The 225869-nt window shown below is 40.2% G+C and overlaps 2 protein-coding genes across 2 annotated transcripts in view; both read right to left on the bottom strand.

Annotated features, from left to right (window-relative positions):
- Nucleotides 1-45269: 45269 nt before the first annotated feature.
- BMPER (BMP binding endothelial regulator) lies at nucleotides 45270-191816 on the bottom strand. The gene is made up of 15 exons (XM_054273621.1): nucleotides 191715-191816; nucleotides 190820-190905; nucleotides 167871-167970; nucleotides 156351-156433; nucleotides 154753-154843; nucleotides 153490-153572; nucleotides 118684-118783; nucleotides 115257-115366; nucleotides 114437-114577; nucleotides 112088-112192; nucleotides 106878-106923; nucleotides 98366-98695; nucleotides 90971-91307; nucleotides 53187-53317; nucleotides 45270-47195 (listed from the first exon to the last, which is right to left on the bottom strand). The coding sequence occupies exons 1-15, from the start codon at nucleotides 191797-191799 to the stop codon at nucleotides 47014-47016; spliced, it is 2010 nt and encodes a 669-aa protein (XP_054129596.1). The 5' UTR covers nucleotides 191800-191816; the 3' UTR covers nucleotides 45270-47013.
- A 15077-nt stretch (nucleotides 191817-206893) lies between these two features.
- The window catches only part of BBS9 (Bardet-Biedl syndrome 9), a 283769-nt gene continuing 264793 nt past the window's right edge, over nucleotides 206894-225869 (bottom strand). The window contains exon 22 of the mRNA XM_054273742.1: nucleotides 206894-209935. Within this exon, the coding sequence (XP_054129717.1) occupies nucleotides 209889-209935 (47 nt within the window). The 3' untranslated portion in view covers nucleotides 206894-209888. The remainder of the gene's footprint in view (nucleotides 209936-225869) is intronic.

Below are 225869 nucleotides of genomic sequence, written 5' to 3'. Positions count from 1 at the left end.
GTGTCGTGACTGTCTCCAACAGTCACGAGTTTTTCTTTGGTATCTCTTTAGTATAGTTTTAATATATAGTATTAGTGTAACACAACATAGCTTAATAAAGCAATTGTTCAGCCTTCAGAAATCATGGAATCAGAGCACGTTATTCCCTGGCTGAGGGTGCTCTTCTACGATAAACAGGATCACACCAGTGCCCTCTTCCTTTGCTTCCCTTTGGCAGTGAGAGAGCAGCGATGCTGTCCTGCTCCAAGAGGTTCCTAAAGCAAGTTCCAGTCAGCTCTGCTGTTCCTATGGGGCCCATCCTGGGGGCTCTGAGTATCCATAAATTGTATATCCATAAACCAATACTCAGGGAGGAATCTGCCATCCAAGGAGAGTCCTTTTCCTCTGGCATTCAGTGCATTGACATTCACACCAAATTTTACAAGTAATTACAGATACAAATAATTAATTTATAGAAGATGAAATCATTCACCCAAGGCAAAATGCCAACCAATCGCATACCTAAGCTTTGGGTCAGGAAGTGGAAAGAAATAGTTTTTCAGAGATTAACAATCAGATTTTACATGTTTGATTCATTAATTTTTAAACTGATTTTGAGGAGAGATCTTCAAAATATGTCTCAGTCTTTGTCACAAGCCCCTGCAATGAACATGACAAGAGAGTGAGAGTATGTGCTCTTCCTTTTCAAAGTGTTATTAACAATGAAATAAAATCTACAAAGACTTAGTGCGCCAAACACAACATACTCCAAGAAGAACAGAATTGTATAAAAGTCTAAAATTTAAACATGATGTTACCTTGGGCAATAATCATAGCTAAGATATTTTATAGAGAGCCATTCTTGTGTTCTCTGCAAAGTAATCATGAATAAATTACTTTAGCAGAAGTTATATGAACAAGGATATACATGGAAATATACAACTTACTTGCTCATATCCTGCATAATCACTCATTCCCATCTCATAACCCAGTCCAAAAACTTAATAAACTAAAAGAAAGAAGGACTGATAGTACAATTTTGCAGACAGCCAACAAAGTACTGAACTTAGGGTTCATTTTCATTGGTAGTGGCGGTCATTCCACAATCAAACCATATTAAGAGAAGAATAAAAAGTTTTTGCTTCAGGCTTGTCTTCACTGCTGTATCAACACCAGGAACAATCCTGTCATTGCTGCCACAGGAATACCAACTCCTGCCCACACACAGAGATCTCAAATCTCCTTTTAAACCATACCACAAATCCTTCAGACAGGCAGGGGAAAAGAAAACTGATAAACTTCCAGGATAGAGCCACAGGCCACAACTTGTCTTAGATTAATTAATCAGCTGTTAACAAGTATTCTGTCTTGCAAACATTCCTTCAGCCATTCTGAAGACCTTCTTTCTCAAGTCAGAGTACATTAATGCAGAACCAGGTCCTGAGCACTGCAGTCAGGCAAGCCCGGTTCTGCATATCACCAAATGAAGGGACTACAAGAACAGCTCATCTTGAATGAGATGGAAAACCATCCTAAAGTACCTGTTCCTACTCCATGCTCCGGTAAATGCACCTGACTAAAACACAGATAACCAGTTTGTTATTCTTTCTGCTAAAAGAACATTTTAAAGTTAATAAGGAAGACTTAAAGACAAGTCTTTATGCTTCCAGCACCAAAGGAAGAAAAGTCAATATATGCAAATGCAGGGTTTAAATCTGTCATATTAACTCAAGCTTTTAAATATTAATCTACCTCAGTGTTTTAGTAGTACAGTTGTCTTCTTTATCCTCAAATTGCTATTTATGAGTCAGTATGTTACCAAGGGATACCATCCAAAGGAGTGTTTCAAGGAGGTGAATGTGTTGCTGGATCCTAATCTTGATTACCAGTGATGTGTTTTTGTGAGACTGCATTCATGTATGGCTGGTTTGCACTCCTCTGACAGTTTCATCTGCTTGCCTGAAGGAAGGATAATCCTTATAGCAAATTAAAAGTGAAAAATATTGATGCAAAGATATTATAAGGGCAAAGAAAACTTCATGTAGGTATGATCTACCTTTAGCACCCATCAGAGACCCAGGGCACAGGGGCAGAAGGCTGACCATACATCTGCAATAGCAAGGAATGTGACCCAGGGGGTGGGCCTGTAGAGCAAAACATTTGAAGCTGAGGACCTGATTTCCCAACTGTGCTGTGCTTGGTTTTACTTTCAGACTATTTCTAGTCTGGCCTTTTGGCCAGGATGCCCATTTTGGCTGAAGTACTGCACTTCAGCACATATTCAACCTTCATTTCCTCTTGAAACAACACAGCTCTCATGAGTTCTAAGGCCATCCCATGGTACAAAATTAGGTGCAGGAAGTGTGGGAAATCAGGAAGTTCATTTAAAACTTCACTCTGATCCAAAAAACAAATCATTAATCTAAGTGGACCCTTAGTGCCTAATTGATGCTAGCAAGATGCATCAAGTCCGTGATACACAGTGTGCAAGGGAGAAGGGTACTGGAGAGAGAGGCTGGAATAGAGGAATCCACTCAGAAGTCTGGCCAACTTGGAAATCTTTCTGCCATGAACCAAAGAACTAATCAAACAGGTCATAATGGCATCATATATCTTTTCTTCTGCTGAGCTGCCCAACCTTTTTTTCTTGTCATTTACTGCATTGACTACTGGTTGTGCTTTTTATAGAAAAATCACTCTCGATATCGAGCATTTGAAGACTGTTGGGACACCACTGGGAGGGAATAAGATTACTCTCAATAATCACCCTAGAGGAAAGGGACATCTAATTCTCCACCAGAAAGAAGAGCTTTTAAATTAAAAGATGTCATTGGAATGAGAGGAAAAGGACACAAAATGGCAATGAGTAAACAGTCTGGAAAAAAAGAGAGATTTATAATTATAGGAGCACTGGAGGTGTAGAACTAGTTTCCAGCAGAATCCAGGATACATTTCCCAGGTGAAATTCAATAATTTGCTAGAGGAAACTGCCAGACATCATTGTCTGCAATGCTGGACTACCATCATAAAGTCCCTTCTAGTTCCACAAGAACTGCATCAAAGCCCAAAAGCAGGAAAGGACATGAGGGACAACTCACCCCCACACAAAATAAAGTGATCTTTCTGCTCTCAAACTGGGAGAGTGGTGGGTTTGCATCTTGTCTGGATGAGTGCTATGGGCAGTCAAAGCACAGCATTAGACAGAACTCTTCACATCTCAGAAGTCATTGCCTGCCCCCCTCTTTGGCATACAGCTAGATGTTCATGGGCTTAGCTCCAATTTTGGATATAGATCTCTTGCTACAGAGTTTATTGCTCCAGCTTGCCAAGAAGCAGATTACTGTCTTTGGAAATAACACTACTATCTTGGGAACATGCAAATGCCTCTCCTTCTAAACTGTAAACTGCCACATATCTGTTAAGATTTAGACCAGACTCCCAGCAATGTCAGTACCTACCAGATCAACAACCTGCTCTATCTCACAGGCCTTTCAAGCAACACTGCCTGAAGATTATCTCAGCTCCAATGTCCCACTTGCTTTCAAATGCCCACAATTTCAGACTTACCTGTACAGAAAGCTACCAGCTACTGCTTATGGATATACAAAAATCCTCAGCCCTTCACTAATGATATGTTACAGTGTTCCTATGGAAATGGAAAGAGATCTGTCCTTGTGCTTGGAATGAATGCGATGCACCGGACTGTTGTTATGGAAATGTTTTGCATTTTTTGTAAATGCGAATTATATGAAAACAAAAACCAGGCTGAAAAAGCATAAAGATATTTTCTGCACTGAAATATTTCAAAGGGATATATTGACAGTCCCTCTGAGATAATAGACAAAAGAAAAAAAAAGCAAATCAGAAATAGCTAATTGCTAGGTTTGGTCTGAAGTAAATGTCAAAAAGGAATCAAAACACAAAAGGCATCAGCTATGACCATCATAAGCTTGTGCTCTTGCTATCTTCCTTTTCAAAACATTGGTCTTTATTAACTTGGTTTAATTCAGTTGTTACATACATACACAACTCTGGCACACAGAGCCATGATTTCTGTGCTTTCGTCAAGATAGAAAATTGTAAACAATATGTTAATAATACTCATAGTTTGTTTCATACAAAATCAAATAATTTCACTAATGACAGGAGGATCTTGCACTGTTTTTCAGGGGCACAGTAGTGCAGGCTGTGAAGAATGCAATTTTGACACATCGTATTGCAATGTTTTTTTTTAAAAAGAGCTGTAGTTCTTCTGCTTTCATTTTTATCTTTGCTTATAGATAAAACTATTCACTGACTTCTGCACAAATTCTTTCAACTAGTCTGAAAACACACATCTTTTAAAACTAAAAGGCTATTTGATCCAAATCTTCACCAAACTCCATACAGGCACACGGAGTGCTAATATACCAATACCACAGCCCTTGCCACCCCTTTGCAGGCACATCTTGCACCCATGGCAACCTCATGACTAAGTAATTAAATGTAGTAATACAATATTACAGTCACTATTTTAGGGAAAAAGATTTTTTTTAGATCAAAGTGTGGCAGGCAGCTTCAGAGTCACATCAAAATTAAGTCAGTAATGAAAGAAACCGTCACCATCACGATTTTGATCTCATTAATTACCATGGCCAACCTGATCTTTGTAACAATTTCTGTTATTATTCAACTGCATATTGATGTTTGTCTCAGTTTGGAATTTCAGTACTTTGTTTTTCAGTATCCTCTTCTTCCAAAAGAATTAGGATCAAATCAAAGCACACATTCCCTGTGTAGGTTCATGTTCTAATATTCTACCTGCACAGTTTGCTTTTAACCACCTTTCCTCCCCACTTCCATCATTGCTTTTCATTTATCATTCAAAAAACCCATGCTTTTTAGAAGCCATAGCATTTAATGGCATCATTATCAGCATAGCTTTCTTCTAGCATTAAAATTCATATTTACACTGGTAAATATGCAAGGGAGCATGAAGGGGTGAAGAAAGGATGTGTGCATATCTCTGTGTGTGTGTGTGAGTGTAAAATGAGCCGTGGGGATGGGTGAGCACAGGCCAGCTTCTCACAGTCTCTGCTTGTGGGGACACCCAGACCTTCCTGGCCTCTTTGGCTGATGATGTGCCTGTTCCACCGACTATTTTTGCCACGTGAAGGTGACTCTTGCAATTAGCTTCATGCACCAGGAGATCTCAAAACAGCTCCCAAGGGAGGTGATGTTGGACCAGCAACGAGTATCAGTGATCAGGCAGAACCCTGGTTCCCCGTGGGCCAAGTCTATGTCCCATGTGCCGCTCCACGTTACCAAGAGTTACCTTCAGGCCACTGAAAGGAGATTCTTCCAACCGGAGATCCGCTTCCCCTCAGACAGCCCCACAAAGGTACCGTGGCTCCCTGTAGCACCCACAGAACAAACTCTCATGTGTCATGATACACATGCCCCTTCCTCCTCCCCCACATTTTGCAGTTCCATGCCTTCAGGCCATAACTGTTTATTCTACTGAGGAGCTGGAAAACACTATCATTTTCCAGTTTGGCTACTCAGCGTTGGATGCCGCCAGCCCACCAAAAAGTTAAAGACATCAGTACAGTCTGCAGATTGTTTTAATGGCAAATCAGTCTTGTAATGCTTAAATAATGAAGTCTCATTTTCAATAGTGACATTGTAGCAGATTTGTAAAGGCCCTCCAGTGCTTTAGCCCTCACACATGTTCCTATCAGACATCTTTGAAATAAGGAGACACAATAGTCTCATTAAAAATAATTGGAGCTGAGCATACAGCTACTTTAGAAAATTCTTTGAAGTACCTACCTGTATCTTTAAGCATCTAAATACTTTTAAAATCTGGGCTGAAGGGAATACAAGTCATTAGCATTTCCTGCCAAGCACCAGTTTTATTTTTTAATTAAAGTGATGCTATTTCTGTTGATCCCGTTAGTCCTTTCAGTGACCAAATGCCAGAAACAGCAAATTCTAAATTAGTGCTGTGAAGGTGCAATGGAGCAGCACCAAAAACTTGCTTAATGAAACCTTGCCCCTTCCCAATGCCCTTGGGGCATGCAGCAGTCAGCAAAGAAGGCAGCAAGGTCATACTTTTCCTCCTATCTAATTATCCTGCCTGCCGTAGCTCTGCAATATTCTGGGGTGTCATTTAAACCCTAAGACACGGTTCAGAGCTTTATAATCTGCTGGTGGTCTACTTGGGATGTCTGTAGTGGGGCAGATTGCCTGGACTCCACTGCTGTATGGTACCCATGCATCTAATTATCAGCATTGAAACGTGCCTTCAGGTTTTGGATCAAATCAAAGATGACTTGAGAAAGGTGGTTTACTTCTAATTCACCTCAGTTCAATTACACCAACATACACAGCCTTGACAAAGGAAAAAGAAAGTATTTGTCAGTGGGCATAATGGTAAACACCATTTCTGATGAACAGCAAAGACCATGATGCCAAAAAGTTTCAGTGGGGTTGCTTGTAACGCCTCAGTGTTGGTAACACACCTTGTCCCCAGGACTGCACCAATTTCTGGAGGCCCATTTTTCTAGGCTGACCCAGAAGGAGGCAAAAAGTGCACAATGCTTGTAGTGCCTTATTTTAAAAGACTCTGAGTACAAATTCATCAAGAGAAAGAAATGCTAATAGGCTGCTTGATGCTAATAGGTGACTCACACTGCTTAGAAAGGGAAGTTTTAATCTTTGTTTAAGAAGGAGCCAAGGACTCAGTTGGCAGTGCTTCTGCCCATGGTAGCTGCTGCCCAGGGAGTGCAATGTGCAGCCTCTCACAGTACTTCCTGCTATGCCATAATGACCTATAGGCACTGTAAATTTTTAGGGAGCTGGTCTTGGAAGAACATCAGCTTAGCTTCTCTCACTATTGCCAAAGAGACATCCTTCTCCTCCCTGCCCTTGACATCAAAGAACACTACCACTTTTCATAATCAAAGAGTTCAGCACCAAACACTTCCCTGTGGCTCAAAAGCTCAGCAAATGCAAGTACAGATGACAGAAATGGCCACACTATTTTTTCTTCAGAACAGTAACCATCAACACACTGCTGTGATGGTTTAGTGCATATATCCAAATTAAAGCTTTGTCCCTGCAAAATTGTTGATCATCTAGTTGGCAAGGAATCAGTCCACTGAGTCCTGCCTATAAGCATTAAGTGCCTCCAATATTTGCACAGCTCTACAACGTCAAACAAAAAGCTTTAAGACTGAACTCTTAAAATTCACCTGAGCCTTTTGAAATGGATTTGCTAATAAGTAGGCTCAGATATGTTCTCTGAACTTTCCAATCAACTTAATCTTGCAGTGAGACATATTTAAAACTAACCTGGATAGCTGTCCTTTCATTCCAGTTTTCTTACCTTTGCTGTAAATATCCTTCCTCTGCTAGGTAATGAATTTTGCAGGCTCAGCTTGCTGTAATCAGTAAAGCATATGCCACAGTGTAAGCTGCAATACAAAACAAAGCGCAAATTCAATATATTCAGGGAAAAAAACAAATACATAAAATGAACATATGCTTCCTTTCAAAGACTTAGCAGCTTACTTGACTACTTCTGCATTTACTCTGGCTTTTAAAAACAATCCACCCAAGACATTCCAGTGCACAGAGTTCAGGGCCTTCAGAGAGTCCAAATTCACACCTTGGGGAGGGATGTATAAACTAAACTATCTCCCATTAACAAGTGGGACACCAACATATAGACAGATTAATTATTCTTGTGTTGCACACTTGGGAACTGAGAGCATTATGCAACTACTCTTTACTCACCTGCACTGCTGCAAATCTCTAGATTTCCTGCTGACCTATACATAAAAACTCCCAAGTGTCTTTTTTTATCCCACTGTTTTTTCGACTTTACCCCTTCCATGACTGACACTCCTGCTTTATCAGTGCCAGGCATGTCCACAGGGTTCCTGTCAAAAGCAAATTATTCCCAAAGCAACTTTTTCTCCAATAGTTTAGGTTGAAATTTGTGGCCTCATGGAGTGGAGATCTGCTGATTTGACTCAAGTACTTCTTGTGTCTTCACAGTCAAGGCATCTGTGTATTGAGATGAAATTACCTCAAGAGACCTGTAAAACAGCCTATCAGATTTACTATTTCTGTCTTTTCTGCTTCATTGTTTAGTATTTTCTCAGCCTCAAACAATCGATCCCCTTTCTTGCAGGCATCCCAGTAAGGAAATCCAATCCTTACCCTGTATTAAAGTAGCACTTTAACATATCAGTTTTGCCTGGAATTGCTTTTATTGCACAATAACAAATCTTCTGGAAAAACTAAAATCTTGCCCAGCAGATTTATCATCTCTAGTGTCTGTGTTTGAAACTACAAGCAATGTTGAAGTGTATGAGTGTAAAAATACAGTGATAAAAATTAAATACTGTTATCTCCACTTAGATAAGAAGAAGGCAAGGCTAAAGAGCTCTGACATGCAAGGATTTTTGTGATGCTGTTGCTGATGTGTTCATACAAATTGTTATATTGATTGCACTGATGAATGTAGGGTGCAAGTTCAGGGGAAACCTGAACTGAAAATCTTAAACATTCTTTTGTTCTATCACTCTGGTGTAGAGTTTATATTTCCACTAATGTGGTAAACACAATAGCTTCCCTTGTTCCTCTTTTGCTCTCAGCTATGACAGATCTATTTATTTGGGGACTGAAGGAACTGCACATCTCCATTTTCAGGAGATGTTAGCTGCAGAGTAGAACAAACATCCATCCTGCTAATGTTACCCTGATAGGAAATGCAACCTCCAGACTAAAAAAAAACCACCAAGTTTTCAGGAAAGAGAAAGATTTATAGAAAATTTTCCCCCCTCTTCTTGGATGTGTTGGATCACCTTGGAAATTGCCTTTCTCTGCCTATCCACAGGAGAGAGTCTAGATGAAAACTCAGTCTGGATACCCAGCTTTCAAATGCTAAACTGAAGAATATTAGTCTGTTCCTTGGACTCACAGCAACTTGCTCCTGCCAGGAGGCTAAAGAAAGGAATAGCCACCTGCTACTCTCAGCTGCAGTGCTGGAAAAACCAGTCATGGAACTATGTACTAAAAGGAAGGCACTTGACAGCTTGGTTGTTCCCTGTTTATTCTGTGGCAATACAGAGAGGGGAAAAGAGAACAAAAATATGGTGATCTTCTAAGCTGGAGAAGGAGCAGGTATTTTACTGTTGTTAAAAGGAGAACATGAAGTAAAGAGACCGCTGAAATGACAGGAGCATCATGACTTCATGCAAGCAAGGTTCATAAAAACACCCATTTGAAGCCTTAAAAACTAAATTTAAACATTAAATATGTGCACCTTTCTGTTAATCTTTTCTGTCACCTGAAAGAAGGCAGCTGTTTCACTGGAGCAAATCATCTGCCAAAGGAAACACTGTGGAAACCCTCTGCCAAATGCCAAGTTTAAAAAGAAAAAGACAAGGAGAGCTGATGTGTAGCTAAAGTCTCTGATTACAGGTATGCTTCCTACTTTGAAGCAGCCATGGAAATCCAAGTGCTAAGCCCAGACACAAAGGCTGTCAGGATCCCTGAACTGCTCTGACCCCTATTCCCCCATGCACACAGCAAGAACAATCGCCACCAGAGAAGAGCTCTGTTGGAAAAATTACTGACTTGACTGCCTCACTCACCTCCTCCTGTGATTTTAATCTCACATTTTCATAAATTAAGAAGAATCCTCTTGATTTCAGCAGGGACCAGATGAAGCCCATCCATGAGAGCAGTAACTGAGTGTTAAACATCTGCCTTTCCCAAGTCGGCCTGATAAAATATCAAAGAGCATACGGACCATTTATTCAAGTAAAGAGTGTTTCTCTGGTTATAGATGTTGCAGCTGCCAAGAGACTACCTAGAAATTAAGTGTTCAGAATTTGGATGACTTTAATTAGCCCTCCAGAAAGGAAATGTGTAATCTCCCACCATGACCATGAATGGGAGAATTCAAGAAATAGCAATTTACACAGGGCTGCAGCTGCAGACATAAAAGAATGAGTGTATGTACAACACATGCGTATTCCTACAACAAACAAACACTTGGGCTTCACATTTTAAGCCTTTAAACTTAGTGAAGACACAGAAGAAGCTGAAAGTGATGTCAAAACACCTTAGCTCAAATTGCTGCAGCTACTTAAATTGATTTCAAGTGTCTGTTCTGAAATTACCTAATAATATATTGCATACATAAAAATCCCAGCTGAAAATGGGACATCTCTTTCTCCTGATGAACATGGAACCACTCCAGGGCACTGAGCTATGTTTGAAAGCTCCTGTGAACTTTCAGAAGAGCTTTGAAGCAGAAATAGACAGGGAAGAGCAGGACAAGAGCTCCCAGGGACCATGGAACAGAGGGGCCATGGACAAGTTTGTTCCACAGCTTTGTTTCCTTTTGAAGGTTCAGTGTTTCTGAGCTTTTTGGCAGGTGGACATTTTAGTGAAATTATCTTTGTGCCACAACAAAAAAAGGCAGGGGTGGGTTAACATAACCCTACATATGTTCAGGAGCAAGAACTCTGCCAACTGTGATTTGGATGAGATAAAATTGGTAGTACTGCTAAACTCTCGTTTTTTAAATTCTCTTGATTTTTTTTCCCCCATAAAATTTGACAGAGCTCTGGAAAGTGTGAACATTAGAAAATGGTAAAATCTTGGAGAGGAGTGCAGTTGTAGTCTCTGGTTCAGGTAATGATTTTAGGTCTCATTTTCAGACTTCAAGTTTTTTCCTAATTTTTAAAATAGGCATTTTGCTTCTTCTGTGACTGAGATTTTCACATAATAACATGAATTAAGCGGCTAGAACTTGAAAAATAGCACCATGAAATATTGCACCAAATACCACAGGAATAGAGATTTTTAAAAAGAGACAACCACAGATTGCACTGCTTGGATTCCTGACACAGCACTGCTACTGCAACAGGAGGACTCCTCTGCCCTTCAGTCCCCAGTCCCAGCTGAGTGGAGAATCTTCTTGGCAAGAATGCACCAGATGAAATTTCCTCTTCAAAAGAAATGTTTCTGCTGGATATTAGCAACCTTTTCATCACTGATCCACTGGGAAAAACTGTTTAATTAAGTTACTGTGCCTGCCTCTGAATAGTTATCTAGTCCTAGAAGGATACTAAGATTGCATTATAATTAGATCGCACAAAATTCTTTTTCCTGAAACCAAAACCTTCTGGCAGTTCTAGATCTTAAAATTAGTTTTACAAAAGAGTTTTAGAACACCCATATTTGAGTTAGACTGTTCAACACACAAAACTGACTCATCAAATAAATTTAATGTAAAAATTAATGAAATGTGGTACCTTTATCTTGTTCACATAGAAGTCAATCCAAGAAAGTTATTTAAAACTAGCCTGAATATAAGGCAGTTTAGGACTGATCTTTCCAGGAATAATAATTATGTTATTACTGCACCTATGCAAACTGTTGGACTTCAACAGAGGTAAATTATTCTATGACTTGATCGTGTAAATTCCTTTCCAGAATCTCCTAATACAGAATTCAGCCTTCATATTGCCTTGGTCATTCCTAATCAGGGATTGCAACCTGAATTCTTTTCCTGCTCGGATTCTAGGTCCAGAGCAATAACACTGAGCACAGGCAGGTATGCAGAACACGTAAAATCCACCTGGGAGCTGAGCATTTGACTCCTGTTAGTTCTTGTGCTTCCTCAGACATTCAGGGCTGCATTTCCTTCTTTTCAGAGTTCAAGGCAGAAGTCAATTTAGTAAGAAATCGTGGCATTACATTGCCTACCTACTGCAAGCTGGGGTAGTCCCAGGCTGCTCTGCCTTGCCCTGGGGTGAGCACCAGTGGCCACCCTGAGCAGCAGGGAGATGGCTGAAGGTGTAGAGAAACATTTCTGCATTGCTGCTCATCACAGGCAACTTGTGCATGCTGCTGTGTCTCCATCACACTCCCTGGGTGATCCTACAGTGATTATTGCTCAGCCAGGTGCCAAAGTTTCTCATATAATGTTTTCAGTTAAAGGTGATCCAAGAGGAGGGAGCCTTGTTCCTGCCATGTATTGTCCTGTGAGGCAGAAAAGGCTGTTTTCATTTTCATGTCATCTGGAAAAGGATTCAGAGCACAAAAGGAGGCAGAGCACAACCTTGCACATTAACGATGGTTCATAAGAATCCTGAACTGTGAAGTGTAAAAATCAAACACACATGCACCCAAAACCATGCCTGCACTTCAGGCTTCCAAAGGATGGACAGCACTCAGCCATTAATAGAGGAAGCTTCCTCAGATTAAACTGCATTTTTTTTTTTAAGAATTACCAAAAGAAGGAAATGACAGATAATAAACAGTTAAATGTTTTCAACTGTCTGATTGGTCTCCAGCATCCTCTCTTTGCACAACATTGTACAAGCCAGTATTTGCAAACACTTCCAAAAACCTGGAGACACAGCCTTTCCTGCATCAAACCAGGAAAAAGTAACCAACTCTGTTGAGTTCTCATTTTCCCCCTCGTTCATTCTGCTCATTGCTCATTTTTCTGATTACCAAAGCCTCATTTGGCATTGATGCATTTTGCATGCACACAAAGTCCCGCTGGAGATGGAGGCATGTTCACTTAATTGAATCTGCCTGACAGATGTGATGCAGCCAGATAATGAATATGCAGTTGACAGATGCCTATGCTATGTACATACACATATTAGGAAGCAGGGACACAGATTTCCTGTGATGGAAAACAGAGAGAGCTGCTCATTGGAGGTGAGCTAAGAGTTGCTGCAGATCTGTTTCATTTAAGAGAATGACATAGTTGGAGCCTAGGGAGAATTTAGGGTAAGCTCAAGACCACCAACTGAATGAATTGAGACTGTTTGACACTTGCTGCTGCTGGAAAGGGCCTTTCCTTCCCACTCAGGCTGCACAGCCCTCCTGTCTGCCTTGCAGAGATTCAGGTGCTCACTGCATGCCCCCAGGCCAGGCCTCAGCAGGCAGCAGAGCCAGGACAGGGGCTCCCTGCTGCCAAAAGAGAGTGATGCTGCATCCACATTTTTGGCACATCATTTCCTGTTCCTGCCCATATGGTCCTGCTTCCTCCCCAGCTTCAGCTCTGCCACTCTTCAGGTCCTTCCCGGGACAAATCTATCTCTTCAAAATGGCACAGCTTTGCAATGTTATGGCACAGGAAACATGCCAGTCTGGCTGCAAGGATGGTGATCGCTTTATTGTTTGTTCTGTGCCAGTGAGCACTGGTGGGATGTTCTGCAATTCACATCACAGACAACAGAGCAGCAAGGAGAGGCTGACAGGGAGCATAATTACAGGTGATGGCAGAAACGGGATTTTGACTGGCAAGTGTCAAAACCAGCATTGCAGTCCCATATGTTGTTGTGCAAAATCAAATGCTGCAGAAAACAGGCTCAGGCAAGGACTACAGATGAAGGTATATTTTAAACATCACCAGCAATGTGGTAGGGTCACTGCTAGATTCATACTGATTTAAAAGTTTACATGAAAACTACCAAAGGGAGTGTGATTTATTGCAGTATCTGGTAATGACTTCCCCACATGATTTTCAAAGAGTGGTGTTTTGATACTTGCTGTGCAATAATTAGGTCCGCAGACTGGCAGTCCCTACATCCTTTGGCTGTGTGTCAGTCTGGAATTTCCTCTGGGACTCTTCACAGCATTCAGAGCCTATGCCAATTGATTTTGCCAATGCCAAAGGCATGAGAAACTTGGACCTTCTCCTGAAGTGCTGATTTTCAATGAAAATTGGAAAGTAGTATGAAACTCAAAGTGAAAAAATAAATCAGATCTGTAGCAATGAAAGCTGAAGGTTATGTGAGCAGAGCTGTGATGGGCTGGTCTCTTCCTCATGCACTTAACCAAGATCCAGCAATGTCTCGGGGCTCTCAAGTGCTCAGAGCTTCATGAGGATGAGAAGGTGGTCAGCTCCTTGCAGGACTGCACAGCTCCTGTTCGAGAAGACAGGGAGCAAACGGGTGGCAGGTTTCCCTTCGTCCCAGATGGGATGCTTGTCACGTGCCTTGCCATGCAGAAAGCCATGCAGAAAGCACACAAAATTCTGGGCCATTTGCCATGTAGCTGGAAGTCCCCCAGCAGTGAAGGCAGTGAGGTGTATGTGGTGCAGTCATGGAACAGCAAAACTGGGACTTCAGGCGTTTCTCCTGAATCAGATAACTAACTCTACCACATGCAGCAGGCAGCTGTTTGCTTCTCAGATAACTAAAATCAGTCACATACTTCCTTAAGGATATATATAGTTCCCCCTAAATTGAGTAAATAACAAAGAGCAATAGGAAATCTTGTTCTTTTTTTTCAAATAGGAGAACTGTAGCAGAAAGGTATTAGACCTGGACCAAGCCTTTCTGTCTTCAAAACTACAGTGGTACCTCAGCCTCCTACACAAAACAAATCTTCCTCACACCTGTCTGCTTTGGAAGCCATGAATCCCAAGAAAAGCAACACTGACCAAAGGAGAGAGCAGTTGGTGGGTGAGCAAGAGGTATAGTAGGAGTGCCTAGATACAGCTGCTTTCCCCATCTGGAGTGCAAATTTTAGGTCTCATTTTCAGACTTCAAGTTTCTTCATAATTTTTTAAAATAGGCATTTCACTTCTTCTGTGACTAAGACTTTCACTTAATAACATGAATTAAGCTGCTAGAAATTTAAAAATAGCACCATGAAATATTACACCAAATACCACAGGAATAAAGATTTTTAGAAAGACACATATTACCTGAGAGGCAGTTGAGAAAAGCAGCCTGTCCTTGATAACCTTCCTTCCACCTGGCATCTATGTCTTTTTGTCCTAGTGGGATTGTGACTGTAGAAGATCCCTCTCTGTGAGAGACTCTTGTGGGACACCACATTTTCTGAAGCGCCTGCCACACTGAGCAGGCATGGAGAAGAATATACTTGGTTCACAGTATCATGGCAGGACACAAGAGTAAGGTCTAGGAAAAGGCACTGGGATACTGGCATCTGTATCCACACTTACATACAGGTTTATACATTCACAAATAGACATATTTCTGTAACAAATTTGTCTTGGAAGTTTATCCTGAGTCTCCATCATAATCTCAATCATGGATCATCAATTATTTGGTCATTAACACGCTCAGCTGCCACCTCTTTTTCTATGGTTTTCTAGTGGAAGCTGCTACAAAAAGTTACACAAAAGATTGATCAAGGTTTACTCATGTTTGACCAAGAATGGTTCTGTGTCAAGTTCAAGTTTTGTCAAACTTACTGCAAGACACAGATCCAATGCAAGTTTCCACCCAGGATGTTTTCCTGGACCATTAAAGCAATTAAAATCATATAATTACATAGCATGGAACAGAAGGTCAAGCAAACTGATACATTCAGTTAGATCAAAGGAAAGAAATGCTGATTTACCCAAGTCCAGATTTATCTATCAAATGTCTGCATAGCTTCACTTTGTGTTGTTTAATGACACTATCACAGAACAGTTTCATGAAGATCAAGGAGTTTCTTCATTTACTCCACAAAATCTCAGTTGAGCTTTTTGGACACTTTAACATTTTAAATGTGAGTAAGACAATAACAACAGTAAAATGCACAGTAAACTGTAGCAGTTCATCAACATTTGCGTACATAACTGTCATCTAAAATGCTTTTGGATGTGTTCTAAGATCAGTACAATGGAAACATAAACTTGCACTTTGTGTAATTGTTTTCAAAGCTTGGTAGCATCAGAAATCAACATTCTGCAAAACTGCTTGTTAGGAAAAGGTTCTCAAATCAAAATTTTGTGATAAAACAATATTATTTATTAAAATATAGATACCATAATAAAACACACAGGGGCTTTCCCTGCTGCATTTCCAGGAGGGACTTCAATCATGTTGTCATATTTGCACAGGGTAATAGCTTTTCCTTTAATTTGACAAGGATCATTAGAATTCTTTCTGTGGCCAAGGGATTTGCACTAAAACACTTCTAATTAAACGTTTGGTGAATGTGTGCACTGTTAGAGTAGTTACTGAGTATCAAAAGCCTTATAATTAGTATTTTGCAGGTGCTAAGCAGACATGCCTTAGGGCTTTCTGGAAAAGTCAAATGATAGCAAAGCATAGACAGATGACATTTTCTCTCTCTCAGAACAGTCCCATTCTGACAAGAACTTGAGTCTTAAAAAGGCTTAGCTTAACTCAACTCCCATTTGACAGGAAATAGGCAATCAAGACACCACCACAGAGCAGAAAAATGTTGGCAGTAGTCAGACTTACAAACAGCAAGATGCCACCCAGAAGTTGGCTCCACTGGCTAGCAGAAAATAATAAGTGGGCTCAAAGACACACGTTTCCAAAAGCACGTCCCCATCTGGTTTTGCACATGCAGCACAGTAACAGCGGGTACCTTCCAGCTGTATTTCTTGGTAACCATTCAACTTGTCAACTGGAGGCTGTGCACCTGGTGCTAGAAGATCAATTTAAAATGCCAGAATACTGTCAACTGCCAAATTTCTGTTGTCAATTTTGGGGGGAAAATCCACCCAAATTGGTTTTCTTCCATTTAAAATTACATTAAACAAACCCAAAGACTACAGTAGCAGTGAATGGAAGTGAAGGAAATGTAGCTCAACAATTACAGCATCTTTCCTCCCCTCTCAATGCCTACGTCTCCAAAAGACCCAGACTTTCTCCAGTTTAGTGTTTCTTATATTTCAGATTAAATATCCACTTACGGAAATTATAGCTCTATGAAAGCAATAATTACAGTTACAGTTTCTCTCTTCAGACTATATGTTTATGTGTGCTGATCACCCACTTCATGGATAATAACATAAAGCACTCAAGTAGATGATTGAAGGATACTACTTCTGTGTAAAGCCAGATGCTGCTGGGCCTGCTGCTCCCACAGCCCAGGAGATGCTCTGAGGCACCTGCTCATTCCACCTGCTCTGAATGGCCTCAGCTATTTGTGGACACACAGGAAAACAACCGTGCCCATCACCTTTGGCATGGAACCCTTCCAGTACCAGGAGTTACACCCCTGGCATGTTGCACTAAAGGTACGACAGGGATCCCATTTCTAACCAACAGAGGAAGGAATACATGCACTTTTTTGGGATGGCAAGAGAGTTTACCTGAGGTTATGGATGTGAGGGAAAGTCAGGAATAGGTAATTCATAAGAAGCTCTCACAACAAGGAGAGCTGTAGGTAAAAATGCTCTTGCTGTTAAAGTTTGATATGCAGTATTTTCCCACCTAAAAAGATGCATTCAGCACATATATTCTTTTTGCCTGGATATTGTAATTATTTCTTTCTGTCTCTGACATAACTTTCAGGTTGCACAAAAGTTAAAATACATGGAAACTAGGTAAAAATATCACATCATACATTGTTCCAGGGTTCATCAATCAGGCATACTGGTCTAGACAGATGGATTAGAATTCATAACCTCCTTAACTGCCAGGTAATAATAATCTGCAGGATTCCTTCATCATGAAGGGATTCTACAATCCATTTAATATTCACAAATATGAAAAATATGAAACAAACAAACAAAAATTGCTTCAACAGTAAAGAAATGGCTGAAAGAATGAATAATTCACTGAGAAGTCAAAAGGAAATCCAATCAGAATTTCCTATTTGTGACTTCTATTAAATTGATTTCTGGATATGAAAAGCTGGTACATTACAGAGAGTTTGGCTAATGAAAGTTTAACAAAACACACAATCATTCAACATCTACAGAACCAAGAGATTCTTAGCTGATCAGAGTTTCAGAACATTTAGATTTCCTCTTTCAATCAATCTTTTACTTGCTGAATAAAAAAGCAGGGAAAAAAAATAAGAGAAGTATATACCAATATACCACAATTATTCAGAAGTAAAAAGAAAGGAAGAAAGAACACATTATTGACATCATTTGTCTGCAGAAGCACTGAATGCAGCCTTGACCAAAATCATGAAAAAAAACACTGAGAAAGATCAAGGGCAAAACTAGTCAAAGTTTGTACTTCATGATCTTTATGTTTCAAATCACCTTCACAATCTCTGTTAACAAATAAAAAATTCAATACTGGTTCCTGCAGAGAAATTGCTTAACCCGGTGAAACCAGATGTCAGGGAAAGGGACAACAAGCAACCCACCGATAGCACAACTATTTCCTGATAAGATATATATATATATATTTTTTTACCCAAATATTGCAATGTTTTGTGCCACAAGGCAGAATTTCAATAAGCTGCTTGAGGGGAGGAAGAAATTCCCTCAAGAGTGCATTGCAGGTGTAATGTCAGAACAAAGAAATGAGCAAATTAATATAATCTGATTCATGGTTACAAATGGCATTTCTTAAAGCATTTCTTACATGTAAGAGGAAAAATTGATGCATTATAATGTAATGGAAATTTACATTATGGTTTATTCTTATTGTTTTATAATAATTATAATGATAATAATAATAGTAGTAGCAGCAGTAGTAGGTATTTAGTGTTAGTATTAGTACTAGTAATATCCAAGATAGAAGCAAATATACATTTGGCAGAAAGATTTAAAAAACTATTTGGTCTAACAGTATTTTAAAACCAGCTTGTCTAATGTGCAAAGGAGCACCTGAATTTATACTCTGGATCTCTCCCACCCTCCAAAGCAAGACGGTCCCATCTAAACTGCCTACTGAGAGTGCCCCTGGCCCCAGCTGGCCTCTGGTCCCTGCTCAGGAATTGTCTGGGAGAGCTTTACTTGCTACTTACAGCTGTCAAAGGCCTTTCTACAAATTTAACAGTACCACAGTCCATCCACCCTGCCCAGGACTAATCCCTGGCACTATGCACTGGCAACCATCCTCCTTCCTGTCTAATCAGCGTCCGATTATGAAATAAATCTTCATCTTTCAGGTTATAAGAGATGACCGGCAGTTCTAGAAGTATTAGCTTAGACTCTGACACTGCTTATACTACAGGTGTCTATCAATTAACCTATGCCTCCAAAACTCTCAATCATGATACCTTTGAATAGAGGATAAAAGGTCTTCTGTGAGCATTTAGTCAATACTTTATAAAATATTGACTAAATATTGACTTACTTATTTTTTCCAGTAAGACTTGATAAGAGAGATCAAGCTTCAGCCCCTCTCCTTAGAGCAGGTTTCCAAATTTGTTTTGTTAATAAGGAATCAGCTAAGGAAATTGACACTGTGCTCTGGAGAGAGGCTCTCCTATTGTTTGACAGCTACACTGAGCAAACTATTCAAGTGGTGAAGGAGGCCATCCAACCTGTAAATGCTTTTAGAAGTCCCATCACAATATTACAATCATTCCTAATAGAAATCTCAGGAGCTATAAAGACCTTGGATAGAATGTGGCCCTCACACTGAAAATTTTCCTTCCATATCCAGCAGATCTCTGTGATTCTCATCCAGTTTTCTACATAGGGAGCAAACAGCTGTGTTCCCATACAGCAGACCACAGCAGCTCTTCCACATGATATTTAACAGACATCTTATGGAAACTCCAATTTCACAAGGGAGAGGAGATTCAGTCTGGAGCATGTCTTCACTTTCTATGAAAGGAGGTATGTCACTCCTTTAATTGCCAAAGGTCCATATTAAAATAAATAATCTCCTGATCTACCTAACTGTTAACATCTTTCCCACCTCAAAGATGTCTAACAAAACCCAGATCATGTAGTACTGTAATCTTTTTTTCCCCTCCTTTAATAGTGATTTCATTTATTCAAGACACTATTATGGGAAGTTGGCAATAATGGATGACTTTAGTGAACACAGACAAGATTTTTATGTTTCCAATCAGTGCATGGCAATATCCCAGTTTAACTGTAGGTAGTCTATTAAGTATCTGGAAAGCCACTTAGTCTTCTGGACAGACTCCACAATTCCTCTGCACCTAACATTCAAAACTACACAAATCAAAAGCCTTTGTTTTCCATCCCCTCTTAGTCTGAGCTCATTAACAACCTTGTAGGATTCATCTCTCCCTACTCCTGTGACAAGCAATCTTCAAAGGAAGCTCCAAGAATGATAAAATACACACCCTCCACATCCAGCATAAACTAATGTAGCCCTGTGTCCCACCTGCAAACTCCTCCTATGTGCCTGAATTTGGTGTTGCAGCCAAGTTATCCATCATAAACTGAATGTTTGAATGAGCTGGGAGCAGTGTTGCACAATCCAACTGTGCTTCCAATGCCATTAAGGTATTTGTACCTTAAGTCCTCCCAAGGGGTGATTGTGAGTCACCCATCCTGGTGCCTTGGACAAACCCGTTTCCAAGGGCAGTGCAGAAAGCCAGACAATCTGCTTCCTATTCTATTTGCACACAAGTTTGTACCACTAGATCATAGAAAACCTTGAGCAAGAACTCTGGTATAAAGTATCCTCTAATTAGCACTCACACCTACCAAGGGTAACTACCAAAACCCCTTAAGTCAAACATGACAAATCCTGCATTCAATAAAAGGTAGGTATCCTTGTTTAGCTTTTGAGGGTGTACAGAGACATCACCTTTGTGAATAACATGACCTGCAACATCCTGTGTTAAAATTCTATTGTGCACTTTAAAAAGTCAGGGACTTTTTTCCTTTCAGTATGGTTGTTTATACTGCCTTTCAAGGGCCTTGCCAACCTATTACTCTCACCAAAAGAAATAAAAAAATCAAAAAACATCTAGACCTGACCAGACATAAGTCCTGTTTATAAGGCACTGCCTTTATTCTGGTCAGTGTTCTATGAAGAAGGAAGGACTGAGCACAGGGACTATATGTACAGAGAAAAACTGTCTGGCTTTTGTTATGTATTATTACTTGCTGCAAGGGGATCAGGCAGAAAAGAAAGACTGTAGGACACCTCATTCTCATCTCTTTGATAGTACATATACATAAGTAAAGAAAAAAATTTCACAATTGCAAACAGCATCCCAATTACTTAACCTTTTGAGGCTGGGAGTTTGAGAATATAATTTTGTGACCATTAAAGCCTTTCTGATAGAAAATCTATTCTTCTGCATAAACATTTTCCTTGTACTAGGGCTGAGAGATGAGACAAGACTTTTTCTCCCAATGCCCTTTGCAATAGCCTTCTCAGTGTTGCTCAGGTCATGTCACTCATCTGTGGAAGCTGCAGAACTGTACAAGGCTTAAAACCCCAGCAGAGACAACCCTGCCATCACCCTCTTCCTCCACCAGAAACAAGGAAAGCTGCTTGAAAAGTAGCACTGAGAGATGTACTCTTTCAGCATACCTGTTCCTTCAGAGTTATCTTCTTAGAGATTTCTTCTTTCAGTATGAAAGGTAATGGCAATATGACAGATCTGTAGATATTTTTAGTACTTCTCTGGGAAAAATCTCTTTTTTTGACACCTTGTTACAATTATTTAAAGTTCTGTTGAAGACAGAGATAAAGATCCAGCATGTAGATAAGATACATTTACCATCCATCTCATCAACATACTCATCACAGTTTATGCCAATGGGGTATTTTATTAAGCCCTAAGTTAGGAATAGGCCTTAAAATGGCCTATTCTTAAATTAAAATAGCTGATACATGTCATCTAGCACTAGAAGAATTTTACTGTTGTGTTTTATAAATCAAAACTCCAGTTTCATCACATAACAGATCAGTGCCCTTAAAGGTTTATTTTAAACCTGTTATCTCATATGAGGTGAGAAGCAGGCCCATGATGTTCCTCTAAAAACCAAATGCAGTGTAGTGGAGAGCACATTTCTGTGAAAAAGACAAACATGTTAATGTTAACACATTTCCAGGCAGAGATGCCACAGTGCATCTGTGCCACACAGGTCCTCTGGCTGGGCAGGAGGCTGCTCTGGCAGGAGGAGCACTTTGGGAAGTCTTGACAATCATCCAGCCAATGGAGAGAAGCATCCTGAAGAGCTGCAGAGAAATATGGGGCAGAAAAAAAAACCAGTAACTTGTATGTCTATGAGGGTGAATGGAAAAAATATTACAAGCTGCTGGATTGTTTGAGCAATCACTAGTAACACTCAATAATTCAGACTGCGTTTTTCCTTTATCAAAATTACTACATTTAGCAAGAGTTTTTAATCTCATACCAGCTTCAAATTTACTTTTATCCAAAGGCATTCAAAACTTCAAGGAGACCATGACTAACAAATTATTGTTAGAACAGCAAGTCTCTCAAAGCAACCAAAAACCTTTATAACATTTGTCCACAAGGAGAAGTAGAAAACAGCAATGAAATCAGCTGGGGAAGAAGAAAGCAACAACAGCAGGAATTTTTAGTTTCAGCACAAAGCATCAGTGTTAAACATTTGATAAGTCTCATGGTTTTGTTCTGAAAATAGATGAGAGGGAGTGTTTTCGTGCATGACTAGTCACAGAGCAAATAAATTCATGCTTAAAAAATATAGCTTATGCACAGATGGCTGCAGAACAATTACTATGTATTAGTGTTTCTCATTCCATATTAAACTTGTGATGTACTAGAAACTCCCTCTTCTCCCACTCTGAAGATTTCTCTGAGAGATTTTTATGCATCATTACTTCAATAATTATGACATGGACATATTGCATTTAACCTTGTTTTATTCCTCCAAATGCATAATAATTCTCTTTCTTCTTATCCAGTTCCTCTCATTTAACAAAGTTACAGTCTTCTTGTAGTGATAAGAAAGTAGGCAGTCAGATGCCATCTGGCAATACAACAGCCTGCTTGCTGTCCACACACATCATCCAGAGTTAAAAAAAAAAAAAAAAGGAAGAGAATAGCCAGGCTATCTGCAATTTAAGCAGTAAATATCTGAAGGCGCCATGCATTCACTGGAGCCTGTGGTTTTGGTACACGTGCCATTCATCCATCTGGACACTCAGCCTGTAACGAGGACACACCAGACACACAGCAAGGATTCCAAAACCAGATACAGCAATTCTGATAAAATGCAGACCTGACACTCAGATTACAGCTCTTTCAGATCAGATTGAATTTACAATAAGGAAACAATTAGTGACAAAAGCAGACTTGAATATGTAGACTCATTTTCTCCTGTTCTATTCTAGAAGAATGTGAAAAGTAACACCCCTAATGCTATTATTCCTATTATGCTATTTACTCTAGAATGCTTCACTTTTGTGAAAAGATTTAGATTGAGTTGCAAAAATATATACTTGGTTATGGGGTCCTTTTTATAAAATTCAGTTTTCACTTATTTGGTCTATTCTGGGCACACAATCTATTCATATTGGTGACTCTTTTTTGGTCTTCAAAATATAACTTGCCCAAGTGCTGTTTTGCCCATCTATCATGTTCTCTCTTTTCATGATTAGAAGACTTTGACAGCAGATTGATGTTATGTACATTTCCAAAGGCAGCTGAAAAATTGCATACATTTTTAGTTTTTTTGAAAGCTACACTAATATAGTTTATTCTCCAAGACAGCACTGTCAAACAGTACTTTGGTTTTGCAAAATTGAGTCACTTTATGTCAGATTTGAAAATAAAAACCCATTTGGCTATTTAGGCTTTTATCAAAATGCTCTCTTCCTTCCCCCATTTCTCAGGGAAGTTGAGCATTGAGCTCACGCTGGAGAACCACATAATAGAGCTCTGACCCAACTCAGACAGCTGAGCCTTTACCTGTGAGCATCCCAGAGCCCCTCCTGACAGGCTACCCCTTCATTTACCAGATTATGATGCACAAAGAGCACAAATGACACCACACTGGGAGAGGAGGCAGATCTGCTGGAAGAAGGAGCCTCCTCATGGACACACCTTGGCAGTGTGAAAGGCAAGCAAGCCAACAAGGCCTGCGTGAAGTTTAACAAAGATAAATGCTGAATGCTGCACCTGGGATGCAGCAATCCCAGCCAGCACTTGAAGGCACAGCTTGGGTGGTCCTGATGGGTGACAACGTGGATGTGTTTCAGCAGGGTGCTCCAGCAGCAGGGAAGGCAAACCTTGTCACAGGTTGCATTAACAAGAGGACAATCAGCCAATGGAAAGCTGCGATTACTCCAGTCCATTTGGCACTTGTTAGGGCACATTTGTAGCACCAGGTCAAGGCTTGGACTCCTCACTTCAAGAAAGACACAAAAAACTTGGAAAGGGAAGAGCCATCAATATGATGAGAGGGTAGTAGGGCTTGACAGATGAAACAAAATGGAAGGAACAGGGTATGTTCAAGCCTAGAGAAGTCTTGAGAGAATCTAATCACATTTTTCCAATACCTGAAATGTAATTTACAGAGGAAAGACAAAAATTACTTCCACAACGTTGCATAGGGACAAATACAAGTAATGGATGCAAATAATTTTGGAAGAAAAACCATATGATAAGAAAAAGCACAACATGAGAAAAAATAAACATTAGAATAAGTTGTCCCATTTCTCTTGCTGGAAATTACAAGATTTGAGAGGAACCTGCATAATACAATTAAAGGCCCAGCTTTCAGCAAAAGGTTGGACTGTGCAATCTCCAGAGGTCCCTGCCAGCCTCAGCTTTTGCTTGGCTCTGCTGTGCTATGCAGGTCTGTTGGCTGGTCCATGTTCAAAGGTGACAGACAGAAATTTGAGAGAGTAAATCTCTGCAAAGAAACAAGAGTCAAAAGCAAGAAGATGCTACTCCCACCTCTGACCAGGAAGGTGAAGCTCCTTGGCATGAAGAAATACTTATTGCTGTTTTCTACAGAATTACACACCAGTAACTTTTGATACAGGGTCAAAAACAGACCAGTAACTATGTAAAAGTTGTTCCATATCTCAGAATAAAATATTTTATAAATTTGAATACAAAATAATTCAGGACCAGCACTTTATTATTTTCCATCTTGTGCTGCCTGTGAAAATCTGTCTCATTTTTACTTCTACTTTCCTGACTCCTCTCTTCAAATTTCAGGGGATTGGGATTGTTCTGAACCCAGTGTATGGTGAGGTGCTTTGGGCCCCCTCTCCAACAGAATGCCCACCTTGTCTGCCAGGCTGAGAACAGCTCAGGAAGCACCACATCCCCTTCTCCCTGCCTGCACACTGCCAGAGACAGAAATCCTAAGAGGGGGAAAGAGCCTGGGAAGGGAGAAAGAGAAATCAAACAGGTTAAAGAGCTAGTTCCATGGCAGTAAATCACTGATTACACTGTTCCCCCTGTCTGCTAGCTGTAGGAAAATGTCCAAAAATGCAGAAGTCTGTCTGGTGAAATCTATTGCTATCACACTTTTTGCTCAGCATTACACTAATAAAATTTTATTTCATAGGGTTGTGATTATAAAAGAAGAGAAAAAGAACAGAAGATACTCAAATGGGCATTACAGCTGTGGGTACATAAGTCACATTTCACACAGCTACCAAAGGATGGAGGGATGGGAAAGCGAGGGAGTGAAATAAAAATTGATTCACATTAAGTAACACTTCCCAAAGATGTAAAAGGTTTTCGACCAAGTGCAAAAAGGAATTACTGTGACAGCTACTCATGTGCATTCCCACCAGCACTGCAGAGGTGACAACCTGTGCTAACTGGTTCCTACTCACTGCCCAAATTTTTGCAGCTCCTGTTCGAATGCATCACTTCTTCCCCTGCCTGTATGCAGAGTGCAGCTATCCCACGTTGGATTCTCAGCTTTCCCACTGGGGGCTGGATGCACACATAACAAGCATAAATACTCAGGCTTTGCAGTCCCCAAGTCCCCTCAGTGTCTAGGCACTCTTCAGAAGCTGCCTTGCTTTTTCACTCACAGCATATTAATATTAAGCTATTTGCTTAAAAAAATCAATTTAAAAGAAAACAAAGATTTATTTTCTCTCTTCCAACTAGTAATTATTTCAACCCCAGAGAGAAAAAAAACCCCAAACATCTAACTACCAACATAATTTTAAATTCTAAATTTAGCTTTAAAAATTGCTTCTGGAGATCAGAAGGTCTAAACTCTGACATACAAATATTACCCATGAAGAAAAAAGCCTTTACATTTCACCCCACAGTCATTCCTGATGGCAAATAAAGCTCATTTTATTACTGAAAATGCTCTTCAGTGCAGTCTTTCAACAATGCAGTTATGTGAGTTCAAAAGGAAACATCAGCCTTGCTTCAAAACCATTTTATCCAGAGTGTTTCCAGAGCACTGAGAAACCCTCTAATTCCTGATTTAGTATGTAACAGGGCTTTCAGGAGAGGCAGGAATCCAAATCTTTACTTAGTGCCCCAGATTTACACAAATGCTACTAATGCAATTTACATGTCTTCAACGTTAAAGCATTATCAGTACTCCCTCTAGTGGGTGTCCTAAACGAAGCAAACATTCCCTGCTGACTTACGAGGGAAATATTTTATTGTCTATAAAGTTTATCTGAAATTGAAGGGCAGAATTGCAGCTCTCAGCCAACAGGGTTGTTACCGAGTATCCCAGGACATTTTCTTTCCTTAGGAAATGCAGGGGGCAGGCAGCAGCCAGCACTTCACTTTTTGTGGAACTGGCAGGAGCAAGCCAGATAGAGGAAAAACCTGGTTCTAAAGAAGCAGAACTCGAAGACATCGGTTTCCTTTGGATGTGTATCCTGCATCCCTGCACAGCCCTTCACAAATCCATCAGGACCCCACATCCTCTCCCACACCCTCTCGTTCCTGCCTTGGTCCCTCCCAGACAGCAGCACCTGGGCCAGAGGGAGCACGTGCTTTGCCTTGCCTTTTTGGTTCATTTTCTATTCCACTGTCTGAACAGAGAAAACAGAGAGAAGGATGGAAAATATTAGAAGAACCCCCCCCCCCCCCAAAATCTCAAGATCTCAAGGGGGAAGATTTTAGGGAAAAAAAGGTCCCCATCTCCCAGCGCCCCCCCCGCAGAGGAATAGCAGGCACTATCATTTCACCAGATTTACTGTCCCAGCATGAAATTCTGACTGGTTTGAATGAACAAAGCAAATAACAAAGCTCTTGTTGAAATCCAAATCCTTGCTTTGTCGTTAAGAGAAAATGATGAGAAAAGTGATGCAAAATTAGAAACACTAATTGAAAGCATTGCATTGATTTGTGTGATCATTTTATATACTTTCTGAGTCAAAATTTAGCTTCTTTTTCCTCCTCTAATAGAAGAAGAATTGGAAACGCACACCATGAACAGAGAGGAACCTTCTGCATGTAAATCACTACCAGATTAAGCAATGGCAGCAAGTTATTTATGAATACATTGCATTGTTCCTGTGTTTTAAACCACAAGTTCTGTTGAAAACAACTTTCCAGCTGATTGAATAATTTAAAATGTCATCTTAAAAGATGTTCAGTTTTGAAGGGTTTAATACATGCTTTTAGAATAGGAAAAAATTATGCGCTACTTTATAAAAATAGCTGTATCAAGAGCATATTCATGTTCTACATTTCAGAGCTAGCACACTATTATCTCATCATAGAGAAGCTACTTAAGACTAAATCAGCTTGTTTAAGAAGCTCAGAGGTTTGTGTGATCTTCTTCAAAATTTTTTTGGGAAAAAAATCTCTAAATATACTGATGAGGAAACAGTCTTGTTTTCTCTGGGCTGCTACTAGTCCCTTATTTTTTTGTGCCTTGCACCCATCTCCTCACCTTCAAGGACTCTGTATTCTACATTATTGTTTGCACAGCCATAAACCCACCATGGATCAGCCCCTATGAAGGCATTGGTTCTGGAACCTCCCTCACACTCCTTTTTTCTGAATATGAGATGGCAATAATACTCCAGTCATTGATATTATCCCTATTCCAGGTGAGTTGCTAATGTAGCTTTCTCAGCCACAATTCCAAATACAAATGCAATCTTTCTCTTCCAGTTATCTGTGAGGGAAGAAACAGCACAGTTTACCTGATCATGTAAAATAAGAGGACACCAAAATTAAAATGTTAAACCAAAAAACTTTGCTTTAGAAAGCAAATAGCCATACAAAAGGAAGAGAAGATCAAGCTTTAACTATGGCAGAAAACTGCTGTATTTCTTTAATATCTATATAGTCTGTGGGCAAAGTGGCACAACTGGAGTTTAAAACCTTTACAAGAGAAACAAAATAAACAGAAGGGGAAAATCACAGTAATGAGTGATTTTGAGTGAGAATGATTTCTAAAATCCAACCCAGATTGGATCTTCAATTATCCTAATTAAGCATTTATCCTTCATTAGTCATCAGACATCAGAACAGGACCATAATACCTAGATCTTTTTTTCAAGAATAACAATTTCATGCTGAAAGACACAAATTGTTACATTTCTGTACTTGCACTTCTCAAATTCTGTTATGAAAGTATCTGCACAAGAAAACTAAAGGTTTTGAAAACTGGCTTTTTAATTTTTGTTATGGTTCTCTCTATCCAGATGCTACTGGACTTTAGGCACTCCTCACGTGCAAGAGGAAGGCACTGCTCTGCCCATGTCCAAAACTGGAGAAAATTGGTCTCATTTCCAGAGACTGCAAGACCAGAAGAAAAATAAACTTAAACTTACAGTTAAAGTGACTAAAAAAGTCCCACTAATCTGATAACAATGAAAATGTGGTTGACCACAGAGAAGATTATTCTAAGTTGCATTTGTCCAATCTATGAAAATGTATTCGCCATTTTGCCTGCACAGCTGAGATGCTGTGTTAGCTGTAAAACAAGAAATGTTGTAAAACAAAAGTCAGCATGTTAACAAATCTGAATGTCAAGAATCAAGTAAAAATAGAACTGTTTCATGTCCAAAGTGGTGACATTTATAGCATTTCCCATTAATTACAGGCCGTGGGGCTCTTTCAGCTAAGTGTGGGAAATGTTAACATGACTATGAATTCTTCAGTCACAGAAACCAAACTTAACAATCAAAAAGATGTAAAGCAAAGTGATACAGCCATAAATAGAGCATTTCACCTTTCCAAATAGCCATTCTTCTGACCTTTTGATGACATCTATGCAGTTAAGACAGATTCAAATCTGAAGAAAATACTTAAATAGACAAAAGAAAAGCAGGGCACAGTCCCCACAAGGTATTTGAAATTTTTTTGAAATTGCTCTTCACGATCCAGTAATCTACAGCAGGGTACAAGCTGACCATATACCAAAATCTGAAAAAAAACATGGGAGTGTTTCCATACTAACAGGAAAAAATACTTCTGGATATCAGGAAATGTGAAATAATTATGGAATTGCAGAACAGTTAAGTTTGGAAAATACCTCCAAGATCATTGAGTCCAACTGTTAATGTAGCACTGCCATGTTACCATCAAACCATGTCCCCAGGTGCCACAGTCACTCATGGGATTTTGAACAATTTCAGGGATGGTTATTCCATCACTTCCCTGTGCAGCCTGCTTCAATGCCTGAACATCCTTTGAGTGAATAAATGTTTCCTGTTATCCAATCTAGACCTCCTCTGGTGCAACTTGAGGCCATTTCCTCTTGTCCTATCATTGGTTACTTGGGAGAAGAGACCAGCTCCCACCTGGCTACAGCCTCCTTTCAGGGAGTTGTAGAGAGCAGTGAGGTATCTCCTGGGCTCCATTTCTCAGGGTTAAACACCCCCATCTCCATCGGTGACTCTTCATCCAAACTGCTCCATACCCTTCAGCAGCTCCCTTCTCTGAACACGCTCCAGCACCTTAATGTCCTCCTTGCAGTGAGGGACCCAGAACTGGGCACAGGATCTGAGGTGCAGCCTCACCAGTGCTGAGTACATGAGGATATCTGGTCTCTGAAGGCCACAAGAAAAAAGTCACAGCCACTCAGAATTTGAGGGCACCATTAACATCCCATTCAGATGTAACTGAGCAAAACTCTCAGTGAAATCAGCAGGAAATTGTCCTAAATAGGCTGCGTAGCAAACTCAGGATTGAAAAATCAGATTTACTAAAGGAAAGAATAGCATGATGCACTATTTGCACAGAATAAGTAGAAAATAGTTATATATGCATATGCATACACACATAGATACTCTCAGTAACACTCCAGTGTAACCAGCATATGTGCATACATTGTGAAGGAATTAATTACAGGCAACATGAAAACTTCTAAAATTGGTATTTCTAGACATTTTGTGTATTTTGCTGTAAAGTCTAGATTACTGTGGGTTAAAAAAAAAGTTTAGGGATTTTTATTAAAACAAAAGATAATTCCCTTTCTCAAAATGGAGCATTGAGTTTTGAAGAGAATTGCTTTTGGGTAGAATACGCTGTTACAATGCTTTGCATATAGTAATGCAAATCACAGATGCTAAAGAGAATTAAAAAACTATTCCCAGAGAGATTAATCCAAAATTAAAATTTATTCTGCACCAAGTTAAATAGGCCATACTGAGTCCTTCTTTTCCTATCGCAAATAAAGTGTAATTTCAGACTCTGAATTTCTTGTATTCTTGTAATCATGATGAGTTAATAAATGGTTTAATACATAGGTGCTGTAGTATTTTTATGGAATCCTTGTTTCATGCTATGTGCTACGTATGTACACACTAACTGTACATATTCCAACAAATTTATATCAAATGGGGACGGTTTATAAGAAATGTTCTGTTTTCATTCTGGAAACCATTTTTTCCCTTTACTTCAGACATTTTGCTATTCCTAGCAGCTCATCCTGCTGGAAGCTTTTGACTAATAAAATGAGTCACATTGAAATGCTGTAATACCCCTTCACCTCCACAGAAGCACTTACACAAAACTTGCCCCTCTGTATCTGAAAATCCTTCCTTTTCCCCCTGTACATATTCCCAGTGACCCTGAGCTGAAAGAAAATCAACATGTGCTGTAGCTGGCAGTTTTGCAACTGTTGGTCAAAACACTCCAAACTAAAACTGCAATAATATTCTCTAGAAAGAGACTCAGTCTTCTTCCCTCTGAGGCATCCACTCAAACTCCAAATTTCAACCATTATCAGCAGCAGAAACACACAAAGGCAGATGGAAAAGTTGACCAAGAAGCCTCTAAATACACAGGGAAACAGAAGAGAAAAAACCTTCAGAGTAAAGACTGAGTTTTATTCAGCATGATCAGAATTTTAAAAATATTCCCTCCAGCTGAAAACTTCAGTAAAGGAGGCTTCATTAATTTCTTGCCAGGGCCTTCAAATAGAAGCAGTTGAACTCCACAGGACAGAGGATTCCTCAGCATGCTGGGAGAAACCACTTGTCTTTTCAGACCAGCAGAAAATGAGCCTGGTAATTATTTTGCACACCCTGATGGAGATTGCAACAAAACAGATGGCAATAATCAAGAGAGGAGATGAATTTTAACTCTGAGGGCAGGTGGGGAGAAAAAAGGCAAGTCTTGGCACAGCAGGGAGAAGCAGTTCTGCGTGAAGAGACAGTGGAAACACAAGCTGCCTTTTATGAAGCCACCAGCAGCAGGTGCCCTGTTGTTGCTCCAGGTGGATGTTTCTGGACATGCGGCCGGGCATCGCCGCCATTCCATCTGACAAAGGGAAATGTGTACACCTCTTGTGACTCACACAGCCACCAGGCAGCTCTGCTGACAGCTCCTTCCTTCAGAGCCCTCCTGATTTGCTGTGCTGCCTGCAGCATCCCTTTGTCTGCTGAAAGAATCCCTGAAGTGAAACGCTTCCCAGGCTGGGAGCTGCTGCTCCTGGGGACGTGGCCATCCAGGCCCAACATTCCTCAAAGAAAAACACTTACACACTTGATGTACAGCTGAAGATAGAGACCTCAAAATAGATTGCCTCAGCTTACTGTCTTTATCTATTCATCTTTTGTGAATTAAAACAATTCTCAAAAAAACCTGCAAGGGTTAAACTTTAATCTGTTAGGAGTTATAGCGATTTTTTTCCCCTTGACAATTACCACTTGTTAAGAACTAATTGGTTTATGAACAACTTAAACGGCCTTTTATTATTTAGAGGAAAACTTTTGATACTTCACATCTAATAAAGGCAGTTTGTATCGATAAAATCTTCATCTAAATTATTCATCTAAAATTTCATTTCTGTTGTTCATTCTATACAGTGAGTAAAGGAAACCTTAAAATCAAATTCATGAAGGGACTGTATTTTAGAAATTCATTTTAACTCCATTCTAATCAAATTATATGTATAATCAAATGCATGGCTATGAAATTCTTGTTTACAGACAATGAAAACAATCTGCAAAGAGTAATTTACAAAGCTACTTGTCTTCAAAATAAAAAAAAAACCTTCTTTTTTTTTGTTTTAAATGCTATAAACAATGTATATAGCTTTTTAGTAACCCACTATCAGTGGCTTATGGTTCAACTGAAAATTATTCTGGTTTATTTCCTCCTGGTATAGGTAATTTATCAATAGCGCATTGTTATAAATTCCTACAAAAAAACATAGCTGCTGTGTAGAACTTCAGTAAGCTTGCCCATACAATTACAGGAGGAAATGTATTTACAAAGTGCTTGTAGTCAATATTTCATACCACTCTAATAGTTTTTTTCATTCCTCTCTGGAGATGAACACTTGGCATTGTCCTAGGTTTTAGACATTGCTTTTAATAAATTTTCAGGAATCTCTTCTCATGGAATTTCCCTCAATTGTGAAAAGCTTTCATCCCCTTTTCACTAAGCTGCCTAGAATTAGACTTTCTGGACTGTCTAGAAGAGCCTCAGTGTTGCTATCATGTTGTTATTATCGTATTTCTAGAGTCCCATACCTTCTGGGTGGTTTCTCACAAGCAGCTCTTCACAGAAGCATTGTTCCTGCTTCTTCATCAGGGCTTCTCCAAGGCTCTCCCTGAGCAGCCAGCCCATCCCCTCTTATCCCAGTTATCTCCATTAGCCACAGCTGACACCCAGTTAAGGACGTCACAGCTGCAGCCCATTTAGAACAACTAGGATTGGGGCAAGGCCACTTATACAATACATATATTTTACCAAGACTCATTGGCCACTTATACAATACATAGATTTCACTATGGCTCAAAGGCCACCTATACAATACATACTAAGATTCAATGGCCACCTATACCTCAGGAGCTAAAGTAGATGAGTGTGGGAAGTACCACAATACAAGAATGAGTGAATTTGATGTAGAATAGTATATATACATAAAATAGTTATTAGGTTAACATTTTTAGTCAAGAGCTCAGGTTTGAGAATAACCTGAGGTTTGCACACTTTGCATGTGTGTGGTATAGCTGCAGGGACATGTAAAGAGAGCAGCTTTGGAGCAGGACCTAAATTTCCTGATTCTGATTCAGAGCTGCCTATAGAGCCTCTGTAGAGTCAGTCCCACAGCAGTATAAGATGGATTTTTCAATTAAGTTTTCATCAGACAAGTGTCCAGATACTGCCTTGTTGTTTGGGCTGCTTTAAAGATGGATTTGTATCTGTTTTCCTTCCAAATTGAATCCAGTTCCTTAAGTCAGGAAATGTCAGGAGGAGTCAATATTACTGATTTATGCAAATAGATTATTTGACAAGTAACTCTGACTTTTCTCAAAACTGTAGGCCTTTTTTTTTTTGGAAAGTTATCTTAAAGACATCTGTTCCTATCCCATTCATTGTCCTGCTTATAGATAACCGCAAATGAAGGGTCCAGACAAGTTTCTTTAGGGTCTTTGCAGAGAGCACTGGCACAAAGCAGTCACCTCTGACTCACAGTGGACACTTCATAGCATTCATCTGAGTGAGCTGCTCTTCCATCTTCCTCCTGTGAAACTGAATCACCGCCAGTAAACACAGCCACAGCAGTCAATGAGCGATGGGAATTGATGAGAGACCATTCCAAAAAAGAAAGGACAAGTTTTCCTTCCCTTGTGAAAGGAAGCCCTGTGCTTGGGAGAGTTGTAGGAGACATGTGAAACATCAGATCCCTGGATCTATTGTTCTTCTAATGATTCCTGATCATAATGTACACCTTCCAGGAAGAAGATCACTGTTTTGACAGGGCAGGTGTATCTATGAGATGTAGACAGGACCCTACCAATGAGAGGAGCCAAAGGAATGTGTCAGCTGATACAGGCTGGTAGAGTATCTTGTGTCATTAGAGCTGTGCAAGAAACATATTATGTGAATTTATGCTACTAAACATCAAATCTAAACACCTGCTTTTGTAATCCACTAATCCATAAGCAGTTAGCCACAATGGGAATCTTCTTGGAAATTGCTTGTGTAGGACATGTTTTTCTGACTAGAGTAAGGAGTTGCTGTTTTCGATTCTGTAGTCTTGTTTACAAACACACACAGCAGAAAGCAGTTATTTTAAACACAATTCAGTCTCTTCAGTCTTGCTCCCACATTGCCTCTGCTGTTCACTCACTTTCAGATTCCAGTCACACACAACCACAATGAAGCCAGTGCCCCAGTGCCTTTCCTTGCTGCCGGTTTGAAAGGACCTACCACAGAGTTTCTGCTCAGACCTTAACCATTCCACTCTGTGCCTTGGGACAGGGATTTCTGTTGATCAAAGAGAAATTAAACAAAGATGTGTAATTGACTTTCTCTTTGCTTTGTATAAAAAGTATGTGGCATTAACTGAATGTCCCCTTTACTTTTTCCTCTGTATAAAAAGTACAGGGCATTAACTAAACGTCCCAATTAACTAAAAGTCCCTTTTAGTGCCACTGAGAGCTGAACTTGGATGTAGGTTGAATTGCAACTACCTACAGCCTTACAGGACACCCCGAGAGCCAGTTCAGTGTTAAAAGTAGATGTAAGAATTTATTCCTATCATACATCTCCAAGTCTTTTGGAGTTCCCACTTACTTACCTTCCCTGATGTAAGTCACTTTCTTTGTGTTTGCTTGGTGCAGTTCATAGTGGTAGAGTGAAACCCAAGGGCAAGAAACAGCAGCTCTTAAAACTTTAAATTATATGGCACAATACCTTCTGCTCTTGAGAACACCCTTATTACACTCAACTCCACATTACCATTTCCACTTTTGAGAGAATAGGGTAAACTTGTGAACTCTAGCTACATTTAGGCAAGCATTATAGAGACCAATCTTGTAAATAACAGGACACCTTTTATACCTTTCTAAATTGCACCTGCAGCCAAGCTCTTCCCCTCTCACTGTATCTGGGCATACTCTTTCCTTGCCAAGGGGACAAATTTTAGACTGAAAATGATGCTGCAAACTACCTTGGTTCCACTTTAATTTTTTTTTCCCCCACTGGAAACTGTGGTGCTGAATACACCTCCCTTTAGATGAATGGCAGCTTTGAAATTTCCTAAATATGAAATATTAGAATACAATTTCTGATCAGGTACTAGTAGATTCAGCAGTAAAATTTGTTCCTTTTAGCTCCTTCAGGGATTTGCTTAGTGGTTTTCCTAATGTTATTTTAGTATTAACCATCCTGTGAAGGAGGTTTGTGGAGAGCCAAATCTACATTTCTGTTCAGCTCTCAGGAAGACATTACTGACTGTGGTAGGGACAGAAATAGCCAGGAGGATTTTGGCTTAAGTACTCACAGTAAGGAAACACTGCAATTCTCCATACCAAAAAGGAATATTCTGATCTGAGGAAGAGAAACAGCCTTCACCATGAAAATGGACAATGCATCCTACATCATATGATACAGTCACAGCAATCCTGCTTCTCTGCCTTCCCCCATCCCAACTGAAGGTACACATGCAACACACATGTGCACACACACTTGGGCTGACCTGACTCCATGCCTGAGAGCGCACCCTTTTCAGGACTGGGTAAATCAGAGTTCCTTTCTGAAGCCTATAAAATATTTCTTTTACAGTCTGCTTTGGCATTTACCCAGTACTCTACAAAATGGGACTGATGAAAGGGAAGTAGATGCTGTAAATTTGTGACAGATTAATATATCAATTAATCTTTTTCCTACAGCTTTGTAATTGCAATGAAGTAGCAACTTAAACAATGGAGTCTGTTGCCCAAGTTTGTTTTTAGAAACTTCAATATTAGACTTGGCTTTCTCAGTGGCAAGAGAGTTAAAATGAGAGCAGTATTGATTATTGCCTCAGCAGCACTGTGATCTGCTTACAACAGCCTGTGGAGAATAGAAATCTAAACAAAAGGGGAAGGTGGGCCAACAGCTGCAGATGGTGCTTAAACAGACACTGAGCCGCACACAGGCTCCCAGCAATCTTGGCTGCAATCACTTACTCCTCTAAGAACTGTTTTTAGGATCAGGAAACAGAGGCTCCTTTAATTGTCTGGTATTATAAAGGTTTCAGAGAGAATTTGGCCATTTCTGTTTGGCAGCACCTCAGATAAATTCACATCATTTCCCATTGCCCATAAACAATTGTGCCGTCGTATGCCAGAGAGATGAATTCTCATTCCCTGCTCTGCCCCGGAGCAAGGAACAAGGGCCCCTTCACAGGGCTTGCACATGTACAGTCCCGGTAGATCTTCAGCCTCTTTGCTGAATTGATGGCAGCTTTTCCACTCAGGTCTCAGGAGATCTGAGTCACTAATGGACCACTCACCTTTGCGCTAAAACCTGGATTCTGGCTTGTTTTAAACAGCAAAGCTGATGCTTTTTCTTCCCCATATGGACTAGTAGGTATGATTCATAACATCTCACGGCACCATGTATTTTTCAAAGTTAATCTGATCAGGTCTGTATTTGAAATCACTGTGGGTTTGAATCCTAGTAAATCTACTGCAGATGTGGGACTTCTACACTCAAGTCCAACTGGCAGGTCATCATGTGCATCCCTATGCAGATGTGTTGGAAAAGCACCCAACTCATGTGCTTAAGTTCTTAAAGGAGTCTTAACACCGGCACTTGGCCTGCAGCTGCATTAACTTGACTTAAAGGCTGGCTTGCCTTTAAAACTTCTGTAGGCAAGGAAATGGACTGCATCCCCCACAGCTGCACATAAGATCTATTGTTTTCCTTTGGACAGCCTCAGTTCTAGTAGGGAATCAAGCTTTGACTCTATAAAGAAATTGGGGCAGCACTGTGGCATAACTGCCTATTTAGCAGGCAAGCAGGGCATCTGAAAATTAGAGTAACTCCAGAGATTTTAGGTTGATTATGTGAGCATGAAATGTCTTCCCAATGGGTTTTGCATGGCTGGCTGGCTGTCACTACAGCCCAGAGTCTGCAGCCAAGTACCCTTCAGGCTTCAGAACTCACCCAACAAGGTTGGAGTTGATACACCACTGCTCTAGACTGGTTTAAATGTTTGTATTCCTGCTGTTCATACCTTATAAGTGTTTGTGCAAGAGGAATTTCCCTCTCTGAGACATTAATTGTGAGCCCTTTAATCAGTAATTTTAAAAATGCACATTTAAAAAAAAATTATTATTCTTTTGGAGGAAAAAAACAGGCCTAAAAATAATAACGATTAGTTAAAACTTTACTAAGCATGTCATTAAATTTTCTTTAGCTTTCTGACTCATTGCCCCCCTTCATATTTTTCCCTTGGCTCATGATAGCTTGTGTTTCTTTATCATGACAGCTGCCTTATTAGAGATAAATCCTGAGGTTTTGACATTGCAGAATGTAAACAGCACCTCAGAGATGCAGCAACTTCGTTATCTTGCTAACAAGACACCAAGAGTGGTAACAGTGATGCAAATTCTTGCATAGTCCTGAGACAGGTCCCACCCACGCTAAGAAAGGCTTACCCAGAACCACAGCACAAGATCATCTGTTGGGAACAGAAGAAAAAGTATCTTCTCTCATTGACAGGTGTGTGAATGAGAGTTTGGGGACATCAGACTAGGTCTCATCACACCATTCTCTTCACCTCTTTTTGTCCATGTGGAAAGGAGTACCTGGGGGCTTGGATCCTTGCCATTAGTTAAGTGAACTACCATGAGCCTGGAGGAAACGGGAAATGATCAAGATCAATAATCCTGCTAATGCCAAATTCCTTTCCAAATATATAGTTCCTTATAGCATACAAGAGATGTTTTTTGAAGAGCTGTTGTTATATCCCTTTCATTCAAACATTGTACATTGATGTACGTCAATCCTGTTGGGGGCCTTCCATTCAAACTTCACTATTGGAAAAGACTGGGAAGTATCATTAAAATTCAAGTTGCTAGGCTTAGCTGTTTTCAGACATTGGTTGTAAAGCATATTTGTTAAGCACCATCTGCTGTTTATTCAGAAAATAGCAACCAAAATTGCTAGTCTCTTTCCATCTTTTAAAAAAAGACATAAATTATTTAAATTTTGTCAACTGTCCAATAAATTATTTCACCTCTAGAATGTTGAAACAGTATTTATCTAGTCCTAGAAATGCATTATCTATCCATGTAAAGTTATATACAGACCACAGACTGGGATAGACACCTGGGGGAGAAACTGCATTCCAAAACACTGTGTCGTATAAGTGAACACTGGAAGGAGATGGGGAAATAACAGTGATGTTGAGCCTGATTTCCAGATGTACTAAATAAAACAGGATGAATACAACTGAAGACAAAGCATTGTCTTTCTAGGGCAAATTTAACATGTGCTAACCGCAGTACACAACCATAAACACAGAAATTATGTGCCAGTTAAAAATCCTAAATGAGGATTATTAGTGCGTCAGTACGGTTTAATTACAAAAACAATTATTATCAATAGTCTCAAACATTAAAGATTAATTGATGATGAACTGTAAATGAAGAAGAAAAGTACTTCAATTATTAGTCTGAATTAAGCAAATAGCCTGAAATAAATTAATTTAGAGATTGTTTAAATGGAAAACAGCCACACTTTTTTCTAGTTCTCCATGTAAGCTCTTCCATACTTTTCTTAAATAAGATTTTTCTCTTTGAGCATTTTTATGAAAAAAAAGAGTGTCACAAGCTGCTCAGCTCAGAAAAGGTCACACAGGAGGGAGGAAAGGATTACTCCTGTGATGTGCAAGGCACAGGCTGCCCAAATGAACAAGACAGTAGAAGTGGAGGAGCCCACAAAGTGCTCTGCTAGAGGTGCCCATGACACCCATACTTTGCCTTCACAAATAGTGCAAGTGTTCTGCAAAAGGTCAGTCTGTAAAGCTCTACACTAGGCAGAGACAAAATGTTGATTGTTTATAGGCTTGATCTCACCAGGAGCCAAGTGAAGCCTGGAAAGAGAGAAGTGGGGATAAAATCCATAAATGCACGTTGTTTTGAATGAGAATTAATACTGCAGCATTTTTGGTGAAAAGGCTGCATCCCAAATGGGTAGGGAAAATAATATGTAATCCCTGTGACCACTGAGTGGTTATTCAGGGGTAGAAGTTGTGTGTGACCAAGTGAGTCATCACCAAGCACAAGGAGCATGCAGGGCCTGATCACAGAGCCTTTGAAGTGCTGCCCTTGCCATGTCTGCATTGCCCTCACACCTCAGTAATGGAACAGAGTCTGAAGGGACCAGCCTGCACATCCCAAAATGAACATTCAGTGTCTTGTGATATTGAAGCAGCCTGTCACTGGGGGCTTCACATGAATTTAGTTAGTACAGACTGAGCAAGGACTCCCAGAGCTACAGAGGATGCAGCACAGAACTCCTATGAATTTCCAGGAAAGTTACAAATCTCTTACTTTCTGTGCTCTTCTCATCCTCTCATCTTCTCCTTCCAGGAAGAAGAAACACATCAAAGAAACTCTTCTTGCTCAGGGTAGAGCAAGGTTTGCTCTCAGTCCTGGCTGTTTGGGGTCATGACCTATTTACACTTTCAGAAGCAGAACAGGCTGCTCTCGGCAAAGAAAAAAGCATAAAAACGGTTGACAATTGTAAGGACTGATCTGGAGCGCAATGGGCATTAACAGCAGCCTTGCTCAAACACAGATCAGTGGATTTCTTTCCGAAAGTTCCTGTGATTTTTGTAAAGCATCATCATTTCTGTTTCACCAGTGAGAAAACAAAGACAAATAGCAGTGAAGTAACTTGGACAAGCAGTACCACATGAATGGCTCACCAGCTGAACCAAGGGTGCCAAAATTCCATCTCCCTAATCACAGGTGAAAGTAAAGAAAAGAGTTTGCATGGCTCCTTCCTCCCAACCCAAGAAATAAAAGTATTTAAATTCTTAGGAGAACACAGTATCAACCATTGTATAGGACATGCTGCTTTTCTGAGTCAGACCTTTCAAATCATAACAAGCTTTGCTGACAGCTATGAAATAACAAGGCATCAATATTTATCTGCATAAAGATAATAAATATTCTGTTTATAGGGGTGCCTTAATAGTGTCTTTACAAACATACTCATCACAATTCTACTTTTACAAAATTGTATTAGTACAATATTCTTACAAATACTGTATGGATACTCAAAGACAAGCCATGGGAAGGTTACTGCATCGTTTGCGATTTTGTGAGACATTAAACTACATAAAAAATTCAAATTCAACAAAGACATAAACTAAGACATCCTGATGAAGACAAAAATTCAGGAAAATTTTAAATAGGTATCATTTTACCTTAATGCACCTCAGATGAAATCTATCAAAAATTTAGCACAAGTAAGCAAAGCAATTCTAAACACTAAGTTGTAAACATTCTGCAGTAATGCTCATGACACTACAGAGCATTCTCCATAAATTGCATATAAAATATGTCATGTAACCCACCCATACATTATTGGCTTCTAATAAATGTGATACACTCTGCAATTCTCCCTGCAGCTTCTCTTCCCCTTCATAACTTGCAGGGTACCATTTAATTGAAATGAACAAATAAAAAAACCCCAAACATGTAATTTGATATAGATACTATTCTATGAGTTCCACTAAAGTTATTCCTGATGCATACCAATATGAAGAAAGTCAGGGCTGTATTTTCAACATGGTGGAGTTCAAACACCTGCATAGTTACACCCCAAACTAGAAAACATTCAGATGCCTAAGATGGGATAATATATTTTCCTCCAAACTCTACTCATTTATTTCAGTCCCTTCAAGACACAGTGAAATTTTAACTGCAGAACGGCATCAGTACATATCTACTTCTGAGTTTTGATTCATATTCTGTAGAGCCCAATCAAGTTTTTTCTGTGGGTTTTGAAAGCCATTCAGGGCTACTTGTTAAAGAAGCTGAATACTTGCACTAAATATTAAAAAAAAAAAATTTCCTCATTATCTTTTCTTCATCACTTTCTATAGTCTTAATTTGCTTTTCCTTATTAATACAGCTTATAAAAGCTATTGTGAAAATAAGAAAAGAAATTAATTTTTTCCTTGTCATTTACAAACTCTTGTAGCAAATTATTTATATTGATTTGGGCTACAGGTGTTTTTATTCTAATACAGTGTTATCACAGTTTTATAATGAGCTACAGCAATTGAGGGTTTAATAACTGAGAACAGCCACACCAGGATTGTGGATTACCTCCACAGCTATAAAGTCAGGACAGTGTAAATGTGAACTCAACCTAGTTTAAAACTACTATAGCTAGAAACTGTTAGTTCACTGAAATTATTTCCTACTTTTACCAGTGCAAAAGAAAAAAATCGAGACCACTACATTCCTTTGTTTTAACAATAACAGCAAATAAAATAGAGTAGGAAATTGCAAAGTGATGAAAGAAATTACTACATTGACATAGGAAATCAATAGAAAGAAATTCTTCTAAAGCCTCAAAACAAAAGCCTTCAAAAAGCCTTAACTGGTATGATTTTCTAGCAGTAGATAGCAGCACGATCATAAAATAGATCTATGTGTAGAAATAATGAAGAAATACAAAATATCACAAGGTTTAATATTTGATCCTGCCAGATGCTGAACTTTTTGGCCCTGGCTCAGGAAACCATTTAAGCCTGTGGTTAGAAGTCAGCATGCATGTTGCCCCATTGAAGCAAAGGAGGTTATTCAAAGTTTGAGCACAGATAAGTGCTTTGAATGATTGGGTCATTAAAGTACCAACCACTTACTGCCAGAATATAAAGCTAAATTGGCACTATGAGCAGGTTGTTGCAGAGCTGTCCATTATGAGGCTTACAAACGCTCTTTGAAGTGTGCTTTGAAGCATTTCTTCACTGCTGGGTAAGGAAAAAAAAGGTGGGTCTGTCTGGACAGGAATTTCCTACATTCCCATCAATTCACTTTCATGTGCAAAACCAAACTATATTGATGCCCAGGTATAAGCATCACTGAGGGAAATAGAAAGTGCTATCAGTGATAATGATAATTATATCAGGCCATCACTCTCCCACCGCACATATGCACCCCATTAGAGCCAGCTTCCTCCTGTATGCAGGGCTGACATTAACTCAACTCACCATGAAAAGGGTAAAGTCATGCAAATAGCAAATGCTACATGTCATATTTAACATCACTTGCAGTTTCTAAAATGGTCCTTGATGGTGAGTAATGTTGCTGCAAAAAAAAAGACTGATGCTCTCTCAGCAGTGAGGAGAACTTGCAATTTTATCTCAAGGCCAGGAACAAGTCTAGTTATAAAAGCACATTTGTAGGTTTTGTTCTGACAGTTGTGGCAATGTGTGTTCACTAAAGTATAAATCCTGGAGGAAATCAAGGCAGGTTTGCTGTGCTAGGAAATATGTGCTAAGAAGTTTCCAACCCTGGAAATAAAATCCCTTTTCTTCCCTTTGGTGACTTCTTCAAAGGAGATGTAACAGTTGTGAGAAAAGTAGGAATAGATTCATAATCTTATTTTAATTATGGATTCTACACCTAACAATGTATCTATTCCAATCAGATCTCAACACATGACTACACTGCCATTGGATTAGGATTTTGAGTGGTTGGTGGGGTGGTTTTTTTGCCATGGGCATGTGAGGGATTAAGAGTTACCTTATGTTGACAGGAGGAGAACCTTATTTTGTTTTTAGAAATTCTGATGCTGATGTGCCACACTTATTTTGCATAGAAATATCAATCTGTGCAACAACTTTTTAATATGGAGAAAAGGAATATACTACTATGGCAGCACAGTAAGGCCTTTGTCCTGAAACATTTGCGGAGGTGGACTAGAAATGGTTCTGTAAGGGAGCAGAAACATCTCTCTTGCCACAGGGCTTTCTAAAAATGATAAAATCTAGGACAGAAGGACAAGCATTTGATCAGTGTTATGTAACATAAAGTTCCTCTTTGTCAGATACTGAGATCATGGCATAATAATATCCTTTAGTTGGGACTGTTCCTGAAATAGTAGAACACCTTACCACTTCAGTGCTAAATGCTGTTGACTGACTCTCTTTCCAGTCTGTCCAGCTGAAAATGTTGTTATTATTATCATATCTGTTACCTCTGATATCACCTTATCCACTTTTGATGAAGGCAAAAAAAAGCAAACTGCCGTACCCCTACACAGTTGTTGAAGATCAGTCCAGCCATTGCAACTGTCAGGTTCTGTCAGTGAGAAGCCAGGCAGTGTCAAACTGTATTTGAACCCTGTGTTCAAGAAAAGCAGAAAATATGAGAACTTACTTCTTTTAGGTTATCTGCTGAAAACTACTTATTTGATACAGGGATGGGTGGATGGGTTCATATTTGGGTCAGACAATAAGAATATTTTCTTTTTTTATTTCTTGTTGTTGTTGTTGTTTGTTTAGTGGTTTTGTTTATTTGTTTGTTTGTTTTGTCTAAGTGCAACCAACCTTACTCTATAGAAGAAAAGTGTTCTTGGAAGATGCAGGACTCTTGGGCTACCACTCAAATTGTTCTGTTTGGCTATGGTTTGTCTCCATGATTTATAAAACTCAACACAGAAAAGTAGACACAACCTAAAGACACAAATACATGAGAAGGAAGTAAATACATTTGACCTCCACATATGCCAACTAAAAGCTGATTTCCAAGTGATAATGATTTGGAAGAGATGGGACAACTTGATGCAAAGCAGACCTGAGTAGATTGGTAAAATATCAGCTGACATTACCCTGGTATGTCATTTTAGAACATTTTCCATCCATAAACTTTAAAAAGAGGCACAAATCCAGAGCCTTGTTTCCCCAATGAAGTTAGAATATTAAATGACTTGCCAGAGAACACACAGCAGATTAATTGTGAAACTGTTGATCCAGGTCTCTACTTGACTCTCTCCATTGGACTACAGAAGTGGTTTTCAGACTTCCCTTTTGGATCATTCTTTGATTGGAATCTCTGCTTCTTCAAATATATTTCACCTTACAAACTGGCACAAAGTTATATACACAGATTGACATAAGCATTATCAAGATCAAAATTTACATTACCATCAGTTTTGCTTAGTGAATATACTATATGCCATATGAATTACCAATTTTATGTTATTATTTTTAAAATTATTCCACATTAAACACACTTAGCATACTAATAGTGGGTTAGCAGTTAATTTAATAAAAAATAAATACACAGTGATATAAAGGAAATTTCCAGCTCTAGCATGCTAAGGGCAATATTCCATGAGGAAAGACAGAAGGAGAAAGATGGGCTTCAACGCAAACTTTGTGAGGCCATTGATAATAATGTATTGATGGTATTGGGCTAGACTTTCAACATTTGTATGGCCTTGAAAGAGAGAGAAAAAGAGAAGAGTGGAGTGCAACAGGCCCAGCTGGGCCTGATAGGGTCTCAATAGTTCAGTTAGGCACAGGGAAACCACAGATACAGATGTAAAATTTCTGCCAAGTGGAAATCTGGGGGAAATGTCCAGAAGAGTGGAACAACCTTTTCTTAGATGGTACATGTGAACTGAGATTATAGCACTTAATCTTGCCTTGAAAATGGTGGATTTTGGAGGAAAAAGCTCTACAACACCATAAGAACACAACTACTTGGCTTAGAGGTAAAACCATTTTCTATTCCTCAGTCTACATCACTAAACTTAAAAGCATGGGTCTAGTCCTAATTAGGCAGACATGAAAAACTTAAACCAAGGAATGAGTCTTCATTTTGAGATGACCTGGTCAGGTTTCAAACTGAATCATTTTAAGACCTAAAAAAAAATAGAGTTCATCCTACAGAAAGACTGAGTCACCTCTTTACCTAGAATCAATTAAGCACTGCTTGAATGTGATCAGTGGACTGGAGAGCTGGAGAGCTCTCCCTTCACCTTTTACTCACCTTTATAAGTCTGAAGAAGAGAGAAGGAGAGATGTATACACCCTTCATGTATGCAATTCACGTTGCCTGTATTTTTATTTTAAGTAATCACAATATGCCCTAAACTAAAGGTAGGCAAATATTCTTTTAAATGGTTTAGACCCCATATCTTGGCACTGAAAGCTCACAGGCTGAAAAGCTCTTTGGTCTGACTGACACTTTAAATTATTTTAATGACTGCTATTTTATATTTTAACTCCTTCAGCCGACTGCAATTGTTCTAAATTTCAACTTTGCCATTCAATTAGCACATGAGCCACATAAAACTCTTCTAGTTTCCTGCTCTGATGGGATCTGCACATTTTCAATTCTGCTTCCCAATCCACTTGTGTATGAGTCTTCATAACCCTCTCTTGCCAGTTAAACTGAATTATTTGATTGTTCCAAGAAAACAAACACAAAAGGGACATAAAAAGATCAGGCTGAGTTTATTTAAGATTTGGATGAACATCCATGGAACACTCTTGGCATTATATGCCCAGCTCTTTTTAACACTGTGGTGGTACAGCATTTTGGATAGTGTGGTGCTTAAGTTAACCAGGTTCACTCAGCATCTTCCTCCAGGGTGGGATCACAGAAAAGTTGTATAACCCAAGTGTGTTTACCCACTCACTTACTGTAAACTCAGACCCTGCTTAACTTCCTCAAAAGAAAAGAATTAAAGGAGAAAGTTGTTCAAAGCATTACAATGTGCAATTTCAATGCAAGGCATGATGGAAGTAGCTGTGTGGGAAGATATTACTTCATTATAAACCTAAATCAGATGCACAAAGATTTCTATCATCTCCAGAGACCATTCCATCAAGCTCTACAAGAGCCTTTTCCAGTGAAGAAAAATAGCCCCCTGTCCCTTCAGGCTTGAGAAAGTTGCTTGGCTTTTTTATCCGTTTCTTATGAAATCCCATATTATTGCTTCTCCCCTGGGAGACTTCAAAAGTCATGCAAACTTCATAGAGCCCACATGTTCGTAAACCTCAACCAAAAGACCACTAAGGAAATAAAATGCAGTTCTCCAATTAGCATTTGACATTCTCTACTGATTTTCGGTGGGGTGAATTTGTCTTTCCTCTAAACCATGCTGATAAATTAAATTAATTACTAAGCCTGGCATTATTTGATGTTTTAAGGCCCACTGAAACAAAACGTTTCAGCGTGGGATTTGCTTTTGCATAATATTTGGGGGAGACATGAAACAAACCTAGGCATTTCAAACATATTTAAGGGGCTAATATGCACATGAATATTTTCTTCAAGCTCCTCATTGTGTATTCACAGCTACTGCCAAACACAACAGAGATGGGGCATTAGGGTATGAAATGGGAAGTGGTCAGATTTTCAAAGGGAGCTGTTGGGTGCCTAACACTTATGAAAATCTGGCCCCGACTCTTTGGTGCCGTTCCAGAAAGAAATATCTCTATCCTGGCCATTGTCCAACCAGCTTTGGAAATCATTTTGCACAGTTATTTCAGTAAAGCATAAAAGCCAATCCCCAGCTTTCTCTGCCTGATTAAGCACTGTCACCAATCACTATGCAGCTCTAGGGTACGCATGAAATATTCCTAGATAAATCCTCCATCTCCAGAGAAATGTGTTTCCTGTACAACTGTAAATCCAGGTTCTGTGTTGAAAGTAATCCAGCCTGGCAGTGCTGTGGCCCTAGAAAAGTTTCCTTGGTAACGACAAACTTATGCAACGGCAAAGTCATCCAATCTTTTCATGCCACAATATTATATTAAAAACGCCTGGTTTATTTATACAATGACTTACAGATCAGGGTCCTAGAAATAATAATACATAAACTTCATAGCAAAAAATATACATATTATAATTCATCCTTCTATGCTATATAGAAATTATGTATATTTGCATGTGGACATATATATAAATATATGGGTTGTACTTACGTTTAGGGCACTTGTGTATGGACACACGTGTCCAAATACACACAGTATACATTTATATATCTTTCTAGGTGCCACGTGTGTGTACTTAGAGACACACAAATGCACACAGAGGAGCATATTTACACTCTGTGAGCAGACATGTACTTTGCAGAATCTGCACACAAACAACTGGAGTCCTTCACTGGCTGTGAGCATCAGGGGGCCAGTGACTACCTGCACTAATGTCCATGGAAAAAGAATGAATGTCACCGCTGCGGGCACAGGACTGGCTTGATGCATCTTCCTCTGTGAAGAACTAAATTTGCAGGGCAGTGACACCCTGCAACGCAGGGCTTGTTGCATGGTCCAATTTCATTCCAGTTGTCACATGTTTTGACACATCCCGGACCGCAGGTATCATAAACTGCACCGTGTTTACACTGGGTTGCTGAAAAGAGTTAAAGGGAACAAATTATGCATATTACACACAGCCCCACAAGGAAATTTACTTATCTGTTTGCTTAGTTTCTACTGCAAATATCAAAAAGCACATTTTAGCATGATGATTACCTAGAGGAAAAAATTACTTGTAAAAAGATTCCACTATATTACATAATAAATATAAAAGTAGCAAAATTCCTTATCAAAACTATCAAATCCACAGCAGTATTGAAGTTTTTGAGAATTTTAACACAACCAATGGTATATAAGGCTTTGGCAAGGTTTCTATCTATATGCAGATGTACGCTTTACGTTAAAGGATTAAAACAGTTTATTCATTACAATGCCTTTTATCGAAGATTTCTGAAACATTTACAGGGACAGACAGTTTTATTATCAGTTCCATTTCTACAGAAAGAGGAAGAGAAAGAAGAGTCATTCACCCCATTAGAATTTCTGACTCTAAAGATTATATTTTCTATATTTCATATTGCAGCAAACTAAATCAATGTTTTTATCCAGAAGCACCATTTCTAAAACAAACAAATAAACAAACAAAAATTAAAAATCAATTGTATCCACCCTCTTTTATCAAGGGATCACTGACAGTGTGGGCTCTTGTACTTAATGATTCCAGTGTCTATTCACTAATTTATGGAGCTGACAGTTCAATGCATTTTCAACATAAAAGATCACTGAAGGCGCAGCTAAAAGCACTAAAACCCCTTCAGATCAATATTGAAACTCTCAACATTTTATATCCTGCCTTTTTAGTATGGAATAATACACAGTTCAATGGCAAATAAAAGTCTGTTATTCTTTTTAACAGATGTGCTGATGGCAAAAACAGGGACTGATAAAATAGTTCATAGATGGTAAGGGACTCTCAAGCATCCAGAATCATCTCATGCTATTTTCAGAAAGGGGATTGTATTGGGAAGATTTCTTCAACTTTGAGAGAGACTGAAGGTCAATATTTTTTAAGTGAAAATTTTCTTATGGACAGAAAACACTGTTTTGTTTTGAGAATTGGCCTACAGAGTCATTACAGTACTGCTGTTATTCATAAAGAGAAAACAGAAATAAATTGATTAAATATATATAAGTGTATCAAAGAGAATGGAAGTCTTATTGCTAAGGTATAATAAATTTAAGGGGTTCCTTTTCACCTTTAAGGGATCTTCAAAACAGCATCAGTTTCTTTCAAGAATTTATGCATACACAATTCTCAGGACACAGATATTAATAAAAACCCCAAAATTGTAAAAAAAAAAAAAAGATAGTACAGAGGCAAATTATCCTGGTGTTACAGAGAATCAAATGCTGAATATTAGTTGGATATTAGATATCAGGGGAGGAAAAACCCCAATCTTCTATCTTAAGCATAAGAAATCACCAAGAGCAACCTACCCAGAAACTCTCTGAGACATCTTTAATTAAACATTGTTTTAGAATAGGCTGGAAACAAATATCTGTCAACTATGTTCAAGATAGGCTTATTCAGTTTTCGAGCATAGATCTTTTCAGAATAATTTTCCAACTTTACACTTCTGTCTTGCTCTGCATGATAACTTACATGCATACTTAAGAAGGAACAAACAAAAGGAAAAACTAAAAAAAAAAAAATTAAATTAAACATGAAATTTATAAGGTGGGAAAAATATGCAAGCAATATTAAGCATAGAATAAAATGTTAGATTCCCAGGAATCTCTACACTTACATAGTGTGTTAAGAATAGAGTTTGAATCTTTGTAAGAGGGGAAATGAAACTGTGCAGATCTCCCCAGTGCTTTGCAAACAATGTATTATGACATTAGAAAAGTAGACCAAGACATTCAAGGATAGTTAGTGATTGTCCATACACAATGTGAATTATCTTACAGGAGATGTTTATTAGAAGCTTTTATCCTTCTTCTCTGAAAATGAGCTCCCCTTTGTAGGATCACTAATTGACCAACCAAAAACAAACATTAGACTTCAGCTCATGTAGTTTCCATACAGAAGGCAATACAAGCTTCAGTTTTAAGGCTGCACAGGTTTCATTCCACAAAGCTTAAGTGCAGTAATAGCTGGCCCATTCCTTTCACCTGAGCTCCGTTTGGTTCCTCAGCTGGTGGTTTTAAGGAAAGTTGGCTAAGGGCTCCTTTCCAGAGCAAATGAGAACGTATTACAGCCTGCCCTCGGCAGCCATGGCATCTGTATGTACTCCCCCTTCTGCTTTACCACACACACATGTGGGATGTCAGAACACCTCCTTATCCTTTAGACGATGCCATGTAGAAGATATGATGACTATTTTCTGCTGTAGGCAGCCCATAATGGTGTTATTAACACGCTGTCAAGGGAAAAATCAGAAAAGTACAATGGCTGCTGTTTAAGTTCCCTGGATGGCTTTTATTGTTGAGTGATTCAGCTGTTAACATGTGGTGTGATTGATCCAACATTCCACTTCATCAACAGCTTAAAATATAAAAATAAAGACATTCTGCAGAAGGCTTCCCAGGAACTGCTGAAGTGATTCGCTACCATGTAAACATGGAAAACAGAAGTGTTGTCTTTGCACCCTTCTTCTAAGACAAATTCCTCTCTTAAAGAACTGAGCTCTGTTACTAGTAACTTCCTTAGTACACTAGCAAAAAAAAAAAAAAAATCCAAAACCCAAGTCCAACGTACAAAAGTTACTAATAATACTGTATTTTGAAACATTACCAGTCCCAACAGGATTTTTCCACTCTTCTTCTAGAACATGTGTTTGGCATGACAGATGTGAGCTTCCTCAGACCACTTTCTGAGCTGGCGGGATAATAGCCAGCTCCAGCCCAGAAGCCATATAGTCACATAAATACAGCATGGTGCCTGAGCTAATAAACCCAGCCTAATAAGGCTACAGTTTGCAGACTAGACCTGGTTTAGTCCAGCCACTTTGGCAGTTTCACAGAGGAGGCTTCTATGCCTGTCTTTGTAGACATGGCCATAATTACTCAGGAGGAAATCTTATTCCCCAACAAAAAAGCCAAAATATGTAGCATAACTGCTGAAGGATTCCCTTGATATCTGATAAATCTGATTTCACTGAAAATTCTGAACTAATATTTGAGCATCAATGAATGTTCTGGCTTGTTCTGTCAGTGTTACTCAGTTTGGAAGTCTTCTGTAAGACTTCCAAATGGTATTTGACTAATAGTGCTTGCAATTCACAACACCTCTTTCTAACAGAACTAAAGGTTGGGCACTTGAACTAAAATGCAAGATCTGAGCACTGACCTTCCCATGATACACTCTGGTTAATATTTTCAGTTTTCAGTTTTCAGTAAGTATCCACTGAAAAGCCAGAATAGCCCTCCTGATACATTTACACAGGCAATAAAGCAGTCAAAGGAAAGCAACATATAGCAGGGGAAAAGAGTGACACATGCCATAAAATTCTCCAGCAGAAAAGGGACCCAAAGGAGAAGAGTCAAAATCAGATATATGCTCATATTCCTCCACTTCAACTGATCACAGAGGAAAAGAGAAAATTGTTCAGATTTTATGAAACTGTTGTAGCATGTCAGCACATCAGTGCATTTTGCACTATATTATGGCCCTTTTCTCATTTTCTTGCATGTGTAGTCATGCCCATGGCAGGGAGTTATTGCCTTCTACCATTCTTGAGTCTTCTTTCTCTTGGTATCGTGAAAAATGCAGCATTAAATTACTATATCCCAAGGCCTTTTAGCACTTCCGTTTACTTAATTGTACTTTATAAACATCTTGTCTAGCCTTTCTTGGGTAAAAAAAAAAAAATTTCTTTCTCCTTTCCTTTTCAAACAACTTCCTTCCACTTCTATCCTTTATGTTTCTTCTTGCATGTATCAGGTTTTTTTTTTTTGTTTCTTCTTTCCCTCATACTGGCTGTCCTGGTTTTTTAATTTCTCCTTCAAGAACCATATTTTTTCCTATGCCCATCCTAACAGGTCTAAGTCCCCACTACTTTCCATGGCAACCAAGCCAACCCACATCCTTTTCCTAACCCTCTCAGTTCCCATATTCACCAACCTTTTCCTCCTCTAACCATTTTCCTTACTCATTATCTTCCACTTTTCACTCCTTCAATAAATGACAGCTGACATTCCCTTTAATGAGCCAACCTCATAGGACAGCAAACCTTGAGCAGCAGTGTTCTGCAGAATAATGTAGAGGAGAATAAGCTATTGCACTGGGGGAGAGAGAAGAGCACGCAGGGAACAGGGCATGCAATTCCTGAGCCTCCTGAGCATCCTATTTGGCTGGCCCTCCAGAAAACAACAGTTTCCTGAAGATTATAAAGATGAGCTAAGCTTACAGCAGTTAGGGCAGAGCAACTGGCAACCACACAAGATCTAGTTTTAAAACACACAAAAGTATAATTAAAACCTGACTTTCTAATAAGTATACTCCATTTTCATCAGAACACAACTCTTGCAAGTATCCTGCCAGCTATGAAATGTCAAGCAGGAAATGAAAGTCATAGAATGCTAAAGTTTTATTACAGAAATTTTGTTTCCCACCTATGAACTTTTATCTGTAATTGAGACACAATAATTGCAACTACTTGTTTTGGAGAGAAAAAAAGTCTGTTCAAGATTAAAATCTTGGTGCTGGCCACTGGTACCATATGGAAAGCAGTGGATCCACTTTAATTTAATGGTTACTGTATTATTTACTTAGAAGATGGTGCTACTCATCTAACATTGGATACTTAAATAAGTGTTTTGAGGGTACTTAGCGTTATACAGCTTATTTACATTTTCTGCTTAACAAGATTTCCCCTTTCTCTCTAGAAAGGATTAAAAAATTCATGTTGATTTTAAAATGTCTTTCATTAGCTTTAATGGAGGCTGTGTGTTTAAATTCCTTCATAACGTTCTCTCAAGGACTGGTTTTGCCTCAGAAAATTTTCTTCTCTTTGGTAAGCTGCCAGAAAAAAAATTGTGAAATGAAGCCTCAATTAGTTAAGTCGTGATATGTCAACACTTGTATAAACTCCTTAAGGCAGGAGCTACTTGCAAGAAGTTTTTATTCTTTTTACAGCATCTGCCACAGTGAGGTCTCAGTCTGAAGTGCTTTGGAAAAAAAATCACAATGCTTGCTTCATGTTCTGCATGGATCAGCTATCATGATAGATAGATTAAAATTATATATATTACTAGTGCTATCCAAAACCACATCCTTAAATAGGGTTTTCACTTAATGACACCCTGTTTGGATTGTCCTGTTGCTTTGTAAAGAAAAAAACGAACCTTTTGGGAACAGTCAATCAAACGTAATTTGCTCTGTCACTCACCCATCCCTGCTCAAATGCCTTCAACAGAAAAGGAAATTGAAGTTCAGAGAGTAGATCCTGAACCACACGCAATCACCAAAATGGACCACAGAGTAATAGCTCTTAGAACAGCACTGAGTATCCTCCTCTCACTCTTTGCTGTTTTTTTTCAACTACTCTTAATTGCTTTACATAAATCTGAATAAGTTTCCAGGCAAACCAATGCCATTACAGAGTGTCCTAAATTAATGAGACCATCATCAGGGGAAATAACCATCTGCAATATTGCATTTTAGTTCAAGTGCCCATAGCCACAGGCCACTGCTGCTCATGGAGGCAATTACTCACAGTTACTTGCAATTAATGCAGTCCAAATCACACAGTGAGTATGGACCAAATACAATTATTAATGCAGGTTTACATTTTAATATTTGCACTAAATAGATTTGCTCCTCTTTCCTTGTTGAACCTACTGCAATTATATGTGCATGTTGTCCCCAGAAATATAACTATGGTTTGACAGGAGGTCAAAGGAGTTTAAACTTTTCCTGTAATCAACAGTTTACACATCCTGAAGGAAAAACTTGAAAGAACTTCCAAGCTGCTACAATTCCTGTATCATTTTTGATCCTGCTCCACCAGTAAAGGGTAGTATGCTCACAGCCTATTAGCCTATGCAACAGCTTACAAAGAAGCAGTCCCAAAATGCTTACCTGCACAGTTCTGCTCGGGCACCCACTGGACTTTCAGCCCTTCCCTCTGGCAGGCACGGGCGTATGCCAGGAATGACTCACAGTAGCAGTTTTTATGGATCGGACACTCACACATGTCTGTCACACAGGACCTGCAGAACAAAACCACAAAACAAATAAGAAAAGAATGCTTTGGCAGATATCTGCCCAAGGGCTGGAGCTGTTTACTTTCCAGTCACATGGCATTCAGTGCCACAGCAACTTGTGCTAAATGGCATGAAAGTTAAAGGCATCCCTGAGATTCCATCCCAAGGGCTCATCTCCTTCTTGGTGTGCTACTTTAATGCTGAGAAGCCTCCAGAGCACCAGGGAACCACACAGAAATAGGGAGTTGAGAATATCCAAGAAATGTCAGGCAGACAGGATTGAGACCATAATGGGGGAAGGTAAACTCCATTTTTGCGATCATTTTGTGTCAACATAAGACAAAAACTTTTTATTCCTAGAAAGTAATAATTTAATAATTTTACCAACAGTCATCACAGTAGTGGTAAGTGTATGAATTCAGTAGGCAATGAGCACATGTCCCTCCAGGAAGGCGATGATGCCTTCTCTTCAGGTTACCTCCAGACTCTTCCTCCTTTGAAGGCGTGAAAACAGCTATATGCCGGTTTTTCTCAGCAGCATCACTACTAAGTGCCAGACTTTAAGACACTGCAAAGCAACAGGGCTGATGCAGCATAACTGAGCAGTTTCATGCTAGGAAATCCCTCAAACACGGTTCATACCACCCAGTCCCTTCTTATGAGGAAGTACCACAATGACAAGGAGCAAAGCTGCTAACATGACCCTATGTGAAACTGCTACTGTGCATGTCACCACTATTTTTCAAGTTAGCTTGTTCAGAACATGTGTCTATTTGGCACAGACCTAAAATAAAACTGGCAAGAGCCAAGAGATTTGCAGTTAGTGGTTTCTCCATATGCAAAATGTTTAGATGGTTTAGAATGTTAGATGTGTAACAATGTGAAGTCAGAAATGCTGAGTATCTACTACTCTCAGCAGAATCATTAAAAGGCAGGGACAAGGAAAAGGGAAGGCATACTTTGAAAATCCCACCCTCAGTTCATCTGCTTGCCAATGAAGGTGCTCTGTGCATGAACCTTGGGTGTCCATGGGGTCAAAGCCCCCATGGTTCCATGCGTGTTTGGGGGCTTTCCTGTTTCTGAGAGGACAAAGGCACAAGTCCTCTTGTAAAGATGAAGGGCTGAAATGAAAAATGTGCTCTTCATGTTAGTTGCTCTTTCTGTGGACCATAATATGAATTGTCTATAGGAAAAGGATAGATATAGACTTAGCTTCCCAGAAACTTTTCCACAGCAGAAGAGGTAATAGCTTGGAAATGGTGCAAAAACCTCAGACAAAGTAATCAGGAGCCCTAATGCCCATACTCTAGAGTAATTGAGAAGCCTTTACTCAAAACTAGGAGAAAGGATCAGTGATCCCTTGAACACAGACAAGTCTGTTTCTGTAAGCCCAACAGTGCCTCTGAAAGAAGAATATTTCCCCATGCCAAAGTCACCGTCTGCTTCAGTGACCAGACACTTCTGCTTGACATTTTCATGAGTTTTAATAGATTTACTCTCAGTGGACCCTCAAGATGAAGTTACCTACAAAATAATTGTGACAAATAAGTAACACAAGTGCTAATGTCTAACGTTACCTGTCCTTGACTTACTGAGATATATATGCGCTGTGAATAAACAGAATTGCTTTGGATCAAATATATAACATGCTCGTACTTACAGACCAGTTGTTTTCACTTGCAATAACTTTACTTTCTAAGGACAATGTCATTTTATTTCACTTTAGTCCTGTGGTAGGTCCCCTTACATCTTTTCCAGTAATAGATGTTGCTGTATGCATATCACAGCTGAATGGCAAGGAATAGATTAGCACAACATCCTTGGGGTGGTTTGATGTTGTCAGCTGATAAAAGACCTTGTTTAAGCACAAAGGGTCACCTTTTTACATGGCACACTAAATAACTTCACACTGTTTTCCTTTGGCCACAACATCTCTTAGTGATCTCTTCCTATTATCTCAGCAGCAGGCACTGCTCCATATACCCCATGTAATTTAAGAGGTGCCTGTCTCATTTTTACAGTTAAGTAGATGCTTGCTTGCTACTGAAACAAATCATTATCACAAAGAAAGTCTGTATATAATCTCCATAAATAGTTGATTGTCAAGGTACCATTTTGTCATGTTTTTGTTTCTGTGCCAGCCCCCTTTATGAAACACATTTGACCACTCTCCACTCAGATTTAGTTGTTATTGATGTCCATGGTGTTTAGGGATGCTTGCCAGTATCAGCTTGGCTATATGTTCAGCAACTTCTTTGACTAAGAACTTATAAAACCCTAAATCTGAGGTACCTCCTCTGCTTTTTAGAGCATACCTTTCGGTTTTGTTTTTTTGGGGTTTTTTTACCATTACTCAGAGAGAGATGTCACGTCTTGAACTGAGTCAATAAACCTACAACTACCTCAGATGCTTGCATCAGAAAAAGATGCAAGAACAGGAAAGCTCCAGGCTCACCATCTATCATCCAAGCTTTTTAAAAGCTAACATGCTCATGGTAAGGCTAGCACAGACCCTGGCAAAGCCTAGGCATAGTCTGAGGGATCAGGGAAGGGAGGACAGCATTCCCAGTCTGCAGGAGGTCAGCCATGCTCCTTGGGAGCCCATAGCTTAGCTCCTCTATTTATGTGAGCAACACCAACCATTATCCCTTGGCATTGAAATGGCCATGGACATCCAGGCATGCTCCAGAGTGAAACATCTGAGCTTTGGCTGGGATCAGCACTATTTGCTGCAGTGTTCAGCATGGGTGTCCACCGAGGAAGTAGCATGCCATGTGCAACACAAAGAATCTGCTGATTAATTACATACCAAATTGCTGGTGTAATTTTTATTTTCACTGCGTGTTTAATCCTGGTGACAGCTGCTCGGTTCAAGCCCTAGGCTTAGCTGAGGAGCCATTGTCAGATTGCAGCAGTTTTATAAATTAATTACAATTTCAAATTATTTGTACAGTTCAATAAATTAATTAATAAAGGTTAAATCAAAAAGGAGTTTAAAGAAAACTATATCTACAGCTGCCAAGCCTAGTGAATAAAAATAAAACCTCCTTTTATTTCCTAATGAAAGGGCAGTTCTGAGCAAGGACACAGAAGTAAAAGATGTCCATTCTCTGGGGCCTGGTTCAGAGGGTGACCTGCTGATGGCCCATGGCCAAGCTTCAACTTAGGGTCTGTTCTTCAGCAAAACTTGTTTACTTCTTGCACTTAATTACATTTCTCATATTCATTATTGCTACAGTTGTGTTAAAGGGCTATTATGGGATGATTTACCAAGTAAATTGAAAAACGGATTATTGTGTGCTATCCTAATCCTTTTCCCTTGCAAGAAACTTTGGCATGCCCATAGCTTTTATTTTTTTATCCTTTCCAGTGATACATTTCAAAAAAGATTCTCTGCTTCCCCAGATTCTGCCTTCTTATCATTCTTCCCTTGAATTGGAAAGAGATTTGGTGACACTAACTGCATGTACTCACATCTTATCTGTACTCTAATCTGACTGGACTGTTCAAACAACAAAAAATACATTTTAATAAAACTTTGGAATTATGCCAATAATGAAGTTCTATTGACAATTTACTGTACTGCACAGTAATGGAGACTTTGGGTCTTGTGGGGTATTGTGACTCTTTACCAAGAAAAAAGCATTTGTGTAAATGAAGTAAAAACATATTAGAAACTTAAACATCAAAACATTACAGTCAGACAGAAATAATTCCACAAGAAAGCTGCAGCGCAAGTTACTTATAAAATGAAGCTATTTCACTAGCCATGGAAATACAAACAAGATACTTCAGGCAACCTCAGTTGTGCCCTCAGTGAAATCATAGGGATGCAATGATGTTGTGGTCTAAAAGAAAATTACATTTATTTTAAGGACATATTTACATTTAGAAAAAGAAAAACACTTGGATGTGACCGTACACTTTATCTGGCCTCCCTGCTCCAAATAAGCACCAGAGAACAGCCAGCCTCTGAGTCCTGGTACCAAGTCCCTCACTGTGATCCCTTTTGATGCTGTCTGTGCTGCCTGCAGGGTATGTGTCAGAGATGGTGTTAATTGGGTGTGTATAATCACAAACTGTTGCAAGGGGAAATCCATGAAAGTGAAGGCATCCGGCAGCTGTGGGACACACCCTTGAAGGAGACAAACACACACTCTGCTGCCACATCTTCAAAGCAAACTGGATGACTACACTCCTTTAGCAACAGCCCTTTTTCATATTAAACTATGGAAAGTCTCCAAGTCCCACAAAGGGCAAAGAACAGACTCCTGTGCTACATGCAGTATTTAAAAAAAGAAAAAGAAAAGATCACAGCAATGAAGCCTACAGCCTTAGTCTGTGCCACACGGGATTGAAATTGCAGATGTTCACTTGGGGAACATCAGCAGTTCATTTTCCTCTGCGATACACATGAATCCAAACCCAGAACCAACCATTTTAAAAGGAGCTTAATTTTTCCCCCACATATCACAGCAGGAGTATGATGCAGTGCATTTTTCAAACATTTTGGTACCTCTGAGCTGTTCCACACAGATAGAAAACAATAACATCTTCTTCCTTCCATCAGTACATCTCAAGAGGTTTTACAAAAACAGTTAGAGATAGTGCATCACTACATACATTTTGTGTATATAAAGAAGCATCAGAGGGTGACAGGGTTTGTCCTCTCTACACTTCGAATAAGCTGTACACTTGCAAATTTCAAAGCCTGAAGAGTCATCTGCCTATAGAGGAATATTAATTTCCAGCCCCACCATCCTGTGAGACATGACTTCTTGGGATAAATTTTTATTGGGTAAGCCAAATCAGAGTTTTAGCATAAGCTTGGCCTAATTTTTTAGGAAAAATTAAAGCCTCTTTAAAGTTAGTAAATTAAAGTCAGTAGTTAAGTTGAGAGAAAGTTTCTTTGGGCTGTTTTTTCAACAAAATTCAATGAGTTGCCATTATTTATGGCCCCAGATAGAAAAGGTATTTCACAAAGTAAGAAAATGAGAAGATGAACCATTTTCCAATGTATAACGGAAAGTCTCATGCTGTTGCTATCTCAAACTCTCTCTTGTCTGCATGTGCATGTTTAACCTTACTGAAGTATTGAAATATAGTATGTAGAGTTGGAGACTTATTATGGCTTTGAAGCTTGAGATCAAAGGCCTGAGATCATTCTTTCTTTCTCCAGAGTTTACTAATATTAATGCACAACCAGCAAGTAGCTCAAAGAAAGCAATTTTGGAGGCTGCTGAAAACACAGAAATTCTTAAGTTTATTGAGTATTCACTCAAAGCACTTGCCTGGGGAATTGACTGTTTCATGCAGAAAAGTCAGTCATTTTCAAGGACCATTTTTTCCAAGACCAGGTAACCATGTCTGTACTCCCTCTATGCTTTTCCCACACATCCTAACATTGGTGACATTGCCTTAAATTGGGGATCAGATAAAGGCATCCATAACAAAGTTAAATCATCACTGCCCCAACCCTTTTTTTCTGGTAAGTGTGAAAATAAGGGCCCACAAAAACTGGCAAGCAGCTTATGTGCACTTTGTACTGGAGAATGTGCACTTTGTACTGGAGAAAGCCCCATGCTGAAGAACTCCCTGCTCAACAGGCTCCAAAACATTGCTACGAGTGTGGGAGCAGAAAGGGAACTCGCAGCTCATCTTCAGTGGGCTGCACATGGCAAATGTACTGCAGGCACATCCTCTCCATGGGGAAATCTCATTACTATAAAGAAAGCATTGGCTATAATGCTTGAGAATATGACTGTTGTTTTTTGGCAGAATGCAGAGGAGAAGTTTGCAGCAGTAGGCATTTGAATCAGGCATTCAAAGCTCATTCTGATTCCTGATTTTTGTGCAACTTGGATTCAACCGTGGACTATATTTTCACACTAAGCTAAGCAGAGAGAATTATAAAATACATAATTCCATCAAAGAGAAAGAGATGCATGCGATTTAAGATTTTTGGGGCATAGCAGTCTTGTTACACACACACTGAAGAGTCCTAATTTAATTCTGAGTATCATCATTCCTGGTCCAGATATAGATGTGGCACTCAGATAATGAAACAGAATCACACAAGATACCCATATCCCATCTCTCCCTTGCCAAGGAACGCTCCCAAAGCAGTTATTTAGAGTCAACATTGGAAAAGGATGCTTTCAATGCAAGTGGTAATTACTGCTGGTAATTTCCAACATAGTAAAGACAGACAGCAATTCAATTTTGATTTCTTTGCATATACATCTTCTTAAAAAACATCAAAACCCATATTTCCCTCACAAAGGATAAGCAAAAACGGTATTTTCCCAATGCTGAATAAAAGAATGTCCATGTGGACCTCTGAAAGAAACCATATTGTGCTGCACAATATCACCTCAAGCCTACACCATGTGCTGCTAAAAATATTATCCAAAAGCCTTTGGATAAAGCCAAAAAGAGTGTTCTGCATGTATTTTTAACCTTTTTATATAAAGAGTATTCTGTGCTAGAATTGTTTCATTGTTTTAATCAACATTACCCACAAGAATATGGCAAAATTAACAATGAAACATTGTGGAAAATTTTCTAAAACCTCATGAAATAGAAGTTGTCAAGACAGCACTACTCTGACACCTATTTATAATGTCTCTCAATATGTAGTACCAGTGGTACATGCACTTAAAAGAGAGGAAGGAAGAAGAACCAAAGAATGAAATGGCACAGTAGCCTTACCTACTTTCTTCTTCATGATAATTGTGTCATGATAATGTGTCAAGTAGGTTTTTACATCTCGTGCTTGGATCCTTAAAGGCATCTGTGACTTTAATTGTACTTTCTGGTCCTGAGAATGGAAAGGTTGGCTAAAATCCCTCCACAGGGAAATAGCTGAACAATGACTAAGAAGGACAATGTAGTCCCATGCTGGACTCCAGAAGCACCTGGTATGACTCAGAATATTTCCTAGAGCTGAAAGTTACAGTACAGCTGAGCAGCTGACTTGCCACCTTTAGAAAGAGTGGATTTTTGCTCAAAAAACTCTCAACAGAATATTGAAATGCCACGCACAGCTGTGGAAGAGCTGACCCCTTGCACTCCCACACATTTTTCAGAAAGTGGAAAAGAGTTTTCACATCCTCTTCTTCTGTTTCTATTTCTCTGCACCATGCAGAGTTTCACCTTCATTGTGCAGCCATGGCATTTGAAATAACAGTCCTGGCATTTGAAAAAAAAATCTGTATGCTGGAGAATTCAAGTGGTTTGAGTTCATATGTAGCATATATCTTGGAGTGAAACAATTAAAAACACTCCTCTGTGTTTACATGCGACTCCGTAACTGGAATTATTGGAATAAAGAGGAAATGCAGCATAAGATTCTTAACCCATTTCAAACAACTGCCCAAGAGAACACTGAAAATAGCCATCAAAAATATTCTCATTTTACTTGTGTACTGGAGGGGTATAAATAAAATTTATTCCACCCTCTTTGAAGAGATTACTGCAAAAAGGATTTGACTGCCTGTATGTTGTATGATCTGTGGATTGTATATCTAGCTGGAAAATGCCAGGACCATAATAACACTGCACTTAGAGCAGAGTATCCAAACCCCTCATCAAGAAGTAATTTGCAATAAAATATTTGGATCAACAATAATATAAGAGAACCAAATTTAGGAGTATGACCTGGAATCTCAAACTGAAGGTTCAAAAGCTAGAGCCTGCTTTCTGAAGATATGCTATCTTCAGTTAACTAATGTCCATAGTCATCCACTTGCAAACATCCATCACATAACTGGCAAAGGCAACAGTATCTGTATATGTAAACCTATATGATAAGGCTTATCATGCATTTATGCAAAGGTTTAATGTCCAGGAAGAAAGTTAACTCCTAAAGGATTTTCTACTAAAAATCCCATCTTTCATAGGCCCAGGAGCCTTAGGCGTGCAGTCTATATGCTCATCACTGATTTCCTATGGCCAAATTGACCTTCTTTGTGTTTCTGGTATGCCATCATTTATCATAGAATGTCTTGGGTTGGAAGGGACTTTAAAGACCATCTAGGCAGGAATGTCCTTCACCAGACCAAATTGGTCAAAACTCCATACAACCCGGCCTTGAACACTGCCAGGCATGGGGCATCCACAGCTTCTCTGGGCAACATGTTCCAGTGCCTTATCACCCTCACAGTACAGATTTTTGTCCTACTACCTAAGCTAAACCTACTTTCATTTAGTTTCATCCATTCCCCCTTCTCCTATCATTCCAAGTCCTTGTAAAACGTCCCTCTCCATCCTTCTTATAGGTTCCCTTTAGATACTGGAAGGCCACAACTAGGTCACCCTGAAGCCTTCTTTTTCCAGACATGAACAATCCAAATTCTGTCAGCCTTTCCTCGTACAAGAGGTGCTCCATTTCTCTAATCATCTTGCTGACCCTACTCTGATATTGCTCCAAAAATTTGATGTTCTTCATATACTGGGGACCCAAAACTGCATGCACTCCATCTCACAAGAGTGGAGGGGCAGAATCACCTCCCTCCCAAGCCACACCCTAGAAAAATTCCTAAATTTCATAATGTTTAGGATTTTTTAAGCCAGTAAGACTCCTTATTACAGATTCTGTTCTGATATAATACAGCACTATTCAAGTTATTTGACTGACCACATCATATGCACATATCAAGTCTTTCCTAAGAGAGGAAAAGAAACAGAGAATGTTTCAGTGGACCTTTTCAATATCCATATTAGTATTCTGCATTTCCATTCACTGTGTACAATACTTAGCTTAGCACTTACACTGCTAAAGTGAATTTGCCTTATGACAGAGACACTCCATCATAATGGAATTTTCAGTGTCCTCTGGCACAGCTACCAAGGAAAATCCATCATCATTTTGAACTTTTACATTATGTAACTGACATAAAATTTTATCTTTTTTTTCCATGTCTAGACTTGATTTTTAAAGAATACTTCCCCCAGCTCTCTAGTCAAGTGGAGACTGAATTGCCATATCTTATCTAGAAAAGGAAAAAACTTAGTAATTTTAATTCAATTTCAAAAAGACAGACACATTTTAATGTCTAACTTTATACATTAAAGTACTTTCAATCAACAGTTAAACTTTGTTATTCTGTTTCATACAGTGTAAATGAACATTGCATGGACTAAATGGTTCTAATATGACTGCATCAACTTTCACTCTGGAAGACAGAGAGCCCATTAGTGTATTCTGTGTGACAGCTCTCATCTGAGAAAAGCCAGAGGTTTTGCATGAGGTTATAAACATCCTAGATAGAACCTCAAAAATTATTGGGAGCTTTTGAAGTTATGGCCCTACAGAAATATAAACCATGTAGATATACCAAAAACATATTGTCATAGTCATTAGATAAACATATAAAATGATACAGGTTTCAAATCTTCAAAATAAAAATTCAGACCAGATCATCTCCTCCTGTCTGCTGACAAAATGTACTGTGGCCCTGCTATACTATCTGTCATAAAAATATGTCCTATCCAATAACAAGCACAATGAGAACATGAAGCAGGAAATATTTCTGAACTATAAACATAAACTGAAGTTATCTTCAGCTTTTGATGATGATTCACTGTATATATTTCCAAGGAGGTCTTGTGATATAATAATAAACAGGCTGGCTAGTTTAGAAACTCACATTCTTAAACTCTGCAGAGCCCACTCCTTGGCTTAATCCATATAAAATTAATTTCAATCAAGCAGTATTTTTCCTCTAGGTGGCTGCAGAGCATTAAAAAGTTGCTGGCTCCAGATGGAATAAGAAAGAAAGACAGCAATGGAAAGACCTGATAGGACTGCTATTTAGAAAACAGCTTTCTCCCTCATCTTGCTCTCTTTAGAAAACAAGAGCCAAACTCTCATCTCAGCAAAGACAGACTCATTGAGAATGCCACCTTTCAGCCAGTCACATCCTCACAGTGCATTTCACCTCTGAGGTCTCCCTCTTTGCTCTTCATCAAAGTAGTTGTTAAAAATAGGACTTGAATGAAGTGGCAAAACAGACAGCTTACCTGAATTTAAAAATACAGAAAAACACTCTGTTTCTGGGTTTTATGGCTTCCTGTGTGGTCCTGGCCCAGACCCATACAAAGACGTAGGCTCATAAAGCATGACTGAGACAGGATTCAAACACATGAATGCAAAACTGCAGTCCTGGAGGGGTTACCCTGACTCCAGCAAGGCTGAACTTTTTCATGATGGATATTTAGCTCCTGACTTACATTTCCTCAGGCACCTCTGCTTTTGTTCTACATCTTCTCATAACCATGTAGGCATTGGCAGGCATAAAGCCTGACTGACACCCCAACAGTGAGGCCCATCAAGGATGGCTGTCTTAAAACAGCAGCAGTGCTGCCATGTCCCATTCAGGATTTTATACCAGAGGCAGAGGGTGAGCAGAGTGATAGGGATTCAGCCAGGAGGCAGAGACCTAGTTTGTGCTCTCTAGTCAGTTTGACATAGCCTGCTACTTCACAGAGAGCTTTGGATAAGATGTGCTTTGCATAGTGCCACAGTTCTTCAGCCTTCCTGACAGCAAGGTTTCAAGTACAAAACACCATACAGAGCGTAAAAACACAGTGGATGAAAAGCTGGCTTCAGTGAAATGGATGGGGGTTTTCCTGCTGACAACACAGGAGCCAAGACTCAGAACTGTCATCAGCATTTTTTCTTTTTTCAGTTCTGTACTTCAAGGCTTTGAAGGATCCAGACTCATTCAGAACATCACTGAACATTAAATTCAAGCATTCTGAATTTAAATGCTATGAATTAAAATTTCCTGTACTAGACATAGTGACTCCAAGACATATCAGCCTGGCCCAGGAACCACAGAAACCCACATAGATGTTATAAAGCCAGAATGACCTAATTCTGGGTGAAGTGGGATGAGACGATATGAGCAGACAGAGCCAAGGTTTGTTCTTGAAACTTACCGTCCAGTGACTTGGTTTGGGCATGGTCATTCACTTGGCTAGATACAAAGGCAGTTGTGATGTAAATCAGCAGACTTTAATGAGAAATTGCAGCCACATGAGCAAACTCTCCCTATCACAAGATAATCACAGTTTTTTTTCCTGTTCATCTGTGGGTCATGTCCAATGGCAAAGATGTTAAGATAAATTCCGGGCTTAGTCTTGTACACAAAGTACTAAACACGGTTTTGCCTCTTTTTGTTGGCCGGGCAGCGACTGTGGAACAGATCAGTGCTGGCCACCTTGAACAAGTTGCCTGGTGAGCCACAAAGCAATTCATTCTCTCTCCATCACTTCTCACCCCATAAAATCTTCCCTGGCCTTCCTACAGAAGCAGTGGAAAGATCTCGGAGCTGTACCAGTTTGTTAGGAAGCTTGCTGTCAAACTTGGCAGGGGCTGCAAGCTACTATATTCCTTCTCACCAGCAAAGTTTGAGGGTGAAAATTGTCAGCCCCAAGTGTGCCTTATAGACTTTGGGAAAGGGGAGGCAGCACAACTGCAGCAAAGCAGCCCATACAGCACCTCTCCTGAAGAAGCCATCTGATAGATGGAGAGAGAAATCACAGAAGGCAATAAAGAAGGAAAAGCTATCGCTGGGAATTGGGCAGATTGTGCAGGAGATTCATGTTCTCCATGGGTCATGTTCTCCAAGGGTCCTTGGGAACAACAATGTTTACAGTCCATACCTCTGTGAGGCCACTGATTGCTTCCCTTTGAGGTGAGCATGTGGAACTAACTCAGTAGTTTTTCTGCTCCCATGGATCTTTCCACAGGTGGGGAGCCTGAGGGCCCATATGACAGCATGAGCAGATTATCTTTGTCAAAACAAAGATCCTGTTTTTGTGCCAGTAAGGAAAAAAAGGAGGGAGTGGGGAAAGCATAAAATAGAGTTTATGATATATAGGAGGAAAATTGTTTTTTAATAGACTCTTTTCAACGTTTTCCATTAAACTTTGGTTGCTGGTTGCTTGCAGTGCAAGTTTTGGAATGCAACTCCCTCATCCCCTTAGGATGGTCTGCGTTTTATTACGTTAGTAAGGAAGCCCAGATTACTCCTAGCAGAGCTACTGTGTGAAACGTTTCAAACTCAAGCCAAAGTGGCAGGAGTAAAAGCCCCTCCTCATTGATTTTCAGCCTCCATTCTGAGGCCAGCAATTTAATGTAATTTTTATAACGTGTAAAAGAATCTTTTGTTATCAAGCAATAGCAAATCACAAATAATTACATCATAATGAACAAAATTACGTGAATCCAAATGTTACCCATATGATGACTTGATTTCAGCTGGAATTCCTAACCAGAATGAGCAAAGGAATATATCAGAAGAGAGGAGGAGGTATTGGTCATGAAACAGGGGAGATGAATTGAGTAATGAGAGAACATTAGAATGACTTCCTTCCTTCCCTTCCTCTTTTCCCCATCCCTCTCTGCTCCCTCTACCCCACCAGTGATACTGGGCACACCAGTATTAGAAATAGGCGTACCAAAAGAAGAGGTATAACTTCAGTACTAGCAGTCAAGGATGGAAAAATATGGGAATCGGGACAAGTAGAAATACTAGAAGTCTATCATCTTGGAGCACCAATAGTGGAGAAGTTAGGTGGAATTAATCCCCTTACATATTTGTGCAGCAATTTTTATAGTTCGGAGATATGAGGGAGGCAGAATGAAAGTTATGCCTACCAAGATGAACCCAGAGAACGGATGAGACACTTCAGTAGGGTCAGAGGGTATATATCTGCATAAACCCTATCAGTTCTGTGTATTAAAGGTAGCCATAGTCTCCATGGATATAATTTAGAAGATTCCATGAGCACTGACAAATTGTTACACATTTAAAGATCAGGGTAAAGGAGAAAGTCTTTAAGGTGCAATTTACCTCACAATGTAGCCAGGGTCTAGGCTTCTCAAAGTGCCTTTCTTTCAGATCTAATTTTTACAGGTAAAGACTGAGCCTTTTGCTATGATTTATGCTGAGTTCTGCATAAAATGCTACAGAAAGTAGTAAGATTTCTCTTTCTGAAGTTATTTATCTAGATGCAGTCAGCTTTAAGCATCTGCCTTCTCACAAAGGCCAAGATTCATTCCTCTAAGCTGCAAGATTGTGGCTCTTTAATACACTGCCCAGAAAGCTTGTATTTTTAATACCTATCACAACAAATGCTCCAGTATATTGTACCAAATTCTCTCTGTCTTCCATGTGAATCTTGTGAATAAAGTCTATGTTAACCAGAACCAGTACAATTCTGCTGTACTTTCCTCTTTCTCTCTGTGTGCAATGGGTGTGTGTACAGATTTGGTTCTTTTCTACTCTTAGGTCAGTAATATATTGCACTTCAAGTTAGACAAAAATCTTGTTAACTGGTTGCCCTTGTATTGGACTGGATATCTTGCCATTTGCTGGAAATAAAGCAGAGCAAGGGGAAGGCAAATTTTAGCATTAGTTCTCTCACCAAATAGGTTGATGAAATCATACAGCCTTAGAGATTTGCACATGTTCAGCACATTCCATGTGGATGTCAGCTGAAGTCATACCTTAACTCTCTCCACTTCTAAGAAAGAGAAACACAGAACATGAAGAAATTAGAAGTTCATCTTATCTTCCAATATTTTCAAAGAGAATGTGAATGGCAAGCCCAGAAATCCTTAGAGATCCATTTATGTAACAGTGGCAGCAACCAAGGAAAGAAAAAATCAAGATGCAATGAAGTTCTTGATCCCATCTGGGCAAATAGTACAAAGGGAATCATCACGTCTGCATGAAGAGAGTGATGGTGATAGAGTATTAACAGAAGAGTCAGAATCCCCAGAGTCAAACACTGTGGGAACAAGTAAAAGCCACAGAAGGAAATGGAGGCTAAGGAGAAAGGCCCACAGTAAATATCTGCAGATGCTGCTGTTTGCAGTGGGGACTGAACCAACAGGGATGTAGTCATACACACACGTAGCACCTCACCAGTAGAAGAATATTCTTTTCAAGATCAAAAGTCAAGCAGCAATAAAATCCGTGTCAAAAAGCATCAGCAGAGGAGGTTGTGCATGCTCACTCATGAACATCTGCACTAAGAAGCCACTTAAGTAACCATGCAACAGCATGGAAGAAACATCTGCAGCATGTAGACCACCAGCTGTGCAGTAATAATACTTTGAATATCCAGACTGCCTTTTATCTGAATGCTGCAAAGCATTTTCCAAACAAATTAAGCTTCACAACACCACTGTGAGCTTCTTATTTAATGGTAGGATTATTTCATCCTGCACTAAATGCCATTGCTGCCAGAATGAAAAGTAGCACCTGCTTATCAACTCACAGAAATGTACAGTTTTCATGATGGTAAGTGACAAAAAGGGTTGGGTTAAGCTAAAGTGGAGGAAGACTTGAGGTGGTCAGAATCAAATACTTAGAAAAGAAACTCAGACAAACATAGTATTAACATTCCCTCCCTTCCCCCCCTTTACTTTTAATGCAAACTGTCACATTAATTTTTATGCTCACATGTGGTTAGTCTTTGGTCTTAATTTCTCATTGGAAAAAGAGAACTTTCACGGGTGTATGCTTGTAGGGGTGTCTCCAGATGTGCTCAGAAGCACAGATAAATACCTTTCTTGGTTGTGTATACTCAATAAAATGTATTGCTGTGCATTGCAAATAGCTTTCCTTTGTACTCCTTCAGATCTGTTTTTATAAGGCATCTTGATGATTATATTACAGATCTCCCTTCCAAGGCAGCATGCCATATAGTATATAACAAACTTCTTGCTGTGTGTGCTTTCAACCCCACAGGGTACTCCATGTAAGCAGCATTCTAACCTGACTCTGCTGAGTTAGTGAGATCTGACTATGTTTCTTAAGAACAAAAAGAAAAGCTGGGTAACATGACATATATCCAATGAAGATAGGAAATCTTAGAGACGCTCCATTATGATTCCCTCTTTCTGCTTCTTATACACCCACATTTTAATCCTGTTGAAATGTTAGTGGAGGAAGTGCTTTGATGGGGAAGTTGTGGCAGTGAAGCAGGCTGTTTCTTTATTAAATGAAGTTCAGTACTGGCAGGACAATGCCAGACAGGCTGTCCTGACAGCTAGACAAACATAAACTCTTTGAGGCCAGCAAGGAAACTCTAATATATGCTTGACACTAGCACCCTAGGATCTTAGCATATGAATAAGGCTTTTTGATGTTACAGTTAAATAATAATATTAGCTAGGACTTAGACATGACTAATTGTATTTCTAAGAAATTGTTTGGGGTGTTTGGATATTAGGCAAATAGCCCTAACTTTGGCTAAGGATTATATTTTAAGCATTTCTACAATTATATTTTAAGCATCTCTGAGTTGGTCTCAGCTGGGCATGAGGTGGTTAACCTCAGGCCAACTTCTCCCTTCTCTTGAAAAGCTGGTTATAGGAGGACACAGCCTGGCTTGAGAAAAGAAGGCTCTTTTATGGTTAACATTTTCCAGAAACACTTGGTCTTGGTATAACTCCATGCCTGTTGAAGCCCATGGTAAAATTCTGTTTGTCTGTAATGCCAGGTATGGTTGGCCAGCACCACCTGCTTCTGACGTCTCATCCTGCATGACCAGCTCTGAAAAAGTTCTCTCATGCTCACAAACTGACTTTTCTCCAGAAAGAGCTATTTCTTTTCTCTATGGATGCAACTGAACATATGTGCCAAGTAGCTCATGATCCCGCCAGGACTGACTACTTCATTTCAAATAAACCATAAAATGGCATGTATTACTTGGGGAGAATAAAATGTTCCCTTTCAGTATGTACATTCATTAGTTTTTCTCTTGTATGCTGGTTTTGTCTGTTTGACTCACACAGGATTTTCCTTAGCCATATTTCAAAATGGTGAACAGAAGGATTAAGTCTTAAAAAATCCTTCATTTTCAATTCTATCACACAGAGGATAAGCAGTTAATCTACTTTTTGATATATGATACTAAGCTGCCCACACAGTCTGACCCATTTAGAAGGACAGTAGTAAGGTGGGGGGTTCCTGTTCATAGAAGTATCAATGTTTGTTCCCAACATCAATTCCTATTTGGGTTTTTCAGGATCATAACATTAGAATTGTATTTTCCTTTCCAGTTCAGACAAGCCTCAGAGCTCAGAGGGTAACAAAGCTGAGACCTAAGCTGCACACCATCTCCAACTCACCATTTGAAATTATAGGACTGCACTGTTTCCACAAGACAAGGAGAAGAACTGAAATCTCCAATCCCAGATCTGACATCTGTTCCAACTTAGTCACAAACTAAAGTCATTCTCCATCCCCCATATGCATATCTCCACATACTCACAATGGAACATTCAAGTTTTAAAAACATTTGCCTCTGGATCCACACTGGGTCACTTCTAGTTTCCAGCAATGACCATAAATCAGTTCAGTTTCACTAGAAAGAGTGAAGATTCACAGAGAGCCCCAGGCAAGAATCTCTACCCAACTTTCCTAACCCCAAACCTGGCTCTGCAGCAATACATTATATTTGTTTTCAGCAGTGGAATAATATCACATGTGATCACAGTCTCCGCAGCAACAATTTACGAGTCTGTTTCCCCTAACTCTTCTACATCTGGTCCTTCACAGAGCTAGTATCCATGTTCAGAAATCACTTGAAAACCACATCTTCTCTCAACCCTGCTTTGAAACCCTGTTGTTTTAGCAATATGGTAGCAAGAGGAAAAAGAAGAGCTGTGAAAAACAGCAAGGTTGAACCTCTTGGTGGGGACACTGGAGCCCAGGATTATCTGGCTGGGGTCAGCCCCTCGCTGCCCAGTTGTGGAGCAGCTTGGCCAAGCAGCACCAAAGAGCCAGGGTTGAAGCATCTTCCAGCTAGGCAGCCAGTCATTTTGGGACACTCACCAGGGAGCTGCAGTGGTCTGATAGTTAACTAATCTCAGGCCTTGACTCAACTGCTTTCATGGTGATGCCACATAAAGGAGTCCTCCAATCCCTTCCCCGCTTCTACTGCTCCTCCTCTTCTCAAGAAAGTGCTCTTCTCTACATTCAAACTGAATCCAAAAGCTGAGGAAATTTGAAATACACTGCTGACATGCTCCAAAGACTGCAAATTGCAAGGCAAGTAGGGAGCTGGTCACACAAAAACGTATTGTGGTTTTGCACCATGAACTCCATGAGGGTAATAACCATTGTACCACTTGGTGGGTTCTATGCCAGTCAGAAGCTGCAATGATAGCAAGCAGCCCTGAATGCTTGAGATCAGCAGATAAAGCCTCAGAAGCATGCCATTGTTCCATGCTCTGTTTCCATATTTCATTTTACACACAAGTAAATGGGCAATCTGGAGCCTCAAACCTTCAAGTGCTATTACAGTAAATATTTTTAAAGTCAGACTAGCTTGAAATGCCATTTCCCCCATCTGTTTCCTGCTAAGTTTGTGCATCATTTATACTTTTTAACTTGAGAAAAATCCTACATTTTTCACTTATAAAACACAGGCAAGATGAAAGCCCAAGCATTAAAATCTCTTATTTAACAAGAAATGAAGGGAAGCAATGTATTTCACAGTATTAAAAATGATCCAGCTGTACAGGTGGGGAGAGACTTTACATAGCTTCTTTTGAGGATACCACTTTGTTGCTAATTATTTATACAAATGCCCAATAACAGAGGGGAAGTCACCATCTCATTTAATTTACATACCGCTCACTGAATGCAAACAGCTTTTAGCCCCAGGCTCAATTCAAACCAGAGGCATTTGCTAAATTATGTGCATTCACAGTCAGATCTCACATCTGTGGGATGCAAGAAGGAAATTATGCAAAGTCTTAAGTTTGTTCTTTCCAAGTTCATGGCAGTGGGCAGACCCAACCAAGGAACCTGCACCTTCCCCTCTGGGACCCAGTCACGGGGAGGCACAGGAATGGTGACAATTTGGGAAGTGATTTCTCCCACATACTCACAAATCATGTCTTCAGCAGTGGGGGAATGGCAGAGCTGGCCCTGACACCAACTTCTGATCTTCCCATTGCTATGTCTTGCAAGGTGTTTCATTGCTTTCAAATCTTTGCTTCAGACCATCTGAGTGAACCAGACCCTCTCTCTCACTTTTTATTTCTCCTTCCAGCGCATTCATGACAATGAACAAAATGCACAGATCACACTCTGTGACCACAGAGTGAAACGTAAATCACATTTCTGGGGTACACATGCTTCCTAGAGCTTCCTCTGATGCTGCCTGAAGCACAGCAGATGTGCTAACTGGCCTTTCCAAATCCCAGCCCTTTGCAGGGGGAAGCACAGCACACAGTCTGCTGCATCTGACTTCCAAAAGCAATAGGGAATATGCACAGAGGTGGAAGATGCCCTTGCCTCATCACTGTAATCATATTACTTGTCTAGTATTTACCAGATTTTACAGACATACACTCCCCTGGCCCAAGGTCTTGGCAATGTCATTTTAGATTAATCAGCCCTGAGCTATCCAGGTCAAAAAGAGGGTCATGAGGGGTGATGTTCAAAACATAGTTTCTCTTGACAACAGAAGCAGCAAGTGCTATCCCATATTATAATCTGAAATAAAACAGCACCACTTTTCCAGCAACTTTGTGAAAAATCTGTAAATTGACTAGATTTCATCAACTATGATGACAATACCAGTACTTACTTTCTTTTTCCTGTTTTCTGTGCAATAAAGTGACCCAGAGATGTTTTTCCATTCGTAAGAAAAAATAGGGAAATATCAGGTTAAAGGCTAAATAGAAGAACTTTGCTAAGAGCAATAATTCTTCCACATTATAATTGTTTATAATTATTGTTAATATTATTGCATTACCAATCAAAATACCTCTATTGTTTTATCCTGCAGAACTCACAGACCCTATGATCTACTGCACGCAGTAGCACAGCAGTCTAGGGTAGGCTTAAAAAACACTTCCTTATTAATCCTAAATAGTCATGTGATTTTCTGGCATGGCCTCAAGCAAATCATCTCACCTGCAAAAAAAATGTGCCATTAAAGTCTGACCTATAGCTGATGTAAGATGGTAGAGACCTGCAGAAATTGTCCTGCCACAGGCTTGTGCTGAGAGTAACCCCTGGAGCCAGTGAAACTGGCAATATGCAGTCCTAGCTCTATGCACATTCTTTCCTGCAAAGGGACAGTCCCTGTAAAAATATCCACTTAAACAGCAACAGTCAAAGTAAATTTCTCCATTTAGATATCCCCTTGACATTGTCAGTCACACTCATGGTCTTATCTCCAGGGAACTTCCAACAGCTTCATATTCTGGTTGGAGTGCAAATTCCTACAACATGAAGTAAACACCTCTGGCCCCTTGGAGCAGCCCTTTTCCCAGAAACCTCCATAGGAAAACCCAGGGCACTCTAAAAGACCACATGCCAGAATGGAATCTTTTCATTCTAAATCCACTTTTATTGCTGTTTCCAACCATCACAGGAATCACACAGCACGCAAGTCAGGAAATGCAGATACCAGAGATCAGCTAAGTGGCAAATACCTCTCACTTGCTAGATCAAGCGGCCAGCTGCTGCCCTCAGCACTGGACTCCTCTCCTACCTCCAGTTCACAATGACTCTGAAATCTGGTGCCAACCTCTCCGCTCCAGTCATCAAACTGAAAAAGGAGGCAAATCTAAACTTTATAGTCTGCTTCTTCAACTTTCTTCCATGAAACACTCTTCAGCTACACTCCCACCGACATTAGCAAAGCTGTTGGGTTGCTTCATTGGAGACCTAAACACAGCAGAGTAAGCCACTCCAGAAGCACATTCCTGGTCACTGCCCACTAACTGGGCAATGAAGAAAAAGTGAAAACTGCAGTGTTGAGCCAATGGATAAGACGCCAGGAAATTTCAAACTGCACCAAGCATGACGGCAAATGGAAACCATGATATAAAGTTCAGAAGAAGGTCACTGCTTCAAAATCTTTTTCTAAAGAGACACTTCATTATGCTTCTTCTTTTGCAAGCATTCATCAATAAAGCTAGAGTACCAGAGATAGAGAAGAAGTGGGTTTATAAAAGAGAATAAAAATAAATTTTGAAGTACTTGTTGCCTGGGTGGTTCAGGCACCTATTTTCAGCCTCTGGTGCAATGGGTGTATCTGCAAAACTCTGCACTGTTGAGCAGTGGTTTAAATGGCAGCCCACGTTCTGCACAACTGATAAGCCACCTGCACCGAAAGGTCAGAGGAGACTCCACCATAGCACCTGACAACCAATTCTCTCTGATTTTGGAGGGTTTATCTTGCATACTGTCCTGGATTGCCAAGCAAATTGTATTCTCTTTGCCATCTGTATGGCAGCTGTCTTCTGTTAAGAGGGCAGTTTTCCTCATCTCTTTCACAACCACTCCTCCTTCCGGGGAGACATGTGCTGATAACAGGCTACTGAATGTCACTGCATGACTGATAAGAACTACAGCATCCCATTGTGAGATGCTCTGCCCAGAGGGAGGAGCCAAACTTTCCTACCTGGATGTAATCTTGAGTTTCTGGAACACAAGCACAGATTCTCCACTGGATTTCCCAAAGGAACAGCTGCCTCTTCCACTGGATCTTCAGAGGAAAACTACACCTTTCTACAGGATCCCTGCTCCAGCAGAACCACACCTGACACTCCAGGAGGACTGCAACCACAGTTCCAACTGGACTGCTACCAGCACCCTGACCAACAGGGCGTCAGGTTGTGTTTCTGACTCTGTTAGTGCTGTTTTGGTTTACCACATTATTTATTTTATCCTTTTATTTTCTTCCCTAATAAAGAACTGTTATTCCTGCTCCCATATTTTTGCCTGAGAGCCCCTTAATTTAAAATTTATAGCAATTTGGAGGGAGGGGCTCTACATTTTCCATTTCAGGGGAGGCTCCTGCCTTCCTCAGCAGACACCTGTCTTTTGAAAACAAGACACATACTCAGATATTGAGACTTTGAGTGATGCATTCCTGGTTGGTTCAGATGTGACACAGGACAGAGCTGGGGCCAAGCCTCATGCCTCCCATTCACTCATCTCCAAAACACCAGCCACCTCTTGAAGGTTTTAAAAAAATTATGCTTACTAAAAAGCTTTTGAGATTCAAAATGAAAGACCAAGACCACCTGAAGAAAAGGGATCACTTCCATACAATGAGACTCTGGTATTTTCCTGTGTCTGACTAGGCTACAGCTGAGAGTACCACTGTACCACTTACAGGTTTTTTACTTAATAGCATAATAACACAGAGAAATATTTCATTACAATGACTGCTCTCCACTAGGTTTGAATCACCTTTGTATTAAACAAGTGAAAAAAACCCCTCAAACAACAAAAAGCTCTGGGTTTCCTGTCAAAAGTTGAGTGCTTTGCTTTGATTAAGGTCCTCTAGGAGGTCTGCTCAAGCTAAGACAACTAATTTAAGGTACTTTATCTTGTGCAATTGGAATATAATTTTAGGTTTTTCGGAAGTAAAACAGAAACATGACACCAGTTCAGCCCCAGGTGTTTTCCTCTTTCCTCATGTTGTGTTTCATGGCAACTTTCCATATTTAAAAGCTATCATACATGGAAACCCATCTCTTATAACAATCCACAATCATTTATGTGATTCCATAGATCAAGCCAACATAAGAACCATGTGGAGTCAGAGTCAGAAAGCAGGTTCAGAGATGATCCAAACAACCAGCATGGCTACACTGCTGGGAGAGCTGTCAGTCAAGGTCACTTCTAATCCCACTTGTAAATACCAAACCTGCTAAATGGCTGCTAAAGTGTTCTTGCCGGGTTGTTGAAATATTTGCCTATAACCTGCTGTGCAGTCCTTAGTAGGGTCCACTTCTCACAAGGTGATCACTTAAAGCTTCTATAAAATACAAGTAAAAAGAATGCCACTTAAGTGTTTTCAGAAAAATCAAATCACAATGGAAACCCAGGAGGAAGGACCAGCAGATCTTCTCTCCTTCATGTTTACCACATGTGCACTTCCAATGCCGAGTCCTCTGATGAAAAAATTAAATTACTTGTGGGTAGGAAATTACAAAGCACTATTAAAATTATATAAAACTTTCTCATGGTTTTTCTCTGGTGTTTTCTGCAACATGTCAGAAGATTAATTTGTTTACTGTCCACAGATGCAACAATAACCACAATTACTTGGAACAAGGAACATTCAGTGCAGCAACACTCCATATCCCTCTGTGCCACGACTGTTTTTCCACAGCATCTACTGAGGACTGCCACTGCTGAGAATGATTCTGAAAGCTCAAGGTGTCCTGCCTGAGCTCAGAGAGCCAGGCTCACTGTTGACAGTAGAGGAGAAAACCGATGTAATCTCCTAAGAATAGAGCAAAGAGAGACTTCAAGCAACAGTGGGCTACAGTGCACCCTATGGCACTAAAGGCAAAATTCTTGCTTCTAAATCAGTATTAAACTCATGACATCACTCCTGACTTTAAAATGTTATCAATGTAAGAAGAAGCAGGTTAACAAGATTAACCATAGAAGTGTTGCCACATTCTGAACTACATGACTGCATTCTTCCACGCATGCACAAAAATCCACACAAGGGTTTACACTGAAGCCCACCAGTGATGAGACACCCAAGCAGCTGCCTGTTGCTTCAGATAAAATGCTTATCACATCACAGCCTGGCCCACCAGCATATTCAAGCAAGAAGGTGAGTGATTCATTTGGACTGCTTCCATTTCTGGGACATATCTTAGTCCTCCATTATTTGTCCAAGTTGCTCCCACTACTTCCCTTTTCTGAGTGACTATTAAAGTAGTCAGAATAGCAGGACAAAGCTCTCCTCCTGGGCATCACAAGAGTTTAGGATGTGTCAGATAAATGTATCAAAGAGGAGATTATTCCTGAACACTAAAAACCCATTGGAAATATATATGACAGCCCCTAGGCAGTCTGACACTAGAATCCCTCATCTGGGGCTGTTAGACAAACAGCTCATATTTTACTCAGAGTGAAAAAATCACACACATTATGGTTCTCTGACACTCTTTAATCTTAACACAGCTGCAAGCTTCTTTCAGCAGGGAAACCTTCTGGGTGAATGTGACCTTTGGATAAATCCTTCCATGTTCTCTGTCAAGGTATTTATTGTTACAGTCAGGCTAATGATTCACTTTGTGAACAGCCCTGGGAGGGACCTTTTTTCCAGCAGCCCACAGACCTGTAAACATGTTCCTCCATCACTGTCACACCTGTACTACAACAGGGGAAAACAAAGGGTCAACCAAAAAAAAAAGGAATATATATTCTTTCGCACTTTCATTTGGATTACTGCACAGAAAGACAGCATTCATATTTACAAGATATATAAAAGAGCACTAAAAATTTTTAACATTGAGGCAACTGGCTTCAGGTAAACTCTGTAAGAAGTTAAAACTGCCAGAAACACTAGCTACCTGAACATAATGCGTTTTCCTAGGATAAGTAAGGCATCACTTTTCCATTCAAAGCAGACAGTGGACACTACAGGAGAGGAAGACAATGCCAATACAAGTCTTGAAAATCCATCCCTATGTCTGCCAGTTTTCAGATATACAACTAACCTTAAGATAAAGCTGATTTTCTTGCAGCTGACACTCAATATTAAAAATTTGCTTATGTTCCTACTGCACATAAGCACAGTAATCCTCTCTTGGTCATTTCACACTCAGCTCATAAGAAATCCTTTTGCTGAGCCACCAAGAAGCCTGAATTGAGTCTGAACATGTAATTTGATGGGCTCCAAACTGCCCAGGAAGGGAGGTGGCAAAAGCTGCTGGATAAATTACTTTGCTGGATCTAACTGTTGAGTAGGTTATTGGGCTACTTCATGAAATACCATCCTGTCTAGAACCCCGAGACATGAGCTAGGTCCACTCTCGCCACCAACAAAAATGAATCAAAGACTTGGTTCATGTCAATCTGGATGAATTTCTCACATCTGAATGGAAAGCAGACTTAAGCATTTTATTAGTACCTTAAGCCTGAAAATGAAGGATGCTGCCAGCCACAAGTCAGCATCTGCAAGAGATTAATTTCTGTGTTCAGATCTTTAGCAATGCATAAAATTCAGGCAACAGTTAGGAGCAGGCAAAAATACATATGCTGTGTATGTAGGAGTGATAGTCATGTAATAAGTTGGTTTATGAGATCAGTCTCTGATCTCTGACTTTCCTGACTCAAACTCTCAGGCATCTGATGTTTTCAAATTCTAAAACTTTTAACACAAAAGCATAAGTAGTGGTGACCTGGAATGAGTCCAGGTGCATTTTCACGCTTCTCAGGAAGGAGTAGTTCATGTCACAAAAGTCATCATTTGTTTGCAGTAATTCAGAGACAGTCAAAGACTGGATAGACACAGGGATGATTCTGTGGACTTCAGCAAGCTGTGCTGTCACATCCTGAGCTGGAAACATAACAGTGAGAGACCACAAGAAACTTCTGTTGTTCTTGTTCATACTGCACCCACACAACACTCTACTAACCCAACACACAAAACTCCCTACCTCAGGCTGCCAATCCAGCATTCTCATGCACTCCACATAACTCCAACTGTATGTCATAGGGGCATTTCCACAAATAAAAGGCTCCTAAAAGTATTACTGCAATACCAGTTTTCCTAAAGCATTGTAAAAAACATTAGAAAAAACTTTGGAATCTTTCAGAAAGACAAAGAAGTTCTTATCCTTGAAACAAGTTGCTATTGGATGTCTAAACCATGCAACCTTCTGCTTTCAGTCACCATCCAGATTTAGTAGGTCTTAAGAGAAAAATCAGGCCTAGTTTCCCCCCTGTCAATATTGGTCCTTAAGTCAATAAATCTTAATATTGACCACAACATAGAAACCAGTAAATGTTTAATATCTTCTTCTGGGTTTTAATTATAAACACTGAGGAAATTTATCAAGTCTTGACTTCCTAGTCATATGGAAAAGCTTTTAAACATTCTGCACAGACCACTGTCGATCATTCCCATCACAGTTATGGAACTAAAACATATTTCACCAACAATTCTCTGAGCACTTACATTTTAAACCCTAGCTTTGAATGTACCCCCATCTGTTGCAAGGACAGTGAAGAAAATAAATAGCATCTTTTTACGTTATTACTTCCAGTGCCACAGTCAAATATCCTCCACCCATATAAAATTATAATTTCTATAGATGGAGAAAGTTGACAAAAATCCCTGTGATATTCTATAACTAAAAGGTGTTCCTTTATCATTTGTAAAGAAATATGAACAGCACTGAGAGACAAAGAGAAATAAAGGATGCAGGTAAAGAAAATTCTTGGGGCTACAGTGCACAGTTTGCATGCAACTGATAAAAAGAACCATGCAGTGTGAATTCCTTGCCTCAAAAGCCAGATGGGAATCCTGGCCACTGGCTACCACATAATACGGACTATGGCTATGGAATAGATTATGTCAAGGCAGCAGTCTAGACATCTTGGGAGAAAGCACAGGCTCATGAGAGTACACCCTGCCAGAGAAATTTGTTCCTTTGGTGTCTCTCTGCCACTATGTTTGGTGTGATCTCACCCAGCTGTGCAGAGGACACAGCTCACAGATGCCTGTTAATGGCATTCTGCAGCTGCAGGGTATCGGTGGATACCAGTTTGAAATGACTGTAGAGATCAAACTAACCAAAGAGACAAATGATCTGGAAATCAGAGCAGGTGAGTTAAAGGAGAGATGGAATATGAACCAAATATCCCTTACAAATGGGCTGTAATGCCTGTGTAGTGTATTTTGATTTTGGGCTAGTGGATATTTTCAAGTCTGATCTTTACTGCTAATGGTTACAGTGAAGATTTGGGCCTTCTGTAAAGTGAGGAACTGTGATGCAAATAGTGGGAACTACATTTTTCAGATATTGACAAAACACAGCCTAATTAACATACAGAACCTGAGATCATATTAACAAGCTCAATGGGAGATAAAATGGGCACTTTTTTATGGGATCTATTTAAGTTCTTCTCTGATTACCAAACAACATTCAATCCTTTCTAGTGATATATTGGTGATATTTATACTGTCAGCAAATAGTCTTTGCCTTCAGACACAAGGCCAGAAAGGGTATTCCTTCATGCCAACCAGTCCATAAGATGTTTTTGACAATGTTTTCTATAACCACAGCAAATCCTAAAATTACTGAAAGTTTACATCATCCTTTGAGGACAACAAGGATATCTATAATCTATGTCATCACCTTGCCATACTCCAAGGAGTATGGAAATTCTTTTTCATGAACAATGGGATGAAAAATTAACACAACAGAGAAAAACCATGTAGACAGACTGATGAGCAGAACAACAAAAATGGGTTTTCAAACCTCAGCCAAATCTTTGATATCTGAGCACAAAGTTCAGTGGGGGTTTTCTTGCATATTGTCTCCTCCTGCTCCAATTGCAAGTCTTTTATAGCCCAAGCCTCAATTCATTACTAGATTTTGACTTATTTTAAGGTTCTTACTTGCCAAAGACACATTGCTAAATGGAATATTAATGAGGTTGTCATCTCTACTGGGCCTTAAAGGAGCAGAGAAGATTTAGTGTATTAAAAAACTAGCAATGCTTTTTTCTGAAAGTTTGAGAATTTTTGCTTTGACAAGAATAAGACAATACACTTTTTGTGCATATGAAACCTCTTAAATCCCATCAGAAGGACTTGAGCTTGAAGCCAGGAACCAGGCATTTTCACGTTTTAATCTCAACTCTGCTCTTGGCTTCCTGCACAGCAAAGAAGTCTTTCTTCATTTCAACAACTTCAAACCAGGGTACAGTGAGAATTAAATGTTTACACTGTGATTTGAAAATGTAAAGTGCTAAGAAGGAGCACTTAGGAAATGAACTTTGTAATCTTTTTCTTTGCTGCCATGGCATCAACCATTCTCAACAAGTTCTTACTTCATGTACTCATAGACTACATAACCTTAAGCACTCACTCTCTGTAAACTACATACCTCATTTGAGAGCTGACGTACAAAAATCAGCTGTCTGAATACCTTAACACTTACAACAGCTTCCTCTGGAGTTATCATAAGAGAAATTACTTGTTATTAATTTTCACATGCTAGATTTATTTTAGCTTTTATGTTTCAGAAATATTATGTAAACAGAATGTTAGTTGTAGGAATTCCCCAGAATGCAAGAAAACATATGGCTCCAACTCCCTTCAGTATTCCCAGCACATTCACCAACAATTTTAATTTCAACTGGCTTAAGTGGAGGAGTCAGAGAGAGACTTTAACACTCATCCTCTGCCTATCATGATGAAGAGGTGAACTTACAGCACCTGCTCTCATATATGCACATCCCTCTATTTTGGGTTAAAATATAACCCTACTGCTCCCTTTGGGTGAGGAAGGTACTTGTCACAGTGTATTTTTGATGCAGTGGCATTTTAGTTCTACCCCTGCTCCAGGATGACACTGGGAAAGTCTGTGTCTGCTCTGATGAATCCACCACAGAGAGTTAATTATGGGAGCACAGCCACATGTGTGTTTGCAATGGGTATCTCAATAGTTTAACAGCGGGTGAACCCAACACATACACCCACACATTACCCAAGATTAGGGACTGTAGTGGGAAACTTTTAAGATGAATAAATACAGAGAAATACCAGTGACACCATTCTTGCCTGCTCCCAAAGTCTGCTCTTTGTTTTGGTGCTGCAATGCCTGAGGGTGCAACAATCCTTAGGTGCTAAAACTTGCCACGGCGGGGTCAGGACCTCCTTTTGATGTCATGTCCCAAGTCCTCACCAGAACTTGCCCTGCCACATATGTAGGACCTGTGCGCTCACAGTTAATCAAGGGCTGCATCTGTCTCTCATCTCACCGCTGACACCTGGTGCTCAATCTGCTCTTGCTCTCAGAGCTTCGCTGCCAGGGTGCAAACATTTTGCAGGTTGAATAGCAAAGGGAGAGGATCCTAAAATGGATTTTGCTGTGTTTGTTTGAGGCACTGTGTAAATCACAAGTCCTATCACTCCTTCATGTGCTGTGAAGAACGATAGAAAAATGAGACTTGAATACTTAGAAGATAATTGCTTTACACACTAGTGGTTTGTACACTTGAGAGAGCAAATGTGGAGTGTGGGATCTTCACACACCTCTCAGCACAGCAAGCCCTTATGGGGACAGACAGGAAAGAAGGAGATTTGCCTATACCCTGGATTGCTGCTTTATACTACAGACAGCTACTTAAAAGCTGACATAATGCAGAGGTCCACAGAGATCTCAAAGAATGGGAACATCCCAGATTTTTTGGATGCCCTGTGAGATTGAGAAAACAAGACAGCAAAGCTGAAAGAAAAATCTGCAACTATTAAAAACACCCACAAGAAAGCTTTTAGTTAAATCTAACCCATAAAATGTCTCTAGAATGGACCTCTCATGTGCAGCAAGTCAGCTCTCCAAAATACAGGGAGAGCAAGCTTGATAAGCTCCTTGGAGCTGTCAAAGCCTTCCTAAGGCAAGCTTTCTACAGAATTTTTTTTGTAGTGGTCACAGCTCACGTCCTGCTTTGTCTGGTTATCCTGCCAGAAACATAAATGAACTCATAAGAATAACAGGAGGATTAGGTTAAGCTTATTTTTAAAACATTTCCCACAAATTCATCTCATTTGCCTGCTTACAAACACCCTTGCTCATCTTTGATCTGTGTCTAATTAGGCAGGATATACTGCAGGTGGCTTAAAATAGGAACTGAAATATAGTACCTTTGCAGTTATGCATGCTAAAGGAAAGGTAATTAAAATGTCATGTTATGGAGATGTAAACTGATCATCTGAGGGGCCTGAAAGGATTTCTACCCCATTTATGACATGGTACAGTTGGCCAGCCACCGTATGGGTGGGTTTCTTCTTCCTTGCAACACTTACTGACCTCTCCTTAAGGCAGAATATGAGATCTGATGGGTTGGTTTCTTGAATTATTTATGTACAGAAATAGACATATTGCCATCAGCTAAGCATCTCTGCATTTTATTTACAGTCAATACTGCAATAAAGCTTAAAACATAAAAATCTAAAATTAAATTAACACAAATTTGCAAAGAAAGCCCTGCTGAGAACTTGTCGTAGAGGTTAATTAAAATGAGATCGAACAGAGATCTTGGATTTTGCAGTAGCTGTAGTTAAAAATCTGTGGTACCTGAAAGAGACATGGTGGTTTCCCCTGACGATGCTTAAAACTTTTCCAAATAGCATCTCTCCAAAAACAGGATTTCTTTTTGCAGCTAAAAAGAAATACTCCAGAGCAGCAGGTATTTTTTCTTTGGCAATGGATTAAGTTGTACCAACTGGCAGGCGGTATCTTTTTAAAATATTTCTACAAGGGAGGATATCCCTCTGTTTTTCTACCAGTTCCTCTCCACACCTACTCTCCTCTTTTTAAGCATTGTGCATTTTATTATAATACTGAAACATCAGTGCTGCTTTCCAGAATAGAAAAGGGCTCTTTCAAAAACCATTTATAGTGTCTGCAATAAGGATGTGCTTGTATTTCACCATGGCAGTCCTACAGCATGTTCATGCTCACTGTGAAATAGTGGCATTTGAATACTGTAGCTGCAATTATTTATGATGTTGAACTCTAGATTAAAGAAATTATTCCTAGAGCATGTTTTAAAGCCTATCCAACAAACTTTGAAAAATGTGAGAGACAACTGACCTATCATTGCAGGTTTTTTCTACAAGTTCCTTACAGAAAAGAAAAAAGAACCACAAGTGAATTCTAGTCAGCAAAACAGAATAAACCTCTCAGTTGCCTGTGTCCAGACAAATTAGGTTTTTTTTCCTTGGAAAGTCGTCACCCTTTAGTTTTGCCCTAGGAAAAAATAGACCAGCAAACAGGATATGGGTGTCCAGATTTGAATGTGTTTTCTTTTGTCTACCCCAGTAAAGGATGCTAATGAAACAACTAGCTGAAGCTTTCTGAAATTATCTGTGGTACAGAAAATGGTGGGAAGACAAAATAAGGATTACTAACTGATGCAAAGATTACTGTAATACAGCTTCCTGGGACAGGAAAATTCATAATGATGAAAACTTGTCACTCAAATACAGCAAAATTCCCATTGACTTCAATAATTCCCATTGACTTCAATAAATCTGAATTGTACCTCACGACATCAAGGCACTGTAGAAAATAAAAACAACACCAAACTACCAAAAGTAATTAAAAGTAATTAAGTATTAATTAAAAGTAATTAATTAAGTAATTAAGTATTAATTAAAAGTAATCCAGGAACAACAAGCTCTAAGAATGCAGTCCATATTGACAAATGATAAGGGTATTGGGCACACCCTGCTTTTCTGTTAGATGTCTCCCCACCTCCTCCCTACTCCATAATGCCTACCGTCCTTCACGATCATTTCTGTCTCAGTCAAACTGACCTTACAGTTTCACATGCAGAGTCTCACATCTGTCAGACAATGGACAATGAGGAGGACAGCAATCGGTTATGAAACACCTGACTTGAATTTCATTGAGCCTGGTAATAAACCAGAAAGAAATGAAGTTTTACTAGGCAGAAACAGGTTTTCATCATAATTCTCTATATAACTCCATTCATTATAATGACAAAGGAAGTTCTTTCCTGGAAAAGTGAGAAATGAAGCCTCATAATGCACTTGCAAGAAGTAGGAAATAACATTTCATTCAGTGTAAAAGGACAGGTAGGGTTGTGATCATGTAATTACGTAAGCAAAACAAATACATTCCAGAAATGCCATCCTTTGAAGGAAAGGAAACTTGTAGGGGTTTAATCACATAGTAGTATGCTGCTTCATCTGGTTTTCCTGTAACAGATCTCTCCTTGTTTAAAAAAAAATTAAATTTCCATATAGGGAAGTACAAGGGGAAGCATGGTCTCCTTGGCTGGAAGCAAGCTATGGACAGTCCCAGGTGAATGGTGTCTATCCAACACCACTGTTTTGTCAGATTTTGGAGCCCTCTCCACCTTAATCCCTTCCCCCCACTGAATCCTAATACCTCAACAGGAAAGGAGACATCTGTGAATCCTCTGGCACTGCTTCGATGTTTCACAGCTGTAATAACCACTGATACAAAGAGAAGAATGTTTTCTAGCCCCAAATTCCTGAGGTACTTTTCTAAACAGACACAAGTGGATGGGACTTGGTTACATGAAAAATACCCCACTAGGGTCAGGGGTGTGGGGAAAGATGAAGAGGAATCATGATCTGCAGATAATTGAGCTCAGCTTGGCTTTAGATTTATCTTTTCTGACCACTCAACCCATTTGTCCAAATCCAAACTTCTAATCTTTACATCTAAACAGTATTTTTCAGGCAGCTTGAACTCACTCACTCTTGGCTATATCAGATGAAAAACACTTCAAGGAAGGGGCTTAAGAGAGCGGTGATTTTACATCTATGCAGTAGTTTTGCAGTACTCCTTACCATTAGCATATAGACAGGACAGTTTGATGCTCGCTCCTAGAAATCCCAAAATGCACTGGACACAAAAAGTCCATTTTCTCTCACTGTTGGCACCATCAGTCACCAACAATCTAAGTCATGGTGCCTCTTACCTGTTTTTCAAGCAGCTCATCACAGCCTTACACAAAATGCACAAGTTGGCATTGAGTGGTTTGGGGGATAATGTCAGTTCATATAGAGGCATAAAGGAAAGGCAGTAAGCAGCCCAGACAGATAGGTGTGAAGAACTGATTCCCAAGCACCAGAGCTCTTGCAAAGGTTGGGGACACACTGGCTCTCCCAGTGCCTATGCATCTACTACCAGATTGCTGTGCAGCCCTTTGAAAGGACCTCAACAGCTTGGAGAGATGGGCAGAGAGGAAGTGTCTCAAGTTCAACAAAGGCAAATGCAGGGTCCTGTGCCTGGAGAGGAATAACCCCATGCACCAGCACAGGCTGGGAGCCAAACTGCTGGGAAGCAGCTCTGCAAAGAAGGACCTGGCAGTGTGCCCTTGTGGCCAGTGGTGTCCTGAGGTGCATCAGGAAGAACATTGCCAGCAGGTCGAGGGAGGTGATCCTGTCTTCTGCTCAGCCCTGGTGAGGCCACATCTGGAGTGCTGTGTCCACCTCTGGGCTCCTGGGTACAAGGGAGATATGGAGCTCCTGAAGCAGGTCCAGGGAGGGCAACAAGGACTGGGGAACTGGAGTGTCTTTCTTATGAGGGAGTTGGGCCTGTTCAGCCTTGAGACAAATGAAAGGGACCCTCACTAATGTGTATAAATATCTAAAAGTGGGGTGCCAAGAGGATGTTTCCAGGCTCTTCTTGGTGGTGCAAGTGAATAAGAAAAGAGGCAGTGGGCAGAAACTGATGGACAGGAAGTTCCACCTGAACATGAGGAAGATTTCTCTGCTGTGCAGGTGACAGCACTGGAACAGATTGCCCAGAGAGGTTACAGAGTCTGTCTCACTGGACATATTCAAGAACCCTCTGGACACAACTTTGTGCCATGTACACTAGGATGATCCCTCTGGAGCAGGGAGGTTGGTCCAGATGACCCGCCTCTTGTCCCCTCCAACCTTACTCATTTTTTGATTCTGTGATTCATAGAAAACTGACATCCTCATGCAGATTTCCTTAAAAATAAAAAAAGAAACAGTAATTGTTTCAAATATGTTTAAATTCCTTTCTAACCAGAAGTTCCCTGGGCCATGCAGCTGCTCTATGACAATTTGCCCAAGAAGCTGAATAAATTGTTTCATTCTGAGCTCCTCTCTGTTGTGGTTACACTGCTGCTAGTAGCCAGACTCAGGGCCAGCTTCAGGCAGATAGTCTGACAGGCACAGAAACATCCATTCCTCTGCACAAGGGCCAGCAGAAGCAAGAGCCAACCCCTGCTCTGTGCCAGGTCTGTAAGAGGACCAGTCACAGTTTCATGCCATCAGTCCCTTTCTTGAGCCAACACAACTGGCTTTGTCTTAAAGGAGGACACAGGCCAGCTCTGCCCTGGTGTGGGTGGACATATGTGGAGACATATGTGGAGGCTGGTTCAGGAGCAGGAGCCAGGACAGGAGTCACCCTGGTGAGCACTAAGAGCTACAGCTGCCCTGCATTTACACCACAGAGGAGCCAGAGCAACTGCTGTGCCCTAATCCATAGCCAGAATCTTTTCAATTTGCACCTTGGCAGTAAACTGAGGGTTTCAGAGATCTCAGCTCCATCCACTCCTTAAACTCTTGAAACAGGATTTTCTTAAGTTATTCTTCAGCATACATTCCTTTTGTACCATCCTGTTGAGTGAACATAGGGGCACAACCACATGAATTTTACAGCTGTAGGACATCGTTGTTAACAGGGAAAAAGACCTTCAAACCTTTTGCTTCAAAGCCACAAAGCTTTGGTCCCCATCTTTCAAACAGTTCGTAAATATCTTTGCAATGCTCACATGTTCTCTGCAGTCATTTTATGGCATCACTGCCAATCTTAATAACAGAGATCTAACAGGCTACACAATGTTGCAAATTTTGCCTCAACTCCAAGCAGTAATATTTTCTCTAGTTAAGTGGAAATTTTTAGAAAAACTCCAAGACTGCAGCAGTTAACTGAATGAAGTTAATAGGCTAACTGAGACAGAAATTCATTAATTGATTAACCCAGAACTATAGACGAAGTAATGTCATCACATCACAAGGAACATTTAAGTCAAGAATTGCAATGAAGTAGATTTGCAATTGTTGAATGCATATGATTAACAGATTCAAACAAATGATGCTATTAGTATGTTAGTTATTGCTTGCCCTAAAATACTGATGATTAAAGTGTTTAAGAGAAAAACAGATCCTAGGACAATTACAAAAGAGAAAAAGAGTAAGCAATTACTTAGAGTGCTATTGCCTGCTGAAATATAATAATAACAATAGCAAAAATGTATATTAATAATGGGAAGAGTAATAATCATAAAAAGACTTCTCTTAGGAGTTTTGACACAAATTTTCCAGTGTGAAATAGAGAAATCTACTGCACGGCAAAACCAAGATACTGAATTTTTTCAAAAGTTCTGGCACTAGTGAGAGACTCAAGCACTGTCTAATTAGTCATTTATGAGGTCAGCTGCTGTGTAGGTGTGTTAGAGATGGGTGATACACTGATATCATGTCGATGTCATGTTCCAAATCTGCTTACTGCTGATGCAACTGCTTAAAAGAAAAAGACCCCACCAAGCTACTAGAAAGCCATGGAGGCCAATGAAGGCAGGTATTCAGGGAATGTGAGTCCTGTGTCTTCCTCTGCAGTGTCTCCTGCAGCCACATATCTCCCTGCATAAAGCAGCATTGCTGTGGCTCCCTCACTGCAGTCCCTAGACCTGTGGTAGGGGCTGCCTGCTCCTCTCAAGGAGGCTCCTGAGGGGTGTCAGTCATGACCAAGCACAGCAGGCATGGGGTCACACTGGTGACCTGCCCTGCATGACCACATTGCTCCCTGGCCTCACCTGCTGGGGTCACCTACAGGCCCCTGCTACAGCACAGCTCAAAGATGAACAATGAGATCAGCCATGGGGTAGGGTTTGGTGAGAACAGAAAGTCCTCTTCTTTTTCAAGCTCCCCAAGATCCCCAAATCCTCATCCATGAGCTTAAATGGTACCATAATATTTCCCAATAATGTGATAGAGCTTTTTCTGTTAACAACAACAAAAGATATTGTGATAGTATCACCTATTTTTAGTTCTGCTTATACTCAAGAGCAGTTTCAGGAGATTGAGTGACAGCTTTATTGCATACATGGTTTAAATATCTTGCCTACAACTTGATACTGAGTAACCTTGGTAACTTTCTTTTACCTTATTTTTTTTTCAAGGACCACCCTAGGAAGGTTAGCCATAATGAAATACCAAAATAGATAAGTGGCAATAGTGATGATACTAACTGCTAATCTCTTCCTCACACAGGATTTACCAAAATCTCCTAGAAATTCAAAATAGTTTCCCTGCTTAATGAACTTGCCTCTAAAAAGTTGAACCCAAAGGGTTATTTTTAGAGTATTACACATGAGTACTGAACAACTAGAAATGCATTAAAGACAAACAAAAAATACCAGCCCCAAACTAAACAAAGCAAACCACAATTAAAAAAACATAAAATGTGTTTAGTTACAAAACAAAGAACTTAAAAAGTGGTGTAAAATTTTGTTAGTCTACAGTCAGAACTATTTCAAAATTCTTTCTCACATGCTTACATTTTACTTTCTTCTGCCATATGCTTTCCAGGGAAACATAAGTCACCAAAGTCACATCACAAAAAAAGGTTTAAGGGCAAGGTGCAAAACCTAAGGTGTCAAGATCTCTCAAGGTCAAGCACAGGAGTCAACATGCAGCTAGATCTCTACTCTCTAAAAGATGAGCTATATCCTTTTCACTTAACAGCCATGACAATCACACTGTATGTTTTTTGGATGGCTAACAAAAGGAGAAACTACAGCTGTACAAAGAATGAGACTTAAATGAATTTGAGATATCTTCACACAAATCTCCTCAGTAACACAATGTCAAACAAAAGTTTGCAATGCATTGTTCACTGCCTTTTTTGGTATTTGGAGAAAACACACCCTAATTCCTAATGTTCCTGCTGAGTTTATTTCTATTTCTGAGAATTTTTATTAATAGCAGGTCACTACCGGAGCAGCAAAATGAAAATGAAGCAATGTCAGAAATACAGGCAAAAAAGACAAAGAAAGGTTAACTCTTGAAAATATAGTATTTCAAAAGGAAAAATTCCATAATTATGTTGGAGGGTAAAAACTGAGAAGCTATTCAATTCAATGAGGATATTGGGAGGAAAAAAAAGAATCTAACCCTATCATTCTGCCTCCTCCCTTTTCTTACAGCTAAGAGCCTGCTCAGAGTTAAAAAAGCAGAATTTTAAAAATTTTAGTTGAACTTACCCTGAAATTAGAGAACATTGACTACATATGCTCTTCCAAAAAATCCCTCAGTTAAAAGCTATGTTAATTCGAATTTCTTTCAATGGAAATCTAAATCTCCTGCAAAAGCGCATCACCAGTAATGAGTTATTTGAACAGAATTAATGAAAAATGCAAATCTTTCTTGAATGTGTGTCCCAAAATCATTACCTTCTTGTGGACACTTCCTGGTACAAAAAATGGCCATGATCATTGACAAAATTCCTTGCTACAACTTTATCAGTATGTGTTGGAAGCTGAGCTTTTTAACAGCTAGCAACATCAAAATGGAAACAACAGCTACTTCTGACAAAATATGATGGTCATTTCAATGTAACATTTCCTGAGGGAAAAATACACTTTTCTACAAAAGGACACAAATTAAGTACTTCCTTGATTTCATTGCCTTTCCAGGACAAACATTAGATATCATTTTAAAGGAACAGAAAAGCTCTATGGTAATTCTTGAGTGCAAGCATGTAGAATTTTTTTGACTGTTGCAGCCAAAATATAAATCACTTTCTGCTCTGGTGTCAGGAAGTGCACTAAATTAATCATGAGCTACTTTAAAATAGGAACAAAAAATCCACTGCAAAATTAAACAAATCTCTCTGCACCTGTTTTCCATTTGCATTGTCACCACTTACCTTTAAAGGACGATGGAAGTGAGATGGGAATGTTGCTGAAATGCATTCAACAGAACCTGTGTGTGTGTTAGCTTCTCTAGTGCTCTCTGTTGTGCCTTCAGCCATTGGAAAAGATAAAGTATCATAACCTGCACACAATATAATCTTTACTCTTTGCCAGGCTCCTAGCACAGAGACACACCATACAAAATAAGTGCAGAGGCACACAGACTACAAGCCAAGCTGTATGTCTTCTTCTAGCATTTCCCAGTCTCACATGTATTCTGCTGGATTAGATAAACGTCTTTCTGTCTCATTATAAAAAAAGAGGAAAGGCAATTCATAAGGGAAATTGAGTCATTCTAGAAAGCTTTTCCTAGTAAATCAAACAGTGAATGTGAGCAAGTGGGGAAAGCTGGGAGCACAGAGATCAGGCAGCTTCATCCACAACCATACAACTCTGACTCAGCTTGCTCTTACCTTTTATGTCAGGCAATCCAAAGACTAGACAATTGTATTTACTGAGTGAGGGGAAAATAAACTCATGCTAATTTAAGAAAAGAAAATATGTCTTTGTGGCTTAGATTTAAACCATTTTAAAGATTAAAAAAATCTATAATAATTCGCTCAGGCAAGGATTCTAGATCCTCATCTGTCTTTCTTTTCTCCCAGGGCGGGACAGGCCATGCATGGAATTTTTTGTTAACGGTCCCCTTTCAAATTCTCAACCCACAAACCACACCATCCAAGAGGCATTAGACATATTTAATACCCTTGTTTTAATGAAGTAATTTTCAAAATGTTTCTGGGAAGACCCACTTCTGTGGACCACAAGCAATAGCAATTGAAGTCAGCCTCAATTTTACAACTGTGTTTGAAATCAGAGGGAATTTACAAAAATGTTTTGAAGTCTCTTCCCCTTCTTTCTTCAGTCTCCAAAAGTACTTTTTCTCTAGGTTATCACAAGCCTGCCTTCCTTTCTCACTGTTGGCTGCTCAGCTCTATTTGCTCAGGACCATGTTCAGGTCCTGGACTCAGAAAACCTCCCATAATATAAGTTTTATATTAATTCTTAACAAACATATCTCAACATGTGTTCAAGTGCTACTGAAACTCCTACCTGGTTTTTCTCATCACGCAGTCACTTAGTACCTCCCTCCACAGCAAGCCACACTTACCGGTAAAAGGTGGTATAATCCACTGTTGAATGACAGCTCTGGAACTCCCAGGCTTTGAGCTTCTGGCACTCTCGATGAGCTCGGAGTTTCACCCTGACTGTCCCGTGGCACAGCTCGGGCAGGGGTTTCCTCTGCGGGCGGCTGCAGAACTCGTTGGACTCCACGCGCCAGGATTCCGCGAAGTCGTCCACATCAAACTTGAAATTCCCATCCCCTCCAATCAGGTCATCTCGCTTGTGCCCATTGTAATTGCCACACAAACCACAGAGTTTGCCTTTCAGATGAGGTGCAGCCATGACTTCCACAAAACTGTCTCCATCCCATGAGATTTCCAAGCCTGATAAAAAGATAGGACAAAAAATTCACAAAAAAAAAGAAAAAAAAAGAGAGAGAAGAAGAAATTGAGGATAGCAAACTGCACCTTCTGTTTGTGAAACAGTGTTAAGGGGAACCTGAACAAAGCCATTGGCTTACTTCTGATAATGCTGTTAGATTTCTATATCCCAGTAACTGCCTCTAGCAAGTGCAGTGCTTCTTAAATTACAGTCAAATACAATACATGCACGCCTATCTCTTCTTATTTTTGTTCTTTCTTGCTAATGAATGGAGTTATCCTAAAAAATATGGAGCCAAGGCAGGATATCAATATCAAAGCAGGGCTCTTGCAAAATTCTGCAAATTGAATTTGCTATGGTAAATTTCTAGCTGATTTTGCAGTGGGCCCAGAATTTCAACCATTGTTACCCATTGCACAGGTAGTGGTAATACAAAGATGTCTGTGACCCATGAGACTCCAGCTGTAACCTTATGGGAAACATCCTACTCTTGCCTACAAAGCTGACACTGCTTGCTCATTGGGGTGAATACAACTGTTCCAACACAAGTTACCTTATTTTGGGGGAGTAAAAAGAGTTTAAAAGATTACAACAAAGATATATCAGACAGCAAAACTGTTGTAAGAAAGCATTCTGAATTGGATTCAAACTGTTCAGTCAAAAGGCATTAATTACCAACTTTTTGTCTGCATAAGTTAGCAAAACTGAGAAATTATGGTAAACATCCAACCTTCATCTAGTGGCTGGGATGTAAGCCCTCTCCTACAATTTGCTTTACGGGAAGGTTTGGTACTTCTGGAACATCAAAATCAGAGTTACTTTTTGTGAGTGACACCCATTTTTTCTGTCTGTACCCATCTAAAAGCTAGGTGTCTTGTTTAAGTCATCTGTCTAGGCCCTTTGATGGAGTAAAATAGGCAGTGCTGGATCACAACAGGATTGTCTAATGCAGAGGAAATAAACTACTTTCTGAATGTCCTTCTGTTCCCTGAGATACTCTGGAGGGGCCAGAGATCAGGTGGAGACTAAATTTATAGTTTTTACCTGAGTGACTGTAAATTAAATGGATTCCATTCTTTGAGGAGTAAATAGCCAGCTCATAAGGGAAAACCATTTTGATATCATTTGGGATAAAAACAACACTAAGAAACATTGCTGCTTAACTTCTACCCAAAAATGGCCTTTCTTGTAATTACTTCCACTGTCTCCTGAATCCTCCTATGTCACATCTGCAGGAACCCTGCATCTGAAGATTACAAATCATTTTGCTGATATTAACTTATTCTCAAAAAATACCTGTGAGCAGCCATTAGTTAAAGATAAACACAGAATCCTGTTTTTCAACAGGATAATCCAGATTTTACCCTGTTCCCCCTGCTTAGCCAAGAATACCAAAGAGCATCATTCTGTGGTGCAGGACCAGGGCTTTGCTCCAGCTTTCTTCATTTGCTGTGTGGGCTGGCTTAGCACCACCCTTTCCCCTGGTAAATCAGTGCTTGTCACTGTATGATCCAAATCCTGCCCTGTCCTCATGCAAGTAATTAACATACCAATGACTCAGTTCAAAGCTGGAATCCTTCCTTCAGCAACACATCCCATTGTCTCCTACGACAATTCCTACCCGTGCTGCAGAGGAACAGGGTGAGGTTCAAGAGGAAATTATGGCTATAGAAGGGTGCCATCTTAACATCCTGCCCCAGTGCTTGTGTAGGTTACACCATGTCTCCAAGAGCTTTGGGAATGATTTACTAATCAAGGCTGTGAAGGTAATTCTGCATTACCTGTCACTACAGTCTATTACACTGTTTTCTTACCACCATAGCTTAGCAATGGTAGCACAAATGTATCCTGAGCTAACTATGCCTGAAATCAGTTTCAAATTATCTCATAAACCCAGCATGGATGGGGCCACTGTCTCCTCCTCCAAAGGAACTTTACACTCAGCCAACTGAGAAATTGTGCAAGACTACAACTGTTAATGAGGCCAGCACAGTGGCAAGGGGGAAAGCTGCCTTTTAAGCTGCTTCATACATTATCACTGCTGGACAAATTCAAAATCCAGCTGTCTTTGCTTCTGACAACACTGAACAAAACAAAACACAGCTTGATTTGCAGACACAAGATTAATACTGCCGTGCTGGCATTTAGAAAATACTTGCCATTAACTTATAAACCAAGATTTCTTCAGACTTGAGAATCACATAAACTTTCTCAAAGTTTAAAACATCAAGATCCAAATTCTCAGACAGTTCTTTTCAGAAAATAACTAAAGCTTTAAGGCTATGTTCAAGTTTTTCCCCCAGAGAAGCTCCCTCAGAAGCTCCCTACTTTAAACAAAGTCAGAAAAGACTGGCTAAGGATTCTGCCTTAAGTTTGCTTTTAAGACTATTTTTCTCTTAAGACAAAACTTAGTGACCTACAGTTAAAATATACTAATTGTGAAAGATTAACTTGAAAATTTTCCTGAACATTTATGTCCTCTTTCATTGAGTTACTTGTTACATGTTTTGTAGACCTGCAAAAGAAATGCAGGTATGCAGAAGAAAAATAACATGAAATTATTGCTTTTCTTCTCAGCATATAAAAATGCACATTTTTAAATCTAGAGATTCCTGCCTTGATTACTGGATTTCATTCAAGAGACTCACTGTGTAACTGCCACATGGATGTACTTTTCTCTAGCTGGTATGGCTTAATTACACTTTATTCTGCTGTAATTGCTCAGATGGAAGGGTAATTTCTGGCTTTGATGAAGAGCCTAAAGGTTTCTGTCCATAACAGAGCTTATTCCTTTTTGGAGTAACAAGGAAGGGTATTTACCCCTACATGCATGATAATTTTGTTGGAGCCTGATCACACTGTGCAGTGTGTGCCTTTTGTTTGTTCACAAGCAGAAAGTCCAGTTAGTTTCTGTAAACTAGTAAGAGCTGTGACAGATGGGATTATGCTACAGAGCCGTGTTTGAAATGGTCTCATTGGCAGGCAGAAACTGTTTGGAAGATTTTCTTGGTGCCTATACCCCCCCTTTCTTCCCCCCACCCAAAATGAATGAGCTTCCCATTCACTTGGACAAGAATCAGAAACCAAGAGATGAGAAGACAAAGGATGCAACATCTGTCCCATTTGGGGATGTGCATAAAAGGAATATTCTCTGAGTTACTTTTTCATTTTTTCCAATTACTCCCTCTCTTTGAAGGATGCTCAACCAACTTGTTACTTGATTTTTTAACTTGGCATATTATCTGCTCTTCTCCATTAAAAAAAATCCTTCTGGATTTAAGCATATCACACACTGAGTTGCCCATTATAGGACCTCTCATCAATTGTTCTGCATGATTTTTCATGGCATCCTTGATGTTTAAAGGCATCCTCAAGAACTCACAAACAGCTCTTCCCCAGACATATAATGCCAAAGTAGTACAGAAAAAATGCAGCAAAATGGTTTTGTGCAAAAGATAGTGCAGAAACAAGAACAACAAAATGCTTGTGCAATAGAGGAATGGGTAAGCAACACCAGCCCACTGTTACCTACCAAAAACATTTTTGTCTTTGTAGCATGCAAATTTGGATAAGGACTCAACACCCCAAGCACACTCATAGCTGCCAGTGCAGAGTACAAGGACTGCTGCTGCGTGCCATCCAAGGCTACAGCTGGTGAGGAATTTAGCAACAAAACAGGTTTTCACTGGAAAATGCCAATTCATCAGAACTGAAATGCTTCAGGGAGACATATCGTATTCAATGAACTTCCAGCACAGCACCGGCAAGGCTCCAAGCTGGTTTCCTGCCAGCTCGCCTGGTGGGCTGCCTGGAAGCCTGAATGATCAGGGTATGAAACTCCAAGAGTGTCCTGCCATGCACACTGCCCTGTAGCCAAGGACCACAAGACTTCCTGAATCTTTGGGCTTGTCTGTTTTATCTAAGGCTCAATTCCCAGCTCTGCAAAAGGAAAACTAAAATCCGTGGGAATGCTGGCTGAGCTGTAAGGACCAGACCCTGCATTTCCCAGCCCAATTTTACTTTGAATTTTACTTCTGGTGCAGCAGTTTTGCTTATTTTTCGTTACTTCCTCTCTCTCTTTTTTCACTCTACACTGGGAAAGCACATATTTTTAAAAATCCATATTTCCTTCTGAAACAGAAATTTCTCCAATTCTTTTCCCCAGGTACTCAGAACTTCCTCTGGAACAAAATGTTTGCCTTTAAACCAGTTCTACTTAGCACGTTCTTCCTCTCTACAGTCTCTCTGCAGCTCCCCCAGCAAAATGGAGCCAGGTCATTCTGCTACTTCTCAGGCCTTCTGTGCTGAAGAAAGTAGGACTTGGCCCATCATGCTGTATTCAGCAAGAGAAACCTGATCCTGCTCCGTTAAGAGGAGGAATTATTTAGGCTACAATTTGCAGTGATTACACACTGTTTGGTATGTTGTCATATGCCATGTTTGCACTTCCTCTGCCAACACATGGACAAAGATGTGTGCAGTCATTTATTAGGCTTGCACCAGAGACAAATGGAATAGCAGCAGGATTAGCTGTCATTCATCTTCAGCTGAAAAACCTTTCCTTGGCCTGTGGTTGGCTAATGAAATCCACATCGCCTGAATTCATGGTGTTCAGCTGGCTGCAAAGAAAAACCCTCAAGATGCTTCTAATTAGAAGCTGTGAATAATGGTCAACTTGTGTGCATTTTACAGACAGCCACAAAAATCTGCATTGCCACTTTGAGGAATGAGCCCAGAGCTGGGATCCACATTATGCAGGCTCACTTTTCCAGAGGCGATATGAACAGGTGTCTAAATTCTCAGCTCAACAGCGGGTGCTAGTGTCCCCCCTGAAAAAAAATTATGCTAGATAATGAGTATGACAATGCGTCACGCCTGTGACCGTGTCGCTCCATAAGAAAGACTGGTTTCACTGCTTTCACATGGCATTTAATTGAATTAACAGTAAACAGTCTCCTCATGGAAACAGTACTTCACTGTGTAAGAGAAATCTCTCAGGACTACAGTACTACCTAACACATGCTAATGAGAAAGTTTTAAACTCCCCTCAGTATTTATCTATGCAAAGATACTATAGTTTCAGAACAGTTCATCAAAATAAAAGTAAGTCCTCTTACTTTTTAGCATTTTGACAATTAATGTATTTTCTAAGACTCAAAAGACCTGAGAGAATGCTACTTCCCTTCCCTTTTTCTAGAAATAAGGTAGAAATTTTACTTCTAGTGCAGCAGTTTTGCTTATTTTGTATTACTTCTTCCCTCTCTTTTTTCACCGTACACTGGGAAAGCATACATTTTTTAAATCCTTCTGAAACAGAAATTTCTCCAATTTTTTTTCTCCTGGTGAAAAAATTCTATAAAGTTTCTCATTTCCTCTTGCTTGTGGTGTTTGTTCCTTGCAGACAACTTCTTACTTGGGCATAAAGCAAGCCAAATAAAATGGCATTGAACAGTAAATTAGGCCTTGCTTTTCAAACCAGTGCCTCCATTTTTCTGGACAGTGAAAAATTTCCATAATTTTACAACTTAAACTCATTCCAGCTGTCTATAACTATGAATATATAATTGATCACCTCAACTGCAAGATACATTGCTGCAACTCTGAAAAACATGAATTTTACGTTTAAGAACTGATATTTTCTCTGTTCTTATCTGTATCAAACAATACCATGTATTGAGTTTTTATGGTAAGATTTTGGAAGGAGAGAGCTACAGGGGTGGCTTCTGTGAGAAGGTGCCAGAAACTTCCCCCATGTCCAACAGAGCCAATTGCAGCTGTCTCTGAGATGGACCAATTCCAGCTGGCTCCAAGATAGGCTCGGCCTTGGCAACAGTGGCAGCACCTCCGGGATAACATATTTAAGAAGGGGGAGAAAAGCCTGTGCAACTGCAGTCAGAAAGAGGAGGGAGAGTATAAGATAAACAATTCTGCAGTCAGCAGAGAAGGAGGGAGAGGAGGTACTGAAGCAGATATTCCCCTGCAGCCCAGGGTGCAGACCATGGTGAGACAAGGCTGCCCTCCTGCAGCCCATGGAGGTCCATGCTGGAGTAGACATCCAACTGCAGCCCCTGGATAACCTCACACTGGAGCAGAGGGATGCCAAGAGACTGTGACTCCATGGGAAGCCATGAAGAGAGGAGCCCACCCTAGAGGACATTTGCTAGCAGGACTTGTGACCTCATGGGGAATCCACATAGGAGTCTGTTCCTGGAGGGCTGCACCCTGTGGAAGGGACCTACGTTTTTGAAGTTTGTGAAGAAATGCAGCCCATGGGAGGGACACACACTGGAGAACTTTGCAGAGAACTGTCTCCTGTGGAAGGGACTCCATGCTGGAGCAACGAATAAGTGTGAGGAGGAAGAATTGGTAGATACAATATATGTGATGGACTGACTGCAAATCCCATTCCTAATACCCCTACACCACTCAGGGCAGGGGGAGGTAGAGAGAATCAGGACTAAAGTTAAGTTTGTGAAGAAGGGGATTTGGAGTGTGGAGGCTTTTTGAAGATTTTACTTCATTTCTCATTTATCCTAATATTATTGGCAATAAATTAAACTAACTTCCCCAAATGGAGTCTATTTTTTCGCACAGTGATATCTACCAGTCCTTATCTTGAACCATAAGTCTTCCATTATATTTTCTCCTTCCTGTCCAGGTGAGGAGGAAAGTGATACAGTGGCTTTGGTGGGCATGTTTGGCTGATGTTCAGCCAGGGTCAACCCACCATACTCTCCATAAGCCACTTTTAAGATACTGGAAGTGAAAGTCATGGTACATTTTTCTGTTTGGGCAGCTAATTATCAGCTGCAGAATGAAACACAGCTTAGCAATATCCTCCAGGCTTCAAACTCATAGCTGGGATTTCTGTCCGCTTGTGGGCTGTGGGAATTTTGAAAGCGCTGTGGGTTTCTCTGATCTCTAAAGAGTTATAATGCTATTTATTACTGCTATCATGTTTTTTTACTGACTACTGTTCATGCTGAACTTCAAAAGTTCTTCAGAGAGAAAGAAGACACACACACAAACACATACATAGACACACACATACTTGTCTTACCTGCTTTGGTTGTCACTTTCAGCAAATAACCATCCAAATCGATGTGAAATTGCGGTGTCTCGCAAGGTAGTGAAATTCGGGTCCCATTCCACTTCACTGTGAGGTGCTGCTGGAGGCTGATTGTGCTTCTGCCCAACACAAGGTCCACTGACTTTGTCCAGGAGAAAGAACGGGTCCGACGGGCATCGTTTTTTACCAGCACCTGAAAGGGCGAGGCAGAGGAGGAGCAGTCTTTCGTCAAAACGTACTGACATGTTCCCTGAAAGTTAAATGTCCGTCCATCAAAAGTGTTGTAGTGAGGATCTCCAAATACAGTGCAAACTCCAGGCTCTGCAGGTGAGTGAGAAACAAAAGCACCATATCAATCAAAGGTGGAAAAAAGTAGTTGATAAGAACTTAGAGATGCTGCTCTCACCTAATCTACCTGCTCTACAGGGTAGATTTTGACTGGTGCCCACAGGGATTAAATATATCTTTGAAAAACAAAAGCTTCATTGTTTTAGAGGTCTTTCCCAAAGCAGCTGGTAAGCAAGGCCAGTTCATCCCTGGGGCAGTATAGGAAGGCTAAACTGTAACTTTGTTCCCTAAACGTAATGTACAGTTTAGGTTATTACAATGCCTGTGAACTTTTTCAAATTTCAGGGACTCCCTGAAATTAAAAGCCATCAGATCATTTTAGCAGGAGCTGGGTCAGTTCATATTTTACGTATATATACTTATAAATATTGTACATTTATAAACTAGTTGTGTTTATATGTTTTTTCCCCAAAATACTTGTAGAACCAGCATCTTTTTTCAGTGTTACAAGCTATTGTATATGTTTATACACAACTGACTTGCAGTAGTTATTGATATCACACTGCCAACTACAAGTTGCTACACAACTAACATGATGTAATGACTGCCAAAGAGCATGGAGGTTCTACCAATCATTTGCATCATTACAAATGCATGAAGATCTCTTATGGATGTTTGAAGCCATACGCTGGTCAGAGAACTCACAGCCCAAAGACAGAGCATTTCCATTTTCATAGCAATGATGCTGAGTTATCCTGCAGCTACCCAGCAACTGATTGAATTGCCTCACAACCAAATACAGCAGCAAATATATTTGCCTTGCAGCCTACTCGTATAACAATAGGTTCTAATCACATTGCTGGTATTCCTGGAAGGAGTCTCAAGGCAGAGAAACGCACACTGCTATTGCCAGCTGTATACCCATGGGCTAAGGCTGCTCTTGAAAGATGATGTCTGTTTAATTAAAAATGGCTTGCTTGTAAAACCAACTTTAAAAAGCCAAATTCAAATCTACAAAAAAGAAGGAGACATGAATGTTATGGAGAAGGGGAAGGGAATTCCTCCCATGGAGTGCAATGCAGTTCTAACTACACAATAGACCTTTCCCAACAGAGTTTTTTCAGCCTAGGCAGAGTGCTATGCTAGAGTAGCTGTAAACTTTCTGCTGTTTTTCTAGCTGTAAAGAGCACCCAAGGAAATCTATATGGAGACACAGAAAATGGAGCTGAAGGAGCCCCAGGAGACATTACCTTTTTTTTCTCCAGCTGCAATGAAGAATCACCTGCACCTATATTATTCCTGACAGATGTTTATCTAACCTGTCCATAAAGAGGAGTAGTAACAGCAGCTCCATTGCCACCTCTGGCAACCTGCTGCAGTTTTGGTCTGTCCATACTACAACAAATGTCTTCCTAAAGCCTAATCTCACTTTCTCCTCACTGCATGGTGCAGAGCCATCACAGAGGTATCTGGGTGATTTGTACTTTACCACTAATTGGCCACATACATGGTTCTTTAGCTATGCCAGTAACTCATCTTGGCATCATTATTACTCCTCTTTACTGGAGTGTCTGGCAACTAGGGAGCAAAAGTTTAAATTTCTTAAGGACATCATATTGACATTTCTGACTCCATCAGAAATTAAAATGATCCATATTGGATCAACATCTCCAGAAAACAGGTCTGACAGACTTTAAGCAGAACCTGAAAACCAAGACATTTAGACAAAAGAGTGCTTTTAAAAATGCGCACTTCTGTGAGTTTTCTTTTCCTCACCGATACCAATGAGGACGTCAATAACTGCTTTCCAAAGTTCATTAAAAGATTAATTGGTTCTCCATAAATTGGCAGGAACTATATGGATTTTAATTAATAACATCATTTTTACCAATAGGAAAAATAATCTATAGATTTTGTATGGAGACCATCTGACTTTACCCATTACTAAATCACACTAACATGTTTATTATTTCCTTATGTATACATCTCAGTATCTGCATGACGAGTATTAAGATACATGTTATTATCAGCTCAGATTGTACTTCAACTATTCCGGCTTTAAATTTTTCTTAAATTTAATGATAACTTTTATGAAAACTTTTATGAAAAAACATCAGCCAAACATCAGTGAAGATTCTAGAGGAAAAATCTGATTTTTCTCTGTGTTTCTAAAGGCCAAGAATGTGGACATGTTATACACATTTTTTACCAACCTACTGGGAGGAGGAGGCTGGTTCTTCACCTAAGCAAGTGACTAAGAGGCAAGACATGAGAGGAACAAACATAATTTAGAGATGTGCAAGTAAAATTGATAGTACCAATGGGATCCAAAGGAAATATTTATTTTTAATTTCTAATGTGCTATGCAGAGTAATGCTGTTTTATGTTATGTTACATCATGTCACGTCATATGTCAATTTGATGCCGTGCAGTTAAAAATGTATTTTGGACTGGATAGCTGAAAGTCTGATCCAAACTTTGCTGTTTTCTTTAATAACCAAGGAAATGGAGGAGGGAAAATCCACCTAAAAACAGTCCAAATAATTGATTCTCTGATATCACTGTGTAAAACATTCTTGAAAGGTTTGTTAAAATTGTGAGGTTTAAAAATAAATCCACACCCCACAAATGTGTGTGATAACTCAGGCACTGCCAGTAAGAAAAACTGGTTGGCCTAGAAATAAACCTTAAATACCGGGTGTAACAAGACTGTCAACATGAAAAGAATTCCTGCCATTTTTAGCTTTTGAGTTGTTATTTATTTCCTTTAGGGAGAGTTTCAATCACATCATATTTTATGGTTTGCTTCTTTTTCTTTTCTTTTTCCTTTTTCTTTTTCCCTTTTGAAACAAACCAACCTTTTTACTTGGCAATTTTTAAAATCCATTGGAAGCACTGATCCTCTTCTCTATTGGGGCATAACAGATGAAGAGGTGCTGCTGCATCACCAAAGTTATGTTCCCCAACCCAGGAATATGAATTTTGCTACCTTATAGTAACAAGGTATAGGGTCACATGTAGATATTTTCCTTTTTTCTCTAGATTAAATTGTTCCCAGCTTATTGCCAACACTCCGTGTGTCAGCTGTCTAAGGCAGAGCTAGAAAAGGGCTATTCTATACAATATTTCCCCCTGAGACACCCTCAACCTGCAACTACTTTCAAATTAGGGACTTTCGGAGCTAGATGTGGTTTCTATTAATCTAGTAACTTTTGATAGAAATATTTTCTGTGATTTTTTCCAGTCCAAAATTGTTTCTAGCATCTACAACATCCCTGGGCAAAGGAACTGAAGAATCATTGCCTCTTTCTCCTTTTGAATGTGGTATTCATGATCTTTGGTGTCTTCTTTTGCTTATCTTGATATGCACATGAATGCGAATTTACCCATTCCCTCTCTATCCTTGAAAAACACTGATTTTTCAAAAGAGGGCCCCAGAGCTATGTTTAGGAGGCTGTGATTTTCAAAACACCTCATGCACTCAACTCTGATTAAACATTATTGAGAGCTGGATGCAAACACCACTAAATCTCTTTTGGAAATCCTGCATGTTGCTCCCAAATCAATATTCAGACCTTCATAAAAACTTTTGGGAGCTTGGCAGTTTTTACATTTGTTTTTTAAGCAACTAAATACGGACTTCACACTTTCACGTTTGACTAAAATATTAAACTATGTGTGTGATTAATGCAGTTTGTTCAGCTCCCACCTAAGGCTCTACAGCTCACTTGCCAACTAATAATAGTATTTAGGTGCTAAAAGTGAATACTATAGAACTGTTGGCATGTTTTCCTTGAATTTTCAAATCATGCTCTCAATTCAAATGAAATAGTGACTTTCATTAAAAAGGCAGTGTTTTTGAAAACACATGTAACTGTACAAAAAAGGAAGCTGAAAAAGCAACAGCATGGAAAAGAACACATTAGCATTTCCTAAGTTTCAACATACTCTCATAAAGAAAAAAAATTCACAACCTATTTGGCCAATGTAGAGGGATAAAAGTCTGAAAGACCACTCATTTCTAGAAAGTAGTATGCTGAGTACAGGTAAGAACCACTTATTAAACTAAGTGGTTGCCAAAAAGAACCTTTCTGCCTTCCGACCAGTGCCTCCATTCCCCCAGACAGTATTTAGCCTTTTTAGAAAGGCAAAATATATATACTGCGTGGTGGAGGCCAGACAGACAGTCAGCACACACGTCCTGACCAGCCGAGAGCACGAGCATATTGGCTGGGCAATTAGCACACTTGTAGCTCCAGACCAGCCACAGGATATATTGTCTCTAGCTGGGTTTATTATTTGTTGGGATATAAAGCAAATGGGACACAAATCCATAGGAAACCAGGCTCTGTTAGCTCTGGTGCTCATGGCATAGCTTGTTTTGTTTTTTCAGGAGATCAGAGCAGTCAATTGAAGTCCAAGATGTCCAGATGTCTGGTCACACTCTGCTGGGCTTGTAGGTAGTTAAGAGTGGCCAAGAAAAATATACTTTAAATTACAACTAAAATCGGTCTGGACATGTTCTAAGTAAGGAGAGGGAGGAAAAAACACAAGTTTACCACTGAAGGGTGTTCTGGTTGCAGATCTATAATTCAAAAATATCTCAGCTTTTTAAAAATAAAATGAAACTTTGAATGTAATTAGCCTGTATGCTGAATTAAGCCCTAAATCAAACAGAGCACATTATTAATCTCCAAAAACTAGCTACAGAACATGCATAATAGAATTTCATTAGGCTTTCTGTAAAAAATGCAAAGCCATAGAGGACTTTCCTCATAACTGCTGCATAGTGCAGTTTGATATAATACACATTACAAGGTGTGGTGTCAAAAACTCCACAGGAGTCTTTATGGTCTATTTCATAAATAAAATAGCTATTCCAATTTGTCCAAATACATATTTATACAGTAAACCATCACAGCTGAAATGGGAGGTAAATCATGAACAGTATTCCAGTATGAATAAATAATTGCAGTCTTTTTGTTGCTGTATTTCTTCATGGAAAGGAAATAACAGAAAAAACAGGGAGGGACCTATGTGGTCCTTTAGACCCACTTCCTGCTCTTAGAGGTGCCCCCAATGCATAACCTCACTTTGTTTCTTTTTCTTTTCTGTTCTTTGAAAGTCAGCACTTTTTTCAGTAATTCTATAAAAACACATAAAAAGGATGTTGGACCAAGTGGAAGTACCAACCTCTTACTCCTAAGGTGGGTCCAAATGCCCTTGAATTTGGTTTAGCTCTGTTGATCATTCTGTCAATTAAACAAGCTGTGGAATGATTTGTGATGAACGAAATTTTCTGTCCCAAAAGCAGCCTTTACTGCAATATTAATCATGTGTACTGCACATGTAAACCTAGATGACTGCAGTTCACTTTGAAAAAACTTCATCCAAGAAATCTCACAATGACTGGCATAAGACTGTGCTAGGACTATTAATAATGATTAAAGTATATCTACGTGATTTTAGCAACAAGTTTCCATCCTGTGTACTGTAATTTCAGCAAGGCCTATGAATTCTTCTTTGTCAAGAACAAAGATTTTACTTCCACTGCAAGTTCCTATCTATGTCTGAAGTTGAGAGCAGTCTGTAAATGTTATTTGAGCCCAGGTTTAGTTTTTTCTTATTTTTAATATGAAAATGACCTTGGTCTAACATAGGATTACTAATTTATGGAATTGACGTCAGTGGTGATTTTTCTAAATCAAGCCCAAAAGAGTACATTTCATTACATTTTTTACAGCAGCATAAACTAAACTGTTGAATTTTCCACTGGTATGACCACTGTGTTTAATTAGTGATAACTGTACGCCAGCCATGGAGCTTAAAAGCAACATGCCAAAACTAACTATAGTTAACTTCAGCAACAGTAGACAAAAGAGACTCTCCAGCCCTTTAGGAGACGAGGTACTTTTTCTCTTTGCAACAAACTGCTTTGAAAATAATCCTTTGATTATTTTTTTTTTTCAGTTTAAAGTGTATCCTTTCACAACATGACTGGTTTTGACCCACTTCACAGAAATTGGCTGCATTTAAACTGTACTCAAAGCTCCCCCATGTACAGTATGTTCTTGTACCTCCCTATGTTGTTTTTACATTGGAAAATTAATATCGGCTGGAGCACCAGAAATGTTTGGTGTGTTAGTATTTGGAGACAGGATCAGGATCAACATGAGAAAGTGGGTGAGGGAAGGGGCTGTGTGTACATCTTATCAGAAACTGGCTGAATAGCAAAGTTTCCAATTACTGTCAGATGACAGTCATGATGAGACTTACAGCACTTCTGCTGCAAAGGTGGAATTAATTCTTTGCAAATGGTGAATGTTAAAATACCAATGTTAAAACAGCTAGTGGTAGCCACCACTGCTGTATGACACTGGGTATTTAAGCTCCTTGCTCACATTCTCCGTAAGAGAATGCCCTGTTAATCATGAAAGTTTGCAATCGGCTCTTCTCCAAGTACTGAATGGGTCCATAGTGAGATAACTGTAAAGAAAAGACCCCTCTGTTTCATGTGCAATGGTGGAGCATGGGACAGTGAGACAGGACGAGCCTCTTAGGCTCGTGCAATGCAGATAGGACCCTTAACATCCTTGATCCCTTACCATAAGGGAACAAGGTTGTTTATCCTGTGGGGACAACTAATAGCAGGCTGCCAGGACATAGAAAGAGGTCACTGGGAAGATGAACCCAGGCTCTTTACAGATCTGCATGGCCTGAGGACAAGCAATAACGATCTGCCCTTAATTTCACATGTTTGTAGTCATGAGAATTTCCTTCTTATATCACCAAGAAGTTTTGAGATTTTAGGTAACCTGGCTCCTAGATAAGTTACTTTAACTTTGAAGAACTGCAATTTTTTTACTCCTTCTCCTATGAAACAATTATCACAAGTCATCACTCTGACAGCATTTCTGAAGAAGTCACTGTACTGTCTTCTTTTGAACCTCTTACACCAGAGGGTCTCCTGTGCTTTGATGGAATGGCTGGCCTCACTCTTTTCCTCCCCTCTCAAGTTACAGAAGAACACAGGAAGAACACACAAGAAAGGTTAAATTAAATGAGACTGAAACAAAAAAAAAAAGAAAAAAAAAAAAAAAGAGGCAAGGTAGAGATTGATACATTCATGGCACTATAGTATCTCATATCTAAGCAAAGGTCTATGCAAATTTCTTCTGCTGTGCAACTGAGCTAACATGAAATCAACTGCTAGTCAGTTGAATCCTCTTTCACTTCTTCCTCTGCTCAGTATTATTTCAAGTGTTTCTGCGTGTGTTGTCTCTTGTATTTGCTCTCATTTTGATAATGAAGACTTGCAAGCTAGATGTATTTTATCCCAAGATACACGTTTCAAAATAATTGAGCCACAGAATGAAAAAACAGATATTTAGGATATGGGATTTCTGCAATTCAAGAGAACTCAGAACTGAGTTGAACAGCAAAAACATTTGATTTTAGACAAAAGAAGGGGAACATTTTCTCCTTTCAAAAGCCTTTTCATAGGTCATAAAACCCCATTTTAGCAGTCTGTCCCTACTTGGTAAAATACTTAAGTATGTACTGAAGGAAATACGTAATGGTATCTTGTTAACTTCAGCTCTCCCTGTTGAGTTAAATAGAACAAACTTAAAGATAAGTATTTGTGTAAGTCCTTTGCTGACTAGGAGGGTGATATTGCAATTTAATGATCATTCCTGAAGAGAGGAGTAAAGGGATAAGAATATAAGAGTTTAACTAAGCATCATAAACAAAGAAGAATAGTTTTCTATTCTACTTTCCACTGCTCTCCCAGACCGTGTCTCAGATTTCTGCACACCTTTTTTTAACTCTCACAAATCTGCAAAGGTGTGATTATATGTGCACATAGCTGGACTGTTAGTTACAGGTGTAAAATATACCCAAGTCCCTAAACTTATAACTCTATTCATTTTCTTGTTTTATTGCCTACAAATGTCTCAGACCAACTATATCTTTCAAAATGCAGCACCTCAGATTTGAAAAAATAGCATCATTTTGAAAAAGAAAATGAAAACAAAATACCCAGACATTTTATTTTAAAATTACAGATTTATAGAAGGCAAAATCCATTGCTAAAAATAATCATTTGCCCTTTAGCTGCTTCTAATAGGAAGGCAGAAGAGCAAGCATACTTCTATATATTTATTTTCTCAGAAAGAATAAAAAAGAATTTAAAGAATGTGAAGAAAGGACTTACTTTCAGTGCAAATCGGACAGCATCCTTTTCTGTTCAGGATTTTACCCTAATTGGGAGAAAGACAGGCTGTTTTAATGAGAGAGTTCTTGGAGCAATGACTGTGTCATCTTGTAAGACTGGATAAGCCTTTGAAAATAATTCAAGTTGTGTTTAAACTCAGTGCCCTGGTTACAACTTCAAATATCAGGTGCTAAAAACAGACAGAGCTATTCAACAAGCCTACTGGCAGTCTTATAAGAAATTAAATACTAAAAGGGTTCTCTGTTACCATTTTTCTCTTTAGAGAGTGTGAGAGAATTTTGGACTTGCACAGATAGCTAAAGCAGTTACTGGGTTAACAAGGTCACTACCTTTTCTCCCACCTTCCCAAGATATATACCTTTCCTATGTATTCCCTGCTTTGTGGCAGGCAGGCAGGCAGGCAGGCAGGCAGGAAGGAAGGAAGGAAGGAAGGAAGGAACTTGGTCAATTCTATTTCTGGTTGTACCTTATACAAGGCTGACTATGCAGGAGGCATGCTTTTGTGTATATACATTTATGTTCCTTTTCAGTCTTCATCATTTTAAAAGATGTTTTATCTGATTTTACTTAAATTACCTAAAGTCAATCAGCAAGCTATCAGAGAAGCCTGAAAAAATTCAGACTGAACAATGGGTTTTTCCAAGCAAAAGCTCGTGTTGGTTATAACAGAATGTACAGTGATATTGGAGCTCACCCATATTCCCACAGAGAGAATGAAGAGGTATATGGAGCTGCAACACTGCTCCCCTTTGCCCCGACCCTGACCCTTTGCCCCAACAGCAGCTGAACACAGAGGAACTCCCCTGTGTGACCACTGCTCCAATTCCCACCAAGTAGGTGAGCAAGGTGAGGACAGCAAGAGCAAGCAAATGGAGCTGTGTTGTGCTGCGCACTGAGCAGTATAGAAAACTTGTGAAAACAGACAAAAAATTGGTGACAGGTCTATGCAGAGTGGGGAAGTGGACACAGTCAGCCCTATTGCTGTCTGCCTTGTTTTCTGCCTACAGTGCTGCCAAGCTTTGACAAAGTGCATGGGGAGGCATGAACTCAAAGTATCTTCTAGCAAACTGGAGTGGAGCATGTTCAATCCTGCTCTTGCTTAAAGAATACACATGGCATGAATGAATCCTCGGTCATGAAAGCACTTGGGCACATCATCCACAAGGCAAGCTTGTCTATGAATATGCAACTTCATGTGAACAGACTTGAGACACACCTGGACTTCAGAAAAGGGCTGGATCAGAGTTGCACTGGCAGAGTGAGCAGTGCTTAAATGTTTGTGTGACTCCCAGGTCCCTGGGCAAAGAGAATAGCTGAGGACCAGACTGCAACAGGGAGGCCTACCAAGCAGCTGCTAGAACAGAACCCCTTAAAGGTGGAACCCTTAAAACCACACAGAAAAACCACATGGAAATAGCAACACATATTTGTAGGAATGGAGACATGCAGCTGAATGCCACACACTGCACTACACAGCCTTACCTCTCTGTTTCAATAAAAGAGCTGAAATCATCAGCCGAGCTGGAAGTGGCAAGAATTCAAGTGAAATTGAAATCTCCAAGGCAGCCTGCTGAGGCTGGTTACTTGAGCCACCATGTTGGCCCGAGATCCTGTTTTTGTCTTGTAGAATAAGGAAACCCATTATTGCTAACATGTGCTGCAAGAGTTCGTTAGCATTGAGGGTTCCCTTAGGAGTGGGCTAAGTGATGTGATCCCATTTTTCCCTATGAATATTTATAAGCAGACCACATTTGAGTCTATTTATTTTCAGGGATTTTTCTTCTTTTTTATGGGGTTTTCAATTTTGTGTCTGAGGTTTTCATTTTCTATTTTTTTTAAGGCAAGACTAATTGCTGGGGGAAAGGGGTTGTTTGGTTGTGCAATAGCAACAGCTGTTGTTTTTTTGTGCCTCATTTGGCACTAGAGTAAAAACAGCAACTTTTTGTTTGCAATAATAACAGATGTGTATAACATTATATGTAGTCTGTTCTAGAAATGGAAGAACGTGTTCTGAATAAATTTTCAGCTCACTTGAAGTTCACGGGTTCAAAATTTACCCTCAGACTCAAACCCTGCAAATGTCTTCACCTGCCGTGAATTTAATTCTATTAACTTTTTCACAGCCTTGGAGCTCAGAAAAGGTTATATGCTGTAAAATTCAGCAAGCTCTCCTCTAGCAGTACAAAAAGAGCCATGTTCACAACCTCTGATCATTACCACAGACTTAAGATGTTAGTGAGGAATGCAAAGATATAAGGAGAGCGGGCAAGGTGACAAATTATAAGGATGGGTAATAGAAAGGAGATGGCACAAGACAAGGAACAGACTAAAACAGAGCTAGAGCAAGTAAATAGTGAATTCAGTAAGGAGAAGTCTAAAGGATCTCTGAAACTCAGTCTTGCCAAATGTTGAGATTGTTCCCTCTCTATAAAGTATTTAAGCATGTGTTTAAGTTTCAGCACACATGGAGGGACTACTAACTTCAGCAGAACTGGACACATGCTTAACAGCTTTGCTGAATGGGGGCCAGTATGCATCACACCTTGCAGGCTGGCACTCCAGGTAACTTGAGAGAGGAAATATCTGTGTGGAGTCAGTGGTCAGAAAGCAACAAAAAGAAACCACAAGCCACAAGGCTCACTAGAATGCCAAGGAGGACCAATCTTACTACAAATCTGAGAGGAGGGGCTAAATTTGAAAAATATATTGCCTCCAGAGCAGATAAAAAGAATCTAAGACATTTCCTGCAATGGCTGATATGGGATTAAATGCTTCAAAAAGAAAATAACAAAAGAATCAGAAATTTTTGTCTAGCACTATCAAGAAAACTAAAGAAATGGCAGAAATAGTCTTAAAAATATGTCAGCCTGCAACCAATAGATTGAATAATACAAATGGCTGTGCAGTATCAGAAATTTCTGCAGAATTACCACTTTGAAACCCATAAATTCAAGAAATAATTGGTCAAAATTTATTATTATAAATAAAATAAAATAAAATTCTACAACCAAAAAAACCCACTCACAATATCATCCAAAGAGTATTAAGACTGCATGGTAAAGCATTTAAGTCAAGGAATAATATTCTAAATTCTTTTTGAATCTTCAATCCTTTCACAGTCAGTTGTCTGTATAATAAGACATGTTTAATGAGATAACTTCATGTTGCCTGACACCTAAGGGACACTAAACCACATTTTATTCCACAGCAGTCTTCAACAGTCAGTAGAGACTGCTTACTGTCAAAAATATTGTGAAGAGAGAAAAGGAGTGGACACATCTACGGTTTGCAGAGACAGCAGCACAACTCTATGCATGATATTCAGACTATAAGTATCAGAACCACAAATATATCTTTATATTGAAAAATGTGGTGTGTTTAAGTGATATTTATAGATTTATGACAGAAAGCCTCATCAAAGATAGTGGAGCAGAGATGAAAAGTAAAAGGTTTAAATCAATTAGCATACATTATTTGCTTTAAAACTACTTGGTACCCACTTGGAATAGGAAAATAAATCTTACTCTAGAGTTTACATTCTTTCTCCTACTTCTCCTTCCAGTTTAGCTTGGAAAAGAAGAAATGCAATGTGTACCTGTGGAGGAGGGTTGGTTTGCTTGCAGCTTGCATTTTAAGGCAGGGACGTGGCTGACTGGTAATGTACCCGGGAGAATGGTGCTGCAGGGTAACAAAGCTGTTCTTTCCAGCCCTAAGGAACCAGACCTTGTCTGCAGACTCACCTCAGAGGTTGGGGCAGTTTAGGGCTTCACATTAGCCTTGAAGCAGGTTCTGTTGCAGCATTGAATGAGTTTGTCAGTCTCACTTCCATGCTGCAGCGCTGTCAGTGGTGAATTTTTACCAACCACTATTTTCATTTTAGAAGCCACTTCAACTGATCATCTCAATGCTCAAATTTACAGATGGATACAGCTGAAGCAATGCACTTAACTGAAGATCTCTGTTAAGTCATATTAGCTACCTGATTTCAGAAGCATCTTAAACATTTAAAATGCATCAGCACAAGGAAAATATAAACACAATGCATTGTGTGTGAGACCTGAAGAGCCCAAGCTCTCACTTCCTGCTTATACTGTGACTGGCATGAAGGCAGCAAACTTGACTGCCATGTGCCATATAACATTCCCAGAAGAACAGCTCCATTTGTTCACACTTCCTGATGTGTATGCAGCATCTTGTGTGAGGCCCATTAAGAGGAGAACTGCCCTCTGCAGTGAGTGCCAGAGTGACAGGAAAAGGACATTCCCTCTTCTGAGGATCTTGAAGCCCACTGTCACACCAGAATGGGAGGTGCCAAGGTGCAAGCTCTTTATTATACCACCACTTCTGTCAAAGGTTTACACATACAAAACTAAGAGTTTTTAATTTCAAAATTTTATATTTAGGTGTCTGTGATTCACATTTTCCCCACTGGCTTCCAGGATTGAGAAGGAAACACTGAGAAGGTGTAATGCTAACAACTTGGCTCTCTCCTCTACAGTTTTGCTCAAAGATCTGCCCCTACATGAGGTGCTATTTAGAGCTCCATCTTGTGAAAGCTTGAGCCATAAGACCAAAATCATTTGCTGGTGTCTGAAATCCAAGAAACAAAGGCTGATTTTAGCCCAGGGTTTCAAGTAAAGCTAATTTTTGATGCCCTTAAGTTACAATTACAGTATTCTTTGGGTTCACTTCAGACTTTCAAATAAAAAACACCCAGGCCACAACCTTAGTGAAAGCAGCGTGGTTTGGTTGAACTAATTTTCTTCAATTTGTCTAATTTACATTTTCAACCAAGTATTAAGCCTCAGATGCACTGAGAAATGCAAATACAACAACATCCTGTGGCTTGCCTTAACAATATACACACTACTGAAATATTAACACAGTCACCTCACCACTCTATAAAATTATTAAATAAAAGTCAAAAATAACAGATACTTGGGACAGAGAAGGTTAAAGGAGAAGGAGAGGAGGAGCACAGAGTCTTCAGAGCAAGGACAGAGGCAGGAAAACCATATTCAGGATAACAGTAGCACATTTGGGGAATGCCAACCTAAATTAACATTCCAGATGATCCCTTCTTTCCAAACAGCACTCCCCACTGTCATGCACACACTTCCAAGAAACACTCGAAAAGATAATGTTGGAGCAAAAAAGACAAGAAAGCACAGTTCTTTTAAAAAACTCACATGAGGACAGCTGCTGACTGGAATGCACTGTTTCTTGCGACACTCTGTCTTGCCTTTCACACAAGCACAGATGGTGCAGTTCACAGAGGACCACATCTCCCCATCCTGCAAGAGGGAACATGATATAGTATCATCTGGGGTGGCAACAAGAAGCTATTTCAGCAATGTATCATTGCACAAGAAAGGATGAATTTCCCTGTTGGCATTGTGTCATTGTTTAGTCTAAATTATTTTGAGGTGTCTGTCCATGGCCAGTTGGATTCAAGACAGAGATCAAATTCAGCCAGGTTTTCTTCCCTTTGGCCTTTTTGGTAAGAAATTCATTTTTCCAAAGCTAACCAAATCACATTTGCATTTTTCAGCAGTGCCCTCATTATTTGCATTGTTTTCTCTCCAATAAGAGTCTGAGTTGTGATCACACCTACCACAAATTTTCATTTAAGTTCACATAATTAGAAAAACCTGATTCACTGGGTTGAGTGACGTCTTTAAGTTGTTGCACATGAAAATATTTGATAAGATGTCAGTAGACAGTGAATTTATTCCCATATATAGTAGCATCATTTCAACATAGGGCAGGAATGGTCAAATAATTCTAATTTAGATTACTACAGCACTTTCACAGATATTTGATCTGCTAAACATCTGAAAATACTTAGTAAAGATACAGTGCTGAATCTCTCAAAAGCAGAGCAGGTAAGACAGCCTATGTATTGCTCTGAAAATATGAAGTGCAGAGCATAATATGCCTTGAGGTCTTGTCCCCACTTGGGATGAATTGCTTGTGGAACTGCCCTGGCTCCTTTTTACATGGTGTTGCCTCTGCCAAGTGTGGTTCCTAAAACATTCTGTCTCACCCACTTACAGTCCAGTGCTAGTCTGCTTAGAGCCAAACTGTGCATGTTTTCTGTTTACAGGGCTGCTGGGAAGGAAGGGTGAGGATAGACCTGACAGGAACAGGCAGTTCAACAAGACAGCTGTGAATAATTATGTGCCCACCTCAACATGATGTTCTGACCAGAAACAGACTATATCTGAAATGCCAAGGAGGCCAACTTATTCAGCTCAGCTTGCTTCATCAAAGGTTGTCTCTCTCCTATTTTTTGTTTCTAGGGCATGTTTCTATTGCCTGGTGGTTTTGATGTTCTTCAGTCTCTAATGACCACTCACCAGGCATCTGCCAAGGTACCAGAATACATCACAGCTGACTGCATGCAGCTGCCCTGAATTTTTGTCTTACTGGTTTTGCACAGGAGTGCAAAAACACATTTGCTGTACCCATTCTACCTGTGTTAGACTATTGACTTCAACAGAGCAACACTGAATTTACTTTTTTGCACACAAGAACAGAAATGGATGTACTGTCTCGTTATTTTTTCACACTCCATATAATATTAGTAATATAATAAAATCTTCACAAGAAGCAGAATATTTTAGTTGGGTGCCTAAGAAGTAGGCATTTGTTCGTGAAGCACAATGGCGCCAGTGTGAAAGTGCCAATCAGATGGAGCATAGTCTCAGAGTACAGTAGGTTCACATGTAATTTCCAGAATAAACACTTCTGCTATGTACACAAAAGATGGAATAAATGGGAAGCAATTCTGGCTGAGCAAACCAAGTATTCACACAGGACTTAACATTTGATCTGATTCAAGGGTCTCTTAATTCACAGATGGCCCATGAGGTGACAGAATCTTTTTCTGACACAGTGTGAAAAAAAGCTGCACCACTTGGAAAAACAAACGGGGTCTCAAGAACAGCAGAAGTGTTCTGCAGGGAATCCCTTGTGATTTGAATACATTGGGTGAGAGTGCAGTAGGTAACAGTTATTACATGGCTACCCCAGTATTAGATGTCAGGGGTGCTGTCCTTAGCAGAGACGTGCAATGTAGTAAATCAAGTAACTTTCAGCCAAAATGAACTTCACAAAGCTCTTGTTGGCTCAGTTATGGAAAAGAATCTTTGGCTCAGCAGATAAAGCCTACATACTACTGAGAATATCTTCTCCATGAATATCAGTGTTTGTTTGGGAAAGCAGAGCGCTAGTATCTCTTACTAAAAATGCATCAATTGTCATGAAATAGCAGTTTGAACATCTACATACAGAGGGGGAGACCACATGTAGCATTCAAGGAGGAGCTAGTTTTTAAATGTTGACTATCAGCAGAATTTATGCAAACTCAGAAAAAATAAACAGATGGCAAATTTTGCAAAGCTTTGCCTCTGAGTTGTTCTATCATCAATGAGGTTGGTGAGGATTCTGCTAAAAACAAACCACAATTTACAGCAAATTCATCCTATTTTGGCTGTTAAAATGGCACCTACCCCTGAGCCACTCTGAAACCTTACCTGGAAGATCTTATTGCCAAACTTGCACACTTTCACCTCCTCAGGAGAGATGTATGAGACACACTCCTTGCAGCAGTGGTCTTTGTTTTTATTGCATTCACCAGGAAGTAAGCACCTCTTCTTACATATCACTGTTGAATCCTAGGTACAAGGGTGAAAGGAAATCATAAAATTGTCACCAAGATGTTTGTGCTCCTGTGTGTCCTTATATATTTCTGCTTGCTCAGTCATTGCATCCATCCAAAGCCAGTTGCTTAGAATAGGCCAACTCAGAGAAAATAAATATTATTTATAGATATTATATATTTATTTATTTATTTGTTTGTTTGTTTGTTTATATAATAAATATTCTTTAAAGGGAATCTTTCATGGTCTGTGAAGCTAAAGCCCAGCTTCTAATTCTGTTGGCCTGCAAAATCTCACTGATTTGGCGGCACTTTCATTTTTTTGCCTTGGTAAAAAAGTGTAAGTTGTTGCAGTCATGTTAGGGAACTAAATAAAAAACACTGACCTTGATCAGAAACATGGTAATTCATCATTTAGAAACTCCTCTTCCATTCTAATGCAGTCTTAAAAAGAGGACCACATAATCTGAGCAACTTTATTTTGCATCACACAGGGTGAGGCAGCATGTCCCAGCTGAGGGAGCCAGTAACATTTTCAACTTTCCTAGCACAACTGCAAGCACTCTTCAGATCAGATTCTTTGAGACCACACAAGATGCCAAAGAACAGCATCAGGCTTACAATTCCACAGCCCTACAAATTACTGCTAAGCCAGACAACCATCAGCACACAGTATCCAAGCACTATGGACTTACCTTGCATGTACACACCGTGCAGTTGTCATACATAAATGAGGAACCATTATCATACACGTTGCTGTGAAAGAGGCAGCTTCCAAATGGGAGGTCAAACACTTTCCTCTGTCCTGAATATAAATAAACAGTAACAGAAACAAAATGTGGTTGAAAATATGCCACATTGTCAACAAAAATAGCAGGGCTTATTGTCACCAGACCAAATTTATGTGCAGTGTGTCATTTGCTATGTGTTTCCACTTCAGTGTGAAAAAAATATGTACTTTTAACAGTTCACTATTCTTTTAGTACACATTCATCTCCCACAAATTCTGTGGGATGGAATATAAATTATTTATAGCATGTTTATGTAGGAAAAATCTTTCTTCTCCTTCTCATCATAAAGTGCACAGTGCAACTGAAGGAATAAAAAGTAAGCACTGCAAACTCTTAAGGTAGGTACACTTAAACTAGTTTAAACAGTCTTTGACTTAAAGCAATAGCTTTTCAAATAGAGCAGTCTTAACTTCTTTTAGCATATCTATCTCAGAGGTTCACAGCAACCAAGCTAGATCAACTCAGTGACACTGATCAAAAAAACATCATAGTTGTTGTGCCATCTCATTAGGATAGTTTTTTGTACCGTGTGTTCACACAAGGCTGCAAGTAATACAGGAATTTGTATCATTTATAAACAGAATGAAGGCAACACAAGATATTCAGTTTCCATAATCTGCAAACTATTTGGGTTCCATGGGAGGGACGCAAGGGCTTGGGACACTAAACAGGGAAGGCAACACCAAAATCAAATCCTTCCTGAAGTCGTGCAATCCTGCAGCACTTTCAGATCCAAGTTACAACAGTTTGCATTCCTGTAAGCTTCTTTTATTCCTCAGCTTCTTTTCCAGTAAGTTATTTTTTAAAATAGAGCATTATAGTACATACACATGAGCTCTTCACAAAAACACTACACTTATCTTTCTAATTTTGAATTGCCCTGCTTACTTTTGGAGGCAGCCAACTAATAAGTTCTTTTATGAGTGGTTGTCAATCTCCTACCTTATAATTTCTGAGGTCTAATGTTTAATAGGCATCAAATCCAAAGTAGGGAATGCCCACTCTAAGTACATACTAGAAATACTAAGTACTAGGCCAATATTTTAGCTTTCAAACCATAGGGCTTGGCACACTGTAATTCCTTCCTTTTTCAATAATTCTTGATAAATCTTAAAAAATATTTAAGATTTAGATTAGATTAGAGCCTCTTAAAAAAGTTCTCTTTTCCTCTCAGATATAAGTGAACAAAAGGATAAGCACACAGCAAAGTCCATCGGATTTGCCTTAAGTTTTTACAAATTGAATGTTAAACAAAAGTTATTAAATAATTGCCTTTGTTCAGTTAGACACAATTTAAACATCACTTTCATGCAAATTAGCTACTTGGAATTAATCTGTGCTTGCATAGCCAGACTTCCTTTCACTGGAGGTGTGTCTTTCTCAAGAGGTTTAATTTCTCTTGCAGAACTGACATAAGGAATCAGTTGAGGATGCTCAGCAGCCCTAAAAGGAACTGCTCTACATCCATGTACTGCAAAGCCATGCCATAGTCCTGCCTGTAACAACACTTCTGCTGCTCTCTGTGGGGCCAGGACTTCAATTGCAGAGCTTGTGTCAGCAAGTGAACAAAAGTCCAGTTCTCTCCCACACCCTATTGCCATGCCTTGCAAACCACTCAGCACAATTCTGGGTGGCCAACCCAGTTCAAATAGTTGGTTAAAAACCACTGTCAAAGGAGGCATCACTTTAAAAGATGTGGTGTTGAAGAGATTGGCTTAATGGTTGTCTTTGCTGGCTCATAACCACTAGTTAAACTAATAATTCAAGTCCCAGTAGAGTCCACAGCATTCTTCTAAGCTATGTATGCTGAATATCAGGAATTCAATTGCAGGGAGGTCTTCCACATGGTACTTTAAAAACTATGCCTCAGCATCCCTGGAAACTCTTCTCTTTCCCAACTGCCATGCAGTGTGTTACTCATCCCTTGGCTTTACCTCCCCACCAAAACTTTTAACACTTTCCTGTAAATAGACATAATCTATTCCCAGGTATATTAAATGCTTTAGAGTAAAACTCACATAAAATTAAATTCATTATCATTACTGAATTTGTTTAAATTTGGAGGGAAAAAAGAAATTGTAGAAAGATCCTCTTGAAGGAGTCAAAAATTAGTCAAACTGCAGTTAAAAGCTGCAGTTTGAATGCCTAGTTCAAGGAGGGGAAAGCTCAGTCAGGAAAAGCATGAGGAGGAGAGGACAAGGAGAGTTTTCAGAAGGAAAGAAAAAATGTCCTCAGCCAAAACAGAAGCTCAGCATTTGGACTTCTCTTCATTTCATTCCTCTACTGCATTACTCTCTGGTACTGTGGTTGAATGTTCCGGACAGACATTCATTTATCTGTAGCATTTCTCAATTAGCAAATAAGTAAATTCAGGTTAGTTTCAAGCAGTCAAAAATGTTAAGTATTATCAGAACCCAGAACTCTATACGGCTCTACTGGCTCCAAGGCCAGATATCTCTATATCCCTAACCTAGATCTGCTAAGAGATTTCAGATAAAAATATAGTCAAAACTACAAAAAGTTTCCAATGAAGAACTGGGAATAATTGGCTCTGAAATTTTTCCAAACCTAGTTATAACCCCATAGACCAAAATAAAGTCAATTTAATTGGTAGGATGTAAGTGCTCCTTGTTTATGAAATAGATGGAATATTAACCTGTGGGATCTGTGGACAAAGTAAGAACAAAACAAGACAGTGCCTTATTTTGTCACTGCCTTGCTTGTCATGACCTGGAAGAACCAGCCCTTCTTAGAGGCCTATGACTCACAGCTTTAAAATATGTTGGAAAGGCATAATTGAAAATATTCCTAGATGACAGTGTGATTCCATCTTGAGAAGGCAATCCTGAGATGGACTCCTGGATCTGTGGTACCTCTGACAATAGTTTCTAAAAATGCAGAAGTTCAGAAGTTTCCTCTGACCTGGATTTCCTCAAAACTAAGAAAGGAAATGCTCACTTAAGTGATTATATGAGATGATGAGGCCTTTTTCTTGTGGCAAACTCCAAAGAAGTGGAGTGGCATTTCCTCCCACCTCAACCTCCTTTGTAAAATATATAATGAAGCTGGAAATCATCCCTGTATTTGTTCTTCTAAGCAAGGCAACTGGTCTATGTTCAAATGCTCTTCTGCAGCTGCTTGCTTAGTACCACCCACCACAACCCTAACACTGACCCTGAGTACCTGCTCAAAATCTGTGGATTGTAAACTCTGAGCAAGAGTCCCTTTCAACTTCTGGAATTTACCAGCATTGCGAAATACTGGTCTGAAAGATGTTATGTACAAACATATTGTATTAATTACAAAATTCCTAGGGGAAAAAACCACTCACCTAAGCATTTGGGGCAACACTGTCCAGCAGGAATGTGACTGAGATGCTGGGGACATGAAAGAATGGGGCAGACTTCCTGGATACACTGTGTCCTGCCACCCTGAAGGAAAATAGGCTTCATTAGGAAAAAATTAAAGCAAAATATCAAGCAAATATGCACACACACACAAGCAGGCAACAGTCTTGAAAAGCCTTACCAAAGCCGTATTTGCCAACAGAAATTTCTGCTTGCATCAGGCATACAGAACATGTAAACTGTCCTTCAAGACTTTCTATATTGCTTGCAGAGACCTTGGATTATCTATATTTTTTCAATCTCTCAAACAACAAATGCAGTAATTGAAGAAACAGTGTCTTTCTATCTTATTTCTTGGTGTGGATATGATAAAACCAGGCAAAATAAAATCATTATCCACGAACACTTCCGGATGTTCCAAAAAGTTATTGAGCAATTTTTATATTACTCTTCATCTCCTGTGTTGTGCCCTTCTAGGCTTGTCTGGGACAGGGATTAAGTGCTGAAGCAAGATGAGAGCAGGTGTTCTTCCACTATGTCTGTGACCTCAGAAGCCAAAATCACTTAAGAAAGCACATTCTTGTTAGCCTCCAAGGCCAACTATGCAAAGCCAAAAGGTCTGCTTTGTTCAGAGGTCTGAAAACCAAGTAGGTACATGAAATTTTGGGAAAGAATGAGGGAGAAAAAAAGAGAATAAAAAGAAAGCAAACTGGACTAGATATATCAGAGGCAAAGACAAAAGCACAGAAAATATATCAAAGATTGACTCAGTTAAAAGAGATCTTATTTCTCATTCTGCTCTGTTGCCTGATTACTTCATCGTGCCTTCAGAACACTGTGTTTAGCTCTAGACCCTCTACCAACATGTGCTCCATATGCTTTTGAGAAGTCCAGGTTGCCCAGCTTTAAAAATCAGTCCACCTTTTTCTCAGCAAGGACAGTCAGGTTTTTTCATCTAGCTGTCTTGCCTTATTTATCACTCAGAGCTGCAGGTTCATCCCAGCAATAAGCTTTGCATTCCTGATGCTGTGATTGAAGGCTTATGAACAGTCTCCTCCAACCTACACGCTGAATGGCTCTTGGGGCTCCCTGGGGAGAGATGGAAAAAGCCATTCATTTTGAACAGCTCTGTGCCTGAAATGATGGCATACCACTCCACTCCTAATGGCCTCCGTGAATCATGTGAAAGCTTTTACATGTAGGCAGACCCACTGTTGCACAGAAAATAACATACTGACTGTACCCCCATTCTATAATAAGTTTTCAGGCATTGAAGTCTACCTGTCCCATGGGGCTACCAAAGCATCCTGAGTGCACATGGCTGAGGACTGCTCGTAATTCTTTCACTGCGGCACGCAGAAACACAGAGCTTATTGTAGACTGAAACGACTGCTCTAAATTAAGGGCCAGACCAGAAACTTGACAAAACTAAATTAATTCTTTAGTGATGTTCCTTAGCATGCTTAGGGAATAGCTCTGTGAGAAGAGACACAGGTGCAGAATGAAAGAAAAAAACAAAGAAGGGCTCTCTGAAGTAGTGCTGTGATTCACCCCAGGGAAAAAGGCTACAAGAAGCCAAAGTTCAAATTTCGGTTAGAATTCAGCAAAAGGGAAAGCAGGGCATGGATGTCTCAGCCAGACTGGTGACAGGATCGGGGATATATCCATGGAAGATAATGAGGAAAGGCTGAGGGAACTGGGACTGTTCAGCCCAGAGAAGAGAGGGATTTAAGGTGACCTAATTGCAGCCTTCACCAGAAGGGAGCCTGCAAAAAAGATGGAGAGGGAGTGTTTAGAAGAGTATTTAGCAACAGGAAAAGAAGAAATGGCTTTAAACTCAGAGTAGGCTTAGATTGGGTATTAGGAAGAAATTATTTACAGAGAAAATGGCAAGACACTAAAACAGGTTGCCAGGAGAAGTGGTGGGTACTCCATTCCTGAGAGTTCAAGGCCAGATTGGATGGGGCACTGAGCAACATGGTCTTGTGAAAGGTGTCCCTGAACACTGCAGGGGAATTGTACCTAGATAATCTTTAAGTTCCCTTTCAACCCAAGCTATTCTATGACTCTGTGAAGATAAAGCAATACTCCAACACATGGTGAGCACAGTTCTTTTCTCGCAATCTTGCTGCTGCATTCAATACTCACATAAGCTGTGGCTCTGCACAACTGTCATGGAGTTGTGCTTCTCTGATAGATTGAATCAAAGTTCAGGCTTAGCACACTATTTAGAGCCTTTGTAGCCTCTTGCATAAGTATCTTTAAAAATAGAAAATGCCATGGATAATGTAAAATATTTTCTCACTTCAGCCTTTTGTTTATAGCTCCTGCCTTACTTATTGTTCTGGCCCCTCTGCACAAAACTGAGACTAGTTCCACCTGTCTCTTCAACTCATTGCTACTCCTGCTTCCAGCTGGAATGCTGCCTCTTAACACCAAACTATTTTCTAACTTGCTGCTATCCCACATAGGCTCTCCCATGCTAGTGCAAGTTCAAAAACAGTCTGAAACAAACCAACCCATACCCTTTAAAGTGGGAATAATTCTACCTGCGCTACCAAACTTAGAGAAAACAATTCATCGGGCACTCATTAAATGTTGAAACACACAACAGTTCTATTTTCTTAAAAGCCTCAGTCATTGTAATTCAAGACTCACAAAGCATTCAGAATACCTGCTTTCAAAGCAGCTGGTGCAGCCAGTGCTTTAAATTGCATGGAATAGAGCTGGGTAGGAAAAAAATGAGTGCAACAAAAGTTCAACAAAAAACCCAAAATCAATGGGAAAAATAACTCTGGAGAGGAAGAATATTGGCTTTGGATGACCTAAGCTAGGATGGGAATTGCACAGTGAACACCTTTCTTCTTCCAGTTCTCAATTGAATCTACAGCTTTTAGCTCACATTTCCTTGCTTGATATCATCCAGGCAGCCAGAATGCTCCAGGTCAGAAGCAACACCCTCCAGTTATTCCAGTAAAACCAAATCTGAATTGGAGGCCTGCACAGGCCAATAAAGTATAAGTGACATCTGCTTCCTGTGAGAAATGCTATTTAAGATCTAGGCAAATAAATCCTTGAGCAATTGTTAACATGAAACTTGAATCAGAGGAGCCTGCTGCAGTTCAGTCTTTTGGAGGTAACAGATTTTGTAGGAAATCTACTGTCTACAAAGAAAAGATTCACTTTCCACCTTGTAGACAAATAAAAACATTTTATCTCCTGCTCCCACCTCATATCTGCAAGACAAACCAAAAGGCTCTGAAGCCACAGCTCAGCAGGTGGTGTGGACTGAGGTTTCGTCTTGTCCAAGCAGTTTTCTCAAGAGACAGAAGAGAGAGGGAGATGAAACAGCACTTTCTAATGCTCCCACGAGAGGTCCGTCTTTGAGAAGGATAGATAACAAAGCCTTCTTTAAAGGAAAGCATGGAGCTGGTCCATCTAGCCATCCATTCACTTCTGCCCAGCTCCTACCTCAATTATGCTATTTTGCTGCTCAATAAGGACACAAGTAACTTGGCAGTGTTGAGAGACACACCCAGCCAGGATCCAGGCTATGATTGACTGCTGGACACACTGGATGGAGGACAAAGTGCAGTTTCTGGGAAGGCTACCCACACGCCTGGTGCACAGCACATGTGCAGCCTGTGTTCTGGGGCAGACAGAGAAAAAATTGTCTGCAGAAAAAAGTCGGCAGGTTGGCAGTCTGTCGTAATTAACCCCCAAGAGCCCTGGGCTTCACCTACCAGGAGGGCAAGAAAGTGATCACCACCAACAGCTTTTCTTCAGCAGATTTTTAAAGCATTCATGAAATCCCAGTAGGACAGAGATTTCCACACTCCCAATTTGTTTGCTACTGATAATGAGCATGTCTAAAGTTAATAACATTTTACATGCATGATTTTTAAGGTTAAAGGTTCACATCATTATTATCAAGAACCAGGTTTCTTGTGGGTATCTCATTTTTCTATTTGACTTTCAGGTTTCATCTCTGCACTTTAGTGAACCTATAAATCATCTAAAAAAGATTCCTCCTTAGTTTTGCCCTTTGTTCACCGTACACTTGAAAAACTTTTCTTCCTCTAACAGAAGTAAAATTTCCATTGATTTTGCAGAATATTTTGTTTAAGTACTGACTAGCATGAGGAGTCAGTGAATTGCAAACATTTATTTTTAACTTTCATTCTAGAAGAAGTGTGAAAGGTTTCATTTGCTACTAGTGAGCCTATCCTTACAGGGAAAAAAAAAAAAAAAGGAAATATCAAAATAACATTTCTCTCAACTCTGGGATACATATTCCAGACATTAAGAGCAAGGTCAGACACACACTGTAGACTCAGCAGGGTTGTTGTAAGAACTAAGACAGATGTTCAAGGCTGTCTCCAGCTATGAAGAAAGATTTTACGCCACCAGCATGAAAAAAAAACTTTGAAAGTTCAACAGGGTCACTACTGAGCAAGTCTGCCCCATGCCAGTGGCCAGAGAAGCCAAATAAACACCCAACTGTGTGACTGTTTGCCTTCAACTGCTCTGCCCCAGTGCAAGCAACTACAGTCACCATGAACATAATAAGAAACATTATCAGTTCTGTGACAGCAAAGACATAAAGGCAATAAATAGACATGTTCCAATAAACAGATGGACATATTATTTGAGATCCCAATAAAAATGAGTATTACCATTGTGGAATTAAAAAAATATTGAGGCATTCCAGGCCTCATTTCATTACACCATATTGGCCAATGCGTGGAGGGCTTCCTAGGTGAACTGGACAGTGTGTTGGCTTGCATACACCTGGTGGCCTCCAGGAGCTCTATCTGACTTATTAACTACTGTGTGATAATAAAGATTTTGATCACCTCCCAAACATGCATTAAAAACATAAGCCAGGTCAGCAACATGTGATGCTTTGCAAGCATCTCCAAAAGGCCTCTGGAATCACATGCCCTGAAAACCCATACCTTGAGTTTACAATCAGATTATACAGTCTCTGATGTACCACATAAGTAGACTTCAGGTACAAGGGAGAGGATACCGTACTTAGAATGTGGGTTTAATCTGGAAATTCAATCTGGAAAGGTGTCCTCTCCCAAATCAGATGAAAGGCACCCCACTTCTTGTAAGAATGCTGGTGCAGCACGGGGTGGACAGCCTTTGGAAATAACTTCACCCCTACACAGTATTTCAGGGCCCCTGAAACAGCCATGTCATGCACAGTGAGAGTTCCCTGGAAGGGTCACAGGAGGAAGAAGGTTTTTAGGAAATGAACAAAGTAGCAATACAGTTCACAGCATAAAAGCAATCAGCACATCAATCAGACAGACAAGCCAGAGCTTTCCACATCCCTGCAGCCTGATCTATTGTCTAGATTAGGATTTTTAAAATGCCTCTGTAGAAAGCATTGGATAAAATTCAGAATAGGAAGATCTTCAGCTTCCATTCAAAACAGCAGGTATTTATACTGCAGGTATTTATAACTGTATGTGCCAGATTTTTAAACTTTGGATTTAGATCTCAAACCACATTTTCTGAAATATTGCTCCTATGGGAGGGCTTTAGAAAGTGGCCCTGGTGACAGTCTACAGTGGTGTCCTAAGAACTGCATGTGAAAAAAATGCTCTACAGAGCTCACATATATGTTAATACCAGGTCATTCAGATTGGTGTGGATATAAATAAACATTCTTAAATGGCTTAAAAATCACCTAAAATCTAGACAGATTAGAAAGAGTAAGAGAAAAGATTATTGTGAATAAATTACTAAACCAAGTCGGGGCAAAGCAAAGGCACAATTCTTGAAATTATTTCAATTTTTAATCTCAGTCTGATGAAATTCATTCCTTGACACAGCAAAAGAAGCACAAAAAATTCCAGCAATTTCTAACAGGTAAAAGTTTGACTTCCACCACCTCTCTTTCCATATGCACCCTTATGATACAACTTGTTAGGTGTACAGTCTGTGTCACCAACAAGCTACAATAACCAAAAATTCTGACTACTTGTCCCCAACTAATGTAAATTCATGTCCCTGTGTTCCTAGCAAATTGCAAGTGCTGTTGCAAAGTTTCACAGAGTTAGAAGATCTTGACCTAAAAACCAAGAATTCTCCCTCCTTTGGAAGTTACTGTGTATATTATTGTATCCACCTGCTGAAGAATCAAATACATTAATTCATTAATTATTTATTTAGGATAGAATGAGGGCTCTAAATACTGTTACGTGTTCCAAATTATGTGTTATGTTAACCAAATACAGTGTGTACACAGTCACATGTAGGTGTCAAGTCTATCCAGTCTTGCCATCCATTCCTATTCACAAGAGCCACTTTTCCTGGGATTGGTTAGATTAAGAGAATAGATTTCTCTTCTGTAGTGGGAAGAGTGTTGCTGTTTGTTTGCTGAAATATCCCAGCTTCCTCCCAGAGACTGAAGTATGCTCTTCTGGGATATAGCTCTCCACTTTTAAATGAGACTGCTGGGGAGCTGCTGGTCCTGCTTCTTTCAAGTTTCACAAAAACATGAATTGCACTGAGTGTCCTGTGGGAGGAGGTGGAAGACCAGGATATTTGCTGCCTTAGGTGAAAGGGACCATTCTGGAATATGAAATTAAGGGTTGCAAAGTAACTTTCTTTAAGGTATGCACAGGCAGAGACACTTGTCCTAAATTTCACAGTTGCTGGAACTGGAGAAGGGCTCCTTGGAGGAGGTCACAGCACTCTGCTCTCAGCTGGGGGACAGTGCAACCAGCACTTGGCCACATTCCTCCAGTCTAATAGCACTATGCAGAAGTGTTGCTGGGATGATATTGCATCGGGCTCCACAATCCAGCTGAAATCAAATTGTTTGCTGACCCAATAGCTTACTTGCAAAGTAACACAGCTGAACAGCCAGCAGCCCTCTCGCCTCTAGGGCTTCCACACTGTGCTCTTGGCTCTGTTGAAAGTGATGTTGTAAATAGCCGCCCTTCTCTCGAAAGCCCTGAAAGGTTTAATTGTGGTGCATACTTTGTCTCTTTCAGGCTGATTCCTAAGGAAAGAAAGCTTATGCAGGTGGAAACCAAGGACATCTGTAGTTTGTGAATCACTGACCAGCTCCAGCCACAAATGATCAAGGGACTACTCTGAAAAAGGTAGATAGAACAAAACAGCAAAGATCAAACTGACAGTACAATCTCAAGGACATTAAGTTCCTACAAGTTTTTTTTCAAAGCCAGACTGCTGCACAGAGTAGAGAGCCCCCAATTTCTTTCTTAGCATGAACTCCAGAAAGCATCCTACAGTGTCAGGCAGCAGCTGGCCTTCCAGCTAGCATCTCCCAGATCTTCTGCCTTTCATTCAGTGCTTGTGTCATGGAGGTGTTGGGAAAAAAACAGATTTTTGCAGATAGGACAGATCAAGTGCCACACATCTATAGAAATAAATCTTTGCTGCTTCTGCTGTTCTGGGAACATAATCTATTCCTAGGTTAACAGGAACAGTGGTTTATAAAACAGGTCTGTGTCCCACAGCTAATGAAATTTTCCCATGAGATGAGGCATTTTTCTTTATGCCATTCCTGCGTTGGTGTTTTACTCCCAGTACCAACAAGGATTCATGATACCTGTGTTCCAGACTAGCCATCAACTACCCTAAGTGCTGGATGCTTTCAGATGCAGCCCATGTATTTATTCTGCTGTAAGAGCTGTTATTTTATTGATCCTTTCCCTGGACAGTCCTGGAGAGCTGATGCTTTTTCCAGGGCTATATCTGTTTCTCTCAACAAATGCCTCCTGCAAGCAGAAGTAATGTATCTCACAAATTATTCTGTCTTTCATTAGGTGGTTTTTAATGTCTCTGAAGTCTCATCCAGAAGGCAGAGCTTCCAACAATGTAATCTATTCCTTCTTTTGCTAGTTGATAGTGAGTTAAGAAAAAACATTTTAAAAAAACCAGAAACAGTATCTCTCAAAAATTCAGAGATGGCTGGATTCAGACTGCACCACAAACACATTTGTGGACTGTTTAATTATCCCAGGCACTATCTCCAGCAACAGATCAACACTTTTCATATTTTTTTCCCCAGTGAGAGACCCCCTAAAAAGTTACTTTATTTTTTCTCAAATTTACCAACTACACTTAATGCCACATAGCATGTTAGTTCTTGTTTTCAGCATACAGATGACTGGCCAGCATCTCAAATCCAGTTTTTCCCTAAGTCTGAATCCTTTCACATCATCTCCATCCCTTGCTGCCATTTCATTCACTTACTAATCAAACTCTTCCTTACTGCAGGTCTCATTAAACTGATTGCTGCCATTGTGCCTTTTAAAGTTCATGCTGGGTAATAGTATCAAAAAGCTTTAGCCTTCTGAAATTAAAAATAGCTCATTATTAATAGGCAGCTACATACCACTAATACCACAACCACCAGTACCACAGCCCCTATCCTCCACATACCTTGGTGTTTCCCATGAACCAGACATCTTTATACAGGCTATGCCTCCCCCTCTAATCTCCCTGCCAGTTGCTGCACAGGGCACCCTCAAACAGAGCCAAGGTTGGAGGTTAAAACATATACACGAGATGGAAGAAGTGAATTTTAAGGCAAGATGTAGGCAAGCACTGCCCCAAAGGTTCATACAACCCAGTGAGGGTCTTTCCACTGATTTTCAGTCCACTATGGACGACAGCACTTGGAACAAAAGTCCCAGAAGTTGCACAGGCAATGGTGAAAAATGAGCCCAGATAACCACTTAGGCAGGAATGGGCCAGGAAGGCAGAAGGCAGCTGCACACTGCAGAAAGGGGGCTCTTCGCCACCCTGGGGGAAAAGAGCTGCAGCTTTGTGGGGACAGCAGATGGGAAGCAAAGACATTGGCAAGGAAACAATTCTGGCACACCACCGCAGAAGGGAGTTCAGCTATTCATGATTAATTTAGCTGTTGCACCAGAGGTCTACAGAGACTATGGAAGCTTTGCTGTGAGTCACATGATCATTTATTTCTCTTCTAAAAAGAACTGTTTCTATGAAAAATTGCAATGAAACATGCTAAGCTGGAAACTGTCTGTGGCCAGAAAAACTATTAAAAACCACTAACAAGCTTCTTCAGCTTATTCATGTCCTATTCCAGATAATAAGAAAGTTAGGGTTAAATCCAAGGGACTTTCCTAACTTCAGTTATTAGAAGCAGAGCAGTAGCTCTGTAAAACAGGTCCTGGCTTCTTGCAGCCATGACTTTTCCCCTGAATCAGTTGGAGCCTGCTTTGTTTTCATTGGCATCAAGAACACATGAAGTACAGTCCAGTGGGTATACAGTTGTGTATACACCACCAGTGCATTTGCATATGGTTTCAAAGTCCTCACTCAATGCCTGCAAAATGATAGCCACTGCCACAATGTATTTATATTAAGATCATTTGCTTTTCATAAGATAAACTTCCACAAAAGGGTTTTTTTGCTTTTTTTAGGCTTATTTTTCTACAATATAAGCTTTGTGATAGTACCTCACAAGCTTTTCTCACTACATCCCACAGTAAATGGTACTCCTATAAACCCTACACTTTGGCAACTATCGACAACACCCTTCACCCCCACTTCCAGCTCCCACATTACAGTGCAGAACTGACCTCCCTTCTGAGAGCAGCTTTTCCCTCTGAACAGCTTGTTCACAGAGATACAATTATTAAATCCCTCCAGTGTCCCCAGTGTGTTCCTCGCACACACAGAATACTAGTACCATTGTGACCCTGAGAAAGGTGACAGTTCTGCCTCTCACTTCATCATCATTCTTTAAAATACTTGGTCACAACCAGAAACTCTACAGATGTATCCACACAGCTTTGCCTTAGAGCACTAGTTTTAAATCATTCCCCTTAAGTTATCTGCGAGAATAAATTGCAAGACTTGAGTGAATTAAATCTCCAAATGCCCAAGTTCTGACATCTGGCATTTAGATACAAAGTAGACTTTCTATTCAGCAGATACTTTCTTGTAGACAATATGAACATCATTCCATTGAATGGTTTGAAACTTCAGGGTTTGGGATGCTAATGAGTAAAACCAATTAGGGTTGTTCCTAGAAGAGCAAAAACTATGCAATTTAGAAACAGATACCTACACACCTTAACTTTGAAAAGCTGTTGCTAGGTCAAAACCTACCAGAATAGTTCACATCAAATCACTGTTCCATTCACAAGCAAAGAGAACAAATCTCCCTCTGTTATTCAGGGCAGTGAAGTATTGGGGAGGTTGAGACTTAATCCTTCACCAGTTATTTCTACAATTTTTGAATGACCTTGCCTCAAGGTCTGATGATAAAGCACACTGGTATCTGTAGAACATCCATGGTGAAATAAATCATACTGTCATAGTAGTAGCAAGGATACTACTTTTAGGTTTTTACAGGACCTTTATACATGCATCTAGACTCCTTGAATGTTATGCTCCATGTATCCTGGTGAGGTAACCTCAGGAAATATAGGATTACATACACACTGCTTCCTTAATGCATCCATCAAAGGTTTTCATTAACAGGAGATCCTGTTTGTCCTAGGCACTTAGCAAAGTGAGTTAAAAATACACTTTAAAATGTTATGTGAGAAAAAGGTAAACTGCAGCTCATTCAGAGGATTTCTGGGAAAATAAAGTTTTAGGAAAACTAGGCTACTTTTATGAAACCAGTGGGTTATGAAACTGTTCCTACAGTGAAATACTCATAGGGATAGCTTCAATCTACCCAAAATGGTACAGGATTAGACTCACTGTCAGCCAGTGGCACCTATCTGTAGCAACATTTGTAATAGTACTGTGCATAATTCCATTGCTTTGTACTACATAGAGCTGTCCATCCCCAGAGATGTGACTTGGCTCTGCTCCAGGGTAGGGCACACTCTGGCTTGGGATCAAGGTAAAGTAACATGTTTTAGTCTTAAACACAAGCCTGAGCAAGGGGTGCTGAGGAATCTGCAGTTCTCCACAAATAGCCTTGGGAAGCATTTTGATTAGGAATCATTTGCAAGTCAGAGTTCCTCTACCACTTCCTCCTTCCTCCAGGGGTAATGACTTGGAGAAGTATCAGCAGCAAATGCTGACATTTCCCAGTCCTGGCTAGCAAGACTGATAGAAGAATAACAGGTTTGGATTTTTTTTTCTCATTCTTAGCTTGCAAGCAATATGCACATTCATGGGGAGAGGGTGGACGAAACCCTAAGAAATCTATTCGTCCTTTACACCACACCATGACACCCATTCAGACATTCCAAGACTTGGCTTCCTATTGTTTCACAGTAAAGTTCATATCTAGCTATTGCTGTTCTTTATGGATGGGATCCTGTTGCTAATTAACAGCTTCTCATGGACAGCCTTTGCCATTTGTAAAAGGCTGATGCCCAGACGGCAATTTTCTCAGAGACACCTTCGGCATGGTGAAGTCTCTAGAGCAATACGGTGCCATTTAGGCATTTCTGGCACACCAGACTTGGCTGTGTTTTGGGCAGACCAGCTCTTCTGGCACCTGCCTAAAGGCCTGCTGCTCTTCTTGATCTGGGTCAGCCCCAAAACAGCAAGCTAACCAGCTTGGAACTCATCTCCTAGCTAAGCTCAGGTGGCATTCTCAAAGTGTATGGCCATACCTAAATTCTTTGCAAGGCAACAGCACATGACCAACTTTGCTCAAAAAGATGGACAGAATAGGTGGAAACACTTGTACCTACCTTTCCAATAATGTCCTGCTAACCAAAGCACTTCAAAATAGAAGTACAGAGCAGTCAAAAATAAAAAGAACCATATGAACCATGAGGCTGTCTAGAAAGAAGGAGTATGTTTCCAGAAGCGAGTGAAAGGGGCATGTACCCAAGAAGAATTTTTCACATCAGGGATTCTTCACAAAGGAAGATCTTTCTGCATTTTACATTACAGAAAATACTTATATTAACACTAAGAAAGGGGGTCACACCACATGCAATTGGAAGTGCAAATTACAACACAATCTTATACTTGGCTTACTGCTTCATCATCAAAAACCATTATTAGTCCCTCAAAGAAACAATAAGCAAGCAAATAAAATCTGGGTTTGCTTGCAAGTGTAGGTGTCTCCTTGGCCTCGTTAAGTCTCCTTTGTACCAGTCTAATGATGTAAAATAGTCTTAAAATCAGTGTAAAGTAACTCATTAAAGACTCTCATAGGAAACAGAAACACACATTTTTATGTGCAGGATTTGTTGAAGTACTAGAAAAAGGTATGTTAATTGGCTAAGCAAAGACATTTGAAAAAAAATGTGAATTATTTACATTGCAACCATCATCTATAAGCAGAGAACTTTGATAATTTACTTCTCCAAAAGCTCCTGTCTTTTTTTTTCCCTACTTTTGATTTTATTTAACATGCTCCTGAGATTGCAAGACAGAATCCAGAACTCTCTTCTCAGCAAGTTTTCACCATTAGCAGTGCTTGCAGTTGCACACACTTTCAGTTATTAACCTTCCCTCTACTCATGCAGGGTGGTTCTCTGATTATGTGAAAAAGTGTCATTTGAAATTATTCTACAGCAGAGAATAGTTACACACACCAAACTATTATTGTAAGTTAACATTAATGGCTGCTATACCTTTCAAAATGATACAATATTTTCTTACTATTTAAAAAACAGACCCATCATATAAAACAGCTACCATGTTTATTTAGATAAGTGCTCCTCCACTCTTATAAAGTGGAGACTGATGACAGATGCGTCTTTAAGGCGAAAAATATTAATTCTAGAAATGTCAGCATCTGCTTCTTTTCAGCCTAGCCTTACAGATTCACACATCATTTTTCATCCACAACGAGAGTTTCTTTTTTTTTTTTGCATAGAGAATCTGAAAACATGGGTGTAAATTACTGGTCTTAGGGCCTGACACTTTTATTAGCACGTCACTGGTGCTACACGTGTTAGGTCTGATTAGACATAGAGAGCATTTTCCACTGCCCATTCCCCATGCAATGAGGAAGGCTTGCACTTCCCTGACAGGAGCTTCCCACCCGACTGTTCCATTTCTGCAAATCAGTATTTGCTAAAGTTATGAGATGCAGTACAAAAATATTGTATGTAGTTCCTGGAGTTACTGGAGATTTAAGATATTTAAAAAACAGGAAAAAACAAACAAAAAAACCCAAACCAAAAGAAATTTAAAACCCCACAAAGCTAAATTTTGTACTGAATTTAAGGAGTCCAGCCTTCTAGCCCATCCAGCTACCATTCTATAATTCATTTGCATGTAGTTAGTACAGTAATGGTTGTTCTTTTAGTAATTTACATAGTACTGGTAGTAGATACAGCAGATGAAGCCCTACACCTTACTCACTACAAATGCACAGAGAACACTTCCTACACCACAGAAGAGCTCTGTAGTACTCACATTGCCTCCCACAGAAATGCATTCCGATAGAAAACATCACTCAAGGATAATTCTGTACAATCAAACCATGAACAGACACACGAACAAACAGCAATTAGAAGGTGAATGCTAACCATCAGCAACTCAAGATAAACCATCTTACAATTAGCAACCAGTTCAAACAAATTAAAGCTGCTGCAAGAATGGACCACACTGGCTAAAAAGTCCCTCTGGGCAAAATCCACCTACATGTCACTGACTGGCGCCACATCATGGCCAGTGACTATCCAAGACATTGTCACAGCACTTGCAGACATGCTAAAGGATTTTCCACTGAAGATCCATACCTTCCTGGCACAACAGCAAGCAGCCAGGTGTCCTATTCGACTGCACAAAAGATGCCTCTGTTGAATAACCAAAAGCTGCCCTATCCTAACTGGTAGCCGCTCTCCACAGCCAGATATTTTTAATTCAGACAACGCTCAGGTTGTTATCCTAAACATTTCAGTGACAGTAAAACCTCTCCAGCATGATTGCAGAGAAAGGTGCTGACAAATCTCTATATTTCAACAATGTGAGCTGGCTAGAGATGAGACATCGCTTCTGGCTTGCCTGCAGGCCACACTGACCTCCCAGCATGGCAGTGTGCCGAGGCAATACATCTCAGAAAGAGCAGACCATGAGCTGAGAACTTGAGGCTGCCCACATCCACTATAGGGGCACTTTGTACAAAGTGCTATCACTAAATTACTTAACAAAATATTCCCAGTTTTCCTTGGAGTGGGGCGGTGCAGATCTTCTCCTGTGAGAGTAAGTAATTTATTTACATAGGTACAAATAATGTGCTGCAGGCTTTAAGCATAAGTAAAGAAGCTTAAAGACCAAGTTCTTGCCTGGGCAGTCTTATTATCAAAATAGGCAACACAAAGCCAGGGAACAAATGGGAAGCAGCTTAACAAAACTGCAACTGTGACTGTCCTGTAAGCTTTGTGATCTCTTTGTTTGCTTACAAGCTTTCTGCAATTTATCCTGCTTTTGCTTCTTGGCAAAAACATATTTTTACAGATGGGGCTAAAAATAGCAATGATAGAAACAGAAGACTGAAGAAACTAAGAGTTGCCAAGAGAGGTCTGCATGAGGTCTCTGCAATTCTGTGTCCAAATTAAACTGATTCTACAGCAGCCTTTGCTAATGGCTTTCTATTTTGCTATTTTCTGCGGTTAACAAGCACTTCTTCTATTGGCTACACTTAATATCCCTGAACTCTTAATTATTAGGATTGATCATGCATATAATGTAAAAGAAAAGCTATTCTGACTGACATTAATCTTGTATTTCTTCAGTAACACCAGGGGAGTCTGATTGGCAACACCATTTTGTTTATGGTTCAAAGACTCTGCAGGGACTTTATTTTCAAAATATTTTTATGATTTCTTTAGGAGAAAATGTTTTTTCTCTCATGCATTTTCAGATTGCAGAAAAAAGGTCAGTTTGAACTTTTTGCAAGCGTGAGCGCAGCTCTGCCAAATCCTGTACACTTGCAAGCCCTGGTTAGTATTGAGAAAACAGGATTAGACAAAAAGGTCATTTTCAACTTTGAGACCTTCCTTTCTTTCAAGGCCTCTGTAAAAATCATGCAATAAGGTCGTTCAGATGGTAACTGGTAAGCACAAACTGTCTGCCCCAGCACTAATTAAGACCTACGCAAAGAGAAAACAATCCAAAGTCTATTTTGAAATCCACCCTGTTTTTCAAGGAAAGATGCCCACTGTGTACCAGGTGTTCTTGAGGCAGCGTAAGCAAGCGAAGTGTCTTAGGAGAGGCAGCATAGGGCTCTTGATTTGGCACAGGCATGACACAGCTCATTCCTTACGCATACAGGAAGTAGAAACAGCAAAATAACGATTAAGGGAAATTCCTACCAGGAGCATCCTTCAAAATACTATCTATTCTTTCCATGTCATTTAAGAAAGTGTATGGACCAGAAGCAAGAGAATTGTTATTAAAGTGAAGACACAGAAGACAATGCAGCACTCTAGATAACAGCACTACAATTTCCACATGAGACCTTCCCCCTCAACTCACTCGTTTCAAACAATTGGGTGCAACCAAAATAAATGTACAGAGAAAGGGATTATTTAGCAATTTCATCCTCTACACAAATGTGAAACACTTGCTTAGGAAGGGCTCCTCTTCAAAGCTAAATGAAATCTTCTCTGTATTATCTCTCCTATCTACAGCCCTCTCAAACTTTCTTAATTAATTTTACTGCTGGTTTCAAAGAGCATTTAGCATTGGCTCAAATCCCTTTGGATTGCATATCAACATTAGAAACAGGAGATGTATTACTATTCTCTCTTTTTCTTTTTCCTCCCTTCTTTCTAAGAGGAAGCAAGGAAGGGTAATCAGTCACGTTATCACTCTAGAGAATGAGGCCATTATTGCATCTGAGGCGAACTCTGGACTCCTCATGTAATTTTTACACACACTTCTAACTTCATAGAGACTAACTGTGCTTTTTCTTTTTCCTCTTTTTTTTCTTTGCTTTTATTCTGGCAAATTCTAATAGAGTCAGTCTATTCCATAATAATCCCATTAAACCAAGACAGGTCTGAATTAAGCTTCATTTTCCTTCCTTTTTTTCCTGCTTTATATGACTTCAGCACCAATTATAATGCCATGATGCTCTCCTTTTCCCTCTCTGTGTTGATGCAAGCCCCAGCTGAGTCCTCTCTCCCTGATGCCACCACAGACTTTGTTTGCTTTCACTCAGCTGCTTGTTGCCCAGGAGTCAAGTTAGGCAAGATGGCTAGACAGCTTCAGGGAGGTGGCCAGAATCTCTAAGTTTAGTTAGAAAACTGCTTTCCCAGTACACAGCAGAATTCTGTTGAGAACCTCCAAACGCCTGTAGCGATGAACCTCGAGCTGGTAACCTTCTGCCCACTCTTTTCCAGGAGACACCTATCCACTCTGCTGGAGGGGAGGCTGAATGTAGATAAGTCTGGATCATGCTTTGCTCAGGTAAGAACGCACAATGTCAAACACTGCAAGAAAAATCAGTCTCTCCATGGCCCCATCACTGCAAGGTCCTCCACACTCAGTGCTGGGCCAGCTTAAGAATCTCATTCCAGTTTTGCTTTGAGTGATGGAAGTAAGGAACAAGAACTGAATTTTAATCTTACAGAGAGACCTAAAAAGGAAATAAATTGGAGAAGCCCTGAATGAGATTCATTACTTGAACAAAGCCTCCTACAATTCAAAAATGTAAGGCCCATGAAGATGGTATAAAACATTTACCTCACTCCTGATCAACACGAGAGAAAGGATAAGCAAGAATAAGGGTTGCAGTTGTGATTCTAAGACCACCAGCTGATGGTTGTCTTCCAGAGCTGAACATTGCCAGCTGGATGCTATCCCATCCTCAGAAGTTTGCCAAGTCTATGAGCTTCAGAAAAACGTGGTCAAGTTATCTCAAGCCACCTATACCAGCTGCTTGATCTTCTGCAGCTGATTTTGCCTGGAGCCCATTTAGCAAGTGCTTTCTGGCTCCTTTCCACTGGCAGAACTCAGGAGACACGAACATATGCAAGATGGGAATATCGAGCATCTGGGTATGGTAACATTTTAACCAGCACAGCTGCCGGCAAAGTGAACATCTGTCTGTTGCCCAGGCCTCCTTTCACAAAGAAAAATGCTCTCTCCCACAGGCTCATCTGCATACTATACAAGTATCTGCTCCTTCACAAAGTACCTTGGCCATAGTTAAGTTTGTCCACAGTGTAAATTAGCCCATGCAATGGTTTGTGTTACCATGGCTAGATTCCTTTATATATCAACAGCTAACTTGAGTACATTGCAGCATCAAGCACACTAACTTATTTTTATTGCAAGTTTTGTGTAAATGAGCCAGAAAAGAACCTGGGAGGAAACAACACCTAGGAGAATATTCTGTATGACTTTTTAGCATGACCAGTACTGTATATATGTTGGATAATAACAATGTGATTACCTCAAACTACTTCTTTCCTAAAGAACACAACACCTGGTTTGGTTCTTAAAACTTAAACTTGTTTTCCACCCAGTAATTAAGTAAGTTATCAAGCAGCTGTCCTATACACAGCCAAAGCCATTGCTTACAAACTGTCTGGGGCCCACTCTGAAGCACAGTGGAAGATCTGGAAGCTTCTTAGACACAGCTAACCATGTCATGTACACCCTGCATCATGGAAGGGAAGCACTACCACAAGTGAATAATGTGGGCTAAGACACAGAGAATTCTAGAATTTGCAAATTCAAACCCCTAGAGTAGACCTTGAGTGTGACGTCAATCCCACCTGAGAATGTGAGCCGTGTTACAGAAAGAGAAGTGTCAGGGGAACACCACTCAGTGCTTATCAGGAATCTTTCTGGCCTGGAAATACCCTATTCTCATGCCTCCCAGGCACTGCTGGCTTCACCCAGCATGAAATCACCACTAACACTGCCTGGGTCTCACAGTAGTCTATTTCACTCCAAGGTGCAATCAATTCTTATTTTACTCCAACTCACACATTCCTACTGGTGATGCCTTTAGGCTCTCCTAGTCTCATGACATCAACGAGAGAGTCTCTTGCTCTCATTAGCCAACAAAGTTTTCAAACAACTGTGTCTGGGGAGGGAATTCCTGCCTGAGAACATAAGAAGCTGCTTCTTCTCTCTGGCTGCTTCATTATGACTTCTATCAAATCCCATTCAGGTTCCCAAGTAAATGCACTTCTGCCTGTTCACCTCCTGCCTCCCCTCCAGCTCAGTACAGCACAGCTCAGAGCATCTCCCAGTTCCCTTTCCACCATTCCAAATTACACAGAAATTGTGTGCTTTCTACCAGCAGAGAAAAACAAATGCATTTCTGCTCTGTTTTTTCCATGCTTGGCTAAATACACCTCTGCCATTGTTCCTAATGGTCTGATTTGCTGGAGGAGCAGCAGGGAAAAAAGTAACCATTCTTTCACCAAATTCCTCAGTATAATGATTCCTTCTTCTAATACATTTCCTGTGTTTTTGAGAATTTTCCATGTTTCAGAGGAAGGCAAATAAATCCTGCAACTGACACGAGTGTTCTATTTTTGACAGTTCTCAAGGATATCAGATTAATGGACAATGTTCAGTACCATGAAAATACTATGCAAGAAAAGGGAAAAGCCATGCTTCCTGGGAAAATGCATAGAGATAAAGTGTTCCAGCTTGAAATGTATTTTGCTGCTCTCCTGCTGGCTCTTTGCCTGCCTTCATGTGGGAGAAAGGATAAGGTGTGAAATCAGATCAAGCTTCCTCTTTTGTCTCCAACAGGACAAGCAACAACTAAGGAAAGAGCACTGTGAATAGGTCCTGCATACAGATGCTTTTCAAGAAAGCAGGACAGGCAATCCCAGTGGAAGGTGAGCTCATACTAAAGCATGGCTGGCCAAATGCCCATTTTCCCCAGAAGTGTTACCAGTCCAGGGATATAGCTGTAGCTGAGTCATACGGACCTTCCCCACTTCCCAAAATTTTTCATCATTAGAGCTATCACTGAAGTAACACAAAATCATTTATCCCATTTGTAAAAGCTACAAATAACATGTTCCATCACCCACAGTTAAACTCAAAGCTCATATAGAACTTTTAATCCTGCTCCTTCAACATGAGGCATTGCTCTGCTCAGAGGATGCAAGCTCCCAGACCTTGTCAGGTTTGTCCAGTTTTCATTTGTAGCCATTTAATGGTAGTCCAACATCTGTATGTCACATTCTCTCTTTAAAAGCATAATTAAGTTTTCAAAGCATGCCATATGCCAGAGTTTTCTCAGTTATTGCTAGTTACTGGAATGCACTTCTTCCTCTCCTTGTTCTTGGAATGTCATCTCTGTAGGTGACCCAGGAAGGTGCTCACTGCTATGCTCTGGCCACACTGCACTAGCTCATTGGAAAGCTAGTAGTTATTAAGAGCATCCTAATATCCCAGTTAAAGGGACACCACTGTACAGTAAATATGTGCCACATCAGTCAGAAGCAACCTTACCAGCAAGAGAAAACAAGGGTTAAGAAAGTGTGTATACTGACAGCACAGGCTATAGCAGTAGTGGAGCAAAATAAAAAACAAAACCCTAAATGCATGATTAAACATTTAGTAAATAACTAATTACCTCTTTCATCTGCCCCAACATTTCAGGCACCTTTTCAACTTCTAAATCAAGCCAGTCTCTCTCTTCATCCTGAAGAGAGCGTCTGGCTCCTGCTGCATGAGACAGCACTGGCCTCCTCCTCTCTCTCACTGTGCTCTCTCAGGGGAATGGGATGGCCTGTAGCCAAACCCGTGGCATTTCTTCAAACTACATCCAACCCTAAAATGCCTTTGACCCTTTAACTTCTGCTTACTGCATGATGGGGCTCTATGTAATGTTTCAGGGACGAAGTCAACCTGGCCTACCCAAGGTTCTGTAATTGATAGTTTTACTATGCTTTTTAATCACCACATTCCTGGCCTCAGCATCTCTTCCAGTCAGCTGAAGAAACGGTGATAAAACTTGATATATTGTATTAGGAAGAATATTAAATTAACACCTGCTTATAGGAAGTACTTGAGACAAGACAAATGCCCAGATGAACCATTCTTCTGCCTCAATCTGCCAATCCTTATGTCTGAACAAGCAAACAGAGGATTCAGATACACACAAAGCACCTAAACAGGCTATTGTAGCAGCAGGCACAATGGAAAGATGGCCATAGCAGTCCTAGAGAACACAAAGACACTGGCTAAGTAACCAAGACACTTCTTTTTAAATATTCAATTGCGAGTGAATTGGTCATGATTCAAAACAAACAATTGTCTTGTCTCCCTATGAAAAGTCAAGCACAGGGCAGCCAGAGCTGCCCCCAGAGAAACCCATGTGGGTGCTTCTTCCCAGGGTTAGCAAGGCATTCTCTACTAGAGTAAAAAGGAGAGAAAGGAAAGTGGAAAAGAAAAAAAAAGTCTACATTTTGTTCTACATATTTGCTACACCATCCCCAGGCCCTTCACGTCAGAGACAAGGGAAATAAAATGTAAATGGGAATTACTATGGCATAGACTAGTTCCTCTAAATTATAACAGTACTTTGGACAGGCACTCCTAATTACTTACTTCATGGGGTGGATCTTCCTGCTAACTCACCTGAGAGAACAATAATAAGTGCCTTCTGGCACTCTTCCCCTTAGGTCTAAAAGAGGAAAGCTCATCACCAAGAAACTATTTTCTGTGTTCCAGGTGGTTGCAAATGCCTCCAGTCCCTTAAATCCTTCCCAGCCTTGCAAAAATGGAAGTATTATCGAGTTTAAGGTTGTAGTTTAAATTTGCCCCCTAGGTGGTGACTTCAGTGGCGATGTGACCGCTGACCAGCTGACACACCCACTGACCAGCCACCACTTCCTCTGCCCAGGAACCCACTCATCCCATGCTGTTTTTAGCTTGCTTCCCTGCCTGGGCACACCTTACCCATCAAATTAGCCCAAGAGAAGATATGACAAGTGTGGATAACCCCGCAGCAAAGCTGTTGCATCCTATTAACATCCTCTGCAAGGAAGCAGAGAGGCTGCAGCTGCCCCTTGGGAGTCTGCATGTGTGGAAAGGCATTTCAGAGCTCTTTACACATTGTGAGTTAATGACTGGTGATTTCATTTATCTTCATTCTGATAATAAATAACAACTCAAACTTAGCACTTACAGCTGACTAGCCTCCCACTCAATACTGCCTTTCTCCTCAGCAGAGCACAACTGCTCAGGTTTCATTCCTTTGTATTCTCCTTTAATTTTAATTCGGCTGAAAACCAAAAGCCATAAGTTAATGCCTGTTGTTCCAGTATTGCCAGTTTTTAATCAATCTGCATATGCAAAAGTTTCTTTCAAAACTTGCACTGTCACCAGAAATCAAATCCAACAATTTTACCCTGGTGACCTGAGTTTCATTACCAGAGAAATGATGATGGGGAGAGGTGAAAGCAGAGAACAGGAGCACTCGTAAAAGGCCTCACTAGCACAAATACACAAACAGGAACACCACCAGCTGGGAAGTCAGCTCATACAGAAAAAAAGGGTCAAGTACTTTCAGGTTCTAGGGAATTATATTTAAATCAGGGTTTCACTGCATGCAGAAACAGAGCTGCTGGAATCTCTGAATGCGGCTCCTATTAAACTTCTGTTATTAATTGCCCGGTTAGTCATACTTGGCTATTTCTCTTCTTAGGAGCTGCTGAACTCAAGGGCAGCCCACCAGGCTGTTGTAGCGTTTCACAGTGCATTTCGACTGGTCAGTTATTGTCACAAGGGGTAACTACTCCTTCTTTATCACTCTGCATTGCATATTCCCTTCTGCAGCTGCCTGTGCGGCTGGCAAAGGCCAGCGCCCCTGGGCCAGGCTGGGGGGCAGCCAGGCTCAACCTCTCTGCACCCCACACAGCCGGCCCAAGGCTGCAACAGGCCCAGGGGGATAATTTGGTGTCCATTTCCCCTCTCTGCTGTCTCCCTGCTGCTTGGTTATGGACCTCAGGCACACCTTGGTGCCACGTGTGCCCTGGCTCAGGCTGAGCCACCAAGGTGTGCCTGACGTGACCCTGCCAAGTCCCTGCGGGATCAACTTCACCCATCTAAACGGGTCACTCTTCACCCGACAGGCTTCACCTCTCTGACCTCCTTCTCACTTTACGGCTCCTGGTCTTTTTCACAAAATCTGCCATCACAAGCCGGTTTCCATGTTGTTTGTTCTGTGAGGCGGCCCCTTGGAAACGCGCGGGGACTGCGGAGCGGGGCTCCCTCCTCCCGCGGCCGCCAGGTGGCGCTGGGCAGCAGCGCCTGCCGAGACCCCGCGGGGCCGCGCCCGGCAGCGCCGCCTGGTGGCGGGGCGGGAACGCGCACCCAGCCGGTGAGGGGCGCGGGGCCCGCGGGGACACGGGGAGCCCACAGGGACACAAGGATCCAGGGACATGGGGACCCCAAGGGCACCGAGGGCCGTGCACACGAGTGCACGCTCTCCGTGGGCACACAGCAGCAGCACGTGTGCAGGACACGGATCCACACACACGTGTGCAGACAGAGGGACCCACGCACGCTCTGCCTTTTCCATGCCCCTGGGGCTGCTCCAAGAAAGAACAAAAGAATGAGCAAAAGAACAAGAATGAAAGTTCATATCCCTTTTTCTCGATATGGCAAAGCAATCCATTTAGATGAAACTTTCCATTTGGCCTCCAAGCCTTTATGCAGGATTTTAAGGTAAAGCTTGCCAGTATTTGCTCTTGAGTATCAAAACAGTAAGTTACAAACGCAGGACTCAATCTGTCTCTGAGTTAGCACTACTGAAATGAACCTAATTAAACCAGGAAATCGTGGGTTGTGTGGGATTACACAAAAACCAGTTTGTTTTTCAAAATTTAGAGATAGCACATAGTCATCTCCAAAGACAGCAGTCTGCTGTTTTGACAGCACACTAGTAATAGGTGATAAAATTATGCAGTGGACATAATTAGTTCCTCATTTTTATCCCATCCAACTCAGTTCCTGGATTCCATTTTTATGAACAAAGTTATCTCAATTTTATCATGGAAAACCACATTCTTTTAAATATTTGTAACTTTTTAAGTTCAGCGTCATTTCATTCAGATAAAAGGAGGAGACATGGAGTCTAAATGAAATTTGGATTAAAAGGACTAGGAAAAACTTCTATAAGCAGCAGCATTTCAAAGCCAGTGCTGTGGAGGCTTTCTCATTTGAGAATGAGGTGGTGGAATTCATCACTGCCTTATTTGAAGACACGTAGATTTTGGAGCCAAATTCAAAACTAAGAGCACAATCATAAGTTATCATCTTTTAAAATTCCACCCTGTTTCTTTTCATTGTTTTCATTCCTGCACTGAAATGCTGAAACCCTGAATGCTAAAAAAAACTCCAGCAACTTCATTTCTGTCAACAGACTGCAAAAAAAAATCTTGATAATATTTCACAGGGCTGACACATCCTCATTCTGGTATTATGGCTGTTGAAGACAAATTGTCAAACTCCTACACATTTTCAACATATTGGTTCTGATTTATTAAGCCAGTAATTTTGAAAGCTATCATAAAAGACTAAATTTCATTCAAATTCCTGTTCAGCACTGGGGAAATGGGGAAGCAGAGTTAATGCATTTCATATTTACACTACCCAGAGATTGTGTGCTTAAATAATTTTGAATTAATAGTATTAAATTGTTATTTATTTTGTAGTTGAACCACAAGCATGCTTGTTGGCATTCCAGATATGAATATTTCAGGCTATTCTGACTAGGCATGTGTGGTATGCTATGTTTTATTTTAGTTTTCCTTCTGTGGGCAATTGTCATCCCTAGGAGAAATCTGCTATCTGATCAAAGTTGATATGAACTTCAAATGAGATTTTAGAATTATTTTTATGATACTGACTTAAACTCCTACTCCCATCATGACTGGTTTACTTTGTTTGCAAGAGCACAAATACCTTAAAAAATCCTGTACATCAGAAATTATTAATTATTTTTTTGCCTTTGCTTTCATCTGCCCACTTCTAGGATATAGCTTATGCATGCTACCTTACCTTAATAAATGTAAGTATTTAAAAAAGGTAGAGCTCAAAATGAAGGCGGGATGGAGGATTTTGTGGAGAGCTGGAAATTACAGCTTTTAATCTCTGTACTGTCTGGATATCCCTGGGTTTTCCTGGGCAAGCCAGCACCTTTGCTTTCTGTAGCAGCTCTGGGGTGCCAGCCAGTTTGAGCCCTGCCTGCTCCCTTTGGAGCACCGTGTGCTTCACACGTTGTTGTGCAACCATCACATCACGAAGGACAAAATTATTCCCTAGGCATGACTTGGCTCCCTTCTGCTAAACCTTGTTACATACTGAGAAGGGAACATCCTCTCTGTTTGGAGCCCATTGCCCTACAAGAAAAATCAGACTAGCAATCAAAAACTTATTATAATCAGACTATAGCAGGCTACACACTGAAGAGCAGTATCAGGGAACAAGCATGTCAAATCCAAGTCAACTTTGGGAACTTTGCCATCTTTCCATAAGTTTGAAGAAAGTCTGAGATAAAGGATTTCCCAGAGACTTTCAGCAATGAGAGGCACACGGATAAGATATTTAGAAATAGAAACAGGCACTCATTATGAAAACTGCAAAAAGTCCCTTTGGTCATATTAAAAGTACCTTTAGATATATTAATAGTATCCTCATTAGCCTCTTATCTGACTCAGAGAAACACTGCAAAATGCAGTTCTCAACAGAATGACAGCAAATGTGTTACACAGGTTGATGATACTTCTGTGGATGGTGTACAAGTGTGTTTCTTCTCCCTCCATCTCCCTCCATCCTCACACTAGCCTGTAACTTATTCCTCAATTTGTATAATCATTTGCTGTTACCTCTGCTGCACTGAATACTCAGGAAGTGAAAATGTGTCCTCCGAATACCACAAATGCTGAAGCTTCAAGCAATGGCAATTTGAACATGGAGCAAAACCCCACAGCCCGTACTTCAGGAGGCACAGCTATTACTGCAGACCACAAGGAATGTAACACCACCACGGGGAAAGAAAATGCCTCCCTGGCTTGGTTTCCACCAGGTGTCAACTTTTATGGGCCCCATTCCCACTTAGCTACTTTATAAAATGCTCTCAGAGTTAGAATCAGGCTCACAGTCAAAAGAGACAAAGTCACAGCAGCAGATGCTGTGCAAGTCTTGCTGATACAAGACTTTACATGTGCCTGTCAACTACAAAAAGCAGTGGAGAGTAGAAGATATAATAAACATGGGATTTTCCCTCCCTGCATCATCCCAGACATACACATACTTGCTTAAGTGCAGCACTAAAAAACCTGATGGGGGAGGAATGCACTAGATGGGGGAGGAATGGTAATTGCAAGAACCTTTGGGAATTTAAAAAACTGACCTCAAAAGACAGGGAGCAGGGCAGTTCAGCTGGCTGCTGAAAGAATAAATAGTACATCAACAACTGAGACTGCTAGGAAGAATTGCTATTCATCTGCATCCAGGAGAAGGAAAGTTATGCTGCCCCTAGGAGAGAGGGCAGAGAACAGACAGAGCACTGAAAAGAAGAAAATCCTTACACTTCTTGCAGTTAATTATTTTCACATGCATTAACTCATTTTCAAATTTTTGTTGAGCCTATTGAATATATGGGTGCAAGGCAGAGGGTAGTAAAAGCAACAAGACTCTCCTCATTGTTATGCTCTCAGAGTTGGGACTGGCTCTGTTTTTTCCTGTGAAGAAGGATTCTGTTGGCAAAGGCACATTAGCTTCTGTCCTACTCTCAGAAAATTCCTGATGCTGTGTTCTGGAGAAGGAAAAGAAAAAAGGGAAAAGGAACCATACAAAGCACGCAAGCTACTTAAATCCTTTTGGGCTCCAATGCTTCAAACATGAGATCTGAGTGCTGGAAATCTGGTCTTTCAATTGCATCAACTCTGACACCCAAGTAGGGGCAATAAAGAAATTTCCATGCCAATGATTTTAGCACAAAATAACAAGTAATGCCAGTAACTCCAGTTAAAAAAAAAAAAAGCACATGCGCACACACACACACACATCTGCTTTCTGTAGAAAATCTTGATGCTTCATTACAAAGCTTCTGGCAGAGAGCTGAAAACTTCTTGGGTTTTCAATGAACCTTGGAGTTGTTAAGTTTAATGGTGTTCTAGTCATGTTTGGGACAGAAGTTTAGGTACCGTGGGAGTGGAACTTCCTGGAAGAAAGCTAAGACATCCAGACAATTTCTATGGCTAGAGTTAGAAAGCATTTTTAAGGCATCACCTTTCATATTCAGGCACCCACACCAGAAGCTGGGTGTTTATGTCCCACTCCTGACCCTTTGCTGCCTGCAAGGATTTCTGCAACTTTGCTTCACACTGATGTACCCACAGCAGAGTGCCAAGGATGTTGATATTTTAGCACCTAGTCACATTCTATTTCTGACAGGTTAAACCCAAGGGAGTAAATCACTGTCATGTCTCAAAGCACTTTCTTTTTTCCTTTTCTGTTTCCCATGTCTATTTTGACAGCCAATGAATTATTCTGCCTATTCTGCTCTCAGCCTAACAGGATGCATTGTATGAAAAAGTTACAGCCTGTCACAATCCTGAAAATAATTTGCTGGGTATCATTTTACTCCCCTTGACTATCCAATGTGTTTGTCTCCAATCATTAAATAAGGCAAAAACAGTAAGTATTTTTGCTAACATTTAAAAAGTTGATGGAATCCAAGGAGCTTTAGCCATGCTTTCAATGCAACTGGTTTGTTTTTAAAAATGTTAATTTATCACATATCCCAGCTGGAGACCAGTTTATCAGTTAAAGCTGGATACTTACTCCCTTATCAACACAAAATGCTTCAAGGACAGAAAACAAAAACAATGCTGTAGGATGCAGTAGAAAGAGCAAGGAGAATTTAGGTGGAGTGATAGTAAGTCAAAATGGAATTTGGCAAACACACTAGAGCTCAACAGCAATTCAAACTTATTGATCCCAAGTGTTACTTTACATCTACTACAAAATATATTAAATAGGAACAATGTCAACAACAATAACAGGATTAACTAAAATAATTCAATACCCAAAGTGATACAAGGTCAGACCTAAGAAAGAGGGGTGGAAAATCACAGAATTTCAGAATATTCTGAGTTGGAAGGGACACACAATGATCATTGAGTCTCTCAAGTGCCTTAAGGCTCTTAAGTGAATAGCCCATACAGGAATCAAACCCACAACCCTGATGTTATTAGCACCATGCTGTAGCCAACTGAGCTAATATTAATTTTCATTCAAAACTAGGTTGCATAAGGTCTTGAGCAACCTGGTCTAGTGGGAGCAGAGGTGGGACTAAATGACCTTTAAGGTCTATTCCAACCCTTTAAATTACATGATTCTATGATAAAACCTAAAGGCCCACATGTAACAATATATTGTCTCCAATACTTCGTTTTTATTTCATTTTTTGCTTTTGAAATCAGAGAGAGGAATACAAGTAGGTGCTACACAGTTAATTAAGCGCTCATGTAAATTCATTTACCAGGATTGTGTATACTAAATCATCTTGTCTAAGGACACAGAGGGCTGTGTGCAAGTTTAAAATCATTAACTATTGTTATCCGATAACAAGCCCCAAACCTGTGACATCCAAGTTTATTTAAACTGAAAGGATGACAAACATGAAAGGCAAGAACTCCTACTTTCTTTTCAGCCTTCCCTTCATTGTGCCACCAGCCAAAAGGGTCTTGGACTCTCCATAAAATGTTTGGCAAACAAAGGCCCAGTTAATTGACAAGCTATTGCCTTTACTGCTTCCTACCACAATTTGTGGGAATCTTTTAGACCCAAATCAATTCTGCACACAAGCGTTCCCACGAGATGCCACACGCATTCCCATTTGAAGCCACTTACAAGAACTGCTACAGCCTCTCTCATAAAACCTTTGTCTTCACTGGGCACTTCTGGAACCACGTGCAAGCCTTTCATCCCCTGATGGACAGCAGGTTCTTTTTTTGCTTGTTTGCTTACTTTAACCAGGTTCTTTGTTTTCTGCCATCTTACTGCTTTGTTTTTACTTGAAGATAGATCCTCGCCTTTGCAAGGAGTGAGTTACAGCAGAGATGTTTGCAGTCCTCATTGCACCTCAATGCCCATAAAAAATAGTCCCTTCATCAGAAGCTGCCTGTTAACAGCTCTCCTTTATTGCTAAAGCTCAGTGTAGTTAATTCTTCTTTGTCAGTAAGAATAATCAATCTCAGCCTGTTAATTAGGAAAAGTTTAACAGGGGACAAACACCTGACAGCATAAGCTCTGTTCCTTTTCTGTCAGGAACAACAGCAACCTGCACTCGTGGTATAAGCCCTTTTATCACCATTTAAAAGTGGTCAGCATTATTGTTTTCTTTATATGCTTTTGGAATGCATAATCCACCCTGCTTTGTGTATTTATTTCCTTTAAATGACAAGAAGTTCTGGACACTTTTTTTCTGTACTGCAATGCCCCGTTCAGGAGTATTGTTAATCAGCATTCATTTGGGCCACTCAGGTAGCCAAGAAGCTTTAAGTCTTTCATGGCTTCTAGTGTCACTTAATTCATTCACTATCACAATACCATCTTTGATCATAAAACTGGAAAGACAGTCTCTGTCTAAACAAGAGCATTATATAGTTAGAGCACTTTCCTCCAATTCCTCAGCATTTCTACCCTCGTTTTCTAACAGGAAAAATTCCCCACAGAAATCTGCTAAATCATGCTTTCATCTTTCTTCAGTTTTCTTTTTCCACATTTTTTTTTCCTCTCAGGGACAGAATACAGGTCCTTAGAGTATAAAGCACAACAGGCACTCACGTTTTACTGCTGCTCATACATGTCAGCTCAGAAATAGTAACTGGGTAGTGCTACCTATATGAAACGATGGACAAGGAAGAACAGCTGAGGCAGACTCCTCTGACTGCACAGCCAGAAGAACAGGGACCATGCTGCAGCATGGAAGGCAAATTTGAGCTGAACCCTGAAAGTAGGAGGGACAAGGAAAAAGGCTTCAAGGAAGAAATGGATATGAGAAAGAGGCTGTATGTTCTGAGCCCATGATCCTTAAAGAGTATTCTATACCTTCAGGGAGCTGCTCAATACCTCTGTTCCCCTGGGAATGCATCCAAACAGGGCACAGTCTCTCACTGCATAGAAAGACTCATTTGATCCCCACCAAAATTAAAGTTATGATGAAGGACTTCTGCAGCCTGAGCTGGGAACGCACTCTGAGTAGGTGAGCTAGGAAGCTCTGCAGGTAGGAGAGACACAGGATGAAAGTCAAGTATCCACAGAGGGAGGAAATGAGATTTTGACACAGAAAAATGTTTCTGAAATTCTAAGATCCTAAGTGCTTATGAATAAAAATTATTTATACTGAATCATGCCCACTTGTACTGCTATGCCACAGTCTACTTCTATTTCAGAAAAATTGTTAATATTTTTAGTATTTATTTTTAACTTTGCTTCTTGACTCCTATTAAAATAATTTTTAACTTTTCCTCAGAGGTGTGCTTTTTGAGAGAAATCGGAAAAAAATATTTTAAATGGCTGTGCATGTTGATAAAAGAAAAACACACTGGTTTTAACCTTTTCTTTTTAAATGTCCAAATTTTTTTTGAAACACTGGTATTTACAAAATTTAAGGAATTTAATATTTTAGACATGGCCCAGGTAGTGTACAATCCCCATGAAAGCAGGTATACCTTTTGAAGCCTGAAGAAAATCAGATAAATTAAATATAAACAACAGGAGAATGCCTATGTCTCCATGCTGCATTACTTTTCTTGCTGAAGTTCAGTACATACCAAGTCCTTGGTCTTCCACACCCACCTTTACAACCACACTCCACCTACCTGCAGGACTTTTTTATTAGGCTACTGGGAAAGCCAAACTCTCTAGCCTTGCAAAAAGCCTGCAGACAAAATTATGGGGTACTTCCAGAGAGACACAGTGACCAACCCTCCACATCCCATTTCTGAGCACTCCCTTTTGCATCTCCATTTGCATCCACCCATAAACCAACCACTTTATTTATGCCACTAACTTTGAAGATGTGAACACTGCTCCTACCAAAAGACCAACTCTTTGCTTTTCCACCCCTCACTACAACTCCTTGTCTCTGTTTCTTAGCCCCAGAGTAAGGGCAGACAGTGTCTGCTGCAGTTTGGAGCTGAATCAAAGCAGCTGAAGTACATGGAAATTTGGGGAGATCAGCATTTGGCACTGCACTAAGGATGGAAATTTGAATTTGAATTATCCTCAGCCTTCACTGAGGATACATTTAATTCCGCGTTCCCCTGAGCTTCTCAGTAGGCTGGCGTACCTCCCCCACTGTCTTTTGTGGTGGGAATGTTTTCCAGCAGCTCCCAATACCAGCTAAAGCCAAGCCTTTAAAGCAGTATCAGGGTGCTTAATCACCCAGCTGACTGCAGGGGCAGGATCGGCCTTGGCTATCTTCAGCCATCTCTGGGGCCAGGAGCTGGGTAGGCTCCCCCTCCAGTTAGTGGAGGAAGATAAGCATCTGCAGAGAGTAATCTCTCCCACCTCTCTCTCTCTCACTGAATTAACTGAAGAGGAGCCCAGATAAGTAGTTCAGATCAGACATATTACTTCTGAATAGCTGCAGCTAGACAAGATTAATTCCACCCTCAGCATCCAAAACAGTTACATATGTAGTTTCTCATTACTTATCACAGCTGAAACGTCTGTTACTCATTGATTTAGAAACAGATTTTGCCGCTGTGATTTCCTTTTCTTTGTGCAGAATGTTTATTATTCAGTATTTGTATCCTAGCATGCAGGAATATAAGTGACAAGACATTTCCTGTGCACACACACCCACAGTACACCTGCAGACCAGTAGCTGGGCACATCTTGAACCCCTCTGAGCAGCGGTCTAAAAGCCCAAAATGATGCAAAGGAGATTGAGCAGAGGCTTGTTTTTGACTCAGCTCTCCAAGAGCCTCCAATCCCTGTGCTATGCTTCCAGCTATTTGGGTTTTATTGCTTCCAAATAATTTTGGAAGAGCAGCTAAGAGGACAGCACTGCTTTTGTGAAACGATGTTGTTTGGGGACCAGACACACATAACCACTCTGCTGATGGTCGTCCCTGGGACATGTCTCTCTGCAGGACAGACAGACAGCACAACTTTTCCCACTCCAAGGCCATAACCCAGCCTCCATTTCCCAAGCAGGTCCGCTCCCCTTGTCCCGGCAGGGTGCGGAGTGCGGCCGGCGCGGCCTGCGCTCTTGGTGCCTCGCACGGCCGCATGCTTCGCATGCCGCAACACACAGCGCCCACGGTCTGGGCAACAGCGCTCAAAGGAGTCAAAAGGGGCTACTTATGAGTTTGGATACTACCACCTAAAGATAAGCTTCTCCATGGTTACCGCTCTCACGCAAGGTCACTTTCCTGCCAAAACTCCTCTCCTCCCTCCCTGACCCTGTCTCCTTCCCCCTCCGCTATTTTTTTTTTTCCCCCAAACGTGCTACATCAAAGGAGAAAATGAAAACATTTACGATAATCATAGTCTGACTATTTTAATGCAGGCTGTAGGAAAGGAAACATGTAAGCCAAGTGCTCTTACTGTGCAAGCAGAAACACACTGTCGACCTCATAAAAGTAGTATCTGAGAAATAACACTTGATTAAAGAAGCCAGTCCTTCATTTAAGTAGGTGCTTATGGTAGGGAAAACAGCCAGGGTTTCTCTAGAACAGGCCACTGGCCTATCACGAAAAGCAGGAACGGGCCAGACAGATGAATTATAGTGAGACAGCTGGGTTTCAGCCGGGGTGCGAGGAGATCCCCATTATCCCGTCCACCTTTCCTACACAAATGCCTCTCCCCAGGGAAACTGAGTCATTAAAAGCCAGCTCGTTCACTCCTGACAGGCAATATGCATTGAGTGAGAGGTGATACATTCTCATTTTCAGCAAGAAATCTTAGTGGCCCCAAGGAACAGCTCACTTAGGAGAGCAGTAATGGAATACAGGGCCTTTCATCTCCGCCTCGCCGCCGAGAGCACCACCTGGCTCGGTAACAGCCCAAAAGTTATTTGTTAATGGCTGGTTTTGCTGACCTCCATGAAATGAGCTTGGTGAGTTAGGTCTGGTTTTCAGTAGACAATAGCTAGGACCACAAGTGGTGTTAAACAGGAACCATGATAATGAGTTGAGCACCCAGCAGGTAAGGACCGAGTGAATTTCCCAGGTGCAACCATGCCGTTGCTCTCTCTGCCCTCCAGGGCCATGGAACACATAGGAAGCCCTGCAAATGGCCAGGCTGCTTCACCCAGATGGGGCTCCCAGCTCCCAAGATCCCAGTTATGTCCTTATTTACACAAACAATGTGTTAAAAACAAATAAACAAACAACATCCATTTCTCATTCTTTGGGAGCTCAGAAGTATCTAGTCAGCACCATTTGGAGCTGATAATACCACAAACCTGACCTACCAAAGTGCTGTCCAAAAATGTGTTCCCACAGTCCTGATCTGAAGATGTGTACTTACTTCTGAGTACATAGTTTTGCAACAGTAAAAATACTTCATCTAAGTAATTCCTCATTTTAATATAACTGGTGAGGTCAACCTTAGCAGATCAACCCTACATCTCTGCAAAAGAACAAACCACAGCCATCCCTCTTTACTTTCTTCCTGTTTAGTGGCATCTGCAGTCCCAAGTTTGAGCTACCCCTGGGACAGTGATGGCCTGTGGACTCCAGAATCTTCTATCATTTGAAGAGCTTGCTCCCAAGAAAATGCAGAATTCACCCTGAAGTGAGAGTATCTGGATACCATGTATAAGGTATAATATCTGCAAAATACCTTAGCAACAGTTTATGCTACTTCCTATGCCAAGTTTCCACAAAAGACTGAAATCCCAGAAAAAAATCTAACTTGGGTTGAAGAGCTTCCATCCATCTGTTAAAGCCTGCATAAATTACAGCACATCACACACAAGCCTGTTTCCATCACTTTGCATGAATAGATAGGTATCTTCAAATAAGACATCAATCCACCAACTGGTTAGATAAGAGATTCGCTGAGGACCCATTCCCAAAAGGGATGCAAAGCAGGCAACAAACTGCTATCACAGCCCTGAAGATACCCCCTTTATTTACTTCAGATTTAAATCACATAGGAATCAGCGCAGTTTTCAGTTCTGGGGGAGACTGGCAAGAGGGTAAAAAAGGCTCTGCAGAAAGACGGAAGGAAGGTCTGGCATGGATTACACATAGATGGCACCTCTTTAGCTGTCAGAAAGATTCAGACTGAGACCTGGACATTTTATACAGATGTCATTAACATCCAAAACTATCATGGTGTCTTTCTTGGAAGGGATAGTTAAGTGGTTTTAAACTTCTTATTCTCCATAGTTGATGCATTCCGTTCTCTAACACAGCTGAGACTGGTAACTCTCAAGGTCAGATCTTCAGGTGTGACGCTTTATTCTTTTATTTCTTTACACTGCTCACCAGTGTAAAGGCACCTCCCTCCAATGCTTTTCCCTGGACAGAAGCTTTTGATAGTCAGAGAACAAAGGAAAGTTGATCAAGGAGATGTTGGTACACCAATAACTGGGCAATAGGCAATGTCTGTACAGTTCTTATGAAAGAGCAAAGCAGAACCCAAAAAGACTCAAGCATGTCTCCATTGACTTCTCAACTATTCAGACCTGCCTTACCCTAAGGAACATAACTAAGGAAAGCAAGAGTAAAGCTACTGCTTTACATCTGAAGCTGAAGTGAAAAAGGGACCCACCAAGTACAGAGGGAGTTCTCAGCCTGGGACTGAAGGCATTCAGCAGAGCAGGAGCCCAGGGCATCCATCACTGTGACATGTGTGATGGCATGTTTTCATTATTACAGGATTAAAACTTTTTTAAAAAATTACCTTAGCACCCTGATCTCCACAGGAACAGTGTAAATTAATTTTGCAGATTACCAGGGTTTTTCCCCCCCCAGAACAGTTCAAGTACTCTGCAGCTGCTTCATTAAATCAGTGTGTATGATTAAAAATCATTAAAAATTGGTAAAGTTACATTAATTTTTGAAGTCTATCATTCTCTCCTCCTTTTTTGATTTTATTTTAATGATGCAGGAGAACTTTACCTGGTATTGACTAATTTCTTGGCATCCTACTGAAATGTAAAGCCTTACATATTCTGCTGATAACAGGCCCACAAATTGCAACAAAAGCAGCGATTTGAGCTTTGTGTTTTACTCATCTCGCAGATTACAGAAAGGAAGCCAAAGCTATCTGCCCCAACTCAAACAGCATTATATTTTAGCTTAATGGAAGTGAAAAAGAAGCCTGCACTCATTACTCAAAGGACACAATTATTACTTCCTCTCTATATTGTTGCTAGTCAAGAATAAAATCCAGGATATGACCTTTTCATCAAGTATCAAGCCAAAAATCCACCTGGGACAGCCACAGGAGGCAACCCTAATTTTTTCACTCAGTAATTCAGAGCAAAGGCCCTTGTTGCATAAAGTTGAAAGGAATCCTTGGAAAAGTTTGGCTTAAGGAAGCATCTAATAAATGTTCATCAATAGATGAAGGCCAAATAGATTTCTGTCTCCTCCTGCATGATCCTATCACAAAAAAGGCACCACTAACTCAACAGATCAGCCCTCTTCCAAATAATCTGCTCCACCTGAATACGGTGGAAAAGATTATAAACTCAAATTGTGAGTGATACAATGTATTAATGCCATAAATTCTTCAACAGAGACCTGAATTCCAAGAGAAGAAAGCATAATAGTGTTGGATTCCTTATATTTTTTGCTTTGTTATGGCAATAATAATGCACCTTTTGAAGTTTGTACAGGGAGATACAATGCCAAAAGGCAAATACTTACAATACAAAAGCACTTGGTACATTTATTTCCTTCAGGCCTAAATTCTTCTCCTTCATTGTAAAGTCTCCCTTCAAATACACAACCTGGAAAACAGCATTTGAATAAGTTTGGCTCAAGGTAGAATGTTGAGTTTTCTCCCTAACACTCCCCACTGTACAACAATATGGAAAGTAAATTGTACCATCGTTTCCAGTACAGAATCATGGAATTGTTTCAGTTGGAAAAGACTCCCAAAATATCAAGTCCAACCTTTGACTGATTACCATCTAGTCAAGTAGACCATGGCACTAAGTGCCATATCCAGTCATTTCTTGAGCACCTTCAAGGATAGTGACTCCAACACCCTGGACAGCCCATTGCAAGGTTAAAAACCTTTTCCATGCTGAAATTCCTCCTGGTGTCATCAGGGGAGACTGAACCTCCCCTGGCATATCTTGAGACTGTGTCCCCTTGTCCTGTGACTGGTTGCCTGGGAGAAGAAACCAATCCCCACCATGCTACAACCTCCTTTCAGGTAGCTGGAGAGAGAGGATCACTTCAGAAGAAAACAAATCCTAAACAAATCCTTGAGAAACCCTAAATGTCCTTTGTGGGGAGGAGGTGGGGGGAGAGGGGGAAAGCAAACATCCTTCTACAGCACATAAATATGCAAAAATGAAGTCGAGGCAAGTCTCCCATAAGAATTGCCTTTAAAACAGTTTTTTTGGCTGTTTGCTTTTTAATAATCCATTATTACCCCCTGAGTTTATACTAAATATTAGCAGATATTATTATAACTAATCAAAATATAATAAATCCATTATATCAAAACTGGAGCAATGCTTACCTTCAAAATCTCTGATAAAATCAAATTTACCTAAAAAATATGGCAATTTGCCACTGTGCTTCACAAAGGCAACCCATTCTCACTCCCCTTCATAAGTTAATCTCCTTTTTTATGATTAATCTTATCCTTCCCTTCCTAACAAAATCATGGTCATTGGTCATGCAAACCCACCTTATAGACCCTCTAAAAAATTACATAAACACACCTGTGAATATTAGCACAGGATATTGCCCCTGCATCCCCTGGTCGGCATGTCCTCTGCTAAAGCATATCAAATAAATCTTGTGTTATATATTGATCATTGTGAGTCACCAGACCACATTTTAGTAAGTTGCTGAGTATAACAGATAAGTTAGAGGCAGCCTCCCAGGTGATGATGAGTATCATAAGAAATACAGCTGCACATGTAGAATAACATCTTAACCAGGAAATCTCACCTGGACACACAGGACAACACATTCCCTTGAGTTTGGAAGGGTTTTTGCAGTGAACAACACACTGTACTTCTGATTCTACTATCACTCCTTCCTGAAAAAGAAGCAGATTAGGCACATTCACTGTTAGCATTGCGGTTGCTTTAACAAGTAAAAATTCATAATTACATTCAGTAGAATTAAAGCCCAGCACATGCTGCAAAGCACTGGCCTTCAAAACGTCTTTTCTTTCTATACCTGCTGCCTGGTATCAGGATTCAGGTTAATCCACACTCGAAAGACCCACTTCAGTCTCCCTGACTCCAGACATGGGATTTGCCTTAAAATGCATCAGGTAAAAAAAACAAGCATCCTCTTAGGGAAAGGAATCCTGCTTTATCAGGAATCCTTAACCTCAGTAATCTGCCATGCAGCTCTGGTGAAAACAGGCCAGACACAAGGCATTCTCCTCCCTCTCCTATTGGAGGAAAATGGACTTAGTAAGCAGATAAAAGCATCTTGTTCTGTAGAGGGGAGACGCTTATCTTTGATATTTTGCCTGATAAGTATTAGTAAATTAACATTTCCTGTACTTATTCGAGAAGTCAAGAGGCCTGAACAAACCTGGGTGTGAGGATCTATGCATAAAAGCTGCTACCTTTTTTTTACTTACAGCTGTTTGAAGCAAGGCCAAATAGTTTTTTAAATGTGTGTAACTAGGGTAAACAGAATCACCCAGTTTTGCATTTTGACACTGAAACAGGCAATAAAGAAGTTGCATGAAATAAAGAATTTCATGCAACATATCTAAATTGATGTAGTGAGTTTCTTTTCATTAGGTGCAAGAATACAGACTACTGGTCCAGCTTCAGTCATCTCAGTGTACTTATTTTCAAAAATGAGTTAGTTTCATAGAGCAGAAGTTTTAGAGAAAAAGAGAAAAAAACCCTTGAAACTCTCATTTTCTCTTAGTAGAAGCTCTTCATACTCACAAATCTCTTCTTTGCCATTCTTTGTAGCTGCCTGAGTGTTACTATTAAAACCAGATCAAATTGTCAGCAAAAATGGCAGACCTATTTACAGACATAAGCTAAAATTGCCTACATAATTATTTGGTTTGAGCCTGACAAGCAACAGTCTTGAAAATGTTATGGTTGCAGATAGCCAAGCTACCAAAAATACCACTGTGTTAACAGTTCAGGAGCCCAGGAAAAAAGATTTGGTTGTGGCTTTTTCTTAAAGAAAGGTAAGAAAGGTAAAACTCATGGACACATGCACACAGAAGTGTCCAATTATTAAAATAATTTGTATCTCTCAAAAGGGCTTCGAATGCAGAAGAAAAGAGGACTTAATTCAAAGTCAAGACAGCAGGAAATGGCATGGCTGTGTACCTCTCCTTCAGCAAAGGATATTGGGGTACTCAAGTCATTTAAAAACCATACTTCTGAATATTTGGTTATAGCTGGCTGCATCTAAGTGGATTTAAATTACTTTAAATGCAAACTCCATATTGTGCTTTGGGCATAAAATATTTCAGATTATTTGGGTTGGATAAATGAAGGCTCAGGATTTCCTGGGAAAAGCTTATAACTCAATTAGCACAATTTTTATGACATCCTTACCTGGCACTGGTATGTAACACAGGGGTTGCTGGGGAGGTGCCATTTCATGGAGCTGTTGTACGTATTTCCTTCAAAATTGCAATCTAGAGGATGAGAGAGAAGCCCATCAGTTCAGTTGAACAAAATCTCGTGGGAGGCTGCTGCTGAGGATCACAGGGTGGCATCCTAAATGCCACCCACCCTCTCCCCTGGGCTAACAGAAGAGGTAGAGCTGGGAGCTGGGATGAAAGAGAAGGATAATGTCCTGGGAGGATCATCCTGCTGCTGATGCCCAACTGGCCAAACTCCTTACTAACTCTGACTGGTCAAGAGAAACCAAAATCAGTGACAATTCACTTAAAAATGGATGCCAGTGCTTACTCTGCAGTCCATTCAGGAGCTACACGGTTACTCAAGCACTGGAATGGGGAGAGGGAGGAAAGAGGGTAAAAGAAGAGCTGGAAGCATTCATCATGTAGCTGGGCCATGCTATCTTCATGCATTAACCAAAGCCCACGGGAGAGTCCTTCAGCAAGCACAGCTCAGCAGGGATGAGCTGACACTGGCAGAGCTGCCTCTCCTTAATGCCTTTTCATATTCATGACAGGAGGGATCACCACCCACACAAACTGAAAGCCATCAAGTTCTCATGTGTGTGGGGTGAATCTCAAGGGGAGACATTTTGGACCCTCATGGAGTTTGGCTTTATTCATCTTTTTGTGCTATATGACAACTTTGTTAACAGAAAACAGGTTTGTTTGCTCATGCACTGGATCGACCCGCATTTGTTTTGTGCAAAATGAATTTTCATGGAGCCATTTGGAAAAAAACAAACACCAAAACAAACATTAATTTTCAATTTTTGATTATATGTTTCTACTAGTTTCTCTTCCTTTTTGGTTTTCTCTTTGCCGTTTTCTGGTATTTCGCAAAAAAGAAAACCAAAAAAGAACACAAAGAAAATAATAAAATAACTCACCAGAGAAGCAAGACCAGAAAATACTTATGAAGTAGAAACATAATATTTGTTTAAAAAGAGTTAGTTTATTAATGCAAAATAGTTTCAACTAAAAAATAATTCTTTGGAGACCTAGAGTGGTTCTGAGAAAAATTTTGGAAATAACACATACCCCATTTTCTGTGGGAAAAATGCCCATTTTCCATTTACTGCTTTTGGGGTTTTCTTCCTAGTATATTTTATTCAAAATTAGCTGGATCAAAGAGCCCATGAAACCAAGAGGAGTCTTGCCAAAGACTTTGAGACACAGACGTGTACATGGAGCTGCAGAACCACAGAACTACAATCAGTCAAACAATGCCCAGGGCACCGTTCTGTTTCCACACCCTACCTCAGCAACTACCCTAAGCCTTTCTCTGCTGTGTAGGGTGCACTGTCCTGCTTTGGAATAAGTTTTATTTCCTTCTGAAAATAAAGGCAATTTATCAGCCCTACACCAGTAAATCTTTGAGCCTACTGTAAAAAAAAAGGTCAAGAATCACAGCTCTGAGGTACTCGGGCCCTTAAAATCTCCTTAAAATAATTTTGAATTCAACATAAAATTTGAAGGAATCATGATATATAAAGATCATCTGCAAATGTGTTAGCTGCCTCCATTTCAGTTCCTAAACAACAGAAGACTTGTACTTCATTATTTGCAATAATCAAATTCTTTTTCCAGGATGAATACAGAGCAACACAGGAGAAAATTGTAGATGCTGTGGCCATTTCACTTACCTAAGCTGAAAGAGGTATATTTTGGAAAGACATGATCAATAGTCTCAAAGTTGGCTCTGATAATTTCATCTTTGACAAACATTGAGAGGCACAAAGTATACGTCTGATTCTCATAGTCTTAAATAGAAAAGCCCCTATTAAATTATTTTGAATAACAAAGAAATATTCAGATTCTCAGTGCATTAAATACAGTTCTCTGAGCTCTCATACATGCAGGACAACACATCAAGAGGAGATTGTGCAGCCCTATACTCCTCTTATGCATTTTGAAGTTCCATTCTGAAAACCACTGAATTAATCTTGCAGCACAGTCTCACTTACTGCTCACTGAAAACCCTGATGACTGCAGAGCCTATTCAATGTGCTTAACATCCCCAAGCTGCTGAAGCTCAGGTCAAGCTGGTGTCAGTCTGAGAAACAGTTTACAAGTGTGCAGAACACCCAACATGGAATGAGCTGTGTTGTTAAATATCTGTGTGTATATTTTACCAGAATCATGAATCAAGGGCTAGGTTGGAAAATAGCAACTGCAAAAATACCTTACATATTTGCTCAGCAATTATGTTCTTTAATGTAAAATGTTTCTTCTAAAAGAAAGCTAATGACCCTGGGCTAATCTGCATGTACAGATGTGCATATTAAAGTGAAATTTTCAGCTCAAGGATTAGTCTGGTTGACAAAGCATGAAGGTGGTGCCCTCATGTAGTCAGCACTGCTTTTGCTTGAAGGGCATTTCCAAGCTGTGCTACAAAACCCTCTGTCCTGCAGCATTGTCCCTGTGGAAAGCAGCAAGGGCACAGCACACCAGGAGCAACCATGGTAAGGAGAGTCTGCAGGCCCCAAAGGGGAGTTTAAAAATGGGAACCAGAATGGAAAAGACTGCAGAAGCACTGGAGGGACTAAGACTGCTCTCTTTGGTGTGGGCCAGCAGGGTGAATGAGGGAGACAGAGCAGCTCCCATCCAACACCTGTGTGAGGTGTGGTGGGAGCTGGATTTCAGCAGATGCTCAGCAGAAGGAGCAGCATGAAGAAAGGGAAGAGTTAGTCAATGTAAAAAGCATCCTTGGGAAGAGATGGGGGAATGTTGAAAGTCCAGCAAAACTGAAAAGGGTAAGAAAGGGGTGTTTCATAATCTCTGGGTGACACTTTAACCTGTCTCTGGCCACAGGTGTGCCCTGACACTCTGCCCTTTGGACGCCCCAGAGCTACACCCACTACTCACTCTTCAAAAGGAAAAAGAAACAAAGCCCACATACCAGCTAGTTTTTCTGAACCTCGCTTTCAATGTACAAATCCCTCAGCTGACACCTGCAAACATACAGCCGGACTTTCCTAGTCCCTTTACTCATAGCATGGATATTTCTGGGCCTCACCTAAATTCATCTGAGTGAAACCTGCTGCATTCTACGTGCCACCTCAGTCAAGGTGTTCTGGCTCATCCATGGTTAAAGGTCCACCGGATTTGGCCTAGAAACTAGAAGTCACTGAATATTTTGTTTTCAGAAGTCCCTGATGTTAGTTTCCATAACAGAGTATGAGGGAAGATCCTTGAAGTTCTTAAAGCTTTTTTTTTTTCCCCAAAAGCCCTTTGGAAATATCAGTACATTAACTTACTTTCTCCATCCACCATTCAAAGGAAGAGCAAGAGAAAGTAATAAATCAAGATCAGAGCTTAGGACTATCACTTAAATGCTATCTACTTACTTCTGCCTGAATACCTACTTAAAAGAAAATTTTAAAAGGGTTACAAAGGAAGTTTTCAAAAAGAGAACCCAAAAAGTCTGAGAACACTCTAAGGAGTATGCGAAAGATTTAACATTAATAAATAAATTTGATCCTGACTCATATACTCCATAAGAAAAACCTTTAGGATTCCAAATATGGAAGGAAGTTAAATATTAGTGGTCTACATCAATTTTAAAAATGCTGAAGTGATTCATATCAGCCAAGGAGTGTGTCCTAATTTTTCAGTCTTTCCTGCTCCTTTCTTTAAAAATAGCTGGTGTTTTATTAATGTAAAATATTAACTTTCAGTTAGTTGTAGGTTTTGTTGCCATTACCTCCTTCAACCCAAATAGTTCAGATAAGTCCTGGATAAACATGCAAGCCCAAAGTTGCTTATCTGAATCTAACCAAACCACTAAATACTTTGAAGTTGGTCAATTGTTGCATATGCTAATTACCTTCTAGTCACCTCTTAAAGGCAAAATAATCCTCCAGATTTAGTTCCTCTGACACAAAAAAAGAATGATGCTAAAACAGTAAAATAACTTCTAATATAATTATTTAGCTACTTTGTTTCAATATTGTGCATGCCATACTTGGGCACCTTTGTTTCAAATATAATAAACCAACCCTTGGCCAATTTAATTTGAAAGAACAATTTCATTATTAAACAAGCATCCTCACGGAGAATTGGACTAGAATAACAAAAGAGGAGAATTATAGCAGATTTTTCTGTTGGCATGTGGACAAGCTGACGTCAGGAAGACATTTGTCTTTCCAAATTGTACAACTCTGATAAATGACCCTTTTTTCTTCTTCCCCAGATACCCACCCATATAACAGTACCATGAAGATAGGGAAATTGACTGTAAGAGACAGTTTAGTAGTGCTAAAGCCCTGCCAGTGTCCTCAGGAGTTCATTAAAAAACAACCCTTTATTACTCAATTTGACATAGCCTAATTAGATTCCAGAAGAAACTTGTGCTTATTTTAGTCTAATGAGAATTTTATAGACAAGTCATTTCCTTATTCTCCCAAGAGAAAGTGATAGATTGGTGCACAATAGACTGGCTCCTCATCCCTCATTTCTTCAGCATCTTTCTTCTCCTATTAAGTCTTTTTTTTTGCTTTCCCTCCACTTTCTGTTTAAAAATGCAACCTCTCTTTTGGCATGGAAAATAAACATCAGGGAAAAGAAAAGAGTCAGAAGACATGTTTTATTTAGTGTTTGATAAATTAATCCTCAGGGAGGTATCCAGGCATGCTAACACTAAATACCAGTTCTAGCCAAAAAAAAGAGCCAACCCCAAAACCCTAAACAAAAAAACCACACCAATAACTTGCACATTCTGCAGTATTTCTCTGGCAGGAAATCAGTTAGCCAAACTAAAAGAACTGTGAATCACACATATACCTATTATGAAATATATTTTCACATGTAGCAGTGATGGTAGAGCCATTGACAGCTACCAGAAAATTAAACTTCCTGTTGAGTAACCCTGGTCTTCACTTGTCAACACAGAAGCATGAAAATGTATACAAAACCTCCCATGCTTATCAAGCCTAGCTCTAAACAGTGAAAATCCAAATCTTTCCTCTCCAACCAAGTCCAAGCAAACCTATTTGCAGCTGAACCATGGCAATTACAGTACCCAAGGGATGCACAGGGGCCATTTAAAGGCTGCCCAACACAGCAGAGTGAGGAGGCCATGGGGTGAGCTGCGCTAGGACCACACAGTTCACACACAGAGGATGCAAAGCAGCCCATATTCACTGAGCAAACAGCAGCAGAAACAAAGACACCAGCTCTTCCCAGTGCTGTTTTTGGCCCTTGCACACCACGGGAACTGAATTTTACCTTCCCAAATGTCTTGTGTTCCATGTATAGGGTGAAAAAAATTTGCCCTGCCGGGTTCCTAAGAACCTTGCAATTCAAAATGGCATACAGTGAGAGCTGCCATTGAATCCTGAGCTGATACTCATTGTGCTTGCCAAGCCTGGCAGCTGGAGAGCTTTCACCTCTCATAGGTATGAGGGCTGCCATGAATGATGTTGCTCAGTGATAAAATTACTTGCTCTTGTACCCAATTTTCCCACACCAGCAAAATCATCCAAGATCTGTACAGCTTACACCTTCAAAATTAAATGGTAAAAAAATTCTTATTCCGGTACTACATGTCCTAAGATGTTTATAATTTTGTTACAGAAAAACATTACATGTGAAACCATCAGTGTGAAAATCTGTGTAACTGATGTTTGACTGAAAAACTGTTTAGGACAAGACTGTTCATTGAAATTTCTTACATAAATGGAAAATTATATTCACCAGGGTAAATAAGAGTATCTGAAATTTGAGGCGCCACTGAACACAACAGTATACACCAGATATTCAAGAGATGTCAAATGTATCTGCTAAGACCTTTGAAAGAAGAGTCAACTCAAAGAAAGGATGGAGAGATAGAGTCCTTTTCTTAAGCATAACCAGAAGTAATCAAAGGTGGCCCTGTGATGATACTGAATGGTACTGTCCCTGGTGGCTGTTTGTCACAGCTTCAAAACCTCTGCCTTTTCTTCAGATAAAAGCTAGCATCTGAATGAACACTGAGATGAACGTGTACTTCCAGACTCAAGAAACAGACCTTCTGGTTTAGAGCTGGAACACTCTAGCAAGGGACTCAGAAGCACTGAGAAGGGCCAAAAGAAAAGTCAAGACTTGATTATGTTCTCAAACCATCTCTCATAGCCAGTCCCTGACAGAAGCCAGGTCTAGATTATTCAGGTGAAGGTGAAAGAAATTTCTTTAGGAAAATATACATATTATTTTCACATCCCATCCCCCTCCATCCATGTATTATCCCTTGCCTCTGACAGCTTGCCTTAGAGCATGCAAGGATGGGCTGCAAGTTGTAGTGCCCCACAAAAAGATCCTCCCAGTCAGTCTTGCAGCAGGACACCAGAATGGTGTTGGGCACCTCACACTAGGGCTGTCCAGAGGCAAACAAAGTACAGAGGTACACATGGATCCTGCAGGGTGCCAGCAGAGCAGCCAGAACATTGATAATCTCACAGCCTCCCTCTAATTTCCTTTGCAAGCCAGGCCTAATAGTTGAAATTGGCTGCAATCCTGAGCCACAGTATTTGATATCCTTTCCAAGAAATGCACAATTAACTATGATACCTTTGGATATTCAATATTTAGTAGACCAAGCACTGTTGTTGCCTGGGCTGGGATTCCATTCTCTGATAGATTCCATTTCAATGGAGCATAGCACAAGAATTTCTAAGATCAATAATTAATTACTAAAAGGAAAACCAAAAAACCAACCACAAAAAAAAAAAAAAAAAAAAAAAAAAACCAAAAAAACCTCCCAAAAATTCTCAAAAGTTAACAAGGACAGAAAATGCAAAATTGCATATGAGAAGCAAAAGAAAATTCTGAACATCTTTCCTTTGTTGTAAAAGAATTCCCACCAACTTTTTCTTTGAACATCCATAGAAGATCAAGATTCTTAAGATAAGAGAGTAGAATGTGGCACACAATTTTAGAAATGCAAACTTTATGCAGTCCTGAGCCAGTATTATCACTTTTTCAGAGTGCAAATAACTTACTAGTCAATGTGTAGAGAGCTCTATATTTAAGTGACAGGTCTCTATCCAACTAAATAAGATAATGCTGCCAAATCTATTTCTATAATCTCAGTGACCTCATAGGTTTTCATTAAATATATTAAGTAAAATGAGAGATGAAAAGTGACCTATTTATCCCATGCAAAAGTTATAAGAGGGCCTAATTTTTTAGTATTTTCAAAATTAATAGCATGTTAGAGGTATGTGGTACGTTTTACAAACTACAGAAAATATCTGTCAAAAGAATAATCTTACTGAAAACTTTTCCTATTAGAATGAGTCACCTGTATTCTCCTTTTCAGTAAGAATAATCTTACTGAAAACTTTTCCTATTAGACTGAATCACCTGCATTCTCCTTGCAGCAGGGAGCCATAATCAAGGGCCCCACATTTCTCTGTTCCAGACTTTTCACAAACACACAGCAAAAGTGAGCTTTGCCTCACGAACTTTACAATTGAGGTCCTATGGCCCAAAAGTCAAGAACAGAAAGTTAAAACAAAAGTTAAAACAAATGGCTAGTCTGGAGGATCTAAATCTTAAATCCCAATTTAAATCTTAGACCTCATTGCAGCCTTTAATTTCCTCACAAGGGGAAGCAGAGGGGCAGGGGGGCAGGCACAGGTCTCTTCTCTGTGGTGAGCAGTGACAGGACCTGAGGGCATGAGGCTGTGTCAGGGGAGATTCTGGCTGGATATTAGGGAAAGGTTTCTCACCCAGAGGGTGGTTGGGAACTGGAACAGGCTCCCCAGGGAAGTGGTCACAGCACTAAGCCTGACAGAGTTCAAGAAACATTTGGACAATGTTCTCAGGCACATTCTTATCCTGTGCAGGGCCTGGAGTCAGAATTTGATGATCCTTGAGGGATCTTTCCAACTCAGGATATTCTGTGATTCTGTGACAAAGCAAAGCCAAACCTTTCCATATGCTACTTTCCAGCACAGTGTATTTTCTGATTGCAAAAGCTCTACTAGTAGCTGCTCTTTACTTTTTCTGTTTATTACAAAATATGAAAAAAAAAAAGTGCTATAAATTATCTAAGTAGCATACAAATACCCAGATGGAAGCAAGGGACTTATGCTCAGCACACAAGCATTTGCAGGGAAAGTTCTCTACCAACAATTCAGTTTCTCCTGTATGCAGAGCTCTGAATAGGAGAGTTCAGGTGGGTGCACTGCTGCAGGTACCATCAGAATAGTTTGGGTTGCAAGGGACCTTTAAAGGTCATCTAGTGCAACCCTCCTGCAATGGGCAGGGAATGTCCTCGTGCTCCTCATGACAGAATAAAATGCACTGGCAGAAATGTCACAAATGAGTCATGAGAGGTGGTTTCCTTCCTACACAAGCCTGCTCTGGAACATGCCCTTTGGTCTTAAAGTTATCCTCCTGATGTTGCACTCAGATGACAGCAGCCATTCATTCATTCACTCAGTCACTCATTTCTTCACAAGGTAGGAAGATGTGAAGCTATCAAAGAGAGCTGGCAAGAGCCTGTAAGGCTTGATAAAGCTCTCCCAGGCTTTGGGAACAAAGCCAAGAAAAAAGTCATCAGGTTCTGATGTCTTTCCTTGGTAACATTTTGTTCATGTTTAGATGAAATGCAACTAGTAAAAAAAAAAAAAAAAAAAAAAAAAAATCCCTGTTTCCCTTTTCCTGCTTGCATTCCCCATGGGCACTCTGGCAGCTTGACAAAATAGTAACTGAGAATAAGTGCTGCAGGGCCAATCCCTGCTGCAGCTGAGCTTTGTGTGGGGAGTGCTGGGGAGGTGCTGGGACACCGAAGGGAGCAGCTGAAGAGCTGCACTGCCAGCCTGGTGTTTGCAGCCTTCATTCCCCAGCTACCCCCATGGGACACTCGTTTTAGACCTGGCACAGAACAGAGCAGGAGCTTCAGCAGGGTTCAGAGTGCTGGGAGAGCAGCCTGCCCTGGGGTAGAGGTGGCTCCATCAGCCTCTCCCCCTGGAACCAGAACAACCTGGGGACAAAATGTGGTGTCAAGACTGTGGGATTTAAATGGTTGCATATTTTGCTTTGCCTTTCAGAAAGCGCAGAAAAACTTACTCAGAAATTTCACATCTACTTTGAAAATTCAGTCCTTGAGAGCTTTTTTTTCCCCTTTGAATTATGAAATTTAATGTTCTTCTTGCATTTTAAGCACACAGAAACTGGCATCTTAGATCAGACCAAAAACCCTTCTAGTCAATAATCTTCTGTTTTATAGCAGCTACCATGAGACACCTTGGGAAGTGTGAAAAATACAGACCAAGGTCCATAGCTCTAGTTTAGCCTCCAGAAGGGCAGGAATAAGCAGCCTGTCTGACTCAGAGGGAAAACAGGGCATTTTGATTTGTACCTTGCTCCTTTTCTAACAAACTCAGAATTCAGTTTTCCCCCTGGAGAACTGCTGAAGGTTGAGCTGATTGTGCCACAGAAGTATCTTCTTTAACACTCAGAAACAGTTGCTATTCAGTTATTGTCAACTCAGAGCCCAGTATTGTATTTATAAAGTTAGGACTGTTTTGTCCTCTGGGCATCCATTTATTCCCATCCACGTTACCTTCCTTTGCTGCTTTGCCATCACTTGTTCAGTGCCCTGAGAGCCTTTTGCAGCTGCTCACAGGGCATCCTCTTGCTTTGCTGTGCTACAGAGATCAGGGCACCAGCAGCAAACTTCCTGTCCTCTTCACCCCTTCTCTAGGTCATTTCCGAGCACTGTGGCAAATTGAGAACTTTGCAGGGATATGTTGGCAACATTTACTTACTATGAAAACAACACACTACTAGCTAATTAGCAGTATGTTAGCTAACTCATTCCTCTAGCTAGTTCATCCCTCTTCTATCTCAAGTACCCATTTGCCTCCTGATTCTGTTTTTGAATAGTTTATATTAATTATCCCATTAAAGATGTCAAGCATGCCAATCTGTAGATGCCAGGCTCAAGCCTATCAATAATGTTCTGTAGGTACCCACCCCAATTCAGGATAAACAGAAAATGTTAAAAGGAGTCTGAATTGAAATACTGTTTGAATTAAAATATTGTTTGCTCAGCTTTGAAACATTCATTCTTTTCATTTTGCATGCATGCATGCACATATGCATATGTATGTATATAGAATTTTCTGACCATTGAGCAAATACACATCCCATTTTGAAACTGAAAAATCAAACTCCATCCTAATCCAGCTGACACTTAGCAACCTTTTCCTACAAAGCTGATACTAAACATGGTTTGACAAAAGAAATAAATTACATTTAATTTATGTAAAATCTGTAATTTCAAATTCTTGTTTTAGTAATGGTTTAATTTTTTTTCCAGTTCACTTCCTTCTCTTTTAAGCATCATGTTTCTAGACAAATCCTCAAATTGGGGATTGCCAAACCTATTCCAAAGCTGCAGCACAGAAGCAAATCATAAGCACAGCATCTAACACACCTCTGCAACCTTCCAGGAAAAATGCACATCCATTATGCCTCTTCCATCTAAATTTCAGCAAAATCTGTTTTCCTGAATTTGTGTTTCCTCTGGGAAGGCAAGAAATGCTTTTATTTCCCAACAATTTATCCTACCCTATCTCCCTCTCAATCCCACACAATCACCAGTGGAGAATTAAAAGTGACAGAGGAAAAATAAAATAGAGCTGTTTGAATTTGACATTCTGCACCTTGTTGATTATGGAAGCAGTGCCTCAGCAAAATTATTGGTTTAGAGCATATTACTTACTGTATCAATATTAAAAAAAAGACTACTTTTCAATTTCATCTGCTTGCATATTTTTCATGTGGTTAAACATAGCAGACACATGCCACGCATGCATACACTTTTTTTAAATTATTATTTGATCATTATCTCATTTTAAACAGATTGGAATATACAGTGTTGGTCAATAAATAAATGTATAATGTTCAGATTGTTGCTTATTTGGCTTTCATAAAAATGTCCACAATATTATTGTTTTAATCAGGAAATGTTTAATAAAATGAATAAAATTTGCTTCGTTTGTTTCTTTTCAAGGGGAGAAATAGGAATAGTCATGGATAATTAATTACCCTGCTCTTTATTAATCATAAGTATTATTCTTTTTCTGTCCAACCAGATAAAAAGCTAAAGAAATTCTTACTGACCAGTGACTACTACTACATTGATGTTGACCTAAAATATTTCTGAGAAAATTACAACTCCTAAAATATCAACAACATAGCAATGAAGAATAAAGATGTATTTCTAAAGGACAGTTGCTGTGCAAGGACTAATAGTTGCAGGGCAAATATGTGAATTTATGTATTTCCCTCAGCTTTGCAAACTTATTTATTTCAATTATGGTTACTGCCCTCTTCCAGCCTCTGGTGACAGCCAAGTCCCAGCTGAGAAGCTGTGAGTTTACTCCTATCTTTGGCAACCTAAATGTGCACTGATAGCTTTTTAAAAGGAGGGAAAATGACAGGAAGGGAATGGCACCTTTGCAACGCTCACAGCAAGCTCCTCTCTGCTTAATGACGAGAGCACAGTCCTTGGAGAGCACTGGACACTTCTCCCTTTTGCACGTCACTTCCTTATTCTGGAAAAAAAAAAAAAAAGACAAAAGCTATTGCAAGCAAACCAATCCCAATTTCTTGCATTTCAGAAAATAAAGTGTGGGGCCAGCAGCCTGCTCTTTTGCTTCAGGTAAGGTCCTTGTGATTCAATGCATCTTTCTTTTCTTGAAGGAGCACAGTAGAAAACAGTCTTAGAATAATCCAGGAGCCCAAGTAAATGGTGTTTAAACCCCACTTAGACAGTAATTCATAACTGCTGCCCAGTGTCATACAGAAAATGTGCTGCACTGAGGAGATCCATTTTACTTAAATGAACAACTACCTACATCATGTGCTTGTTAAAATATCCTCAGGGTGTTGAGGAGCTACCCCATAAACTGCCCAACTTAGGAACCACTTCTCACTGTGACAGAAAGACAAACAGCAGAGAAAAAGGCAGTAACCTCAGAGAAAACAAAATTCTGCCACTGCAGAACATCAATTTTGCCTAGAGGTTCTTTGAAAGAGGCTACTGTGTACTATACCAGGCAAGATGATTAATGTAATTCATCTTTCTCCCCAAAATGCTGAGAATCAATGAAATTCCATGAGCAGACAGAATCACTGTACATTATAATGTCATCTTGCTATGGCAAAAAGCCAGCGATTTCCCAAGGCCAAAGAGCACATTGACCACATTAGGGCATGTCAATAGAGGATGTGCAACAGCAGGCAGCAGAAATATTCCATTTATTGCCTACCTTGCCCCAGTTGTGTCAACCCTTTTGGTTATCCCTGCCATTAAATAGGTGCAGAAAACAAATACTTGGGGCGTTTCTTTTAGTAAAATTTTGCTACTTCAAATTCCTTAGTTAAAGTGGCCCTCTGAAGTGACCTCCACCTATAATTAGTAGCTCAGTTCATTAGGTTACACAGGTGGCCATCTAGAACATGCAAGTACTCACCTCACCCAATCTTATGACTTAATTAGAGACCAAAAAAATCAAAGGGCTAGAAAAATGTAAATCATAAAACTCAAGAAAAAGAAGCTGTGCTTTCCAGTCTTTTTACTTTGCTCCCTGTGGCCTTATTCAAGGTGCCTGTGAAGAATAACACGCAGCTTTTATTACACTCCAGCCCTTTGTCTAAAATCAGAGGTTTATTTACTTCAAAGTCATTGCCTGATCTGATGGGAGCTATAAAGGCACTTCAGTCTTATCAGTGTAAATGAGGACTCACTCTCACCAAGACAGTGTGAAATCAGCAAATGAGAATCAGGCCCTAAAGCGCAGCTGCAGCAACACAAACCATTACTGTAAAAAGCCAGGGCACTGCAGTGCTGGCTGTTCTGCATCACTCCAGCACTGCAGAGCAACCATAAATGCAATTTAACCAGCAGGTTAAGCTGAATTTATGGCTGGTCTGTAGCTCTGGACTGGCACAAAGCAGCCACGACACGGAATTCAAGTGGTTCAATGTCTCTTTTAAAGCGCTCAGAGGAATCTTGATTCCCTTTGCAGGAACATGGTGCTTCATAAAGTCTGCTGAAGGGCAGCAGAACCAAACTTACCAACCCAACTACAGTCTGTATTTTAAAGGGTTCTGCTAAGACCTGATTCTCTCTAATGAGTTTGCTTAAGGAAAGATTTAATAAGCCTATCAGCCCCACTACCTTTATCTGTGGGAAAGTCTTCTGCCTGGTGAAAGTGGGTGTGAGGGAGGGGCAAAACCCAGTTTAGAGTTTGTTCCTGTGGAGAACATGGCTCACCCAGCTGCAGCATGCATCGTGCACCTCTGAGAGAAGCACAGTGCCCTTCAGATCCAACCTGGCTGGGCTGGGTGTGTGCAAGGGGGGACAGAGGGCAGCTGCCCATTGGACTCCCTATTCAAGGACAACATTGTTGCTGCAGATGGCAGCAAGAGGGACAAAAAAAAAAAAAAAACAGAGCTCTGTTTTTCTTTCTTTTTTAAATTCCCTGGTTCCCAGAGGACTCCTGAGGCAAATTCCTCATGCAGCCCAGCTTCCCAGGCAAATTCTTCCCTGAGTGCTGTCTGCCTCCTTCTGCCCTCAGGTACATCCTAACATGGTATCTTCCTGTTGGCAATGCAAGAAGTTCCTAAGGATGATCCCAACACATATATTTCAAACAGGAGCTACCTGCTAGTTACTGTTCCCACTAGAAGCCTCTTGTTTCCCCCACATTGCTAAAATCAGAAAAATTCTCTCCAGTTATGAGGTTGGTACCACTGAGCCACCCCAGCGGGCCAGCCAAATTCGGGTCTTGCTCTTCTTTCCTTATCACCAGCAAAGCTGCTAGTTTAGCAGGTTTTCTGGGAGGGAAGATTTTGGAATTCATGTGCTGATGCCAAGGGCTGTTTTGCATTAAGCAGCTGTTCCACATGAAGAATATTAGTGGTCACAGTAAAGTGACAGGACCTGAAGGGTCCTTCCCCTCAGGAGGATGTCTTGAGCAGTAGGTTACAGATTCACATTTCCTTTCTCTATCTCAGTAGGCTTTGAAATATTTGCTGTTCAGTGGCCTGGCTTCAGCAGGAAGGGGCTTGTTCTTCGTGCCCCCACAAGTCACTGGTTCTTACAGCAAGGGCACTTGTGGGGAAAGCAGGAGATGAGTCATTGAATTGCCTCTGGATGTGGAGGGCAGCAAATCTGGATCACTGACTCAAAGCTCAGTTATCACAGCACAGTGCTGAAAGGAAGGGAGGAGGTGCCGCACTCATCACCCACTGCACTTTTTTGTTGTTGGAGATCTTTTGTTTGGTTTTTCTTTTGTTTTGTTTCTTTTGTTTGGGTTTTTTTTTTCCCCCAAAATTAAAATGGAAGGTTAGCTCTGTCCCTTGGAGCAGAAGCTGCAAGCTCCTCCTGCCTTAAAGGACAGCTCCATGTATCCCAGGTAAATACAGCCAATCTTTGCCAGCACAAAGGAGAAGAGCAGCTAAGCACTAAGGGTAGGATTTGCAAAGCTGATGTTCATCCTCTCTAGCTTGCTATAGCTCCAAAACAGGCTGTTTCACATGTCATCCCATGCTGCCTAACTCCCTGCCATCAGGGCTGGGCTGCTCTTCCAGGGTGTGAGGTACAGCATTGCTCAGGATTGCAGCCCCACCACTCCTTGTGGGGTCGTCTGGTGAAAAAAACATACAGTAGACCCCCAATTGCAACACATTGCTGCCCTGGCATTGTCCTCATGGCAAAATCCCTCTTGAAGTAAGAAGAGATGAACATAACTCCAGGGAAGTGCATCCTCCTACAGCTTCTACTACTATTATTACTATTATGCCAAAATTCTTTCTAAAAAAGTCCTGCTGTTTTATCTCAGTGTTGTATCTTGTGGAAAACAAGGTCAGCAGATGTGGAGGAAAGGGTTAATGTACCATGCTGATCCATCACAGGCCTGCAGCAGATAAAGCAGGGCTGGTAAATCATTGTTTAGTCTATTGCAGTCAGGCATTATCCAGTGCAGATCTCCTGGGTCCACTGGGTGTAAAAGTACAAAAATAAAACAAAAGAGTAATTGTCATCTGGAGGCTGGGTTTTCCCCTTCACCCAGTTGCCCAAAACACTGCTCTTAATGTCTACTATCCATCTGCTTGTTTCAGTCCTGCTGCCTCCTCCCCTCCCATTTCACAAGGGCAAAGCGGAGGCTGAGAGCAAATGGGACTTGAGCAACAAATCCTTTCCTCCCAGTTATGTCCCCTCCTACCCCCAGTAACCATAACATTTCATTACTTGTCCCAGCCATACATTTAGAGAGTGGCTAAGTAGCTGCATGCAGGAGAGCTGTATTACCAAGCCTCCATCTGGGCTGTCAACAGCGTCTCTGAATCTGTTGAAAGCTCTCAGATACTTTGAATTTTGCTGTTCTTAAGAGAAAACTTCTTAGACGGCAACAGTCAGAAGCCAACAGTTATGGGAGGGTAGGGGATTTTTTTCCCTTTTGTTTAAAGGACATGCACTCTGGCACCAAGAAGTGCGGAAGAGACACATGGCCCATAAATACATAAACCCTTTGCTAAGTCAGAAAGCTGGGAGTCAGTCAAATCCATAATAGGATCCCAAGATTCATAATAAATAACTTTTAATTACAGTCCTGCACAATAGTTATTTTAAACAGATGGTTTATAGATTCACATCTGGGATTTTTTTTTTTAATTTAGTGCTCAGGCACACACACAGAAAGGGAGAGAACCTCAGCTAAGGTTTCTATTAGTGTTGGAAAAATGGTTATTTTTTTAAAAGAGGTCAGGCTGATCCAGAACAATGCTGCCACATCTGACGCAACTCCCCAACCAGTGCTCAGCTCAGCAAAGGGCTCACTCTGGAATCCCAGACTCCCCTGAAAAGGAAAATTTAGGGAAGTGCTGGAGGGTCACCCTGGACTCCTCACTGCACTCACCAAGCCCAGCTGTGGAGAACTCGTGTTTTAATGCATCTGGGGAAAAGACCAGAAACTGTGTTGGGTGTCCATGCTTCTCCCCTCTCCCACACTTTCCCAATGAAAACCAAGGATCTCCTTAAGTAGGCATGCAGAGGTGATGTCAAATTCCCACACAAGAGAGATACACTAACCAGACCCACTATCACTGCTACTGCTTCACGTTACCTTTACTACAACCTCCCCTCAACGCAATTTGTTCAGCTTTTACATGCACCTCATATTTTTTACCTTCCATCAAAGAACCCCACACAAAACAGCCCATTCTGGCGACAAATTATATCAAACTAACAGCCTTAAACTCATATGGTGCAGCTAAATAGAATGCCAACATGAAAAGGAAAGGGAAAAAAAAAAAACCCACACACTAAAAAGGAGTCTGAATATTTGGCAGAGATCTTGGAGAGGATATGTGCCAAACCACAGCTTGGAAGCCACAGCCAACTTTCTACAGGGTTCCCCACTGGACTCCTGCCGGCTCACAGCAGCCACCAGGAGGATGGCTCTTTTCAACCTGGATTTGGCTTCAAGAGGGAAACAAAAAAAAAAAAAAAAAAGAAAGGTAAAAGAAAGCAAAATAGGAGTCTGTTTCATTTATTCAGGACTGTACCAAGGAGTGCTTCCATCGATGGTATCCTGAGCCCACTCTTGTGCTGTAAGAGCTGGCTGCAGAAGACACTGAAGATGTGGTTTCTCAGGGGGACAGATGTCCACAATGATGGTCTGGGGTTGTTTTTCTTTCTTTCTTTTTATGTATTGAAAATGCTTTTAGGAAGCTTGCGCTGCATTTCTAATACCCCGAGGTTATTAATTATTTATACTGAATAGGAAAAATGTTACTTAAACTTTCATTTAACCAAAAAAATGCTGTGGAGAGAAAAATAATAAAAGCAAGAGAGAGAGATTAGGTAGGAATACTGACTACCATTAATGACTAATCCTGTAAACATTCATTTTTTACCACTATTCATCATAGTCCTGCTGGTAATTCTGATAAGACTCCTCACCAAGCAGCTCAGGGTGTCCTTAAGTTTCTGCTAGGAGAAGGCTGTGGGATCACCCATGAAAACAATAACAATTTTCAAACAATGGCAAAAGTTGCCCCCGAGGAATATGGGATGGAGCTTTCAAATACACACATGTGGCCTTAGGAGAAGAAAGAGCCATTTAAAATTAATGAAAGAAGTGTATTCAATTCACATGGGCGGCCTCTCCACCGCAAGGCAAGGGGCAGGCTCCAACGCCGGCCCCTGCCACGTGCCATGATCCCATGTTCTTAGGCCACGCTGCTGGGCTCTCTGCCAGGTGTTGCACACAGCCAGAGCATCCTCTCAAGCACACAAGAAGTGACACTCACACCACACAGGCCACGGGAGCCAAGGCTGGGGCCAGCACTGCCCACAGGCTCTGTCCCTCAGCAAAGCTTGGGAGTCCCAAGCCTGTGCCTGCACCTATGTTTATGTGCAAACAGCCCCGATGTTGGGCCAGCTTGAACTTGAGAACAGGCTCAGACACATGCTCAACTCATGGTCTAGACAAAACCTGAGGCTCTTTCTGAAAATAGCACCCTTGCTTCTTTGGCACTCCTGCCTGGAACTCTGTCTCAGGCCCGATTTATAAACCAGAGCTGATGCAAGCAAGAGATCCCTGCTAAAGCTGTGGGACTGCTGTCTTCCATGAGCATTTCTCCACCTGAGCAAGAGCCACACCATTAGGCTTCAGGCAGGAGACACCACTCCTCAAGGAGAGATGTCTGCAGACCCTTGAATCACTGTCAAGATGAGGGAGATGAGGATACGGTCACATTTCCCTTATTCCCTTCCAATCATCTGCTGGGGTTTCTTTCTCTTGCAAAACAAATTTTGTGGGTACAGTAAAAAGTGGTTTAGCACACTAAATGCATTTCTAAATTCAAGGTGAAAAAATATTTCCCTATGAAATGATGTTTGTTCTCAGGAAAATGGTAGCATTCTCTCCATACAACCATACAAACACCAAGGCATATGCTTCACTAAGAGAGAGAAAGGTCCCATTATTTTACGCACGTAAAATTGTAATGGGACAACTCACAGGAGTGAAGTCAAACAAACACTTCAGTACCTTCAGCATTAGGTCTTTGCCTGTGGCAGAACATGACTACGATTTCAGCATGAATTGCATTAGATAAAAATGACAGTGTTTTAGTTCAGTTCACAGTGTCTCTTTCCTTTTTGAGCAGACCACTCAGTAGCCTTTGATTTCCCCCCCGATCCCTGTAATCTGTTTAGCTTATCTGGCCTCTCAGGGTGAGCAGGAGGAGGCTGCAGCCTTCCCTGTGGTGATGCTCAGCCAGCACCAACCATCCCCCTTCATAATTCGAGCTCTCCCCGCTCCCTAGGAAAGATGATTAAAACAAAGGTCCTGCTGAAAGATGACACCAAATTTCACTTCAAATAGGTATTCCCCACTGCTGTGAGGAAGACATGAGTATGTGCAAGTGGTTCAGGACAAATCACTCACAACCCCTTACAGTCTCTACAGATTTATTTATTTTTTTTTACTGTGCTAATGATGTACACCAGCACAAGGAAAGTGACCTTGGTGGCCTGCTGCAATCCCAACACTCCCTGACAGCAGCCATGTGTGCAACTATTTGGTGAAAAGAAAGCACCATCTCTTCCTCCTACATTTGCTGGCATTAATACCTAGGCTGCAGCTGAGGTCAGGGTTCCAGAACATCAAACATTTTGCAGCACCTCCCTGCTCCACTGAGCTCAGGGACAAGGCAGACATGGCCAGACAGAATTACTGTAACTGCAGACTGACATTTCAGTCAGAAAGCACTGAAATGTGAATTTAAGATTCACATATTTTTCTGTGAATTTTAATTCACAGGATTATGTTTCTGCTTTGTCAATGAAGAGTTTAAATCAATTATGAATTACTTAAACCTGATGACAATACCTAAGAAAAAGGTAATCACAGGCAATACCTATCGATTTGAAGCTCCAGCTGCAAACCTGTACCCAGGCTGCTGTAAAAGCTCACTGACCCAGCCCTGTGAGTTTATGATCAACCCCTTGCTGGATGTTCTCAGGTACTCAGATCAGTCAGAAAAGCCTTTTGGATGATTAGTACCCAGCCCATTTTCAGCTAAATGGGTGATACTGAAGGCAAGGTCCAGCCTGGTCCTAGTCTGGTTTACCCTGGCAGAAGCTGGTGGAGAATTCATTCTCCCAGAGAAGTGACGGGCAGCTGAGGGCCATAAAAGCTTCTGCTGCCTGAGCTTGGTCCACCAAACACAGCTGAAGTCAGCAGATGTGGAACCGCATTGCTGTCCTGAGTGTATCCTGGAGCATACTGGTCCTCCTTAAGTGCCACAGGATGGCTTGAAGAAGGAGAAGTCGGCCAAGAAAATTGCTCTGAAAACACCCAAAATAAATTCTACTCCTAAAAATCATTGAAGATGACACTCATGGATTATCCAGCTGATTTGATAGAGGGGAAAGCAGGTTACACCAATGGCTTAAAATAAATTATTAAATTATTTTAATTCAAAATTTTAGATCAAGCCAGGGTGTCATGTTGTGGCTCATCTCAAAAATTAGCCCTGCCCATCAAAAGAGTGCCCTAAAAATATTCTGCTTTTCTTTCTTTACTAATGTGATCCCAGTATTATACACTGCTATTTTCTGGTAGATATTGTCAATGAGAGATAAACAAAGCCATTAAAACAATAAAAAGGACATCAAAATCAAAGTACATCAAAATCAAATCTATCAGTTCAGAATTCCTGTTTTTGGTAACTGTATTTTCTATTACAGACTAAATACTGACCAATAGTATTTTTCTTTTAATGTTGTGAATTAAAATTTCTTTGACGTGTATTAAAAATAAATACATTGACTGCTTTTTAAATAATTATCATTTCATCACAATTTGATAGGCCAAATCTACAAATATATTGTCCAAACAATAATTACCTGTCATTGCATCTTTATTACCTTCTCTGTCTGAGGCCTGCTTACTCAGTCTTTACACTGGAGATTTCAGCAGTGGCAAATGCTCTAGTTTTGGGCTTCAGTCTGTTCTAAAAACTTTGAACAAAGCAGCCCTTGAGGCCATGTACTTCTTAAAGACTTTAAAAAGCCCAATGGGCCTCCTAACTTACTCTGCAACAAGTCATATCCCATGAAGAAACTCACTCCTGTACAACACAAAAACAGGGTTAGATTAAAGAAAAGGAAAGAAAAAGAGCAGGGTCCCCTGCTGCTCTGTCCGGCCAGAATCATGTCTTTTACTGCCCATATCCTCTAAAGAAACGATGCTCTCATGATATATTACCCTAATACATCACCAAGTGACAGTTTTCTCATGATACTGTATCCTCAAAGATGTGATGCATGCCAGAAGCAGCGACAGGAGATCTCAGCTGGGGGAGAGAAAGGGGAAGGGTTTTTTATTTTCTTTCAAACGTTTAAGCTACACTTTGGGGTTTTCTAATGTTATTTTGAGAGGAAAATCCCTGTCAATCGTAGCTTCATAATCCAGAGGACTCCTAGAAGTTTTTGCTGTATAGCTTTTAAACCGGAAAGCACCAAAAAAACAGTCTCTTCATTTAATTGAAGCAAGTTTTGAAATAGGACCAAAATGCTTGAGGAACAACAACCAAATAAAAATAGTAGCCCAAAAGAAAGAAGCAACGAGAGTCTGTTTTCTATTATGAAATTATTTAGGCAAAAGGCCTCCAGACACTGCTGTTTTAATGAACTTGCAAGGAAACTGAGAACTGACCCTGAATTTGTTTTCTTACGTGATCTTGCCCGTGCTACGCAGCGGTTTTAGAAAATAAAAAAAGGTTATTCACAGCAGAGTCTGCAGAGAAAAGGCACAGCCTTCAACTTGTCAGTCAGCACAGAGAAGAGCGGCAAGAGACAAGGAAAAGGAACATTTCAGGCAGGACCCCCCAGAGAAGGCAAAAACTTTCAGGGTCTTTTAATGCTGCCTTCAGCTCACAAAGCCACACTCATTTTTGCTGCAACTGCTGCTTGGCTGCAGTAAAATCTTGTAGGGGCTGTGGTAATCCTGGGTCATGGGCAACCCATGGCAGGCACCACTCTCAAGATGTCTTCATCCAGCTGCTGCCAGCAAAGGAAGGCTCAAGGTCTTGGGAGAATTAGTCAGAAAAGCTCATGACACCGTGATGTTTAATTTGACACATCTCACTTCTGGGTGTTTCTATTTCCTATCTACTGAAACTTCTTTGCCTCCATCAGATGCAAAGAAGAAAGGTAGGATAAGCTTTCCTTTGTTGTGATTACTCACACTGCCAAATTCAGTAAGAATTGTGACTTTCAAAACTTCAGCCAACACTGTAGCTAATAGGAGAAAAAGCATATTTTGACTTGTGGGCTAAGCAAAAGCGATATGGAAGTCATTGAGAAGAAACTAAAAGCCAAAGCTGTCAATGTCACTTTCACAGTCCTTGAGCTGACTTTGACCATATTTTGTGGCCTGGCCATGGCTGCTTTTGGGTGAGATGTAACAGCCCTCAATCACAGCAGTGATCACTTAGCCACATAACAATAGCACTGCAGTCAATGAAACCACCCATGAGAGCTCAGAGCTTTGACTCGAGCTCTTTAGTGCAGACACATGCACAATGCCCCATGCTCTGGGTAGACCCTGTTAATTAAACACTTATTTTTAAATGCTGCTCTGGAAAAAATTTGCTGTCCAAAATAAGAAACTCATCTTACACAACCACTTTCTTCTTGAAAAATCCAGTGGTTAAAACATGTTTTTGCATAATCGTAGCCCTGCAGGGACAGTTCTCACTTCTGAAAAGCAAATTCCCTTCTTTCTGTTATGCACATGTACAAACAAACAGATTCTGGTATGTCCAAACCTTGCAAATTGCAACTATAATAATACATTGAATAGAAGCCACAGAAGCAGGTTTTTTTTCCTCAGTCTCTGTTCCGTTCACCCCTTCCTTTCCCTTGCCCCACTTGCACTGCGGGAAGTAACAAAAATACCTGTTTCTGACAAGTAAATGGAGCTGACATCAGAGCGAAGCTCGAAGGTGAACAGGGTATGCACAAGCCATTTGTCATCTTGACAAAGTGAGATTTGGTCACCAGTGGGACACTTGAAAGACATCTGAACAGTTGGCCTTGACCACCAGCATTTCTTACAGCTTATAAAGGGACCCGTGGGACCAAGAATACAACCTGCTTTTGGAAGTGACTCCTGCAGTGGTACCTCTTGATAGATGTAAAGGCAGTGTGATATATCAGGTGCCATTAAGATCTTTGCTAGCAGGTTCTATTTACATAAGTATGGAGTGTAGATAGCATCTTGTTAACCCAATTAATGAGACTCAAATGTCAGGAAACAGATTATGCCTGGCTTAAAGTCCACAGTGCTCTGAAGGCAGATAGACAGGATTTCATTGTGTGGGACAGCACTTTGAGCGAGAACTCAGGCAGCAATCCTTCTACCGGGACAGCTAGGAGAGGCAGAAAGATGATCTGAAATCCAAAAGTTTCACACTTTTGGACAAGAAGGGCTCTTTATGATGAGAGATTCAAGAGTCGTGTAAAACAGAGAACCTACAGCTACAGCTGGACTGAGGAAAACTAAAAAAGTATCCACTTGAGGTCTTGGAAACTTTATTTTTTTATTAACTGTACCTTCTTCTGCAATTAGAGAAAGTCCTTGCTGCCAAGGCACAGCCAGGTCTGGATTAGAAGAGAAACACTGTTTCATCCAGCCTGTCCACACTGCTGCGTTTTACATGAGCAATTGAGACGTACTTCTCTACCCTAGAGATCCTGACCAAGATGAGATCACTAATCTCTTCATCAGTGGCTCTTGACACACTCCTTTATACAATAAACTGCTGTTCTCCCCCAGCCTCCCACTATCAAGCTCTATGATGTAGAAGCAGATGCTCCTGTCACCCAGGTCAGAGCACTGAACCCTGAATGGCACAGCATGAGGCGCTTGGCCCCAAAACAGAGGGGGTTTAGGGAAAGGCCTTGTACTCAGCAATGCTGCCAGCTCCCTGCTCGGCATGGCAGCTGGAAGGAATTCCTCTTCAGAGCTGTCTTCCCAATGGAGGAAGACAGAAAGCATGGGCAGCCTAGGCCAGCAGCCCAGCCTCAGCACCACTCAGCAGGTCAACCTAAATCCTACGATGGGCACACTACCTCGTGGGCACAGACCAACTTGTCTACAAACACACAGGAGTCGTATTAATTCTCCAGAAGACACTTCAAATGCCTCTAAACCTCTGGTTCCAGAGCCATGCATAACTTTACTGAAGTTTGCATAACTTTCCTGAAATCACATTGCATCCACATCCTTTCCTGCCCGGAGTCCTTGTGCCCACTGAACAGGCTTGGAGCTGCCTGCTCATCTCTCCAAAAGGCTGCCTTCCAGCAAAACTCCCTTTTCTGGTACATATTTGCTTCCTTTTCCCCTTTTTTGGTTTCCACCTTTTTATGTTTCTTTTTATGTTGACTGGTTTAATTATTAAAAAAAAAAAAAAACAATGATATCAAAGGTACTCCTTCTATACTAAAACAATTATAGGAAGTTTCAGGCAGCAAATATGTATATGTTTCACATAACAAGTGCATTAAACCATTCAAATTTCTTACTATCATAGCCTCAAGTTCTAGATATTTTATAAATTTCAGCTTCAGATTGATTATTGGGTCAAATGATTTTTTCTTGATGATTGAAAACCTTGCCAAGTTAAACTGAACATATGCAGGCATTTTCTCAGAAGCCATAAAAATTGCAGATTTCTTCAGTTTCCTCTGCATTTCATGTTAAACAAGTTCTGGTTCAATATCAGTGCATTCTGCTGCATCTTAATGTCTACATCAACAATTTCCTCCAGAAATGCTTCATGTCTATAGATCATGGACAGATTATGCCTCAAACATGCATTTGTTAAGAAGGTTCCTTACACTACCAGACCCACAACATTTTAAGGTGCAGCAATTTTCATTTTCCAGCATTTTTTATCCACTGCACTTACAAACATCCGCCAAGACTTGGTTTATAAGCTAAAGAACTTGCATGTTTTGCATTTTGTCTGCCAAAATAATTTCATCCAATTATTTGAATCAAAAGGATTTTTCAAATTGAATCACCAGGCTAGCTATCCCCAGGACTGTTTGGATAGAAGGGTAAAGTGCTACATATGAAAATTATCATCTGTGCACTGTCATTTACAGAAAAAAAAATATTCTCTGTAACAAGCAAATGTTCAACAGCCTCCCTGTAGCAGGAGAACCTTTTGGTTTATCAGTGTTTTATGCCTTACAGGCAATCCTTCAGCTAACAGCCTTATCTCACAGCCAGCCACCCTCCTGGCTCCTTCCTGCCCCAGTGGTTTCAGGGTGACACAACCCTGAGATGTTTCACTAACTGGCACAATCAGATCATCATCATCATGTAGCCCTAGAGCAATCATTTATCAGCTCTTCTCCATCTCTCTCAAACCATACCTCAGCTGTACATCCAGACATAAAAAAGAACAAGGAGACAATCTCAGGACAACCAAGGTCTGTTTTTTGTCATCCACTAATAAATCCTAAGACAAAACAGAAAAACAAATGCAAACATATGAGTCTAGCTGGCCATCAGAACACACTTTGATGATTCCAAGTCTTGGAAAACTCTCATTTCCTATTGAAGCCACTTAGCATAACTGAACATAAACATGTCAGGAGCCAGTGAAAAAAAAAAAAAAAAAAAAAAAACAAACCCTAAACAAGGAAACATAATCCAAAACACATAGACTTCTAACCTATGAGCTGTCAGAAATCTGATTTTCCTGGCCAGGGCTATGCAACATCTTTGTTTGCATCCCCCTGGTTATGGAGGAGTGCAAGGTGCTGCTGCCATGCCTCTAGCAAGATGTTTAGCCAGGAAAGAGGATTTGAGCCATGCCATGGCCTGATGGGGAGAGGGGCAGCTGATCCTGCAGCCAGCAGAGGAGCCTGGCGTTACACTGAGCACACCTGAGCTGCCCAGGGCTGAGCTATGCCTGGTTTTCTGTGTGAAGCAGAAATGGTACTCTTCAACTTCTCAAGTCTTACAGGAAGTTTCAATGCTGTGTGCTGAGTTTTGCACATGCTTTAGGCTGCACTGCTACCAGGGGACGGACTGCCAATGCCCAGGGTGAACCAGAGTGTCTCTGGAGCAAAATGCAGTGCAACCAGGTCAGCAGAGCTCTGAGGCAGAGTTAAAGAAGCCTCACTCAACCTCTAACACTGATGCTTAGTTCAAAGGTTTACTTAAAAGAGGGACTCAAAAAAACTGGGACTGCATTTGTCTGGGAAAACATCAGGTCTTTGGTATCATTTTTTCTGCATGGCATTTCATCACATCCCCATCCTTAGTACTCATAAGAATAAATGTATCTCAACTCTAATGCTGTTCCACAGTACTGCCTTTTGCCATAGCACTTCCCAGCACACACGTACAATGCTTCCCTCTCTAAAAACCTGGGATACACTACAGAAAATGAAAACTATAGCCAGGAGGTTGATGTGTAGAACAGATCAAAAGTATGAAAGTAAAAGCATGAAAATCATAGACAATGCATGAAGACAAGTTATTTTCTCAGCAAGCAGGTGATGCACAGTCCTACTTTGACACCAGATTATGGATGACTATCTAGAGCAAGTGGTTCTAGACATGAGGGAAACAGAAAAAAAATGAAGGAAAAAAAGTCTAATAAATAAATGAAGAGACAGACAAAAAGTTTATGAAATTCAGGTGTCAAGCACACAAGGTCAGCTTCTGAGCTTCTGGGGATGATAAGGGATGAGATCCACACTGTACCTGGATCCAGAGCCCAGTACTTGATTCAGGTAGATGAAAAACACTGCACAGAGCTCGATCAGTCGAACTGTCAGACTAGGAATTTTTTACCTGCAGCTTAATGCATAAGATAAAGAGGCCAAGAGGCTCCAGAGGAAGTAATCACACCAGTTATTAGGCACAGGATAAGCAAGTACCAGTATGATAGTCATGTTAATAGTAGTAATACAGGTAAAAGCTTTTATGTAATATTGGGGTTTTTTCTTCACAATGGCCTTTTATGTGGCCATAAGCTCAATATAAAGAGGTTGCATTTTCATTTGATTTTTTGGTTGTTTTTTAATATTTTTCTTCCTTCAAATTTTCTATTAAATCATGATGGGGAAATAAAAACAGATATTTGATGGGGAAAAAATATCTCTTTTTTATGCAGCAGCACAAAGCAGAGCAGCAGAAGTACTGACACTGTGAGCCATTCACTTACAGAACTATAATTCTTAAAAGGACCATTAACAACTCAATGGAAGAAACTTGAAAGCTAATAAAAACTATATACAGGTAACAGTATGCTTTTTAAATGCCATTTTGATATTGGACCAGCTCTTTAATAATGTTTTTCTTATTGGCAATAAAAAAGTGTCTTAACTTAGACTGATCCATTTTGCTCTTATTGTAGACGCATTCCAAAGACATTTGCTAGTTATATTACATTTTTCCATTTAGTTTATGGCATTTTTGTGCCCTTCATATTTTTCCATGTATTATTTATACATATTCTTTTGTATTTGAGATATCTGATCCTTTAATTACACCAAAGAGAATCTCATTTTCATACATGATGGATTGGATCTCCATCATCGTTACAGTGACATATCACCAGCTCTCTTCCAGGAGGGTTTTGCCAAGACCTATAATCAGTTCAGCACTGTGTGCATATGTGTATTTGCTCAGTGCAGCTGCCTATGTTAGAAATGTGCAAGTAGTGAACTCTTCACTAGCCCATGTGGTCTGAGAACAACATGAAATAGCTTCTTCCAGCCTGCAGATTTGCAGAAAGGCTTCATCATAAGCTGTGACACATGACTGTGTACCACATCCCCAAAATTATTGTCACGACAAAGCAGAGTGCTCTGAAGGCCAACATACCTGTGCACGGGTGTGCCACAGTCTGAGGCAGCTCTTGGATATGAAGTGCAGAAAGTGGACATCAAAAGGTCCATGGATGGACAGACACAACAAACAATACTATGCAATCCATGATCGTTCCCAAGAGGGGGAAATCAGATGAGATGTTGCATGTGGTACTACTTGACCAGGGTGGGCATACCTGTAATGGAACTAAACCGACTTGAACATTCCTCAAAACTGCTGATGGAAATTTTAAGGATCAAGCCAGAGCAACCATCCTCTACCACAGAGAGTTTGTCAGGCAGGTCAAACTCCTGTTTCACGGATGTTCTGCATGAATTAAGAACAACTACAGGTGAACCTACCAGAATCATCCTCCAGAAGATTTTACCAAAGCAATCACAATCCACCTCTGGGCCTTGCTCCAATCGCCTCTCTCTTGCAAGACCTCATTCATATATACATACATATACATATTCATACATACATTTCTTTCATTTCTATGACAAAGGACATATGGGACACCCTGCTGCACCAGACATGGCGTTATGTCTGGTTTTTGTTTTCAGGGTTTGTTTTTTAGGGTGGGGGCTGTTGGGTTTTTTTATTTAAGAGATTGCACATACATCTGTATTTGGGGAAAAAAAACTAATAAAACTTTCATCATGTTGGAGCATGTTTGGGTTTCAGGAATCCTTCATGCACCGATCAAAAAAGCATTCTCTTTTGGAGTAATATGGGGGTGAAAACTACCAGTACACTACTGTATCATAGGCTTTTTTGTCTCTCTGTTTATTATTTTTGTGGGTGAAGAGAAAGCTGATTGTATTATACAGTAATAAAGACCAAGAATATTTAAATTGAAAGAAGATGCAGTCTTGGTAGACTCTGTAGCTGATGTACGTAAACTATTGAAATTAAATTAAATAAAATAGGTATGAAAGAATTGTTTGATGATTTTTTTGTTTGGTTTTTAATATGCACTACTCCACTAAAAGTCATCTGGGCTGCATTATACCTTGAAGCAACAACAATTGAATCCTCATGTACTAAAACACTGCCATCTTCACTGAACATGTGTCAAACACTTGCTCTCAGGCTAGCTATGTGCTTTTAACTTGTGTACTGTGCCACAGAAATCAGCTCTGCTATAGGTAAAGAACCCCAGCAATCTAGTAGCTGTTTTGCTTTAGTCTGCAATGAAGACATGGTTTTCAGGACTGGGCTTCTTTTTGGCTGGAGGTGTGTGCATGCAGGGGTGAAAAAATGTCGAAGTTATTTCTTCAGTTTTTTGGTTTGCTTGCACTTGGTTTCACCAATTTATTAGTTCAAACTAGGCAGAACACTAGGTCTTATAATGACCAATTTAACATAATTTTTTATGAGCAAAGGTCAAATTCTACACTGCTCATTTGGATTTAAAAGAGGAAATTTAAACTACAGAATGATGTTTCATGCTGAATAAAACTTATGGCAATCAAAGCTCTGATTTCTAGTTTCCTGAGATCCTGTCTCCAAACTTTTCTCAGATTTCCAACACTTGGTTATCCTTTCTGGCTCACATTTATTTCCTTCTGGTCTGGATTTAGGTGATAAAAGGCTGAGACATATGATTACCACTCCTCAGGTGCAAATGGTAAGTTTGAGGCACAAGCATGAGGGATGGCGGGGAGGAGAAAAGGTGGGGAAAACGGCTCTGGTTTAGATGTGGTTTGTCAAGATTACTACTGGCTTTTATCAGCTATTTCTTGACACAAGTCACTTTGTTCTAAACTATTTTGGGGAAAAAAATAATAAAAGACTTTTTCTCCCCACAAAAACCATACAAAAACTCAAATCATTCATTCAAAATTCTCATTCTCTTCAAAAAAATTCTAGAAGCCCTTGCAATGGCAAGGCCAGCATTAGTTGAGGTACACTTATCTATTTCCTTGCAGTTCTTCACTTCCACCCTGTCTCTTTCAGCTGGCATTTTTGGTATGTTCATTTTGGAATTACACACACCACTGGCCAATGGATACATTATTCTTGGATCCCTGCTTGCTTCTGGCGAGGTGCTCAGGGTCCATGGAGTCGCTGACAAACGAGCATGAAATGACACAGCTCTCCACACCGCTGCTGGCACCACCACCTGTCATCGTTGTCACTGCTGAGCCCATCTCACCTTCAAAAAACTCAGCACTCAGAACTTTAACTGGGGCTAAGTTAATTCTGTGGTCTTTTCACATTCTCGCCCCATAATTATGCACAGGTTCTCATTTCACCTATTTCCGACGGACTGCGGCGTTTTTATGTCTTTTCCACGTGTATGTTGAAGCACGTATTTCTTGAAAGCAAATGCCATAATATCAGTTGTGAGCCTACTTCTATTTTGAGTGCTAGATACCTTCCAGCCAAAAAGCTGTACCAACAAAAACTCTCCTGAATTTCATCATTTACCGTACTTGTACCAGATCTGAACTTAAATATTCCATGCCTGTTTTAAATGCTGACAGTCAAATAAAAGAAATCTAATCAAAAATTCCCTTAATAGTCCATTAATAGCATTTTTCCCCTAACATTTCAAAATCCTCCATATACAAAAAGTCCCAAGCTTACCAAAATGTTCTAGGCTTTTATATTTATGAAGCCTTGTTTGGTTCTACTAACAGAAATTTACTTATGCCTCCACTACCTTCAGCCCAAAACTTGCACATATAACAGAGCAAGATCTGAAATTGTCATACACAACATGTTTGGGTTTCTCAAATTGCACAAAATGTGTAAAGTGTTCCTACGGATTTAAAAAAAATCATTTTTCCAAAGATGGATAATTTTAGAAGATAATTTTTGCATTAGGTAGTGTAGCTATAATCATTTGCAGCCTTAAAGCATGTAGTAACTGGAATCAATTTCTCAAAGTGAATCAATATAACTCCATAATGAATACCATCAAGATTATGTATTTTTACCTACAATCATCATTACCAATTCAGGCTAGTTCCCTAAAACACAAATTTTTTTCATTCATCTTCATGACCCACAGTTTCACTACTTTGATTTTCAGAAGCCAAGAAGACTTAAGACATTTTTACTGTTGACCATTAAGCATGACATAATGTCACAATCATATGTTCTCCAACATTTTTTGTACTGTCAGGGGCCACAGCATTATCTGAAATAATAGTTTCCCTTTTTTGGACAATTTTTCTTTATAGGGTTGGTTACCTTACTGCCCATCACATCCAGCATTTCCTTTCAGTGTTTACCTTCATCTGATACCCAATCTGGTGCAACTGAGAGCAATTCCCATCCTTTAATCAGGAAAGTCTTAGATATATACATAGTTGCAATGGGATGCTCAGCCATGGCATGATCAGAAAAACAATTTTCCAGTGCAACTTCTGTGTATCTGTTTTACCCATCAGCTCTAAGTACTTTCCCCAGTATCTGTGTTTAACAGCATATAAGGTGAAAGCATTTAAAAACAGGTACTTTCAGTTGCCTTCAGCCTTCTCTGCCCTTTTCCAGTATCTCAAATCCTATGGAAAACAAGGCTGGATGTTGTAGTTCCAGAGGCAATGCTTCTCCAAGGAGATGCAGAGCCACAAGACATTCAGAGTGGAAGTGGGCAGAGCACCAGAGCACTCTGGCTCTAACAGCATTTTGCAGACAGCAAGAGCAAGCCGTAAAGCATGCTTCCCCAGACCTCTGGGTCATGAAGACAGCTTTAATTTGTCTTTTGTCCATCCATGCCTCAGAAGAAGCTCAGGAGAACAGACACACCAAAAACCTGGCATCTGTGCAGCCTGCCTGTTGCCAGAGAGACACGAAAGAAAATGAGTATGTTCAGATTGCGACTCTGTCACCCACATCCACTTGTAAAGTGGAGTGCATGAAATAAAAAGCAATGTCTTTGTAGTCAAACCATTAGACCAGGAGTTAGGAGACCTGAGCTTTCATCAGTCCTACAAGAAATTCCTTGCGGATAAACCACGTTCTGTTCTTTGACTTTGATGTTTTTCTCCAAAAGGACAAAAACAAAATGGCCATTTGTTGCAGTCAGCTATAATAATGACAAGTTCTTTGGAGATTAAATTCACTCATGCTTATGCCATTGCTAAAGTGTGGTAATTGTAAAAGTTCACATTGAAACTATTGTCTTAGAGGTATTAAAAATTACCACTTTTATGGCATTATTAAGACCATTTAGTAGAGACATATAAATTATGAATGTGGGAACTCGAGACTTTGCCCATAGAGGCTTATTCAGCTGGTAGTTTTTTGCATGCAGAGCATTACAGTGTCTACATACACACACACCTACACACCCTTACTCTTACCTGTTTCCTTATATTAAAAGCCAGCATCAGAGCTGCTCCATGCACTCCAACACATTTCATTTTGACAAGGAGGTCCATCCAAAGCAGAACTATCTCACTGTGGGTGCAGTGCCTTTTCTATTAGAAAGCATTAGCCATAGTTCAGAAGTGAATGGCTTACCACACACCATATACGAAACCTCCAGCACATGACCCTCTATGTGAACTTCTCTATCACCTCAACTTCTCTTCCCACATGTTAGAGCAAGCGCTCAAGAATGAGCAAATCTGGTTTGGTAGCTAAACTTGGCTATCTCTAGGACATCCGCACCAATGTCCCTCTTGTATTCAAGATTCAGAGTTTGTGTTAACAATAAAATGATAGAAGCTTCCACCAAAGAGGTGTCCACAGACAGCAGCCTGTGCTCTATCTGCTTTGCTTCTGCTCATGTTCCTACCATGAAAATCAGTCCACCCTGTCTCTGCTAATCAATGAGGAAAGAAAACTTATGGTTTTTGTTTTCCTGCCAAGACTTTCCAGTGGTGTAAAAGGAATTGATTTTGTAGTTGCTCTTTGCAGTCTTCATTTCATTATTGCAATTTACTCATTATCCATGAGCTTCCAATGTTTACCACATTTGCTCCTAGAGCACTACCTGTTGCTTTACCCTCCAAAATAATTTAGCCTATTAAGAGAGAGCCAGAGATCATTTTGCTTGTGCTGCCTCTCATTCCCTCTTGCTAGAATGTATCTGCATGCTCCACAGGACAGTCTGCAAAGTTCTGTCAAACACTTGATGATACAGTTCCTGCATTTCAGTTCTGTGTCCTCTAATCTGTGAGATGGGCAAAGTCCTGGAAGGAGGTTAATGGACTCATAGAATGGTTTGGATTAGAGGGACGCCAAAGACCACTTGGTTCCAAACCCCTCACCATGGACAGGGATACCACCCATTAGATCAGGCTGTTCAGGATCCCCATCCCTGGCCTTGGACACTGCCAGGGATGGGGCACCCAGAGTTATTTAGATATTCCTCTTCATCCCAGAGCTGTTCAGATTTCCATAACTTGTGTTGTTATTTATGGCAGCCTGTGGTCATGGGAATGCATCACCACTATGGAAGACATGCCAGAATCCAATCTGCAATTCCAGTGACTCTCTTTACTGGTGTTTTTAATATAGGTGCCCGCTGTTGAATTTTCTGTCATCTCCTAAACAGCAATTGCTTCCTTTCTGTAACAGCTGATCAAGCTCTCTTTTTAATTGCTCACTTCTTACAGTATGAATTTGCATCAGGTTTGCCCTTGAAGAGTATGATCACTCTTCCAGAAAAAATTCCTCACTGAATTGTTATTAAACAATCAATATTTCTAGTTGAATGTAAGGCAATCTGGTTTTCTATTCCCTCCTGGTCACAAATCACCCCATTTTTTCTTTTGTTTCCTCTTTCCCTAGACCTCTTAAAATTGATCTTTTCCCTAGTGGCAGGCCTAAACAAAGATTTCAGCAAGGGGCAGTCCAATAAGTCAGTGCTTTGGATGTCGCACAGCACTAAAGCCAGTATCTCCAGACTGGTTTCCATCTCCTCTACCAAGTCTCCCAGCTTCCAACTCAAGAAACAGAGATTGCATTTATCCTTTGGCAGAAATAAAGCCGAGTGCAGCCAGGGCAGGTAACTGCAGTAACTCACTAGGCATCTGTGTGCTTAATAAAACATAGTGTTCTCCTGGCACAGAAAGGAGCCAAATGCCCTCAGCTGCCATTTCACTAAAGTAAGCCCTGCAAACCACAGGGATTTAGAGTTCTTACATCCAATGCTTTTTGCAGTTCTTCATGCTTGCACACTAAAAGGGTGCTCATTGATTTAATAAAGCCAAGGTCTAGAGAGATCTATAAATACAAGTGTTTTACCCTCATGCATTATTGCCCTGATGCCCAAGACTGAACTTCTGCTCTTTCACAGATAAATTGCTTCCTCGCTGGTTAACACCAGCTTCCATTAGCAAAAGTGGTGGCAGACATATTTGGGAAGGTGATCCATGATAAAACACAGCTTCGTCTCTCTCTTTGTTTTCCTTTTGATTTCTTTACTCGCCACATCCCATGTTCCTCTTTTTCCCATCTGACTATGCTCAGAAGAAATCAATAAGGTATTCTTTATCAATATTACCTATAAATGATCTCACCTAAAATCTGCTGAACTCAGTGCAGTGACAGATATCAACCTTGAGGGGGTTCAAGATGCTCTTGATCCTAGAGTGGCAAAATTGCCTTCTAAAAAGGCACTCTGAAACAATTCTTTACATCTTTTACAGACATACAATAATAATAATAACATCAATAATATTAGGGGAGAGGGTGTGTTGATATTTCAGTCCTAAAGTAGAACATGTTCTGTACATTCAGCTACTCTGTAAATTCCAAAATGTAAAACATAGGGCTTTCTAGCCTATACTTTTCTTTGCATTCAACAGTAAATTAAGGTTTATGGCTTTTATTTAAAAATATCATAGGAAGTTTTATTTAGAATGACTGTTTTACAATAACTCCTAGGCCTTGGCTTGTCCAACTGAACTGCTCCCAAAAATGCTTAACTTCGAAACAGAATGACAAGGAAGCAGAATGTTTCTCCCCAAAATGTGCATCAACTAACAACACCATTAACCACTGCACTCCCAGCACAGCAGGCAAAGCACTCTGACAAAAGCATCACTTGTCCTTTCACCGTCATGCTATTACAGCACATTCAGTCACATTTCTGCCTTCACCTTGCACCCTTGTGAGCTCCTCACCCACTGGGATTGTGACAGGGACCAGCTGGGAGCTCAAAGCAGCAGCGTTTCCAAACCTTACCTTTCCTTCTTTTTGCTGAGCTACAAGCAAAGACTTCTGGATGCACCCCCAACTCTGTGAAAGTTCTCCCCAGAAATTCACATGGCAAACATGGTTTCACAACATCCTGAAATAAAGTCATGTACAACTTTGTGCCCAGGTTTTAAAGTCAAAGAAATTATTGCCAGATCATGTATTGGGTTACTTTCAATTAGCTCAGCTCTGAGATAACCTTGTGTTACATAAAGGCAACAGAATCACCCGAGATTCGATTATCTGAAACATTCCCCTCTCTGCGCAGTTACATTTAGTACACGTCTGGATGTTCTTACTAGCTGAAATACACACTTACCAGGCAAACACACATTATACAAGGGTTGTCTGTGATAAAAGGTATCTGCAAAATTTCCCCTTCATTTTCACATTTTGCAACCGATCCTGAAATAGAAATAAAAATTTTAAAATACTAGCATATTTCATTTCGCCCTGACAGCTTTGGAAACTGTCCTCATCACACTCATGTTTAACCCTTGCTCCATTCCTAGCCCTCGATTTTAAACCCTGCCATAATTTGCCCAATATAACCAGTTCAACATTTCTGCAAGATTCTAAAGAGAACAGGGAATGAGTGGCCTTTTATTGCTGCACAAACCTAGACTTTCTTTGTGCCCCAGTTATAGCAAAGAAGGACGCTTTTTCTTCTCTCGGATGACGTGTGGAGAATAACGAGTACTCCATGCAAAGCAGGATATGTCTATAACGATAGATCCAGAGCTCGCTGAAATCAGCAGAAAGCTGTCCATTGCACTCTGAGGACCTGGACCAGCACAAGCCCTAAACCAAGCATCCTCTCAATGCACGGCAATCACTTGGCAAATAAGTCAAAATTAGCAGGCTGTCTGTCAAACGGAATCAAATTAGGAAAGCCTTTACGGCCCTGATGCTGATTAGTCGGTATTCTGTCACGCTGGAATCACTCCTCAAAGTCTAATGGCTCCTCGCCTGCGCTAGAATTTGATTCTGCGTTTCGCTCCGTGCCCCAGATCCCAGGAAGATAAAACCCTCGAGGGGAAACAGGGAGAATGGGGCGGGGGAGCAAAAGCAACAAGAAAACCATTTTTTTGGGGGGGAGAGAGGCACGGCCGCTGCGCTCACCTGCCCCAGCGCAGGCGGGCGCACCGGGGGCCGCCCTTCCCGCGCAATGCCACCCGGCGCAGGTGGGCCCGCAACGCCCGCGCCCGCCGTACCTGTGAGCAGGGAGGAGGCCGGCGCGCCGGGCAGGCACAGGACGCCCAGCAGGACGGCGGCGGAGGCCGGGGAGAGCCGCGGCATCGTCCCGGGGGTGCCGCTGCCCGCCCGGGTGCCGGCTGCGGGGCAGCGTCCGGGCCGCGCCGTCGGGCGGCGGAGCCCGCCCACCCCCGGCACGCCCGGCCCAGCACCGACCCCCGGCGCCGGGCAGCGGCGGGGGGTGGGGAGCGGCACGGGAGACCGCGGCCCGCCGGGGAGTCCCACCCCACGGCGGCACCGGGGGAGGGGACTGCGGGCGCGGGGAGAGCGGCTGTCAGCGCCTGCCCCTCGGCCCCGCACCCCCTCTTTCCATCACCCCCCTCCCTCGCCCGCATCCCTTCTTATACCTTCCTCTCCCCATAGTCCCTCCTCCGGCACCCCCCGGCCCCCATGCCTCCCTCCCCCCCGGCGCACACATGCACAGACAGGCTGCCAGCCCCAGACCCCGTTTCCCTGCCGGGAGATGCCCGGCCACTCCCTCCCGGCCCCGCCGAGCACCTCCCGGCCCGGCAGCGGCGTCGGGGGCTGCGCCCGCGGCCGCTGTGCGGGAGGGGCGGGGGAAAGGGAGAGACAGGATCGAGGAGAAGAGGAGGAAATAAGAAGAGGAGCAAAAGGTAGAAGAGGAGTAGCAGGGGAGGAAATGCGGAACCTCGGACAGGGCCGGGGTACCTGGGCAGAGCGCGGCGGCTCCGGCGGGCTCGTCCCCGGCTGGTGTCAGCGCCCTCGGTGCTGCGGGCAGGTTTTGCCAGCCGCCAGCGAGCGGCGAGAGGGAAGGAGGGAAAGAAGGAAGGAAACAAGGAAGGGAGGGAGGGAAGGAGCGAAGGGTCGGAGGCTGTCCGCCGGGAGCTCCGCGGAGCGGCTCCGCTCCCCGCTGCCCGCCCGGCCGGGGCCGCCGCTCTCCCTCGCCTCCCTCTCCCACAGCCGCCGCTCCCCGAAGGGCTCCTCCGGCCCTCCCCGCCCGGCCCCGGGGCTGCCTGTCCCCCTCGGGCTCCCCGGAGCTCGGCACGGCGCGGGCTCGGCCGGGGCAGCTCCCGGGCCGCGCTGTCCCTCCCGAGCCCGGCCCGCCGAGCGCGTCCCTCGGCCCGTGGCTCCCCCGTGAAACCTTTGCAGCTCCTCCCTAACACTTGCCACTTGCAGGTCCGCGCTTTGCTGTCCCAGGTGCGAACACGGGCAGTGTTAGCGACAGACATCCCCACACCCAGCGTTTGTGCGCACAAGTAGGCGCGGGGTCTGGACGGGATGACACTCGGGGAGAGTGGCAGGAGACTCTTCAGTGACAGATCTTCCCCAGCCTGCTTTACAAATCGATTCCTTTCAAACTGTGATGTTTCACTTGGGGAAATGAACACTGTCTGAAATTTACTGCTCTGACAACAAGCTGAAAAATGCTTTCATATTTCTACACGTTCTGATTTTATTTCCTTGGGGGCTGCATGTGAGGTGTGATTTCCAAAATGCTTACAAATAGTGGAAAATCAGGTGCATGGCAGGCTGGTGTATACAGGACTGCTTCAAATACATTTTATTTTCCAAGACAAGTTGATTTGCAAGTTCATTTTGAGAGTAAAACCCAAAAGCCAAGACCTCTGAAAGTCTACACCCTTGCTCTAAAAAGCAAGATACGTACACCTCACTTTCAGCACAACTTGTCACCTACCTTTAGGGTAGAAAGCAAAAGTCCTAAAACAGCTGAAATTGCACCTATGGGAGGGACTGCAGAAAACTGATACCGATCACCTTCTGGATCATCACTATCAAAATCCCTCTCCCTGAGGAAGGGAAACCTTTTTTCTTTCAACCTTTCAATCTGTACAGGTTGAAGCTGCTTAGGAACATAGAATAATTTAGATGCCATTTTAAGGGTTTTATATTCCTCAAAAACACAAGTGAGGTCCAAAACTTTCTCCACACTGTGTAGAATACATTATAAACTCACTATATAAGTACAAAGCATGTAACCTGGAAATATTTTTTTTTCCTGGGAAATATCATTTTTGCATTTCCATGCATTTTAAACAAAGATAAGCCTGTAGAGGCTTATATTATTACACACTACTCCAGAACAGATTTTCACACATCCAGATGTTTTTTCCATTGGAAAGATGTACTGAATCTTCTGGTAAACTGGCCTTTTCTTACTTCTCTATCTGTAATCAGTGGTTACATTTCCCTTTTCTAATTACAGTGCAACCACAGCCTTTCTAAAGCAACAGCCATAGGAAAAATAAATCTACGCTGATAATTTCTTAAGTGACAACTACCACAGGAGAGTACTTATATTATCAAATGCATCAAATCTTCTCTTCATGCTGGTCTAAAATTCATTAAATATTAACATCTCCCGGTGTGAGAAACACACAAATCACAATGAGGGCATCAAATAACAATCCAGGCATCCAAGTAACAGCAGGAAACATGCTAAAATAGTCTGGAAAATGCAAAGAGGAAAGTTCTTCACAAAATGAAGACAGAAGGTGACAGCAACTGAGGATCACACTCAGTCCCTGCCATAATTCATTCACTTAAGACAAATACTTCATGAAATCATACTAAAGCAGAGCAGTCACAAAGCAATAAGTTCAGATTTGTGACGTGATTTTCCTTTTTCCATGGAAAGAAACCATTGTCATCATCACTAAAGCACCTTCCACACACTGATTAGGCCTGAAACTTACCTCTGAACATGTGCAGCATGAAAACCTTGTCCATGGAGCGAGCTCACTCCGTCTGTGCATCTTCTGTTGCGGCAGCAGTGCTGAGGAGAGGAATTTGCTCGTCTTCCTTGCTTGGAGCACCTCCTGAAAAGGGACTTTAGGTCTCCCTGTACCATGGCTACTCCACACCTCACTGCCTATTGCTTCCAGTGGAAGAGCCTGCTGAGGAGTGGTGCTGCCTCCGAGTCTCCCTGGTTCCCTATCTCCTCTGTCATCGGGGAAGAGGGGAGATGAGAGAAACGCTCATCCTTAGCAGCAACCTTTGTTGCTTCCTTGGTATTGATAATGATGACATATCACAGGGGAAGATCACTCATTTAAATCTCTCATGAAGTAAAACCCAGCCTGGGAGGGAAATATACCATCTTAATCCTCCCCCACCTTAGTTTCACCCACTCAGTGCTACAGGTTTGTCTTGGCTTTTTATCTCTCCTTTACCCATTCTGCCAAGCCTGCCTTATCAGGGATCAGCATCCTTTTTCATTGTGTTAAGTTTCAAGGTGGGTTGGTTATTTTTTTCCCTTTTGTATCCCTGTTTAAAGAGGGACCTATTTTTCCAAGCAACATTCAAAGCTGTGGTCATTTCAGCAAAATCAGAGGGTCACACTGAAAAACGGTGTCCTGCTATCAGATACACACAGAGATTTTGTGCTATGGCAGCAGTTAAAACAGCAGTCATGTCATCAGACCACTTGCCTCTTTTGTATAAGCATTGCATGGTATCAGCTGTTATTGAAAGGATACGTTCATTAGTTCTATTTAGTGGTCGGCCTTGGCTCTTCCAGCTGATGGAGCAGTAGCTGTTCACAATTAGCACTTTGTGCAGAGCTCAGCTCCTTCTCCAGGGATGCTTTCCCAGTGGTCAGCCATAAAAGAATGTCATGGTCACCCAGCACCCACCCTAAAAGAAAAACAAAGCTTTATGCTTAACAACAGCAACACTGAAGAAGACAGTGATCACATTCACATTTCTCCTCATGATTTTTTTTGCAAGTCAAAATCACTAGGAGGCCCATTCTTCACGGGCTGGGGAATTCTTCCAGAAGTGGCAGAAGGCAGCCATGAGTCATTAGCATTAGCATATATTTTCTTTTTTTCTTTTTCTTTTGGGAAGTCACTTTTCTAGGTCTTGGGCATAGGTTGTCCTAGAGTTTCCCTATCATGCAAGAAAGAGTGCAATAAACATGCTGCATGTACATCAACACTGCAGGTGTCCCTGCTTTTATTACTTTTATGTTGTTTCACCTTATTCTAAACAGTTTCTTTGTGTTTATGAGACTCTTAGCATAAAGAAGAAAAAATGACCCAGATATACACTGTCTTGAAGGCTCTGTAGATTGGCACAAGTTGCTGCTTCCAGTTCTGGCTTGCTAAAGAACTATGCATTTACAAGGTAGTGAAGGTGGTTTGCATATCTGATCAAGCTTACACATTTCTATTGTTATTAACAACTTGCAAAAGATAAGGAGCTCTCTATCCAGTAACTTTCATCATCAAAACAAAGGTCAGGGTGAACACATCTACTGTAGTTGGAGGCTGATAAGCTTCAGCCCTAAAAATTCTTGCAGAAAGACCTATAATTTGGGAAAGTGTTTTACCTTTATGGTGCATCAGCACACAGCAATTGAGAAGCTCAGTAGTAACTCACAGGACTGTGATGAAGACATGGCACTTTCCTGCAGGAGAGCAGCTGGGAGTTTGCAGTTCATTCCTCAGTTCTGAGTGGGCTGCAGCCTTTGAAATGTCTTTGCATGTTCATTCATTTCAGAGCTTAATCCTGTTCTAAAGTTAAGAGTGTCTGCCAGTGTGGACAACTGTATTTCTTGCACACCACTTCTCCTCTAAGAGATGATGGTAATAAACCTTGATAGCGGCCTGATTATGTCAGAGAGATGCTCCTGACAAAGCTCCCCTTCTGCAAAATATTCAGGAAACTTAAATGGATGCAAGCAAGGTCTGGAGACCACAACAACAGGTTTTAAAACTGTAACAGGATTAAAAATCACATATGGTCAAAGTCTTTAAATAAAAGCAAAGTACAAGAAGTATCTAAAATTTACAGTGAGACTTACTTGCATAAATGTTTATAAATTTTATCAAACAACTCATAATTTTGACAGTTTTCCATAAACCCCTGGAACATGCAAAGCATTTAATTTATTTGTGGCAAGATAAAGATAATGAGCAGCATTTTAAAAGTTTATTAACATAAAATGTCCTGGCACAGTCATACTTACATACTTCTATTGTTTAAATTATATTTTCTAAGAACTCTAAAAAAAAAAAAAAAACTCACAAAAGGGAGCTTCTGATTGCAAAAGCATTCAAAATTATCCTCATCATTTGTATTCATGGAAAAGCAAATCAACCAAACACCATAAACTAAACTGGATACAAGCACCAGCCATACCTCAAACTGAAAAATGCTTGTGTGCAGCAGAAAATATGGCTCCAATATGGAGACAATAGACTGCTGAAATAGTCTATATCAAATATGCTAAAACAACAACAAAAGAAGTAAATTACAGCAGAAATGCTGAAGTTATCCCAGTGATGGGATTCCCAGCAGAAGCTGTTCCAGAGGCCACAGGCCAAGCAAACAGAGTAAAGCAGCGTATCTGGTACTCCTTTCTGTTATTTCACTGCTGTAAATAGCTTGCCTTACAGAGATAATAAAAATTATTTTATGTGAGTTATGTGGGTTTTTGTTACATTTACCCTTGAACATCTGCTGTGTCTGATAAAGGATAAGAGCTAATGAAATCACATGAAGAGTGGCATACATGGAGTACTGCTTTGTTTCCAATTTGCGAGACAAACCAAACCCTGCATTTTGCCTGCCTGTTCTACTGCCTGATGAGTGCAACAAACAAGGAGTACCCAAGAAACACTCTATAAAATGGAAGATTGATTGATTAATTGATTGATTGATTGATTGGAGATGAGGATGGACCCTGTCTGTACTAGACAGGTTCTTTACCCCACCACCTGCCCCTGCAAAAGTCAAAATATGCTTATTGCGACAGTAGACATTCCTTCCAGCCAGGATCCAGTTGAAAAGCAGCTGCCTCTACCCGGCACAGAAAGACAAAGGCTTTCATTTTTGCTAAAAGACAAGTCTCCATGGTATGCATGCTGTAAGAGCATCACTTCACCCACTAAGAGTGTACCCCATGAGTCTATTCCTATTGCTGCTGGTCTCCTTCACAGCAGAATTTCTCCCAGGACTGTTTTTTCTTTTGAACGACAACCCAACGCTTGCAAACTCATCGGTGAGGTTTGAGGAGCGAAATGCACGGACTCGGAGCCTGCTCTCCTGCCCCGGTGCCCTCACTGCACCCACCTGAGGCAGAGGAGCCCCGCGAGTTTCCCGCCGCCCGCGGGGAGGGCAGCGCGCCGGGCGGGCCGGGCCTGTGCGCGCCGCCGCCGGCAGGGGGCGCGGTCGGGAGCGCCGAGCGCAGGGCGGGATGGGCGGGAGCCGCTCCCGGGGTGATGCCGAGCCGCGGCTGCGCTGGGAGCGAGCGGGAGAATGAATCCGTGTGGCACCGTGGCGGGGCTGGGAGCGCCGAGCGCAGGGAGGGAATAACAGGAGCCGCTCCCGGGATGATCCCGAGCCGCGGGTCCGCTGGGAGCGAGCGGGAGAATGAATCCGTGTGGCACCGTGTCTCGGTCCCACCTACACCAGCGAAGTGCTCTCTTGGTTTATTCTCGGAATGTGGCTTTTCTTTTAACTCTTCTAGCTTTGTCTGTACAGGACATTCGCTTTTGCTGTCCCTGCGACACACCTTATTTTATCCGAAAACAAAAGTTTTACAATGCAATAACCCCTATTTATTGTTGTTTTCCAAATACAAAGCCTAATCAATTTACTGATTACCTTTTATCTTCAGTATATTGGCTATACAACATTACAGCTGGTAATGCTGTATACAGCTCCTTACCTTCCTTCTTGGCTTCTGACTCAATTAAACAATAATACCCAATCGGTCCTGCTGACTGCACCACACATACAGAAAGCAATGATCCGACAATCATAAGCAGCCTTGTAAAGCCCCATCAATCAGGATATGTCCAAATAATGCACCTGAGCAAACTGGGGCAATCCTGCACCGATCTGCTGAAATTTCTGCAAGTTTTGCAGCTTCATAATGAGTAACATGACCATTGTTAAAGAAGCAGTACTGCAAGATTTAATAATTATAACTGAGCTGCCCACCACTCTTACTGGCTTAATTAAAACCTGAATATTCTGCCTGTGTTTAAACCAAGTAGATGCACATACACACAAAAAGGCAGAAATAAGAAAGTATACTAGCAACAAAGCAGAAATTCATTAAAAATGCATTTCATTTTGCTACTGATTTCCCCAGGTCAGATTAATCTCAGACCTTCACCAAAAAGAAAACACAGAGCCACTCGGGCAAGGGGAAAAAATGCACTTCCAGAAGGCAGTGTAATTCATCTACCTGCCTCTGAACTATCTAAGGCTCTTTCAAGAGATGAGAGCAACATTAAATGTGCCAGAGGTGGGCTTTTGGTGCCATTACACAAATCTGCAGGGAGTTTTTGCCAAATCCCTGAGTTTTCTAACAGTAGCATACCTCCAAATACATCATTTGGAAGCATGAGGTGAACAGAGACAGGGAATAGTATTTACTTTGGGAAAGTATCAGTCACATGTCTTGTATATATTAGCAAGTTAAACCCAGGAGAGGCAGCTGAATTACTTGTGACCAAAGAAAACAATTAATCAACAGTTTTAAGGCTTCACAGAATTTTAAATATGTATTTACATGTGGTATACACTATTTATTTTAGGTATCTTTAAACCTAGACTCTGAAGTTGGCAGAAGATGGAAAACATCTTCTGAGAGGTTGCTTGGTGATAAACTATTTTCAGACAGAACAGAATTTGTGGCTTAGGGGTTCTGGGGTTTTAATTCAGCTAACTTGAAAAACAACATTGAGCTGCCTCTTTACCAAGTTACTTAAAATTCTAATCAGTTTTAATATTGCCATATATTATTTTAATATTGATCTAATTATCTTCATTATTCTTATGTTTGGATTAAATTGAAGTCAGTCTCTATGGCTGTAGGGTAGCTTGTATTAGCATGGAAGTCAGATAATAAATAAGACTGCTAGTATTAAACAGAGAAACTTTTTGCTGCTGAAAGTATTTTGGAAACTGCTCACCATGCTAATAGACCACATAATTTAGACTTTTTCCCTGGAAACATTCACACATTAGAGTAGTCCCAATGAGGTCAGTGTGAATAATCCCATCATGGGCAGAAGGTCTTCTCCTGCAGGCACTTTTGGCAGCAGGTGCCCATGGGAAGCCAAGATAATTCCATTCACAAGTGGGGTGGCTGCAGCATCAGGGTGTCCCTGCGTTCAAGGCTCACTTTGTGTTGGATTACCCAGCAGTGAGAGCTGTGCAGCCAGCCAGCCACACCTCTGGCCTGAGGATACACCATCGTGGTCCAGAAGGACACTGAGGACACTCCACCCCATTTAGTTATCCCTCACATTCCAGCTGGCAACAGACCTAAAACAATCCACAAACTCAGCTCAGCGGCACCTAGGGTCACCCAGTGTTCCCTGGGACAAAGTGGTTTAATGGAAACCAGACAGAATGAAACCCAGAAGTCCAACTGGAAACCTCTGGAGAAAAGATGTGTGATTGCTCCATGTTTACAGACTACACCATGCAAGCTGCATGACTTGGCTGCCCACTGGCATCCCTTGGATGGCTGGAGGGGGACAGCTGCAAGATGGAGAATCCCAACCTTTCCCTAGAGATCACCCAGGATGGCATTTCTAAGCTTTCACAATTACTTTCTTAGATTTGTTTTGAAGGAGGTGCTTACTTTCCTAAATGCTCTTATGAAGAAAGAAAAATGTCAAATAACAAATAAAAGAATTGAGGGTTTCTCTATCCCACTGTAGAGCTGCTTTCAATTGCAGCTGTGCCAGCAGTAATGAAAACAACTGGACTTCTTAAAAGACCATTTCTGTGCATTTGTATTTTTAAAAAAATCAACCTCATGATCCAAATGATGATGACTTCTCATCTGAGCATTTCACAAAATGACAATGCAGGCCATCTATTAGAGAAAGTAATTCTGTGAGCACTAGCCAGCATTCACAACAATTCCACAATTTGCCTTTGGATCCACTCCAGCTGAATGAATAGACAGCACATTTCCCAAAATGCAGGAATTTTGCTGCCATGAAGCACACTGAGGACAACAATCAAGCCTCAGCTTTGTAATGATGGGATTTTAAAAAATGGTCATTTAATTTAAAATAGTCTGTGGTTTGTAAAGCTGTTTCTGCAGAGCATACAAGCACACAGAGGATGAAATGCACACGCTTTCACAGGCCTTCAGCAGCTGGCCCAAGTGCAAAGAAGGATTAAGGCAAGACAGCTTGAATTTACATGATGCAAACTAGAAGGATCAGGAAGAAAAGATGGCTCTGAAGACTATACTTTTTTTTTTGTCCTAGAAGAGGGATAATACAAACTAAGTAGTTTTTTTACAGCTAGCAAGATCCAGCCAGATTGCAAAGGTATGAGCATGGGAGCAGCCAAACAATAGCTCTATTCTCCCACAACCAATTTCTCCAAATCTGGAGTCTCACTTTCTGGTTTCCCACACTGAGCCGCAGGCCTCAAATTTAATTAGAAAATGAGTGCAATCCAAAACATTATTGGTTAGCTTTGATAATGAAGGCCTTAGCAAGGGAAAGGACAGGAACTGAACCAAGCCTAGCAGTGTGGCACAGTAACCCTACAATATTCCCATGGGCACTCAGTGAAGATGAAGAGAGGTGTGGGAAACTGTAAGGGAAGGCAAAAAACTCTAATACCAGTTTATGAGTATTTGCTAAGCACCATTCTGCGGTACAGTTTTCAATGGGTGGAAAATGCATAAAGGGGAGCCAGAATTCACCTCTGACATGAACTGGCTGAAGGCACAGAGCTGCAGGAATCTGTGGTGAGTTTTAAGGGATGCTGGCACAACCTCTGCTGGAGTTGTGTGCTGGAGCAGGAGACTTACCCTTGAGAAGTAAAACTGGGCATTCCCATTTCTGCTGCGTTCAGGAGCAGAGAGGAGCCTGTGCAGCTGTGGGGAAGGGGGAAAAGGGCTACTGCACAGCTCAGGGGCTGCACAGGAACACTGTCTGAGCCTTGACTGAACGCAGATTCGTTCTGTCCTAGCTCAGAATAAAACCCACACTCTGTTCTCTACAGGAGCCACACGACTAACAGTCTAGCCTCGAGCAACAATAAAGTAGGCACAAAAAATTAGGAAGGAGAAGAGTGCTCCTTTTGCTTGTACCCTATGGCTGGGGTTTTTTTGAACAGAAATGTGCCCTGGCCACATTGGTGAGTAAGTTTACCATTTTGGGAGCTGCTCTGCCACACCCGTGGGATGGTGAATCAGGGAGAGTTATACAACTTCACTATTTATGGGAGGTTTCACCCACTTACCTCTGCTGTGCTGCTCTCTCTGCTCGTAGTTGTGCACAACCAGTTTTGAAGGATGGGTAACCAAGAGTAAAAATGACTTGGAGAAGGAATAATTTGTCTTTGAACTTGGTGAATAAAAATTCACAGTAGTGAGGGCCATCATCAAAAAGAGACAAACAAATTTCAAATCAGAAGTCAACCTGGAAATTATTTGGTAAGGAACCGCCATACAAAAAGTCACAGTGCATAGTCACAGTGCATGTAGATTTCCATAAATGTTATGAGAAAGCCTACCCCAACTCTACTGCAGCAAATCAAGTAAACAAATATTCAGGTAAATTCCTGAACTCACTTCCTAGCTCAGCCCCCAAGGTATGGACACATCCACTGGCTTGAGATCTAAGAAACCTAATTCAGCTAAACACTTCAGGGTTCAGACTTGTGTTTTGGTATCCCTAATATTCTCCTCAGTGCAATGTTTTTCTTTTCAGTGCAATGATCCTGAACAAGTAGGGCCAGACTGTGTTTCTGTGCAATCAAACTGTCAAGCTGAAGGTAGGGAGCTCACCAGGCTCAGCATCTCTCAGCATTCTGTAAACTGGAAACCAAAAACCAGCGGGTAGGCTTGAAAAAGTTGATCTTGGTGAGAAGCAAGAAAGGTTAAATGCACGAAGTTCTGTTAGTCATTGGGATTTATTTGCTCAGTTCTAATTTTAACTTTGGTTAGCCCAATAAAAGGTATCACATCACCGTCTGGGTAGCTGTCGTACAAAAAACAATGCAGCTACCAACTTTCCTCCATTGGATGACATACTTGGGCAGTAGCCCTTTAAAAAAAACCATCGGCTTCTTTAGTGCACATTTGGTTTTCCATTCATATTTTTCCTGATGGTGAAAGCAATGTTATTCATCCCAGAGAAGAATAGATACATTGTATTTCAAAAGTTTAACCAAAACACACAGTTTGCTGCAAATTTTCCTTCTTTCAGGATTTTTAAAACACACCTACGAAGTGGTGTGTTTGCTGCTGGGCAAAATCATCAATTTACAGTCAGTGGAATTTGGTAGGAAAAAAAGGTAAAAGGAAAAAGAAATGAATGACAGGATCGCAAGAGCTGACTGCTACTTACAAAAATGCAGATGATGAGATCAAGGACTAAAAGCAAAGACTCCTCTTCCCACTAAATGAGCTAATAAATGTTAAACATGGAATCATCTTTTAATAAAAGAGACAAAAATAGAAAAAACAAAACAAAACATTTCTCTGTGGTAGCTGGCATGGGAGCATTTCGACATGATTCTGCCGGGAATCCAGTTCTTTGGGTCTCCTCTTCCTCCTTCTATGACTTCTAAGTGCAGCCAGAAGGGACAAACCTCTACATTTGAAATACTATTGCCCAGAACAATGGGGGAAATGCTCCCCTCACAAGTGACACTCCTCCCGACTGCCTCTGAGACGTGCACCCTGAAATAGGCAGTCCAGAGTCATGATGAAGGAATCACGTCGTACCACCATGAAATATCCAGTTAATGCTGGAACAGGGTGTTCAAATACACTGCCAAGAGAAATTCTCTTTGTTTCCACTGGATCAGAAGCAATCACCACATATTAACCAAGATGTATTCTTGCGAGTTCATAAGCCCAGCCACAGCTCAAATGGAAGGAAGACACTACACTTCCAGGCAGCTGGAAAAAAGCAGTTCCTGTTATATATGCAGTAACTTGACTGTTCTCCAATATTTATGGATCTTGACTTCATTATGCCATCAGGGGGAAAAAAAAGTACAATAATCCCCTTTATGTCTCTTGTAATTGAATCCAACCATGAGTATAAAATAATGTGAGCATTTGAAGTAACTATTAATTACTGACTGCTTTCTTCATAATGAATTGGAATATCATCTGTTATAGACCAACTTTTTCATATATTCTCTAACACTTCCAAGATGCTGTAGGACTAAGCTACCCTTTAAAATTAATGCAGTAATAAAATCAATAGAATAAAAACTTTTTTTTTTTTCCCAATAAATCTGTAAACTTTGCAAATGGTCTCATCAGATTTTGCAAAGTAAGGAGGACTGGTCTAAGTCATCCTTGAATCATACCCTTGCTGGTTCCTTGCTTGTCTAAGAATAGCACCTGTGCTACCTTCATTAACAATGATATAATGTCTCAGTCTAATCAGAGGACAATGGAGCTTCCAATGTTCAAATAATATGTGAAATTCAGGAAATAGTAATTGTAACAACCAAATCAATTTAGAGAAACCATCACAACTTTTTAAAAGACAGAGAGCCAAGTTTTGTGCTGATCAAATGTCAAATTAAATAACTTCATTCTTCTTAACAGAATGTGTTTTGGAAATACTTTCTTTCGACATTCTCTTGGTTGAGGAGCAGAGAGAGAGCATGCTGCCCATTGCTTGATTTCCTAAACTATTTAATAGTGTTGCTATGATTGTTGAAAAGTTGCTATCATCATCCTAAGAGTGACTTCATCTATAAGTGACTGAAGTAACATGAATAAAATGCTCTGGGGTTTTATTTTGCAAGCGCCTGTTTCACATTCAGCATCATGCTCTGCAGAGAAGCAATCACTTCTAGGGTGCAGTGTGGCAGCTATTTCATGAATACCCACTAGCTGAGCCTCATGCATATTGTATCACAGGAATAGTACCTTCTGGAAAGACCCTCATAATTGATTACATCATCTAGCTAGGAGTTCAGTGGTGCTAATATGTCATCTTATTTTGACATGCAGCCCCTAGCAGGAGACTATGGATGCTCTCCTGTCAAAATCAATAGCAAAATACTCACTTAAATTTATCAAAAGTAGATTTGGGCCTCTAATCAGGTTACAGTAATGAGTCAGGATGACTGACCTCCCTTCAAGATTTCAGGCCAGGCAGCAGCTTACACAATTGGAACAGCTTTTATCTTGTTTCTACATCTGAATATACTGTCAGTCTGCTGGAGCTGTGGTGGAGGGCGAGCTATGATTGGCACTGATCATTCCCACTTAGGAAGCCCTCCAAGTCTCTATTCTGCTTATAAAGACAAATGAAAATATCAAACACTGTTATCACCTTGTTCTACAGCATTAACTGGTTTTGCAGAAAATAATTTCCTAAAGGAACAGTTTTTATGATGACAGTGTGGTGTTACAGTGGTGCTAGCAAACAAATGAACAATACAATATGTTGATGCTTTATCAAATGGAAAACACTCCCATCAGAGTTAACATCAATTTACATGGTGTAGCCTGAGGGTGGGGATCTCTTCCAGGGCTTCTGCTTACTTTTATGATTTTTCACCTGATATATAAGAATCCTTTCATTTAAAGGACAAGAATGGATATTGAAATCCTCAATATAGCAGGTTCATCTGAAAGCAGGAACGTCTCTTACAGACATAGTAAATACAAACACATAGCAATATGTGTAAAAGAAACATCAATCTACAATAAGTGCACATGAAAACAAATTGGCATTCTACTCCCTTTCCTGACTGCAATGACATTAAACTCTTGGAAAATACCGCAGTGTTTTAAAACAATAATTATACTAATTTAAATCTATGTTCATGTTTCATTTGTTTGTACTCCTTGATATGGCAGATGTAAAGATAGAGCAGGCAGGACACTTTGTCAGACAAGACCAGGACAATTCAATTAGCTGGGTTATGCTTCCATCCCATCATTAACTACAGCACTTGCCATACACTTAATGCAAACAGAAGTGCAAATTATCCCTGCTGTGATCTGCTAGTCTCCTGGAAAAAGCATGTTCCCCCAGGTTAGCAGCTCCTATGCAGCAAACAAACAGCTGTCCTGCAAAGGAGGACAGAAATAATAATTCCTGATACTATTGACTATTACAATATTAACATAACAGGGGACAAAAAAATAGAGAGGAAGCAACTTTTTTCACTGTTTACCTAAAAAACAAACTCATGTTGAACTTGGTCTGCTAGAGTATTAGACAAATTCTCACTGAAACAATGCATTCATAACCTCTCCTGGGTGAATTTTGTTAATTATAAGCCTGCCCCTGTGGGCACGTGCCCTCAAACAGATCAAGGCTCATGAAGCAGCATAATGCTGTGCAAACTTTACCTTTGAGCTGCAAAGGAGCTAAGTCACCTGCAAACAGCACATGAAGATACCACATAAATACCAGAGCAACCTCATGCTGTAAAGGAGTAAATGAAGAAAGCAACAAGATGTGAAGCAAACAAAGCTGTGGGAAACTCAAGGTTAATTTCAAATGAAGAAGTGATACAGAAGCTGGGGTTCAGGAGTATGTCATATATTTTACAGCACTTTTGCACCAGTTTGGGTTTTTTTCTTAGTAGATTATTTATGAACAGAAGATTCTGTTAAGAAGGAAAGATACTTATTCAATATGATGCATACGCTGTAATTTTTTAAATTTTTTTCTCCAATGCTGGAAGAACTTCACATAGAAATACAATCTCTGCTCAACAAATTTCAGTTTATGGCAGTAAATTACTCTTTATAAGCAATACAAGAATATTGAAATTTATCTCTAATTCTCTCTGTACAGTAAATGCTGAAGAAGAGAAAATAACAAGACATTATAAAGGAAAGCCCAACCCCTTGAAAGCAGAGAAATGATGTTTTTCTGTGTCACAGTTGAATAATAGTTGGACAGAAGAATTAATCTGGGGCTGGAAACCACAGTCTTAGCTTGAACTCAGCATTGTGCACAAAGCCCAAAAGATGAGCAGCATCCAGACCTCCAGATTTTGGTCATCAGAGTAGTAATTGTTTTAATCTGTTTTTTAATCTGTTTTTCTAAAATGCAATGGCAGAAAAACAAAATTAAAGAAAAGCCACTGGACAATAACATTCTGAAAATAAACTTCTACCAAGAAAATAAACTTTAGAATTATTTATTTATATGCTTTATGTTAGGACTTTTTTTAGAAAATGTATTTCAAAGTTCTAGATAATAAAAATGCCATGAATCACAGCATTATTCTTAAAATGTCACAAAATTCCTTTTAGATTTATTTCAATAAAATTGTAATTTAAAATTAATTTTAGTCTTTGAGCCACTTAACCATATGAAATCCTATTCAAATAGCTAAATGTGCAGATAGGCTGCATATTTAAGCTGACCAGAAGAGCTGACCAGGCATTACTATAAAATCCTGTTCAGAACAGTTGGACTGGCCACCAGTGCCTCTCTCAGCCACAGAAACATCGCTGATGAGAACCAAACAGATGGTCCCCCCAAACTAGCAAAGTTTCCTTACATTCCCTACACCTCTCTAGCTTCCAAACTTCCTGTAATTGGCCTGATTTTTTCCCAGCCAAAAAGAACTTTCTTAAAAATTCAAACTACATTTTAGAACTGCTAAGAATTACTTTACAATATTTCCTCTTAGGCTGCAGCATAAATGACTACATTTCAATTACTTCCTTCCTCTGAATTAGATGGACTATTTGGCATTGGGGGAAAGTAAGTAATTTTTATTCAATCCAACTTTGAAATTTTGATGATACTATCAAATACTGCAATTTAGCACAATATACAAAGGGGTCATACTTTACTACTATAGACAGTTCTACCTTTTTCTTCCTTTCTCCCCTCCCCTTTATTACCAGCATATTTTCTCCTTTTGGTAAAACTATCCTCATGAGATCTTATTTTGCAAAGCACGGAGCAGAAAAGGCAAATAAGAGTGCTTCTGAACATTACATCTTAAAATGACAGAAAATAACTTAAATAAGAGTGGATGATATAATTGACCTGAGTGCCTACTTGTCATTTACGCTAAAGTCCCAATGAAGCCAGGCAGCTCTGAGCACTGGGATCACATTCAATAATGGGAATCATGACAGAGTAATATATTTCACAGAAGTCTCATAGCAGTGTACTTTCCAGCTGTATTATATGCCTATAATTTAGGATTCTTTGGTCCAGGATTCTACACCATTGTGGTATGGGCTTTCTGTAGTAACTGTGCTTGATTTTTTAAGATTCCCTAGTAGCCACTGACAAGAGGACAAAAGAAGATTTGAGATCTATAGTTAACATTTAAGCCTAATAGCTACAGTAATTGATTAGTTCTCCATGGACTTTTTTGGTCACTGAGGTGTGTACAGAGACTACAGGAGATTATTTTATTGTGTAATTTTCACAGCGCAGCAGGGTACCTTGACAATGGGCTGGATACCACACTCCTGACAAAACACCACGGGGGAGGGATCAGAGTGAAGAAAACTCAGAGAGCAGAATCACTCCATAACAAGCAGGGGGTGGGACTTTTTCGTTCCTGGGAAAGAAGCAAGATTTCTGGCCCCACAATTTGTAGATAAATCTGAGATCTCCTGGGGGACCAGAGTCATTTTTGTTGGGAGTTACAGCCCACTTCAGCCCTAGAGGTATCAGAGGCCTTACCCAGTTCCTTGGCTACTGAGCTATTTAATAGCTAACATGTTGAAAAAGGCTTCTTGAAACAGTTATATCATGTACTGAGCCAGAATAGGGCCAGAGGGTTAAGCAACAGATGCGCAAGAGCTGCAAAGCTGGTTTTGTTTTTGGGGTGGGCGGATGTAAAGAAATTGAAAGTAGACATGGAGATGATGAAGGTTGATGGCTTAAGACATTCTGAAAAATAATGTCTCCTCATTAGCCATAGATCAAGCTAGCATTGACCACAGCAACTATTACAAACTCTTTTGAAATAGCTCAAAAGTGAGTTGGAGGGGCCTTTACTACAGCTGGAACAGGAGCTGGTGAATCCCTGTTGAGGAAACCAACAGCAGTGTGGGATGTGGAGATGGCTCATGCACTTGCATCTTCCACAAACTAAACTCCAGCTATCAGTGCATTCTGTATCTGCCATCCAAGAGACTACAACTTATATTTTGGTATGAACTAGCAACAGTTGTTCAAATGCCTGTTTATACACTTGATCCTGGTCTCAGTTATTTTCAGTTCCAAGTGTTTTTTAGTAATATCTCAACTCATGCTCAGAAATCCAGACATGAGCCTGACTCTTCCAAACTCTAGGCCAAGTTTGCCTCGGTTGTTGGGTGTTGAATTTCAGGCACCTTGCATGGGCCTGACCTTCAGAAGACGAATACTCAGAACTTTCAAAATACACAACACCCAAAGCACCCTCCAACTGGATTAATAAAAATGAAGGCACTCAGAAGTTGGTAGTTACTTTTGAAAATCTTACACATAACTAGAGCAGACTGGTTGACAAGAAAAGCAGAAATCACTGGTAACCATAAAAAGATCCATGTGTTGCCGTGCTCAAGGTACTTACAGTGTAAACTTTACTCCCATTCATAGTGGCATAGTTAATGGCAAAAGGGTTTGCCCTTTATGTCCAGTAACCATATTTTACTCTATATCTCTAGAGAGCAGGAGTCTGTATAAGCAATGAGAGAGAGGGGAAAAGAGTTGATGGATTACCAGTTTTTCTCCTGGTGGTGAATTCAGCTGTCTGGAATCATGAATGTTAGTACAGGAGGAAACAAGATAATTATCTTTTGTCAAAACTGTGATATAACAAATGTTAATATAATCTCAAAGGGAGGTACAGTTCAGAATATCTTTTAAAAAGACAAAACAGATCGTGAAACAAAGTTTGCTTTTAACTATGTATAAACAGTCTTTGATCAATCAACTGAATCCTTAGAAAGGGATGATATATCACAAAACACAACAAAACACCCCTACCACAGTTGGGTAAGTGCTTAAACTTTGCTCACAGAAAGGATGATAGCAGTTGGCAGGGAGACCCAACCAAAATATTAGAGTGGAAATTTTTTGTTTTTATATAAATTAGCACAGTTCTCTCCTTCTGGAAGCTGTAATCACTACAGAGTAAAATGGATTGGTAGTGCTGCATTCTAAATGCATCTGGCATCAGATAGAATTTTTTCCTGAGGGTTGTCATCAGAGTTCGTGGCTTTTTGTTTCCTCTTCTGCATCCTCAGATAGACCTGCAAAGCAAAAAGGAGATGCTTAAAAATTTAGTGCAGTTGGCAACTACATGCACTATATTGTTGATTCTATCAGTTTGTGAAAGTCTTGGTTAGAGCTGGAGGAAACAATTTATTACATGCAAGCACTTAGGATAAAAAAGCTTAACTTGCAAATTCAAGTGCTCACAAGTTCAGAAATAAAAAAAATTGTGCAATAAAGGCAATTTCACATCAGCTTTTCTATACATATCATGTTCGATAATAGTTCAAACTACAAAATCATGGACTACATTTGCACCAGAAAAAATGACAGAGAACAACTGGGCATATGATCTGAGACACAGTTACTCCAATTTACTACTTGCATTTATTCTGTACCTTTTTGTGGGAAAAAATGACAATACAAGTTGCAAAATAATAGAAAGTTGAATGCATACACTCATTAACAAGGATTTACTTGGATATATAGAAAGATAAATAGATAGATAGATGAAAGAGAGGGAGAAAGGGAGGGAGGGAGGGAGGGAGGGAGGGAGGGAGGGAGGGAGGGAGGAAGGAAGGAAGGAAGGAAGGAAGGAAGGAAGGAAGGAAGGAAGGAAGACTATCAGCTTGGGCAAAAGGAAAATAGCCATACTCTTACATTGAAGGTAACTTCTGCTATAAGCCAAGAATTCTGTCAGGTTTATTATTGCTAAGATTATTATCCTATCCAAGATTGATTAATAATCTTAGCAATAATGAACCTGACAGAATTTGAAAAGGGGATAGGGACTCATAGAAAGTTGCTTCAAATATCTAGGAAGAAAGAAAGCAGTGGATGATTAAACAAATTTTTACACACACATACTTGAATGACTAAAATTAGAAGTTGTTATTTCACCTAGAAGCTTCTTACATATGCACTCTTAGTTTAGATTGAAAATTATTTAAATCCTTTTCTAATTCATTTAAGCAATCCAAAACAAATTGACACTATCTCCAAATGATATATGACTAACAATAAAATAACACACAGATTTTATGAGGTTTGTTTTGATATGCTTTTTTTCCTTCGTCTCTGAAGAAGGCTAAAATCCCTCTACATACAATGAAATGATCCAGCAGATCAGTAGAATAAAAATGTGAACATCCAATGTTCTAAACCAAAGCCACCAGTCTCCTGTCAGCCTAATTGCTTTTACAATCATGTTCACACAGAATTAGCACCAACAAACTTCACAGAATTAAATCCATGTGCTTTCATTTATATCTGTGCAATTTCACATGATCAAAACAATCTAGATTTATTTTCCAGCTTTTATTTTACACTTCCAATGTTTTTGGTGCTTGGGGATTTTAGAATTTACAGTGGTTTTCATGGGTGATGGTACTAAAGTGAACAAATGTTAGCTCAAGCCTTGAGATAAAAAGACTAAAGCAGTAAAATTTCGGCAACAGCTGGAAGCCCAAAGCCCTGAGGGTCTGAGAAGTTCCCCTTACTGATGTTGCCACTTTTTTTTTTAAGGACAATTAAAAGTCTCATGTTAAGAGCTGACTTGGGGCTCCAAAGGTCAGCCCTCGAGTGGCCATTCCTTTGTTCAAAGCTCTCATCACGTTGCCCACGCTGGGATGCCAAAGGGACCAGCAGCAGGTCCCATCTTGTTTCATCAGTGATCATGGGGAAGGAGGTAGGTAGCATGATAAGGAAACTTATGGATTATAGGAAACCAAGATGAGGTACAAACATTGGGGAGGATAAAGAAATATTGCTCTAGGACCAAGAGATGAAAAAATATAAGGTAGAGGGGATACTGCTTAAAATGCACCGTGGAAATAACAAACTTTAACTTTTTCCACTGTGCTACTTCTGCAGAGCTTTCCTCAGCAAGTATCTGTGTTTAAGTTGTGCACTGGCAGTGAAACACTCACCATGTAGCTCCATGCAGTGTGGAAACCAGTGCAAAGCTACAGTTAACACTGTTCCTGACTACATAGCTTTGTTGAGCTGTTTGGAGATCTGCCTAAAAAAAGTACCTGAGAATATCTTGATTTCACACCACAGTCAATGAAAATAGTGCCAGAATTATGAAACTGGCTGCTGCACACTCCTATAAAAGCTGGACACACACAAAATCTGAATGAGAAACAGAAAAAAAGGAGTTTTGACTATGGTCAGCTCTTTGTACCCAAAAAGAATGGTTGCAGATTTACCAGAGACGAAGAGTTTACCAACTGTGCATTGATGTTGCACATTTAAGCCATGACACTGCCACTGCACAGTGCCCTCAGCCTCTTGACATTTGAGGACTGGCTGGCTACTGGACCTCTAAGAAGCATAACAAAACAGAAATTAAAGAAGGGAGGTTTACAAAAATATCTGGGGGAAAAAAAACCTCTCAATGAGAAAAAAAAACTCAATAAAAAAAAACTTCTCAAAGCTATATCATAATGCATTTTTTTCCTTTGTTAGGCTGAAAACATGGCCTGTTAAAAATTAAAGAGTAATTATAAACTTACCCAAAAAAATTCTTTGAGACAAAAAATAGTGCCCAGTGCCCAAGACACTGCCTTCAAAATCTGTTACTTCCCTGAAACTAACTTCTTACAAGTAACCCTTGTGTCTATTTCTACAAATTGCTGTGCCAAAGTGAACCATGAATGGTTACTTTCACGAAAAGCCATGGATCCACTAAATCTAACACATTTACTGTAATTACTGGCTGGCAGAACTGCAGTCACAGAGCAGGATTTACCCTGGTTTCACACAAGTTTGCACAACAGCCCTATAGGTTCCAGCTATAGGGAACCTGGAATACTTCTGCAAGGATCAAAGAACTACTACATGAGTAAATTGGGAGAGGTGAGCTGCCAGGTGAGGCACAGACTGCAGCTATTTTTATTGTGCAACTCCAAAATGGGAGGCAATGCAGAATCAGGAAAATACTGCTTGCAATAACCAGCCTTCCCACCTCTACCCTGTATTTTTTCTGACAGGCAACTTTTATTAATCATCTAAGAGAACAACGCAAATGTCACATTGATCTAACTGGCACATTCTACATTGTAGCAGATGAGGTAATTAACATCAGAGAGGTTTCTCATTAGCATATTCCAACAAGCTTAGGCAGATCCTAAAAAATACCAGGTATAAATATAAATTCTGAAGATTAAGGTTTCTTTACCTCATTTCATCAGGAAAAAAAAGCTTCCTTTCATCTTCATATCCCCCATTATGAAGTTCTCTCTGTTTTTGTTTTAGAGAGCATCCAAAAATCCTATCATAATAACACTGGTCTGAGCACATACACTTAGAGAAATGCATATTGAAAGGTTTATGTCTCTGTTTATTAACACAGCTACAAACTGGGAAGCTGCTTTTGGAAATGATCATGGTAAGTTTAAACTCAGCAGTAGGCAACTCCAAGCACCTCCAAGAGCTTTTGGAGTTCAATTTTCAAAACAGAGCCAGAATACATTATTATATTAATATCCTGATTAGTAACATGAGATGGAGGATATCTGACACTAAGAAAGTCACTTAAATCCCTCAGATGCCATGTATTTGTCAATTAGCACCCCAAAGAAAGCAGCTTCTATAAACAAAGACACAGAATACTTCAATCATGTTATTCACCTCTTCAAAAGCATGACTTAATACACACATATCATTGAGTCACAGAAAGTTCATTTGTAGATCAAAATGTACTTTTGAGGCTTGAAAACAAAGTTCAAAGAAAATCAGTTACAGTGACAGAAGCACCAAAGACAGCAGAAAATCCCCAACTTTCCTGGGATTATTATTCATGCAGTTAGAAGAAAAAAAAAAAAAACAAAAAAAAACAAAACCCCAATGACACATTTAAAGGGAGAGATGATATTTGAGCATGATGGCAGTAGGGAGGAGAAAGAATCATTTTCTGTAGTCATAAATTGTTCACACTCAGCATGATGCTGTAAGGTTTAAAGATATTCAGGTTAAATAATTAGGCAATGGAAGAAACTACCCAGGGAGGTGGCTGAGTCAGGGATATGGGAAGTTTGCAGAGATAGGGCAGATGAAATTCTAGTGGGGATAGTGAAAAGGAAGATACACAGGTTTTGAATTGGATGACCTAAAGGATCTTCTCCAATCCTATCTTTTATGCTGCTATGATTCATGCTGAGGAGAACATTTTGGACCGTTATGAATTACTGGCTGATTTTCCTGGATACTATTGTACATTAGTCTACTCTAAAGCATGCATAAAACTAAGTCAAAGTTGGCTTTGAAGTGTTTGATCTACAATATCCAATACTTCCAGTCTCTTTTTCATACAGTGACTCAGAAAAGAGCTGTTATAACAAGACAAAAGTTATTTTGAGTTCAGATTAAGTTAGAAAAGGGAGGCACCCTGTTCTTCAGCTATTCCCACGTAAAAGAGGAAAAAACCCACCCCGTCTCATGGCCTAATGGTCAGTATTGCTATTTCTAGACCTGACATAAGACAGCTTTAGAACAAACTACAGCTTTAAAGTAACTGTTTTTCATAAAATTTTGGATCCAAAACTAAATGTTCCAAATGACCAAAGTTAATAGCTTTTTGCTTCTTTGTTAACAAAAGATGACAGATTTTTCCCAGCACCTTTAAGTCATATTTCTGAAAATCATAATTCTTTCAAGAAGGACCATCTATTCATTATTAATAATTTTCTTTTCATTAAAAACTACTTGAGGAAATGTATACCACTTCCTTTTTCTTAGTATTTAACCTTCATTCTGTAAACACAATCCAAAGGGCTTTTCAAAAATTGAGGAAAACACCAGTCTTGCTTATCAAACAGACACAGTTTAGTAAGAGTGAGTGCAAAATGGATTACTGTAAAATCAACAAGCTACAAACTTTCCTGTACTGCTTTAATGGGAGAAACTGGACTTCACTGGCATTCTGTATCACTTTTAATGGGCTAATAAGCTGAGAGGGGCCCCAGCATTGCCTCCCCCAGTCACCAGTGAGTCACTGACCACTGCACACATAATTTAAAAATGCTCAGAGTTTTGTATCAGGAAGTGGAGTGATGGTAGCTGAATAAGTGGGAAGCATGGCTGACTCATTTATTAAAGAATTGTGTAAAACAAATAAATTTGTTTTTCATTTAGTGTGACTGAGAGAAAGGGTTTCATTGAGTGAACTTTGCTTTGTCCTAAGGGACCATATACATCACAGGGTGGATAATGTGAAACAACCATTTCCACCCCTGTAAATGTGCCCCCCACCAACTGCGACTAACACGACAAATCCAACCCACACGAAGGTATCCCCTGCTACGTTTCTAAATGCCACAAAATAGCAGGGGTAGGAGGGGCAGCTCTGACCTTGGGGAAAGAGGAGGGTCTATTCCCACAAAACTCACAAAAACCTTGCTAAAGTCTTCCTTTTGTCATTCTGACTTAATAGCGGCATGTAGTAGCCGTGTAACACAATGGAGTTAATAAGGAGGTTACAATGACGAAGGACATTTACCAAATGTCCACATAACGTTTTTTAATTAAGTTTTAAACAACTTACAAAGATTTTGTGCACTCATGCCTCTAGGTATTAGCCCTCAGTATGGTTTCTTTAGGATTTTCTTCTGATTCGTATTTGGAAAATGCCCAAGACACATGAAATGTTTCTCATATAAAGTTTGAAAACCAGGAAAAACATCCAGTAGCATCACTAAAATTTCCCAAGGTTCACACCTGCTTCTTCCAATGACTCCAATTACATACACATGTAAATATAAATATAAATACACACATACACACACTCCACATACACAGAGTTGGAATAAACACATTCTCTAAGAACTTAGGAGCTGTCAAACCACCAAACCCAGCTTACATACATATATATTAAGGAGATCAAGATGAATGAGATGCTAGTTAATTTGAAGCAATGTATAGCTCTGTAAACAGGACTCTAGCAACAGTGGTTTAAGTTCCTCTTAGGAACAACAACAGCAAAAAAAAAAATCCAAAAATTATTACAAAGCAAACTGAGTATGCTTGTAGAATGACAACCTGTTTATAAAACAGTCACCTACCTAAAATCATGTCAAGGATCATTATTATATGAAGCATAATTTTGATGAAGCCAAAATTTTGGATGAAAAATACTAATTTTCTCCAAATACCTGACGTCTCACAATCACCTACCAAATCCTGGACATTTTTCCCAGAAAGCTTGCAAAGGTTTTGAAAATTGATTGTTTTCATTTAGAGATGATCCCAAGAAGTCACAAATGACACATTTCAGCTGGAACTGATATTTCATGCCAGGAAGTAAATCCTGCAAATGAGTTTGCTTTTCATTAGCCAAACCTCCCTTCTTTCTCATTAGCTATCTGCCCTTGTCAGGGAGGTAAATTAATTCAGTGGCTTCTAAGCCAAATATGCACAATACAAATCTAAGACTTAAGTAATTATGGCCATACAAACACTGTTGCTTCAATTTATTCTTCATCATGCCTATATCTTCCCATTCACTGCAACCCACAATCCTATTAAGCTTTTCAGAAGAGTTGGGTCTTTAAGAATTTGCTTTCAGAAGAAAAAACACTTGGACCATGCACCTTGAGATTAAACAGACTATAATATATTAAAACCAGGGTCTTTTTTGTGTGGACATAGCTCTTGGCTTTTTCCTGGGGAGAAGCAATGCCATAGCAATCAGTCTTTTGCCTGCCTGATTCGTTGTGCTCTTGTGTTGACTTCCCAGATGGACGACCAGTCAGCTGACTATTAACAAATCCTTTATCTTCCATCACCATGACAGATAGGCAAAACTCCAGGGGTAGGGTAGCTCTAGGGCAAGATTTTCCACCATTTTCATATGAATAGCAGTGAATCCTGCTCCTGGAGACAATCACCCAGAGTCTGCCTGCAGGAAGATCTAAGAGCCTTCACTGATACCATATACATATATATATATATATACACACACACACACACATATATATCTATTACAGGTTGCCTGCGGCTCACAATTAATGTCTTGAAGACCTACAACCTCCGAACATTCCTCATCTACATAATGTCACTTGAGCTAATACTGAGCAAACTTTTCAGCTGAGATTATTTTCATTTGAAATCTATAAATACGGGTCAAATAAAGCATAGGTCTATTTTCTGCTGAATTTATCAGAATTATTTGGTTAAAAATTAAATAACTACAGCATTTAAAAAAAAATTTAAATCCTTTGGATCTTCATTTCACACTGAAGCATTGCAAATAAACTTCCTTGAATATATATATATATATATATATTTAAAATAAGTTAGTTGATATGAAGTCTAAGTGAAATACTTCATTTGAGGAGAAAAAAAGAAACCTGAATAAATCATTGGAGCTTGCCCCAAAAAAAACAAATGGTCCAATCTTTTTTTCTTCAAGCCAGAAACTTTTAAAAAACCCAAAACCAGCCAGCTATTCACAGACCTCTATTCTTGTTAGTGTGTACCTGTAACTTAAGTCAAAATAGTGCAGTTATTCTCTTAACATGCCTGATATCATTGTTAGAATGAAGCTTTCAACAAACTTATTTATGATACATCCATATAAAGTACAGGCTGCTTTACATAACACCATCTTCAGTAAAACATAGAATAAAAAGTCTACTAAGTTTATAGTGGGGAAAAAAAACCTCACTTATTTCTGGAATAAAGAGTCTGGTACAAACTTGTATTTAGAGCCTGTGCTGTGCTTCTTGAATGAGTTTAACTTGTAGGGCCACAAAACTCAGTACATTATGTACTTTGTACATAAACATCAGTTTCTCCAGTAGAGATTTCCAGCGTGTCCATTATAGGCCATGGCTCCTCAACACCAGAAAGATATAATAAAATAGAAGAAATTCAAAAAGAACAGCATAAATTATTGTGTGATTTTGTGGAAAACAGAAAAGAGGGAGAGAAACAAAATAGCTAAAGGCAGAGCAACATTAGGAATTGTTCAGTAAAACAGATATGAAAAAGGATCAAGAAGATGAAGCCAAGGAAAGGAATATTCAAGGCTGCTTTAATGTCATGTATTTTCCCTGGGGAAGTAGTGGAAGCCACATGGCTTATGACATTTTCAAATTAGTACCACAATGAAGACAAAAATCTGGTGGTCAGGGAGATGGTCAAACTGATACAACAAGAGTTTTCCATTTCTAACTTCTATTATTGTAGAACAGATCTGAGGTGCTACAAATTCCTAAGTGCTGTGTAATATTCACAGAAACATCAGCTTTTGCTTACCATCAAGTATTCAGCAACTGAATACTCTTCAGTATGTTGCTCCTTGTTAAAATGGAACATTACAGTGCAAATGATAAAATCATATTCAAGATTTCCATGGATTCTTCTGGAAATAACATACAACAGGATTTTACCATTTGATGTCATTTTTCCTTTGGAGTCTTGTGGGAAAAAATACTTTGGTAGAGAAAGAGGTTTGAAGAAAAATGTGTTAATAAAAAAAAAGAAGGAAAAACTACTTCTGTATAATACTTTCCAATCTTGAATTTCACACATTTTTTTAAGCTACAGTATATCAGAAAAATGCTTTCAGGAGATTTTTCCCCAATGCAATCTTTTGATCAATCTCAGGGTTGGCTTAAAAGCAAAAGAACAAAATAAAAAGAGCCTGTACTAAAGTAACAGATTAAATGTCTTACAAATTGACACTTAACTCCTTTCTATTGCTCACCAACATTCTGAATCTGATTTTTCTTGTTGTTGTCTTGGGGATTTTTGGTGCCATTGCCCCTTTTCATAAAATCATATATTTGCAAATGCAAGGGGATTTTTAAAGAAGGGAGCGGCAGTGTGTAATAGAATCACAGAACAGGTGGAGTTGGAAGGGACCCACAAAGATCAAGTCCATCAAGTCCAATTCCTGCATGAAAGCACTTTGTATTTTTTATCTGATGCGTATTATAAACTGTCTTAATATCACAACATAATAAAGACCTCCTTATATCCACTACTTTCCCACTGCTAACAGTCTTCTCTCACACAAATGGAAGTGAGTTACCTCCTGCTACACCCCTGAATATTTCCAGGCATATCTTGGCCATAGTAACTATAATGGGAATTTCAGTAGTCCCAACAAAAACAGTAAAGCTACTCAGATTTGATGATCCAATTAAGGATTCTTATAGCCCAAAGCTGAACAGCAACTAGAAATTTCTGTGTCCTCCAACCTCACACTAGTCAGCAGAACCAGAAGGAGGGCAGCACTTCCTGGGACTGAGCCTTTTATCACCTCCAGAAAGAGAGTAGAAGCCAACACACCAGCATCTAAGGCTTGGAATGATGAAAGTAACAGTTTTAAATGTATTATGGATTTTCTCATGGGCTCAGGAAGCAATAAAAACTAAGTACAGTCAGACTGCAGGAAACCAATATAGCTTTCATAATTTTTTGTGACTTTAGGGAAAACATGCTCAACTTTTATAGACAGCCAGTTCAGTATTACAAATTTTCAGGAAATGTCACTGCTATGGGATTCCCACAACAAATGCAGGTTATGTTGAAATTACTGTTTTCTGCAAGGACACTGCTCAAAATAAATTCCTGTCATGTAAATGGTGTGAATTTACAATGCAACACAACTCCTTGATCACAGACTTTTCACAGAACTGGATACAAAAGATGCTAGGAAAAGCAAGATTTCATCCTGGTGGTTATATAACATTGACTATTGATTAACAGGGTAAGTGCCTGAATAAAGCTAAGAAAGCAAAGACAAACATGCCAAATCAAAAAACAATCCTTAGAGATCTAATGAGATTTAAAAATTCCAGAAAATACACTGAAGTGCAAGGAGAAGGAGACCTTTTGTTGTGCAGTGTTTCAATTTATCAATCAGTGCAGTTCTTCCCAGCTCTGGAGGAAGTTTAGACAACATCAGTGGCTTGGCACATTTTAAAACAAGAGTGCCGAATTCCAGCATAGTTAAAGGGTATACCACAGATAGTTAAAAAAAAAATAAAAATCCTTGATTTAAGGTCAGGTACTGTAAACACTTACTGTGGTTTACACATAAGTAATTCAACTGAACTTAAGGAGTCCTGTAGGAATTCTCACACATGTAAATGCATGCAGTCAACCCTAATTTTCATACTATACTATACCAGTCTTTTAACCAGCCAACTAGTTTTCTCTTTTTATTCTTATGAGTAGTATAACATTACCAGTTAAATATTATTAATTAATGCAAATAGTGATCTTTCTTAAAGTATGAAATTCAGGTTTCCCTGATAACAACATCCATTCAGTAACAAATTTTTTCTTTTTTAATCTTTTACACTTTACTGTGCCCATGACTTGCAAGTAATGTTGATATGGGGTTTTTGTGGAAGGTTATAAGTCTAAGAAGAATCTGGTGACATCACCCAAGGAAATGCCTAAGTCCTATATTACATTTAACTCAATACAATTTTGTTTAAATCTTTGGGACAGAACAGCATCTGTTTCCTAAGAAAGTGTTCTCAAAGGAGTCTCTGCTTTTACACATGGCAGTTCTGATCTCTCACTGCAGGAGAGCTTTACATCAAAGTTCACAAAAACTCCAAAAGCTCCATTGGAGCCTCTCAAGGTGATAGTTTCAGCAAAATTATAGTGAGAGAAATGTTACTGAGAGACATTTTGTTATAGCAAAACTGAAATTCAAATACAGTAGATGAAGATTTATCAAAATGTAGACATATTCCTACTGTGCCTGCCCATTATCTGTTCTGTGAGGACATTACAGTAAGCTGGATGCTATTTCTTCTCTCCTAGTGCATTTGCAGTTTACAGGTCTTGTTGCTGCAACCAAGGATATTGTTGGAAGAAATGTTTAGGAAGGAGGTGCAAGTTAAGGTATAGACCAGTTTTGGTTTAATACTTACTTGGAATGGTGAAAGTGTTTTGCAGCCTCTCATCCATGAAATCACACTAAACAAGAAAATAAACATCATCCTCACAGTATTTTCAGCTAAAGGTGCAAAGATATGAAATTACCTGAATGAAACAGGCCAGCAGAAATGCATGACTGAATGACTGAAAACCACTCCTTGAAGCATGAAGATAACAAGTTTAATCCATAGATGATGAACAAGGAAACAGCAAAACATATGAACAACAACATGTATCAAATTTTTAAATAAACTGTTTAAAGTAGCACCTACTCTTCTCTCATGCCTTTCAGAAGGCAATAAAATTGTTGAAGCACTGTTGAAATAGGTCCAGGTATTAGAATCCAAATTCAATGGGTTGCTGTATGGACTATCCAGCAGCTCAAGACAGATGGTTCCTTTAGGCATGGTGGAATAGGCTTAACACAGCCATATCTTCTGCACCCACACAGGAGAAATCAAACTGTGCCACCAGCAGTAGTATTTGCCTAAAAGATTCCATAGCTTTTACCAGCCCGAGTTCCTGTGCAGTAGCTTGGAAAAGGATTGCCAATCATTTTAACAAGCAACAGATTTAAAAAAGAATGAGCTGTTCTCATATTTATTACCATCATACATAAGATGATAAGCTAAATGACTTTAAATTTGTAAATCTGAAGTGGATCATACTGAGATACCTATCTTCAGATACGCTGCAATGTTGCCTCCCTTTCAAGCCAAGACTGTCTTAAATGACACCACAGAAATGCTCCTAATACTTTTTTACCTTCTAAATCCCAGCATTTCCAGGATCAAAATGCCCTCTTCCTTTATTCGTTCTCTAAAGCTCATCTAAAAATCCCTTTATCTGGCATATGATGCTATCTTCATCAGACAATACCCAGACCTGGCACACTTCAAGCCTCATCTGTTTTTTCAGGCTCCTCCAGGAAAGGTAAAAATATAAGAGGAAGAAGATAAACTCTGAATACAGTTTGAAATAAATTCCTCTCTCAGTGAGATCTTTTTGTATCATTTTGACACACTGAGCTCTTTATTGGACTCAATGACACACTGAGCTCAATGGTTGGACTTGATGATCTAAAAAGTCTTTCCCAACTTAGGCGATTCTATGCTTCTATAATTCTATTATTAGTGCAATCTACCTTAAACCTTGGGTGTAGACTATTGTAAACAGGAATAAATAATTTTAATTAACTGACTGATGGAAATAATACAAGGCCCTGCCATATCTTCCTTAAAGGCCCTGGCTCATTTGTCCACAAAGCACATCATCTACTTTCTTAATCAATAGGTACTCAAATTCATGACAGGAACTGGCATTGGCCTTCAGGGTGGGAACAAAAGTGACCCTCAAAGCTCAATGTGATTATGAGTCAACTGAAGTCATGAGTCAACAGCAGTCTGTTGCTGATTGACTCTGCCTCACCAGTAGGTGTTACTTCAGCCATTAATGCAGAGTGCTGTATGGCTGCAGGGATATGCATGCCTGCCAAGGTACATAAAAAACATCCAAACCAAACTAAAATCTGCCAGGTCCTGAAAATATCATGTAACACTCTGGCCTGTATCTACAACAGCATCCAAAATAATGTTTGGGAGAGCTGACCACGACCACACCCATCCCTGTGTCTGCTTTGCAGCCTGAAGGCTTTTCATTGACGGCTGTTCCACTTAATCATTCAAAGCAATGCTTGGCCATTTGATTGCTGTGATTTAACACAGTAATAACAATAATCCAGACTATGCTTAAACCACTCATAGTACTTCCAAAACTGTTTATTAGCATTGGCTTCTGCTTTACTAGCTATTTTCAACACCCTTAATACTGAAGTTCCTCCTCTGGCACCTCCAAGAAGGCCAAGAGTATATGAAAAAGGCTGCCTTATTTTTTGTTTGACTGAGTAGTTGATAACTGCACTTAACTTCACAGTTTATTTATTTAACCTCAGCTCAAGCCATCTAAAATGCCCGGTGCATTTCAACTTCAGGTCCAAGACAGAACTGTATACAGAACACAGACTCTTTCATTTCCCTCTTGAAATGAGATTCAATAGCTCCTCTTCAACCCGTGAGTCAACTGCAAGGCCCTAATTTAATAATCCCATCCTTTTATTGCAATCACTGTCTGAAAATTCAGGCCCTCATGCTCAACACCACCAAGCAAAGCATCAGACACACCAGACTGAGGACTTCTGTCATGCTTTGACTAAATCCTGTCTTTGAGCTAGTTCTTTCCAACTGGTAGCTGAGACTCTTTGTGAAGACCTCCACAATGGGAAGCTCTCTACTGGCAGTTTATTCTGTCATAGTCTTTCAGCACAGGACACACTTTCCATGGACTGGAACATGCATATATATATATGCATGAGTCTCATCCTTCTTCACAGAAGAATTCACAGGAACTGAATGCATAATTTAAGAGTTGTACCCCAATAGAAGCAAACATTTTTTCAAGGAGCCATTAAGATTGGACAAAGAAAAGGGCATTTTCACTTAAAAGTAGATTTTGTTCAACAGGCAAGTCACAAGAGCAATAGACAACAAAACAAAAATATCTCACATGGATTTTCTGAAAAACATCCTCTGTTTAAAATATGCACTAACATTTTTATCAAAATGTTTCTAAGAAACTTACACAACTTTTCTTCTCTATACAAACACAGTACATAAAAGGCAGAACTATGTATCCTTTTATCTATACACAATAAGAAAGAACAGCATTTCTCTGGGAGACTTTTTTGCTGTAAATCCAGTGCTTATAAAATCAGTGTAATTGAAAGAAGGTGGGATGCAGCACAAGGGTTTTTCAGCTCTAAGTTTACAGTTCAGCTCACTCAAATAATAAAACCTCCATGCATATTAAGTCTTATACTTCTCTTAAAGTGAGGCCCCTTGATTGTGCCAAGTAATGTGTTGTCCAACTTGGACCAAACTGAGAACACTAAGCTCATTTTCCTAGTGAACTGTGCTGTACTTGTGTGATTTTTACATTATAAACAGACATTATCTATAAGAAAAAAGAAAACTTTCTAAAGTCAGCTTTCTTCAAATTCCTTAGATTACTGGTGAAAACTTAAAGGATAATATACTTGAGATTAAAACTGAAAAAGATTATTATCATGATGTAAATATACCTCTACAGTCATATATCATCAGGTAATCATGTACATACTTATATTCACTCTGCCAAATTCTGCACCATCACCATTATTTATATTTGATCTGATAGCTGGAAGACACTCCTTAGACCATTTTCCTTAAAACTGTAAACAGTAGATAGCATCATCTTTTACAGTCATTAAAGATTTACAAGTTGCTAACAAAACTTTTACCACATTCATTTCTTGCTAACTTAAAAGAAGGAAGAAGATAAAAGGACAACTTGCATCTCATTATATTGAATTGCAACAGTGAGAAAGAAAAACAAAGAGGACAAAGCAGAGGTTTACATGGTAAATCTGCTGATTGTTGAACATATTGAGATAAAATAAGGGCCATAAATCAACTTGAAACACTTGGAAGTATTAAAAAGACCAGGTAACTTTCTAGTGTTACAGTAACTTTCTGCCATACATTTGGCTCACGGCAGATATCAAACACTAAAATTAGGGGTGACTGTAAAAACAGCTTTTTTCTTTGAAATCTGACTTGCCAAGGAGCAAAACTGCCTTTGCAAAGGCAGTTCTTCTGAGATCTGAATACAACACTGAAGTACTAAGAGGCCAGATCAACAAAATCAGAATTTTTTTAAGGCTAAGTTTCAATACTGGTACTGGACATACATATATATACACACACATATATAAAAACACACACATATATATATATATGTGTGTGTGTATCACTAAATACTTGGAGCCATGCAAAGTCTGCAATTGCAACTCAATTCTGGAAATGGAATGCTTGCATTATGGAAAATGTTGGTATTTGCTATATCAAAACATGTAAATAAGGCAAATAAAGAACCTTTTTATTAAGTTTCAGATCAGCAATGCTACGAAGAACAGAAATTAAAAGCTCCTATGCTGATTCCCGTATCTGATTTTTTTGTCAGATTTACATACTTCCTCTCCCACAGTTTGCCCAGCTAAAGCCACCTAAATTTCCTCTCATCTCACCTGACAGCAGCTTTCACATCTACTAATTTCTTCCCAAGCAAGAACCACAAATTACGCTGCTTTTGAGGTAAAGCCATACTTATTCAAATTCATATTAAACCACACTTCTGACCTAAATTCATTATTTTTGAGCCTTCCCTCTAGTAATCTGAACTTCTCCTTTATGCCCATCTGGCAACTTCTACGAAAACTGTATGAAATTATATATTTTTGAGAAATTTATGTCTCTTCATGATAAACTAGCCATGAGGGTTGAAAAAGGGTGAGGAGATAACATGAATCAACAGTCCTGGTTACATAAGGTTTCAAAGCAGATTAAAAATGAATGATATTTTTGTTAAATAAAAAACAACAGGATGGAAACCATTTTGAAATTATAATTTTGATATGTTCTAGTTCAACAAAACCAAATGTCCATTTCAATAAGTCCAACTCCTTCATGTTAAATAAAAATAGATGTACTTTCAGCTTGGCTTCCTACAATCCACATCTCAGTCACTGAAGTTGTGTGAAAAAGTTTATGTAAATTAATTCACCATTAATTTCCATTCATTGGGGAAAAAAATTGCATTTATGACTTTCCCTGGATAAAAGTAACATTAGATGAGAAATTTTGGAGAACAAAAAAACCCTTTAAAATCAAAAGCCACACCATGACACGACTACATATATGACTAGGAAAATAGTCCATGAGGAAGCACTTCTAAGTTAGAGGCTGGTATTAAACTTAAAAAATATCCCTACAATTTTGCCACCAGTCAGCTTTATAAAAATGCCACACATTAAAGAACAATCATAATTTAAAAAGCAGGGTCAAATCAATACCTCTAAAAATTCCTTCCTGACTGCAAATGTTTTGTAAAAAGATTGTACTGAAAGTTGCATCATTTGAAGAGAGGAGAATCAACACCATTTGAGATCCCCAATTTTTACCATCGTGTTTCTGC

The sequence above is a fragment of the Melozone crissalis genome, unplaced genomic scaffold, assembly GCF_028551555.1.
Source record: "Melozone crissalis strain CALT ecotype California unplaced genomic scaffold, PUWL_Pcris_2 ptg000016l_1, whole genome shotgun sequence".
Classification (NCBI taxonomy): Eukaryota; Metazoa; Chordata; class Aves; order Passeriformes; family Passerellidae; genus Melozone; species Melozone crissalis.
The sequence above is the reverse complement of the archived record's forward strand: the minus strand, read 5'-3'. Positions and strand labels throughout refer to the sequence as shown.

What these genes read in the sequence shown, in the direction of transcription:
- BMPER (XM_054273621.1), bottom strand. Translation starts at nt 191,799, where the DNA reads ATGCCGCGGCTCTCCCCGGCCTCCGCCGCCGTCCTGCTGGGCGTCCTG. An exon ending in GTGTTGTCCTGTGTGTCCAG is followed by an intron (nt 153,573 to 154,752) that starts GTGAGATTTCCT and finishes GCTGTTTTCCAG; the next exon opens with GTTGTGTATTTGAAGGGAGA. An exon ending in GCCCGAGCAGAACTGTGCAG is followed by an intron (nt 47,196 to 53,186) that starts GTAAGCATTTTG and finishes AACTCTTTTCAG; the next exon opens with CAACCCAGTGTAAACACGGT.